General features: G+C 44.1%; 1 protein-coding gene across 1 annotated transcript; it reads right to left on the bottom strand.

The window, feature by feature from the left end:
* Positions 1–51,406: 51,406 nt before the first annotated feature.
* NSG2 (neuronal vesicle trafficking associated 2) lies at positions 51,407–276,193 on the bottom strand. Its single transcript, XM_085618092.1, has 5 exons — positions 276,060–276,193; positions 274,084–274,234; positions 218,259–218,378; positions 70,846–70,956; positions 51,407–52,378 (listed from the first exon to the last, which is right to left on the bottom strand). Exons 2-5 carry the CDS (start codon positions 274,210–274,212, stop codon positions 52,190–52,192), a joined length of 549 nt encoding a protein of 182 aa, XP_085474218.1. The 5' UTR covers positions 274,213–274,234; positions 276,060–276,193; the 3' UTR covers positions 51,407–52,189.
* Positions 276,194–288,358: the final 12,165 nt, after the last annotated feature.

Genomic DNA, 288,358 nt, shown 5'->3' with positions numbered 1-288,358 from the left:
GTAAGACCTTTGCTATTCACAAAACACACTTTGAAAGTCTCTGAGTGAGTATCCTTGTATACACGTGATTTCACTGTACAGTACAGATATACCTTAGTAGGTATTTTTTGGCGCTCAGTGGAAAAGGCAGGACGAGGGACTACCTTTCAATTTCACCCCCGCTGTGAGTGTGATTTCATCGTGAACAAGTATAATCCTGTAACTAGTGCCTACTAAGGTATATCTGTACTGTACAGTGAAATCACATGTATGACGCACTCCCGCAGTGAGTCACATAATTTATTCATTATTGCAAGGCAAGTCCTGACGCGTTTCGGTCATCTTTGACCTTTCTCATGCATCCACCACAAATGACGATTGCTGCCAATTATAATTTTTTGGCCCCTGGTGGCCGCCCTGATGGGACATTGTTCTGGAGCATGCTGGTACTTGTAGTTTGTTTACAGTTCAAGCCCTTCAGTGGGTGATGCATTCCGTTGTTAAAAATAAAATCAATTTTTGCTCACATCTTCTTCCACGCATACCTATTTTCGAGGTTGATGAAGACAATACCGAAGCCAGTCTTCGGTGGCGCGCTGCTGAACCCTTCTCATTTTCACGCACACACAGACGGTTCAGTTTCGGGCAGCCGTGGCGCTCTTGCTGGCGGTGCATCACTCTGAGCCAGAACCAAGCAGCTATAACATTGCCACGAATCTATCCTCTCGGGAAAGAAATGAGCCGCACTCCCGCAGTGAGTCTGATAATTTATTCATTATTGCAAGGCAAGCCCTGATGCGTTTCAGTCAACTTTGACCTTTCTCAAAGGCACACATCTATGCATCCACCACAAATGACGATTGCTGCCAATTATAATTTTTGGGCCCCTCGTGGCTGCCCTGATGGGACATTGTACTGGAGCATGCTGGTACTTGTGGTTTGTATAGATATATATATTACAAGCACAATCCTGATGCAACAACGCCCTTTCTCCTCCCTCAGAGAAGCGCGACCAGGAACGGACCACTAAAACAAAAGGCGTTAATTCTAACTAACAAAGGCAGTTTCTTCCACCTGCAACTGAAACGTGAGAACAGAACATTTCTGTGTGCACATGAAATTCGCTGAAATTACATTTTCGGGCATACACAATCTGGCCAACATAAGAATAAACAAATAGGCCTTTCACAGCATAACGTGAACATTTTCTCTTTAGGCCTTTACACATTCAATTACACACATGTTCATAGCGTTTTGCTTGCAAACATCTACAATTATTACATGTTTAAGCATAACTCATTATTTCTTCGTGCAATCTTCATCATGGTGCACATTTAAATCAAAATGCATTTCACTACACAGAAACTTTTCGTTAAGCAATTGCAGCATACTAAAGATTACAGTTTCAAATATAAACGCCATTTCATTTCTCTTCTGTAGGGCACGAAATACCTTTCTATCATTTCACTTGCACATTTCTTTATTACAGTACAGTTCTAATGATTACATGTTAATACAACACAAGAATATATGCGGGTGCGGACTATCCGTGATTATGATGCACCCCTACAATTTCAGAGTACCATCACGCTCTATCACAGCCCTAAAGCAAGTAAAAATGTACAATTTTCCACTTAATTGGGACGGACCTGAAAATATGGTGGCATGGTATGTGCAACTGTATAAAATAATAAATTATATTGCAGTGTTTCAATTTCTGAAACCTTTATACCACAGGTACTACTGTCATCCATTTTGATGGTCCTCAATTTGTAGCTGTTCCATCAGAAGGATAAAAGGCTGCAGGTCACACCCAGGTATCAGTTTTGAGCATATAACACACTCTTGTCACTTTCATAGCACTGTGTTGTGCAGCACACATGGGGCCCGATTCACAGAACTAACTTAAGACAAAATCATAAACTTACTACCATTTTGGTATTCACAGAAGGCACTTACTCATTTCGGTATTCACAGAAGTTAGGTCCTAACTTTAGGACTCCTAAATGCCTTCTGTGAATACGGAGAGTCTTAAAGTTAGGATTTTTTGTCAGTTTAGGAGTAGTAAAGTTAGGACTCCTAACTTTAGGACTCCTAAATGCCTTCTGTGAATACCGAAAGTATTAAAGTTAGGATTTTTCTCAGTTTAGGACTCCTAAATTTACTACTCCTAAACTGAGAAAAATCTTAACTGTAAGACTTCCGGCATTCACAGAAGGCATTTAGGAGTCCTAACTTTACTACTCCTAAACTGAGAAAAATCCTAACTTTAAGACTTTCCGTATTCACAGAAGGCATTTAGGAGTCCTGAAGTTAGGAGTCCTAACTTTACCACTCCTAAACTGAGAAAAATCCTAACTTTAAGACTTTCTGTATTCACAGAAGGCATTTAGGAGTCCTAAAGTTAGGACTCCTAACGTCTGTGAATACCGAAATGAGTAAGTGCCTTCTGTGAATACCAAAATGGTAGTAAGTTTACAATTTTGTCTTAAGTTAGTTCTGTGAATCGGGCCCATGGAAACAGCAAAATGCCATTGATTGTTTAAGTGCAGGAAGGTGTCCCTTACTGCACATAAAAATCATAACAAAAAATGTTGTTTTGCAAAATGCAGCACACATAGAAAGAGCAAATCGCCTTTCAAGATTGTTTATGTGAACGAAGGTCTCCCTCCCTGCACATAAACAATCGCCCGCAGCGCAGGCACCCTTGCATCATGGGCAAGGGTGTCTGCACTGGTGCTAGGCAGCTGTATTAGCACTAGTGCTAGGGGAAACTCAGGGGTGCACCCTACTTTTGTGAATACGTCGCATCCCTGCGTTTTAAAAATGTCACAACACATTGGCGTAACATCACGCTCTGACATTTTGTTGTACCTATCCACCCTTGTGTTTGGGGGCTTGTCCAAAGCAGTGCAGGCTTCCTGAGCCATCAGAGCAATCATGCTTGATTCTTTGCAATCAGTACTATTTATTCCTTCAAGGCCTCCTCTCACTCCAGCATTTCACAGTGATATTAGCACATTAGGGAAGACTACACTTTTTACCTTATGTTAAAATGTTCCCACATATTTCTTAATATAGTCCCAATTTTGTTATTCCTATTTCTAGTAATGTTACTATTTGACCTTTGTTTGTATAATGTATACTGATGTTTTACTTTGTATTTCATCTCAATAAAGCATTCTAATCAGAAAATGTTCCCATTGCGCCACACAATTCCTTCGTAAATTATCTTTGCGAGCCTACGCAGCCAGCAAAGGGCTTAGGCAACCATAAATTTATCATCTAAAATGGAGGGAGTCGGGCACAGCTTCGCAGGATGACATTATTACTTTTAGGCATTAATATCTCTTTACCTTAAATCTGATAACTGCTGGGCATTATGGTACTTTGAGCCCCCTTCACATTCGCCAGTCAAAAACTCTTCTATTCTTTGCAGTTAAATACTGTTTATTTCATCAAGATATAGTTTGACATAAGTGTCTCACTGGGATTTTCACTCGTCCTTGAAAAGAATACGTTTACCAAGTGCTAAAGGTGCCTATCACGCCAGCCAGACAACCTGTTATTTAGCATCAGAGTGGGGCGTACTGCACGTTTTCATGTCATGGCTTCATACATTTCTGGATATGAGGTCCAACATAAAAACTGATTGTGCAGCAGCAGCATTTTCCATGTGAATATGAATGTGCTGCACTGCTCATAATCTGTTTCCTCCTGTTTTATTTGAGGTTTTAAACAATAAATTGTGTCTAGTTAAAATGGAACCAAAATTATTACCATTTCTGAAGCCTGGGTGCAATTACATCACATAAGTATTTGTAAAGCGCACACTCACCCAGAAGGGTGGCTTGGCACTAAACAATGGATGCTTATTTTTACTCCACTCAATGGTACTCATTTCATCGACCTCAGAAGAATGAAATGCTGAGTGGACCTGCCAGCATTTGAACCTTTGACCATGAGCTCACACAGAGGTCCCTACAACAGGTGCATTAGTCCACTATGCCACCAGACCCGGCAACACCATAAAAGGGACTTTAAGAAGGTTTACTAGTCAAATTATCACTAGCCCTTTAAAGAAATGAAACTGTTGCCATAAAAGTTCAAAAGTCGTTATTTTATATACAGGGGTAGGGCGACAGCAAAAAGCAAAAACCTTAAAAACTTTTTTTTATTTCACTATTAAAACAAAGTCATGTTCACAAAACAGACATCTCTCTCCAAGCTGCAGCTGTTTGAACGTGGCACTTTCACTTTCAAAGAATCTCAAATATGTAGTATCCCTAATTAAAGCCTTGTGTTTAATCGTAAGCAATCCTAGCAAGACATGCACAAAATAAAGGCCCGGTTTCCAAACTGGATTTTGTAGTATGAAAAGAACTACTCAGTAAAACAAAATGTATTTCACAAACCTATGACCAGAGAACTCCATCTCTCTTAGCTTTTCAATGAGGAGGTCTGATCCAAAGTGGAAGAGAACTATCCATACATAGCTGTACATTTTAATACTAAGGGGTCGATTCCGATTTCGGCGGGAAAAGGTCTTTCCCGACTCGGACCCGTCATATTTTCCGACTGAACCGTACACACGCCTTCCAAATGGCTGAGTACGATGCGATGCTTCAAATTTACAACCGACTCAGGCGGATTTTTTTTTTTTACGGCCGAGTCGGCAGGAATGGAGCCTCACACGATAGACCTGTACGCACAAGATTCGAGATAGCCCAGCGTCAACCCGACGCAACAGACACGTACGCGAACGACTCCATGTAGCCAAGCACTAACACGACACAACAGACTCGGACGCGAACGATGCCGCATAGTCCAGCATTAACACAACCCAATAGACACATACGCGAACGATTCTACACATCCAAGCACATACACGATGCGACAGACTCGTACGCGAACGATGCCACATAGCCTAGTATAAACAGACTTGGACAAAACTCACTTGTCGCATTGCCTAACTGTACACTGGAGTAATTATCAGGGATCATGGCCATTGCTTGTCTGCACATGGCAGAGGGTGTTCTTGTGATACACAGCAATCTTTGCCTCACCAAATCTATGTTTGTATGTGACACAACCACTACATTGCCACAACATTTCTGGTGGTGTTGGGACCAGGAATCATGCATGCTGGTTTGAAGATGCTGCTATTTTCATGTCCACGCTCACCTTATGGTCACTGTAGTGATGGGGGAGTTTAGGACACATTACCACATTGGTCCTGAGATGCTGGATTTCTGAACCCCACTAACACCTTTTGGGCACACATGTGTTGGGAGTCACAATGTATGTTCACTGCCAGGATCTGTGTTGTGAGCATTTTATACACACAGACATTAAATCTTGCAAAGATGGTGGGGGGTTGCTTACTCGTCCTATGTGTGTGAATCCTGGTGGTGCTAGGCATCCAGCCCCCTATGAGTGGGGATGGTAATAATGGGCATTGTGCCTATGGGTGGGGTACTGGTGGTGATGTGCATTGTGCCCCCTATGAGTAGGGGGTACTGGTGGTGATGGGCTCCAGCCTCCTATGGGTGGGGGTACTGGTGGTGATGGGCATTGTGCCCCCTATGAGTAGGGCGTACTGGTGGTGATGGGCATCCAGCCTCCTATGGGTGGGGGTACTGGTGGTGATGGGCATTGTGCCCCCTTTGAGTAGGGGGTACTGGTGGTGATGGGCATCCAGCCTCCTATGGGTGGGGGTACTGGTGGTGATGGGCATTGTGCCCTCTATGAGTAGGGCTTACTGGTGGTGATAGTCATCCACCCCCTATGGGGTGGACTATGCTGGGAGTGATAGGCATCCACCCCCCTATGGGGTGGACAATGCTGGGATAGGCATCCATCCCCCTATGGGGTGGACAATGCTGGGACAGGCATCCACCCCCCTATGGTCGGGTTCCCTTTCATGTCATTTTGGTGTGTGGTAGGTGTCTGACTTACCTTGTGCGTCTTGCGCGTGGGTAGCGGTAGGCATACAGTATAGGGAAGACATGCACGATTGGATAAATGGCTGCTCCGTCTCCACCCCGTTGATCGTGTTCTGGCACGAATCGGAGCTTCAAAACGCCTCGTCCAAATGCTATGACATGCTGGAAGCGGCGCCCTGTACGACGCGCAGTAAAGATGCATTGTACTTGCGTGTCCGGAAACTGCTTGGGAAAAGCCTCCGTACGACTAGATTTCCGTGTTTTCTGAGCCTGTTCGGTCATGAAATAGAGCACGAATCGGATCGGACAATTTGGTCGGTAATTTGCCTGTAATACGCATCGTACTTGCTCGTTTGTAGACAAAAGCTCCAGATACGAGTCGAGTCGGTCAGCAGGTAAGCCTACATATAGAATTGGGAAGGCATTTTTAGCTACATTGGAATCGGGCCCTAAGCGTGGAAGGGACGTGGTCCAGTGACTGAAAAATGAGGGCTACTTACTACTAAATGGAAGGTGTTTAGGGAAATTTAAAGAGGGGTTAAGAGAGGCGCATGCTTATACAATACACCTACAAAAGAGTAAGACCTTTGCTATTCACAAAACACACTTTGAAAGTCTCTGAGTGAGTATCCTTGTATACACGTGATTTCACTGTACAGTACAGATATACCTTAGTAGGTATTTTTTGGCGCTCAGTGGAAAAGGCAGGGCGAGGGACTACCTTTCAATTTCACCCCCGCTGTGAGTGTGATTTCATCGTGAACAAGTATAATCCTGTAACTAGTGCCTACTAAGGTATATCTGTACTGTACAGTGAAATCACATGTATGACGCACTCCCGCAGTGAGTCACATAATTTATTCATTATTGCAAGGCAAGTCCTGACGCGTTTCGGTCATCTTTGACCTTTCTCATGCATCCACCACAAATGACGATTGCTGCCAATTATAATTTTTGGGCCCCTGGTGGCTGCCCTGATGGGACATTGTACTGGAGCATGCTGGTACTTGTGGTTTGTATAGATATATATATTACAAGCACAATCCTGATGCAACAACGCCCTTTCTCCTCCCTCAGAGAAGCGCGACCAGGAACGGACCACCAAAACAGCAAGTATTTTCAAATTTCATGCTTTATTCCAGAATCAGCAGACATGATGCGTCTCGACTGGAGAACCCGGTCTTAATCACATCCTGATCACTGATATATATATATAATATATATATATATATGTATATATATATATATATATATATATATATATATATATATATATATATATACATATATATATATATATATATATAATCAAAATAAGGTTGCCCTCTGAGGAAAGGCCGCACCCGAGGGAGTTAACACCTCCTTCGTGAAGACAGCAGATGAGCCAGCCTCCCCCTCCAAACAAGCGCCAAACATGTTTCGGACAGTAACGTCCTTGATCACTGGCAACAGAAGACGGACAGCAGCAGGTGGGATAAACGCCTCATTTATTTAGATACCCCCCAGTGGGCGTTGAGGCCTCGCCAGATCGGCGTATGCAAAATTGCAAGCTGGTTTGCGTAGTCCCGCTCATATAAATCCAAGTGGGTGCTGCTAGACACCACCCGTTAAATCAATGTTCACCCCAGTGGGTTAGATGAAGGTTTAAAAACTGGCTTATCCGCCAGTAGCAGAGTCAGTCACAGTTGGGTACCACCCGGTCCTGCCGGGTCACCAAGTAAGACAACCCTGGATCCGCTGTATCTGCGGCGGGGCCTTTCCGCGACCGGACAGGCCGCCAAACATAATCAAAATAAGGTTGCCCTCTGAGGAAAGGCCGCACCCGGGGAGTTAACACCTCCTTCGTGAAGACAGCAGATGAGCCAGCCTCCCCCTCCAAACAAGCGCCAAACAGGTTTCGGACAGTAACGTCCTTGATCACTGGCAACAGAAGACGGATAGCAGCAGGTGGGATAAACGCCTCATTTATTTAGATACGCCCCAGTGGGCGTTGAGGTCTCGCCAGATCGGCGTATGCAAAATTGCATGCTGGTTAGCGTAGTCCCACTCATATAAATCCAAGTGGGTGCTGCTAGACGCCACCCGTTAAATCAATGTTCACCCCAGTGGGTTAGATGAAGGTTTAAAAACTGGCTCATCCGCCAGTAGCAGAGTCAGTCACAGTTGGGTACCACCCGGTCCTGCCGGGTCACCAAGTAAGACAACCCTGGATCCGCTGTATCTGCGGCGGGGCCTTTCCGCGACCGGACAGGCCGCCAAACATAATCAAAATAAGGTTGCCCTCTGAGGAAAGGGCGCACCCGGGGAGTTAACACCTCCTTCGTGAAGACAGCAGATGAGCCAGCCTCCCCCTCCAAACAAGCGCCAAACATGTTTCGGACAGTAACGTCCTTGATTACTGGCAACAGAAGATGGACAGCAGCAGGTGGGATAAACGCCTCATTTATTTAGATACGCCCCAGTGGGCGTTGAGGCCTCGCCAGATCGGCGTATGCAAAATTGCATGCTGGTTTGCATAGTCCCGCTCATATAAATCCAAGTGGGTGCTGCTAGACGCCACCCGTTAAATCAATGTTCACCCCAGTGGGTTAGATGAAGGTTTAAAAACTGGCTCATCCGCCAGTAGCAGAGTCAGTCACAGTTGGGTACCACCCGGTCCTGCCGGGTCACCAAGTAAGACAACCCTGGATCCGCTGTATCTGCGGCGGGGCCTTTCCGCGACCGGACAGGCCGCCAAACATAATCAAAATAAGGTTGCCCTCTGAGGAAAGGCCGCACCCGGGGAGTTAACACCTCCTTCGTGAAGACAGCAGATGTGCCAGCCTCCCCCTCCAAACAAGCGCCAAACATGTTTCGGACAGTAACGTCCTTGATCACTGGCAACAGAAGACGGACACCAGCAGGTGGGATAAACGCCTCATTTATTTAGATACGCCCCAGTGGGCGTTGAGGTCTCGCCAGATCGGCGTATGCAAAATTGCATGCTGGTTTGCGTAGTCCCGCTCATATAAATCCAAGTGGGTGCTGCTAGACGCCACCCGTTAAATCAATGTTCACTCCAGTGGGTTAGATGAAGGTTTAAAAACTGGCTCATCCGCCAGTAGCAGAGTCAGTCACAGTTGGGTACCACCCGGTCCTGCCGGGTCACCAAGTAAGACAACCCTGGATCCGCTGTATCTGCGGCGGGGCCTTGCCGCGACCGGACAGGCCGCCAAATATAATCAAAATAAAGTTGCCCTCTGAGGAAAGGCCGCACCCGGGGAGTTAACACCTCCTTCCTGAAGACAGCAGATGAGCCAGCCTCCCCCTCCAAACAAGCGCCAAACATGTTTCGGACAGTAACGTCCTTGAACACTGGCAACAGAAGACGGACAGCAGCAGGTGGGATAAACGCCTCATTTATTTAGATACGCCCCAGTGGGCGTTGATGTCTCGCCAGATCGGCGTATGCAAAATTGCATGCTGATTTGCGTAGTCCCGCTCATATAAATCCAAGTGGGTGCTGCTAGATGCCACCCGTTAAATCAATGTTCACCCCAGTGGGTTAGATGAAGGTTTAAAAACTGGCTCATCCGCCAGTAGTAGAGTCAGTCACAGTTGGGTACCACCCGGTCCTGCCGGGTCACCAAGTAAGACTACCCTGGATCCGCTGTATCTGCGGCGGGGCCTTGCTGCGACCGGACAGGCCGCCAAACATAATCAAAATAAGGTTGCCCTCTGAGGAAAGGCCGCACCCGGGGAGTTAACACCTCCTTCCTGAAGACAGCAGATGAGCCAGCCTCCCCCTCCAAACAAGCGCCAAACATGTTTCGGACAGTAACGTCCTTGATCACTGGCAACAGAAGACGGACAGCAGCAGGTGGGATAAACGCCTCATTTATTTAGATACGCCCCAGTGGGCGTTGAGGTCTCGCCAGATCGGCGTATGCAAAATTGCATGCTGGTTTGCGTAGTCCCACTCATATAAATCCAAGTGGGTGCTGCTAGACGCCACCCGTTAAATCAATGTTCACCCCAGTGGGTTAGATGAAGGTTTAAAAACTGGCTCATCCGCCAGTAGCAGAGTCAGTCACAGTTTGACTTATTTTGATTATGTTTGGCGGCCTGTCCGGTCGCGGAAAGGCCTCGCCGCAGATACAGCGGATCCAGGGCTGTCTTACTTGGTTACCCGGCAGGACCGGGTGGTACCCAACTGTGACTGACTCTGCTACTGGCGGATGAGCCAGTTTTAAAACCTTCATCAAACCCACTGGGGTGAACATTGATTTAACGGGTGGCGTATAGCAGCACCCACTTGGATTTATATGAGCGGGAGTACGCAAACCAGCATGCAATTCTGCATACGCCGATCTGGCGAGACCTCAATGCCCACTGGGGCGTATCTAAATAAATGAGGCGTTTATCCCACCTGCTGCTGTCCGTCTTCTGTTGCCAGTGATCAAGGGCGTTACTGTCCGAAACATGTTTGGCGCTTGTTTGGAGGGGGAGGCTGGCTCATCTGCTGTCTTCACGAAGGAGGTGTTAACTCCCCGGGTGCGGCCTTTCCTCAGAGGGCAACCTTATTTTGATTATGTTTGGCGGCCTCTCTGGTCGCGGAAAGGCCCCGCCGCAGATACAGCGGATCCAGGGTTGTCTTACTTGGTGACCCGGCAGGACCGGGTGGTACCCAACTGTGACTGACTCTGCTACTGGCGGATGAGCCAGTTTTAAAACCTTCATCAAACCCACTGGGGTGAACATTGATTTAACGGGTGGCGTATAGCAGCACCCACTTGGATTTATATGAGCGGGAGTACGCAAACCAGCATGCAATTCTGCATACGCCGATCTGGCGAGACCTCAATGCCCACTGGGGCGTATCTAAATAAATGAGGCGTTTATCCCACCTGCTGCTGTCCGTCTTCTGTTGCCAGTGATCAAGGGCGTTACTGTCCGAAACATGTTTGGCGCTTGTTTGGAGGGGGAGGCTGGCTCATCTGCTGTCTTCACGAAGGAGGTGTTAACTCCCCGGGTGCGGCCTTTCCTCAGAGGGCAACCTTATTTTGATTATGTTTGGCGGCCTGTCCGGTCGCGGAAAGGCCCCGCCGCAGATACAGCGGATCCAGGGTTGTCTTACTTGGTGACCCGGCAGGACCGGGTGGTACCCAACTGTGACTGACTCTGCTACTGGCGGATGAGCCAGTTTTTAAACCTTCATCAAACCCACTGGGGTGAACATTTATTTAACGGGTGGCGTCTAGCAGCACCCACTTGGATTTATATGAGCGGGACTACGCAAACCAGCATGCAATTCTGCATACGCCGATCTGGCGAGACCTCAACGCCCACTGGGACGTATCTAAATAAATGAGGCGTTTATCCCACCTGCTGCTGTCCGTCTTCTGTTGCCAGTGATCAAGGACGTTACTGTCCGAAACATGTTTGGCGCTTGTTTGGAGGGGGAGGCTGGCTCATCTGCTGTCTTCACGAAGGAGGTGTTAACTCCCCGGGTGCGGCCTTTCCTCAGAGGGCAACCCTATTTTGATTATGTTTGGCGGCCTGTCCGGTCGCGGAAAGGTCCCGCCGCAGATACAGCGGATCCAGGGTTGTCTTACTTGGTGACCCGGCAGGACCGGGTGGTACCCAACTGTGACTGACTCTGCTACTGGCGGATGAGCCAGTTTTTAAACCTTCATCTAACCCACTGGGGTGAACATTGATTTAACGGGTGGCGTCTAGCAGCACCCACTTGGATTTATATGAGCGGGACTACGCAAACCAGCATGCAATTCTGCATACGCCGATCTGGCGAGACCTCAACGCCCACTGGGGCGTATCTAAATAAATGAGGCGTTTATCCCACCTGCTGCTGTCCGTCTTCTGTTGCCAGTGATCAAGGACGTTACTGTCCGAAACATGTTTGGCACTTGTTCGGAGGGGGAGGCTGGCTCATCTGCTGTCTTCACGAAGGAGGTGTTAACTCCCCGGGTGCGGCCTTTCCTCAGAGGGCAACCTTATTTTGATTATATATATATATATATATATATATATATATATATATATATATGTATATATATATATATATATTATCTACTAGCGGTCGCCAGTAGATAGTTATAGTTAGGACCGTGTTTCCATAGGAAATCTCAAAATTCTATTTTGAATAACTTTGGCGCCGGTTGACGAATCTTCGCGAAATTTTCAAAACTAATGGGGCTCTCCGCTCAGCTCCTACCCTGAAAGTCTCGGGGGGATTCGTCCAGCGGGGGCCGAGAAAAAAGGGGGGTCCGAAAACGCGTTTTCCCCATGCATTTTCCCATAGGACATTTAGTCGAAGGTACAGCCTGAACGGCTGAACAGAATTACTTGAAATTTGGCAGAGAGGTAGTCCTCAGGTCAGGGAAGTGCCTTTTGCATATATGGAGTCAATCTGTTCAGTAGTTCCTGAGAAAATTGCAGTTAAAAGCACAGACATACCTATAGCCGCGCACCGTGCGCGCACCGTGCGCGCACCTTAACGTGCGCGAGCGTAATTCTGATTGGTTGTTACATGTCAGTCAACGTTCGAATCGGTCGAAATCAGGAAGTGTCGGACGTCATTTTGTTTGTTTTCAGTGCGAGAGTGGAAAAGGAAGGTGGTGAACGTGAAAAGGGGGCAGGGTAGAGAGTTCCTGACCCCTAGCCTTTGTCAGGGGGTCCCTGAAGGACCCCGAAAGCAGAAAAAAACATTTACATTTTTTTTTTTTAAATCGCGGGGGTGCGCGCACCGTGCGCGCACGGTGAAAAACCATAAAAAAAAAAGACATTTTAATACGTAGTTAATTGTAAAATAAATATATAAAAAAAAATAATACATACATAACTTAGCATTTAACAAACCGTACAAATTCACTGAAATAACCATAGGTTTCACACACGTTATAGTTAGGAATTAGCATTTAAAAAACCTTGCAAATTCACTTAAGAAACCATAGGTTTCACACATGTTATAGTTAGGTGGATATTTCACTCGTAAAAAACCAATGAAATTCCCCCGTTATAGTTACTTCAGATAACTATAACTCGCGCGACCGCCACTCTATCACAAGGATGATGTCATCAGTGATGTCAAGACTGATGCCACTGACCATGTCATGAGTGATATAATATGTGACGTCATCAGCAGTGGATTGTGGGCGCGCGAGTTATAGTTATCTGAAGTAACTATAATGGGGGAATTTCATTGGTTTTTTACGAGTGAAATATCCACCTAACTATAACATGTGTGAAACCTATGGTTTTTTAAGTGAATTTGCAAGGTTTTTTAAATGCTAATATCTAACTATAACGTGTGTGAAACCTATGGTTTTTTCAGTGAAAATATATATTTATATATATATATATATTCGCTCCGCTGCACCTTTTAAACGGATCACTCAATGGCGGGTGCTCCTCACACGGTGGTGCCCCGTGTATGATATCAAGCTCCAAGATTCTCTCTCCCGTCCGGGAAGAAAGAGGCAGCACTCGCGGGTTTCATTCGATAGCCAGTTTATTTCGTGGCGCTTCACAGACGCGTTTCGGGTTCTCCCTTCGTCAGTGTGTTTACAATTCGTGTAGCGCGGCATCGTTTTTTTTATATTTAAACACAGCATTTCCGGAGAAGCCTTACGCCAACTGAGTGGCAATCGCTACTATGAAGTAACAACAAGAAATAGATATGATGAAAGTGTGAATAAATATAATTTACTGATCAAGAAGTGGCATGATAGATCTATGCTGACTACTGAAGAATATCTCTTTTTAAGAATCACCAATCCGATTATTCCCACTTATTATCATTTACCAAAGGTGCCTAAGGACAGAATAAACCCACCAGGAAGACACATAGTATCTTCTTTGGGCAGCCTAACTGAACATTTGTCTGTCTTTGTAGATCATTTTTTGTTCCAACCGGTATTGCAGTTATCCTCCTACATCAGAGACACTAAGGACTTCATTGCCCGAATTGAAAAAATACAATGGGAGCCATCTTTTATCTTAATTGTACTTGATATCACAAGTCTGTATACATCTATAGACCATGGACATGGACTAAAAGTGGTAGAGTATTTTTTAAACAAAAGAGCATTGATATTGGCAGAACACACTAGTATGTTGATTGAACTTATAGAATTTTGTCTACAAAACAACATATTTCTGGCCTCACGATGGTGAGAAGCCTGCCATAGACAGCCTGTCGGTGGCGGGTTCACCGTCATCGTAATCAGCCCCTATATTCTTCCCACAGAAAGATGGATGTCTGCACTCCATTGTGCAATGTCAGTGCAGTTCATTTGTGATGTGTTTTGGCACAAGAGTGCCTTTATTTGACAAAGGCGCTCCTGTAGCCAAACACGTCCTGAATTAACTGCACTGAAATTGCACCCTGGAGTGCAGGCATCTTTCTTTATGTGAGAAGAATATCATGAATATTAGATGGGGTGGCATCCATCAGCCCTGCACCAATGTGCTGCTGGTAGATATTTTAAGTATAGCAATAACACAGTGCCATGCACACCACTCTGGAAAACAAACAAAGCCATTTGGAATTTTTGCAACAAAATCTTTAAGCATAGACTTAGCTGGTGCTGTCCATGCAGAGATGAAAAATGACAAAAGACGTTTACTATTCTAGGCATAGTATTTCAGCTTTGTATGTGTACATACCATACAATCCAACCTGGAATGAATAAACACAGCCCTGTACATGTGTTTTTTTCTAATTAGAGCTCGTCAGAAAGGAACTACTTGCCACCTAAAACTTGAGAATTATCCGGAGTTTTCTACTTCAATTTTTGCATAATTTATACAGAAGGCTAAGCATGAAAGGACATTGTTTTGACTTATATTGGGTGCTCCCTCGTGTCTGCACAAAGCAAAGACTCTCTGCCAAGCTCTAATAAGAGCAGAACACTTGTCAGGGGCTGTTTTTTTTCATACTCTGCCACCAGGGTGGAGACTTTCCCATGGTTAAAGATTGTGGAAAATAATAATATTTTGTTAAACATAAAGAAATGTTTAAAATACTGTAATGTAAAATATGAATGTAAGCAATTTTAAAACATTTATTTTAAACTAGAACAAATCAAATAAAATGAAATCTTACAGCACGTTAACTTGATTGATGACCACTTACTCTTGGGAAATCAAATTAAAGCAGCAGTGTCCTCTTCATACAACATCCTAAGAATTCTTTAAAAATCTGAATATATCTGCATACGTCAGTCAGTTCCACTCTTGTTCTATTTAAAATTGATTACTGTAACAGCCTCTATATCAGTCTTCAAGCTCAATATCTAAATAAGTTGCAGGTCCTTCAGAATTCGGCAGCCAGGCTTCTTTTGGACGTACCTAGGCATCTTTTGGTTTCCGCTGCTCTGAAGCATCTCCATTGGTTAAGAGTCAAAAACAGGATCAAATTTAAATCCCTTTGTCTGACCTGTAAGGCGCTCCATAATTCAGGACCCTGGTGTCTCAAAAAAGCCCTATCATGGTATATCCCCTCAAGAAATGTAAGATCAGCAGGCTCTTTTGGAGCAAACTTTATCAGATTCGAAAAATCTAAATGGGGTGGCAACAGCTTTGTGGTTAGAGCCGCAACAGCCTGGAATCTCCTCCCACTCTATCTCAGATCAGCTCAATTTAGGAGACTTCTGAAAACCTGGCTTTTTAATCAATTATTTCACCTCCACCCCTCTCGCCACTTCTGCTTTAGTGCCTAGACACCCTCAGGTATTCGCTGCGCTTTATAAATAATTGTAACATACCATAACTTAAATGTGAATTAACTAATGATATTATTAAAATATAGTTACTTCATAAATAACATGTTTTTGATTTTTTTTAAATCACTCCTACAAGAAAATATTTATTTAAATATATATATATCACAAGTATTAAAATGTACTAAAAATTATGTATAGAAGTAATTTACTTTTTTAGCATGTTTTCAAAAGTTTAAAATTTGAATTTTGTTTTAAATTTAGAAAAGTGTATTATTAAATTAGATATTAAAATAATATGTATTAATTATATATATATATTTTAAACATTAAACATAAAAATATATTTTATAAGCCAAAATTATTTTATTTAATTAGCATTATTTCCAGTGTGATTTTCTTTTATGTCCCAGCCTCCATCCTTTTCTATGGGAGAGTGGCGCAGTACCTGTGAGTGGCCAGGCGTGATGTTAGACCTACTCATGGACAGTTCTTGAGTACATTTGCTAATATTTTGGAACATTTTGGGCTGTAGTACCTTTAGAAGTACGGTTCATGAAAAGCCAGTGACTTAGGGCCCGATTGCGAGTTTGGTGGTCCGTTGAAGGCGTTAGACTGGCGGCCTACATGCTGTATTATGACTACGGCGGTGGGAGCACCACAGGACCACTGCTACTGCCGGGATCCTTGATCCCATGGCAGTGGCGCAGCGTCAGAGGCCATAATATGCTTGTGGTACAGCTGTTGCACCACCAAGCATATTGTGAGTTCCCTCACTGCCAGAGTTTTCATGGCAGTGAGCCCGCCATAAAACCTGTGGTGTTGAGGAAACTAATGGGATCCTACAGGGTCCCCTGGTGCCTCAGGGCCATGGGGATGCATGCAGGGTGGGACATGGTGCGCCCCGTCCGCATGCACACCCAGTTCCTGCGTGGGATGGACTTAATAGTCCATGCTGTGCAGGAACATGCTTTGGCTTTCCCATTGTGGTCCCTTTCTAAGGCTCACAGCCTGGAATCGCCAAAGCACTGCACACCAGACCGGGTGAAAAATTCCTAATCTGGCAGGCGGTGTCAGTACGGCTGTGGCGGTGTGGCAGCGGGACGCTGGCGTGGCTTTAGCTGTCACACCGCAAAATTTGTAACCAGACCCTATCTCCCTTGTGTGTGGTTGTTTGCACATCCCCAAACCCTTTCTTAGCACCCCAAACCTTCTTATTCCTTCCATAATCACTCTCATTTAGGTGTAAATATTCCCAATTTTCCAGCCAGTCCCCTGTCATTCTCACATTTACTATTAAAACTAATACTTACATGTGCGGAGATCTCTGCCACCAGAGAGTAGGTTTTTTAATAGACTTTTCCATTGTATGAGTAGAACAATTGGGTATTACTACTTTAAGTAGTACAAAGTGCAGTTTGAATATAGGCCTCTACGCATACAAAGATAGTAGTAATACATTTATATTTGTAATTCCTTCTGTAAAATTCCTTCTGTAGGAAGCTCCAGTCCCTGATCTGAGGTGATGGAGACATGTAAGTATGCACCTAGTTTAATCTCTACACTTGTAAATGATGAATTGCAACAAAGTGTACAATATCACTTAGATACAGTAGAAAATATACATGTGAATAAATATACACATGCATATTTACCTTTGTGATTTGGGCCCTTAGCATTAAAAGTACTATAGTGTTCAGCTGTGCAGTTTTTAATTGAAGGATGTACCAAGTAATTGCAGCATAATTTGCCCTTCCTTAATGAACAATATAGTTAACCTTGCCCCAGTATTTAGATCTCCATTGGCTCGAAATTCCAGTTGCCCTGAATATAACATGAACAATCAAACACCTAAGATAACAATATGGAATATGAAGACGGGTATTATAGAAAGTGCCCTAGGGTTGCAATGGGTCTGCATGCTAGTGGCTGCCCCCTCATAGGTCTTTGGCATTACCTAAGGGGCTGTAGGTGTTTGTGCCCCTTTGTGCTGGCACAAAATATACGTCTGAGAAATCACAGCCATAGCTTCATGCAAATGTGACAACCCCCTTACTGTTGTACTCATGCCGTATTACAGATGCAGAGTCAGTAGCAGAGAAACTGTTAGGAGACACAATGACTGTGTGCCACATAGAGAGCACCCCTTGGAAGAAAGGAAGAAATTCAAGATCCGCTCCAGGCATTCTCCTGCTGGCAGGTACAGTCACTGCCTCTGAAAGATCACAGCCTTCCTTTCAAATTGAGGGCAGGTCTCTGCAGGGAAAGGCAGATCTGTGACTTCTAACAATTATTTCACATTTCACTAATGAGCTTTGTTCACAGTGCAGACACAAGTTTGTGCCTGAACTCTGAACAGCACTTTGAGTGTTATAGGGTGCACTGGCACACTGACCCAGTCTGCACCTGCCTCACACAGTTAAGGGAGCAAAAACCACAGGAAATGATGGACGGAGTGTTGAACATTGCAAGCACTCACCCCCAGTCAACTGATCTGGGTTTAATCCATCACCGTTCTTTAGCCCACTCTGCCACCCCAGTTCAGACATGGCCATATGCAAATCAGTCTGACCCTGTGCTTCATGGGAACAGTCCAGCCCGAACTGCCAAGCCATGTCTTCCCTGGACCGGAAACAAGCTTCCTAGGACCGGTTTCTGGCATTTCAGCCGTCTTCAGCCAGGCTTGCTTGAATCCAGTGGCAAAGTGAGCAAGGGACTCACGTCTGAGCATACCCTGCCAACTTGTGGCGAACAAAGCAAAAACCAAAGGAAATGATGGACGGAGTGTTGAACATTGCAAGCACTCACCCCCAGTCAACTGATCTGGGTTTAATCCATTACCGTTCTTTAGCCCACTCTGCCACCCCAGTTCAGACATGGCCATATGAAAATCAGTCTGACCCTGCGCCTCATGGGAACAGTCCAGCCCGAACTGCCAAGCCATGTCTTCCCTGGACCGGAAACAAGCTTCCTAGGACCGGTTTCTGGCATTTCAGCCGTCTTCAGCCAGGCTTGCTTGAATCCAGTGGCAAAGTGAGCAAGGGACTCACGTCTGAGCATACCCTGCCAACTTGTGACGAACAAAGCAAAAACCAAAGGAAATGATGGACGGAGTGTTGAACATTGCAAGCACTCACCCCCAGTCAACTGATCTGGGTTTAATCCATCACCGTTCTTTAGCCCACTCTGCCACCCCAGTTCAGACATGGCCATATGCAAATCAGTCTGAACCTGTGCCTCATGGGAACAGTCCAGCCCGAACTGCCAAGCCATGTCTTCCCTGGACCGGAAACAAGCTTCCTAGGACTGGTTTCTGGCATTTCAGCCGTCTTCAGCCAGGCTTGCTTGAATCCAGTGGCAAAGTGAGCAAGGGACTCACGTCTGAGCATACCCTGCCAACTTGTGACGAACAAAGCAAAAACCAAAGGAAATGATGGACGGAGTGTTGAACATTGCAAGCACTCACCCCCAGTCAACTGATCTGGGTTTAATCCATCACCGTTCTTTAGCCCACTCTGCCACCCCAGTTCAGACATGGCCATATGCAAATCAGTCTGACCCTGAGCCTCATGGGAACAGTCCAGCCCGAACTGCCTAGCCATGTCTTCCCTGGACCGGAAACAAGCTTCCTAGGACCGGTTTCTGGCATTTTCTGCGTTCTGTCCATCTACTGTTGTTTTTGCATTTGTCACCCCGAGTAGGACGGGTATACTCAGACGTGAGTCTCGTGCTCTCCATGCCACTGGAATCAAGCTATCCTGGCTGAAGTGGGGTGAAACCCCGAAACCGGTCCTAGGATGCTTGCTTCCAGTCCAGGGAGGACCTGGCTTGGCAGTTCGGGCTGGACTGTTTCCATATGGCACAGGGTCAAGACTGATTTGCTTATGGCTGGGTTTAAACTGGAATGGCATGGTGAGCAAAACAATGATGGATTTAGGCCCAGATCTCTGTACTGGGGTGAATGTATGACATTGTTCTGCGTTCTGTCCATCTACTGTTGTTTTTGCATTTGTCACCCCGAGTGGGACGGGTATACTCAGACGTGAGTCTCGTGCTCTCCATGCCACTGGAATCAAGCTATCCTGGCTGAAGTGGGGTGAAACCCCGAAACCGGTCCTAGGATGCTTGCTTCCAGTCCAGGGAGGACCTGGCTTGGCAGTTCGGGCTGGACTGTTCCCATATGGCACAGGGTCAAGACTGATTTGCTTATGGCTGGGTTTAAACTGGAATGGCATGGTGAGCAAAACAATGATGGATTTAGGCCCAGATCTCTGTACTGGGGTGAATGTATGACAGTGTTCTGCGTTCTGTCCATCTACTTTTGTTTTTGCATTTGTCACCCCGAGTGGGACGGGTATACTCAGACGTGAGTCTCGTGCTCTCCATGCCACTGGAATCAAGCTATCCTGGCTGAAGTGGGGTGAAACCCCGAAACCGGTCCTAGGATGCTTGCTTCCAGTCCAGGGAGGACCTGGCTTGGCAGTTCGGGCTGGACTGTTCCCATATGGCACAGGGTCAAGACTGATTTGCTTATGGCTGGGTTTAAACTGGAATGGCATGGTGAGCAAAACAATGATGGATTTAGGCCCAGATCTCTGTACTGGGGTGAATGTATGACATTGTTCTGCGTTCTGTCCATCTACTGTTGTTTTTGCGTTTGTCACCCCGAGTGGGACGGGTATACTCAGACAAGAGTCTCGTGCTCTCCATGCCACTGGAATCAAGCTATACTGGCTGAAGTGGGGTGAAACCCCGAAACCGGTCCTAGGATGCTTGCTTCCAGTCCAGGGAGGACCTGGCTTGGCAGTTCGGGCTGGACTGTTCCCATATGGCACAGGGTCAAGACTGATTTGCTTATGGCTGGGTTTAAACTGGAATGGCATGGTGAGCAAAACAATGATGGATTTAGGCCCAGATCTCTGTTCTGGGGTGAATGTATGACATTGTTCTGTGTTCTGTCCATCTACTGTTGTTTTTGCATTTTTCACCCCGAGTGGGATGGGTATACTCAGACGTGAGTCTCGTGCTCTCCATGCCACTGGAATCAAGCTATCCTGGCTGAAGTGGGGTGAAACCCCGAAACCGGTCCTAGGATGCTTGCTTCCAGTCCAGGGAGGACCTGGCTTGGCAGTTCGGGCTGGACTGTTTCCATATGGCACAGGGTCAAGACTGATTTGCTTATGGCTGGGTTTAAACTGGAATGGCATGGTGAGCAAAACAATGATGGATTTAGGCCCAGATCTCTGTACTGGGGTGAATGTATGACATTGTTCTGCGTTCTGTCCATCTACTGTTGTTTTTGCATTTGTCACCCCGAGTGGGACGGGTATACTCAGACGTGAGTCTCGTGCTCTCCATGCCACTGGAATCAAGCTATCCTGGCAGAAGTGGGGTGAAACCCCGAAACCGGTCCTAGGATGCTTGCTTCCAGTCCAGGGAGGACCTGGCTTGGCAGTTCGGGCTGGACTGTTCCCATATGGCATAGGGTCAAGACTGATTTGCTTATGGCTGGGTTTAAACTGGAATGGCATGGTGAGCAAAACAATGATGGATTTAGGCCCAGATCTCTGTACTGGGGTGAATGTATGACATTGTTCTGCGTTCTGTCCATCTACTGTTGTTTTTGCATTTGTCACCCCGAGTGGGACGGGTATACTCAGACGTGAGTCTCGTGCTCTCCATGCCACTGGAATCAAGCTATCCTGGCTGAAGTGGGGTGAAACCCCGAAACCGGTCCTAGGATGCTTGCTTCCAGTCCAGGGAGGACCTGGCTTGGCAGTTCGGGCTGGACTGTTCCCATGAGGCACAGGGTCAAGACTGATTTGCTTATGGCTGGGTTTAAACTGGAATGGCATGGTGAGCAAAACAATGATGGATTTAGGCCCAGATCTCTGTACTGGGGTGAATGTATGACATTGTTCTGCGTTCTGTCCATCTACTGTTGTTTTTGCATTTGTCACCCCGAGTGGGACGGGTATACTCAGACGTGAGTCTCGTGCTCTCCATGCCACTGGAATCAAGCTATCCTGGCTGAAGTGGGGTGAAACCCCGAAACCGGTCCTAGGATGCTTGCTTCCAGTCTAGGGAGGACCTGGCTTGGCAGTTCGGGCTGGACTGTTCCCATATGGCACAGGGTCAAGACTGATTTGCTTATGGCTGGGTTTAAACTGGAATGGCATGGTGAGCAAAACAATGATGGATTTAGGCCCAGGTCTCTGTACTGGGGTGAATGTATGACATTGTTCTGCGTTCTGTCCATCTACTGTTGTTTTTGCATTTGTCACCCCGAGTGGGACGGGTATACTCAGACGTGAGTCTCGTGCTCTCCATGCCACTGGAATCAAGCTATCCTGGCTGAAGTGGGGTGAAACCCCGAAACCGGTCCTAGGATGCTTGCTTCCAGTCTAGGGAGGACCTGGCTTGGCAGTTCGGGCTGGACTGTTCCCATATGGCACAGGGTCAAGACTGATTTGCTTATGGCTGGGTTTAAACTGGAATGGCATGGTGAGCAAAACAATGATGGATTTAGGCCCAGATCTCTGTACTGGGGTGAATGTATGACATTGTTCTGCGTTCTGTCCATCTACTGTTGTTTTTGCATTTGTCACCCCGAGTGGGACGGGTATACTCAGACGTGAGTCTCGTGCTCTCCATGCCACTGGAATCAAGCTATCCTGGCTGAAGTGGGGTGAAACCCCGAAACCGGTCCTAGGATGCTTGCTTCCAGTCCAGGGAGGACCTGGCTTGGCAGTTCGGGCTGGACTGTTCCCATATGGCACAGGGTCAAGACTGATTTGCTTATGGCTGGGTTTAAACTGGAATGGCATGGTGAGCAAAACAATGATGGATTTAGGCCCAGATCTCTGTACTGGGGTGAATGTATGACATTGTTCTGCGTTCTGTCCATCTACTGTTGTTTTTGCATTTGTCACCCCGAGTGGGACGGGTATACTCAGACGTGAGTCTCGTGCTCTCCATGCCACTGGAATCAAGCTATCCTGGCTGAAGTGGGGTGAAACCCCGAAACCGGTCCTAGGATGCTTGCTTCCAGTCCAGGGAGGACCTGGCTTGGCAGTTCGGGCTGGACTGTTCCCATATGGCACAGGGTCAAGACTGATTTGCTTATGGCTGGGTTTAAACTGGAATGGCATGGTGAGCAAAACAATGATGGATTTAGGCCCATATCTCTGTACTGGGGGGAATGTATGATATTGTTCTTCGTTCTGTCCACCTACTGTTGTTTTTGCATTTGTCACACAGTTAAGGGAGCACAGCGGCATAGAGTGGGACAATGCACCCTATTCTTAATACGGCCACTGATTACCAGTCAAAACTCACTAAAGGCATTTATATATTCATCTCCTCTGCATATCCAAAACAGCATGAATAAAAGTGAGTTGCTGGTGAAAGAGATAGCCACCAGAAGAGGACATGCCATTGTTTTTATCAATAGTATCTTCATGCTAAAAAGTAATGTTTATACTTAAATGATTTGTTTTCATTTGAAAGTTCACCACAATATCTATATCTATATATCTATATATATATATATATATTCACTTAAAAAAACATAGGTTTCAGGGCTGTTATAGTTAGCTGGACATTTCACTCGTACAAAACCATTGAAATTCCTCTGTTATAGTTAGTTCTGCTAACTATAACTCGCGCGCCCGCAATCCACTGCTGATGATGTCACATATTACATCATTCATGACATGATCAGTGACATCACTGATGACATCACTGATGACATCTCAAATGACATCACTGATTACATCATCTAGTGAATGTGGTTTGGTTCGTTATTTAAATATGTATTATATATATAGCAATCTGCATTGAAGAATGAGTGTATATATAAATATAAATATCTGGATGGAGGATTTAGTAGCAGTGTGATTGACTGTTTACTTGACTAATTGATAGTGTCTCACTAAATATATTGGATAGTGACTAAACTGTGTGAATATCTGTATCACTTTGTCAGTTGTTGTGTAAACTGCTGCATCAGCTGGTTACTAGCTATGTGAAAGTCTATATTAGTTATAGACCCCCTTTTTTCTCGGTCTCTGCTTGACAGATCACCCCAAAACTTTACAGACTCCATCTGAAGCACCGGGCAAATTCTGGGGGAAGATTTCATGGAGATTCATTAAACGGCGCAAAATATTTAGGCACCTGAAAGTGAATATATATATTTATTCACTGAAAACAACATAGGTTTCAGGGGTGTTATAGTTAGCTGGACATTTCACTTGTACAAAACCATTGAAATTCCTCCGTTATAGTTAGTTCTACTAACTATAACTCGTGCACCCGCAATCCACTGCTGATGACGTCACATATTACATCTACTAGATGATGTCATCAGTGATGTCATCAGTGATGTCATTTGAGATGCCATTGGTGATGTCATCAGTGATGTCACTGACCATGTCATGAATGATTTAATATGTGACATCATCAGCAGTGGATTGCGGGCGCGCGAGTTATAGTTAGTAGAACTAACTTTAACGGAGGAATTTCAATGGTTTTGTACGAGTGAAATGTCCAGCTAACTATAACACCCCTGAAACCTATGGTTTTTGCAGTGAATTTCTAAGGTTTTTTAAATGCTAATTCCTAACTATGACATGTTTGAAACCTATGGTTTTTTCAGTGAATTTCTAAGGTTTTTTAAATGCTAATTCCTAACTATAACATGTCTGAAACCTATGTTTTTTTCAGTGAATTTCAAAGGTTTTTGAATCCCCCGGGGCCTATATACAATGTTGGGGACCGTTTTGCACACTTCTGTCATTGGGCTACATGTGGGCTACATCTGGGTGATTATTGTGCTGCATTTGGGCTCTTTTGTCGCTGGTGGCCATCTTGGGAGATTTATTTGTTATGAAGTTTCCTAATTTCCTCATTTACTGCAGTCTCCTCAATAGGAAATACTTTCAGTTTTTTACTTTGATTCCATCAAGAAGGCATTCAGATGTGTCACACATTTGCCATAAATTCAGAATGTTAGCACTCTAGTTGCTCATTAGATCACTGCTCACCAGGGAAGTCTGCTGCTGGTATTGAAAGTGCATGTTTCAGTCTGCATGTGAGAATTTTTTAATAAAATAGAAGAGGATTTGAGAAGTCAAAATGTGCCCTAATTTTTCTTTCAGCAGCACTAATCATAATTTCTATGGCAAAATGAACCCCTCAAGATGGCTTCAGGTGTGCCATACTTTTGTCATAAGTAAGACTGTTAGCGCTCTAGTTGTTCTCTGGGAAGCTGCAGTAGAACACAAAGGAATCAACTGACAGTCTCTGCCCTTGTTGGATGTACATGTTTTACTGAGAATGTCAGACTTCATTCTCAAATGACTGAGAAAGATAATGTGAATTTACAGAAAGTATACTCTCAGTTTAGGTTATAGATCACCTTCCAAACCTCTGTGGGAAAAGCATGAGAAAATAGTTTTCGCTCAAACATGATTCATGATATCCCAGCAGAAGGCTTTTTCACATGGTAAAATCACATTAGAACACACCACAATTCCTAAAATGAGTATGGTACCATCAACAAATGAGTTATAATGTAACTAAAGTCTTAAAACCTTCTATTAACTGCAATGCTTTTTAATTAGGTGCTATCATGTATATTGGTCCCAAGATGGCTGCTAACACTTCTTGGATGAAATGCTGACAGCCAATCAGATCTCACGATGAGATGTGTGGTTAGGCTCCGCCCAGAAATATATGTGATTTTACTTTTGATTTTCTCAGGAACAACTGAACGGATTTATACCATTTAACCAAAAGGCACGGGTGTGAACCAAGGGCTACCTCTTTGCCAAATTTGGTGTAATTCCGTTCAGCAGTTCGGGCTGTAGCTGCGATTAAAGGTTCCTATGGAAAATTGCATGGGGAAAACACGTTTTGGGACCCCCCTTTTTTCTCTGCCCCCGCATGACGAATCACCACGAGACTTTCAGAATAGGAGCAGACGGAGCGCCCCACCAGTTTTGAAAATTTCGCGAAGATTTGTTAACCGGCGCCAAAGTTATTCCAAATAGAATGTTGCGGAGGTCCTAACTATAACTACCTACTGGCGACTCCCAGTAGGTAATATATATATATATATATAAAACCTACTGGCTTGCGGTTGCCAGTAGTTAGATACAGTTAGGACAAAGTGTTCATAGGAAGAGTTCATTGTCAGGTGCCTTAATCTTGTGCGCCGCTTGATGAATCTCTATGAAATTGACATATATCACTTAGAAACTGAGCATAATAATCAGCTTTTGGGGGTAAAATAAGACTTCTATAATAAATCTGAATAAACTGAATTGTTCAATCAACAATTTTAGGTCCCGTTAGTCCTAAAAGACTATTTTCAGCTGAGCAAATGAACTGGTTCCAAGACGTTGATATTCAGCAGCAACCAGTAATTAAAGACCGCTGAATGACAATACCCAGCAACATAAAGGGTTATATCAGTAGGCGTGTCAAACAAAACTTTAGAAATCAAGAAACATTAAAAGCTCTCTTCTCAAGCGTCAGAATGATCACATGAAGACCACCTCTTTAGAAGGATGGTTGGAAGTCTCAATTCAAAGAATGATTAAGGATATTACAAATAGATCCACAAACTATGATTCCAAATTAGTAGAAATCACTTTAAGAAGAGCATAAAGGCCTGGAAGCAGCTACATTATTAAAATATTATTATTTTGTATTTCCCTGTTTACACCCAGGCAAGATTGCAGAGATTTGATTTAGCATTATCTAGAATATGTTTGTGGTGAGGAATAATCATACTGATGATATAAATCTGTTTGAACTCTGCAATAAAATATAGATTTTCTGCTGTTCTTTGAATATATGTTTAATATGCATTTTGATGATTTGCCCAGGTAAGCTCTTTTTCATTTATATTTGGTTTTTCAAGAGAGTGGTAAAGATAGAAAAGCAGAACATTTAAAGTTATATTTTGTGCCATTTATCCTCTCTAGGATTTAAGGATGTAAATATGAGACAAGCAATACAAGCCATCGAGTTTGGACTGGAGGGCAACAACAGAAAGCACATTTTTTCTAGGACAGACACTCTAATGTTATACTCTTCAGATTTAAAGCAATAGAGTTTTTGTGTGCCTGGTTTTAAGCAGTTGAGTGATGTCATATAAGTAAGAGGAGTAATTTTGTCTGGTCCAGCCACTGCTGCACCACCGGATTACAACTTGGGCGGTCTGAGGGCCGCAATGTGCTTGGTGGTGTCCAACAGCACCGCCAAACATATTACAACTTTCCTCACCGCCAGCAGACCCATGGAGGTTCTTACTACATGAAACAGCTACTGGGCCCCCTGTTGTCCCAGTGCAATGGGGTGCATGCAGCAGGGCACATGTTGTGCCCCCCTGGGTACATGCACCCCATTCCTGCGTGGCATGGACTGCACAATCCATGCTATGCAGGAACGTGCACTAGGGTTCCTGCGGTGAAACATTTTAAGGTTCGCATATGAGCCTTTAAACTGCACGGCCACGGGACTACCACCCATGAACCGAGACCAGTATTTTAATTGCAATCTGGCAAATGAGCAGTAGTGAGGTTTGGCGTTGCAGGAGCGGCCGGTCGCGTGCCACCCACTCGAACACTGCCAAAATTCATAATTAAGCCTTAAATCCCTCTCATTACCTCACCTCACTGTCTCTAGATCTATCTCTCTATATATGACATCTCTTTACATCTTTCTGTGCCCTCTCTCTACATCAACCCTTTCTACCTCATTTCTCTGTCCATTTCACATAATTCAATTTCAGCAGATGAAATGGTGGAAATCCTCAGATCTGTGCTGAGACTCCACCACGATGCAGGGACTCCTCACTCATAACTTTACTACACCTAAGTACCTTCGTAAATCAGGCCCTGAATTCCATGTAAAATGTTGATGCTTAACAAAAAAATCTAGATTCCAGCCAAAACAACATGACTTTATCAATGCTTGTTCAAAGTTATTGTCGAATTATTTGGCAGGCACACACTGGACGACTAGAGGTTTTAGGTATATTTGTGGGCATCTGTTTCTGAAAGTATAAGGTACCATTCAATATTATTTGGCAGCACAAACGCTTTAATTCTCTTAAAAATGCAAATATATTCGAAGCTGCTCCGAGCAGTGGTCCCCAAAATACATCTTACCACCAAGCACCGAAAAAATCCTTTAGATGGTACTTAAGAGGCAACTAAATAGGCCACTGCCTCTTGTCACTGGTTCTGCTAAATTTCTCTCAGAAAAGGCAGTCCCCCCTCAGGCCTTTCATGGTAGCTCGCCTGCCTTCACTTGGAAGCAAGAACACGCTAAAAGAAAAATTTGCCATTTTTTATGGTCCTGTGTAAATTTTCTGTCTTTGAAACCTTGACTGAAGCCAAGTCTCTATCAATAATTCATCATCCCTGCTCCCCGTGCACGTCTTTTCAATTTCACACATATTTTGGTCCTGGACATTCTCTGCACATCAAATCGATTAGCATCAGAGCAGTCTCCCGGGTCCAGAAATGTAGGCCACGCCGCATTACTTCCGTCTCGCTGAGGAAATCCCCCAGGGCTTGGCTCAGCGTGCCCTTTATAACACTGACCCATCAAAGGCGCGACAAACGTTGCCCCCGCCATAAGGTCTCACATTGACGACGTCACCTTTGCAGAAGTCAAATGGGGCTCGATTCTCCACAGCACGTTGTCAAAGTTACAGTGCGTCAATTGTGCCAGTGGTGGCTGGCGGTGCTCACCCCACTTATTTTTTAACATCATACTTTGATACAGAGCAAGAGAAAGGCAGAAAAGAAAGACGATGAAGAAAGGGAAACACCGAGAAAGGGAAAAAGAAATATATATTTTTTTTAAACTGACAAAGATAGACGGAAAGTATACGATGGTGGAAGAGTCATGGTGGCAAAATCAAGATTAGGAAATGTTGGCATTCGGCAGCGTTCCAGTGGTGGGCTTCTACAAAAATTACGTTACGTTACCAAATTAAGCACTGCGCAGTGTAAAAAGCAGACATAAAATGTAGAATTCACAGGACTCAGCATTGGTGGACTGTTCCTAGCACATATTGCACTTCCCAAAGAGTAAATAGACTGATGGACGTTCTACCGTCGTAATCTTGGGAAAGTGTGAAAATAGTTGTTCTAAGGGCATAGACCCTGAAATAGGGGTGCGGGGATCAGGGGCGGTGCTTCAGCACCCCCAAAATATCCGTGCTGGAGTTCTGAAGGTGAATGAGCAATAAAGATATCTGTAAGCTTTAGGGCCCAGATTCTTACAGGTGTCAGATAACGCAGCGCAGTACCCAAAGAGGCCGGGCTGCATAGCGTGAAGGAAGAGAACAGGAGAGCACCATATGCACCGAGACATAGCTCTCTTCTCCCCTCTCCCTAGCGCCAGCACTGATTTCAGCTGCTGTGTGCCCGGCACACACCTTAGCGCCCTAGCACTAGGGTGCGTGCCTGAATCTACCATACTTTTGGTACCGAAGAGTACCCTTCTAGTGTGAAATACTATGTGTAGACACACTTCAAAGCTTTTCCTACTTTGTGTGTGTGCTGCACACTGCAGCACACATGCAAAGTCAGAAAAGCAAGGAGAAATACACAATTTCCCCTTTAAATGCCTGCTTTCCAGCTGCACTAATTTATGGCGCTAAATCAATTAATCAATCAGTGGCGTATAAAGTGCGGCTGCTCACCCGTGAGGGTCTCAAGGCGCTGGAGGTGGGGGGGGGGGGCTGCAGGTCTCTCTGGGTGGAGGATCATTCGAAGAGCTGGGTCTTGAGGTCCTTCTTGAATTGGGTCAGCGATGTGGATTGCCTGAGGTGGTGGGGCAGGGTGATTCAGGTCTTGGGGGCGAGGTAGGAGAATTAACTTCCTCTTGTTCTGGTCTTGTGGATCCTGGGGACAGAGGCTAGGGCGAGTTGGGTGGAACAGAAATGTTTGGCAGGGACGTGGAATGCGAGTCGATGATTCAGGTACGCTCGCCCACGTCATGGACAGCTCTGTGGACATGTGTGAGGAACTTGAAGGTAATTCTCTTGTTGACTGGGAGCCAGTGGAGTGTCAGAGGTGTTGCGTGATGTGACTGCGGTGGGGGATGTCGAGGACCAGTCTGGGTGCAGCGTTTTGAACATTCTGTTGTTTCTTGAGCTGTTTCTGGGTGAAGCCGGTTTAGCGTGTGTTGAAGTAGTCAAGTCTGCTTGCGATGAGCGCGTGGGTGACCATCTTTCTGGATTCTGTGGGGACCCATCTGAATGTCTTTTGCAGCAGGCGGAGCGTGTGGAAGCAGGCTGAGGAAGCTGTGTACATTTGGCAGTTCATTGTGAGTGATGAGTCCAGTATGATGCCGAGGTTGCGTGCATGGTCTATCGGAGTGGGAGGGGATCCAAGAGCAGCTGGCCACCAAGAGTCGTCACAGGCTGAAGGGGTGGCTCCCAGGATGAGCACTCTGGTCGTGTTCAAGTTGAGCTTGAGGCATCTGTCTCTCATCCAGGTAGCAAAGGCCTTCATTCCGCTGTGGAAGTTGATTCTGGCAGTTGTGCATTCGTTGGTGAGGGAGAAGATCAGCTACACCCTGTCTGCCAATGTTAGTAGATAGGGTTTAGCGTCAAAAAGCATGGGTGGGAGCATAGGAATGCCCATGTACCACCCATGCAACGCCCAGCGCTGCAAAGCAAGGCACAGCAGCATTTCGCGCTGCTTTGCTTTAGTTTTCCATACAAACCAACACAAATACCAATTTTTGATGGTTTGTTAATCCCAAAACAGGTTTAGCATCGGTTTTACATTAAAAATGTAAGGCTAACCCGAAACTAAACCTTTGAGAATGTGGGCTTATTTATGAAAGGCTTGTGCCACCGGAGCGTCACTTTTTTGATACTCCAGTGACGCAAGCCTCTCAATTATATGAGGTGACACAAAGCTCCTCTGTGTGGCTTTGCATGACCTCATAGACATGAAGTAAGAAAAAACATCGCAAGTCACTCCCTTCCCTTACTCTGCGTTTAGGAGGCGTTCCATGGGGTTTGCGATGGGTTTCCCCATGCAACACCTATTGATTTTGCCGCTGCCCCAGATTTACTTAATCACGTAAATCTCGTGCAGCGCCTGAACCTTATGCCTCCCCAGAGCAGGCGTAATGAGGAGAAATATTTTTTATTACTAATCATTTTATTCTCTTTCCATGTGTTCTGCATTCTGCAGCACACATAGAAAGAGGAGCATGCCTCTCGGTATTGTTTTTGTGCAGGAAGGTGCCCCTTCCCACACAAAAACAATCCTACTTGCAATGGAGTCACCTTGCTCCATGGTGCAACATACCCAATTTTTGTGCCTGATTTCATAGGGTACTAGGGGGCATATTTATGAGCCCCTTGCACCACTGGAGCATCCTTTTTAGAGAAGGTCCGGTGGCTCAAGTTATATATCTATGATGCCACGCATAGCCACTATGCATGCCTTTGAATGGAGTAAGGCAAGGGAGCACAAATCGCTGCATTGCTTTTCTCTGCACTCGGGAGACGTTCCATGGAAGTTGAGGTGGGTTTTCCCATGCAACACCCATGGATTTTTATTCTGCCCTAGATTTACAAGAGCATGTAATCCTGGGGAAGCACCAAACCTGTGTGTCTTCAGAGGTGAGGTGTGACACGGAGAAATATCTTCTCCGCTTCCTCTTTCTATGTGTGCTGCAATAACACATAGAAAGAGGAAAACGGCTTTTAGGATTGTTTCTGTCTAGAACGGTGCGCCTTCCAGCACAAAAACAATCCAGGCGACAACACAGGCACCCTAGCACCATGGTGCAAGGGTGCCTGTTTCATTTTGTGCTCATTAAAAAATTATAATTTAGATGCAGGCTGTGACACAAACGTTTTCTGGGTCACATAGCTCCTTCCTTAGGCAAAATTGTTAACTAGCAATGAAGGTGTGCTTGAATGAAGCCAGTGCTGCATTCCTTTTGCGAAAAAGCTAAACTCACACTTTAACAATTGCTTGTTTTCCTACTTAACGCATACTATTCCCGTTCATAACAGGATAAATATCAGGTGTGTTATTGTCCACTACATTGACATAAATTCTCAAACTTTCATGATGTATATAATCTACATGAAAGACTTGCTGCTGGTAGCCCTCTGGAGAAAATCTTTTCAGAAAGCTGTTTTGTGCATTGTTCAAAATGAATGGAATTTCCAAGGTGTCGAATCCAACTTGACAGAGGCTTCAGAATAGCCTTTGGTAAGGTCTGGCTTCACAGCGCAGCTCTATGAATCATCTATTGCTAACCAGGGGCGGATCCTCCATTGGAGCAGAGGAGCTTTGTCCCACTTATGTGCCCCCCCTAAGCCCCAGAGATAAAAAAGAAAATGGTAATTGATTACCATTTTATTTTTTATCGTCCCGTCCTGAACCGAGAATCAAGACGGGCGGGGCCTGCTGAGTGAGCAGGGAGGAGTGGTGGGCAGAGGCCTGCCTTTGCACTTGTTTAAAATGCGCACGTGTCTTTGGCTAGTCGTCTTGAGACCGCCAGCCGCACATATGCACTTTAAACCTCTCAACCCAGCGGTCTTATGACAGCTAGGTTGAGAGCAAGTGCAGGCATCCAGTACCAGGCCAGCGCCGAGATAGCTGCTCCCACCAATCAGGGCACTGCTCGCATGCTAGTTAACAGCACGAGAGCAGGCCAGGATTGGTTGAAGGAGTTTGCTGGGACCTGCACTGCACAGTCTGAGCAGACGAGGTCAGAGTGAGAAGAACATCGTCGTCAGCATCCGGTAAGTATTTTCATTTTTTTTTCTTTTGTTTGCCTGCCCCCCCACTTCCTCAGTAGATGCCAGCCGCCGCTGAGCTTTAAAGTATGTATTAAGTGGCTTTGGCTGCGCCCAGCGCAATACATTGATGTCTGACCTCATGCTTTTACCTTTGGGTTTATCTTTGGTGCATGCACCTCTTATGGGAGGCTTTCATTGCAATACTTGGCGGACTATTTTATGTACATAACGTACAAAGAATCATCACACATTAAATTCTTTATCCAATGGATGCATTGTGTTTGGAAAACAACCATCTTTTTTTTTTTTTTTTTTGTATTAATTTTCTTAGTAATGATTAGCCAGGACCTGTAGGCTTTGCCAGTGATTGTTCTTCTTCTGTTCCTACTTTTAAGCCCCGCTTAGCTTTCGTAGAGTAGTTAGTTGTAAAAGTGCATCAAACATGAGCCTCAAAGGTTTCAGAAGGTGGCTGGGCGTTCCTCTCTATCTTCTAACACCACCATGCGCCTTCTACCCATTCTCATCTATTGTTCCCTTTATTGGTCAGAGCCCTGTCGGACTCCGCCTCTACTCACTCTCTTCCTTTTTTAGGTCTCGCCTGACCCAGTGCATGCGCTGGTCTGGCGAGACTTTTTGAGAGGGCTCCAAAAAGTGCTACCAGGCCAGCTTATAGCTACAGTGCATGTGCGCGGGCGCGAGGGCCACGATTTTCCGCAATTACTTTCACTTTCGCCGACCGCACGGCCGCTTTGATGTTTGATCGCGATCGTGATCACTTTCGCAGCCACACGGCCGCTTGGCATAGCCAATAGGTCTCGCTTTTGGGACCTTATAAGTATTTAGTTATGCAACTGTTGCATGGCTAAACACTTATAAGGTCCCAAAGGCGAGACCTATTGGCTATGCCAATGCTTGTTTTCCAAGCTATATATTTTGCTTCCCTGTATCTTTACCTCTAACCAGATATCTCTTCCCCCACCACTGGTATATCTAATCCTCCTAACTCATTTAATCTCTGTTGTCTTTCTTTACCCTGCCATGGTGTCCTCCTTTACTTCTACTCCGGTCAACTTGGACATCATGGTATCTCAATCGGTGGCTTCTTCCGGACCAGGTTTCAGTAAGCATAGAAGACAGACTATTATGACAATTTATAACAGGGCAATCCTTACTGTTTTTTGCTAGTTTTGGTTTTACTTCAGCTTTTTAAAAAAATACTTTTTATTAGCATTTTAGTTCGAGGCAACAATCACATTGGCTACAGATGGTTAGTGTAAAGCACCTGCACTTATCATATGCGATAAATCAAGTTATTAACCAACGAGACTCGAGCTACAATGAAGGATGAAGAATTGGAGGGGGGGTCAAATTAAAACAAAGCTGGAGGGAGGGGGCCTCGATTCCAACACATGGCAAGGTGCGTAGAAAACGAGAATGCATTGAGCTACACGCTAAGGGGTTGTGTGATACTGTGGCATAAGTAGGGATAATCAGGACCGAGCAGATGGTCGTTGAACCTAAGGCAAGGGAAAGAGCAATCCAGAGGAGTGGTCATTATCTGCAGTTGTGTCAATCAACTTGGACATCAAAGTAACCCAATCGGCGGCTAATGACCGCCAGTTCAGTCCTATGGTTTCCTTCGTATGGTGGCTACTCTTTCCACCTCCATCCATACCTTGAGAGACCAGAACCAAGTGGTGCTGATTTTCCTGCTGCTGTAAGAATATTTATTTTTTTCTTGGTAGTGAAGCTGGTTTAGTAATTTTTGAAAAAGTGATCTGATTTTTAACAAACAGATTTTGAACTTTCTGGTAATTCACCGAAATGGAGATTCTCCAGTCTTTGGTCTTGCGATGTGTATCGTCCATTTTGTTTACCAAAATGAGTTAATGCACATCATGCTTGTATCATGGGTGTTAGAAAAGACCCTCTTTTGTTGGTATTTCCTCATTTTTTGTCTTCTTTTGCCGAACCCGCTTTTGTTGGCCATAGGACTTTGCGCATGTAACTCCTGCTAACTAGTGATAAAGTTGGCACATTGCAAATTGGCACATGTATGGGCATATTGACAAGGGCATTGCCCCACCGAGTGCCACTTTTTGCAGCACTCCAGTGGCGCTGTGCCCTGCTCCATATTTACAAGGCGGTGCTAAGCCACTTTGTGTGGCTTAACATGGCCTTGTAAACATGGTCTTCCTTGAAACAGTTTTCTGCGGCAAAGGGGAGTTCAGTGGGTGTTGCTGAGTGCGTTCCCACGCAACACCGACTGCTTTTTGACACTGCTCAAGATTTGCACGGATCTGTACATCTGCGGCAGTGCCAAAAATGTATGCCTCCCCAGGGAAGGCGTAAGAATGGCACAATGAGGTGAAATACTTTTATTTCCTCTTGTTTTTTGCTCTTTGTACGTATGCTGCATCCTGCAGCACACATAGAAGGAGCAAAATGGCATTGATGATTGTTTTTGTGCAGGAAGGTGTCCCTACCTGCACAACAACAATGATCCCTGCAACACAGGCACAGTTGCAACATTGTTGCAAGGGTGCCTGAGCTAGACGATGGGGCTAGGCTGCTTTTTGTGCCGGCGCAGGGGTGAGTACAGGAATGTGTCATATTACAGTGCATTCCTGTACTTAGAAAATGGCACAGCTCGGAGCAGCAAAATTGCTTGCAGCACCACGCTGCACCATTTTCTTGTAAATATGCCCTGTAATTTACTCTTTAAGTCCCTAGTATATGGCACTATATGTACCAGGGCCTGTAAATTAAATGATACTAGTGGGCTGCAGCCCTCATTGTGCCACCCACTGAAGTAGTACTAATAAATATGTCTCTAGGCCTGTCCCTACAGCCTAGTGGGCAGTATTAAAATGACATTTCGAGCAGGAAAATTACACCTTATGCCTGGTCTAAACCTCCATTTTTAATACTGATAAATTACAGCTAAGGTAGGCCTTAAATACCCATAGATAAGGATGCACTGTATTTTAAACATAGGACACATATATTTAATGTTTTATATGTCCTGGCAGTGAAAAACCTCCAAAATTGTTTTTCACTGTGGCAAGGCTGTCTCTCCCATAGCAAAACACTAAGGGGTCTATTATGATGTCGGGTGGATCGCTGCCGCCCGTATGGCGGTGGCAATCCGCCCGACATCATCCCCCGCCCGCCTCCCATTTCCCCCCGCCATATTATGATGGCGGGGGGTACCGCGGCGGACAGGAAGACCGCCTGCCACTTTTCCGCCCGGTCAACGAGTCCACCGGGCGGAAAAGGGTTGAATATGGTGGCGGTGTCTGCTAGACACCGCCATCCATATTACAATGGGAGTGGTAGGCAGAAGGCATGCAGAATTTGCAGTTGGGGGCCTCCAGTATGTTGGGGGTGGGGGGACACATGGGGGGTACCTATGGTTCCCCCCTGCATTGGCACGGACAAAGTGGCAGGCACCGCGCGGTGCCTGTCACCTTGTGCATGCCAATGCACGATGTGCATTCCCAGCATTGCCCGCCCGCCACAATGCTGGGAATAGAGGATGCCACCGTCACGGTGGCGGTGGCATCCTAATTGCCGGTGCGGGAACGCCCCACCACTGGCGGCCGGTCCCAGCACCTCTAGGGTGTGTCCGCCCGCCATCCTAATAGGCCCCTAAGTTATTCTACAAACACTTATACTGCTTGATTAAACTTTGGGGGCTGCTAGAATGATGTTTCAAGGATTCCTTGTAATAGTCATTTAAAATCCAACTTAATGGTCAAGTCTAATTTTATATTACTGTTATATAAATGACATGTTTTAGAAAGTTGTCATTTTCCTGCCTATCTCAAATGGGCTTTTCTGCCAATGTCCAGTGTCACCTGACTGCTAGTGGCTCCCCTATGTTGAGGTGTGGATTGTTCCCAGATAATGGGCAAAGGGATTAGGTGTGTGGAGATGTTTTCCTTCCTTGAGCAGGATGTCTGGGGCTGTATCCAGCCCTTTCCGGAGCTTCAAAGGAAACCTAATCTGTCACTGGCTGATGTAGCTCACACCTAGGTCTGGCTCCCTTTTGCCTTGCAAGCCGGTTTGTCTCCAAACCCATTGGGAGGGGAAGCTGCCTCAGAACTGGAAAAACAATTGTCATGTTGGATTTAGATAGAGAGGGGCACTATAAGATAGTTACAGTAAAACACACAGGCAGTCCTGTAAAAGTGGGTAGTGATGGCCACTCCAACTTTCACTCTATTGGTTAGGGAGTGGCCATGTGTTTCCCCCACCCACAGGCTAGCACTGGACATCGGTGTGGCATGCCCAGCACCTTCCTCAGAACACTCCTGGGCCTGTAAAGAACAGAAGAAGGACTGCCCTGCTGTCTCAAATGTGAAGGAAGACTGGTAATTCTGAACTTAGAAGGCTTCATAGAGACTTACGGAACATCGTTCAGCCATCAAAACATCAAAATTGGCAGCCCCATTGGTAAAACATTTCTTAGAATTTCAACACACACCACAAGATTTGAAATGGGTGATACTGTAGAATATTGGTATTTCACAGGAACCCAAACGTACTGAGATAAGAAAGAGAAGAGAAGTCTACTGGATGTTCATTCTGGACACCTATAACCGAGGTCTCAATAGTGATATCCCATGGGAAAACGCCATTCGTTAGAATAGTAACGAACTTAGATTATATGACTGGGTGTTTTTTCCTGACTCCGACAATGGGGATATTGATACTGTTTGGATGTGTTCCACTTGTCTCCAAGACCGCTTCGGAAGCAGCACATTTTATCTATTTTTAGACACATGTAAATGTTTATTATGAGGTGATATAATTCATTGTAGTTAATACATCTATACTTGAATATTCCCATAATCGGTTACTTGTACGTTATGGCACTTATCAATCTTTGGGATCTTTCGCTTGTTATATATGTAATAGATAGAACCCTGATCTACTGCCTGTCAATTATTTTAATCTTGAAAATTCCTCCATATCCATAATTCGATATGAGTCCCATTTGATTAGTTCCATATCATCGGATCCAGTCGCGGGGTGACCCGGAGGTCCCTATTTTAAGTTAGTGACATGACATCTTGCCTGTTACCTAATAGTCAAATATCGACATTCTATCTAATCCTAATTTACATCTAGTTGATATGTATGGTCTTTTAGACCTTCGCAGATCATCCCACTGTTGAGTAGGCTTGGTCCAGTTGTTGTGTTTACCCACGTGACAACACATTTTTCCGTGTCACGCATACTCACGTACCGGCGCTCTCCACCTGGATTCCATAAAAGGCCAAAGCCACGTAGTCTCCAGTTCGTGACTCTTCGAAATTGGAGGTTCCGCCGCCCCAAGCGACTCCATGCAAAAACCCAAGTTTGAGAAGAGGTGAGAATGTGATCTGTGGTCTACTGATCTTTTGCTCATCATAGTAAGGTTTTTTTAGCGGTCGCCATACCCCACTGAATTACACTGATAACAGCTGTGAAGTACCATAGAAATATACAGTCACCTGGGTGACCATTAGAGGTTGTTACACGGTATATCTCATGACGTGGTGTGCTGTATACAATGCTGGATGATCCTAACCAATCCTCTTTGGCCGTTCTGCTGTCTTTGTTATTTTAGGGTACGCCCTAACAGTTCTCATAATAGTTCAGTGGTTGGGACGTTGTCTTAACCACTCAGTTGACTATAGAGGCCTGCAGGTATTCATTGATAATGGCATTAGAAACACAAGGATTTTTTTCCAAGATTTCGAATTGCACACCTATCATTGGCTGACTATTGAGACCCCCATATATATGAGAACAGACTGCATTTTTGCAACTTTGGATTGTCGATTGCGTTTGTCTCAAGGGGGCAGATTTACAAGCCCCTTGCGTGACTTTTGCGCTGCAGTTGCGTCACTTTTTTGACGCAACAGCGGCGCAAACAATGTGGCCTATTTACAACGTGACGCATCTAGGGAGAAGCGTCACGTTGTAAAGCCCTACGTCACATTATACCTGCGTCAGGTATAATGTATGCAGGGTGGGCGTTCCAACGCACGAAGGCCTCGTAAGTAGTGACGCAGTGTAGTGGGAATAGGCCTCAACACGCATTGCTGGAGTTGCGTCATGCTTGCGACACGACTCCAGCAAATGCATGACTTTTCCGCCAACAGATGCGTCAGAATTTCTGACGCATCTGTCAATCCTTGCGCCATAGTGCACTGTATTGTAAATACGGCGCATCCATGGTGGCGCAAGGGTTTCTAAGGGTGGCGCAGGGAAAGTGACGCATCTGTACAGATGCGTCACTTTCTTGTAAATCTGCCCCAAAGTGTTTTCAGTCGGTCTCTTGTTTATCTCTATATTTAGGTTGTGCAGATGTGGGCACTTGTTCTATATTGGTTTTATCCATACTAGCCCCGACTCGAGCTGCGAAAGGAAAGGGGGAGAGAAAGAAAGATAGGAATGAAAAAAAGGAAAGTGCATGTCGGTTTCGTTTTAATCTTGAAGGAGCACTGAGTATGGACAGCGACAGGTACATTTGATGCATGATGCTTGAAATAATGCTTTTCACCGCATTCCTTATTCATACAACATGAGACGAAAATTGTTTTCCCAAGTTACATTTTTCCTGTACTTTAACACCAGTCTGCTTGAAATCCAGCCCTCTTGTTAGCATTTTTCTTTCCTAACGCCGTTTATTTGTGCTTGGGTGGTACAGCGAGCTTTTGTTTGTTTGACCTTTAAACACCACAGAAGATGTCTGGTTTCAACATTACAGCTTCTGCTCTAACATAAATCATTACTATCTGTCTAGATTTCAGCATTATCAGCAGGAATGTCTCTGTAATCCACTGTGAGCTTTCTGGGCACCTTTAATTGACTTCAAGTCTGATACCCTATCCTAGCATACAGGACATATTGTCATAGAGGTGGCATATTCTATATCTACTCTACGATGGTTTACTTCAGGTCTCTAAGACTTATGAGATGCTCGCAGATTTATTACAAATCTTATCCACTGCATCTTTGCTATTTGCTCCTATATTCATTTAGATAATAACTTACTGTAGTCAGAGATTTGAGGGTAAGTTAGCAGATTTTTCGACCATTTGAGACACAGATGGGTTTCAAAAAAGGAAATATATATTTCGTATCAATTCTGCATGAGCTATTCCTCCTTTTGTCTTTCCTCTTTTAGAACACATCCTTATTTTATTTCTTCATAGCTACAGCATTATGATGTATATTTATCTATTTTATCCTCTGATTCTTGGGTATCTATCACTTTGGGTGGAAATGTAAATTTATATCCTACCGCAGCTGGGCCTATCTTGGTTTTTAAATTACCCTTGTTTCCTTACAGTAACGACATTGACCATTATTATCTGCTTTTCATGGAGCTATCTTTTTAGTGATTATATATCATAATATTTCAGTATGGCCTTGTCTGAACATGTGGTATATTACAGGTTTTTTGCACAACATCTTCATCTGTGGCTCTTCCTGAAGAAGGCGTGGGTTCATGCTGAAACTTGCGTAGAAGAGTGAGTACAGTTTTTGATGTATTATGCAACAGATGAATTGCAATTATTAGAAAGAAAAAAATCCTTTGAGTCATTACATATTAACTTGTATATATATATTTTTGAATTTTATGTGTATTATATGATAAGTTACATGTTTGCACTTTATTGGTGAAGTATTAAATGTATTTATTTATGTGTTCCTGTCCCTGTCTTTCACGTTGCAAAGTGGAATTCTCAGCTTATTAGTTTGATAGATTGTTGCAAATCTATCTGTTAGATTTGATGTGTTGTGCTTTTTTCCTTTTTCTCTTTTTTGATAAAAATACTTAATTGACTTGTACCCTATATGGGATAAATATTGTAAAAAAAAAATCTGTCCAATGAGATAATAATACATGAAACAAATATTTAATCCTCAAAAAAAGACCACAAATAACTTGTTCACAAATGGTCTCTATTGATTAACTTAATAATATTCCATTGGTTGCCAAGGTTTTTTTTATTGTATTGTTCCCTGCCCTTGGGACCACAAACTTTTTTCATGGGTCCTTATTTCTTTACACTGGTTCATACGGACTCATGCGAAGCAGCATTCCATCAATGTTAAGGCCTTTCCGGGCATGGACTTTGTCTTCACCCGCTAGGAGCATACCCACCTTCATCAACGACCACACCAGGGGCCCGCTCTTGAGCAACATGTTCTTGTTGAGTCCTGCTTCGGATCCAGCTTGTCCCCGGCGACCCTTCAATGACCAATTTTTCTCCATAAAAGTTGGTAAGTCAGAAGGTAAACTACCATCTTAACCAACCTGGTCCCTGTATGCAACCCATGCACCATCGCGGTCAGACTTAACTTTTGACTTTGAACTAGTCTAGCATGACCAGATAACCACGCTTTGTGCTTTTTGGTGTTATTTTCAATCCAAACTTTAAAAAGACATATATCCAGTTCTACTTATTGGATTTTTATTGTTACGGGGTCATTAAATTGATCAAAATGTACTCTATTCTTCTAAATTGGTTTGAAATGCTTCTAATGTGTCTTCAATTAAATAACTTTCGAGTAATGCATAAATACTTTAAACATTGCCTCTGACTTAAGCCTGGTTGCGTTGTACCAAGCTAACAGACGGCACAAAGCAGTCAGGCTTAAGGCACAGGTTTATTTAGTGACTTTCGTGGTTCACCCTGATAAGGGTTGTAATTAATATTTGAGGTGAGTACTCACCCCACTCAACTAATACTCCTATTTCTTAGAAAGGGCAAGCAGACATCCCACAGAGCTCTCTTACTGATGGTGACACAAGTGTCAGCAATTGGGAGTGGCACAGGAAGTGGCGCTACATGAGATGGAGTTGCAACTGATGTGATGGTAATGACTTATCATAAAGTACAGTTAGCTAGCTCACAGTGGGGGGTAGATTATCTGTTAAATCACGAGAGAAATAAATTAGCAATGTGTCAAGTGTTTGCAGGATTAAAGATCATTCAAGCTAGTGATAATACATATGCCCAGAGGCATGTTTTATAATAGGGGTATAAAAAAAAGTATACAAAAGTCTCTCTAGTGAACCATGAGCTCCCTCCAATAAAGGAACCAATATGTTAATATTATATTTACCAGGAACTGTTCTTTCTCTATCACTTCATGTCACTTCACTGCTGGTTGGGCGATACTATACTTATATATGTATATGTGTTTCGTTCCGTTCTTTAGACTTTTTTATTTCTTAGTCATAGTTTGTGTTTAAGCTGTGTCTTTGTGTTACAACAATTCAGAGCCAGTAGTACCTCTACTTCCTGCCACGAACAAAAACAATTCACTGTGATGTGTACTATGAGTAAGTACACTTGCTACTAGGAAGTGCCCGTCCTGTTCTAATAAAATTAAATGTGATTTTTTTTTTCTATTTTAAATTTCTATAGTAAACAGGTGGTTCCCACATTTAGGTAGCATGTTTTCTTTTTTTCTAGTTTTGGGGAAATATATTGCAATATATTTTTAAAATAAGGTATCCATCACACCAGCTTGAATAGGCCAGACCTATTGACTTTGCCAATTCATATTTGCATTTTGAGGTACTTTAGCAACACTTCGAGGAAATTTCTGGCTTTGTATGACAAGAGTATGCTTCACATTTGTTACGTCTCCATTTCTGCGCCTCCTGCAGCAGTACATGTCTAATGATGAGACACTGATCCTATTTGATGCACATTGATGCTTAACAGGTAATATCAATCTTCTCTCTGGCATTAGCAGAGATGGGATGACTATTGCTGAAGACTCTCTGGACCAAACACGGGACCTATTATATCAAAAGCTCTGTGTACATGTAATACTTGACTTGGAAGCAGATTACATGTCATACAGGTACCTTTACTCAGCCACCTGACCCTTAATTTAACTCCTTCCATGCTCATGACGAGCTCAGCTCGTCATAACGGCCGCGGCCCGCCCACGTGTGGTAAATTCCCGCCTGTGCGGGAGAATTAATCAGTGAGCGAGGTCGTGACAAGCTCAGCTCGTCATGAGGACAGCTCCACTGTGAGTCATGATGAGCTGAGCTCGTCACGAGCACAGCGGCACCGCGAACCTCACCCCGCACCGTGGGGGAATTACCCCCGCAGCGATGGGGTTAAACGTGAACCAAGCACCATAAAGAGGAGATTTAGTTCATGCCTTTTAGGTCCCCACACTTGAAAACATCCTGGGCCTCAACATGAATGCATAACCAAACCTTTTGTCCTAGAGAAGATGCTTTCAACATTGGTCATGTGGATATTTAGATCTGACGTCTGCTAAGATCTTTTATTTTTTCCATATATATATATATATATATATACATAATTTTAAGCATACATATTTATATACCCAGAGGGTGTTTCTGCACCCTTCTTCACCCATTGATCTGTTGACGTGTCATTCACACTTTGCTTCCGCAGCACCGTTTAAAGCATAGAGCATTAGGTCAACCCACTTCAGCTAATGGTTTCCTTCATGTAAGTGGCATCATTTTGCCTTTGCTCATCATGCCATAAAGCTACCCTGCCTCAGTGCACTGAACTGAAGGGCCAAGACATTGCCACCCACACATCACTGGCGCTTTCAGTGCACCATATTCCACAAGAGCGCTGCTTCTGCAGCCCATTGTTAAATAGGTTTTAAAATTGTGCCAATGATGTTTTGAATGTATGACATTACAACACATGCAATTACCACACATGCCTTTTCCAACCTGCCTTCACCACGCCGATGTCTTTACCAAAAAATGCGTTTAGCAAGCAGAGAGAGAGATATTAATATTTTTTTCTTTATTTAGGGAACACCCCCGAGTCCACAATCTTTTAATTTACTCCTAATCTCCCTTTACCACTACCCACCCCTAAATTCTAAAATGACCCTTACCTCCCTTTACCACTTCCCACCATAAACCCTAACATTACTCTTACCGCCCTTTACCACTGCTCACAACTAAACTCTAAAATGATCTGTACCTCCCTTTACCAATGCACACCCCTAAACCCTAAAATTACCCTAACCTCCCTTTAGCACTCCCTAACCCTAAAATTACCTTTACCTCCTTATACCACTCCCCACCCCTAAACCCTTAAAATTACCTTGCCTCCCTTTACCACTGCCGACACCTAAACCCTATAATTCCCCTTGCCTCCCGGTAGTACTACCGGCACCTAAAACCATTTTTTTTTAGATACTTCATAGTTATGTTATTTAAAAAATACTTACCTGCGTGGGGAAGGCATGCGTGGTAAAGGTACAAAGAGTCACCTGCGTGGTAAAGGGACTGTTGTGGTAAAGACGTCATGGTAAAGGCTGTTTCCCTTTCTTTCCTAATAGCGTACTGCTCCCAGCAAGCAGCCCATTGGACATATTGAAATGGAAAACGAATGCTTAAGTATAGGACAATGCATTGCCCACTAAGATGGCCGCTCGTGTGACGTCCATCTGATTAGTTTCGAAGCTTGAGCTCTGCTTCATTATCCCTCATCTTAATGTCCTTATAATTGTAAAGAGGAGCTGTTAAAAGGATCGATGAGGCCCGTCTGGACAAACAATGAAACACCAGGGTAACTTGCAGCTGTAATTTAGCTTTAATGAGTGGGAAGATAATTAGATAGCGATTCAAAGGTATTTTAATGCGGTCCTCCCTATATACCGAATATTGCCATAGATTGGATGAGTTGTGTCCCCAGAACGCTGAAATTCAGCTTGAGGATGAGAAAGTCTCCCAAAACGTTTTTATTTCTGATCTGTCTTGAAAAACGATATATTTGTTTTTGGAATTGTCAGAAGCATCGTAAGTATACTTTCGATACTACGATTTAAAGCTTTTTTGCCAGTTTCTAATTGATCCAAAAGTCGGTTTATTTTGTGAATTCAACAAGATAAGGGTCCACTCACACACATGTGACGTTTTCAGGTTTGCCATCAGAGAACATTTTAAGCGAGAGCCACGCCATCTATTCACACTTCAGAAATGCCTTCAGTTCTGGTAAAATAATCAAGAATTGGCAAAGTGACTAGCTCTAGGTTCGATGGGCTAACGCACGCAGTGTTCCCTCACTACAGCAAGACACGTGTGAGGAAGCAAGCAGCTGCAGTCTGTGCAGGTAACAGCGGTGAGACACTGGGCCGACTGGGGGGTATGGGGGAAGTGGTAGTTCGACGGACGATGACGAGGGAAGTTAAATAAATAATTGATTTGCCATCGTCATCGTCTGATGAAATCCCAGACGTAAAAACATATAACTAAGCCAGGCAGCATGGAGTTGGGTTCTAAAGTATTAAACAACAATAGAAGATGTCTATTCATTAACAAAACAGTGGCTAGAAGGCTTTCAAAAATGGTGACTGACATAGACCAGCAGTGGGTGCACTTCTGTTCCCAGTCTGTATTCTGGAGATTATTTAGGAGCAGAAAAGAAAGGCTGCACTCCTAGAGAGACAGTGTATTAAGAGACTGATGCTCGCGGATGACTAGAACAAATAGGGAGGGATTTAGGGAAGTGTGGCTGCTAGAATGTAATGAAGGGAAGTACTGACACGAATGTATGTGGGTATAGATCGCATGACGAGCAATTAACAATGAGTAAACAGGCACGGATTTCACTTGGAGGTGTATCCATTTGTGAACACCTTCTCTGAACAACTTATTGTAAAACTTCAATTCTTCACCCTCCTCCACCTCACACACAGGTTACAATCATTACCACATTCCCATCTTGCATCTCTACCCACAGGTAACACACAATAGAACGCCTCTTCTATCAGGGCAGAAACAATCCCCAATAATGGCGGCTAAACACTTATTAAGGATTCTCAACCAGGTTTTAATTTTTTTTGCTTTACCTGGAATACGCAGAAACATCAGAGATGGAAAAAAAATGCTTGGCAAGATCACCTAAGCAGTGAACCCAGAAAGCAAAAATACACAGAGGAGGACAACTTCTATGGACATAATACCATGTGAACTAAAAACAGCAGCTCACTCTTGCATTTTGTTCCCTTGCACCTTATTACATACCTAGCCCATCTTCCTTGTCACAGTCCTTACATATAGAGCATTATCAATTTCATGCACATCATATACCCATGTGAAATACATCACTAACTAGTGCCCCTCCCAATATGGCCACCACAGGAAGATCACACCCTGTGACACATACAGGAGGGGCTGAGCCAGTACACTTTCTGTTTTATTTTCTGACTCTTGGCATGCTTTCACCCAGAAGATAAGATAAGTCAAAGTCTTGTTATTTTCAATTACATTTTATTATTTCATTATATTTTCCTTGCAGGATGCTTTTGCTTGCTCTAGCGGCATTCGCAGTTCAACTGATGGAGTCGGGACAGAGTCCCAATTCTTTCATGTAAAATCAAATAATGACGCAAGCTACCTCCTCCACTGGGTGATTAGGAGGTAGCTGCTGCTCCAGCCCCTTCCCTTTTCTAGGGGGAAAAGAGCTTTTTTACTTTGGACTTCGAGGCGAAGGGCATACTATTATTGAACTTTAATAGAACCGCTTCACCTGGTGTCAAGATGGTGACAGTACAGCGGGATGTAGCAAATATTATGGTCCTGTTGCTTAGCAAATGGACAACACAGAGAGCTCTGCTGTGAGTTTTCGAACATGTTACCTATTCCACTTTCTTTTGAGTAGGCAGCATGGAGGAGAAGCCTTTTACCAAAAGAAAAATGTTTCAGAATGATCGTCAGGAGAGGAGGATCCTAAGCCTGTGGGCACTTCTGAAAACAGGTGCAACATCTGATTCTCACAAGAAGTTCTCCATCCCAAATTCTGTTCCTTTCTTCCATGCCAGAATGCATGGAGGGTAGATGCGATGAACTTCCATTGGCTCAGGGGTCTTATGTTTGCCTTTTCTCCCTTCCCTCTCAAAGCAAGGTTCTATCTAAGATCAGGGAGGAACACGTGTAACTGTCATTGGTGGTACCCTCCTGGAACCACCGCCCATGGTTTCCATCACTCAGGCAGCTGTCGGTCCAACCTCCTTTGACCTTCCCCTGGTTCCAACATCTGTCAGGTTCCCACTTCACCGGAAAAGTCCCTCCTCTGACTTCTTTTGAGCATCTATCATCCATTTCTTTGAGCTGTTTGATTCTGACAATATTCTTTCTGGCCGTTGTGACACTTGATAAAAGTTTGAGTGAATTTGGGGGACATTTGTCTCAAGATTCGTTCATTTATATTTTTTCATTAATACATGGGTCTATGTCCTGATTCATCAATTTTACCTAAGATTCCTTCTTTTTTTCATTGGTCTCATCATATTGTTTTCCATACCTTTTCCCCTCTCTATCTATGGACCAGGAAAGCCCATGCCATTAGGCACTGTCTATATATCTAGAGGGAACAGACTCTCTCAGAATAGTAGACTTTTTGTTTGTATCGTTTGGCGTTACAAACAAAGTCCGTCGTCTGGCAATGCAACTTTAAATTGTTGAATGTGAACTCTCATTTCATTAGCATACCAGGAAGAAGATGTTTAGGGGCGTTCCACCAGAGGAGTAGCTTCTTCTTGGGTGACATTCAAAGGCGCATCTTTAGAAGACATTTGTGCTGCTTCTGCCACTTGGGCTACTCTTCACACATTCATTTCTCATTACTCCTCATAACAGTCTTCCTTGTCACAGTAGTAAGTTCTTTCAAGTCCCTCCCACACAGAAAGGTGAAAATTGCTTAGGTCAATAGATAGCTTTGTAATGTCAAAAGAGTTCTGGCTCAGCCCCTCCTATTTGCGTCATAGGGTGGGTTCTTCCTGGGGCGGTCATACTCACAGGGGCATGAGTTGGTGATTCATTTTACATGTGTGAATGCTGTACGTTGGAAGGTCAATTTTCTATATGCAAGGATTGTGACAAGGAAGACTATAATTCAGAATAATGATGATTACTGGTCAGTTAGCAAGTCATGTTCGAGCAAACACACAAGCATGCCCCGTGCTACAGTGCAAGATAGCAGAAAGAACAACAAAATGCGAGTAAACGATTGCAAACCAGACATTGTGAGTTCTTTCCACTAAAACTAGGAGGGTAAATAATTTCACTATACAGCACAGCAAAAATACACGGCACTGTAAGTATTCTTAAATGTTCAAAGGTTTTAAGTCCTTCCCAACGAGTAAATGTAAATGTAAATGTATGTGTCTTGTAAAGCGCACTGCTGCCCTGAGGCGTCGTGGCGCTGTAGACCGCTGGGGAGCCCGTCCTGGCTATCCCTGTGAGATGGTCCCTCCAGGGTATCTCCAAGGTGAAACCAGGCATCCCCGGCGAATGTGGGGGGCCATTGTGGAGATGAGGCAAGCTAATGCCCAGAGTTGCTGAGTGTGTTCCTGGTTAGAGTAGGTACCGAGGCGAGAATTATAGAGTCTGTTTTGACCCTGGTCCACGACCCTGCCGCGTCGGGAATTGAACCCTGGTCCCTGGCCGATTCTCTGCTTACGGATCTGCCGCCTCTAACCAGTGAGCCACACTTCTCCACGCTTGCGCTTGGTTACCTTGAAATAATAGAATATTCAATAGGTGTGACATTACGAATAAGGATGTAACTTTCTTTTGATTAATTGAATTCACATAAATTGCATAATAACAAGTTGTAGAAACACACAATTCCTAAAAATGTACTCTTATCTCTGTTACCTCTGCCGCCCTCTCTGCATGCTCCTTCATTGACCCACCAGCTTTAGAATAAATGTAGGACATTCAAGACCATCAGACACATCTAGCTTTATTTTGGTCCTGTCAGAAAAAAAATCTAAGTTACACCAAAAGAAGTACTTGAGCTTTTGATACCTACTGACAAAATGTACACCACAAGATAAGAAACTGTTCAGTGGGCTGCATTTTCTTATTTTTGTTCTCAACTCGTTTATACATTTCCAGTGATCATGAATTTACAGGCGAGACATGAAACAGTAAATCAAAAGACAACAGTATTTGGCACTATGATTTGAGCTACTCCTGATCATTTCCATGCTCCTGTTGGCTTCTATGGCATTGTGTGACTTCAATGGCAAGGAGTCCAGTGTGGGGATCCTGTAAGACATGGGCCCTTCACCTCCAGAAATGCGACCAGACAACTGAAAAAGGGTAGACTGGCGCTCCTCTCGCTAATCTCTGTTCGACAGTGAGTTGAAAAACCACAGATTCAAACTAAAGATGCTGTGTGTTGCTGTATTTTACTTGGAGACCTCTGTTGATGGTGAGATGTTAGCCAAGGCACTCCTACTGTGCAGTTAGGAGCACCCTCCAAACTAGAGCTTTATCAAAATTCCTCAAAACATGGTTTTGGGGACCTAGGTGTCAAGTTCTTGATGGAGATGGCAGAAGACTGCGATGGAGTTTCCTAATCAGATCAATTGGATCAGTCAGTTACAAGAAAGAAACAATTTAGGGTTTAAAACTGAGGTTGATGGGGTGTCTTACGACACGCTAAAGTAGGGTTACTAATTGGAAATGGGGTCATATGAATGGAAAAGCTTGAAAACTTTGCTCTAACACAAATAAACTGTCATTGAGAGATGCGGACCCTAGTTCTAGGACGTACGGGTTGAAAAAGAGGACCTGGATTTTTGTAACTGCACATAGCTCTATAGAGAAGCTGTGTCTCTAGTCTTTTCTTGTCAAACTGTTGTGTAACATATGGAGAATAAGATGCTCTTCAAGCACTTCATTCGAGTACTATTTTCCAATACTAGGAGTAAAACATATCTCCTCGGACAAGGCACGCTTTCATATTATTACTACTGTACTGTGAGCCTAAAAAAGTAACAAAACTTTAGGGAGTTAGATGTCCACATTTTGACTCTTCACTTCTAATTTAGCTATTGCTTCTACATCACATCAAATACTTGCTAGCTCAGAATACAGGCCTTGGGACTTTATCCACCACCCTGCACTAAACGTGCCTCCTTTTAGTATGTGAAGTAGGACTCTGATTTGGAACACACAGCCTCCCTCCACCTGGTGACATGGGATTTGACTCACAGCTTGAGATTCCGTGACTTGAGGTGTGGGGCATGAGATCTGCCTCCCCCAATAGACGATTGGGCAGATGCCCAATTGAAAATAAAAGGCCTTTCAAGCATTGAGGACAGCCTCCATTGTAGAACTTAAGATCCCTCAAAATGGCCGCTCCCACCTCTGACAGTAAGATCTCTTTTAACCCTTAAAGATTAAGCCTGCTAAAACCACAGAACTCCGTCCTTTGACTTTGATCTGAAAACTCTATCTCTGTGTATGAGCATTGATCTTTCTTCTTGCTAGCCCCTCATAAGAAAATACAAACGTATGTCTCTGTATTGTGGCTTTCTAAGACCAGACAAATGTACTCATGCCAAATGTATTCACTAAATTAAATAACTGCTCTTTTCAAAATGAATGATTTTGTCGTGACTGTGCAGCTTCTGAAAATGGCACAAACAAAAACCTCCGGCCTTTAAATACTGGGCAAATAACACTGAATAAATATCAAATATTATCTTGTAATACAACCAGTAAGTCAATAACAAATATTTCGTCCATTGCACGGTCCGAAGCTTTTGATAGGTGCGTTTTTAAGTAGCCTCGCAGGTCCTTCCCAATCAGTGTGTTCTATGATTCAATAAGTAGCTTGTGGTTCTAGTCAAAATCTATACAATCTCAACATGTGTCTGCTATACACAATTATCCTAGCAGCAGCTAGTTTAAACCACAATATTTAGAAAATATTTTTAATTTATTATGAATATTAATCGCCATTTCTAATATGTTTTCATGCATACAGTTAGTGTGAAATTGAGCAGCTTGCATATCATTCCAATCAATGACCCCAATCATTTAAAAAATCTAAATTTGATTCCATGTCTTGTGAATTTAGAGTAAATCGTTTCTTCTCTCCTTTAGCTACATGACAGAAAATATAACCATCTGCACAGCAAGAATGTACATCTGGTCCATTCGTATGCTCGACATTTTTTTAGTTATAAGTTATAACACAATCTCACAGTTCCCCTCAGTGCATGTGTGCGTGGGGGAGGGAGAGAAACTTTGCTCCAATATTACTGAAAAGCAATAAATCCTACATTATACCCTAAAAGTCGATTCCTCGTTAGAGGTTTCAGTAGTCACTAGAACTAAACAAATCACATTGTTCAGTATCCAAATTTATTTTTAGTTGAGAATGTAAAATAAAAAACACAAACCTAGCTACTGAAAGATGAGTGAAAATGCACGCACCACTAACCAACCCGCTTCCATTGTCAGGACTTTAACCAGAAGGCTGACAAAATATATCCGCATATTTCACATACATTAACGTGTGTGCATCAGTAATGGTCCCTTGAACTATGAACAGTATCATTTGTTTTGTTGACAGGTTTTTTTTCTTATCTCTCCTCGACCTTCTTTTTTGTTTCACTACAAAGTGCTAAATCTCTTGCACCTTTCTGGTGTTTTCTCTACTGGAAAGAGATGTTGGAGCAAACCATGGCTCAGAGTTTCAACACAGCCTCCCACCCCCTAGAAAACTTGGTGCTCACCCTGCAGTCGGGATCGACAGTGAAATAAGAATGATCCTTTCAAAGACAAGGGAAAAGAATAAGATTATAACTGATTGGTTCTGATGGAGAATCAACGGATAGCCTGCTGATCACACTGCAGACAGGATCGAAGGAATCAGAGAGAGAGATAAGGGTGATCCTTTCAAAGACAAGGGGAACACGAAAGGCTATCGCTGATGGAGAATCACTGGAGCCTTACTGCTGGTGAACTCTGATTAAATCAAACCTCCTCTGTGTGAAGCTCTGTGTCACAGGATGAAATAATTAATTAATTAATTTAATAACGCTCACGAATAAACCCCTCTGGGGTATCTCTGCGGAAAGTCAGTACAAAAGGTTCAAACTAAATCTAAAACAGAAACGTTTTTAGTGCTTACCTAAATTTATTATAACCAGGACAGGTTCTGACATAAAAGGGCAATTTGTTCCAGAGTGTAGGGGCGACAACTGTGAACATGCGACGACTGTGAACAGCATCACAAGTCCATTCAAAAACCTTAGCTCCCTTGTTGGCTGTCTACCTCCTTAGAAAATTCCCTAATAAGAGCATTCATGAATAAATGTTGTTTGTGGAATAACCATCTAATAGAGAGAACAGAGATTCCCAGAAGGAGATGTCATCTATGACACTCAACCACAAACATGGCAAAGAGAGAGAGTACAATTTGAAAAGCAATTTTCAGTCCTACCAAGTGCCGAATGGCTGGTTGAGTTGTGAGCGGCTGCTGTGCAGTCTTGCGTGCAATCAAACGTACGCTGAACAACTCTTCTCTTCCTTTTATCTAGTCTGGCCGTGTCCCCAAAGACAGCTTACAAGATGTGGAACATGAATTTTGAATGTGACCTGGACTCTGCTGCTTGAATGAGGCTGTCAAGCCATTGAGTCTTAAAAATACGCTTTTGTTTGTGCCGGTTTGTTCTTTACAATGCAATCTCACACTCAACATCAAACATGCCTTTGTACAAGAGCTGGACTCGGTTACAAATCAACAAGAAGAACAATGCACGGAAAGAAATATAGATTTGAAAAATGGCTCCCGCAGTTTTCCGTCGCAGCCGTCGGCACAGCAGCTTCTCGGAACGAGGGCCAACGCTTTCAGAGCAGGCCATCCCTCTTGGTGGGGGAGGGGTTTAGGGAAAGATGGAGATACTCAGTGGCCTTCAGTCTTGCCCTTCACCTCGTGGTTAGGAGATCCACCAGGCAGCCACGGAGATACAGACCGAGAGCTGGTTTGCTTGGCCATGCTGTAGTGGCTGATAACAGTGTAGAATCTTCCCCGGGAGTTGGAATCCTGTGCTGAGTAATAGGCATCCAAAGAAGCTGGGATACAACGCTTATGCTGTGAAGGGAAAGGATGACAATCCGTTAGCAATAAGTATGCAAATTCACCAAAAATCACATGCATGCCCTTTTCTACCTCTACAGTGTTCCTTCTTCCCTTGAAAGGCCCTGCAACAGTAACATGCTGCAAGCACACGACTCATTTCAAACTTTCAATTATTACTTGGTAGGGGCTTTTCAAAACCCTATTTCTAGAGTGGACATTGAGGGGCATGTTCATTTGCTCCCAACCCTACTGTAGTCCGTTTCTACAGATGAGGGGTGCAGCTTCCTACAGATACTCAAGGATACCATCTACATCCTTCATGATCGTCACTGCATGCTGTTTGACACATTCGGTAAGAATAAGCAGACAGGTAAGATCTGATCCACTTTGTCATGGTTTGATCCAGAGCTGTGAAGATTTTGTATTGATGCAGATTGGCAAACTAGCATGGTGTAATGATTATTTAGCCATTATCTGGATTTATACCTTTGAGACGGTAGTGAAAAGTATGTTTCTATCCATTTTCTATACCTAACTATACATATACAAACCTTAGTGATATTTACACCATCAAGGTACGTTGATGTGGAGTTAAGAATAGTAAATCCTTACCTCCTCTGTTCACTTACCTTTAGATATTTTGTCCTCTGATATTGTAACGATATTCTGTCCTATTGACATTCGATATTCCCAGCGACAGTCCTCTGACACCCCTACTCCTGGTGCTAAATCTTACTATACTGGTAGGAGTGTAAGTGTCAGAGTAAGGTTGCTGGGATAGAACTGATATTGGCTTTTTTAATGATATGGCTCACTCTACTGCTCTTCCCTCATGCACTAACTGGTAGGGCCTGGGCAAAGCACAGACTTGCCTTGTGAGGGAAAGTGTGTGGTGCGGGTCACCATATTGCATGCAATATACTGTGTGCCACATATATTACATTGACTACACTGACCTACCACTACATTGCAAGGTAAGTGTATCACTTCTGTTTAGCTCCCCTTAGACTTACCTCCCAAGGTGCATACAGGTGGAGTTAGGAATAATAATGTTACACTTTTAGTGATGTAGAGGTAGACGATGTAATGGATGAAAATATTATTGTAGGTCGATATTGTTAACCTTGATATAGGGAAATACAACTCCCTCCTCTGTAACATTGGCAAAGCTAATGAGGCACCTGACCTTGTGTACTTGCAAAAGCTAGTCCTACCCTGCTACAAACTGCGACCCAATGCCACTTGGTCTACCTACGGCCCAAATTTTGGAGTTGCAAACATATGGGAAAATTAGTAATGTGGTCAGATCCCATCACTGAAATGGCTGGAACTCCAAGTTAAAGGCATTTTCCAGAATGCCCACCAAGAAGTGCATGATATTGACCCACTTCACAATGGCCTTTTAGGAGGCTGTCTATGAGCATATGATCTTTAACCACTTTGCCAGAAAGATCATGTACTTTCAATAAAACGCTTTCTTACTAAATCTCATAGCCTTGCCTTCAGTCTGGGAGGCTCCAGCCATCTGACTGGAGGAATTTGAGAGCCCAGCCTAGTGATTCCAAGACGCAACAAGGCAACACATAGATACTTTACAAACAAACTAAATAGACAAAGAAATATGGGATCTGTGCATGTAGTATGCTATTGAAAAAATTCACAGGCTTCGGGACTGCCAAATAATGTGGCACAAAGTACTAAGGCAGTACTTTCTGTCTCACAAAGTACCTCTTACCAAATCCAATCACAAATAGGAGAGAGCATGAAGGAGTTTTCATCTCCTATTTGTGATTCAGTATGCAATTTTGCAATTGTTTGTAACCAGAATTGTGGTGGCTATCCACTGATCAGTTACCTTTACTCTACATGGGGTGGTTCCTGCTTTCAAAGTGAAAGTGGTCACCATAATGCTCCATCCATGTTTGAATTATGATGGTTGGTTTGGTTGTGAGCAGACTGAGATCTAGGGGTCCATAGAGTGCTCCACTTGATGTCATTCCATAGATTTAAACACATGTCTTTAAAGTATCCCCCAGCCCTTTGAGGGACCGGTGATACTTGAAAAAATTGTTTACATCCAGTGAATATGAATGCAGGGATGGAGGTCTGCTGTTTCTTGCATGAAAATCTACTTTGAAGAAGTAACCTTGCAGTAGTCACAAAGATCTTTGTTTACATTGGTACAGAAAAGAGTGGGCCATTCATATTGCCTGCACTGCACTTTCTTCGGAATTTCATGGGAGAAAAACACACATTAAAATTATAAATATGTTTTACATTGTTGTCTAGACCTGGTAACCAGATGTAACTGTGGGCTACGTTCTTAGAAGAGGCAGCGCCAGTATTGTCTTCCAAAGCAAAATGGAGAGTTGTGTATCCACATGTTGGGTATGATGATGCATATTTGCCCCATAAATGAATTAATTTGAGGCTCCCCTGTCCATCATTTCATTTGGTAGACATCATCTTTTTTTTGGGTTGTGGTGGGTCAATTTTATTCTGAGCATCAGCTCAATGTATTCATCATGAACTCCACAGTGGTGTTCTGAGCAATCTTCCTTGCTAAGAGTTGCTATTTATCAGAATTATGTTCTACAGTATGAGGGTAAGTGTTGTGTACACGCCTCCCTCTTTGTTGGTGGTAATAGTTACAGAAGCAAAAGGCCTCTAGCATCGGCCTAGTTGGTTCTTCCCTTGTACATGATGGGTATTTTTATATCATGTGACAGTCTAGATGGCATTGCACACTGTTAGCTTCAGTTATGGCTGTGATTTCAACACACAGTTTGTTACTGCTGTTAATCTGTTTTCTCTCACTGCTCGCATGTGCTTCACATTCCACTGTTTTGAAATTTGTGACGTGCTGTGACCCACCAAGTGTATACAGCTTAGCTCAATATTGTACAGGAAAATAACAATCATCAGTACTTGCAGCCAAATTCTTGTTTCTGCCTTACTCGTCACACAAACAAAAGAATAGTATTTTACCTGTTATGATCAATTGTACTTCCATTCGGCCATGTTGCTTTGAACATTTAATTATGTTTGTGACTATTACAATCAATACCTTCTTATGGTAGTTGCATCTCGTTATTAAAAAATCGATAGGGAATGTGTTCGCTACTAGCCCGATTCAGTATAAATGCTTAAATTCAATAATGATCTGCACATTTTTACTAGTTTTTGCTGATTCACTGAATCACAAGGACATCTGTGACATTCATAGGTTTCCATGTGTTCCCAGGTCCACTATGTATACTTCAGTGATTACTCAAATTAACCTCTTCTCCTAGATCTCCTTGAAATACGGGATGTAACCTTTCTTTTTCCTCTCTGCAATGGAGCTTGTGTGTTTTCTAGGCCAACAAACTGTTTGCAACTACACAAAATGGTAGTTTTGGGTACTGCATTTTAAAATAGCCACTTCACGACACTGCCAGTTACTTTCCACTGCTGATACAATTATGATGAAGGGCAACTTCCATGCTGATGGCTTGTCCCTGATAGGAAGTCTAAAATGTGATTAGAAATGCATTATTAACAAGGATTGGCAAAGCCAATAGGTCTTGCCTTTGCTACACTATGCCCACCTATTGGCTTTACCAATGTTTTCCTCCCCCCCCCCCCAACAGATTTAGTTGTTTAGCACACTCAATCAAAGTGGCCATTTTTAAATGGATGTTAAAAAAACACAAAAACCTACATTACAAGATGGGACCATGTAACACAATAGGTGATCTCAAGGAACTATTTATAGCCTCATGTAACGGTGTACAAAATTCCCTGGCATTAACACTGATAAAGTGATTTTTTTTTTATATTACAAACGAAAACACATTTTACTGCAAAGTGCAAAAGTCTATGCTAAATAATACACGTATTGGGTTTTATTAATTTGCAGTAAGCAACCATTCTTAAGTAACATAGGCATACATAATAAATAAAAAATTGCCACTTTAACTTAGTTTAACTGATGATGCCATGTTAAACAGCAAATAATACACTAGCATTAAAATGCCTATTTTTCACAATGAGCTGTTTTTCGCAAGATGTTTTTCTCTTCACTGCAGATGCTGTAACTTTCTAGACGCCGTCTGTTAGTTCGAGAATAGGCATTTGTTTTGTATTAGACAACTGATAGTGAGGGACTCACCAAGAGGAGAGGAAGCAAGAGGAAGCTTGACTCGTGGGAAGAACTGTCGGAAATGAAAAATGTGAATGAAGTACTGTTTCAAGAACATGTGTCTATGACCCATTGTGAAGACATGATACACTAGGGAGTTTACCTATTCCCAAGGATTGACTGAAATCCTACTGGATGCCGTAAAAGTAGAAAGCGATACAAGTTTCCATCTACAAAAGTATGTGTTTATATTAGTGTGTGTTCCTAGCGTAGAAGGGGGCTTCTCTCACTCGCATTTTCCGAGGAACCATGTCTGGGTTGCTTGAGACCATATCTCTCTTCTTTGGGGTATTGCTTTTGAGCCTATTCCCTATTTTATTAGATGTTGTTGATTTATAGCTGAGAATATTTTCAGCTTCAGACCTCTATTTGAAGTGCAAAGGCTTTATGTTTATGCATAGTTCTCTCATCAGAATTCTTTATTGGGTTTCTGAACTGACACCTCATTCCACACCAAATCCAAACTAATTTAATTTAGATTATGAAAATTCTTTAATGGAACACGCTTGCTGCATTAATACAATTGTAACTGCTACACTTACAAATATTGTACTCTTCCTTCTAGCGAAATAATGATTATTGGATTATATTAACTCCTTCGCCGCGGGGGTAATTCCCCCATGGTGTGGGGGGGCCGCGGCGCCGCGGTGCTCGTGACGAGCCCAGCTCGTCATGAGTCACAGTGGAGCTGTGCTCATGAAGAGCTGGGCTCATCACGACCCCGCCCACTGATTAATTCTCCCGCACAGACGGGGAATCAATCGCGCCTGGGCGGGCCGCGGCTGTTATGACGAGCCCAGCTCGTCATGAGCACAGCTCCACTGTGACTCGTGATGAGCTTGGCTCGTCATGAGCATGGAAGGGTTTAATTTCTGATGCTGATTCTTAAAAGACTAATCATTTTTGAATAAATAATGAAACTAAAGAATTGATGAATAAAACCCTTTAACTCACACCAATTTCTCTTTATTGACTGTACTTTAGTCTTTTATGATTTTATTATTTTTATGGTTTTGATGTAGATGATTATTCCTTTTACCTTCTCTTTGTCAATGAACAAAAGTCCATACGACCAATGACGGGGTTTATTTATTGATTACACCCCATGATTAAGATATAGAAAACCCCACTCCATAAAGTTCATCCCACGCAGCCAATGTAAAAAAACCAGCAGTCAATGGCTGAAGCAGGCTGATAAAAGACCACTCTTATCTACTGTATGTATGTCTATTGGAAGCATGAGGTCTCCGACAGACAGCCAAAGCAATCTATAGGTGAGGCCCAAATACAAGGTGATTTTGGGATAGCCATTATTTGTCAATGAAAACTGAATCAGAATTTCAACAACATTGTTGAGTTAGACAACATTCTTTACCAACAGGTGGAAAGAGCAAACAGGTCACAACTTGGGCACATCAAAGGATAATGAGTCCTAACTGGGGCACCCACATTTTCTGCAGAGGATAATGATTCTTGGTAGACCGATGCAAAAGTGGAATTCTGGGTAATAGCCCCATTTTTTTTAAATGTGTTTGCGGCACATGTAACAAACACACCTACCTTGATTGGGACTTGAATACTATGCACGTTCAGAGCTATATTGTAATTAAACAACAACATATGTCATGGTTGGTTTTGATACCCTGCCCGGCACTGCTAAGCTGTCTAGATAGATGAAGAGATTCCCTTTATATTACACACTCTACATATTAACGTCTCTCGGATGCCCTATAGACATAACATCGCATTTCCATTAATTTCTCCATGCAGAATCCTCCTGAATGCACTCCACTATGCAAATCAGTGCCTGCAAATTAAGAAACTGCCAGGGGTTTAGACCTTTTCTTAGTGTAGCCACAACCATCAAGAATGACTTGTCATCTCTCTTTTCCCAAAGCACAAAAGAGAGCCCTGCTAAGCCAGTGCTGCTAATGACTTGAAGTCCCAGGAAGATGATTGACGGCAGCTGTCTTACGAAGAAACACATTTCTGCTAATGAGTGTTCGCTAATGAAATCTTAAGTAAAGGAAGGAGAGATGCAGACAGGTTCATAATGCAGTGCTATCTAATTTTTTTAATATTCTGCCTGCGGCTAAGACCGGTCAAGTATACTATCAGCATCTTCGATGAATCGGGTACATTTGATGGAAAATGGGAACATTACATTTTGGGTTTCCCTATGCGAAAGCTTTTGCAAACGATTCAAATGGTTAATAATAAGCGAGGCCTCAGAATCTATTTGGATGATCTTCGTAGGTTTTTGCTCAAGTAGGTGGAGCTTACACATCCCAAAAAAGAGATTCACGTCTGCAAATTTTATGATCCTGACTGACATAATGAAGGTCAGTGGACCTTGTACCGCGTAGATCAGGCATACTTCTGCGGACAATTCCCCACCACTCCACATTGGTTACAGTTGGAATTGCAGGAAGGTAGGCATTCCTTGGTGTGGCCATGTAAAATGTGGCAACACCCAAAAAATATGCATTTTTATACTGAGCTGTGTTTCTCCTTACAGTCACTCAGTGTGCATAGCTGAGAAACCTGGAAAGTTGAGTCAAGCTGCATGTCATTCTCCAATACTACCCACAGATCTGCAATTTAATTTGTTAAAACAAGTTTAAACAGCTTGATTTTTAGGTTGTTCTTAAAGTGTGTCTGGGCCCGTATTACATATAGGAAGCACTGTCATTGTTTGCATCACGCCGCACCTTTAGGCAGGTGTGCCAGAGGCAAACAGAACACTGCGTCCTACCATAATGAATACGTTGCCCCTAGGGCAGCGACAAACTCGGGCTGCCTCCAGGCCAGCGCATTCAGTAAAATATGGAGAGGCTGCTTCAAAGCCGCTCTGTATTTACTGTGTAGGCGGCATGCTGCCTTTAGTTTAAAGAGAGGAGTGAGATGCCCTGCAGGCAGGTGCATATGCCTGCAGGGGGATGTCTGGAGGGTCTTTGAGACACCCTTTCCCCTCTCCAGAGGTCTGCACTAAGGAGGCACACTGAGAGTGTGTCACCTTTTTTGTGGCACACCTTCAGTGCACCTCCTCAGGGCATGTTTGTCTCTTTGTCTGCAATACAGCACGGGCACAGAGGCAAAGAGATTCCCTACATTGGTTTGGGGCCACACCCCCATGCAACTGTGGAAACTCCCTCTGAAGATAATGCTGGTGCTACATGTGTGCCAGCACTATCAGTGTATCAGAAAGGCCTGCTCATGCTTCAGTGGCCTCCTCTGTAATAACAAAGCTTCCCAGTTACAAAAAAGCAAATACAAATGCCCATTGCGCTCCAGGGCACTATTGGACGCGATGCGGCGCAGCAAGTCATTTTACTGCGCCGAGCTGCATCATTAGGAAAGTGCAGGGATGCGTCGTATTTACAACAAAATGACGCATCCCTGTGGTTTACTCTGCGCTGGCGCACAATAGGCTGCCTAGCGTCAACACAGGCACCATAGTGCAAGGGTGCCTGCATTGCAGGGATGATTTTTTTTGTGCAGGAAGGGACAACCTTCCTGCACAAAACAATCATTGATGGCATTTTCCTCCATCTGTGTGTGCTGCAAAATGCACAACACATAGTAAGAGGAAAAAACTAGGAGAATCTAACCTTAGAATCTGACGCATTCCCAGATTTACGAAACCAGGATCCATGGGTGTTGCGTGGGAACACCAACAGCAACACCCATGAACACCCCTTTCACGCAGAGTAAAGCGTGAAAGAGGGTCATATTTTCAAGGCCATGGAAAGCCATGCAGGGTGGCTTTGTGTGGCCTTTAAAATATGGGCCAGCACCCTGCGCAAATAGAGCGTCAAAAAAAGTGACACTCTGCTGGCGCAAGGGCCTCGTAAATATGCCCCTATGTATAATACAACCCCTAGTGGACTCCAGTCCAAGGCAAGGGTTCAGGAGCTATACAGAATGGGTATCAGAAATCCCCAAGATCCCCCTATGTGTTGTTTAAAGGTTCGTAGGTACTTATATGTGCTTTCGACTATCACATATTCCTGGAAGGTGCATGTTGGTGAAGGATTCTGTTCTCTCCTCCAGTAGGATGTGTGAATGCCATTGGATCTATCCTTGCATGTGCAGAGAGTCACTTAACAATTTATAACGCAGTAATACATGCCTGAATCTTTGGAGGTTCAAGGATATTCTAGTTGCCTGGTTTTGAACCATTTTCATTCTATCCATTAGTTTCTTCCAAGCGCCTGGGGTTCTTGATGTTTCAATAGGCCAGACATGCATTGGCAGCTGGCAAGTCCCAAGGGTGGTGGGGGCAGGTGGCACCAAAACTACATTAAATTAAATAAAAAGCACTTACCTTCCTGCAATGAGAGCGGTATCCTCAATTGTCTTCTCTCCCCGAGGCAGGCTCCCAAGCCAATCCTGACCTGCTCTCATGCTGTTAGCCAGCATAAAAGCTGCGCCCTGATTGGAGGGAGTGGCCTGTCTCGGTGCTCCACAGTGCACTGGAGGCCTGTAATTACAGACCTGGAGAGGTTTAAAGTGCACATGTGGCTGCCCATCGTAAGATGGCAGGCCAAAGAGACGTGCACTTTAAACAAGTGCAAAGGCAGCCCAACCTTCTCCCTGCTGGTGGTGTCACTGAGCTGAGCCTCCCTCGTCATGACACTCCGTTCGGGACAGGGTGATGAAAGATAAAATGCTAATAAATTAACTCCATTACCATTCTATTTTGCGTCTCTGGGGGCCTTTCAGTGGGGTGACGCGCCTCCGCTATGACGGAGAAGCCGCCTCTATAGAAATGCCTTAAACAAGTCTTTTCTGGTCGTGTGGAGTCGTAGTAGATTTCCACAGGAAAGAGACCTGCTCGTTGATATGCTTCACTGCTCCATTGATTTCAGCAACAAAAGAAACCTCAGAGTCAAAAAGCATTTCCAGGTTCTTTATATTTTGTGATGTGTTTGGGAGGTTTCCTCGATTTTGACGCCAAACTAATGACAGCCTTTTGGGCTTCCTTCCTTTTATTTACAAACCGTTCGTAAATTGTTTCTTGTTTGCCACTTTGGAAACGCACTTAAATGTACTCCCGTAACAAGCCCAAGTAAATGCCATTCCAGATGCACCTCTACTCTGAAGAAAATGGGACAAATTTGCCTTTTCTATAAAAGATTGGTTCCTAATTTGTCACTTTGTGCGGTGTCGCTACAGACAGCATTGTAATCTATGCTGCAACATATACTAAGTGCTTGCTTTTTGATTTGCCCTGAACCATTGTAAAATAGTTTCTTGTGTATGTAAATTCCCTCCTCCTGATTAAAATAGCTTTCCTCTCTCTTCTTGTTTTTCCCCACTCCTGGGGCATTTAGGACTAGTAAACGAAATATAGGGAGGAACCCCACTTGCCAAGAGTCAGGGTACGACAGGTAAGTATAAAAAAGAAACTCCATTGGGCCACCACATACAATCACAAGTATCACCCAGTTGTGTACTCCTATATCACTCAAACATATACATCTACTAGGATAAAAACATAAATCTGAACCCACAAAACAACTGCGTATTAGGACTAGGCGTGCTTTTGATTGGTTGAATGTACCCTTCTGCTATTGATGTCAGAGGGCTAATTTTTGTGCTTTTCTGTGGCTTTTCAGCTTAGCACTCAAAAAGAGTGACTGTCCTGGCCTTCCTCTTTCCCCCTCTATCACTCTCTCACATCCACATTCTGTTTCTCATTTTACCCCCTTCTTTTTTCCACCACCTTCCACAATCATCCTTGGTATCTTTCCACAACACACACTACCTTCACATCACTCCCCGCCCCACTTACCCCTCCTACTTTGCCAACACTGGTGGGAAATTGAGCATTTTTAAAACATAACTATTTAAAGAATCGTGTGGCACTGGACTTCAGTGAAAAAAAGGTATTGACACCCTTCGTCTGCAAAGCCCACTTAAAAAACAGATACTAATAGGTGGTCGGAGCACACTCAATTTAAGAATCCGCTGGCCCCAACCTTCCTAGGATGATCAAAGATGATTTTAATAACTAGATAAAAGCTACTGCATTGACCAGTCTTAAGAAGTGAAGTCATCAAAGGAAGTGCTGTATGTGCAAAATCTATTCTGAATATACCCAGGCAAAATGTGTCATGCACATGAATAACTTGAGTTACGCAAAGTATTAGTGAGGAAAACAAGATGTCTGAAAGGAAGGTTTCTGCGTTCTATCTGATACTTTGAATGTAGCAGAGTGCATGCTATTGCACACCAAACTACTCCTTACATTAGTCACTTAAAGAACACTTGATGAAAAATGGTAGCCATAAGCTTACTTGTTATCTCCCATCACATAAACCCAAAGAGGATAATTGTGCACTAACAGTTTCTTGGGACTCTAATTTCTGACACTAACCAAGTACTGAGAAGTGAACACAGTTCTTCAAACGAATAATGATTGTTCTGATCTAAGTGTAAGGGAAAGGAAGGATTCAAATAATGAAATATAATAAGGAATTATAATATACTGCACATTGTTTCAAAGCAAATTATGTCAGATTCACTTTCTATTTTGTTTCATTGTTAAGATTTCTAGGTGTAGTCACGGGCAAAGTGCAGCTTAATGTTTCTGAGAGAAAATAAATAATTAGTTTATAAGCTACAGAATGTATGTTATGTTATAGAAACGTATAATGCGCACAGCGACCCCAAGGGGTTTTCAAGTGCAGAGCAGGAGGGAGGATGCAGAGAACCGAATAAGCAGATTCAGAAACGCCAGGTTTTCAGGCCACTGAGAAAGGCAAAAAGACAGGGGTAGTCCCTCAGAGAATATGCAAGAGAGTTCCACTGTTTTGGGCCGAGATAAGCAAAAGAGTGCCCCTTCATACTAGACAAACAGAACCTAGGCACCGTAAACAAGAACCGATGTGAGGATCTCAGGGAACGAGAAGGATGATAAGGGACTACCAGATCCTGAATGTAGTTAGTTCCAGATCCAGTTTTCGCCTTGAACATATAGCATAGCGCTTTGAATTTGATATGATTTGGAATCATAAGCCACTGCAGCTAGTGAAGAAGATTCAAGACTGAGGCAGATTTGGAAAGTGATAGAGAAGCCCAGCACTAGCTGAAGCCGATGGATAGTTGCTTTGTTGGCTCCCAGATACAACACATTTCCATAATCTAGTCTGGAGATGATAAGCCATTCGAGCACTGCGAAACAAGTGGCCATCACCTTGGCCCCTTGAGACTTCATTGATAGCATGTCATCCACAAGGAAGCCCATGTTCTTGCCCTTTGATGATGGTGTGGGCAAAGCACCTAGAGAAGTAGGCCAATATTGTGGTTCCCAGAGAGCAGGATTCTTGCCCAAAATCAGGACCTCCATTTTGTCCCCATTGAGCTTGAGTGAGTTGTTATTCATCCAAGAGGAGGAGAAACTTAAGCCTAATTTGAGGTCAGATGAGCCATGATTATGAGCAGATGACAGAGTAAAGATGATCTGGGTGTCATCTGCTTTGGAAAAAAGGAACAAGCCACTACTCTCTAAATTATCCACTGGAGCGTGGATGTAGATGTGAAACAGCAACGGGCTCAGCACAGAGCCCTGCAGGACTCCAGAGGTAAGTGTTTGTGAGTTGGACCTGGCCATGGAAGAAAAGACCGGTCTTTAAGAAATGATCGATCACAACCACTCCAGAGCTAAGCCATCATGGCCAAGTGCCATCAGTCTTTCCACCAGAATGGAATGAGACATGGTATTAAAGGCCACGCTATGGTCTAAAAGGATGAGCACAGCTGCTTCTTCCTAATGCAGGTGCTGCATTAGAAGCTCAGTTTCCTTCAAAGGTGTGGATTTGATGGCGTTTCCAGCCCTAAAGCTGGACTGGGAATGGTGGAGAAAGTTTTGAGCTTTCACATATGAGGTCATCTGGCCACTGACCTGTTTCTCCAGAATCTAGGAAAAAAATTGTAACAGGGATGTAGGGCAGACATTTATAGTTTGGTTGGTCCAACTTCGCTTTTTTCAGAAGAGGAATGACCATAGCATGTTTCCACTTCTGAGGGACAGACCCTTCCAAAAGTGAAGCCTTAAGAAGATCCATAATCATTGCTAACAGGTTAAGATTCATCTGGCTGAGGAGATGAGGTGGTAAAGAATCCAGCCAGGAGCCAAACTTGATAGACTGAAGGATAGATTTGAAAGGTGCAATGTCCTAAGGGGATCATCTACTAAACGTTGATAACTGGCTGACATTGGTCCACAAGCATTGACTAGCAACAAGAGAAAGGTTCTGAATGTCAGTAGTAACAATGGTATCATTCAATTATGCTACCTGTGTGCAGTCACTGATCAATTGAGAGTGGATATTTTCCACTTTTTGAGTAAAGAAGAGGGCAATCTCCTCGCTTTGAGTTTGAGAGAGGGCAGTAGGAGGAGGCTAATTGCAGGGGTCAGATAATTCCCTGACCACTTAAAAAGTGTTTTAGAGCAGGTTGAGTGCTTAGAATTTTACTTGAATAAAAAGCAGCTTGAGAGAGATTTATAGAGCCCATAGTCTTTTTTTATGCTGCTCTATAGTTGATTTTGGTGTCTTCTGTGGAGGAATTTCTCCAAAGCCTTTCTGGGACTTTGCAGTGTCTCTTCTCAAGTTTTAACCTCTCATTAAACAATGGTGCAGGTGGCAAAGAATAGCCTAAGCATTTTACAGTGGTTGGTAAGCTTTCTTCCACGGCCTCCATTAGCCAGCATTGAATTTACACGTGGTCTAAGACTGATGGTTGTTTGCTATGGTTGTATATTCTTTCGATAAAGAAATAACATGAGGATATGTGAATATTAGATTTAAATATGAGGTCAACAATAACGGAGTGAGAGTTTCTGATTTATTTCCTTTGAGTATGTGTTAGCAGTGCTTAATTTGTGAAATAATAAAAGAACAAGTGTCAGTGACCAAGGCTCTGTTTAGAAGCTTGCGGGCGGTTCTATTAGATTGTGTGTTTTCCCTCTCTTGCCCCGAGTAAATTTCTGGTAAGGAAAAATAAGTTCTGGCCTGCAAAAATGAATGCCGGGAAGCCCCACTGGCGAACACTGGCTCAAATTAGGCACTCGTTAGGCTAGAAGTCAATTTTAGTATGTTAAGATGGCATGCATTCACAGAACTTAAGAGAAGAATAAAAAAAAGTGGGTGTATGTTGGGAATTATGCTTGTTTTAGACATTAGTGTATAACGAATCATGTAGCACTGGATAACAGTGAATGACAAGTTTTAAAGAAATTCCTCGGTAAAACCAGTTTATGTTTATATACGAAAAGGTGGTCCTTGCACTTTCCAGTTAAGAAACCCCCAGCTCCAACCCTCCTAAGATGATCACTGCTGGTTTTAATGATGACACAAAAACTACTAAAGGGACACATCTCATGAAGTAAAGTCATTGTTGGAAGAGGTGTTTACAGAAAATCTTTTTTGAATATCCCCACAGAAGGGTGTGAATAAAAAAACATCTGGTTCAGTTGTCTGTTCAAGGAGTTTCCTCTTGTGAAACTCCAGCAATTAAGTGGTCAAACTGACAGACTTGCTTTGATGAAATACTCCATTTGGAGCCATTTTCTCCTATCTACAAATTGCATTGTGAAAGAAATGTATACTAAATCCTCTGTCTTTTTCATTAGCAAAGAAGAATGGAATTGCCTGATTGAGCTTGTAGCATCAAATGGTAAACAAGCCTCACCATTCGGGAGGCATAAACTGAAGAACCAAACTGATAGAGAAAACAGATTAGGAGTTACTATAAAACACAGAGCGCTCCTACCCTTCAGGGTCTCTCTCTCTCTCCTTCTCTCTCCCTCTCTCTCCCTCTCCCATTGCCTCCTCTGCTGACACTGCTGCCTGTCACCCACAGCTGTCACTATAAGCTTTGCCAATGCTTTTGGAATCATGGCACAAGTATTCGCAAAGCTTATAGCAGTCATCTTGAAACATTGTGTTATATATTTACAAGATGGCAATCATTGCGCATTAAGATGCCATGTGTTGGTCTTCTTGAAAGTGTCTAACAAATTTGCTATACTATTCTAAGATGGCTTTCACATTGCACCTAGATACAAGATGATGGGCAATTTGGAAGTAATCATAATAATGTTCCAAGATGGCTACTATTGTCTTTGCCACAGCTTGTACTGCAATTCTACCCACATTGCAAAGCACGAGAAATAAAAAATGTAAATCAAATTTTGACTTGCACACCATACTAGAATTTCACCTTAGAATACATTTAAAACTTGGCAGAAATAATTTTGTATGAAAAAAATACTTTAAACGTGTAGGTATCTCTTTAGAATGCATTTAAACTTTGCTAAAATAATTCATATGTAAATCACACATAGGGAAAATGTGCTAGCTTTAAACGTGTAGGAAAAATAAGGTGAAGGAAAAATGTAGTTGGCTCTCATTTCTAATGTGCTTCTGTAACTAGGCCCATACCATTCTTCTTTCAGCTCTTGCTCACAGCTAAACATTTATTTACAATATTTTGCCTAGCTCCAGCATCCTACTAAAGAATGTGCTGACTTCAGGATTATGTTCTTTTGCTTCCTCATACCATGTTAGATCATCCTGCTTTAAAAATGAACTTTGCTGTGGATTTATAATAAATAGACTGTTAGAATGAAGAATAATTTAGATATATTTTACGTATGCTTAACCGGGACATTGTTGATAGATTTGTTTCATTGTATTTCTTAAGCCGTTTGTATTCACAATGAATCATTGAATGTTGCGAATAGTTTACATATGATAGTTCTCATGACAATGTTCTTCCATGTTTCCATATTTGCAACAGTGAATTTACTATATACCGAATGAATGTTTACTGTGGCAATCGGGAGAAGAAGCAGCGGATGTCAACGACACCATTGGATGAGTGTTTTCCATTGGCTGGAAGCATCATACACCTACTAATTTTTGTTACATTATTGTGCATTTTTATACTATAATTGAGTGTTCCTAGAGAGTGAGGAGAGGAGAACTTTTGGACTTTTACTGAGACCCCCTTTTTGATTCTACTTCTGTAGACTCCATTCTTTAACCATCCTAAACTGCATTTTCTTTGCTCCTCGTTGCTGAAAACTACTGCTGATTGTGACTTCATCCTTTTCATTCCAACTTTTCTTGCTCAATAAGGCTGCAACAATCATTTCTCTACCACTGATTTATTTTAACCATTGCTACTGCAGCTGTTGGGAATTCAGCTGAGTTTCCAGAGCGACCCTTTAGGGAAAGTTCAAGACTTTATCCTCCAAAAATCTTCTCTAGAAGGAATTCTTCATGGGTTCTCTATTAGCAAAGGTTAGGCTCCTTTAGCTAGTTTAGTGACACAATTCCTTTATGGAACACTCTGTTTGATTTATGCTGTCACTAATCAACCCTTTTCTCCATATTTCTGTCAATTTGGACTAATAGGAATAAAGATGACAAATGATTCCAATTTCCTTAAAGGATAAATAAAGTTGTTGGAAACTTCTTCAACTTCTCGTCATTGACTGAACATATTGGACCTGACAGTTGATGACATTTATGACCTCTACTTTTGTCCTTTCTCCATGTGTAACACGGTGGCAAAGGTCCATCTGACCTGTCAATCTCCATTAGGATTTAGAGGGTCAAAGAGATAAGTTGGGGTGTTTGCTCTAATACCCGATTTTTGCCAATCCTTGGGCGCTAACAGTTCACTCCGCTCCCTCTGGGACTCTCGTTCCCTCTCTCCAGCTCTTTCCCGGTCTCTCTCTCTCTCTTCTCCTGCATCTCTCTCTCTTGCTTTCTCTCTCTCTTCTCCTGCATCTCTCTCTCTCTCGCTCTCTCTCGCATTGCCTTCCTTGCTGACACTGCTACCTGTCACCCCTAGCTGTCACTATAAGCTTTGCTAAAGCTTTTGGAATCGTGGCACAAGTATTGCCAAAGCTAATAGCAGTAGGCAGTCATCTGGAAACATTGCTTTATATAATTCAAAGACGGCAATCATTGTGATTTAAGATGTAATGTGATGGTCATCTTGAAACGGTCGAACACATTTGTTATACGATTCTAAGATGGCTTTCACATTGCACCTAGACACAACATGATTGGCAATTTGAAACTATTCAGAATAATGCTTTTGGCTTTGCCAAGGCTTGTACTGCAATTCTACTCGCATTGCAAAGCTATTATGGGCAGCAGACCAGCAATGTCAAAGCAAGACTGTTTGGTTTTTTCAAAGCTTGTTAGCTTTGCTGAAATACCACACTTTGAGCAATCTCTTTCACTTATGCCAAATGGAAGTATGGACATTTTCTTCATCCCTTATTCAGTCAGTAAAGTTAAAAGGATAGGACAATATCTGTTTTCTTGATTTTTTTTTAACCTAGGACAAGCACTTTGCTGTTTTTTTTCAGATTACTGCTGCTTGCAAATATTCATACGTGAGAAGACAGTGTTTCATTTTAGGTACATTTATACTAACAGGTGTATCATGGTTTGAAATGAGCAGTGCTGCACCTGAAGGATAAATACAAGTTTGGCACTGTGGCATGTCCTGTAATATGTATATTATGTGGCACCCTGTGAAGGATCTAGAATGTGGAAGTTGGTGAGTGCTCTGTATGGAATGTGAGGGGTGCAGTTGGAGTGGTGCCAAGATCGGTGGTGGATATGTTAGTGACAGATTTTACAATGCAAGGGCTGTGTACCACATAAATAAGCTACATTGAACTTCTTCAGGACTGCTGTGTGGTTACCATAACCATTTCTTTGATGCGGATAGGATTTGAATCCATGTGTTGACGGAATGTTCCACGGTTGATTAAGAGACACTTGCCTGTGGTTTGATCTGAGACACTTTCGAGAATATATTTGGGAAAATTATTTCATTTTGAGAAGTGGCCACAAACCACTAACAACACTTCTGAAACTCAACCCCTATGTAGACTCCTGCGATGTCCTGCTTTCTCAGTCTTATTGCCCTACTTTGTCCAATTGCATTTTGACCACACCACTTCTGTTGGGAGGTTTTCTAAGCATTTATCATTCTCTCCAAGTAAACATTCTGTTCTAAAGTTGCTACTGCTCTCATTGGAGGATTCTTTGTTAAAATCACGCAGTTTCCTGGTCACCCTTCTCTTGCCTCTCTCCATTCTATTTTTCATCCCTTTGGAGAAGCGATCTGTAAAGCAATGCCAGTCCCCATTCGGAAACACTTGAAGAAAGAAGGAAATGTACAAAAAGCAAACATACTCATCATAAAAACCCACAGATCCTGAATTTGGATTTTACAGCACATATGTTTTTTTGCCCATTTGGCATGCCTTAGGAATAAAAAGGACGTTTGTGCAATGGATTTTACAGAAGTGTCCATGGACGTTGCTGTACCACCTATTCTATTAGTCGATCAGTCAATATCTTTATTCGGTCAGGAGCGGCCCTTAAAAGCACAAGGTAAAATACATAGTCCCATAATCATAAAATGAATCTATCATAATTCATACTTTCAATACAATTGTATCATACAATATAGGCAACCTTTCTATTTTAAAAACATAAAACAAGGTGGTTTATGTAAACAAGTTATGGCTTAATTAAGAGCCATCCCAGTCATATATATAAAACAGAGATAAAAACTTCAAAATCCATTTGGTTAAAGTGCAGATTACAAACAACTTTTAATGCGAACAGGTAATCACAAAATATTAATACAAACAGAAACTTAGAGCAACATTGTAGGTAAACCATAACTATGAATGAGGCATATTTTTTCCTCAACTTTAGTGCAGAGGAAAAATTATGTAAAACAGATTATAGGGGTGGACAGGCTTTGTAAAAAAAACAACCCTTCTTTATAAATCAAAAAATTGATATGACTTAAAATGGGGCGTAAAAATCGAGATCTTAAAGTGCGGTATGATATGCAAAAGAACATGAAGTGCATCGTGGATTGGGTAGAAGCAGCATCACACGGGCAACATGGAAGTGTGGCAAACCAAGGGCCTGTCATGGGAAATGCTGCTATAAATTGAACCGTGTGAAGTCGTAGCCATGTAAGTTCAAACCCATGCTTTGGGTTCAGTACCCAAGTTAAATACGGTTCCATCCCTATAGAGGTAGAAATAGGCACATAGCGAATAATTGAAACCATGTCAAGCGCCTTGACTAATCTTTCTCCGGGTCCTCTAGGAACCTTTCATGTACCAGAGCCTTCTGCTGTCCAGCCAAACAAGGCACCAATGGAAGTTTCCCTAAAGGGATAGGCCAGAAATCTTGTAACTGATACACCAGGTCTCTGTGACTATTGCACCCACCTTGTAAACAAATCCGTCCGGGCAGCTGTGGTCGTAGGTGAAGGCTTTGTAGACCACGAGAAACACTATGCAGGCGAGGAAGGCCAGAGCCAGGCTGATGAGGATCGTGACCTGCAAGCGCAAAATACGGCAATTAGAGGCCACTCTCTCTCGCGCAATCCCCCCGCGACCAAACGTTGATCATAATTAATCGCCTCCCCCTCCAGTCCTGCAGAGTGCTTAGAACAACTAAGTATCATAATTAAGTGCGCGCTTTTCCCCCAGACCCGTCTCCCCTGCTTTCTGCTCGAAAGGCCTCCAGTCACACGGCGCCTCTTCCGTCTTCAGCCCAATTAGGAGGCAAAGAGCACATCGAATGCTCCGAGGGTTTCGTGTTCCCATGCGTTCCTCTCATCCACACAGAAAAAACAAAAAAATCGTAGCTTCTGCCTGCCGTTTCGTTGGCTCCCTCAGGGCCGCTGGGAGAGCAGACGTGACCTTTCCTGCCCACACGCCTCTGCTGCCGCACGTTACTAGGTTGGCAATCCGTGTGTCAGAACTGAACAACACAAAACCCCATTTGCTGTAATGAACTGCCCCAAAGAACCCCTTCCATGAATATATGTCAAGCACACCTCCAAGATCTGGGCATTTATTGAGGGAACTCGCCACATAATCCAGACCCAGGCACCCTTTAATTGGAAAACTGCCACCTATTTATCTTTAATAATTCCAACTAATGAAACTGCACAAATGTCAGTCTATACATGCAACGTAAGTTTAAAGGTAAAGTAAAATATTCTCGAAGGTGCTCAACAATTTCAGACGTTGTTCCTTTATGGGCTTGTCATTTTGATGCATTTGGTTTCCTTTGACAGGAAGGGATTTACGTGTGTGAACATTGCTAAAGACCCCAGTGTGATGGTGTGTGTCCCAACCCTCACCCCACCCCGAATGGCAGTGCTCAGTAGAACTAATGAGCAGCATTTTTCTAACACAGAACTCATTGAATGACTTCCTCAAGGCAGCCATGTGTCTGGTGGCTTCAACCTTCCTCCTTCAGTGTCTGAATCTCCTCTAGCCACAGGAGTGCAGTCAATACACCCCCACTGCGTGGGGGAGCTGTATCACCCTGCATAGTGCATTGCTAAACCAAGCGCATACAAAGTGGACCCTACTGGGCCCAATACTTAGACTCATACCACAAACAGAGTCCGACTGCCCTACATGGTCTACACACTTACTGTACAGGGCCCTTGTTTGGCACACGGAAGATCAGCACAAGCTTCTGAAATTAACATATTAGTGGAACTTTGCATGGGAGAGGTCAGAACCCTCTTCTTTCCCTGACACAGAAAAAAGGTCTGCTCACAGTTCTGGTTCACTAGAGCTGAGTATGCTGACACTGCCACTTTGTGTGAATCACCCAAGGCATAGACAATATAGTCCATTGCCCATTATGCACCACTGAACGCATACACACGCTAGATTAGTGCAATGGTAGTGCAAAAATAAAAACTCCAGATGGGCAATGTGGACAAAAGTACGTGACTGTTTACCACGAAGGCCACATTCCCATCCCAATAATGTGGATCATAACAGAAACACCTATAGGCCTTGTGCAGTGTGACCTAAACACAAAGCTGCAGTAGGCAGATTCAATTGAGGAACCCCTTCTCTCAGGGGCATAGCTATCAATAGTGCAAGAGTTGTAGTGGCGCCAAGGTCCAGGCGTGCGAGGAGCCCACTGCACTCCATTTATGGACGTCTTCAACCAAACAACTACAATGCAGAGTGGCCTATTTACATTGTATGTATTGGGGCTTGTGGTACTCTTACTGTGCCACTGCCTGCCTATTTTAAACTTTTTCAGCAAACATTTTAAACAAATATTAGAAACATTTCCTGATCTACTGTTAGCACCACCTGAAAACATGGTTCTGGCAGGTGTGTAAAAGAGCCAGGGGAAAGCTCCGCTTTCGCTGTGGTGATGGCACCATGTGTCTCTCTGAGCTGCTGTCTCCCTCCCAGAAGGCACAGCTTTGACAGAAAAGGAAATGCATGTCAGTGAACATTTCAAGAACGCCTAACAAATGAGCAATATAGCGGCAAACAAATGCCATCCCACCAATCCTCAGGGAAACAAAATGGCTTTGACAGGAACAAAAAAAAGAAACATTTGAACGGTTCTGCCTTCTTTCTTTAAAAGGGCGAAGCACAAAATGTGAAAAGTCTGATTTAATGTCAGGCTCTGCACTAACGTGATATATAATAAAAAGAATTATCAAACAATAATCCCAATCACCGTTATTAACATAAAAATATTAAATATTAATCTTCGCAGATACCTGAATCAGCTTGGCAATTTAGTCTGGACTGTTCTTATTGGAGGAGGATCAAGACTGGCAAATATTTGCTAAGGAGACTGGAGTCATGCAAGGGTTACAAAGAGATGATGCTCTGGAATGCAGTCCCGAGTTTGCCAGTGCCAGGGACTTTTACAACCATTCCACTCAGAATCCTTCCTTGTTTAAAGTGACTCCCTAACTGTGGCTTGTACCCCCAGATATGGCTCCATTTCTCGCTGTGACATGGGACCCAAGCGGCACCTCACTGATGAGGCCCAACTGTGTTGAAATTGAACTGGGGTTGCTTGTCTTCCTTTCCCTTCAGGCTGGACTATCCCTATTGCAGCAGGACCAGTACCGGTTTGCATTTGTTGTTGTCCATCTGGAGTGGCAGCAGTAGGCAAAGACAATTTACTCAACTTTTTCAAGCTGTTGCTGTTAATGCTTTATGAACTGGAGCTGATTACTAGTTGCGGGGCTCAAAATAATACTCATCACCTTTTAATGGTTAAATTTTTTTCAGAATTGGAGCAGATTTTCACATTCGCAATGGAGTAGATTTTCTCATTTGTACAAGAAGCAGTTTCAAGGGCAGAAGTCATGCTCTCCCAAACCACTTCGCAAAATGGCCTGCCACTGCCAACTGCTTCAGATGAAAGGGAATCGGTTGCTCCATGAAGATCAATCTCTGGCAAATTGGGTCGAGCCCTCAAGATACGGTAGAGTGACCGATAGGTCTCTAAGAGGCTGGTAGGGCTGGGGAAGAGTGGGCTACATTGCTGCTAGTAGGGGTTGATAAAGTCTCTCACAGGGATCCCAATTGCAGAGCTTGTCTGGAAAGCTTTTAGCTCATCTGCATCAAGCATTGACTATGTTGCTTGGTGTGAAGATAACATGGAGAGACACTGCAAGGTATCTCAAAAAGATGTTCATGTACACTTTGAAATAAGGGTACAACATTCTCCCTTCAATTAGCCCTAGTAGTATGTGCAGACCTGATTAGATATGATTGCTACACATAGTGAACCCTGTCGGTGCTTACTTTTTAATAAATAAATCCGGGTATTTCGTAAGCAGCCAACAGCACTGCCAAACGCTGGAGATAATTAACAGCCAAGTCTTGATTCCACCTCATGTCTTTTTTTTCTAACGCACTACACTTCCCATGGTATGGTCTATCATTTGTGGGTTCTGTTTCACCCCGGCTTTCACCCCTTGTCAGTGTTTTCCTATCCTTCTTCTTTTGGTGCCTTTTTCTCCATTGCTCTGGGCTAAAGCCTGATGAAGTAAATTAAGTCACAGTACCAAAATATGAGTGCCAGTGCTCACCACTTGCCACCTTCAGCACACATTGAGAACCGACTTACTCCTAGTAGGTTATAGTAGGGGGCAGCAGAGCTGATCGCAGGGAGGATGTAGATAGGCTTTGATGTCGCAGCTGCCTACATCTGAGACCTCACAGAAAATAGTATATCTGTGTGTCAGATAACATCTATATAAAGCCATATGGGAGACTCAGGGGCCTGCATTACATTCTACAAGGGGAACCCAACATTTTGCTTGACGCCAATTCTGAGATCCCCAATAATTCATGACTGGTTTGGTGCAGTGCTCACAAGTCAGCAATGCACCCAGGGCCTTGTGACACTTTTGCACTGCCGTTGCATCACTTTTTGTGACACACCAGCGGCGTACAAAATGTCCCATGTTACGCCCTATTTGCAAAGTGACGCATCTAAGCAGATGCAACACTTTCTAAAGTCCTGTGCTATATTATACCTGCGTCAGGTATAATGTATGCAGGGTGGGCGTTCCCCTACAAAAAGCGTTGTAGAAGTGGCGCCGTGAAATCTATCAGAGTTCACTGCGCCACTTCTAGGATGCCACTGCGTCAAAATCTTACGCCTGCTCCATAGCAGGAGTAATACAGACGCAGGCACATTTAACATGGGACTTTCCCCTGTGTAATGACCCATTGCTGGAGTAGGGTCACTTTGGAGACACACTGCAGCAATGCGTCATTACTGTTCCTACAGATATGTCAGAAATACTAACGTATCTGTAACTCCTTGCGACTTGGGGCACCATACATTAAATATGGAGCATCCATTGTGTCGCAAGAGGGCGCAGTGAAAACTGTTGCATCGCTGTTTTTACGCAGCAATGTGACAGTTTTCATAAATGAGGCCCCCAGATTTGCAGCTCCAGGCAATGTTTAATTAGACCAGGTGGTTGCAGGTGGGGCTCACCGACACATATGTTTAGGAACCTGCACTTATGTTTTTCTCATCAGACTTTGACCCTGCGCAAGAGAGTGAAATAAGGGGAAAGAAGGCGGGAAAGAAAGTCAGAAAAAAACTTGCCAAAGGGAGAAAGGAGGAACCTGCAAAAGTGAGAAAAAGCAACAAAGTGTCTGGTGGTGGATTAAAGAGTCATGAGGGGGAATCAAGGCTGCACAGCCGGGGTATTCTGCACGCCGTCATCCAATAGCACTGGCCATGGGAAACTGCGCACAACTGTGCACCCCAGGACCTATTCTATTACAAATTAAGTACTGGCTCCAGGGTTGTCTCACTAATGCATCCTGCTGTGTGACTGCAACCCTCTGCCTGTTTCTAGGGATGCACTGCTGTTTGGTACTATCAAACCTGATCAAAATGTCTAACCTTTCCAATAGAGACCCTATTTCACCACAAGAATCCGACCATCTGTGTTAGGAGCCGGGAGGACAGCCTTCTGCAGACTTGTGTGGAAGCCTCCAGAATACTAAGGGATTGTGTTATTTATTATTCATATTTATAAAGTACAGCTTTCGCTCAGGGTAGAGGGCTTTTCTACCACAGTATAGATTATTAATATTGTCCTCAGCGGTGGCTCCTCGGCTATGGCGAAGGAGCGTTGCCCCATGCTAGCAGCAGCAGCTGCAAAACTTGAAAAATAAAACGATAATAAAGCAGGTTTATCATTTTTTTTTTTTCTGGATGAGTCTTTGGGGTGGGGCCTAATCCATGATCGTCATGAAGGAGGAGTGGTCGGTGCACTGCTATCAGTGTGCATGTAGGTTTGGCCAGGCATATTAGCATGGCCAAACCAACATGAGCTCTGAGCTGTCCCCAACACGAGCTGTGTTGCCGGGTTGAAGACAGCAGACACAGGCTCCCAGTCTCTCTGGGAGAACAAATGAAGGGTGCTCAGGCCAACCCGGACGCAGCTATCATGCTGCCAGTAACAAGAGATCAACGTTAGGATTGGCCTCAGGAGAGTCTGTGAGCCTGTGTTGCAGTGGAGCCAGAAGAGCAGTGATGTGGTGGGCATTCAGGTAAGTTCTTTTTTTCTGGTGTTGGTATTGTTAGCTGCCCCACCTCCCCCTGCCCTACATCTTTGCCCCCAAACCAGCCGCAACTGATTGTCTACTACAACACTGAATGTAGGATATCATCCTGGAACAGCGTCTAGTGCAGAATATCGACTACCACTATAGTAGCTAAATCATTATATAACAGTAGCTTTAGATGACTACTACTTTGATGTATATATCTAGGTATGAAGATATGAAGGTAAAATAAAGCATATCAACACGTCACTATATACACTTTGGCGATATATTGATTTTGACTATTCTGCACTGAAAATTGTTGCAGGGCGTTATTTTGTCACTCAGTATTATGACATACATCAGTAACATGGCTGTGCAAATGGCATAAATGTGTAAATAATCAGTAGAATGTGCAAGACTACAAAAATGCAAACAAAGAAGCAAAGGAAGCCCTAAATAGCAAGATATCAGCATAAACACATCAAGAGAACCAATAACCAGTTATTCCAGTAAGAATTAGCACAACCCCCTTCTCTTTCCGAGGTGAAGGAAGCATCTTTGAGTCTGAAATAGTAACACCAGTCATTCATAGTGCCACGAAGCTGCAAGTCTGTGCCAGCAAGTACTCTATAAAAAATCATATGGTCATAAATCCTATCTGGGGTTCCACTTCCACGTCTGAGATCCACACATGTAGTTCATAATAAAATGCAGTTTCACCTCATTAGTCCAGTCCGACATATAAACTATGGGGCATATTTACTAAGTGGTTGCGTCACTGTTGTGCAAGGGCAATGTAACTACTAAGTAAGATTTATCAAGCCCCGCAAGGCCCCCTTGAGCGGCCTTGCGTAGCTTGATAAATCTAGAGTAACGCAACACAATGCAAATCGCTGCCTTGCATTACCCTGCACTAGGGAGCGTTCAATGGATAGAGCTTGGGTGATCCCAAGCATCGACCCATGGATTTTGGTGCATTCCCAGATTTACCATTACTGGTAGACCTGGGAGTGCATCAAAATGCTACATCTCCCCAGGTGAGGCGTAATGAAAAAAAATATATTTCATTTCTCCTTGTTACTTCCTTTTTCTATGTCTGCTGCATTTCGCAGTGTTTAGTTAGACCAGGTGGTTGCAGGTGGGGCTCACCGACACATATGTTTAGGGACATGCATTATTACAAAGTGTAGCGCAGCAAGGTGGCTTGGTGTGCTGTGTGATTTTTTTTTATAAGTGTGCACCATGCATTTATTTAGGTAGCCGACCATGATGCTTTTCTGGGAACAAATATCTTGAGAGCAGCATATCACTAGACGGTACACAACACAACGGCTCTTGGATGGATACATTCCCAAAGCAAGCACGTGTGGAGAATATATGCCATTATATATAGTAGCCCAGGGCGTAGCTTTCATTAGTGCAGTAAGAGCAGTAGCACCCAGCCCCAGACCCAGAGGTGTGATGAGAGGCACACTACACCCTAGTCATGGCTGTCGGTTATTATGCCTCCAGGAGAAAAGGATGCTGTTTTCTTTGCATCTAAGAAGGCCATGCATGATATATCACCGGCAGAAGCAACAACATCTAGGATTGCAAAAGCCTTAGCTCCAGGTGGGAGCTTGCGGCTCTGAGTCAGAACACAATGGGGAAGCCTTGCGGGAGGCTGCACTGCGTTGCATGAAGATTTGGTAAATCTCCCCCTCAGTATCTGCCAGTGTTTGTCTATCCCAGCTTTTTCTAAAAGGGTTGAAGCTATCCTGTCAGTCTAAATTACAAGCATAACTACTTTCCAAACATTATCCAACATCATGCATTTAAAACTAATATACAAAGCAAGCGTACGGTTAGTAGAAGCTATTTAATTGTGTGAGACAAAGTGAAAGAAAGCATAGTAGAGGTGAAAGAAGAAAGAAAGGGAGGGAGGGAAGGAGGGATGAGTAGGAAGAGGAAAGGGAAGCAGGGTTGGATTGGAATAAAAAATAGTCCCGGGCACACTAAAAAAAAAAAAAAAAAAAAAAGAGAGACCCACATTTGTGGATTGCGCCTTTTCGCAAAACCCTGCTTCAGAGTATTATGAAAAGAAAGAAAAGAAGGAGGGAGGTCTCTAAAAGAGGCATATAAGTGAGGCCACTTCTGCTTCTGAAGAGAAGAGAACGGACTGTATCACTTGACATCATAGAGGGACCCACCCGACAAATATGCCATTAAAGGATGCTTTCAGCTATACCGTACACTACATTTTTGGTACACTGGTTTTTCAGGAAAACACTTTAGTGATTAAAATCATGCAGTTTCACCAAGGGAGAGGATGCGGCCTAGTGGCTTATAAAACCGAATTTGGAAAATGGGAAACCACCGGTCGCATCATGATCCCATCCTGTAGAAAGGGGTCTATGTGTTTCTTGTTTCCGTCTGCAGCACATACATTAACTAAACAAAAACCTCTGAGCTAGTGTCTGTGCTGCTCACAGCCGGACCCGGAAACACGGTGGGAGTCACTGAACTGCATTTCCGAGCTCTGCTGCCTGCAGCCCATTCACTAACTTGGAGATTTGTTATCGTTAATGTGTGTGCTGGAGAAGAGGATAATAAATGCATAGATGCCCCCTGGATTAGCACAGTGCAGACTACGTAATCATCATACGGCCCTAAATTCGAATCCCCACCTTGGCTCAACATGCTATGTGTGACTCAACAAATCATTCAATCTCCATATGTGCCGGAAAAGGAGAAAATGTGTAGTGAAGTCTGGTTCTGTTGTAAAGCGCTCTTCGTCCAGCTTCATTAACACTATAAGAAACTGCAAAAAAGGGCTGTAAACATAGCCCTAGCAACAGTCTACTGTGCTACAGCCTCTGTTACCTTCTTTCCACCAACCAGGGGACATGGGGTAGCACAACCCAATGGCACAACAACATAAAAGCATAAAGCATGGCGTACAATCACAGCAAAGAAAGGAAAACGTTTAAAAAGTCAATTAGAAAAAAATGGTTTGTGGACGGGCTAGTTATTATTAGGTAATTTGGAGAAGCTCGTATGAAGGTTTGACCTCCCAGCTATGCAGAAAACATGGTGTTCTCTCAAAAACATACTGTTCTCTCCAAAAAGCAACCACCTGCCAATCCAAGACTGGCTCAAGAATCTTGAGGCCCTAAACTGCTCCCTCGTCCTATCCGACTCGGTTAAGTCACTAGGCATTACCCTGGAGAAGAACCTATCAATGAAGGACCACATCAAAAACTCTGCATAAGGTGCGCTTTACTCACTAAAACACCTCAAGAAAAGTAAACCTTTAATTCTCCAAGATGATCTCAAGACAAGAGTACAATCCCTAGTCCTCTCCAAACTGGGCTATGGGAACGCCATCCTAACAGGGACACCGAAAGCTCACCTAGCCCCACTAAGGTCAGTCCTCAACATGGCAACTCGTCACATCACATGAACCCTCAACTCCCTCAACTGGCTTCCCAGGGAAGGTAGATGTATTTACAAACTGGCCTGCATCAGACACAAAACCCTTCACTCTCCTTCGCCCAACTACCTAAACAGCAAACTGGAAAAAGCAGGAAAATCCAGAACTCTAAGGAGCTCCAACTCACTTCTTCTCATCCCCCCGAAATTGAAAAAGAAAACACTCAGTGCCGATCCTTTTCTGGGAATGTACCCAGGATATGGAACTCACTCCCTAGAAACCTCAGATGCAACCCCTCTTTCTCCTGCTTCAAAAGGGACCTGAAACTCCATCTCCTCAACAAATACTTTACCGACCAATGTCAACTAACCTAGACTCTAATAACCTAGTTGACTCCCCTCTCACTTGACCATCAAGGATAGGTGGTTACTGGACTGTGTCAACCACCTAAGCTTTTTGTCTCCCTCCGCCTCACTGATTTCCTAATTATTATGTTTTTTATATCTTTTTTTTGCTTCCTTCGATCATGCTACGTAATGCAACCTTTATCTCCTGTGTATTTGTAAAGCGCTCTGATACCCACGGGTCAAGCTAGCGCTATATAACACTTTTAAAATGAATAAAAATAAATAAAATAAATAAACGGTGGGCTGGAGAAGTGTGGCGCAAACCCAGGGGCAGAGATGACCTAGAGACATCCAAGTCACACTCCAAGTCACACGGTTCTGTGATTCCCTTCCAGCCTCCAGTGTATTTGTTTGATTTATAAACCACCTAAAAGCCCCACTCCATAAGGCTTCAATGTGCTCATACGTAGCTGATAATAATTAAGGCAGACTAGCAAAAATAAATAAATCACAAAGCAAGTGCCATCTGTATCATCTCCCCAGAAACAGCTCAGTTCGACAGTAGTAAACTAGTTCATTACAGTAATTTCAGGGATCTATTTGGAAGCTTGAAGAGCCACAGAGGTGTACTTTGACAGGCCAGCTTATGTGTCCAGCAGCTCCTAACTCTAACTACCCTGCACATTATGTTCCGCTTCAGTCTCTAATCTGGGGCCCCCTGATGAGCCATGTTCAGCATCAGAGAAAGCTGGCTCACGCCAGCTCTTAGTCAATAATGACCCAATTGAGTTTGCTTCTGCCCTTGAATAGAAGCTCAATTTTCCTTCAATCTGTTGTGATTCTCACAGCTCTGTTATAGATAAGTTTAAGTTGGCTACGTGGTCTCTTTGGCGTTGAAGGCGAGCGTGCAGGCAATAATGGGCTTTCTCCATGACAATGGTTCAAAATCGCAACCCAGTGTTATTGTTTTTCAAACAATAGACCGATCTTCGAGATGTTCTACAAGTAGACATGACCAGCTTTGGTCATACAATTGCACTGCACTTTCGTGCAACTAAAGAGGAGCTTTGGCGTCTGGGATGGGCAACAAACAAGTAAGAATGATCTATTAATTCCCTCCAAGCAAATCATTGCACAACACTCTATCACACACACAAATTTCTCCTCTCCCCAAACTCCCTCAGGGGGATCATCTACAATAGTGCAGTGGCACCAAGACCCAGGGGAACGAGAGGCCTACTTTACTCAAATCATGCCTGTCGTCTAATACACAAGTGGGGGTAAGTGGTCCCATTTTCCTACACTGCATCAGGGCCATTGGTGCGCTTGGTAAGTGCCAACAAATTCACTGACTGCATTGAGATCCAGAAGAATGTAGCTATCACGGATGTGACGCAGACCGCAGCCACCACCACCTGATCTCCAAAATCCCATAGCTGCAGAAGGTGCTAATGAAAGTCATAACAACTCAACAAAGGATTCTTGCAGAGCCTGACAAAAATGTTGGTAAAAAATAACCTGTGTTCCATCCATTGAGGGGTACTGAAACAGATTTACAAGATGTGTAAACCAGTATCTATGACATTGACCGGGTTGCTCAGAGCTATTGGACTCATCAGCGGCATCCAACATCCTGGATCTCAACATCATCCAGATGATAGCAAGGTGTGGGTATCAAACATGATGGAGATTGGATACAAGCTATTTTATACACTGGGAAGGGAAGAGCTGTTGTCGGGCAGGAGTCGGCTGTGGCCCCGACAGTGGAGCACAGGTCCCACAGGGATCTTGTTTGTCCGCAGTCCTGCTTAATCTCTATAGTGAACGTCTACAGCAAATCCTGCAAGCAAAGGGAGCCGAGCTTCAGAGTGATGTAGATGGCATACAGGAGGTTAATTGTGTTTCCCAGGATCAGATAGGAAGAGAAGCAGAGGTGTTCTTTGAGAATCTTCACTGGATGGATAAAAAATAGCTAAGGTTTAAACATGTAAGGCTGAATAAATGCAGGCTGAAAGACTGAATATAAGTTTGCAAGGTAAAAATAACCGGTGGCAGTGCCCTTTCGGTAATTCTACGTGTGACTGGGTCACACTTTGAGAACGCCTCAGAAGTAAAGAAGAATTTCTGCCTTCAGGAATGCATTGAAATCTCAGCAGTACTCACTCGTTATAAAAGCCATTTCCACCACATAGGTGCCATTTTGTGGTCTCTGGTGCTTTATAAGGGGATTCATTCATTTATTCATTCATTCATCAGAGACAATGACAAAGCTGATTCTTACGTCCGCCCACGTGCAACGGGCACCGGGGTGGAGCTATAACCATGACGTGTAACAGTTTGATTCCTCTCAGAGGGAAAAGATCTCCTCATAGGGTCAGGGCATCTCTGACTCTCATTTGACTGTGATAATGTCTTGTAAATTGGGCATTCGGCAGCACCAGAGGCGGGCTCATAAATAAAAAGCTCACGCCCTCCACTTATTTGATAACAATAATAAATGAAGGACTGGATGAGGCATAGATCTACTTCGACTAGAAAGCAATGCAGTCGCTGTCATCCACCCTAAACCCATCACAGCCCAAGGTCCTGACCTCGGCTGCCAGAACCACCATGGGCCGAAGGGCCTTATTTAGAGGTTGGTGATAGCTTCAAATCCTCCATTTTCTGGAGGGTATTCTACATACAGTGTAGATTCTACCCTCCTCATGTCCTCCCCCATATTATCCCTAGAATGGATGAAATGCAGCCAGTGGATTCTACCAGGTACATAGAGTTCCCTCCTACATTGGAGGGTTTCCAGTTATCAGCAAACTGAAACCCAGCCTCTAAGACTTGGTAAGCTCCTTGGTGTCATGTACAAGCTGTGTGCCAAAAATACTCTCTCCCTACGAGCAGCAGTTTTGATGGACATGCTTCACAAATGAAAACAGAAATACAAATATCCCACCAGAGACCGCTGGGAGATAAGTTATTTCCCTTCTAAAACGAGGTATCAGTATTGTGCAAAGGTCGAAACCATTTGGCCCGAAGGAGATTTGCAATTTCTCCCCTGCTTTCAGAGCTGCTGCTGCCTTTAACTCAGAGGCCCGTTAGAGTTCGCCCATGGTACATGGCCAAGGCATTTTGAAACGCAAGACTGGCCAAGCCAATAGGTCATGACTGCATTTTGAGTTCTGACTAAAGCATTAAAAAACTCCATGAGATAAAGAACCATGGATCATATTTATCATTATTTCAAGACACCTTGCTGTACTGTGTGAAAGGGAGAGGGCAGAAATGGGTCCATATCTTTCAAGATGTGACGCAATCCTGCCCTCTCCTTGCGCTGACACACTGTGTGGGTGCCTGCATTACAGGCAGAATTGGTTTGGTGCATTAAGGGACATCTTCCTACACAAAACAATCCTTTGAGGCTGTTTCTTGTTTCTGCGTGTTTTGCCGAATGCAGCGCACTTAAAAAGAGGAAACAACGAGGAGAAATAAAGATAATTCTCCTTGTTAAGACCGCTCTAGGAAGGATTCTGATGCATTACCAGTATTGGTAAATCTGGGAATGCTTCAGAATCCATGGGTGGAGCGTGGGGAACGCCTCCCTGGGACAGAGTAGCACAAGCCAGAGACTTGCGCTGCCCTGCATATCTCCAGATTTCCAAAGCCGTTATGGGCCTCGCAAGGTAGTCTCGCGTGGCAAATCTCATCATAGGTTTTGCATCACCCTGTGCCCCCTTGCATGGTACAAGGGTGACCCTTGATAAATATGCCCCCAAATGTTTAATAATGAACTGCACTTTTGAGATGAAAAAGATTATCATGTGTATTGCGAAGCATGCACACCATAGGCGGAGGAATGGTATTCCAAACAGCCAGTAGCAATCGGTGGGAGAGAAATAGTTCTCTGGTTTTACCTATGTGTCCTCTATGTAAAAAATAAATAACAATACCTAGTATAGACAATTGTGCTGTCAACCCAGAGTTAAATCAACCCCAACAGAAGGGTCATTGTAGATGCAGAAGCTGAGGTGAAAAAAGAAAAGCAGGAGGGCCTTCCCATTAAGCGTTGACATGTGGGTCTTTGGACCTTCCAGGACATTTAAAAGCAAAAGGGACCCAGAGAAAAAGGAGTGCGCTGTAGTCCAATATTGATTTGAGTGTTATTAAATTATATTGGTTAATTCTCAGTAAATTATGAGTTTACGTCATCTGCTCTTACTGCCACTTCCTTGCTGTTCCCACTCTTACAATAGATCAGTGGGTTGTGTGTTTGTTGCAGAGACCTGTGTCTAATCTGGTGGTAAATGACTTGAACACCAGCATGACTTGTTTTGCCTTTAATCCTTCTGCTGTTCATAAAAAGAGCATTATGAGCAATGCTTGTATTTTTTGGTGTTCAGCAACAGCGAAAATGAACCATCAAAAGTAAAGTCGATTCCTAAAATAATGTTTGTGTAAAGCCTACAGATAGAGGGTTCTCGAAGAAAGTACAGAACACTGAGGCCTTTTCTCCTCCCCTAGTGACAGCACACACTGCTGTTTTCATCAAAGCCCCGCCTCTTCTTCAGGCACAGGAACAGGGTCCAAGCATGTGGCATAACATCTGTCTCCACTGGTGGTGTCTTGCCAGAAGCACTGCACCTCCTTTGCCACACAACATCCACTCATTCTTCTAGTTAGAGGAGGCACAAAGAAAGGCAAGGAAAACCAGGACTTACCATTTTTCGTTTTGGCATAAAAACTACTATAAATACGTTTTAACAAAGAGACATCATGGACAGTGGTCAAAACAAAAGACTAAAATCAATGCACAAGAAGGACGAAAAGCGGTTTTCTATCAGATAAAGTGGTTCCAGAAGGTTTTAATGACTCTGTGATTAGGGCTGTAGCCTCATAAATTGGTCTTGGAGGTGATAGCGAGTCATACCTCTAATATCATGGAAAGCATTTGGACTTACTAAGGGGCATATTATGAAAAAACGGCGATAAAATTATCGCCGCTGTAGCGGCAGTAAAGCGGCGATAATGGGCTTGATAATATGCCCTTGAGAATTCCAATATAAGCCCATGTTCTGGTGTCAACATGGGCTTCTATGGGAATTCTCTACGGCATATTATGAAGCCCATTATCGCTACTTTAGCGGCATTTTTCTGCCGCTAAAGCGGCGATACTTTTAACGTTGTGCTTGATAATATGCCCCTTAGTGTTTAGGAGGCCATACTCTGTTCATCCAGGCCGGAAAATGGATGTAGTCCATTGCCCTGGCAGCAGTCCACACATATTTAGAGCTCACTCTCTCCTAGGCAGGTGAGATCTCTGTGCCTTCAGGAGAGCTGGTGCCACATTAGCTTTGGGAAATTCACCACTTTTAATGTGTCTACACAGCAAACCTTTCTGTTTTTTAAAAGCAAACTCCGAGAGCTGGAGTTTGTTGTTGAAAAATTAAAAAATAATGGCCCTGACATAGTGGAGCCATTAATCCAATCTCCTGTTTTACACCACCAGACTTTCGCTGGCTGTACTGAAGAGGAACAAATGGTGTCAGAATGTCTGTTCTCTAATGGAAGATGGTCTGACGTCATTGACTGGCAGCCCAACGTCCGCCAGGCCTTTGGCCAGAGGTTTACATCAGCAAAGCAAGCATAGGTTCCACTGTTGGAAACATGGCTGCTCCTCTGACTCTAAATTGCGTGGGGGGATCCGTGTGTTTGGTAGACAGGGTACTTCAACTTGTTTTTGGTGGAGCACCCTTTCCGCCAAACTCTCAAAAATACGATTTGACTTCCAAAGTAAGACCCAGCTTGAAACTCATAACCTTTTTTAGTCTCTACAGACCAGCTCCGCTCTTCACACAGCGTGAAAGTATGTCTCTTCACGATCTGTACCTACACTCCCAAAGTAGCCAATGAAGGTGTTGAGATGTGTGATAGTCCTAGTAGACCTCAGCCTGCATAGTATCTAATACCATTCTCGTCTGCATAGGACGTAGCTTATCAGTAAGATTGGAGGGGTGTGAGCATCAGATTTTTCAACCATCACGCTGGCATATGATGCTAAAATACATTATACGACAAGCAGGACGCATGAGAGGGGCTTAAGGGACAGCGGAAAGGGAGAGGAATGTGAATTGATAAGAGTACTCAGGGGCATATTTACAAGCCCCTATCGCCACAGGAACGTCACATTTAGTGACATTCCTGTGGCGATATGTGCATTGCCTTATTTACAAGGCAGCGTTAAGACACTTAATGTGGCTTACCGCTGCCTTGTAAATAAGGCCTCCTTTCACGCTATACTTTGTGAGAAAGGGGTGGCCAATGGGTGTTACAGTGGCCGTTGCACGGCAACACCCATTGATTTTGACGCTGCCCAATATTTACAAGGGCAGCGTAAATATGGGGCAGCGCCAAAATTAACATCAGGGAAAACCTGGTCTGAAACTGGCACAACGTTGAAAAATGTTTCATTTCTCCCCGTTTATGCTGTTTCTATGTGTGTGGCGTTGTGCAGCACACATAGAAACAGCAAAAGGCTATTGATTGTTTATGTGCAGGAAACAATCATAAACAATCATTCAAAAAAATTACATTTTGCAACTTTTATGTGTGCTGCATCAAGCAGCACACATAGAAGTTACAAAACACAATTTAAAGATTGTTTATGTGCAGGAAGGGACACCTTCCTGCACATAAACAATCTTCCCCTGCAACATAGACAACGCAGACACCCTATGGTGCAAGGTTGCCTGAGTTGGCGCTCAGCTGCTAAATTTAGCGTCCGCGTGGGGGATGCAGGGCTGCACCATATTGTTGTAAATATGGTGCAGCCCTGCGTTTCAGAAGTGGGGGAGCACTGCCTTAAGCCACTTCTCTAGTAAATAAAAGATTGTGAGTGTTTTTTTTGTCTCTGGGTATGTAGACATCTGACAGACACCTCATCATACCCAATAGAAAGCACCTGTAGCCAACTACTTGTGAGAAAATAAATTTATTAAGGAGAGCGTAACACCCCAAACAGCCCCTCGAAGTATGCCCCTACCTCTGCATTGGCACCCTACATTATGAGTTAACCTCCTCTCTGTATGTCCCACCTCGGACTCATGCTGAGTTCTTTATCATTAGTGCACATCAACATCTCCCTCCACTCCCTCCTGATGGTCATTGGTGATAAAGACCTACTTTACCCTTTACAAGTGATTGTACGCTTGAATATTGAGCACAAGGATATTGTGGTACAGTAATAGTAAATGTATTTGCCCATTTTGAAGTAATATTGGCTTTAGGAAATTTGAGGAAGCCCTAAGAGTACTGAAAAGCGACTCACCACCTCATATCATTTTTGTTCTTAGTAGATATTTATTTGCAGTGGGATTCAAACGTAAGAAGATGGCCTGAAATGTTAAGACTAAATTGCCTATATACTGTGTTCAATAAGGGAATGTAGGTATAATGTTTGGCTCGGCTGAATATTTGAATGTTTTTAAATGGACTCATTTACACCGATTGAATGGCAAATCCAAGCCCTAAAAAGGACCCTTTTATACAACTGCTTATTTTATAGTATTACTAGAATTAAGCACTCCAGACTGCGACCATGAACACGGCGCAGGTGGATTTACTAATCCTCCGTTTCCTGAATAATGCCGGTTTCCTGAGACCTGGCTTTATTCCACCTTGGACGACTCTCCAGACTTCTCACAAGCCGCTGACCGGTTTCACTCCATTTCCGCCCTCTGGGACCCAAATTGATCTTGGCCTAAGATTAACACAATTACCAGTCTGGATCACTGGTCGGTTGATTATCCGCGCACCCATCATTTCAACGAAGCCAAAGCGATCCCTCACCGATACCTTATTGACTCACCGTTACTACAAGGATACCCTGCTACCACCACCTCAGCACTGGCCGAATCTCAGTAACCCGGTCTTGATGATGACCTGAAATTGTACAGGTCGAAACGTCGTCGACTATTCAGCGCATCTCTAGGAGTTATAGTTGTTTCTGAAAACAGTGAAACCTTTGTATGAATGTCTTACTGACTGTTTTGCAACCATCACTTAAATTGTTTCTTGTGCCGTTTTCGCTGTTGCTTCACCTTTTTTGTGTCAGTCGCGCCAATCACCTTTCCATGAGCACGTATGTGCACATTATACTTTTGGGTTACTATCGCAATGTATGTAATGTAGTGCTGATATAACCACCTTTACTTAAAAACATACCAACCTTTATGGTCCTCTTTAATCTATTGTGGTCTCCCTTTTTTCTTTCAGGGGCAGCTCCTCCACTAGGGCGGAGGAGCATCACCCCACTGCGTTCTTGCAGAACGAGAAGCAGAAACATAAAATGGTAAAACTACCATATATGTTTCTTCTTCTCGCACTGCGATAAAGCAGAAGTGTTTGGTTGCGGGCAGATGGACGAGGCTGCTCTACTAGCAGGGCTGGGCAGGGGAGGAGTGGTGTGCACACTCCTGGGTGAGCATGACTGGTTTGGTCGGCCCTCTGGGGCCACCCAAACCAGTCATGTGCACTCACCCTTTCTCCATGCAGTCTGCAATGCGGCCAACATGGAGAAAATAGTCTCCCCATAGGCGCCTGGCTGAGCGGAGTCCCCACCAATCACAAAGCTGCCTTTGCAGCATTGTGATTGGCTCAGGGTAGGGGAGGGGGGCTGTCTGCTTCCTGTTCCTTCCTGAGGCAGGAGAGGAGAGCAAAAGCAGGAGCCGGAGCCGGAGCTGGGAAAATGTGGAACCCAGCCCGGCCGGCGGACAGATACGTTTAAAAAAAATTAATTATTAAATTTACCCCCTCCCTCGTGACCCTACGTGCACAATCCCTCCACATCCCTACCCGCGAATAATGCCAGCAGCGACTAATTTCTTTGTGTGTGACATTGATTTGTTTTACATTCTACTTGTCTTACTTAATGATCACTGGTTGAGACATTGTTGCTTTGTAAACAGTTCTTAGAGTCTTCATATTGTTGTGCGGAATTTAAAAAGCATGCCTCGGGATTTTTTTTTTTTTCCATATGTTTATCCAATTGCATCATGGGAATCGCTGGTTCCAGCAGTGAAAGTGAATAGATTAGGGGCGTTGGGGCAGCGCCCCACAAAAGAATCGGGCAACAGGTGAACAGGAATGTAAACAGATGAATTGACAGCTTACAATTCGTCTGTTTACATTTCCGGGCCCGCCTGTGCGCTGAAAGTGCGCTGTGCGCATGTCACGCACAACGCCCGCAGGCAGAGACGAGCAGGAGTTCAAAAGATGGTCTGCGCATGTGAGAGAGGAGCAAAGCCCCTCACTCACATTCACAAACCATTAGGTTTGCTGCGCATGCCCTGTGTAGAGCAGGAGTTTGAAGATAGGCTCCTGCTCGGGCGGTGATGCGCTTTGCGCAAAGTCGCCCCACGCCCTATCAAATACCAGGAGAGTAAACAAGGTTCAGCCGCCCGGCCCCCCAGTCTCCTAATTGGCAAAAGAAAATAGTGGGGAGAAGTTACTTCCACCACGTTGCAGAGCAGACGTGATGCGACGCGGGACCGGAGAAGATGCCTAGTAAGTTCTTTTATTGATTAAATTAACCCCCCCTACCCTCTCCAGTCATGCCGGCTGCGCCTGGTGTACATACAGTGCTATGGCCTTTTTTTCGTAAAATTGTGTTTTGTGTATGGACTGAGTGCTGTGATTGTGTATGTGGGTAGTGCTGTGCTTGTATGTTTACCGCGCCATGGCAAGTTTCAACAGAGAAGGCTCGAGCGAGCTGGGGGAGGGGTGTTATTTATGGTAGGCATTCCAGCCCGTAGACTGTTCTATTTGCTTTCCACCAGTTTTGACATAGTTTAAAACCTGAGCTTGGGTTTTATACATGGGAACTGGAATATAAATCGACCACCTGTGTTTTCTCGGTAACGTTTTTTCAAGCTGTTTGCTTGTTTCACCTTAACTGCGCATACTATGCTTTAAAGGCTGCACATGGCAATATATGTATGCATGGGGTCTTGTTTAAGAAGGCAAGTTGATTTGTCTTTTTTTTTCTTGTGTCCGTAAGAGGGTGAAACGTTAGCCTATGTTGAATCAAATCGCATCCAGATGTGAATAGTTTTCCACCAGATTTGTAGCTCGCAGAAGTGTCTATCAGCTCACCGCGTCAGCACTAAATAAGTGTTTCTTAAATAACAAGACATGACCGGGAAGAATTAGTGATTAAAATATTTTTAGGCACAGGCTTGGAAAATGTAGCTGTCAAGTAGGAGTGTTTAATTGGAAAGCTTTGCAGTTTGGCATGTTAAACCTATTTTCAGTGAGTTCCTCGGGCAGCCTTGTGTGTCAGCAGGCTTCTTCTGAGCCCTTAAAGCTGTTTGATGTCCTGTTGCTTTAAGGTAGACAATTTGACTTTTCACCAACGGGTCAAGCATTTGGATGTTCTATTCTACTGAACTTAGTTTCAGATCGTAAAGCGTTTATGTGCTCGTGAACATATACAGTTAGTAATAATTTTCGTTCCCAGGGGTGCTCGGTTTCTTTGCCACATGTCCTCACCCTCTGCCGCATACCTTCTCTCTCACACATTCCCACACCCAGTAAATCTCAATCAGCTCTTTTGCCACATTCCCTTTCTCCTCCCCTCGTCTATCCTCGTTCTCTGTCACCCCTCCTATGTGTGCTTATAACACCACCCCCACCGCATTCTTCTTTTTACCCACAGGACAAAACCTCTCAGAAGTGCACCTCTGAATCTGGAGCACTCTCCCTACATCGAAACCACTGTCCTGGTCTCTCTGCTCTCTTTATTAGTGCAGCCCCCCTTCTTTCTCTCTCTATCCACCTCTGCACCTCTCCCTTCTTTTCTCTTCCTCTATCTCTCCCTTCCATCAGTCTGCCATTCCGCCTCTATCCTCCTGTTTCTCTTTGTTTTTGCAAATTTTCCGTCTAAATCCCACACCCGTCTCTCCTGTCTCCCATTTCTATCAGCGTGTTTTCTCCGTCTGCCTGACATTGTCTCAATCTAATTCTTGCTCCATCTCTCATTTTTCTTTCCTCTCACTCTGCCTTGTCCCATCGTAATTCTGTCTGATTTCTATCGACCTGTTCCTCTGCCGTAATCACTTTGACTTCTCTCACCTCACTTTCTTTTCATTCTGCGCCTCTTCGGTTTAAGTTGTAGTTGTTGCATCTCAGCTCATCCCCAGCAGAGCAAGTTGTGAGGGAGGGGTTAAATATAAAGGAAAACACAATAGTGTCAACAGCTGGTGGCGGTGAGACTGCACCAGTCTTTATTTGGCCAGCTGAGCTTTAGAGCGGACAGTGGATCTAGGGGTCATTGTGACTCCTCTGCCAAGTGTGAAGGGAGGAAGGTACAGGAGAGACACACCAGTAATGTGAGTTACTACTTAAAGCTGTTGATTCTGAGGTCACGTGCATGTCTTCCCTGGCTCTTGTGGTGGATTCTTAAAATTGTTATTTATGAATGATATGTCTATATAATACAAGTGTATGAATGTGTAAATACTTTATAAATATGTGGTTTAACTACATGCACACCTCACTATTCATTAACAAGAGACATGGCTCGAAAGTTGCACTGTAATAGGTTATTGAACAAACCGCTTTATCACGAGTAAAATAAGCACGATATTACACCGTCTTCTGTTTGCGAAAATTGTTTATCCAATGTATGTACCAAACAGGGGAAAATATATAGGGAATATTGGCAATTTCTTATATGATAAATAATTCAATCGTATTGCTTTATTAACCTTCCTGCTTCCTCAAATTTGTTTGAAAATGCAACTCTTTTTTCAAAAATTTCTTGGGGGGGGGGGGATCCCCTGTTGGTTGTTCGGGTTCACTCACTATGCTCGCTCGCAGCCGTGTTGTTTGGCAAAACAATTTACGCCCTACCACTTTCAAATGTCACCAGCCGCCACTGGAATAGATACATGTTTGAAGAAAGAGTTATGGAGAGCCATTGACTCGAGATTAGTCGCAGAGCATTAGGTAAATGGAGACCTTAGAAGGCCAACAGACCCCATTTCTGAAATAGAGGAAAGGGGTAAAGCGGCTCTGCGGTTTTGCTGGAGGTGGGCTGCTCACACTGCATGCTCTGCTCAGGGAAGGAGTCAATAGGACAGGCAAGATATCAATTGAGAAGGAGCCAAGAGGAAATCATTTACATCATTTCTATCCCAGCGCTAAATAGTTTCAATACTTTCACACCATTCTCCCAGGTGTAATGCTCGTCTGTTTGCAAGTATGGCATACCTCTTTTATTTTATGATTTGGTGTCAATTCTCTAGTTGATGCTAATTATTATCCCTGTGCGCCTGCTGAGCTGAGGGCATCTACAATGTCATTTTTGACCAAATAAAATTTTAAAAATAATAGGAATTTAGAGATTCTATCAACACTTTGGAAAGCCTCCAAGCATTTTGATTTTCTAAACCCTCATTTTAGAACTCTGCGGAGGGCTGACGCCTTATCGCCGCCTCACACCTCAGTTCCTTCTGAATATGGACGGTGCTCTTCAGCAGTGTAGAGGCCAGCTGGCGAGGACAGTATGTCCTGACACCTGATCTTTCCCAGGGCCATTTCATCTTTATGAAAAGAGCATCTTTCAATCATGTAATTACAGTGAATTAAGGCTCCTTTCATCTGCAAGCTCTATTAAAAGCACAAAGAGAAAAAGTGCTTTTCTTCTTCCCAGGCTTTCGCCTGGTCTATATGCTGAGCCAATTAAGCAGATCAATCCTCAGGCAATTGGTTTTAAAACCTCTGGTGAAACAAATATATATTTCTAGGTGGTAATTCCAGATCTCACAAAATATTTAACGGTGTATGTAAATTTTATGGAAAATAACAAATCTCTAATTAAATTGAATAAAATATTCTTTCTATATTAGATTTTTTCAGAGAATAATTCGGTCGACTCTAAATCACTTTGCTTTGTGTGGATTTGCGCTGAATGGAGGTAACCGTTTGATAAGTGACTCCCATGTGAAGGTCTTAGTGGAATTTCTGATTAGGGCCGGTCAGCATGGGCCTTTATGGTCAGTAGAACCAGGATACACCAGCTACCTTCCTTTTAATTATGGGTGTCTTGTCCAGTGGCGGCTCCCCTCGCTAAGGCAGAGGAGCGTTGCCCCACTGCTCTGCGAGAAGTATAAAAAGAACAAAAAAAATGATATTAACGCAATTTTATCATTTTATTTTTCAGTTTCTGCTTAGATGCAGGGCGGGCCAGAGCTGGGGCCAGGGGGAGGAGTGGTAAGCACACTCTAAGTACGAATGACGGTTTGGCCGGTCGTCTTGGGCCGGCCAAACAATCATGCGCACTTTGCATGTTCTCCACCGGCTGTATTGCACTGCCTGGGTGGAGAACGTGCACAGCCTCCCAGTCCCTCTCTGAGCTCTGAACCACGGCACACAGACAAATCACAACGCTGATATAAGGAGGCGTCGTGATTGGCTAAGGGAATCTGGGAAGCAGTGTGCTTCCTGGTTCCTGCTTTCTGCTCCTGGAGTCGACTGAGGAGCAGAAGAGGATCTGTAGGCGGCAACCAGCATGCAGGTAAGTGTTTTTTAAAAAAAAAACATTTACCCCCCACACCACACTCCCCACCCCTCCCTGTCCACCACCCCAGTTAGGTAGCAACCGCCACTCACCTTGTCTCTGCCGTGATTCACCATAGGGGTTCTATTTGACTTCAGGGGAAAGGGGGGGAAGGAAGACCAGCCTCTACTCGCAGGCACAGGTCTTTCTCATCATTGAAATCAGATAAAGTCACCATTAAGATTGCAGGGTCATGAAACTAACCACAAAATATTATGTGAAATCGCTTTGTATTAACAATGCTGATTGGTTAGTTTGGAAATAAACTACTAGTTCACTACTCATGTACTTTCATGGGCATCAATTCATCAAAATGCCAGTACTAGCAAAAGTAACATCATATTACCTTTGACCCTAAATGTCCCCAGAAAGTGGTTTCACATGACCTTAACTCTGAAGACACTGCAATAATAGATATCCCTGAAGTTATGTAATAACTGCATAGTTAGTACAACCCAACACAGAAAAATGACTATTTTAGAAGCCACCTATGTTAGGGTGCTGACACTATATTTGAAAGTGGTGGGATGTAATGCATACTCTGAATTGTACTGAGCTAGACCTCTTCTAGGTGGGCTCATGTGGAATCTCACACAGAGAAATGTTTTTTTTTTAAGTAAGACAGAGTATTAAAAAACACAATTTTCTCATAAATTTGCTAAAAATCCATAGGTTCTGACAGGACAGTCATTCATATTCAATTTCCTTTGAAAGTATGACAAGCCAATGAAATCTGACGCTCTTAAGGAGTTAGCCCCATTTTTTTCAGAATGCACTCTGATGTCCCCTTATGTCAAAAACAACCTCCATCATATGAGAGCCAGCATTTTCTGAGAGGTGCCCCTCAAATGTCATAGGTACCATCCATGCCAAAAGTTACCTACAACATCCCAGTGTCAGGATTTTGCAATTAATACCATCATATACCTTATGTCACTTGTATGTCAAATTACCTCTAGTACATCAGAGCCAGTATTTTGACATGGTTACTCCCATACCATAAATCATGTATTTTCTCCCTTATACCAAGATGTATGTCTATTGAGCTAGCACCAGCATTTTTCCATGGATACCTTTTATTCCAAGAATAACCACAAGCATGCCCGTAACAGTATTTTTCACAGTTATCTATCATGCTAACAATTGCCTCCAGTATGCCAGCGCAGTATTTTTCCATGACAGCCTCAATAAGCCAGTAATTACCTTCAACATGTCTGCCTCGGCCAGTGGGAAACTAGCAAGCATACCACCACATTCTCACTCATGTTCACTTACAATCTCATACACTCTCCCTCATTCTCTCTCCTTCATTCACACCCACACTCACTTTTACTTGAACTCTCATTGACTCCTACTTACTCACTCGTGTAATTACCTATTGTCACTCATTATGACTCACTCATACTCACTGACACCCAATCTAATCTATTCTCTCTCATTACCTGTGAATGATTCTCACTCACTACCTGTGACTGACTCTCACACACTTTCACTCACACACATCATGGACAGACATGCACTCAAAAACACACATGCTCTCTTGCACACAAACACAATCTTACCCATAAGCACGTACTCCACAATATTTTTGCTTTAATTACAACATATGCCACTGAAGGGCGTCTTCCAGTTCATGTTACTCCATTATTTATCTCTAAATGGAGTTTAATAACAAATGACCAGAAAACAAAGTTGTAACATGATGCCCATAAGGAAGAGCTGCCTCTGTCTTCTTGCTACCGATTTTGCTACCTCTGAGTCGAGGAATCGCAAAAGCAGTGCCAGGGGTGCAAGCAGCAAGTGAGGGGTTGCAGCTGCATACCTGGTGATCCCTATATGACGCCAATGTGCACCTTATGCTTAGACATTAAACTAACAGAAACACACTTTTTTCATATACCCTGCCTTGCTAAGCCCCACTAGGCCTTACATTATTTCCTGATTTTCCTGCTAGAAGAAGATAATAATGTTCTGCCTTGTTCTAGTGTCTCAATCAGACTGAACTTGGCTCCCACAATAAAGAACGCATGCACTCACATACACACATTGGACTAGTGGCATGATCTGCATGTTGTGTTGCCAACTGCTGCATTGCCTTACTCTGCCCTGGGAAGGCATTCAAGGGGCATTGCATGGGTGTTCCTATGCAACTCCCATGGGTTTTGATGCATTCCCAGATTTACCAGAAATGGTAGACCTGAGAGTGATCCCCTTCTCAGGTGAGGCGTGAGGAGGATAAATATATTTATTTCTCCTTGTTTCTTCCACTTTTTACGTGTACTGCATTTTGCAGCACACATAGCAAGATTTGCAGCACACATATAGAAAGAGGAACATGTCTCTCAGGATTGTTTTTGTGCAGGAAAGTGTGCCTTCCTGCATAAAAAAAATCCTGCATGCAACGCAAGTACCATTGCATCATGGTTCAAGGGTGACTCTGTTGGAGCTAGGCTGCCAAAAGGGCACCAGCACCGGGGGAAAGGCAGGCATGCACCACATTGTCTTAAATATGGTACATTCCTGCCCTTTCCCTGTCAACAAGTCCAGTGGAGCAAGGTGATTTGCTACGCTGCAGTACGTGACATTTATGTAAATAGGCCTTTAGACATTCGTGAAATCTGAATAATTTGCATTCACGTAATCAATCCAAGTTTTGACACAATTTTGAGAAATTATCCTTGGTTTCACGAAATGCAAATCTATAATTTTGAGTTATATTTTACCCTAAAATGAGTCCTAGCGTCAATCATTTATGCAAGTATGCATTTCACGCTAAAAAAAATTGCGCAAAAAAAAAGCAAAGCTAACAACAGTCACTCAAATGCCTTTGTTCCCTTGCATTTCTGGCAAATGTTTAAAGTGAATTGCGTGTTTGCAGTATATTATTCTCCTGAATGGCATATAATTAGGTGAACATTTTTGGGAATTTTGCATAACAAGTGTAAGTACAAATTCTCAAAATTACACAAATTAAAATAGTTTGCAGGGGAGTAGACCGTGGTTCCGGGACCACTGCCAACTCAAGAATAAAGATTTCCTGTTTTTTAAAAGCAATATAAACTTTATTTTGCAAAAAGGCAAAAATAGTCATGGTGGTCTGCTGACCCTAGTAGGCCACCATACCTGTGATGGCCAACATTTGGAGTGAGTCATTTGCCATCTAGCTCATACATATTCAAGAGGTAGGTTGGGTTATGACCCACTTCGAATCAGAATTTTACAAATCGACCTTTCTGTCACATCCTTCACACTAGTGACTCTAGGTTCTGGCACACGATATTGTCATGCCATTATTCTTTGTCCCTAGAGCAAATAATATACACATACCAGATGCCTTGTGTTGAATCCACTTTTATCTTAAAAGGTAATAATAAACAACTTCCCTGCTGCAGCACAGTACTAATCTTCATGTGACGAAATTGATTAGAAAAAGAGCCTTGAAGCTCTTTAAAAATAGGGTTGTGCAAAATTTGCATAATTTGCTGTTACGTAATTCTGCAACGTTTCAGGAAAATTAAGTGAAATTACATGTAATTATACTAAATGCAAAGCAATCACTCGTGCTTTATTTTAGCGTGAAATGGATCCTGGCATCAATTTTCCACATGAAGATGCATTTAATGCTAAAGACTGAAAATACAAGTGGCGCAAGCAACAGCCAATTCCCAGCCGACCGTTCTCGTTGTTCCAGTGGGTTCATGGTAAAACTATTCTGCGAATGGCATGTAATTATACAGCATAGCGTAATTACATAATTTCAGGAATTTCACATAACAAGTGTAACACGAGATTTCCGAAATTATTCAAAATATGCAGCACAATTTAAATTTTGAACAGGCCCGCTTAAAACTGGTAAGGATGATAAACTGACATGACATGTTAGCAGAAAGAAAAGTACATTAGACACAAGGGCCCTGCTGTATCATTGGTTTGCATTGCCCTTGGTGTTGCAAAGGTAACTCAATCCTTAAGTCTGATTCACCAAGCCACGCAAAGCCACCTTGCATAGCCCTGCGTTGTTTAGTAGATCTGGAGTTGCGCGGGGCAATGCAAGTCGCTGCTTTGCATTTCTCTGCCCTGGTATGGCGTTCCATGGGTGGAGCATGGGTGCTCCCACACATCAATCCATGGATGTTGGTGCAATCCCAGATTTTCCCAGACTGGTAAATCCAGTATTGCATCAAAATTGTACACTTGCCTGACAAAGGCACAACGAGAAGAAATATTTGTATGTCTCCTCATTGTTTCCTCTTTCTAAGTGTGCTGGGAAGCACCTCTAAGGATTGTTTTTATGCAGGATGGTATCCCTTCCTGCACAAAAGCAATGCTGCCTGCAAAGCAGGCACCCTTGCACGATGACGCAAGGGTGCCTGCGTTGGCGCTAGGCTGCACTGAGTGCACCAGTGCAGTGAGAGAGCAAGAATGCTCTATATCTTGATATATATGGCACATTCCGGCCCTCTCCATTTGACACACCACAGCAAGTTGTCTTGCTGCGCTGCTGCGTTGTGCTGTATAAAATGATGATAAATCCGGCCAAAGAGTTTTTGTGTTGCCGACTAGCCCATATGTTGTGTAGCATCTTCAGCCAGCTTTCCTTGTAGCCAGCAACACCTTGCTTTCTGTTGATACTCTTTGTACTGTTCCCATGTGTGTGAGACTTCAAGTTACAACGAGCAGAGTGCTGTTGTCTAGTACAGAAAAGTGTGTCTGAGATGGTATTATAGTGCCTTGAGCCACAAAAAAACTTCCTTTTCTATTATTACCCACTTGCCATCTGGGTTGGCCGTGAAGGAGAGAAATATTTCTCTCAACCATTAATTAGGAATGTACTGCTGGAGATCTTATTTTGTTATTCATCAGGTGTGAGCATTTCATCCTGTTCATGCCTAACAGCCATCTGTCCTGAGTGGCATCTTGGCAGCTCTCCCCGTCCTGCTCACCCACCATACTGCATTTGTCTTGCACTTATAATTTTAATTAAGCCATTATAAACTCGCAATTACAAATATCAAATTGGATGAGCTAATGAGCTACCATGCCTAGCATGATCGTTTTATGTACTGTGTAGTATGTGTGAGCGCAACAATGTGAACCCAGAGGCTGCATTTAGCCCCATTTCAGATTTGGTTGATTCTTTCTATAGTGCAAGGGCCCAAAGTATTCTCAGGAGCCCAACTGCAGTGCTGCCACACACTGGGTTGCCCAATGCCAAGACTACCTAACCTTGTTCACGCCGCAAGCGTCTATTTTACACGAACCAGCACTTCATGTTTTTTTATCGCATTTTAGCATGTTCCTCCTCCCGGTTATCTACCTTTGTCATTGTTTTCTGTTTTACTCATCCTCCTTCTTTCTCCCTTTTCTGTCTTTCACTGTCTCTTGCTCTGGTCAAAAGTCTGATGAAAAATAAGTCCAGATCCCTAAAAATGAGTGCTGGTGTCCATTGCACTCACAAATTAAGCACTGCCACTACACCTGCAGAGAACAACTCTTGTAATGCGAACAAAAATACCAGGACATAATTATGAGCCAGGTGTACTAAGAATTTTAACAGTCACAAACACTCCAGTTCAACTGTTAAAATGCTTTTTCTTATGTACTTTACCTGTTTAGGAGTCACACAAGTTTCTATGACTCCTAAAATGGGATTGTGAATGGAAGCCGCTTCGGCATCTGGAAGGGGCCTGTTGCATGCGCCCCTTCCAAATACTGTATTGCTATCTAAGCAACCGGAAGCCAGTCACATAACATTGATATTTTATTTACACCTCAAAAGAGAGGAAAATGTTTGTGGAAAAAGGAAGGGGTCCCCTCGGGAAAAAGTGTTTGTAATTAGGTACTGGTGCACAGGACCCCTGGCAACTCTCAAACAAACCAAAAAAGTCAACTTTCCATTAAAAAACAGTTGAGTTTCCTTTGAGAAAATGTCTGCATTAAGAAAAAAGTTCACGGGGGCGTGGTCACGACGCCGAGCAAGATGGCCGCCTGACGCGGGACCTCCGGCGCACCGGAGCTTTTCTTTTATGCCGGTTCCCCTCCGAAGAGGATTATAAGCACTGCGGACATCGGTTTCGGCTGTGGGAATGTAGCGCGCTTCTGGTGAGCGCTTTTTGACTCATTTTTAGGGCCGGACTGCCTCTTTTTTCACCGCGATCGTTCTCTCCTCAGAGAGCGGCCGCCATTTTGTTTGAAGCGCGATGCTCGTGCTTACTGCCGGCTTGCCTGCATTTGCCCCACATAGCCCTTTTTTGGTGTCCTTTGCTGCCTGAATGCTGATATATCCTCTTTTTGGACACTGTCTTGCCCTATGACTGCCTTATTGCTTGTGCTGCTTCATGTAACCCTCCAAAGATGGCTTTCATACTATGTTTTTGCCTCCCCTTTGGTTACGTTCACCATTGCCTCTGACGGGAGCGTCCATGGCCTGGTTGGTCACTGATCCTGCGCTCTTCATTTTTGCATAGACCTGCACTTGCTTGTCCCTATGTGATTATCCTGGACTGTTTCTGGAACATTTCTTTAATCACTCCCCAGGCTCTCCTATGGTTATTGCTGTCGCATTATATGTGAGTGGATGCCTTCACATTCTGGTCTTCCTTTATAGTCGTCCTCTTGCTTGCTGCATGGTTATTTGTGATTGGCTTTCTATGGGCAAGTTACGCAACCCAAAATTTGTCTTTACTCCTTCGGGGAGCTCTCCTGTGGTAACGTCTTTACCTCATTCAACGGTGGACTCTCCTCCCAAAGCAGCGCCAATGGCGGGAGTAGCTCTCCCTCGTTCCTCCTCAGCACAGCCGCCTTTAAGCAAATCTTCGCCTCCGTCAACATCTTCTAAGCGTCTCAAACAAGATTCCTCTTCATCAGAGAAGTCGCCATCCCCTATTTCCATGGAGATGCTTTTAGAGGAAATTCGTGCTCTTCGGCCGTTTGTGGAGGAGACCAACAGTAAGATGCAGTTTCTTGAAGAGAAATGGTCGTCCATGGATAACAGAGTTACATCTGTGGAGCAACAGATTTCGGATCTTCAATCTACTTCCCAGCGGGTCTCCTCTTTGGAAAAATCTGTTTTGGCGCTTCAACAGCATACGGAGGAATTGGAAAACAGAAATAGGAGGAACAACCTTCGTATTTATGGTTTGCCGGAATCTTTAGAGGGGGACGACCCTGTGCTCTTTTTCTCCTCCTTTCTTCCGAAGCTTTTGGATATGCCGTCCACCACTTCTCTTAATATTCAGAGAGCACATAGACTTGGTCCTCGCTCGTCCACATCAGCCAAGCCAAGGGGAGTCATTATTCTTTTTTTGAAGTTCACAGATCTTCTCTCTGTTCTCTCAGCGTCCAGGGCCAAGCGTCAGGTCTCCTGGTTGGGTCAGAGAGTGTTTCTTTCCCAAGATGTTTCAAATGCTACTGCCTCTCGTCGGAAGGAATTTTTATCTCTACGAGCTCCTTTGAGGTCTCTTGGTGCTAGATATGGTTTATTCCACCCATGCACTTTCCAAGTTACGCACCAAAATCAGACTTGGACCTTCCAGGATCCTGCTGAACTCAAAAACTTCATTCATATTCGTTCTAATTCTGCTATGGAGACCTCTTCCTCTTCTTGTGGCTGATTGTTTAACTGCTTTACGCCTACAGATTACTTGAAAATGTCTAACTTTTGCTTCCCTTACAGGTCATCCATTTTTGTCCCTGTCTTTGTTTCCGTTTATTAGTCTCTTCGTATTAGATTATAAAACATACTTTTCTTATTCCCCTGTATCTAACTTTAAACTCCCTCTATCCTTTGTTTAATAATTGTGTCTAGTTTTTGTCCTTCAACAATCCTTTTTGACTTCTCTGCTCTTCGCTTCCTCAGTTCTTTCCTTTATGTGTCGCTCTTGTATTTTCACCCTTTGATCGTCATAGTATGTCTTCCTATTCTCAAATGTTACTCATTCTTTATTCATTTATCTAGATGGACCGACTTCCTCTCCACCTGGCTCTTCGGTTATGTTCTTTGTTCCGGTGCGATCCGGCCTGGTCTCCCGTCTTGGGGGATCTGTCTCGTTGAGTGTCGCCATTTCCCCGTTGTCCTATTTCGTACTCCGCTCAGGTATGTTTACTTCAGTCCTCCCTTTGGGATATGTGCTGTCTCTCCTTGTAATCTCTTTCTTTTCCTGTTTCCTTTTTCCTTTTCTCTCCCCTTTACTGGTTGATCAATTCCGGTTCTCCTTCATTTCTCTTTACCCCTCACTTTTCTTTTTCAACCTACTTTATCGATATTCCTCAGAGTTTTCTCTTTTTCGGCTTGTCTTTTGCGCATGCCCCCTCTTTTTCACTTTTCCTGTCCTATTTGATTCTATGTTATTTGTTAATTCAAAGTTGTTACCTGGAATGTAAAAGGTTTCATTAATCCCATTAAGCGGCAGAGAGTTCTTTCCCATTTAGCTTCCTATAACCCAGATATAGCTCTCTTGCAAGAAACCCACCTTAATGATGTTGAATCTCTTAAGTTAAAAAGAAGTTGGGTGGGTACAGTTTTATTTTCACCCTCTGACAACAAAAAGAATGGAGTCGCTATTCTTTGTCACAAAAGGCTTGAATGTACGCTTCTGTCCCAGGAGACGGACTCTGAAGGTCGTTGGATATTAGCCAAATTACTACTGAACTCTATTCCTTTAACTGTTTTCAATGTCTATGGACCTGTACAAGCAGATTATTCTTTTTGGCTTTTAATTACAAAGAAATGTATCCAATATAAGGATGTATCATTTATTTTTGGTGGTGATTGCAACCAGATTGTTGACCCGTTCCTTGACCGTAAATCCACAGTCCGTTTCACACCACACAAACCCCACAAACAATTTCTTAATACCATTTCACAATCACACCTTATTGACTCTTGGCGTCTTGCACACCCTGACACGTTGGACTATTCCTTTTTCTCTCCTCCTCACTCATCTTTTTCTCGCCTTGACTATATTTTTCTCTCTAAATCTTCATCTCAGAATGTTTTGTCTTCTTCCATTGAACCTATTGTCATCTCGGACCACGCTCCCATTGTGACGGATTTTGACCTACTCCCACCACATCCTAAACCCTCCCGGTGGCGCTTTAATAGCGCACTTCTTACTGATCCCAACTTTTCTTCCTCTTTTCGCTCTTTTGTTGAAGAAATCTTTCTTCTCAATTCTGATCCTAGTATTTCTTCCCATACTCTTTGGGATTCCTTTAAAGCCTCTGCGAGGGGATTCATTATTGACTTCGTCTCTCGGAAGAAGAAACAGTTTACTCAAAAGCGGAAATCCTCCCTGGCCCATATAAAATTTTTGGAGCATCAGTTTTACACCTCTTCAGATAAATTTATGTCACCGGATCTCTTATGAGCTAAGCTGGAATTCAATAAATTAACTACGGACAATGCTTCTTCGGTTCTTCTTCGCAGTAGTGCAAGGTATTATGGAGGTCGCAATAAATCTGGTAAACTCTTGGCTAACTATCTTAAATCCCGTAAGGAACGCACTCTTATTGACTCTATTTATTCTTCTGCAGGCACTCTTCTCCACAAAGACAAAGAAATCCTTAAGCAATTTCAATTGTTTTACCAGAATCTTTACACCCCAGAGTGTCCTCCCACTCCTTCTCTTATTCAGAATTATTTTGAAAATCTTCCTAAACCGTCTAACTCTCATCTTAATTTTCCGGATCTTGAACTAAATCTCTCATTAAATGAACTCTCTACAGCCTTGACCTCTCTTACTAAAGGTAAAACCCTGACGGCTTTCCTGTGGAATTTTATCTGCACTTTTCAGACATTTTATTGCCTAAACTTTTAACCCTCTTTCAATCATTTTCCTCATCCGGCAAGGCAGAAGGCTCTTTTCAAGATGCTACCATTTGTCTGATCCCCAAAGAGGGTCGAGATCATCAATTATGTAAAAATTATCGGCCGATCTCGTTAGTCAATGTAGACTACAAAATTTTTGCCAAATTACTAGCAATGCGCCTTGATCCCCTTATGCCTCATCTCATTGGCAAAGAGCAATGTGGCTTCGTTAAGGGTAGACTTACATCGGACAACTCTCGCCTTTTTCTTAACGTCCTAAATAAAGCTTCCTCACTCTCAACCCCTCTTGCTGCTATCTCTGTTGACGCAGAGAAGGCCTTTGATAGGGTTGATTGGTCTTTTTTGTTTGCTTCATTGCATTGGCATGGCTTTGGTATCAAATTTATATCCCTTATCTCTCTTCTTTATTCTTCCCCCAAGGCCTCGGTACTTGTGAATGGACAGCTTTCTCCATCTTTCAACCTTCAGAGGGGTGTTCGTCAAGGTTGTCCTCTCTCTCCACTCCTCTTTGTCTTGACTCTTGAACCTTTTTATCTTCCATTCACAATAACACTTCCATTTCTGGTTTCCCATATGGTTCTAATCAATTGAAACTTTCTGCCTATGCGGACGATATCTTATTGTTTATTTCTGATCCTGAATCTTCCATACCCCCCTTGTTATCCGAGTTTAACTCCTTCTCTTTGGTCTCAGGTTATAAGATCAACTCGGACAAAACGGAAATTCTCCCTCTCACCTCATCCTGTCTCCCCCATCTTTTCTCTGCTACTGGTTTTGCTTGGAGTAGCTCCAAGATTAAATATCTTGGCATTTGGTTTTCCAATTCCATCTCATCCTCGGTTAAATTAAATATGTCGGCAGTTATTTCTAGGATTGATCAATCGCTCTCAGCCTGGAATCCCCTCTTTCTTTCCTGGTGGGGTCGATTGGATTCAATTAAAATGATGATTGCTCCTATTCTAATTTATACCTTCTCTATGTTGCCGGTTCATATCCCTACATTTTATTTTAAAAAAATCGATTCTCTTCTTTCTCGATTTCTCTGGAAAGATAAGAAATCCAGAATTTCTCTTGCCACCCTCCATAAACCCAAATCTAATGGTGGGGTTAACTTCCCTGATTTCCGTCTTTATCATAGGTCCTTTTCTTTACGTCAGGCCTCGAGATGGATCTCATCAACTCTTTCTCCTTTCACGCCTCTTTGGCTTCTCATTGAACACTCTTTATTATTACCCTTCTCCTTTGCCGAGGTGGTACGCTTCTCTACCAGGAATCCCTATTCTCTTTGTCCCCTATTCAAACACACTTTTTCTCTTTTAAATCCTTTGGTTCTTCCCTCTATGGTTACACGTACGTCCTTTTTAAATTCCCCTATCTGGTATAATTCTCTTATTCTTCTAAAGAATAGACCCATTTTTTGGAGATCGTGGAGGGTAAAGGGCGTAATGTGGGTCAACCAACTTTTTGACGGTACATCCCCTTGCTCTTTTCCCCAATTTCAACTTTTATTTCGATGCCCTCGTTCCTTTTTGCAGAAATTCACAACCCTCATGGCAATTATCCTTGATCGCTATTATTCTCTCCCTTCTACATCATCATCGCCACCTCCTCCTCCTCTTCTCAATATTCTTGCTACACTCCCTAAATCATCTCTCATCTATAAATCTTTTGTATCTCCTAACCCAAATCGTGTCAAAACTAAAGTGGAGCTCTCTTGGGAAACAGATTTTTGTTGTACTTGGCCGATTACTCTTTGGGATAAGCTGTGGTCCAGATCTTTAAAATTTCTCGCTCTGCTTCTCTTACTCAATCCTTATTTTATCTGTATCACAGACTCTATCTCTCTCCTCTTTCTTTATCTCGTTTTTCCCCTCCTCTGACTCTAAATGCTGGACTTGCGGTTCTTCTGATGCTGACCTTTTTCATATGTTTTTTCTGTGCCCAGTTGTCTCTACCTTCTGGGGGAAAGTGTGGTCATGCCTCTCTCGTATCTTCCCTCTCCCTTCCTCTTTCACAAATTCCTTTCTCTTTTTGGGTAGTCTTTCTGAACCTTTGAACCTACCCGTTCATCTACACGGTCTCTTTGACCTGACGCTTGCTCTTGCCTTCCAACACATCTCTTCCAACTGGAAATCTTTAGCTACTATTTCCTTACAAGGCTGGTGGAATTCCTTATGCCATTTTCACAGACTGGACGTTTCCTTTGCCTCCACTTGTAAACCTGTTCGTAATGTTGATCTTTTCTGGTTGCCCCTCACCACGTATCTGGACTGCTTGGCCCTGAAGAAGCCTATACGTCTCAATGCAGAAAATGTTAAACCCCCTTGAATGACTTGAACTCTCTCCTTTTGTTATCCCATATAGGTTTATTTAACACTACTGGTTGTTTATGATGGTAATTTTGCATCGCTGATTTATATAGTTTGAATATATGCCGTAATTATTTGATAACTTATGGTCTGTATTATTATCTTTATCTCTTCCCCTCCCCTCCCCCCTCTTTTCCTCCCTTATCTTATCCCCTCTCTTGTCTCCCTCAATGTTAAAATTCTCTTAAAAATGCTTTTTGGGTTTCTAACATTGATATTAGCAGTGTTAAGTTTTTTCACTGGATTCTGTATTGTTGCAGTGTATGCTGATATCTCCCTTTTGTTATCAATTCTTTAATAAAGCTTTCAAACATAAAAAAAGAAAAAAGTTCACTGTATTGAAAGGCTATCTCAGACATGATGTTCTGCTGACCCCAGCAGGCCACCATCCCTGTGAAAACCTCCAATCGTAGAGAGTCACAATTTGTGATCTTCCTCATTAATATTCATGAGGTAGGTTGGATTGCAACCTTTCATATAGATTTTTAAGAAACAACCCTTATATTAAATAGGTCGGTCTTTAAAAATCTTTACTGCTTGCAAACATACTATTCCACCAGTATTTTATAACCAGATATTCCAACATCTGACCCTAAGTACTTACACTGTACAAAAACAATTTCCAGTCTTAATTGCTTTGAATTGTAATACTTATAAAATGGCTCCTAAACAACTGGTGTGCTACAGCTTCTATTGTCATTTATTGTTTGATGGAAGCATACAGGTTATTGGGCTCAGTGTTAATAGATGTATGCAGTCCTATGTGAACAATGCAGATTTACATGAACAAGATCATTCTGCATGTCAAACAAGCAGCCATCGTTGTGAAAATGAAGTTGACCGCTTTGTGATGTGGTACATCACAGATGCACCATTCAAGACAAGAAACCATAGTAAACCAGCATTTGCAAAGCCGTTTGATCCGGCTTTGACTGCCTGCCTTTTGACTTTGTCAAAGCTTGATTTGTTTTCAAATTGATTTATTTTATAAAACGTTATGGAAGCTGTTGAGACCCACTTCATTATTTTAAAAAAATGGGGAAAAAGCAAAACGTTTTTGGTCTGAAAAAGAACTCATTGCCATATTAATCTCTTACACTGTAAGTTACTACTTTGTGTGCAGCTGTGCTCCTTATGAAAGCAGGATATCACCATTGGCTTTAAAGTCAGCCAATGGCTGAAGTGGGCGGACTCCCAGCTCCATGCTGCAGTGAGGAGAAGAAAGCGGTGAATGAAACAAAAACAGGGCAATGGATTAAGAGGGCTGGGGTCAAGCACATGTATCCAAGTATATAAAATATGTCATTGTACTAAAATCAAAAGGTCTTGGTTAATGCCAGACCGAAAACAATCAGCGCAAAGAAAACCTCCACTGTAGAGCAGGGCAGACTAAAGTATACAGCCATTTCCCATCCTGTCATCAGTTGTTACAGGCTCAAGGACATAAGGGTGAAAAGTGAAGGTGAGGACAAGGAGAGGATGTGGCCTAACGGCCAGAGCTGCCAACTTTGGTGCTGGGGAACGAGGTTCGAGCCTCAGCGTCCGCTCAACATCCTGTGATTCTGGGCAAATTACTTAATCTCCCCTTGCCTACCAAAAAATGAATGTTTCCTTGTATAATGTAACTGGTGCTCGTGTAAAGTGCTCCAATAACTTCTGGTCGAGTTTGCGCTATATAAAACTGCACAAAAAAAAGGAGGAATGTGGAGGATTAGAAGAGGCAATAGCCATGACATGCTAGGAAATCAAAAATGAAAAGCAGGTCTCTTTGGATGCTGGAGTCCGGGCAATGGCGTAGCTAGACCTATTGCCGCCCGGGGCGGACCGTGAGTTTCCTGCCCGGTGCAGGTAAGAGCAGGGGGGTGGGCGAGGTGGTCGACAGATGACTTGCTGACCCACCCCCCCCCCCCCAAAAAAAACACCACCCCCCCCCTAGCTAGTCTGAGAGAGTCTGATGTGTCAGCTGCTCACACACTCCTCTGGCCTGGGACACCCAGTGCAGTCCCTCATTCTGCTCAGGTCTAAGGCCGGCCATGCTCACATGCTTGCTTCAGTGTTAATGTGCTTCACAGAATGTCCAGCGCCTAGTGGAGGTCCCAGCTTCTCATGTCCAGCTGAAAATAAAGCCCCTGAATATTCACAAACTAAAGGAAGTCCCTGCTCTAAATGCCCATCTGTGGAGGAAAATACATCCTTCTTCACGCAGTCAGAGGTGGCTCTCCAATGCCCGTCTCGGGGAAAGCGTGTGCTTTGTTGACATCATTAGAGGATAAGAGAGATTGTATTTTAAAACATGTCCTGTTGTCACATCTGCACTGAGTGGAGAGAGTGAAATCTGGCAAACATAGTCCCGTGACAGCATCTGCACTAAGTAGGACAGAGTACAATCAGGGACATTGTGTGATGCTGGCATCTGTTCTAATTAAGGCTAAATGCATCCTGCCAAATGTATTCTGTGAGCGACTCTGTGTGAAATTAAGCACATAGCGTCCAGGGACGTGGAGGTGGTGAAACTTTAAATGGTGTAAGAGGGTGAGACTTACTACTGCATAAATACCGGGAAATACTCGACCTGTGGGGTTTCTTTAATTGTGGACATGAATCTCTCTGGGTCCATCTCAAATGAGTGCGGAAGGATGCACTTCTCTGTGTGGCCCTGTGTCATCTCTACCGAAGGAGATATATGTCAGGCAGTGTGAAACCTACAGGCAAATGAATATTATACAAATTCTATACCTGATTAAAATGTCTTAGAAAGGCAGATTCCATTCTTTACTAAACAAAAGAATGTAAAGGCCTAATGAGTCTCTGGGAGTGGGGCCACATGGCCACCCTCCCCTTAAAAAACAAATTGATGACCCCTCCCTGAGAATGCTCAGGGAGGAGGGCCGTATTTGTATTATATTTGGCCCGGGAGATGGGATCCTCATGGCCTGTAAAGGCTCGGGAAGTGCCCCCCCCCCTTTAAATAAGGCATGGCACCAGGTGATGGGGTCCCTGGGGCCTGTAAAGGCTCACGGAATGGGGCCGCATGCCTGCCCCTTTTTTATTGTTTGGCCCTGAAAATAGAGTACCCGGGCCCCAAAAAGGATCAGGAAGGGGGGCCACATGATTTCCTCCCTTTAGAATTTGTCTCCAACGTATGGGGCCCATGGTGGGCTCGGAAAGGGTGGCTGCATGTTCCTCTCTCCTTTTGTATTATATTTGGCTCCGGGGGATGGGGTTCCTGGGACCTATAAAGGTTCGGGGATCAGGGCCTAATTACGCTCAGGAGGGTGGGCCATCTGCCCCCCTCTTTTTATCAACTACTCGGCACAAGGAATGTGGTTGCCAGGGCCTAATAATGCTCGGGAGGTGGGGCTGCATGCCCCCCTCCCTTTTATTAAATTTAGCCTGGTGAGATGGGGTCCCCAGGGCTCACGAAGACTCAGGGAGGTGGGCCATATGATCCCCTCCCCTGTATAATTGCATTTGGCCCTGGAGGATGGGAGGGTCCATGGGGAAATTAAGGATTGGGAGGTAGCTGCATGACCCCATCCCCTTAATAGATATGTTTTGGCTCCAGGGGATAGCATCCTCGGGCCTGAAGGCCAACCCTACACCATACACGCCAAAGGCTGTGCATGGTATAGGGTTGGCAGCCTGCTGGGAGGTTGGCCACAGGGCCTGGCGGCAAGTCAAGCCCTGTGGTAACCCCTGCTGCAGATGACCTTTGACCGTGCGCAGTGTGGGGTTATCTGCTTGCTGGGAGTTGGCAGCAGTACCTGACTGCAAGCCAGGCTCCCCAGCCAACCCCACGCATAACAAAAGGCCATGTGCAGCGTGGGTTTGGCTGCCTCCGGGTAGCTGCCTGTGGAATGTTGGACGCAGCGCTTGGCTATAAGCAAACGCTGCAGCAACCCGCACTACGTGGACAATGAAAGTTAATGCACAGCATGTGGTTGGCTGCCCGTGGCCAACCTCGCAGTGTGGGGTTGGCTGCTTGTGGGGCTTGGTACCACATATGGTAATAAAATGTTACTTTACATATTAACATAGAACTTATATAAGTTCTATGTTTTTACTTTACAAAAAAACATAGAACTTCACTGACAAAAACAAAAGCTAAAGTAGCATTATAGTTAGTTGAAATTTCAGTAACAATGTACCGTTTTAAACTAAAAAAGACACAGGAATTCACCAGTTATTGTTATAGGTATCTCAAGTAACTATAACTCGTGCCCTCGCCATGCACTGATAGTTACCCTACATATTTCATCACTCATTACATCTTCTATGACATCATTGATAATATCACTTCAACATTTGCAATCAAATTATGGATGACAAAACTGTGCATGGTGGCGTCTCAATATATAGTTGCCTTATGACATTCATTTCATCCAAATGTGACAGACCTTTTTTGTGCTACTTCCATGTAAAATGCACTGCATTTCAAGTGTGCTTTGGGTCCCCTTTTTTTCTTTACACCTCCTTGGCCAAACGCAGCATATCTTTCAATCATCCACCAATCTAACAGGTGCAATAGGTCTGCGAAGTTTCACAGACATTCGTCAAATGGATGAAAAGTCAGTAAGGGACAAAATTCTGAAGAATTCCTATCTCTGGGTAACCCTAACTATAACTGCAGAGTGGCTACCAACACTCTGTAATATGTATATATATATTTATATGTGATCAAGGCCTCTAGGGGCTGAAACGCGTCATGGCGGCTGGGCACTTTTTCAAATAAAGAAATTGCACGCAGTCAAGAGGTGTCCGTTCCTTTCTGATTCCAGTGGCAGGGAATTGAGTAGAAGTGGTATAGCGGATATTTATATGTATATATATTTATTTATAAAAAATAAAACTTGAGGCTAGAGGAAAGCTTCCTTTAAGCGAGACCTAAAAACACAAAAGTCAGGCTCCAAGGAAGTCTGTATCTTGAACTCACCATCTCTTTGTGTCTGGAGCCTGCTCGTCCAAACCTCCTTCTAAGCCCATGCACACATCATGGATGCGCAGGACAGAATTTCTTCAAATGTTTCTGACAGTTGTTTTGCCCCTGCAGGGACCTGGTGGGCGAGTGAGAGGGAGTCATCTTCTGCAGCGCTCCCATCTTTCAACATCTCTAGAAAGCAGATGGGCAACGTGGCACGCAAGCACCTTCCCGTGCCTTCTCTTCAAGCCCTCTTAGGCATCCCAGTCACTTAAACCTTTTCAGTGTAATATCTGATCTTTGAAGGCATATTTCATTCCAAGGTGGGGATAATTATGAAGCTGGCCCTTTGCTCTGACGTTATATCTCCATACTAAGCATCTTGAGATAACTACTTTTCAGGAGGTTGCCAGAAGACACCAACAAGCTGATGTCTGATCGAGGTCTGATTGCCGCCTCAAGCTCCCTGCGCCTTCTGATCTGTCGGAAAGAGGCAATGGACCATTAAATGAGGGACTGTAAAGGCCAGCTGACAGGAATGACCCCTGCAGCCCAGGGTTCACAGACTGGGATCAGTGACCATGCAAGGAAAGCAAGATGAATAAGAATATTACAATCTAAATGCATTGAGGGAATGAGAGCTCAGACGCAAAATATATTTCTCCTTGTTTTTCCTTTTTCTAAGTGTGCTGCATATTGCAGCTCACAGAGAAAGAGAAACATGCCTGTACCTCTTCCTTCTTAAAAACAATCCTGCCTGCAACACAGGTACCCTGGCACCATGGCATACGGGTGCCTGTGTTGGCGCTAGGCAGCACACTGTGCGACAGCTTGGAGAGACGTAGAGCAATAATGTGCCATATATTAGTAAATATGGCGCATTCCTGCCTTTTCCATTTAATGCAGCGCATCAAGTTGTCGTGTTGTGTTGAGCGGTGCAAATAATGATTAATTTGGGCCACAGTGAGAACTATAACAAGTGCTTGACTTAAACTGACCTCGTCTGCCCTATTAGAAAACAAACTCGAAATGACAAAGAAGTGTTTTGAGTTCCCTTTGCAAATATATGTGGACAACCTTAATAATTCAAATTTGAAGTACATCAAAGCCAACTGCATCTTTCACCTTTCTAAAGTAGGTTAAATGAGTCTCAATGTAGTTTGATGTTTTTACTCAAGCTTAGCGGAAAACCTTTGTGGTTGCTTCTAGGCATTTCAGTTCAGTATTGGCACTATATAATCAAATGAATTCATTCTGCCCTATAAATTCATTCATTCATTCTGTTCACTTCTCTTCTTTGGGCATTTTTACTGCTGCTTTGCATTAAAACGTTCAACATCATTCATGTTTCTTCGTTTTCTAAACTCTATTAGATAGATACAGGTGATGGTGTGTTTTAACTAATTTGTACAGGCATAAGAACAGCATAAATCAAGGGGAAAATATTTGTTTATTCAAAAATGACGTCTCAATTTGACAATCTAAAAACAAGCCAGCATTGGCAAAGCCAATAGTTTGGGAATTATATGCCTATCTTTGGCAATTCTTGTTTTGTGCTACATGGGTTTTGCAAAAATGTATTGTTTGGGAAGCTGCTGGACATTTGGCAATTTAAAAAAACATTGGCCAAAGGCAAACATGTTTTTCAGTCTCAAAAAAGAACACATTACCATAGTACTGCCTGGCATTGATGAGAACTACTTTGTGTGAGGAGGTGCGCCTTGTAAAAGAGAAGCATGCATTAACCCATAGTGAAGACAGCCAATGGCTGAAGTGGGCTGACAAGTTGCCCCTTGACCACTGCTAAAGTGGGTTGGAGGAAAATGTGAATGGCACAACAATAGACAAATTGAGGAACTGTGGCTGAAAATCCCTATAAGTAACTATGTCAAACACATAATTTTAGTAAAATAAAAAAATCTTGGCTAACACATACATAAAAATCCAAATGCTATACCATTGGCTGCCAACCTCTTGCCTTTGAGAGGAAAGAAAGAAAGAACAGAGGAAAGAAAGAAAGAAAGAGAATGTGAGAAAAAGGAAATGAAAGAGAAATAAATGGAGAAAGAACAAGAGAAAGAAAAAGATATAATGAGAAATCAAGAAAGAAGGAAAGAAGGAAAGAAGGAAAGAAAGAAAGAAGGACAGAAGGGAAGAGAGATGGAAGGAAAGTAGGGAAGAAGGAAAGCAAGAAAGAAGGAATGAAAGCAAGAAGAAGGAAAGAGGGAGAGAAAAAAGGCAAGCTAGAAAGTGGAAAAAAGAAAAGAGAGAAAAAGAAAGCAGGAAAGAAGATAAAAAAGACAGATGACAAGAGAGAAGGAAGCGAAGAAGGAATGAAAGTAAAAAAAGAAGGAATGAGGGTAAGAAAGCAAGAGAGAAAGAAAGGAAAGTGAAGGGAAAAAGGAAGGAATTAGGCAAAAACAAAGATGCAATGAAAGTATGGAAGAAAAAGAAAAAGAAAGCAGGAACAAACGAGGAAAGGAGGAATTAAAGAAAAATAGAAACCACAAAAGAAGAAGGAATAAAGGAAAAAAGGAAAGCAAGAAAAAAGGAAAGGAGGAATGAAAGAATGAATGAAATAAAAAAGGAAAGACAGAAGGAATAAAAGACTGAATGAAAAAAGAAAGGAATGGTAGAATAAGAGAAAAAGGAAATCAAGAAAGAAGGTAAGAAGGAATGAAGGAAAAAAGGAAAGCAAGAAAGAAGGAATAAAGAAATAAAAAAGTAAAGCAAGCAAGAAGGAATTCAAGAAGAAAGGAAAGAATGAAAGGGTACTTAAAGAAAAAGGAAAGAAAGCATGAAAGAAAAAAAGAAGAAAGGAATAAAAGAAAAAAAGGAAAGAGAAATGAAAGAAACAAAGGAAGAAAGAAAGAATGAATAAAAAATAGTGTTACAAGTGCTGCAAACTGAACAAAATAAAAGTTTTCTTCCTGGACAATGCTTATTAAAGAACAGTTGGTTAAACTGTGTCCAGAATAAATTTGTTTTGAAGAAATGTCTGCTTATGAATTCAAAAGTGTAATATTGAAGGTTTTGTGAACTTAATACAGAACAGTTTCAAGTGGACGTAATCTGTTATGCTGTGATATTCTTTTAGGAGTATCCTTTGGTTATTTGAGAAAGTTAGATTAACAAATGACTTTCCCAAAAGGAATTTACAACGGCATTGGACGGATACAGGAACTGATGAAGCGTAAACATGGCCTGTGCACACATCTGGTATAAAGCGACCAGTTGTCACATCAAACTGTAAACACAAAGGCAACATCAAATTAATACATTAAAAACAAATATTTGGCCCAGAAAGGAACTATCTTGTGTTCCTTTAGAAAGAGCAAAATGCAGTCACTCAAAGTGAAGTTATTTAATGGCTGAAGTGGGATGACCTCCTGTCCTATGCTGTTTACTTTAGTGGGTGGATCAATATGTGGATAACACACCGAGAGACCAATGGATGAAGAAAGCTGGCTTTCTTAAATAAATATATTGTACATATATGTTTTTTTTAACAAAAAGGTCTAGGCTAACACCACATGTAAAAAGCAGATCCCAAACATTTTCGTCCGGGGAATCCCACCAATAGGACCCTAAGAGCTAGCATAACAAGACTCTCTCAACTTCTAGTAAAATACAAAAATGACCTGTTCAATAGAAATCTGCACCCCAAGTATGTCTCCTGTCTATGGCAATAAAGTAAGCATGTTGCATGAACCTGGAGGATATATTGAAGTGCAGGTCATTCAGTGCTTAATTTGTGGAGAAAAAAAAGTTTGGGGCCCAAAGCTTTGAAGACAGTGGCTGGCCCTACAAATACCAGAGGCGCAGAATATCAAGATTAAACAGTCTTGATTCCACATTATGACTCTTTCACCCCCCAACAGGCACTCCCTGCTTCTTTATGTCACTCTTGCGGGTTCTTTTTCAGTCTGCTTTCCCTCTTTGTCGCTTTTCTTCCATCTTTCTCTTCCTCCTCCTTCCCTTTTCAGTCTTTTTCTCTCTCTTACACTGGGTCAGAGTCAGATGATGAGAAATAAGTCTCCAAAAATGAGTGCCATTGGGCAAACAGGTAGCAATAGTTGAGTCAGTCTAGGGGAGAGAGCTTGTGCCTTTTCTGGACTGCAGCGATTCTCACCTTGTCAGACCTTCCTCTCCTTGATCCCACCCCTGCTGAATCCCAGCTTCTCATAGGTTAGGAAATGGATCCGGTCTACTATGCGTTGTAAGGGGTGTGAAACCCACTACCAAACTATGGCCCTCACACATGCACAATCCAGACACCCCCCTGCAGGCTGTTGTGAGGAGTTCTCTGCAGCGAGCAGACAGGTGACCTGGAGTGATCGCCCGCGCTCTGGCAATGTGCCTGGAAACGCGGTCTCACAGTCTGCCAGGTGTGATTTCATTCAGCAGCTGCTGAGCAGCTTCCTTCGCCTGCTAGTGTGCTGAAGGTATGGCCCCTCTGTGCACCAACAGGCACCGTGCTTGAAGGAATACATTTTAAGAATATATCATTTATATGCTGCAAACAAAATGTCTGGGGTTCAGGAGTATCAGCCTGAGATAAAAGCCTCAAGTTACCACTTCCCCACTTGTGCATCTTGCTATATTCAGCATCGAGTGCAAGTCTTCCTGCTTGCGGCTCACACATTCAATCAAGCAATACACGAAGAATAGATTTGTATTTTTTATTGTCCGTCAAAATTTTAATTCTTGAAATCGTTCTTTAATAGCTGATTTGCTCAGTATGACAGAATCATATATCAGATGGTTCTGTTTCTATACATATCAAATATGCAAGTATTATTTCAAGAATTTATATTTTTGAGGACAATACATTTTTTTAATCTATACCAGTTTTTTGGCCAGGTGTACGAAGTGTTTTACCAGTCAGACCGTTTGCGACCGGTAAAATAAATGTTGCCATGTACAGAAGGCAAAATGTGACTCGGTTACTTCTCATCGAATCACATTTTGCTTTTGCAAATCAGTATTAGAAAGGTACGTGCCAAGGGTGTCCCATCCTATTACAGAATAGCACTTGTATGTATGAATGTTTTGCAACCGGCACTGCGGTCGCAAAACATTTGCAGTTACCACCAACTTCAAGTTCAATGGTAACCCATTCACAAACTGGAAGGGGTCCACAAGGGACCCCTTCCCCTTTGTGAATGTGGTTATCAGGATTTTTTAAGAGCAGACCACTGCCTACTCTCAAAAAATGAAAGGATAGGTTTTAATTTTTATTGTTGAATTACATCCCGTTTTGCTTTAAGGAAAACGGGCTGAAGTATAAAAAAAATGGGTTTTTTAAAAGCAATCACAGACACGGTGGTCTGCTGACCCCCGCAGGCCACCATCCCTGTGATATAGCCTTTCAAAATGGGTCGCAAATTGCGACCTGCCTCATGAATATTGATGAGGCAGGTTCATTTGGGACCCACTGCAAATCGCTAACAGTGTCAAACACACTGTTGTACATCGCAGTTTGCTATTTCCTAATAGCGAATTGCTAAAATTCGCTATTAGGAAATCACAAAAACGTGATTTCGTACATCTGGCCCTTAGTGTTAGTTGGTCACAACTTAAATATTATTTTTATCCACTTAAACTCAATGGTAAAAGTTTAGTTGAGACTGCGGCAAGAGAAATGTGCACACTTGGAGGCTCGAAGGTACGTATCCGCCATCAGTAACTAATGGACCGATTCAGAAAAGCATTTCTCAGTGTGAAGCAGCAATACAGGAGTACTCTTTTACATGCTATCCATGCCTTTGTGAATCTGCCCCTAAATATCCAGCTCCCTATAAGTAAAAGTGCAAAGAGAGTATAGGCATTACTGTATATACTAAGGGCCTTATTTATAAAAAGCGTTGCATTGCTGCGACAAAGCAGTGATTTGACAATTCTCAGTGGGCTCTCCTTGCGACACCATTGATACGTCATAATTACTGTATGAAGCATCATGTCGCAAGGAATGACAGATACGTCAGTATTACTGACGTATTTGTCGGCGCAAAACTGACGCATTCCTGGAGTTGTGTCAAAAGCATGATGCAACGACAGCAATGTAGGGGGGAGGGCAATGATTTTAGCACTGCGTCACCCTTATGCCTGCTATGAGGCAGGCATAATGATTTGACGCAGTGGCGTCCTAGAAGTGGCGCACTGAAATCCTATAGATTTGAAAGTGCCACTTCTACAAGGCTTTGATGTGCGGGAACGCCCACCCTGCATGCATTACACCTGACACAGGTATAATGTAGCGCAGGACTTTACGAAGTGACTCATCTGCCTGATAGCATCACTTTGTAAAAATGGAGCAACATGGCACATTGATAACGCCGCCTCAGTGCCACAAAATATGATGCAACGGCAGAGTAAATGCGACGCAAGAGCTCATAAATAAGCCCCTAATTGTGTAACACTAATCCCTGAATAGTCCAACTTGATCCCAATTTTAGATGCTTGGGAGCGAATTCACTAAGGCATGTCAGAGTATGTAAAAAGGACTACAGGAGTACTATTTTCTGTTTTACCTATCCCAAAATGCCTTTGTGACTAGATCCTATCTGTCTAGGGAAGAAAAAGGCAACTTAAGACGCAGCTAATGAGACCAAGAATACATAAATATCGAATGAAGTGTCTTGTGAATGGGTACTTATAGAATCATTCGTTTTTAGTGAAGCATTAGCACCAAACTTAAGATTCACAGCACGTAGGGGCATATTTACAAGCCCCTACCATCACGGGGACATCACTTTTTACGATGTTACTGTGGTGATAGGGGCTTTGCCTTATTTACAAGGCAGCGTTAAGCCACTTAATGTCGCTTAACGCTGCCTTGCAAATAAAGCTCCCTTTCACGCTATGCTTAGCGTGAAAGTGAAGGGCAATGTTGCTGTGGGCATTCCACCGCAACACCCATTGATTCTGACGCTGCCCCCTATTTACAAGGGAGGTGGAAATAGGAGGAAACGCCAGAATTAAGGCCAGGGAAAACCTAGTCTTACCCTGGTGCAACGAGGAGAAATGTTTCATTTCTCCTCGTTTTTGCTGTTTTCATGCATGCTGCGTTGTGTAGCACACATGGAAACAGCAAAAGGCCAATGATCGTTCATGTAAAGAAAGGTCCCCCTTCCTGCACATAAACTATAAATTATAAAAAAATATGTTTTGGAACTTCAATGTGTGCTACATTAAGCAGCACACATAGAAGTTACAAACCAGCATTTAAAGGTTGTTTATGTGCAGGAAGGGGGACCTTCCTGCACATAAACAATCTTCCCCTGGATGCAGACACCCTTGCACTATGGTGCAAGGATGCCTGTGTTGGCGCTAGGCTGCTAAGTGTAGCGCCAGCACAGGGGGAAACACAGGGCTGTACCATATTCTTGTAAATATGGTGCAGCCCTGCATTTCTGAAGTGGTGAAGTGAGGAGTTAAGCCAGGTAGGCTAACGCCTCACTTTGCCAATTCTCTTGTGAATATGCCCCTAAGTTTTCAGCTAATTGAGTTTAAATACACTCAATTAAGAATAAGTGAAGCTGATGCCTCCAGGCACCCTCTAAAATGTCTTCCATACTCTCCAAAACTATCGATATCCATTAGTTAGCAAACCTAGGTTCACACATGAACTGCCTGAACCAGAAAAGGCAACCAGAAGGCTACAACTGAAAGAGCACAACAGAAGAAAAGGTGTTCTCACAACCTGTTTGTGCTATAAAAAAAACACAGGAGCGACTGTTCGAAGACTTAACAAAATTGAATTTCAGAACCATTGCTGGACTGGCTATTTATTCCACTGGGCATTTCCCCGGTGAGCTATAGCCTTTGGAGGCCTCTTTTGGACCCAAAGACCATTGGTTTCAGTTTCTTCATCTGCTTCGGATAATTCAGTAGGTACAGTCAGTGTTTTGTGGGCAAGAGAGAGGAAAGACAGAGAGGAAAGTGAGCGAAGAAATAGAAGAGGAATGAGAAATGTGTTGCCAGGACAGCTTTTGATTCCCAGTACAACCCTGATTAGAAAACTGCTTTAGCCAAAGTAGCAGCAGGAGAGGAGAGAGAAGCAGACAATATGAGTTGAAAGTAAGAGAGATTTTATCGTTAAGTGCGAACACTCAATCTGCAGGAAGGGTACTGACCTTTCAAAGATGACCCACAGAACCCGTTGGCAAGTTCTTCTCCTGCCCTAAGGAGCTCCAGCCCATTCACTACAAGATGGCTACCCCCAATGAGCCTGCCTACTCAAGGGCAGAAGTGACGTCCACCAAACATTACTTTCTCTCGGAGCTTCAGTCTAGGTCCAAGGAGGCACCCCTCTACCAGAGGCTCACTGTGTTTAGGGCAGGTGCTGTCACAAAGTGAAGTAAAGCAGGAGTCTTGGGGAACCATATAGAGGTGGCCCCCGAATTACTGAGAAAAGCTTAGATCTGTTATGTTTCAATATATATGGAACACCCAAGATGGCAAAACCCAATTTTGCCTGGCGCTTCTCAGTAAACCCTGACACCTTTCCTGACTAAGCTCAGATGGCCACAGAGGTATAAAAGAAACATCCTCTCCCAGAGGGTCACTAGTGGGATCAAGGGGTCTTGAGATGACAGATCCCTCAGGAGTGCCAACCACCCCGCTAACATAGGTGGTTTGATAGAATCAGCCGAGGTCAGCCATGCATATAAATACTTTTCCAATACACCTAATTCAAAAATGTAAAATGGGCCGTGGGCTTCTGTTTCGTCTGTCTTCCTTCAGCATAAATCCTGGATTGTGAAGGCGTCACACAGCATCCTTTTATGTCGAAGACCTTCTCCCTAGAGTGTGCCCTAGGTGATTTGTATGATTCTATTACTACTGACAATTTTCCTTATGTAAGGTAAGAGGACCTCATCCAGTCCTGTTTGTTCTTTGTTTTGGTACTTGCAGTCTTGCAGTTACAGGAAGAAAAACTACATTGACCACAATGCAAAGGAGAAATGAGGACCGAAGAAGCTACAAATGTTTGACAAGGTGTGAGCTGTCTTCTAAATGGGCAAGAAAAGTAAGGTCTTCTGGTAACAAAGCCTTGTCCTCTCTATGGTAGATTGGTGTGAATGATCACCTTGATAAGGGTCATGATATGAAAAACACCCCTGCATTAACCAGCAACCAATAAGCGGACCACCTACAATGTGACTCATTGTACCTGTTCCTTAGGCTATACATTAGGTGCAGCATTCATCCTAAATTCTTTGTAAATGTTGGGGCTGCCTTAATAGGAGCCTGCCCAGGCGCAGTTCCCATGGTGCTGGTTAAAGTTGAACTTTGCCACAACCAAAACCTTATGGAGAAAATATAGTATCCAATGAAATTGCTGAGGAATAAGCAGGCAGTTTCTAATTACGGATGGTGTTTGTGGTTTTATACTTGTGTCAGAGTTCCAGAAAAAAACTAGATTCTGGGAACTTGGTAGAGAAGACCAAACAAACTTTTGCAAAGCAAATAGTTCTTGCCCTTTGACTTTGCAAATGCAGGCCTATTGGCTTTGCCATTGCTTTTTGGTGTTGCTGTACCACAACAACAAAGTGAAAAAAATGCTCGTTTGGCTAAGCTGAACAGTTTAGGCAAAAAAAAGCATCATGATATGTACGTTTGCATGTATCATCATGCAGGCGTGTGTAGGCGTCATGATGCTATGGGGGGCCATCATGTTGAGGTACACACATGCATGCTTAATCATGCATGAACGTGCATACTTCATGATGCAGCTGCCATGTTGGATTATTTTTTATTCACCGTTCCACAAATGGTGAATGCCCATCTTTGAGCACTAATTAAAAAAAGTGACTAAATGTGCATGAATACATTTTTCAAGAAAGGAGTGGCCTAGAAACAAACCGCACATTCCAGGTGTTTCAGAAAAATATCACTAAATAGTAAATAATGATTGCTTTGGCGAGGGAGCAACGGTAGAGCAGGCAGGGGGAAATGTGAACACTGCTGACCTGCAGAAGGGAGAAGCAACAGAGGTGCTAAGTAGTAGGGTGTAATTACTACAACAACAAAAAAACATTTGTGAGACGGTAGGGGCGGCGGAAGCATTGGATACGCTTGGTGTGGGTGACAGGGGAAATGGAAATAAAAATGTAAAAATACACAATGGTGGCAGTGGTGGTAGCAAGAGCACGCTGCATGGAAGGGGGTAGGGGGATAAGCAACACAGAGAGCGTGGGACTGAGTATTTGAGAGAGGACGTAACACATAAGGATGAGAGAAAAAAAACACCCAAGGCGTGGTAAAAGCAAAAGAAAGTAATCCTCTGAATGTGAGCATTGGCATGATAAGGCTTCCAATCAAAAGGATGGCAAAGAAGCTACGCCCTGAGGTTGAAACAAACAGTCAAAGAGAAGGAAAGCCACTGAATAGAAGCAAGCAAATGAGATAGGCAAGGAAGGCAACATTTGGCAAACAATGGGCTACCCCAAAACCCCACTCTAAGTACTGGTATTCTCAACAATAGGTCTTCGAGAAAAAACAGCTAAAACACTGTCTTTAGGTGGCGCCTAAAAAAGGGCTGGAACTTGAAATCAGACGCTTTCCATTGGTTGGCTTTAATGTTCCTCTCGTTTCCTTGCATCCTATTGGATGACTTGCCTTCCTCGTCTTGTGTTGCTGATCGGTAGCATTTTGCTTTTTTGCTGATTCTGCATAGCATCGGCAAAAAGCACTGGAAAAGCCAAAAGTCAACAGGGTGAGACCTGTGGCTTTGCAAATGATTGATTATCTCTCTGTATCTTCCCTTGGTAGGTTTAAAAAGGAAGTTACTATTTTTTTAATGAGAAAAGAAGGTTGTGATAAATGAACACCTACAATCATGGTCTCCCATTTCAATCAGCAATGAGTTAACAGCATTAAAGCTATGAACTATATATTTCTCTCCTTATTTGTCAAGCTTCCTTTTAAACCTGGAAGACGTGTACTATTCACTGATGCCTTCTGATTGCTTCCAGTCAAATATAACAACTAAAATTATTATTTTTTAACTCAAAATACAACTTGCTGCCTCAGTTTTGGAGATTTTATAGCGCTCTAAATCACAACAAATATTAGTACTACCCAATATACAGTACTAGGTTTAATTGCCACAGAAGCATGAAATACTGAGGAGGCCTTACTAGTATTCTAAATCAAGATCTCCACATTGTACATGTGTATGTACAATGTGGAGATCTTGTACATGATGTGTGTACGTGAGAAGCCAGCGCTAAGCTCACTAAGATGTCTGATGGCACTTGTTTATGCATAATTGGGGCTTCCGATTTTATGGTATTTATTTTTTGAACATTTCCGTCTGTATTTATCCATATCTATTTTTTGGCCATCTAATTAGCATTTATCCGTATTTATTTTGTGGCTTGTGAATAAGTAGAGTAAAAAATGGTACATTTCCACATTTATTTAACTGATAAACATACACACATACTTTGATGCCTGTCGCATTTTAGCAAATTCAGCAGCCAAATAATGCAAAACATTACACCCACAGGTAAATATTAGCAATTTACTCATAATATATTTTAATATATGCCTGTATTTAAAGATATCTTAACCTGTTTTTTAACTCCCCATGCTGTCTACCTGCTCATCTGTGGTCTTGCAATTCACAACAGACAGCATTGGAAAGTCACTCATTAGAAGTACAATTTTCAGTATTTTTCCGCCTTACAAAATAAATACAGGCACGAAACACATTGTTTTCTGACTGTATTTAGCTGTAAAAATCAGTAAAAACGGAAACCTAGGAGCCTTATGCATCATCCATCTGTAACTATCTGTCTGCTAAATGAGTGCACTTAACCTTGTGTAAGTGATACAAGGCTGATGTTAGAATGCATGTGAAAATTTCTATTTAGCGGAAACAAAAATAGCTCTAATGCAAAAAACAACACCTGCACTTCTCAGGCAGCGGCGGCTCCTCGGCTAAGGCGGAGGAGTGTTGCCCCATTGCTCTGTGAGCAGTTTAAAAAAAATAATAATGCAATGTTATAAGCATTTTACTTTTCCGTTCCTGCTTAGGTGCGGGCGGGGCTGGGATGGCCAGAGAAGGAGTCAGGGGGAGGAGTGGTGAGCACACTCTAGATGCGTATGACAGTTTGGCTAGCCGACCGTCTTGGGCCACCAAACAGTCATGCACACTTTGCATGTTCTCCACCGGCTGTATTGCACAGCCTGCGTGGAGAACATGCACAGCCGCCGAGTCTCTCTCTGGTCGCCGAACCTCGGTGCTCAGGCCAATCACAGTGCTGCTGTAATACAGAATCGTGATTGGCAGGGGAGTTTGTGTGCTTCCTGGTTTGTGGTCTTGGAGTCAACTGAAGAGCCGAAGAGGACCGAGAGGCAGCGGTCAGCCTGCAGGTAAGTGTTTTTTTTTTAATTTTACCCCCCACAGCCTCTCCCCCCGTTAAGTAGCGGCCGCCACTGTTCTCAGGTTAAATTTCCTTCATTGAATTGAACTAAATAGCAATAGAGAAAGGCAGTATACACCCTCACAACAAAGTAACAACATGGAATTATTAAGGAAACTAAAATAGCTCAGATATACACGATAATCCTAGCTCGTGAGAAAACATCAGATCAATGGTGGCCTGGGGTGAGGGCGCGCAAAGGCAGCAAATCCCCTGGTCTGAGCTCTTTCTCAGGCTCTCCTAGATCAGAGGTGACTCTCCCGACCTGCAACAATCAATTCTGTTACAAGAGGATTATGGAACGTTAGCGCACGTGGTAGCGCTTGCCTCCCCTGTATACCTTCCTATCACCGCTACGCTAGTCAGTTTAGCATCAGCTTCTTCACATCTGGCTCGTTTCTCTTGCCTTCATATGCTTCTCCGCTGTCTGTTTTTCCTAAGTCCAGCTACTGGCATTATCAAAGCACATTTAGAATATACTGGTATCAATGAATTAATCAAATATACTTTATTTGGTTAATTAAAAACATAAAAGTTACAGACACATTGCAAAAGGCTTGATCTTATAAAATGTAACACATAACAACAATAAAAGCCGGTCATCTCTTTAAAATGTATTAAAATCACAACAACCCATATTAGTATCCCTCCGCACCCTAGGGCAATTCAATTAATCTCTTTCTGCTTCCTAAAGCCCCTATTAAAAAGCTAGCCACATTAAAACAGACTTGAGTATTAGGCAACATCTGCAAATATAAAAAAGCTGGCCTTACTTGTACAGTTGGTTTCCCAGCTAACAACGGCAAAATGAATTGTTGTATTAAGTCGCTGAAGTGGTCCCAAAACATGATATAATGCAGAGAATCTTCCTCTGGAAAGCATACACAGCTGCATGGGCTCATGTTATAAACTATATTCCACCCCTGTGCGTCCGCCAGTGTCCAGTGCACTCGATGTAGCCTAAATCTCGTTAGCAAAAAGCTATGGTAGGGGTTTGTGCCCACAGTTAAATAGGGTTCTGTTGAGGGGCACCTCTTTAATAAGATATAGGTACATACTGAGGGTTTGCTAAGCTCACTTGCTTGTCTCTCAGCTTGGGCAACGGAGAGAAATTGTTTTTTGATCCAGCCTAGATTCTCCTTTCTAATCCCTTATGCGGTAGATTGTGGAACAGAAAGGAAACGTCTAAGGAATGTATTCTCTACCCTCTGCAAGTCCCTGGCCTCTTTATATTCCCAGATGAAGCTCCCATAGCTCACCAATAAGATACATTTCGAGTGATAAACATTGATCAGGGCTTTACCAGGTTTAGTGCCCAGTTGGCTAGAAAAATCAAGGACGGATTCTACCGATCTAGCCATAACATTCCTTTTTGCCTTTCTAAGCAGGAGCCAGCTACCTTTATCATCAAATAAAACCCCAAAGTACGAAAAAGTATCCACCCTGGCAGTTTCAGTTTCCTCAATGTAACCTTTACACTTTGGTAGTATCACCATAGTGTGGGACTTGTCATAGAGTTATGAAGTCACTGAAGTCCCACCGCAGTCCTAGCTAGCAACACGTATAAAAGTGCTGGGATGGCCTGCGACCCCGCTCATGGATGTCTTTGCAAGCGGCAGTCAGTGTACGGCCTAAGTTAATATTATAGAGAGTGTAAATAAAAGTTGGGCTAAGATGCAGCCTTATCTGACCCTCTGCCCGCCCTGAAGGGCGAGGAAAGGTTCCCTGCCTGATCAATATTAATAGAATATCCACAAATTTGCCCCTCTCACTGTTTGTGCTCCCACTTCTAGATAATGGCTGAAAACGTTGTAAAATTGAAGTTATGCAGCCCCTGACAGGTTTCAGCTATGTTGGGCCTCATCAGAGCAGTGCATTTTGCATCCTACTGCACAGAGATTACCGGACCCACTTGTGGGCTTACTGTGCCAATTGGGGAGTCACATTAAAACAACAGTGGGTGGAATGCAGGCAATGGGGCATATTTATAATAACTGACGCATCCTTGCATATCAGCAGGGATGCGCCAGTTATTTTGCGCCCCAGCTCCGCCATCATGGATGCGCCGCATTTATAATGCGGCGCACCATGGGGCAAAAACGGCCAGATGCGTCACGCATCTGTGCCGTGAAAGTGGCGCATTGCTGGAGTTGCGTCGCAAGCGCGACGCAGCTCCAGCAATGCTCTGGGGGGCCCTATCTGCACAATGCTGCGTCAATCCTTACGGCTGCTTCAAGCAGGCGCAGGGTTTTGACGCAGCATGGGCTCAAAAGTGACTGAGTGAAATCTTGTAGATTTCACTCAGCCACTTTTAGGAAAGCCTACATGTGGCGCAGGGCTTTACAACGTGACGCATCTCCCAGATGCGTCACGTTGTAAATACCCCGCACCATGGCGCAGGATTTGCGCCGCTGCTGCATCACAAAAGTGACGCAACGGCGGCGTAAATGAGGCGCAAGTCAAACATAAATCTGCCCCAGAATCCTTAGCCACTGGCATGTCCCTTCTTAGAACTTTCCTCACCTGGTAGTCTGTTCTTGTTAGAGCAGAACAACAATGATTTGCATGTGGGTGCACCTTTTCTGGAGCGGTGCAGTGGGCAACAAATGATGGACCAGAATGCAGCCTGAACAACTGCCAGCGGCGGAGCCTTGTGCAGGCTTTGCAGTCACCTCCTTTTGTTTCATTCAAATACTGAGCAATGCCTTGGCTATGTTCAAATTCGACAAGGCTCATGGCAAGTAGTTTGGACAGGACAGCAAAGAGTTTTCCGGAGCATTCTTGAAAGTCTGAAAGATTTGTGAAGATGATGACGTGAGGGAAGAATCTGTGATCAGCAGAGAAGGAAAAGGAACGCAAGACGTTCTGTGAGATTGCCCAAAAAGAACCCAAACTCGTGTCCTTCCTTCCTCAGGCGTAGAGCTGCTGCTTGCAGGCGAAAGCTGCATGGGCCACAGGGAAGCAACTCAGTTGCTAGGGTAACAGTGAGCTGCCATTCTTCAGCCCTGGTTAATGTTCCACAGCAAAAAAGCCTCAACCAGATGAGAAGGTGTCATGAACTTTGTAAAAGTCCATGGGGCATATCAGCAACAACCGGCGATAATTATCGCTAAGCGCACTTAGCGCTAGGATAATTATCGCCGGCTAGCGTGGATTTTTATCGCTGAGATAGCGTGCTATTAGCAACGCTTTTCTAAAAAGCGATAAAAATCCGAGCGCTAACTGCCAAACGTGAGATTATCGCTGGAAACCCAGCGATAATCCCACGAAGTTTGGTGATAGCTTGCTGATAGGGCCTCACATACTTCACCATGATAGCCACCTTCCATAGGATATCATGGCTAAATCAGTTTCAAAGCAGGCGTAAGGAAAGTAGCGACGAGGTTATCGCTACTACTTTTCTTGTCGCTATGCTGCTTTGCGTGAGGCTTGATAATAGGAGAAATGTCGCTTAGCGACATTTCTCCCGTTATCCTGGGGAGGAACACCCACTTTGCATCTCATTAGAGATGCAAAGATGGGCGTTAGGAATTCAGGCGCTAAAGCAAGGTTTCACGCGATAGCGTGACCTTGCTGATATAGCGATAAAATTATCGCCGCTTTTCGGCCGAAAACGGCCGCAAAAGAGGCGTTAATGTTATATCACCGCCTTGTACATTGTACATTCAAGCAATTTGCATCCAACCAAACATAACTGTTTTTCCTTTAAATTCAAATGCTATTTCCTTTAGGATCCCAATTTTTTAATTTAAAAGTTCTGGACACTCACCTCCCTGTGCTAATCTTTGTCACAAATTACACTTTGCCATCCTCTCTGTCACTGCCAGCCTAAAGCACCAGGCCCGACCAGGCAAGATGTGGCCTTGGGGGTAATTTTCAAATGACTCATGCCTGACTTAGCCTAAGCTTCAATTCTGCCAAGATTGGGATCAATTTTCAAAAAACAAGATAAATCCTTTTCCGACACTCTAACTAAACATTAGACATTTAAGCACAGAACTGGCACACTCTAGAAGTCATTAATTTTTAGAGGATGATGATGCTTATTATTATACCCCAGCTAGATGACATCACTGAAGTACCCTTCAAAGGATGAAGCCAAAGAAGACCCTTTGTGAGACAATCTGGGGATCTTCAGGTCTCACATATCTGTGCAGTAGATCCGCTCCTTGGCTTGGCTAATTTATCAGCTTTAGATACTTCAGGCACCGCTGTCACATCTCTTTCTTATTCCTTTTGCAGCCTCTTCCGATGACACCCCTGGGGCGAGGGTAATGCTTTGTATTCATAATGTCCGCCGAGGTCGGATTTAAATGTGCGTTTCATTAGCGGCCTTCTGTGCCCTGTCAGGTGTGAAGAAAGGGAACCGCAGGGCACGAAACGTCTGGATTTGTCATCTTAATGTGATATGTCCAGTGCACATAGGTTGTGGCAGTGATTCAAAGATGGACTGGTCTGTCGACAGGGGAAATCCAAGGCTGTCCAGCCAGGGCCATCTTAACAGCATTATAGGCCCCGGGGCAAAGCAGTGCACTGGGCCCTGCCTACACAACCACCCACAGGAATAAAAACGTAAATTGTCTTTGCGTGATTAGCGTGGGGCCCCCTATGCTCGTGGGGCCCCCGGGCAACTACCCAGCGAGCCCATGCTAGGACCAGACGACACTGGTCCTAGCAGGCACTGGAAGACTGCAGGAATGGTGAAATACACAGAAGGCATGAGATCTGATTCACCACACACCAACCAGGGGTGTAGCTACCATTGGTGCAGCAGGAGCGGCGGGCCAGAGCTCGAGGGGCCCTTTGAACCCTAATAATTGCTGCATTTTACTACCCCAGCAGCAGTCAAAGGGGCCATTTTCCTTGTTTGCACCAGGGCTCGTGACATTCTTGCTACGCTACTGATTTCAACCGGCCTCTGCAGTGACTGTGTTGAGTTGGTGTCTGCTTCTACTTTTCCCTCAGTGGTCTACATTACAGGAGGGGTACACCCCTGCACCACCCTCACTGTGACTGCCGTGTGCCTTTGCAAAACGGCAGGATTACATATTCCGCCCTTGCTGTGGGTACAGCATGTTAAACAAAGCTGCCAAATAGCCCATAGGTCAAGAGTGGCACTTCCAAGCTGTCCTGGCATTATAGCCGTGCACTAAAACGCAGCACTATACTATTGATAGGTTTAACATTTCCCATTACAAATGTGGAATGTGGGCCTACAAATCCCAAAATCCAAAGTGATACCCTATAAAAAAACAACGTCTGGAATGACCAATAAAGTCCCATATGACATGGAACTATTATGTACTTGCTGGTTTGGGCGGGTCATTTCCTGTGCAAAACTCTATTGCTGCATCATCATAGCTATGCATGACATCAATGGCATTACACCAGCTCTTTAACCTGCTGCCCAAGCCCTTCTTTGGGTGCCTGTATCCGAATTGTCAAACTTGAGTGTGATGGTTAGATGGCTGGTAGTTGTGTTGTTAGTATCATTGGCAGCATGGCACGGGCAATGTGTGGTGCAAGCTGCAGTGGCCTTCAGACGAGAGCCCTCGCACTTTTTACAAATTAAGCACTGGGAACATTGCAGTGTCATAGGCATCCAGCCAATGACTGCCCCGTTCAAGAACACCCTTTTCTCGGCTACGCATGTTTGCAGAAGGGAGAACTCTGTGCGCTATGGGCACATGTTTGATTTTCAAGGTGGTGACCATGCTTTCCTGCCTTGGAAAAGAGCCCACCTTTTTGTCGCAAATGAGTCACTCAACACCACCGGCACTGTAACAGGGGTCAGGGGGCTCACCGGGATATATAATGCAACTTCATGTCGCAGCCTCGGGTACACAAATCACTTGCCAAGACTGTGCTTGGACATGCCACCCCCTTAACAGTCTCAAGCACATACTTTTAAAGCAAGCAAAATACTACATCCGAAAGTAAGATGGTGTTAAGCGCATTATGAAGCACCTGAATCTTAAAGTTTAGTTTGTATTGCTGTATCTTTTACTAGGCTTCGTGTTCCTGGCATGTCATGGAAGCCTCTACAACACATTTTTATCTACAGCATCCATATCACCCAGTGACCTGCTATTTGGTCGAGCCATATGAGTGTAGCTTAAAAGTCAAGTCAAATTTACCACAATTTGAAAATGTTACATGCTTTTGGATGTCATGCAATTCTGTTTCATTCTCAGGGGTTAATTGAAGATACAATGAGAGGTAATGGACCTGATTCACAAAGGGCCTCCACACTCGTGGCGGAGGCCCCGCTGTCGTGGGGGAGTCTGCGCACTTGGGGCGGAATCTCGGCAGTGAGAATTCTCATTGCGGAGATTCCGCCCCGAGTGTGGAGACTCCCCCATGACTGCGGGGTCTCCAGCACGAGTGCAGGTACTCCCCTACACGACTGCGGGGCCTCCACTACGAGTGCAGAGACTCCCCCACACGACTGCAGGGCCTCCAATACGAGTGCGTAGTTTCCCCCACAACTGCGGGTCCTCCAGCGCGAGTGCGGAGGCCTTCTGTGAATCAGGCTCAAAGTGAGGTTTGGAACCAGTCTTAGAAACTTGATCTGACCTCTGCCAAGACAGATATGCCTTCAAATGGTGACCTCTGAACCACCTCGAGGAAACGGGGAGTAAAATAAAGTAGTTTCTGTTGCCAGGCACAGTGACCCAACCAGTCAATGGCCTCTTCCTGGTTTTAAATAAAATGAAAATAAGTTTTTCTAGCCAATGTCCATCTCCGAGTAAAAAATCACGATAAGACGTGGTGAAGAGAAGCATTGGTAAAGCCTATAGGTCCAACTATGCAAAATCTATTGGCTTTGTCAATGTTTTTTTGTAGCCCAGTTGTACAACAGCGCAAGTTTGCCATAGTGCTTTTTCCCCCAGACTGCATAGGTGAGACCTATTGGTTTTGCCAGGAGGTCTCACCTAGGCGACAATCTTGCATAGGAGCAACCTTTTGGCTTTACCAATATTTAGGGGGGAAAAAGCACAATGACACAGCCAGCATTGGCCCCCTATCACAACTGTGCATTTTTCTGGTAGGAATGGGTGGGGAAGGGGCAATGAACAATGGGGGGAGGGATTTGGGCAATAAAGCGAGCAACAATGGTGGGAAGGGGGCAGGGACAATGGGGGCAGCAACGAAGGGGAGGTTTTAGAGGAAAAAGGCAAGCAATGATGGGGTTGGGGTGCAGAGAGGTAGGGGAAGCAATGACGTGGTGGGCCGAATTGGAACGGCTCAAGCAACATTGCAGGAGGGAAACAAGGCACGCAATGACGGCAGGGTAGCAAGATGGGAGGAGGAGGGAAACCACGAAAGCAATGACATGGGGAGGTGGGAACAAATAAGGCAACAACAAGAGAGGATGGGGAAAAAAAAGCAAAAACATGAACGGGATGGGCAGTAGGGGAGACAGCCTGCAAACGTGTTGACTCTTTTTGAGTGCTGCAATTTAAATTTTAAAAAAGTACATTCAGAAGTAGGCGTCCAGTAGAAGGACACTGGCTGTAGATAGAAAGCTGTACTTGGTCCAAGGTCTACAGAAGGGGCAAATACACAAAGAGAAAGTGTAACTGGCACACGCTGACCAAAAGCAAAGAAATAAGAGTGATGACAAAGCCAACCAATAGTAAATAATTTATTCTAAGGATTCCAACCTACACTTGTTTCGCTCTCACAACTATAGAACTTTCTCAAGCCCATGCTCTTAAGTTTTAAATGGTCCTTCTAGTCGTCATGTTGAGTATCTGTATAAATACCTTGGATTGATATTGGTCTCTACGTTCACTTTACTAAAGTCCTACAAACGTGATGCAACAGTGGTATGGAAACCCTATGAACCTAAAAAGAGTAGCCATTTGTTCATAATCACAACTGAGGAATAAACCCATCTGAACACATTTTCCATCTATAATCTAAGCATCAATAAGAAAGAAGCCGAAAAAGCTGGGTACTCACCACCTCTCTTCAGTAGTCACCCCCAGAACGACCCCAGCACCTGTATTCCACATGGACATACCCTATGAATACCCTACAGCCAATTCTAGCCCTGACACTTACCACTCCCTCTTTTTCTAGGGAGTACATGCAAATAATTCGTTTATTTGTAATGATAGTTGTCTAGGAACCATGGAATTGACTGTGCTGTAAAAAATATTTTCTACTCTTAAGGAGTATGGGAACCATGTTTTCAATACCGAAAGCATAAATATTTAATAAGAGGTGTTATCGTTCTACACACTTTTGCATAAATCTTCAAAGAAAACAGTTAGAAATCCATACATCCAACTTATCGGTGCTACTGACTCATCTCTAACTCTAGATCTGCCCTTGAAATAAATTTGAGGAATGATGCAGTTAATGATGGGTGTGCGATTCAAGATAGAGGGACTGCAAACATTCTACTGATAGGGACGTTACTCGCATCATTCTTTAATAAAGAATTACACCAAAATATTAAATTCAAAAAATGCTTTTAAGAGCAAAGATAATTGAAGGCATATAGCCGTCTTTACTAATAAGATCAAAACGGATGTATGAGGAGGCACACCTGTGTGCACATCTGGGTTCTCTGAAGGTGAGTCACAAAGTGAGAAGCTGCAAGCACTGCCATGGAAACCATTTTTAGAGATGGCAGGCGCTAAGTGCACGCATGTTGTGGCATAAATACAAATATCTATATTTACAAATTAACTTTGCACAAACAAAATGAGAAGCTGCAAGCACTGCCATGGAAACCATTTTTAAAGATGGCAGGCGCTAAGTGCACGCATGTTGTGACATAAATACAAATATCTATATTTACAAATTAACTTTGCACAAACAAAATGGGGAAAATGATCAGCAGCAAGAGGCCCCCAAAGTCGGAATGATGGGTCACCCTAGACTCCTAGAGCAAGAGAGTCAATCCTTCTTCCATCCTCGGCCTCCCTGTGTGCTGCAGTTTCCATCTGCTGTACACAAAGACCAGATACATATTTGTTGGTTCCTCTTGAAATCCACAAAATGACCCCCTCCCCCCCCACCCCTGAGACCAACAACACAGAAATGAGGCAACCCCAGGAAAGAAAAGAGATTATGGCAGGGCGCACTGGGGAAGAGACGGGAGGAACAAGGTAGCCATAGCAGGACCGGAGCAGCCATATTAGGAAAACGGAATAGCAGGGTAGCATCGCACACTGTGCATCCTTTAGCCCCTTTACCCTATACTCTCTCTCCAACCTACAAACCAGCTGAAATCCAAAGCCAGCCGAACATGAGGAATAAAAAATCGAAAGGGCTCAAAATAGCAAAAGTAAAAGGAGGAATATACAGTGCTATGATAACAATTATGGAAAGAGTCGATTTTTCAAGAGAAGAAATACTATGTCGCAATGGATAAGGAAAAAACATTGAAAAATATAATTGAAAATGTTTTGTGCACATTGAGAAAAATTATGAATACATATATACTGGCTGGCATGCAAATTAAGTGTTTAAAGTAAGTGAATAAAAACACTTTAATTGTCAAAAAAATCTTAGCTTTTAGTAAACATGACAAGCACCGTAAAGGACCGGCCAAAAATTGACTCACAATATATTGCTTAATAGACACAAGCTCATACTTGAAAGTTAGTGAAGACTATCGATTGGTAGAACTACAACTGGCCTGACTGGGGTCGCACTCTTGTGGATGAATATAACATAATGACATTAAACCATTCATCTATTGTGTTGAGTCGTTGAGTATTGAGTCATGTCTCGACATCCATCTACATTCACTCCTACCCTGCCATGTGACTAGTGGGGCATTGGCCGTCTCATCTGATGCAACCAAGGTTTTGTATGAATCTAGATTTGCCTCTCTGTGGTCTGTCCAATTTATATGTAGTTAGATGGACTTCAAATTACATATATTTCGTTATTAGTTTTGCAGTTGGAAAAACACTGCAATGTGTATGTCATTCTGCCATGTTGCAATTGCTTTGGTTTGCTGGGCAGGTGACAGTCCAATTGCCAAAATTTAAAATGTCCTTTAAAATGTCCTGTAATTCTTTGGAGATAAGACCCCAGCACCCACTGATAGAATGCACAGCGGTAGTCCACTTGCTACCATGGACTATAAGACCCCAGAGGTCCTTGCATCTTCTGAAAGTGAATAAGAAGTGAAACAGGGGAATCACACATGAGTTCTGCTGTTCTAATAATGTCCGGGGTGACTTTATGATTTTAGTTACTGTGTTGGTTACATGGCTAAATGTGCTGACACAGATGAAACATTCAGTCACTTTCAGTATGATGTGTGAGTAGTTTCTTCCCTGGACAGAAACAAGCATTTTTCATGAAGCATTAGTCATTTAGTAAATTTGCCAACCCCTTCATGCTGCCAAGAGGGGGCCGACCCTCTTTATTTAGTTTTTTTTCTCCATTTTGTTGTACTATTTTTTCCATTTCATGTATTTTTGAGAGGTATGTTTGCAAACCCCAGCGTGGGTTTGTGAACCTTTAGACACTCGTGAAACCTTGTTGTACCACCTGCAGGTTTGCTAACCCAGTTTCGGGTCCATAAACCCATCAAGGGTCCCTATTACATTCAAAGAGGCCCTTTCCAGGTCTTTATGGACCCTTAGGTAGAGTTTGTGGACTGTTAGGTAGGGATCAGAAATCTCAGAGTCTCGTATGTGGGTCCATGATCCCTATCTCATGGACTGCAATTGTCATGGAAATATTTACTTCTAATATTTTGACCACACAGGGGCTCCAGGGCTTCCCTTCTTGAGCAAGTTGTCAAGAGATGGCCACCTTCCCTCATTATGGCTCCGTTATTCATTAATTTTTTTAGAGATAAAGATTGGTCCATGCTTTCCGCAATGGTGGCCACAAAATATTTTTCTAAGTTTTAGCCAGCCAATCAAAAATTTGGGTCCACGGCCCCAGTTTTGTGTCCGGAAACCTAAAACAGATAATAGGAGAAGAAGCTCATTCATTCAATCATACGCTTTTAGTTTTTACATTTGGGTATGCAGAACCCAGGTTCACACACCAGGCTTCAACTACCGGCCCAGACATCTCTTACTTTTAACCCTTTCTAGCCCTTTACACATTTTGGTAACAATTATTTCACTGACACCACTGAATAGATTTACACCAAACCAAGAAAAGGGAGTTCCTTGAGTAAAGTTCTATTTTCATGATAAGTTGGATGAAATTCTGGCCAGACATTTCTTTCTGTAGCGGGGAGCAAATAATGCTATGGAACTTAAAATGTCAAATGCTAAATTTTTTACTCTTCCCTTCAATTTCCTCTTCCCTTTATGATTGAGCTGCACCCAACTTGCCATGTTGAGCTCAAACCTAATGATCTTTTTTTGGAAAGTTTCACACAAATTCATGGAATGATGCCAACATTATTAAGAAAACAAAAACGACTTTTCAATGGACACTCAGATTTAACCATGATTACACAGTTATTATTGCGCAAAATAGTCGAAAAGTAGCACCTATTGGAAAGTTTGTATAGATTAGCCAAACAGGGCTAAAGTTATTAGCAACACAAAAAAATGTTTTCCGATGGAACAGCTGACCTAATTATAACTACCCAGTGGCGACCACCACTGGGTAATACAGATAAATACCTTTGGGTATTTAATCATGTGATATGTTCAGGCTGGCTACTTTTGAGAAAGGCACAGGAGAACTGAATGATCAAGCAAAGAGCAAGATTGTTGTCCATTTGTGCTACTCTAGGAGTTATGTTGAATACTGAAAGGTATGTTTTTTTCATGAATGCTTCAGTGGGTGGACTTGAATTTGTATTGCTGCAGTGATTCCAGCAACATCGCCTTGTAAGTTAGCAAGTCAAGGGCGCTTAGATGTGATTTACAGTTCAAAGCTAGATATAGTGTTTTAAAGAGTCTGGACCTCCATATTACATACAATTCATATGTCAAAGAATAATGACCTAGTCTTTTATATAGTGACTGATAGTGTCTTTTCTCTGGATCCCAGGTAAATGTGCTGCCCCAAGCCCTTTGTCCATGAGTGCAGTGCAAGGACGGTATCCAATGCACAGGCATGTTAAATGACAGGTAAACACATGCCGATCTGTCGCGCTCCAGTGAATATTATTGAATGTCTGTGGATAATAAAAAGGGAGAGGCAATTCCCGGATAAAATGTCAGACAGAGAATGTGATCAAATGCAATATTTTTTCAGGGTTGTAACTATGCCTCCCACAGGAGACTTTTACTGACTTTTTGTGGATAAACTGAAAGCAATGTTTGTATGGTTTATTGATTTTGAAACCAGAATAATTTATAAACGCTTGCTTTGCTTTGTCTAGGTTTTTGTAAAAATGTATTTTTGGGGGAGCTGTTAGGCCCCCCAAAAACGCCTATGGAAACAAATCATGGCTAAAATATATTTTTTAGTCTCAAAAAGCATGCATTGCCATAGCAGTCCCTCTCACTGAAGGGAACTCTTTTGAAGCAGCAGAATGCTGTGACTCACAGTGAATTTAGCCAATGGGTGAAGTGGGCTGTCCTACAGCCCAATGATGTAGTGGGCAGACATAAAATGTGAATCACATAATGGCAGAACAATGGATGAAGAGGAGGACTTACTGTAATGTAAGCCTCTGTAAGCAAGTAATATGTGTGTATCAGTCAGTCAGTAAACTTTTATTCGGCATCTGCCATAAAAAGAACATGAAATCGATAGAACCATTCAAAATACAAAAATACATTAAGAAATAAAATCTTCAAAGTCCTCATAGCGATAATAGAAAAATCATTAAAAAGTATGAAGTTAATCCATGTAACAGAATAAGGTCGTGTAACAGCAGTGATATTGTAAATCATTTTAGTAAAATCAAAAGGTCTTGGCTAACACCAGACCTGGAAATACTGAACATTGCTGTGGCTAATGACTACCAGAGGAGGGGCTTTGAGGACTCCCTTCTGTTGAGGGATCTTTTTCATCCTCCTGCAACCTGGGCACAGCTTCTGATCAAGGGGCTACATGTTTTATAAGGGTTCGATCTGCAATATTGTGCTGTCTAAAGGGGCAGACTTTGCAAATGGAAAACTCCAAATTGTAATGATCTGAAGCTCATTGCGAGCCACATTTGCCACTTTGGCTTACAAAATACACAATGCAATTACTTGCTATTTGCAATAATAAGGGGGCATTAAGAAGAAATGTATCAGTATTTGCAAGCGCTGGTGGTCACAAAAAACACTCAAAGGTTACTAATAGTTATTCTACAACCTATTTGCAAAGTGGAAACATTCCTCGAGGGACCACATCTGCTCTCAGCCACGGCCCGTGCAGGTAAGAGTGGTGGGGTCAAGTGGGTGGGGAGTTTCGACAAACGCCAATGAGGGAAAATGATTTATTTATTTAATTTTCCCTTGTCATTGTCTGTTGAAATGTTTCCCCCCCCCCCCCCCACTCTGGCTGTTCTGCGTTTGACAGCTTCATGCATAACAGGCGCAGACAACACCCCATAGTCCGCTGCATGCTCTATCAAATGTCGTTTTCACCGTATACCATTTTATTGGCAATGCAACTTTGGTTGCAATGCCACTGCACTGCAAATGTGAATCCAGAAATGGATGTCAACTGTAATTTGGAGACTTTCATTAATGCATTTTGCAAGTACTCGCAAGGAATATTAATGAATATTAAAGAGGCAGGATTACTACAAACCCTCAGAAATTTCCTTATTGTACTGTGTCACATTAGAACATTTTCCACGAAAAGAATTGGCTTGGGTGCATTTCAGATGCTGTAGTCATAGGCACCCATAAGTAGAACAGATCTAATATTTCTCCATCACTCAGAGCTTTGCTTTTTTTATTGTGGCCATGAGAAGCTATGCATGTCTATGAAGGTTACACTTCTTAGCCAGTATTATATCTGAGCAGAATAAATCAATCATTTTTTGTGAGCTGTGACAAAACTCAAGGTAATGTGATTAAATCTTGGCAGCTAGATTGCTCATCTTTTTAAGGGTGAACATATGTGTACATTTGACTTATTAGCACATTTTATCCTAGACATAATTTAATTTGCATTGTATGCTGTAAAATGAAGTTATTATTAGTACAAAAAGCTCCCTTGTCCCTAATAGAAAAACCCTCCAGTACTCTCTTGGTGGGCGTATGTGATCCTCTCAACTAAATATTTTTGCAACCAATATTTTTGAGAATGATCCTCTTCAGAGGCTGCTCTTTCCTAGTCTGGATCCTCATTTTTCAAATCCCTTTCCTTTCGGGGCTCCACCAACAAAAACAAAGTTTTCTAAAACATCCGAAGACTCAAGATAAGTTTCAAAATGTGTTTTTCTTAAAGCCTGGTGGCGTAGCGGAAGGAAGTGCATTTTTTGAGATAACATAACACTATGGGGTTTCTTACGATGTCGGTCGGATCGTCTTCTACGGACCTGTGGGAGGCGATCGGACCACCATGGTTTTGTTGGAAGCGCTCGCACCAACTGTTGGATTACGATGCATGCATAGTGTACTCAAACCAACCGCTGACAGACCACTGACTCCGATAGCCTTTCTCTGACCCCTGAGATGGTGGTAGAGCTGTATAGGGAGTTCCGACTGCCGTCTGGATTACGATGTGCCTTTCCGAGGAGCCGACGTGGCGGACTGACCCACTGCCTCGACTCATCAGTAACAAAGGATTTGTGGTGCATACTCCCTCAAATCAGCTTCTCCCCGACAGTCTCCAGCGTAGATCCATTTCTCTAGGTCCCCCCTAAAGCACAGCAGCTGAACCCCAAAGACTACGACCCTTTGCGCACCAGAATGCAGATAAGTCCATAGGTGGCATGTATCGCCATTGACTGTACTGGGCACAGATTGCCATACTCTAGCAATGGGGTACATGCAGCAAAAATTATGTCCCCACATAGGTCATGCAGGTGTGTACATACCACATGTTGCCAGTGAGTTTGCACAAACTTGCAGCCACATATTTGGGGGTATGTAGACCGCCCTAGATAAATTTGCTGTGGTAGCAGCGGCTGCATCGTAACACAAAGGGGGGGAACTTTCCCAGCCTCGGCAAGCAGAATCAGATCACGGCCGGGGCGGTCGGACGTTCTTTCCAACTGGCATCGTAATAAGGCCCTATATAACAGTATCTCAAAACAAGCATTTGCAATGCAACAGGTCTCGCATTTACTGGAGTTGGAGCTATTTGCATAGTAAATCACAATGCCTTTTATTTATGTTTTGTTTTTTGAAACATAAATACAACGTATTGTTATTTACAATGCCAATAGCTTAAACTCTCGTAAATGCGAGACCTATTATTGCATTGCAAATGCTGGTTTTTATTGGACATGAAACATTTTGAGTGTAAGTTCCGACGTTCCCTAGGTACATCTATCTTGGATACATTTGTTGGACCTCGTTCAATCTTGCCCTATATATAACTCCTGAATATTTGTGTCAGGCATTCATGTGGAGAATTGGAATGCATTCCTCTGAATGAAGTCAATATGTATAGTTGCATGCGCACCACCCATCCTGCCATGCATCACTTTAAGGACCTGGACAATATTGGTACGGAAAATATCTTACGACGGATACAAACAGGAACAAGCTGTAGCCCGTTGACTGACGAGGAGGGAGAGGGAGAAGGGAGGGGTAATGAGAGTACTCACAGTTGCTCTTTGGAATGGCTGGCGACCCCCTGGGATAATGCATCGCCCATCACCCATTTGGCTGGACTGCTGATTTACAATATTTCCATTGTTTACAGCATTAGTACGCAGCAAATAGTGTCTTCTGACTGGGTCAACCAACATAAAGAGCAGTACCGATGAAGAAGGACAACTGGACAAAGTGAGGGGACTAAGGGCTATAGAAATTGAAGACATTCTGTGAGCTTAAAAAACACACTTATGAGTGTATGATTAGTTATTTAAGGAAGTACATCCAATTTTGTAATGCATGCAAATATGAAAAGCACGGCTCCCTTGGTATACAGAGCGTCGCTGCTTCTGCAACATAACAAACTTAAAGTAGCATCTCCAGCAGCTCTGCCTGAAGCAGCCATTACGAGGGCAGCACAGCACCCCCGCCCCCTCACACACATCGCACTTGCAGCATGTTGGTTCTAAACAAAAACGAAAATAAAAGGAGTGCGAGAGATGCTCCAGCAACTCTGCATGACGTGAATTAATCACGTGAGCCAATTAATGGGGGGGGGGGGGTAGCGTGGATAGGGAACTTCATGCGAGCTTTGCAGGTTTTTTTTAAGCAAATTTGCACCCGGACTCATAGGAAATGTGAAATGTACACATTAGTGGTCGTGAAAAGCACTGTAGGCCACAGAATTGCAGATGACCAGCTGTGGGGTAATGAGAGAGTTCACCTGCACTCACCGAGCAGCACAGCACCCCAGCCCCCTCACACGCTTCGCGCTCGCAGCGGGTTGGTTGTCAGTAGTGCTTGTGTTATGAGAGAAGCCTGCCCGCCCTGTGCTTCTCTTGCAGAGTCTGGAGAGCAAGCAAACTGTGCTGAGCCGGATCAAGAAGTGCGTGAAGGCGGGACACATCTCTGGGCTGGGTGAGTACTGAGAGAAAGTTCCTGAAGCAGCGTGAGAGGGAGCAAGGGGATGGGGAGACATGGAAAGTTATGCCGGAGAGAGACGACAGGAATGAGCTGCTAGAAGCAAAATAGAGTGGAGAGACTGAGGAGTAACGTAGAAGGAGAGAGGTGGAGACTGCAAGTGGATGAGAGAAGGATAGAAAGAAAAGGGACAGTTAGCACCAAGGTGGAGATGAAGGTGAGAGAGGGGAAGGAAGCGGATGCCTCGAAGGACGGTGGGGTCAGTGTGACGAGAAAGGAGCATAGTATTGCAAACAAGTGCGCGCGCTGAAGGGAAAGACGCAGGGATAGGAAAGGAGATAAGTGGAAGTGGGATAAGGGAGGGGGTGGCAAATGGCGTATACATTTCGCGGGCGCTTTGATGTTCGCAGTGGCCGCGCGGCTCACTGAGAACATCAAAGCGCCAGCGAAATGTACACGCAGGCTGCCAAATGGTGCGCGCGCTGTGTGAAACTGATCGCAATCGCGATCACCGTGCGGCCCGCGAAAGTGAAAGCAAACGAGTGCTTTCAGGCCTCCAAATGGTGCGCGCGCCCGGCGCACATGCACTGTATTTGGAGGCCTGAAAGCACTCGTTTGCACTTCCAAAACTCGCTTACTAGAAGTCTCGCCAGAGCAGCGCTAAAGCGCTGTCTCAGACGAGACCTAAAAATCTCGTAACTGTTATAAAACATTTTATCAGAGCAGTCATGTACTTTTGTAAAGACTTCTATCTGGCCACTGTATCCTGTGTTGTCAGCAGAACAGGAAACTGCAATTGGAAGGCTGTTTGCATTTTTTTTTAATCTCCAGGCACCCCTGTTGTCTGTAATTGCCACACTTGCGAATGGGCCATTAACCAAGCCTAAAGGCTCGGTCTGGTTTCGATGTCTGTGGCGCCTGATGTCTGTTGTGTGATCGTATTTTTCCCTGCAGGAAGGGAGGGGTAGGAGCATCTGAGAGAGGGGGGGGGGGAGGAAAGACTGCCATGCAAGGGCCGCTGTAAGCGTGACTAAGGCTTTACAAACAAAAAAAAAAGCTGAGAAAGTGCATGCCAAGCAATCAGTGAGTGCTTCTAATTCGCGTAAAGAGACATTCCTGCAAGATGTCAAAAATATGTGTGTGGCACGTAGTCTTTATCGGAAACCTGTTGGGCACTAATTCATTGTGTGAAATATGCCAAAAGGTTAAGGTACACGTGATGTTTTCTCGCTTGGGACATACTGCCTGCACCCGTTTCTGAGGCAATGTGGTTTTTTTTATTAAAAAAAAAACAAACAAACATTGCAGCATATTTCCTCACTGTGCTGAGAAGTAATCTGGAGTTCGCTGCACGTCCGAAGCAATCTCGGAAAGCAGGGAAAAAGGCGACGTTTGTTTGGGGGGGGGGGGGGTTAGTGAGTCAGTCGTTTTAATGAGCGAAAACTCTGAAAACAAGCGTGCACTGAAGCTGACGAAGAGGGAGTGGGAGGGGGGACTGGATGCGGGCACCAACCATGGTTTTACTTTTTTTTGTTTAAACGGAAGCAAAAAAAAAAATGCATTAGATTAGCAATAACAGATCTTGAAGGAGGTGCACTGACGGAGCGTGTGTGTTAACAGTGCTAGATTAGCAAGAACAGATCTGGAAGGAGGTGCACTGACGGATCGCGTGAGTTAACAGTGATAGATTAGCAATAACAGATCTGGAAGGAGGTGCAGTGACGGAGCGTGTGTGTTATCAGTGATAGATTAGCAAGAACAGATTTTGAAGGAGGTTCACTGACAGATCTTGTGTGGCAACAGTGATATATTAGCAAGAACAGATCTGGAAGGAGGTGCACTGACGGAGCGTGTGTGGTAACAGTGATAAATTAGCAAGACCCGATCTGGAAGGAGGTGCACTGACGGAGTGTGTGAGGTAACAGTGATAGATTAGCAAGAACTGATCTGGAAGGAGGTGCACTGACGGAGCGTGTGTAGTAACAATGATAGATTAGCAAGAACTGATCTGGAAGGAGGTGCACTGACGGAGCATGTGAGTTAACAGTGATTGATTAGCAATAACAGACCTGGAAGGAGGTGCACTGACGGAGCGTGTGTGTTAACAGTGATAGATTTCCAAGAACAGATTTTGAAGGAGGTGCACTGACGGATCTTGTGTGTTAACAGTGATATATTAGCAAGAACAGATCTGGAAGGAGGTGCACTGACGGAGCGTGTGAGGTAACAGTGATAGATTAGCCACAACAGATCTGGACTGTGGTGCACTGACGGAGCGTGTGTGGTAACAGTGATATATTAGCAGGAACAGATGTGGAAGGAGGTGCACTGACGGAGCGTGTGTGGTAACAGTGATATATTAGCAAGAACAGATGTGGAAGGAGGTGCACTGACGGAGCGTGTGTGGTAACAGTGATATATTAGCAAGAACAGATGTGGAAGGAGGTGCACTGACGGAGCGTGTGTGGTAACAGTGATAAATTAGCACGAACAGATCTGGAAGGAGGTGCACTGACGGAGCGTGTGAGGTAACAGTGATAGATTAGCAAACACAGATCTTGAAGGAGGTGCACTGACGGAGCGTCTGAGGTAACAGCGATAGATTAGCAAGAACAGATTTGGAAGGAGGTGGCCTGACGGATCGTGTGAGGTAACAGTGATAGATTAGCAAGAACAGATTTTGAAGGAGGTGCACTGACGGAGCATGTGTGGTAACAGTGATAAATTAGCAAGACCCGATCTGGAAGGAGGTGCACTGACGGAGCGTGTGTAGTAACAATGATAGATTAGCAAGAACTGATCTGGAAGGAGGTGCACTGACGGAGCGTGTGAGTTAACAGTGATTGATTAGCAATAACAGACCTGGAAGGAGGTGCACTGACGGAGCGTGTGTGTTAACAGTGATAGATTAGCAATAACAGATTTTGAAGGAGGTGCACTGACGGAGCGTGTGTGGTAACAATGATAGATTAGCAAGAACCGATGTGGAAGGAGGTGCAGTGACGGAGCGTGTGTGGAGCAAACCAAGAGCAAAATTAACAACTAAAGACTGCTCTCAGTTATAATAAAAATACAACTCTGCTTTAAATTGACCGAGTGCGTTCGGGTGATTAGCAAGAACAGATCTGGAAGGAGGTGGGAAGGAGGTGCACGGGGTATGTTTGGCGCGGCTTGTCGAAGGTTTTCCATCACGGCGAAAGTGAAAGCAAACGAGTGGTTTCAGGCCTCCAAATGGTGCGCGCGCCCGGACGGCTCACATGCACTGTAGTTGGAGGCCTGAAAAGCCACTGTTTGCACTTCCAAAACTCGCTTACTATAAGTCTCGCCAGAGCAGCGCTAAAGCGCTGGCTCAGGCGAGACCTAAAAAGCCTAAACAGACCCTCCAGCATTTCGTGATTTCCCGATTCACGAACAAATAACGAAATCAGCTGACAAGCGTGATAGCCATGATATTTACTATATCGGCCGCAGAAAAAGGTCTCCCGGCAGGCATAAAATAATGATGCCATTTTATTGGCTGTACACGCATACGTCACCTTGTGAACAGTGCTGTACAGCCGTAATAGCTGAAAACAGGACACCGCCCATCTCTGAATTACAAAAACTAGACTGTTTACAAGGGGTCAAGAGGTACAAGATATTACACTTTGTAAGGGTACAGCAACCGAGAACACAGTTCAGATTCCGATCACAACTAATCAATTAACGAAGAGAGACTGCACAGCCACGGTGCTCAGGGCTGGAATTGGCTTGGAACAGAAGTTAAGCATGGCGGGTTTCGCCCAGATTGTCCAGAGGCTGTGAGCACACAGCTTCTAAAGAGCAGGAGGCTGAAATATTAACATACTGGTAAAAGTTGGGATTGTTCTTTGTCGGGACTAATTACTGAGTGCCTGTGCAATACTTAGTAGTGCTTTATGGCAAGAAAGGAGAACGGGCTGTGCTCAGACATAGCTGGAAAATCAAGGAACCTTGCTATAAGAGGCGGACTGGACATGATTAACACAACAGTGAGCGCTCCATGGCACTGCATGCATGAGTGCAGGGAGCAGACCAACAGCACAGCCTCAGGCACTGCATGGAAGAGGACAGGCAGCAGGCAAATAGCACACTTTATGGCACTGCACATACAGGCTGCAGACCAGTAGCAAAGAAAATGGCATTACGCATACGAGGGCAGGCTGGAAACCGATAGCCCCCTCCATGGCACTATACATACGAGGGCAGGCTGCAGACCAACAGCCCAACCCCAGACACTGCATAGAAGAGGGCAGGCAGCAGGCAAATAGCACACTTTATGGCACTGCACATACAGGATGCAGACCAGTAGCAAAGAAAGTGGCATTACGCATACGAGGGCAGGCTGGAAACCGATAGCCCCCTCCATGGCACTGCACATATGAGGGCAGGCTGCAGACCAACAGCACAGCCCAGGCACTGCATAGAATAGGACAGGCAGCAGGCAAATAGCACACTTTATGGCACTGCACATACAAGGACAGGAGGCAGACCAATAGTACAGCCAGTGGCACAGCACATATGTGGACAGGCAGCTGACAAACAGTGCACTTCGTGACACTGCAGATATGAGGACAGGCTGCACACCAATTGCAAAGAAAATGACACTGTACATACCAGGGCAGGCTTCAGACTAATAGTACAGCCCGTGGCACAGCACAAATGCGGACAGGCTGCAAACAGCTCTGTTCATGGCGGTGCAAATATGAGAACAGGCTGCAGACCAGGGGCACAGATCATGGCACTGCATATACAAGGACACGCTACAGATAACATATAACATTGTGTACTTTTTTTGTAGGCAGCATATTGCTCTGGTGTAGTGCGTAATTTAAATTGAGCAGCATCCAAGTGTTTATAGCACAGCACAATTGGATTGTAGTTGAAGGCAGTGCGAGTTTCTCTCAGTGGGGCAGTATGGTGTTCAGTGGGGGAGAGGATGTGACACCATGATCAGAGCTGCCGAATTTAGAAATGGGGAACCTGGTTCTGAAAGATGATTATTGCAAGATGTCTGTCCTGTCAGCACTACCTATAAAAGGGAGTCAGTACACTCGACTCAAGAGGAGGATGTGGGACTGCACCCAGGGAGCGAAGGGAGCTGTGTGACTGAGACGAGAGAGAAAGGGGCTGCAAGACAAACTAGAGAGCAAAGGGGGGCTGTGTGACTGAAACCAGAGAGAGAAGGGAGCAGCGTGACTGAAACCAGAGAGAGAAATGGGCTGTGTGACTTAAACCAGAGAGTGAAGGGAACTGGGTGACTTAAACCAGAGAGTGAAGAGAGCTGCATGACGGAAACCAGAGAGAGAAAGGGGCTGCGTACCTTAAACCAAAGAGTGAAAGGAGCTGAGTGATTGAAACCAGGGAGTGGTGAAAGTGGTGCCCCGGCAGGGGTGCATACATGGGCGCTAGAACATCCCAGGGAGAAATATGGCCCCCTCCCAAGAGTTTAGTAGATTGGAGCTGTGCTTCCGTAGAGCTGCAGAAACTTTAAACATGCCTATTTCAAAGTGGAATACTCTGCTAAAACAGGTTCCATTGATTTAGGGCTGAATAGAAATGATTAAGAGTAAAATAAAGTGCTGCAAAAGTGTCATTTTTGTGCTGCTAAACTTCCATTTTTGTGCCACTAAATTTGCAAATCTATGCCTCAATATCCTGGGGGGTCTGCCTAAGGGCCCAAAAAACATGTGTAGGTTTACACATGGAGATCTCTGCACATACAGGTCTTCACCCATAACTAGGTGAATATCTCCTCATGGATCAAATCCACTATTTCAAGACATTGATATTTGCCTAGATGCAAACTCAATGAGGGGCTAGAGGCGCTTACAACTGAATTTACCACGGACAATTGTAAAGAGGCTATTAGTAACTTTCCAGTTGTTTGGAGATATCTCTGCCATTGGGGTGGCTGTCTCCATATAGAATGTATGAGGGAAAATAAAAAAAACTTAAAATAAACCCTAAACAAAAGAATTAATTTAATTAACAAAATATAAAAATACCATTCTCTGATCTCTTTGCCCATTTTAATTATATTTTATACACTAGTGTATTTTAATTACAATGTTAATTCCCCCTATACAGCATCAGTTGTACTAAATGTATTGAATGTATCACAAGCTTAGTTGATATGTTTTTTGTTAAATGTCAATGTTAATGTTAATAGTAAGTTACCATTTCATTTAAATGGTATACTATTAAATTACATTAAAATGTATTTTAATTGTTAAAAACCAAACATTGTACAATATTATAAACAATTTATCTTTAAAAATGTAATCTAACATGGAAAATATATAATTTAATATAATTAATTCATGTTATATTCGTTCTTACGGATTGCTAGTGTAGATGTTAATCTCTGCCTTCACTGTAGTTGTCCATGTGTAGTGGGTGCCTTACTCCAAAGCTTGACTGGAGTTCATTTAAGCCTGTTTTGTCAGTAGTACAACTGCAGTAGACCTAGGTGTGTACATTGTGAATTAAAATAAATATTGTTAATAATTTGTGGGCGTGTTTTTGTATTGGCATGCCCCTACTTAAACTCCATCTTTAATTTCATGAAATCCTACCAATGTATTAGTAATTGTTCCCCCTTTCTCCCTCTTGTCCTTCCCACATTCCTCTGTGTGTGGTGAGCTCTGCACCTGCAGCAGACCTCTCCAGACAGAAAAGATTGGCAAGGTGAAGGCAGAAACTTACAGCTACAGGTTTGTGAATTGCATTTTAGAGTATGCAAAGCAATACTACTTTAGGTATTCCAAAATGGCTTCTGTGATTAGGGCCCTAACTTTTTTGTGTAATTCCTATTTTTCTCTGCCTAATGTATATTGCTAACAAAATTAGTTAGGTATGGCCTTTGATGGCACAGCTACTACCAACAATATACCCAGAGTGAGCTTAAGAGCCACCCCTTTCAATGCTTCGCTGTCGTCAATCAGCCTCTTTCATCCATTGGCTAGAGGTTTTATCAATCAGGTATGTTTTGACTTTCCCAGTGGCGAATTCATTTCTCATTTATTGCCACTGACTGTTGGGGTATATCCTTCCACCTCCACTAGAGTACTTGCATTGCACAACAGGAGGGATCATTTTACAACTATAGCCCTCTCTCTTGGCCCCCTCCAGTGTATGTCACTCTAAAGGAACTAAAACTGCATGCGTTAGCCCATGAAACCCACACCAACTGGCTTTGACAATTGTTTTTTTTTTTATTGCAGATTAGACAACATTTCTACCAACAGTACGAGGCCGGCGGCTCTTTGATGTGCGTGGTTTGGTTCATCTCTGCATCTACTGAAAATGCTGGGGTTTTCGGCTAAAGGGTGCATACAGATCTCTGCTGTTCATTAACTCTTCATGACTGCCCTACTTGCTGACTGTGAGAACAATTTCAGAGTTCCAAGAGCAAGGCTTTTCATACAATATATAGGGGCATATTCACAAGCCCCTATCACCACCACAACGCCACTTCCAGTGACGTTGTGATGGCGATACGGGCCTCGCCTTATTCACAAGGCAGCGTTAAGCCACTTAACGTGGCTTAGTGCTGCCTTGTGAATAAGGCACCCTTTCACGCTGTATTTAGCGTGAAAGGGGAGGGTTATGGGTGTTGCACCGCAACATTCACTGATTTTGACGCTGCCTCCTATTCACAAGGACAGCGTAAATAGGAAGCAGAGCCAAAATTAAGACCAGGTAAAATCCTGGTCTTAAACAGGCGAAAAGAGGAGAAATGATTTATTTCTCCTCGTTTTTGCTTTTTCCATGTATGCTGCCTTGTGCAGCACACATCGAAAAAGCAAATTGCCATGGATTGTGTATGTGCATGAAGGTGTCCCTTCCTGTACATAAACAAACCTTTTTTTTACATGTTATTTTGTCACTTTCATGTGTGCTGCATAAAGCAGCACACATGAAAGTGAGAGAATTGCATTTAGAATTGTTCATGTGCAGGAAGGGACACCTTCCTACACATAAACAATCTTCTCCCCTGCACACAGACACCCTTGCACTCTGGTGCAAGGGTTCCTGCATAAACTTAGTGCCATTGCAGGGGGAAACGCAAGGCTGCACCATATCCTTGTGAATATGGTGCAGCCTTGCGTTTCCAAAGTGGCGGAGAGAGGCGTTAAGCCAAGAAGGCCAACGCCTCTCTCCACCACTGCCTTGTGAATATCCCCTATAGTTTCTTTTGGCTGTCTCCAACTTGAAGCCTTCTGACAGACCCTATCAACTGGTTGAACCCTGGAGGCGGGGAGCTAAAATAATGTTTCTTTCATCCAGGCCTTCTAATGCGGCGAGTATTTTTGCTCACGATTGTCACGCTGCCTCCACTTCTCTGAAATTTACTATTTTTCCAAAGTGCGCGGGTGATTGACTTTCTTTTTTTTTTTTTAGTAGCGCAGAGTTATTTATTAGTCAGGTAGACATGCTGGGGCATATTATCAAGAGTTAAAATTATCGCCGCTTTAGCGGCAGGAAACTGCCGCTAAAGCGGCGATAATAGGCTTGACAATATGCCCTTGAGAATTCCAATAGAAGCCCATGTTCTGGTGTGAACCTGGGCTTCTATGAGAATTCTCAAGGACATATTATCATAATTTTAACGCCGTTCTTGATAATATTCCCCCAAGTTCTTTCCTACTGGCATAAATAAAACTGAAATTCGTCCGAGGAAACATTTCAAACGACATGAGCGCTTGTGCTAAAATTCAAATACTTACCTTACTGACCCTTTCCTGCACAAAACTGAGTTAGTCCCCCGTCCATGAAGGAGACATCTGGGCAGTCATACCCAGAATATCGAGAGGTGATGCACGCCATCTGAACGGCAGATTGCCAGCTATATAAGAGTCAATTATCAGTAACTACTATCTTGAGGAAGGAAGGACACGATTTTGGGTTCTTCTTGGGCAAGTTCACAGAACGTCTTGCGTTCCTTTTCCTTCTCTGCTGATCACAGATTTTTCCCTCACGTCATTATCTTCACAAATCTTTCAGATTTTCAAAAATGCTCCTGAAAACTCTTTGCTGTCCTTTTTAAACTACTTGTCACGAGCCATTCTGTTGGGGGCCTGGGGTAGCCTCTGATTCTCATTGTCTGATCAAATAAAAAAAATGTCCACCATTTATGATTCCAGCATAATAGTCACCACAGTCCACAGTACACAGCTGTGTGGGTGCAGGATTTACTTCATCACTTCTCCCAGTTAATAGGATAACAAGAGTTTTGCAAGACACCCACAATTTGAAAGCTTTAAACATTAGGCACTGTCAAAACCCGGTTTGTGACTAACCCTGGGCGTAGTTCCCGAAGTAGCACAACGCGAAGTTACGCAAAGTGCACTTTGCGCTACGCGTAGCACTTCGCGAACTGCGTAGTACCCTGTTCGCACTGTGCAAGATGCCATTTTCAATGATTGCACAGTGCGGACAAGCATCCGGCACTGTGCAATCATTGAAAACGGCATCTTGCACAGTGCGAGCTGTAGTTTTCTGCTGCTCGAGTAGATTTTTACTCGAGCGGCAGCTTTCTCAACGCGGACTGGTAGTTACTCATCGCGAACGGTCGCGAGCAAACGCGACCACTCGCAATGAGAAACCTGAGAATCTCGCCGGGATGTTTATTTTCCACGCTCACGATCGGCAACTTGATGTTGCTGATCGCGAACAAGGAAAAAGTCTCGCCGGGATGTCATTTTGCTTGCTCGCGGTCGCCAACTTGATGTTGAGGACCGCAAGCAAAAAATGACCGCTGCACTACGCAACGCTATGCTACGCATGTTTGCACTGTGCTACGTGCAATTCGCGTAGTGCGAAGTAGCGCAAACTTCGCAAACTACGCGAGCGTAGCGTAGTGCTTTGCCCAGGCTTATTTATGACCTCAGCCATGTGATTCAGGGGTGTCAATTTGCCAAAAAGTCAGGGTAGCGGAAGTGACCCTTAGGCCTAATTGACATCATAGGAAGTGACATTATATGGCCTTTGACACTGATTTCTTTCCAAAATGCATGTCACATGAAACCTAATGTCACAAAAATTGACATTGCTGCAGTTCCATAATAACTGCACTAATAGTCTAGCAACAAAACTCAGACAAATGTGTGTTTATATATCACCATTATTATGGTGGTGCTGCCTTGATATTTGAAAGTTCTGCGGCCAATACTTGCTCTGAATTATACTGAGTAAGCTAAGCAAGGAAGCCAGACATCTTCTAGGGAGTGTCTCCCCCTGAGACAAATTTGAAATGATTGGGGTGAAACAGTTTTCATTTTAAAGCAAAATGTTCTCATACAATTGCTAAAGTGCCATAGGTGCTGAGAGGCCACTCATTATATATTCAAATCTATTCATAGTGTGCTAAGACAGTGAAACCTGACATTCTCCAGGAGTTTACCCTATATTTTAAAAATGTGCTATGGGTGTCCCATATATCAAAATAACTTCCATTGTGCTAGGGTCAGCATTTTGTCACGAGTGCCTCCATATTCCATGGGTGCTCCTTATATCAATAATGACATAAAATATGCCAGTGCCAGAATTTTACAATCTATGCCGTCGATATGCCTCTCACTACCCAACACTGTCTCAACTCTCAACACTTACTCACTAACTCTGTACTAAGTGGGGGGACATAAAGAGAATTTTTGGGTGGACAGCAGGAGCGGACCAAGCAGGTAATAGCGGTGGGCCAGGTTGGGGGGGGGATTCGACAGACACCCACTTGGGCAATTAATTAAATAATGAATTTTCCTTTGTCGTCGTCTGTCAAAATCCTCCCCCCCCACCCAGCCTCACCGTCCCGCAGCTCTTACCTGCACAGGCCACTCCTGGTGGATAGATTCTAAGAGATGAGCACACATTCATCAGCTATATGTGTGAGAAGTTGGCCTGGTATATGCTGTCCACTAGTTATAGTGGGCACCTGGCACCAGTCCAACAACCCCTTATTGATGATAGGCTAAAGACAACCTTTATTGAAAGCTATCCTAGTGGTAGCTATGGAGAGCAGCCTTCAGGCTAAGTCTTGAAGGAACGTAAAGCAGCTTGTTTACCAGTCTATAATCTCCTGAATGACCAAATAAAAGGCAACCACACCAGGTATATATATAAAATATATGTATTTATTTCTAAACACACCCTACTAGTCTCTTTATGAGGCTAGAGGTATAAACACATAAGTTACACTTCAAATGTTACAGTAAAATAGCACAAATACACGTCAGGCCCTAGGGGCGAGCCAAACCATATACTAAAATAGTGGTATAAGAACCACGACTTAACTAGACACAAGGTCTAGAGCCTGTATAATCGCTGGGACCCCAAGAAACCACCCAAGGTAGTGACACAGGGGAACCACGGGGGCCGTGTGCAGAATGAGAACACAGCCGCGAGCTCCCGTTAGCTTCTATGGGGAAAGTTGCGGTTAGATTTTTAAAGATTAGGCACACTTAGAAATGAGTCAGGACCAAACCCTTTTGGACTTAGGAAGTTCTAGGGTCAACACCCACGGGAGCACCGGAGTACTCGTGTTACCTCACCCAGGGAAGCCAGGTGCATAGGTGTCAAATGGTGTTGGGTCACGTCGTCGTTTTCAAAGGGAGATGGCAAAGAAGTGTTGCTGCCGGGAAGATGCGAAGTGTCTGAAGAGATCCAAGCCTGGATCAAAGTCGAGAAGAACCTGAAAGCAGAGACGACAGAGTCTGGGTCACTTGCCAGTGACCAGGGGCACGATAGACGAATGCCCACCGATGTCGGGGGATTTCAGGTGAAAGAGGTGAAGCTTGACACTTCAGCCACGAGGACCAGGAGGCGTCGAGGATGACCAGGAGCTGGATTCGAGCTGTCCCACGAAGGATGGCGAGTGCTGCAGCATTGGTGCCTGGATTGGACACAACAAGCCTTGGCAACAGCAGCCCACGCAGAAAGGAGAAAGATGCTTCGGTGCAGACCAGCAAGGTCTGAGGGACTCACCACTTGGTAGGGAGTCGGGGTACATCTGGAGCAACCAGGGAAGCCAAGGAAAATCAAAGTTACCTTCACAGGGACCCACCAGTTGACGGACCAGGGATCGCAAAGGGACTTCAAGAGGAATCACAAAATGGCGGCCCACGGGTCACTCGGGGTGACCAGACCGACAATCTTCGGTGGATTCTCTGCTCGAGGTGGGGGCTACAAGTAACCCCAAGCATGACTTCGAGAAGTCAATGTACTTGCAAAAGTGCACGGTGACCAGGAGTTCCAGTTCCACATTACTCACGAGGGCTGCGGGTCTCAGCTTTGCTGGGGACTCGGGTCGGCCTCTGAGAAGTCTGGAAATCCTCTTCCTGTGTTTCAAAGTCCTCGGTGTCCGGCGGGAGCTTCGGAGATGCAGACCGGCAATTGCTTAGTTGGTGCCTGCCAAGTAGGGGAGTCACTCCTTGACCCCAAGGGAGATTTCTTCAGTCCTCTAGTCTTTAGTAGAGCGTCGAAGTTCCAGGATTCAGCTTCAGAGTTTCGTCCAGGGATATCTAAAGTCCCTTTGCGAGGGGTTCCTTACTTATACCTAAGGAAGGGGTTGGACTAGCTCTGGCGACCCACCTTTGGGAGGGTTTGGAAAGAGGGGTGGCTACACCCATTTCCTTTGTCCAGTTTCGTGCCAGAGCAGGGGCTGGAAGTCCCTGAACCGGTTTGAGCTGGACTATGCACAGGGACATCAAATATGCCCCCAGTGCAGGACTTCAAAGCACTCTGATAGTGCTCCCACCCAGCCCCGATACACATAAGCCTGTCTGGGAGGTGGTTACACCTCCCTGTGACAGGAAACCTACTGTCCAAGCCTCCCCTGCCAGAGTTTCGGTCAGCAGCAGGAGGCCAGACCCGTGTCTGTGGATGCAGCATCCATTTTGTGATGCCAGGGCTCTGTTAAGTTGTTACCAGGTATACCTGTGTTGCCATGTCTTGCCCTCTATAAGGGTGGGATCATATTCTCACATCAGGATTTGATATGGGGGTATGATTCCAAGGTGTTTGACACCAAACACGACATGTTTCCGAGCAGTCAGTCCAAAGTTAGCATTAACCGTTTTAGATATAATGCACTTAAGAGTATATGGTCAGGCTGCACTACAGACAACCCCGGAGAAGAGATTCCGAAGGCTGCAGAGGGGCATAGCTCATGCCTGGGCACCCTCTCACATATAACCAAGCACCTTGCCTTAAGGATTGATAAGGCCTGCCATAGGGGTGACTGATAGGTTTCTATGTGCAGTGATAGGTGAGATATAGTGAACCTATATCTCAGGAAGGCGTGCATGCACCACCTTATCCAGGCTGCAGTAGCAGACCTGTGGTGTCATTTTGGAGGGCTTTCCAGGGGTGGCATAATACATGCTTCAGCCCCTGGTAGGCCTCTGGTGTACCTATGCCCTGGGTACATAGTATACCATATACTAGGGACTTATAAGGGCACCTCAGAATCCAATCTGTGGGGTACCTAGGGTACTAGGGATAGGGATCAATTTAGAGAAGAAGCAGCTAGGCCGGTGCCCTGAATAGCAGGCCAGACTAAAGTCGAAAAACAGTGAAACACCAGCAGAGACAAGTGTTGGAAAAGGTTTTAATTAGAAATGTGTATTTGTGGAAACTCTAGATATTGCAGTATAAGGGGAGGAGGAGAGTTTCCCAATGTGCCCTTGACGATGCAATTTGCAGTTAAAATGCCCCATCTCCTTCCATGGCACCTATTGGTGCTCCATGAGAGGATGTAGCCTTTCCACTGAAAAATGACCTGCTTGATGACATCCCGGAATAAGAATTGTTGATTGGAAGGAGGGACTTCTAGAGTCTCCCTCTCACAATTTCTTGCAACAAGATGCAAGTAGGCCAGCTACAGCCTTCCGTGAAACTCCAGTAGGTACCCGGGTATATGCAGCCGGGATTGCGCGGGCTGCCACGTCTGCTGCACTGCAAGTGCGCAGAAATGATTGACAATATTGAGGGGCTTGGTTGCGCCAGGATACATCCTTCGACAGGATTGACAGATGTATGGGCTAGCCACGATTTTTTACCCTGCCTCTCATTGCCAAAACCAGCCCTCTATTTGTTTTAAATTGCAGGAGCTACAAACTTTGTATAGTTAACACATTTTTAGTAAAGTTTTGTGGAGCGCAATACAAGAGTTTATGCAACTCTGTACCCAGTGACGCACAGTGTTGAACAAACAATTTGTGCCCATTGGAATGGGTGACACTGAAGCAGACCATAATTTACAAAAGAACACACTTTGGTAGAAGGTCTGAAGACTGCAACCAGAACATAACAACACTCTCCATTTAGAAAGAATAGAAACTCTACAATGAACTACACAGGAGTAGCGCAAATCTATAGACATGATGTCAAAGCACCATATTAAAAAAAACATTGGCATAGCCAATAGGTCTCGCCTTTGGGACCTTATAAGTGTTTAGTTATCCAGCACAATATCCTTGGTGCAACAACATCAACTGTTGCATGGCTAAACACGTATAAGGTCCCAAAGGCGAGACCTATTGGCTATGCCACTGCTTGTTAACAGCTGGGTCAGTTCTGTGTCACGTCCCTTCCTCTTCCACCCTTAGCAGGCATCGCACCCCAGAACCCAATTAGCAACCAACAGTACAATCACCAACACGATAAAGACTGTAAAGAACTCGACCGCCACTCACCTCAAGCCCCGGTCCGCGTTCCTGGCCCAGCGCAGCTGCAGAAGGGTGCACAAGCTGTCCGCAACAGCAGGGCCAATTGCCCAAAATTAAGACCAAACAGGGAAGGGGGAGTGTTACTACCCCGTAATAAGGAGGGCCTCCAATGCAAACGAAATGAGGAATACCCAAAGCCTCGGTGGCGTCCGGACAAAGGAGCCGCCAGAGAGGAAAGGAGGCAGAGAGGGGCAGGAGCGCTGGAAACAAAAGGGTCCGCTGCCGCTTGAGTGGCCGAAGAGGACAGTAAGCGCTTAAATAATTGTCCCGCCGAAATCGCCAAAGCCTCCGCCGGCTCAGGGGAAAAGGAGGCAGTGAGGGGTGGGAGAACCAAGGATCAGTAGGGCGAGAGAGTGAGCGGTCTCCGATTTGTTGCCGAAACCGCCAAAGTAGCCGCCTCGCTTGTGCCACTGTTGCCACTCTCGTCCCTGCAATGCCTCCAATGGTAAAAGAGGGGGCCAGGGCCAACACGCGCTAAATAGGTCGCCATGGCGGGAGCAAAAGTGACGCGTACACTGCGGTCATTCAGGTGCGTTGCCCCAAAGTCTCCTCCACCCGGAAACAGTATCTGAAACCCCTTCCAATTGTCATGGAGGCCACACTTGAATAAAATGCAACTAAGTCATAAAAGGGCAGCAGGGGCAATTGTAAGAGAACAACGTCTGTCTATTTCTAGACTAGTCTCCCCTGCACTGGTCGTTTACGAGGGCAAGGCAGTTAGCGCGGCAACTTATGGAGCAGAACTTTGGGGGTTCGAAAAAATAGATATAATACAAAAGTCAGAGAATAAGTTTTTAAGAGATATCCTCTCTGTCCCCCAATGTACTCCATTAACTCCCTTATTCCTCAATACAGGGAGGCGCAGGGTGATCGATACTATTAGACTACGCCCCCTTTTATATTGGGCAAGATTAAGATCCACCCCGGAATTATCGCATTATGCGGCAGGTCTCAGTGAACTGATTTCTTTGGATATGGGTAAAAGGGTAAAATGGCTCACTGATTTGAAGGAACTCCTGGTCTCGTTGGGCTTAGCTGACGCATGGAGGAACCAAGCCCAGCCCTCCAAGGCCGAGTTAAAAAAGATCTACTGGAATTGGATACTCCAGCGTCACCTATCCTATCCGAGGCACAGAAGAAATTTTATTGTTTAAACATGTTGGCCATCTGGAACCCTATCTTGATTTCATATGAGTCCCTATGGATAGAAAGCTGTATATACTTTTCCGGTTTGGGTCACTGTATCTTAATGTTTCAGTCGCTCAGAGGGATCCAGCAAAATATCTCTCCCCTAGCTGCCCGTGTTGCGAAGCTCCCCACGAAACAATAGCTCATTGCCTATTTGCATGCCCGGCCTATCAGCAGGCCAGGAATAAATGGCTAAAACCTATTTGTGTTCAGCTAGGAACAAGGAACCATCTATCTGTACTACGCATCTTGAGATCAGACGCGTCTAGGCCAGTAATTGTGTGCGGAGTTGCAAAATTCCTTGGTCGGGCTTGGATCATTCGCACGAAAGCCATTTCCAAAGCCACTAAAATAGCCAATGTTGCTATTGATTAAATTCTGAACCCACTTTTTAGTGTAAAGAGGTCTAAAGGAATGAATTATGATTTTGAGACCCCTTGTTGATTGTAGCAAGTTGTTTTAAAGGGAATTTGTATGAATTGCCATTTACTTTTATTGTTGTCTTACCATGTACTCTTAAACATTTTATCTTTTATAACCATTACAAAATTCGATGTATATAGTATTGACTGTACTGTATGAAAGCTTTTATGATATGAATTATCGAATAAAGCGAACAAGAAAGAAAGAAACCCCTTCCCACCAAGGGCGTGCAGCATAAAGCACACTTGGCACGCTGCCTTTTGCTTCTGCACTGTTTTGGGTATAAGATGGGTCAGATCACTGGCACGTTACCCCATGCAGCTTCCACCGCAGCATCACCCGTATCCCATTTCATTATGGAAGTTTGCAGACATCAGCGCGCTTTCCCGGGCACCTTTCTTGTGCCGGGCTTACTCTTCAATGATTTGATAAAAGGCCCGCATGAGGACATCATAGCTTAGCATAACTTTTCAAATACATTTAACTTCAGTTGACTTTCACACACATGCAGTGCATTTCATTGAAATATAGCTACCCCAAACTTCTGAGCAGCCTCCACACTCAATGACATAGAAAACAAGCACTGAAAGACATGCACGGCCCCGGGGCCGCGAAAGTGAAAGTCCACATCTACAGCATTTACCTTACGGGAGCAAGCAGCAGCGGGCACGATAATTGCAAACAGATGGAGCCGCTGCTCGCTCCCGTAAAGTAAACGTCGTACATGCACGAGGGCTCATTGGAAAAAGTGCAGAACATGCACGAGTTTCCACAAAAGCCCGGAGTGATTCAAGAGGCCACTCAAAAGCACCGCTTGCACGCTGCGTAGGCGAGACCTAAATATGTAAGAGAGGTAGGCAAGCCAATGAAAGCTCGAGCCAGGCTCGTGCCAGATGCCTGGGTCTGGCTCAGCTCGAGGTCCTCTTGGACCCTTGAGCCCAAAAGAAGCTGAGCTATCATGTGGTTTCGGCCTGCCACACACACTCTAACCTAATGCACCAAGAATGAAAGAAAAATCGTGAACCTTTGTAAAACAGGCGAGTGAAATATAACAATCTAGTGGCTAAATGGCACAATGTGAAATCAGAAAAAGTAGGAATCTTCCCGGCTTTCCTGCTAGACCAAATGGTGTGTATCTAAGCAAATATTTTATTTCACAGTGCTTCCTTTTGTCCCTATTACACAAGAGCACTTTGAAATATTTGAGCTTGGGGTGAGTGCTATATAAGCACCTCTCTGTGTCTGATTTGAATAAACTATGATGCTGCTCCATGTAAGAATCTGGGCCACATATAGGGTGCACATGTAACTGACTTGCCTCTTTATTCACTAATGCTCTATTACTTACCGGTAATCTTCATTACTCCGGGTCCCGTTGTCCTCGTCCCATTCATTTACATATTGGAGTTGACCATCTCCACAACAGAAAAAAGAAAGAAGAATGCTGTTACACTAACCCCGCCCCTCCCACAGGGAGTATATATACCAGCATAAACCAGCATTCTCCCTGAACCACCAAGCCCCCAAGAGGAAGGTCGGCCGTCCGTGAGGGAGGGCGGGGCGCATGAATGGGACGAGGACAATGGGACCCGGAGTAATGAAGATTACCAGTAAGTAATAGAGCATTACCCCCAGGTCCTTTATGTCCTCGTCCCATTCATTTACATATTGGAGAATACCAAAGCAGAAAAGCCGGCCTTCCCAAAAAAACACAGAAGCCAAACCAGGAAACCACACCAAGGCAGCCACTGAAGGAAGGCCAACAAGTATTTACAATGCAATGGTCTCGGCATTGGTAAAGTTAGAGCTATTGGCATTGCTCATTACAATATTTTTGTTTATGTTTTGGTTTTTAAAACATTTAAAGAAACGGCATTGTTATTTACAATGTCAATAGCTTAATCACTCTCAAATGCGAGACCTATTGCATTTGCACCCACACACAGAGCCACCTACACACACACTGATTAAGCTATTGACATTGTAAATAACAATGCCGTTTCTCTACATGTTTTAAAAACAAAAAACCCCAAAAATAATGTCATGAGCAATGCCAATAGCTCTAACTTTAACAATGCCGAGACCGTTGCATTGTAAATGCTTGTTGGGATCTGGAGTAGCGTGCTACTAGCCGAAAAGCACTTCGATGCCTTGTCAGGGGTAGTAAGCGCTATATAAACAATGACACTGGCACTTCTGTCAAGCACTAGACAGGAAGGGGGCAGAGGACAGCATACGAGCCGCTGGGGGTTCGGAACCTCACCAGTCTCCGCGCTCACGGGTTCAGTTTGGGCAACTGCATGAGCGGTGGTCGTGAAATACCTTGGCTGATAACGGAGATTTCATATCCACTATAGAAACGCAATGTGTCAAGGTTGGGTACACCAGGTCTCAAAAGATGCTGCTTTCTTGCTAGGTTGCTCACTCAGATTTCCACACCATGAGATGGACTAAAGTCCTCAAACATCCTGTGGCGAACGTAAACAGCTGTTTCCTCCCTGTGTCATTTGGAGGCGCAGATATTCTACGCTCCGCGGTAAAGTCTCATAACACGTCCTTGGAGAGCGGCTGGAACCTGCGGGAGGCACCGCAGGGCCCGGGCAGAGCCGGTGGGCAGGGGGCGCAGAGATGACCGTGGTGTTGAGCTCACATCCCACGCAAGGATGCTGCTGAAATAAGCTTGTTAGATGTCCACAAAATATACTATTTTCGGCAGCTTGCTAATGCAACGGGCAGAAGGAGCAGGAGGCGAATCAAATCCGTGAAGATTAAATTAACATTTTGAGTTACAGAGAAGTAAATCCCTTTGAGGTTTCCCCAACAAAGTGTCGCGTTATCAACATCGATGAGGCCACTCAGCGCGTGCTCACCCACGATGCAATGAGTACAGCCGTCCATGTACGGCAAATGCGTCTCGTGGGGTGATCGCAAGCTGTCTAAGCGCCCTTTCTATTTAGTGTCAGCGCTGATCTGGCAAAACGAGTATTATATTCCCAGATTCAACACAAAACAGTACTGTGTGATCTTGGGCAAATCGCTTTTCGCGTTGTCCCACTTGTCCGTCGAGCTTTATCCGCTATAAACTGAAGGCGTTCTAAAAGACCAGTCAGCTCTTAAGTGCTATATAAAAACATCTCCACTTGCGAATGAAACTGAATGTAGAACTGGGGGCAGGCTCGACACAAAGAGACTAGAAAACCGCTGGCTCAGGTCACCCTCCATGCGCGACTCTGGTCTCTCTCTGCATCAGCCGTTGCTCTGCCTGCAATGGCCGCTAGAGGGCGGCAGCCGCGCACAACCGCCGCTGGGGTCAGGCTTTAGGCTGCCGGGCAGACACCGCTAGCAGCCCCAAGATTCGGACACGTTACACGGCTACAAGGTTCACAGGAGTATTGTGGATCAAAGTGAGAATAGTTGTTACCCGCTTTAGAGTATTTTAAGCACGTTCATTTATGTGAGGAAATGGGATCGAGTAAAAAGCACGGATATTCAACAAAGCGCACTAAAAAAGCGCTTGAATTTTAAAACCCCAGGAAGAACGAAGCACCTCATTTCCAGGGTAAAACTCTCCCATAAAGCGCTGCAAAGTGGGTCTGATCCTAGCGCATTACGTCTTTGACTTGGCATAGATAGAGCGCCCACTCGCAAAACCGAGCCGCCTCCGGGCGCTGTGGGAGGAAGGAGATCTTCCGTGATAGCTCGATGTGGAAAGCTGCTTTCGAGTAACCCTTGACAAGGAGAGCGGGGTGCCCTTACCAAGAGGCCTTACCTGCCGGACTCCACACAGAACAAGCCGAGGGCACCGGAAGACACCACCGCCTTTCTCCGAGGCACAGCAGAAATGCCTCGGAGAAAGGGAGCGTCCTTTTCGGATTCGGGGGCGTGTTTTGCTGTTGTCTCCTCCCTGAGACTTTTCGCAAAAAACACGCCCCCCCGATCCGAAAAGGACGGGGCATGATTGGAGTGACGGGACCTCTTCTCCAATGGCTGGCCAGCATTTACTAGGCCAGCCAATGGAGAACAGGGGAGAAGAGGGGCGGGTTCAAGCCCCTCTTCTCCCAAGTCATTATCTCTCGCGAGCGAGACTGCGCAAGCGCAGCCATTGCTAGCCGAGACCTAAAAAGGAAGAACCGCCGAAAACCCCCAGGCAGAGCACCCAGACAAGAGGGAGCCTCAAAGCAGGAGCGCACCCAACAAAACAACTGGAGACCAGCCAGACGAGGAGGCCGACAACCACAGAGGCCAAACCAGCCAACAGCAGGCCCCACAGCAAGCAAGGGAAGCGGAGAGAACGGACACCACAACCCACCTAGGCAGCCAAGAACAAAAACAGCGAGGAGGCCACCCAAAGAAAAAGACCAAAGGACAACACGCCACCAAGCCAAAACAGGGCAACAGGAACCAGACCAAGGCCCAGACAACCCACACCAGCCGAAAACAGGCCGCGGAAAGGGAACCCCAAGAAAAGCCACAGAAGCCCACCAAGGGCAAGACCAAACTAGAAGAGGAGGGGAGCAAACGGCCAGGCCCAAGCAACCCCACCCTCCGAAGCAACCAGCAGGACACGGCACCAGAGAGCCCTGAGGACAACAGCCCCCGAAACCCCACAGAAGAGCACCAGGCCCCAGGAAAAAAAGGAGACCAGCACCAACCACGACAGCCGACCAGCACCCAGCCCGGAAGGCGAAAGAGCCTAGGGACACACCAAGACGGAAAGCCAAGGCGCCGGGGAAAGAAAGAAGAAAGGGGAACAGGAGGGAGCGTATGACCCAAAGAACACAGCCCCAGCAGAACATCCCAACAGCAAAGCCGGGGAGAAAGGAGCAGGAAGCCACAGCCCGGACAAGCACACACCGACCACCCAAGAAGAGGCGCAACAGGCCCCAAACTGAACAGGAAGCCGAGCAAACGATCCAGAGAACCCAAGACCAGAACAAGGGAACCACAAGGGAGCAGCAGCGGCCAAACCCAACCAAAGACCACCGAAAGAACAAGCCTGGCAGAGAAGAACCCAGACAGACCAGGCAGAAGGCAGGACCAACACCACAGGCCAGCAAAGACCCGAGCCCCACAACCAGAGCTCTCAGGGGCCTGGAAGGAACCGGAGAGGTCCACACTCCACAGCCGGGAAACACCAACCCCCAGGGGGAAGGACGCCCAAAACCAGCCTGGCCACAGAGGCAACAGAAGCCAGGGCGGAAGAAAAACAGGCAAACCAAACCCCAAGGCCCAGCACACACCAGGGGAAGGCAGAAGCAGGGGAGAAACCCCATGGCCGAAACCGCAACAAAACACAAGCAGGCGAGAAGCCAGAGCTGAAGTCAAGCTAACAGCCCGACCAGAGGGACCCGAAGGACTCGTGGAAAGCCAAAGAGGGGAGGACCCCAACAGAGCAAAGGCAAGCAAAGGCCGGAAGGGCGCAGAGAGCCCCTGCAAGGAAAACAGCGGAGCGAGCCCAACCACAACCAACAAGGCAATCGCACAAAGACCCGGAACAGCAAGGGCAGAGAACACGGAAGACACCAGGCCCCAGCACCCCACAGGGGAACCGAGACCCGAAGAGTCCACAGAAGAGAAGAACCGCCAGCAGCCACAAGGACAAAACCAGAAGGCAGAGAGCAAGCAGCCCCGGGGACAGCACCACAAGTGAAGCCGGAAAAGACAGCCACCCCAAGGAAGCCCCCAGCACCCGCAACACCCAGGCAGACACCACAACCAGGCACGAACCAGGACCAACCCAGCCGAACCACAGGGAACAGAGGAGAGAAGGCTCAGGCAAGGAAGCAACACAACAAGCCACCAGACCCCCTCAAAACAAGCTGCAGCCAGGCACGCCACCCGACCGACACAACCAGGGGCAGCAGGCAAGCAGGAAAGACAGCAGCGGAAGACAGCCCAAAACAGGCCCAGCCGGAGCAAGAGGCCACAACGGCACACCCCACAGACGCAAGGACCAGAACCCAACTGCAGAGGAACCAGTGCAAGCGAACAGCCGGGCAACCCCGAGCAGACAGCACCCGCACAACCAGGAGGATACCCCACCCGGACGCAACCAGGCACCCAAATGCCAACAGGGAGGAAAGGCCGAAGGCAACCGGAGACCACAAGGAGGCACCGCCGGAGACCAAGCAGAAGCAGTCGCAAGCCCGCAGACCAGGAGCGACCAGAAAACTGCCCCCGGAACAACAGTACCATGGGGAAAAAAACCGAGGCCCAACCCCGGCTGAAGAAACAGGACCAGGCAGGGACAAGAACACACCACCCCCAGAGAACCAAGGCGGAGAAGAACACCGCAGGTCGGCGGAAGCACAGCCGAGGCAAACCGCACCGGGGAAACCAGCCAGGCACCAAGCATGGCCCACCCAGCTCCAAAGACACAACCACCGCAGGAAGAGCACAGAGCGGGAAGGCCACCCGCAGGGAGCAGGGGCAGAGCACCGGAACCAGCCACGAAACAGAAGGACACAGGCAACAGACAGAGTATCCAGCAGACATGGAGCTGCAGCAGGAGCAGCCACAGACCGAGCAGAACCACTGACAGAACCAGGAGCCAGGAAAAGCCAGACCAGAGGCGAAGGGCGCGAGCAGGACCCACCGAAGGAGAACAAAGGCAAAAGGCATGCACAGGACACAGAACCGCAAGGGCAACTCCCGAGAATCCAGCGGAAAGCAGCAGCCGGGAAACACAAGTACCAAGCCAAGGACACCACAGAAGCCAGGAACAGTGCAATGAAAGTCCCAGAGCAACAAAGACAGCCGAACCCAGCACGGAAGCGTCATGCCGCTGAACCCAACACCACCCAGGCAGGCCACACAAAGTAGCCCAAAGGCAGAGGACAAGCCACCCACGCCACACAAAGCCAGAACCAACACAAGGAAGGAAGGAAAAAGGCTTCATGCACCCAGGCTGTACAGGACTTAAACCAGGAGCACCCACAGGGGGCAGCAGGGAAAGCACGCAGCAACAGAAGCCGCGGAGTGGAACCGCACAGGACACAGGACCAGATGACAGGGCCCGAGCAAAGCACCAGAAAACAGCCCATCGCAGGAACAGAGAGGCAAAGAAGGAACAGCCAGGAACCCCAAGAACCAGACCGGCCAAGCCAAGGCATGCCCAGCGAGCACAGTGGAACATCCTGACAGGGACTGCCAGCCGGCAACAAACCAGCACCAAAACAACAGGGCAGCGGCACCCGAAGACCAGGACAAATACCAACGCGCGACACCAAAATGCAGCGTAGGACACAGACTGGAAAAACGAGACCTAAAGGCAGGAAGGACACCACCATTCCCAACAGACCCACACAGAGAGGGTCGTCTCAAAGAGACGCAGAAGCAAAAGGGACAAAGGCAGAAGAAACACGCATCAGGGCACCAGAGCAGAAAGCACGCAACCCAGGGAACACCAGAAGCCCAGGAAGCGGCAGCGACCCTGAGGTGCAAACAATGCCCCCCCCGCACCACGTCCATCCAAAGTGCAATAAGACCACAAGCTGCACAGAGGGACACATACACATAGAAACATATATGACAGCAGCGCTAGGCTCGAGGGGAAACGAGACAAACTGGATCCACACCCCACCCCCGGCAGACAGCCAACACAGGCAGAGAACACAAGAGAGTGAAACCCAGACCAATGAAAAAAGAGCATATGACCACAACCACCAGGCCACAGTGACACCGCAAGGCAGGAAGAGCAGGACACCAAAAGGAGAAGAACCCCTGCAACCTGGAAAAAACATCAGGCAAGAAACGGCCAATTTGGAGCCGGTGGTGGGACTCGAACCATTGCACTGGAGGGGACTGTCACACCAAAGACTCTTGACGCGGCCTCCAAACTACAGCTTCAGGTCGATCCACGAATCCAAGCATGGCACACACAGAATCGGTAGACCCCCAAGTGTATAACAGAGGAATCGGCAAAGCGCACGGCCACCCAAACAACCTGGCACTGAACAACAGATGATTCACCGTCAGTAATGAAAGAAAAAACAGTTACACGACCCAGGCACCCCGTGGGCCGCCGTAAGCAAGTGGTAAATTAAACCGCTATGCGGTACTCACCACGAGGGTAGTCAGCCACCAACACTCAAGACTGACCCCCAACCACCAGCCCAGATGCCATCCAACAGCGAGCGCCGAGGCATCAGAGGAAAAACCAGGAGCAACCGGCACCCCCAGGCGTCCATAAAGAGTCCAGGGAGGAAAGCCGAATCCAACCGCTGCAACCGGCACCCAGGAACAACAGGAGCCTCACCAAGACCGGCCCGAGGCGTCCCAAACAGCAACAGCAGTGCGTCTACCCGACCGGCCTAGCCACAGGAAGACGCGGCATTCAACCCAGAACAGCCCGGGAGGAGCGGCGCCCCAGCCACAAAGGACCGGCCGGCCTCAACGCGGCTCCCGGCAAGCCCGGCAGGCCAGGAGACCGCGGAACAGGACGTTGAGAAGCCCAGCAGCTCGACGAGATAACGAGGAAGACTTCAAGGACGCAGAGGACAGCTCAGCAGCCCGACGAGATGTCCCAGAAGCCAACAGCAGGTAAGAGCAAACTTCACATCCTTTCTGTCGGAAGACAGAAAAAAAGAACAGGGAGAATGCTGGTTTAGGCCAGTATATATACTCCCTGTGGGAAGGGCGGGGTTAGTGTAACAGCATTCTTCTTTCTTTTTTCTGCTGTGGACATGGTCAACTCCAATATGTAAATGAATGGGACGAGGACATAAGGGACCTGGGGGTATTGGTGTGGAGAGGATGGGGAACATGAATACTTTTAAGTTAATGTTTAAAAACTGTCACTTTTAACAAATGACTCAATTCAGTAATAGATTCTGATAATAATAAGTTGGAACGCTTCTAAATGTTAAAGAAATGCAGTGTTTTTAATTATGAAGAGTAGTTATCATATTTTTATAAGATTTTTGTTGCACAGTTTATGTGCCAAATAATTTCAGAGCTCGGTTCATCCATGGGCTATTAGAGCCCAGACAGACCCTTTGCTTGGCTCTGCTCCCCCTGTGAACTTGTTGCTCGCCCACCTGTACCATGTAACATAACTGCTATGTCAGGTGGTTTGCTTAGGGGCTTCTTAACAGCTTTATCAATACTCTGGAACTCTGTTTGACAGACTGTCAGAGGTGCCTCAAGTTTGTGGTTGAAGTGGGAGAAATTTAAATTACGCATGTGGAATGTATGCATTTTGTATTACGGGACGTTCCCGAAATTGTTCTCATCATCACATTCCATGATTTTATGTCTCACAAGGAGGCATTTACTACTCAAACCAGTCTACTCCTGGTATCGCGCGTCATTATTCGCGAACCAGTTTTGCATCAAAAGTGTAATTTCGTGGAGTTTCCAGAAATTTCACAATAAAAATAGGCATCACATAAGTGATGAACCTTTCCATCACTACAAATTGCGTTGGTTTTTTTTTTCTTCAGTTCTCCTGCTGCGTGTCATAATTCCAAATATTTCAGTAGCTCTGGCAAGCATTAATTGTTAGGGTATGTCAATTACTGATCATGAGGGTATCTCTGCTTAGTACTGCGATCCCAGATAAAATCACGTGAACAAAGAGTGGGAGGAGTCTATTAAGGTCTGAAAGGTAATAATAATTTCTGGGGCTGTGTGAGCTGTGTCTTTAGGCGGGTATAAAAGTTACCAGTTTGAGAGAATTTGCTTCATCGTTTAAAAAAAAAAGTTTATATGGGAAGAATTCTGAGGACCTAAGGAAGGTTTGAAGACAAAGAAAACGATTGGGATCTAATTGGCCATTCAGGGGAATGCCATGAAATCTGCTCTCAGCGGTAGACTAAAATGGCCGCCATCTTGCTTAAATGCTGTGAGAGTGCTTCACTCGAGGGGATGATGAAATAACTTTACAGCACATGGTTGCAAAGTCACAGTTATCTAGTCACGCCTGAATAGCTGCTAAATTATGCTTCGCTTTGACACAATTAAACGGACTGCGCTATTTTAAGATTCGTTTCTGATTTTTTTCCAGTTACTTGTGCCGAAATCCGGCACATCGTCTGATATAGATGCAATTAATGGAAGGCATTTTTATAGGTGCCAAATGGTACTAAACGGCATGAATGCCACCGAAAATTGACATCTCATAAATTCCTATAACTATAACGCCATTCTGCATGTTCTGAATATTTAATGTCGGTGTTGCAGGTGGTGGGCACATTACCGACGCCGAGGAAGAGAGGGAAAGGCAGAAAAGTGAGAAAGAAGGAAGAGGAGAAACACTGGGGAACAGTGACAAGCCTGCAAGATTGAGATAAAAAGATGGAGAGTGTGTGAGGGCGGAAATGAGGGGCAGGAGTTGGAATTAATGCAAGGCAGGCTGTTATTCAGCAACACCAGCCTTCATTATAGTTGGTGGTGTGCTCTTAAAAAAATGATAAGATGGATTTGGTTGGTAGAGTTCAATACACATGCCTCTCATTCACTAGGAAACTATTTTGCCACAGATTGTTTTCAAAAGAAATAATTGCCATCATGCTTAGGATCCATCAACCAGAGGGCCCAACAGACTCCCAATTACTTAAAAACAGGTCTCCTCAAAGTATTCATAATCAGTCAGCCGGCTGATCCATCTGTTTTTGATTGATCTCCTATCCCCTAGTCTCCAACAGACGTTCCATAGGCGGGGTGTCCACCATCCTCCTAGTTCTTATGGACAATGTCTATAGCACCTGGGCTTTTTTGTGACAGCCAAGTGCATTCTGGGTGTTGTAGTCTTATTTTGCCGTCATTGAACTAATTAAACTAACACCTCTGAAATAGGTGATTTACGGCTGGAAAGTCAGAACTTCTGACAGACAGTGCCTTTAATAACACCGGGCGAGGAAGTAGCCCAATCTATGGGGTGCTTTTGTTTTCTCAATAGTCAAAGACACGTATGAATAAGTAACAAATGAGAGGATAGGTAATACCTTGGAGGAGGGCATAACCAGTAGCGGCTCGTAGTGGGAGTGTTGCGGGCGGTGAGTCGGGGGAGGGTCAGGGTGGGGGTTTTTAAACTCCAGCATATGGCCGACCGGAGGTTAGTATATAAATAAATAAATAAATAAATAAATAAAATGAATTACATTGCACACGCTGCAATGCAAATCGTTGCAGCGCGCGCAATGTAATTTGTTTTATTTATTTATTTATGTACTTACCTCCGGTCGGCCGCATGCCGGAGTTTACTACCCTCCGACTCACCGCCCGGCAACACTCCCACTACGAGCCGCTACTGGGGATAGCAGCTGCTAGAAATATCCAACTTTGTATTCAATAGCTGAAATTACTCAGCAACTGACTTTCTATTCTGAAAGTTTGCAGCAAAACCAGACAATGGTGCTGAACTAGTTGCAGCTATACACATTCTGTTCCCCTGATTTTTATGCTTACGGCCTTCTTTTCTCCCCATCCAAGATAACTGAAGGCTCACTCTGCTACAAGACTTACGGTGCTTCAAACTGATGCACTCCAACAAGGTCGAAACATGCCTAGGGTTGCTTCTGCTGCCATGCAGAGAGGATGTGGAGCAGCACTTTGGGATGGCATGTACTTTTTTGGGTGAGGACAACACTGATCTGCATATGGTTGGTCCATATCAGTAGTGGTACACTGACAGGGCTAAACGGGCTATTCAGCACTTCTGGCATTTCCCGGGTAGCCTGCAGACAAGGGTGCTGATTTTAGAGCAGGATTGGCTGTCATGCCTAGTCACAGCCTCCTGCAGTGCAGGCTGATATGAACATTTTTGTCAGGGCTCATTTTAGTTTCCAGTCTGGTTCAGCCAACGGATCCACACAAGCATTGCTAAAGCAAATGCCCTTTGCCTCTTTGTAAAGGAAAGGAGTAGTTAGTTCAGACTGGCAGTTGATTTGGAGCTTGCAGGTGTCAGTCTCTGGAAGGGCCAGGTCATATATAAATAGTATCACATGCTGTTGCACGCCTTATAAAATGTACATTGTCTGTCTTATGGAAAGTGGAAATTCATTCAAAGAGGTTAGTTCATATGATGAAGGTGGTTTGCCATATACACACAAAAGCCAGTACCATGAGCAATTTCATAAACATAGGACATGGGGGAGGTGGGGTGTCTCTCTATTTGCTTTAACGGTGTCTGGGAAAGTGAAGCTCAGTACCACTGGTGCTTCGCGATGTGGTCCAGACAACTGGAGTCGTGCCAGGTCTGTAGGTAGAAGACTACTCATGTAAATGAGCCATGCTTCAATTCATGGTATGTATAATTTTCACGTGGCTGTCATAAACATTTGAGAAGGACTCGGCTCTCAGGGGCCAATGTTGGACACCACTGATCTTAATTTAGCAGTGACTTGACATCATTACCTTTTTGCATATAGACAATCAACATAAACTCTTCGTCCATGCTTTATGGCATGTGCATCTTTCACTTGTGTGGGATATTTTAAGCCTAGATCTAGTTAACAAGGCAATGATCTGTTGAGAAAATCACCTTGTTAGGAGACCGCAAAATGGAAAGCAGTGGCGTTATATGCTGCATATCAGTGGCCATAATTTTTAAGTCTCTATACTGTTACGTGTGTGGAGGAGAATTAAATCAAGTCTCTCTTTTCAGTTTTCAATAGTTTATAAACGAATACCAAAAATAAGAACTTAGGGCTAGATGTACGAAGCTTTTTTCAGCTCGCAAAAGGCCTGATTTGCAGAATAGGGCAGTTTGCCACCGGAAAAATGCCTTTTTAAACGTGCAAAGCCCTATTTGTGATTCGATATCCTATTACTCAATTGCAAATTGGGTTTGCGATACAGTATTAGGAAGGGACGTGTTAAGGGCGTCCCTCCCTACTACAGAATCCCAAGGGTATGAATGTTTTGCAACCAAAATGTGGTCGCAAAACATTTAACCACTAACTTCAAATTGGTGGTAACCCATTTACAAATTGGAAGGGGTCCTCAAAGGAGCTCTTTCCCTTTTTGAATGTATAAAAACATGTTTTTTAAGAGCAGGCATTAGTCCCAGGGCCCACTGCCTACTCTTAAAAAATGTAAAGAAAACTTTTCATTTTTATTTTTGAAATGCATCCCATTTTCCTTTAAGGAAAAAGGGATACATTTAGAAAAAAACACGTTGCTTTCTTTAAAAACAAACACAGACATGGCGGTCAGCAGTCCCCAGCAGGCCACAAGCCCTATGATTTTAGCGATTCCCAATGGGTCACAAATTGCGACCTATCTCATGAATATTAATGAGGTAGGTCAATTGTGACCCACTGAGAATCGCTAACTGTGTTAAACACACTGTAGTACATCGCTGTTTACGATTTCCCAATAGAGAATCACTAAAATTCGCTATTAAGGAATTGCAAACCACCGATTTCGTAAATCTGGACCTAGGGGCCTACACCAGAGAAGCATAATATTTTCAAAATGAAAGAGACTCCATCTGCCCTGTGTGTTATTGTCTCTTGCCACAACATAGAGGACTGATAGGTTCCATGCTCCAATCCAAGTGGCACCATTTTTGTTCTAGTTGCCAGTTATTAAAATTCCAATTTATTTCACAATGAAAAGCCTCTAGCTAACAGCTTTATATTGCACCAACAGTGGTAGCTAATACAAAATACAGTTGTGGTTTACATAAAATAAAAAAATAATCAAATTCACTACTGTACTTTGACATGAAGAGTAATGGCAGGAGCAGTTCATGGTTACCTAACAGATGATACAGCATGACACAGCACACCACAAACATAATGCACACCGACCTTAAGACCAAGAAACAAAAAGCCTTGAACTATTTAGCAGTTTTGGGTTTGCCTTTATCATCTTGTGTTTATCCCTTTCCTGGTGCAAATTCTCTGCTATTCACTTTTAGGGAACTAGTTTTTTCTTTATGCTTAAGTACTCAACAAGAGTGCATGGGTGTTCACGGTCTCCCTCATATGCTTCTCCCCACTCTGTGCTGCTCTGTCTCCTTTGTCAGGTTTTCTCCCCCGTTCTGTCTCACTTCTTTTTGATTAAGCACTCCACAAGTGCATGTGTTTTCCATCTGTCTCCCTTGTGTGCCTCTATCCCACTCCATGTTGTTCTCTCTCATCCATGTGCTTTCCTCCACCGGCGCAGTTCTCTCTCGATCATGTGTTTCTCCCCCCTATCAACACACCCCATGTTGCTCTTTTTTGCTCGTGAGCTTGTTTAATGTTTTCTCCCTCTTGTGCTTCTCCACTCATTGTGCTGGCTTTCCCCTGCCCCCGCCCATTCCTCCATTACCCACCACACACCTCCAACACATACAGTCCCAGTTTAATTAGTGATTTCTTTATTAGGTCTCGCTGAGTCAGCGCGCATGCGCTGCCCGGAGAGACATTTTGTAGGCGAGTTTCCAAAGTGCTGCTGGCTGGCATAGCGCTTACGTGCACGTGAGGGTGCACGCGCGCATCCGCCAGCTTTCAGCCCCGCACCGCATCACACACCACTCCCAGCCTACTTTTGCCATTGTGCGCGCGCACCGCACGCGCTTGTTAAAATTCTCCTTTCCTGCCCACTCACCAGCCTACTCGTCGCGCACACGCGCGCGAGCACCACTTGTTTTTCCTGGTGCACGCACATTCAGGCGCCTGGTGCACGCACAGCGAGGTGCCTGCTGCATTCACATTCAGGTGCATAGTGCACGTACATTTAGGTGCCTGGTGCACGCACATTCGCGCTTGTTTTTCCTGGTGCACGCACATTCAGGCGCCTGGTGCACGCACATCGAGGTGAATGCTGCATTCACATTCAGGTGCGTAGTGCACATACATTTAGGTGTCTGGTGCACGCACATTCAGGTGCCTGATGCACGCACATTCAGGTGCCTGGTGCATGCTCATTCAGATGCCTGATGTATGCTCATTCAGTGCCTGGTGCATGAAAATTCAGATGACTTCTGCACGCACATTCAGGTGCCTGCTGCACACATGTTCAGTGCCTGGTGCACGCACGTTCAGGTGCCTGCTGCATTCACATTCAGGTGCCTGTTGCACGCACATTCAGACGCTTGGTGCTCGCACATTCAGACGCATGGTACACGCACATTCAGATGCCTAATGCACGCACATTCAGAGCCTTGTTTACGCACATGGTGCATGCACATTCAGTACCTGGTGCATGTACATTCAGTGCCTGGTGCACTCTCATTCAGGTGCCTTCTGTAAACACATTCAGATACCTGCTGCATGCACATTTAAGTCCCTGCTGCACGCGCATTCAAGTGCCTGCTGGATGCGCATTCAGGTGCCTACTGCACACACACACACTGCAGTGCCTTGGTCACAGACATTCAGTGCCTGCTGCACGCAAGTTCAGTGCCTGGTGCACGTGCATTCATCTGCCTGGTGCAAACGCATTCAGGTGTCTGATGTATGTGCATTCAGGTGCCTACTGCACACACACACTGCAGTGCCTTGGTCACAGACATTCAGTGCCTGCTGCACGCAAGTTCAGTGCCTGGTGCACGTGCATTCATCTGCCTGGTGCAAACGCATTCAGGTGTCTGATGTATGTGCATTCAGGTGCCTGCTGCACTCGCATTTGATGCCTGCTCAGCTGCACGTGCATTTTGGGTCTGCTTCATGCACATTCAGATGCCCTGCGCATGCACATTCAGAGGCCTGCTGCATGCACGCATATTCAGATGCCTGGTGCACACACATTCAGATGCTCTACGCATGCACATTCAGATGCTCTGCGCACACACATTCAGATGCTCTGCGTACGCACATTCAGAGGCCAGCTGCACGCAGGTTCTGAACCTCCGAGGCGGTTGCCACCTGTGTGCCTGTATATAGCAGAGTTTCATACGCTGTGGCGAGGCTGCTCCAAATATCAGTGGCCTACACGATAGCCTCTACTTCTCATTAAGTGTGAGTTTCAGGATGCCTACGTGTAAGGGAGGAGCCAAGAAATCAAAATACCCCCCACTTAGACTCAAAGCTCTGATGGCACCAAGCAAGCGAAGCAGGTGAGCCCGACCCTCCCCAGAACAGCTCCCTTGAGTCCTCTATCCTAGCATCAATACATTCATCCATTCACCCGTCCCTCCACCCACTAAGGGCCACTATTTCACCTTTAAATTCTGTTATCCATTCATTCTTTCATGCATCATCCATTTTTCTCCATTGCATCATCCATTCATCCATCAATTCATTCATCCATCCTTTCACCCATCCACCTGTCCATCTTTTCAACCATCCATCATTTCACCCTTCCATTTACCCACTAATATTCACCATTTCACCTTTGCTTTCTGTCATTCATGCATTTGTTCATCCATCATCCATTCTTTCACCATTTCATCGATCCATCCATCCATCCACCAACACTTTTACCCATCCATCTGCCAATCATTGTCAATCATCCATCCTTTCACCCACTCACCAACCCAAGCATCTTTCCATCCACCCAGGCATCCTTTCACCCATCCACCCATCCTTTCATTCATTCATTCTTTCACCCATTCTTTCCTCATCCACCGTTTAACGCATCTTTTCACTCACAAGCATTGTTTCACCTATCCTTTCTCCCACTCACAAATCCTCACAGCACTCACACACATCTATTCATCCACCCTCCTTTTCACCCAGCCTTTCACCCACCGATTAATCCTTTGACCTATCCACTCTTTCACCAATTCTTTCACCCATGCATCCTTTCATTCATCCACCCACCCAACCCATCCGTTCACTCAATGAAGCATCCTTTCACCCATTCACTCTTTCACCCATGCTTTCCTCCACACATGCATCTTTTCTCCCACCCATCCTTTCTCTCCCCATCCTTTCACCCACCCCCGCATACTTTTATCCATCCACCCTTTCACCCATCTATGCATCCTTTCATCCACCGACCAATTCACACATAATTTCACCCACCCATGCATCCTTTCACTCATCCTTCCTTCCTTGTAACCTTCCATCTTTCTTTCCCTTTTCTATCAACATATCTTTCTTTGGTTAATTATAAACTTTTGTCTACCGATTTCCAGGTAGAAGAGGCATATACACAAGCATTGAAAATGCAATAGGTCTTGCCTTTTATTAAGTTAAAGCGATTTGCTTTGCTATACAATACCATTAGCAAAGCATATGGCTTTAACTTAATCAAAGGCGAGACCTATTGCATTTTCAATGCTTGTCTTCTTATTTGCCAATCAGTAGATACAAATTAAAGTAACTGGTGCTTATGCGTGTCAGTGGAATGACATGACTGTCACTGCCCCGTTTATTATTATTTTTTTGTATGCTGTACCTCCAAAATCAATTGGCTGAGCTAATAGATCCCAAAGGTGAATCTTACTGGCCTTGTCAATGCTTGTTGGTTTCTTACCCGCCCTTTTTCTGCCCCTTGGGTTCTTGTCTGCCCCTGAGGGCCGGTTTATCACAACAGGTCGCAATATGAAGTGTAATTATGGTCTCTATAAGTGCCATTGGCGCATGCCTATCGCTGTGTTTATCCAACACTGGGTGATACATCATGTGGGATGCCATCTGACAGCTTCGACTGGGGCTTGCTGAGGCTGGTCTGTGAATGTTATGAAATATTGATGTACTTTTCTTGCAGGTTATTAATTTTTCCTATTTATCTAGGTGTAGGACTATTATTATAGCTTCATATATTTTATTAAAGCGTTATGATTACGTATGAGCATATTGAAGTATTTTGTCTTGCATTACACTATGCTTTATAGTATTACGCTGAATTATTTTCTCATCTGCGTTACAGATCATATGAGTGAACAGTTAAGGGAATTACACAGCGACACCACGGCCAAGGTTCGATTTAATAGGGAAGATTGTCTGACTCTTTTCCCTGTAAGAGTGGAGTCAGACAAGGTTGCATTCTTGCCCCTTTTTTGTTCTCCCTTTATATCAATAACCTGGAGCAGTTCCTTTTGGGGTTAAAGGCAGATTCCCCAAGGGTCGGGGCGCGGCATATTCCTGTTCTGCTTTACGCAGATGATGCGGTTCTGCTTGCACGCACACCCCGAAGCTTACAAATCCTGATAGACGGGTTTGTTAGGTTCATGAGTACACTGGATCTATCTGTCAACCTGGGCAAATCATATGTACTCCTGGCCGGCAAAAAACCTTCTTCTAAATTTACTTATACAATAGGCACCCATACTTTAGAGGAGGTCAAAACGTTCTCTTATCTTGGAGTAACCTTTGATGGCGTTTTGCAGTTTAACTCTCTAGTGGCGGAACGTTGTAGCAAAATGATTGCCTCTAATGGGGCTGTAGCTGGATATGGAAGGAGGCTAGGTAGATGGAGCCCGGAACAGGTGATGAACTTGTATGGCTCCGTATCATGCTCCAAAGTAATCTATGGGGCAGAAGTATGGGGCTTTGTGAACACCACTAGAATCCAACAGGAAGAAAACAAATATCTGAAATCTATCCTGAGGGCACCACCAAGTACCGCTGGAATCATAGCTCATAGGGAGCTAGGGAGACCATACTTGGATGACCTGTTAAAACTTAGGCCAATTATGGCCTGGCTAAAAATATGGGTTAATCCAGTTGCGCATCTAAGCAGAGAAATTTTATTGGACTGCTTAGATAGGACCCATTGTATGCGCATCCCCTGGCTTAAATATGTAAGAAACACCCTTGAAGATTTAGGCTTTGGAAACCTCTTCACGAACCCCACAACAATTTCAGCCCAGCACAAGAAACAAGTAGGGGAAATTTTCCTAGAGCGGAAAACCCAATGTAGAGCTGAGGCTGAAGGTGTTAAAAAGACGGTGAGGGCTCATAATTTGGTAAAGAGTGTGGAGGGTATGGAGCCTTATCTGTATCTTGTGCATAATGCACAGGATAGATTTCTTATGTGCCGTTTTAGACTGAATTTACTTCCTTTTATGTTGGCCTCACCAGCAGGTTTCACCACATCAATTGAGCAGAAGGGACCCTGCGGCTGCGACAACAGGTCTCCGCAGGATTCCCTCCATTTTGTTTTGCTCTGTCCCTATTTCTCTATGCCCAGGCGCAGATTTCTTGTAATTATTTTTAAAAAGCCCAACAGGAACGTGCCAGGGACGCATTAGTCTTTTTGCAAAAAGCCTCTGATCCACTAACATTGTGCTGTATTATGAATTTTATTAAGGTTGCGGTCCGATTAAAGATGACTAGGGGAGAGGAATGAAAGACTTTGGATTTTCTCTTTTTATGACCCTGTATGTCGGTATCTCTATTTGCACTAACTCTGTACAAGGATCTCGATTAATGTTTAATGACTTTTTACCCATGTATATATATGTGCTTTTATGGTGTTTTTTAATCACCGAATAAAGATTCTTAAAAAAAAAAAAAAAAAAAAAGAGTGAACAGTTTATGTGTAAGCTGCGGGTGAATGAAGCAGTCCGACCCGGGAGTCGGAGTCTGCAAAACAGAGCCAGATTCCTGGCTCCTTATCAACACGCAGTGTGGTCTTCAGCACGTAGTACGTTGTCTGCAGAACACTGCGCCCCCTTCTGTGAGGTGGACAGAGTAGATGTTGGGAAGGGAGATGAAGGCACATGGAGATGTGCAACAGATCGCTGGTTCTGCAGTAGCAGGCAGGCTGATCTTTCGTACAGTTCTGTCACTGAGAGGCAGATTGTAACGTACACACACGGGATCTATGAACGCAGGAGTGCACACTGTGGATGCCCTGCATTTCCATTTCTTTGAAGACACTCAGGAACCTCAGTGGGCTGTGTTCAGTGGCGGCCTAGAAGAGTGTTGAAGTGCCGAGACCCACCTGGATGTCCTTGATGCTGTGGTGGCTCAGGTCGTGCAGACCCTGATGTGACCATCAGCCAATAACCCCAGAGTTGTGTGTCTGGGACAGCAGCACCCACCACCATTCCTCCTTTCAGGTGCACTTTGAGTGCCATGGTTGCTGGTAAAGGGGCCCGGGGCCTGAGTAGGGGTCTTGAAGTGGTGGAATTCAAACATCTGGCTCTGAGAATATACTAGAGAAGACAACAAGTAGGGTGCTGTAAAGTAGGGTGGCTGGACGTCTGATCCGGTGTGTGGCAGAACATTTAAATACAAAGGGCCTGACTTAGAGATAGGAGTATGGATTGCCTATATCAAGACAAAAGAGTACAATAATCAGCCGCCCTGATGGAGTACCCATCCCACGAATTAAGAGATGTCCGCCAGCCCGGAGGACATTCCTAATAACTGCCAGCAACCGCTGTCATGGCAGTCCATGGCAATAAGTTAAAAGTTTGACAGATGGTTCCTTCAAATATGACAGCTAACCATCAAACTTTTAAGTTGTTTTTCAAAAACTTAAGACCTCGACACCATTGGAGGTTTCTCCCATGGCATGGGAGTCCTTTAAATAGTTTTACCTCCCTTACTGTCAGGTTTTTCAGAGTTTTAAGGGATGGTAAAAACTAGACATCTGATTGGCCACTCTAAATCGGGCGGGCGGTAGAATGGCTAAATCTCTTTTGGCATTTTCTCTGTCAGGCCATTAGAGGAGTATGTCAGTTACGGATTGGAGTAGGGTCCACCCGTGTGTAAATCAAGCGGGCAACCCTCAGTGCGGCAGAGCGGTTACTCCATTGCCTTTGAGATGGAGAACTCTTTCCACCAAACTCTAAATCAGCCCTAAAGTTTTTAAATCCTGACTATGGATCTTCATACTTTAAAATAGTATTTATAATTAATATTTTGATGGAATGTACTTTTCTCTTTTTTCCAATGTGCCATACAAAAATGGCTGATGCCAATCTCTGCTCTTCCTTGGAATAGCTCAGAGGGAGCATCAGGACTCGCCAAAGCTGTGCAGCGGCCAGCGCTGCTCATATGCTAACAGTGTTGCCATTTGGCACTCACTTTTTCAAAGGCATATCACACGGTCTGCAACATAAGAACTACTGGTGGAGCGATGATGAGGGTGAGAGAAAGTAGTAAGCAATTACCCAAAGGTGGGGTACCGGAGAGCAAAATGCTGAAACCAATGAGGAGGCCGTGACTGAAGGAAAGTGGAAATTTTGAAAAAATGGGAGAACGGTGAGCGGAGACCTGGTGCACGCAAGGAGAGGCAAGGAGAGCGAGTGTCCACCCTCACAGAGAGGAAAGAAAAGCAGGAGAGGGACCATGCACTACCATGAAGTGCTAAGCTCAAAGAAAAAATAGTTCCTTTATCCAAACAATTCTACAGTGGAAGACTACACCATAACCAGTCAAAAGCAAAGGTAAAGGCTCCAGGGATGGGACAAACACAGAATAAAGAGGAGCAGCACCAATAAAGAGCAGGAAACAGAGACTGACAACCAAGCCATCTTACCATGAGCATTGGTTGACTCTGGGAAGTATTGCATACAATGCTGTCTATGACGCAGCGAGACCAAAAAATTATGGACCGGAATATGGCTTAGAATAGTTAGAGGCTGTGTCAAAGACAAGAATTCCCTTATCACTTTTTGTTCATCTCAGTGGGTAGTCCTAAATGTGATAGAGATGCCAGTGCATGATTCCAATGGACACAAACTGGCACTCAAAGATGAGGTCCAATAAGGAACAACGGGGTAGATTTAAATCCGACTTGCGCCACTTTTACGCCGCTGTTGCGTCACTTTTGTGATGCAGCGGCGGCGTAAACCCTGCGCCATGTTGCGCCCCATTTACATCGTGACGCATCTATGGAGATGCGTCACGGTGTAAAGCCCTGCGCCACATGAAACCTGCGTCAGGTTTCATGTAGGTGTTTCTACTCGGGGGGGCGTTCCGTCGCAGGAACGCCCCTGAAAAGTGACTCAGTGAAATCTATAAGATTTGACTGAGTCACTTTCCCAACGCTGATGCGTCAAAACCCTGCGCCTGCTTGAAGCAGGCGGAAGGCTTGGCGCACCATGTTAGGGATAGGGTAGGTTGGAACAGTGCTGGAGTTGCGTCTCGCTTGCGACGCAACTTCAGCACTGCGCCAACCTTACGCCAGCAGATGCGTCACTTATCTGCTTGTCCTTGCGCCACAATGCACCGCATTGTAAATGCGGCGCATCTGCGGTGGCGCAAGGGCAAACTTGCGTGACGCATCTTCCCTGGCGCATCCATGCTGATTTGCAGGGATGCGCCAGGGAACATAAATCTGCCCCAACATGCCTATGTTTGCTTGTGTTGACGTGCTTAGGTGGGGAAGCTTGGCAGGTCAGCTTCGACTCTCGCTTCTGGGGTGGGACCAATAGCAAATTGCATATGGTTAGTCCCTTTCATTATCTGCCCCAACATGCCTATGTTTGCTTGTGTTGACGTGCTTAGGTGGGACAGCTTGGCAGGTCAGCTTCGACTCTCCCTTCTGGGGTGGGACCAATAGCAAATTGCATATGGTTAGTCCCTTTCATTATCGCTACAGCGAGCATGACCTTCAATATGGCCCGCCATGAGATTATTTAAAGCCTTCCATCGATTAATGACTGCTCTTCCTTGTAAAATGCTTATGCATACATTGAGGGGAAAAGTTGGGTGCTAATTTGGAAGAGAGGATGTCTGGAGTCTCCCAAACAGTTTTCCAAGGCCACTTCTCTCCTCCTGAAAATATGCGGCAAATTGAGCCACTGGTGCAGCAGCCTGGCTCCCGATATAGAACTCCCCTCCCGGTGATTTATACGCTTTTTGTCCTTCCTTTCTCCCTCCCACACCAGATAACTTGCTCAGATTGCATGCAGACGATGCCCTCTGTCTCCTAAATAACAGATATGTCATGTGGCAAGAAAGTTGCCATGGAAACAGGTATTTTCATTACTGAAAAGCAGCAGGAATAATTGCATAAAACACACACGCGCAGGACCTGCCACTGCATAACTTACCGACATCCTGGGGCGACGTAGTAATTACAATAAAACATAAATCATTAAAATGAACCAAGATGCTTTATTGCGGATGCGGGTGGGATAAATCTCCGGCAAGCATCAACATACCAAAGAATGAGCTTCTTGTTCGCAAATTGTGACACAAATGGAAATGCCGGAGCGCAGTGTTACGGGAAAATGTGGCAATGCCGTGCTCTGACGTTTTCAAAACGCAGGTATGCGCCGTATTTACAAAAATACGGCACACCCCTATGTTTCCCCTAGCGCTGGTGCTAAAAAAGCTTCCTATCCCCAGCACAGGCACCCTTGCGCCATGTTGCAAGGGTGCCTGCGCTGAAGGTCGATTGGTTATGTTCAGGGATGGACACCTTCCTGCACATAAATAATCAAGATTGGCAAGCAAAAAACGAGGTGAAATGAATATTTTCTCCTCATATCATCTTTCTAAGACCAGGTATTATCTGGCCTTCGTTTTTGGCACTGCCCTAGCCTTGCAAATCTGGGGCAGCGTCAAAAACCAATGGGTGTTGCTGTGGAATGTACACAGCGACGGCCTTTGCCCGCCCCTTTGTTGCAGCAGACTGCGGCAGAAACGGGCATATTTACAAGGTGGCGTTAAGCCACGTTAAGTGGTTTTGTGCCACCATGTTAATAAAGGGAATTGCGCAACGCCACAGGGGCATTAGAACAAGTGAGGCTCCAGTGGCATTAGGGGCTTGTAAATATGCCCCTGAGATGGGGCTGGTGAAAGGTGTGGAATTGTGGGCATTACAAGCAGAACCTATTCAATTATCCATGGTGCAACTCAACATGTGTATCACCTCCAATAGCCTCACAAATTCTCTAGAACATGGAAGTCCAGAGGTCCAGCAGGGGTGATACTATGCCAACTTTTCAGCATACACACTTGCTGAGTAAATACTTTTCTTTTAAATTATTTGAGGTCAATTCACAAAGGCTTTTTTGAGTAGATAAAGTGGTACACCAGTAATACTCTTTTTAGTACTCTACATGGCTTTAAGAATTTTCCCCAAAAGTGGAGAAAAATGAAATATTCAGTGAATTTTCATATATAATTAGTACAAATAGCAAGGACTATGTCCTCTTTTCACTTTTACTGATAGGAGGTTGGGCATTTCCAGGTCAATTCCAAAAGAGTGTAAGAGTACGTAAAATAGTATTACTGGATAAATCTGTCATGTATCTCCTCTACATCATTCTACGTTGGAAACCATTGTTCTAGAAGAAATACCTCTAAAGACTACAACGCCATGTAGTGCTGCTGTCCGTTGTCTACAAGGGAGGCTTTTCGCCTACTTGACATTATGTAAAAAGGGATTATTTTTCCAACTAGGATTGACTAGGAGATGCTGAAAGACTAACACAAAATTATGAAGTCCATTCTGAGTTAAGGAAAGCAATATCCAGCGTAGGGGCATATGGCCACACCTGATTCCAAGTTTCACTCCCTGCATTCTTGCACATTTTTACCCTCCTGTGCAGGGTCGGACTGGGGCAGAAAATAGGCGTGGGCACCAAAATTAAAGTGACCCCCATTAGTGAATGAACAAGCTAAAAAAGTGGCCTATGTTTGCAAATTGGGTCCGTTTTGAACTTGTAAGCACACAATATATGTGTTTTGCAAGGTGGGAAAGACTGCATGGATTTGAGCTTGCTGCAAACAATGTTTGTTTTAAGATCAGGAAAGTCAGTATAAAACCTGGCCCAGCAGATCATTAAACAGGCCCACAAATAGCCAAAAAACAGCCCACACACTAATCTGTGAGGCCATCCCATCCGCAAAGCCGGATTGCCCTGTAGACCAGTCGGACCCTGCTCCTGTGCATGAAAATGCTAGCAGAATCATGTTGAAACAAAACAAAAACATGTAGAACTAGTCCCATTAATTCAACTTCCAACATGTTCTTGCCCTATTCCCGGCTCAGTAACTCAGAAAGGATAGTAATTGGCAGGCATTTAAGTGGGATGAAAAAAGTGGGGGGCTTTCTAAAAGAGGCATAACGGGAAGGGAGTGACTTCAATATGGAAACTATATTTCTGTAATTCCCATAGTGGGCCACCCAACTGCTATTTTAGTTCCTCTCTGAGCTTTCTGTTATTGCATCGAGCTACACAACAACAACTTGAGTACACCAAAAACCAGCCAGGATTATTGGCTTTGTCAATAGTTATTAGCTGTTTCAAGATAAATGAGAAACAACAATTTAATTATAAGCAATTATATTAAAAATGCTTCAGGTCTAAAATTGTGACACCGTAAATTAAACATTACTGAGGTCTGTGGAATGGGTAGTGACAGACCTGGCATCTTTTGCCATGGTTTCCGCAGACTTTTTGCTTCTGACATCCTGTTTTAGACTGTGAGCTGAACTTTGTTTTTCCTGGTTTTAGTGCTCTCAGCACTTTACCAGTGCTGACCAGTGCTAAAGTGCATGTGCTCTGTGTCTAAACTGTAATAGAATTTGGTTTCTCCTTGATTGGCATATTTGATTTACTACTAAGTTCCTAGTACAGTATACTACATTTGCCAAGAGCCTGTAAATCAGATGCTACTAGCGGGCCTGTAGCACTGATTGTACAATCCACATGAGTAGCCCTTCAAACATGTCTCAGCCCTACCACTGCAGAGCCTGTGTATGCAGGTTTAAATTGCCATGTTGCCCTGGTAAGCTCACCTACTTGCCAGGCCCAAATCTTCACCTTTTATTACATGTAAGGCACCCCTACGGTAGCCACATGGGCAGGGTGCAGTGTATTTAAAAGGTAGAACATGTGCTTTTCAGCTTTACGTCTAGGTAGTGAAAAACTGCTAAATTTGTTTTGCTACAACAAGGCCTATCTCTCCCATAAGTTAGCATTGGAGCTGCCTGTTAACAATTAACAAGTGCAACTTCCAATTGGGAGCAGAGATGGAGTTTGGTGTCTCTGGACTCACAATTTAAAAACACATCTTTTAGAAAAGTTGGTTTTTAAATTTCAGGTCTGAAAATGCCACATTTAGAAATGTGGCATTTTCTACTTTAACCATTCTGTGCCTCTGCCTGTCCCTAAAATACTCATCTGGGTTGGATGACAGTTGGGCTTTGTGAATTCACTCTAGACAGTCACACACAAATGGAGCTGAGGTGTGCCCAGCATATCCTGATGGCCCTTCATCAGACTGATCGGTCTTCCTGGGCTAGAGTGGTAGGAGGAGTTGACACTGGCACCTGAAATGAACTGTGCCAGGAAGAAGAGCTGTTGTGCTTCCAGGAGGTACTGCCACTTTGCTACCTGCTGCTTCTTGCCTGGGAGTGAAAGGACTGGGCTTTACTCTCTGCATCCTAATTTCTAAGGTTCTCCAAGGGCTTGACTGAGCTTACCTCCTGTTGCCGAAGCCTCAAAGATGTCAAAGACTTCACCTGCATCTTGCTTCCAGCACCTGCGCTCCTCTCCTGTAAGTCCTGCCCTGCCAAGTGTTGCCAAATCCAGTCCTGGGCCCTTGGAGGTGAATCTGGTGCTGTAACCAAGAAATCGACACATCGACTCCAAAACGTCAGTTCCCAACCAGCGCATCCCTGCGAAACTGGCATATCGGTGCTCCCTGCACTGAAGCAGTGGACAGCGCTGGCCGAGTAAGCGACGCAACAACCTCAATTCTAAGTACCCTGATTTTGCCAAGTACCTCCGAAGAACCACCAGTGCGTGAGTCTTGAGCACCGCTTCACCGAAGTCTGTGATGTACTGCTCCAACTCTGATGAAGCCCAAGCCCTGCGTGGCTTTTAACTGATGCATCTCCTTCAGCCCAGTAGTTCAACTTTGATAAAATAGAATCAATGCTTCGTGATGTTGACATTGATGCATCATCTACGCCAATTCATGCAACGCATCGTCACTGGGCGTTAAAGCTTCAACAACCTTGCACCTCTTAAAGGAACTGACGCATCACCTGTATTCCTGACAACTCACCTCCTCTGCGCCATGCATCGTCTTCAATTTCTGACGCATCCAAAGTACTGTAAGGGAATCTGTGTGATTCTCGTAACTGGCCCATGCTCATTCGCGGTCGGACTGAACTTTCGGGTTTGTCCCAGTCAAGCATGACCAGATAGCCTCAGTTGGAGCGATTGACTCCTAAGCACTGCATTTGAATTTAATCTTTACAAATTCATATCTTGACTTGTGTATGTTGGAATTTGTAATCTTGGTCTTATTTTACTCAGATAAATATTGACTATTTTTCTAAACTGGTGTTGAGTACTTTTAAGGTATTTTCACTGTTACTGTGTGTGTGCCCAAATACTTTATACATTGACTCTATAGTTTAGCCTGACTGCTCTGTCCCAAGCTACCAGAGAGCGAGCACAGGTAAAAGTTTAGTGTGCACTACACTTACCCTGACTAGAGTATGGGCTCCTACTTGGACAGGGTACATACCTCTGCCAACTAGAGACCCCATTTCTAACAGGTAGTGATTGTCATTGTGACTACATCACTCCTGTTACCTTCTATTCCTTGTGTGTCAGGCGTATGCCCTTTTTCATGCTACCTCTCGTGCATCTGCATATCTCACACCTTATCTTATTTTCTCTTCAGCACCCTCTTTTCACTCTTTACTGAACATACTTCCCCGCATCTCCTTCATTTTACCATCCCCCAAACACACAACGCACCTACTCACCTTCAAGCACTGCATTTTTATTCACTGTTGACTTGTCAATATTTTGAATACTTGGTACCTCCTTTACACACATTTTCACAAAATCACAATTGTAAGACATGACCATTGTTCTGTACACTCTGCAAAAAGGCAAAGGATTGGGTGACTATGTACTCTGAACACCTTTTTGATTCACTGATAGGCACAATGAGAAACTTACACTGCCTTCAGCCTCAACTCCAGAACTCTCTGTTGTGACCATTATAGACACCTGGAGGCAAGTCTGTTGAAGAGGCTGCACTGCGCAAAAGGAATAAGCCACACGAAAAAAGAAAACAGAAACACAACATCCTGGAAATAGGTAACACAATTAGGAAAGGCAAGATAAAGAAAAACGTCCGAAACATCAACAGGAACTAAATTGCTGACATAGATTACCTTAACGTTTTGTACATTAATTGTACAGAAATCGATTAGTGTTTTTGTCATTATGGTTAAGAATATGAATATAGGGTCCTATAGAGACCCATTTCAATGTATTTTTCTATTTACTTCCCGGTTTTAGACCCGGAACGACAGGGCCCACTTAAAGCCCTGGTAACTGCAGTAAAGATACTGGCCAGAGTGTATATCTCTGGCTTCGGTATCTCTACATCCCATTACAGCCCTACTAAAAATGTGAACCTATGAGAGGTGTTACATTATTCTCTAGGGTTAATTCAAGGGGTGTTAATGGTCTCCATCTACTCATTCTTAGAAAAAGAGTGTCTCATTTCCACCAGCTCTTCATGCCCATTTTCTTGACTCATTATTTCTCTGACTCACTCTCTTTTCTGTTTAAGAATATATGAGTCATGTTTAATGTATTGCTTTCTAAGCCAGGCCAGAATCATTCTAAGCACATATTGGTCGAGGACAAATGGGAAATATCATTTACCACGATATATTAATTTGTTTTGGAACAGAATCATTAATCCAGGTTCCACAATTTACAGCATCACCTCAACAAATCTCGTAGGACACAATCTTATTAAAAAAATACATCTGAGATATTGAAATCCGAAGATTGGCAAGACTTTGCTCAAAGTGATCGGGTAAGTTAAGTAGGTGAAGAACCTGATGCCACTGAGTTCAGAGTCATTGGTAGTATGGTGGTAAATTGGGTTTCACGCAGGTATGTCTCGTTAGGATGTTGAATACAATTGCTACGGGTATGAGCTATTTTAATTAATAGATCCCCGCTTGTTTCAGAGGTGCCTGTTTTATTTTTCGAATAGTTGGGAGAATCCTATTTTTTTATCCTATTTTTTTTTAGAATCTTGTATCTCTTAGAAGACATACCCTCATTTCAACCTTTGAGTGGCTAGCATACAGTTCAAAGTTATTTTCTGGAAAATGGAAGAAGCCAACCATCTTAAAGGAAAGGGGATATCCAGTGTAGAGACTGATCTATTTGCCAATTCCTGCATCACTAACACTCACCAACAATAAGCATTCTAGAATGTTCTTTTGTTTGATGATGTCAGCCTGTGTTTCGCGTTCCACTGTGACATCATCCATAAGAAAAATGTATCAATCAACTGAGCGGATTCAACAGATAAAATGATCATAGAACGATGAACAGAGTATTCTAAATTTAGATACAATAAGATAGATGAGTAAAAGACTACAAATACACCCGAGAAATGATCACAATTGAAATAGTACAGAGGTCCAGAGGGCTCAAAAGATACATCAAGGTCATGAAAAATACCAACCCGCGGAAAAGAAAGGAAGCTCAGAAAGGGCAGATAGAGCTAAGAAAGAAAGACAGCCATGACACCAAACTCATAGAGTGTAATAGACATAACAAGGATTTAGCGCTGGGATGCCTTCGGGTAAGCACGCACTTTATAAATGCTACTTTCTTTCATTTCATTTAGACGCAGTTATCTTTTGTATAAAGTATGTTCCGAATTAAAGGATCTTGTGATTCCCAAATTTTCTGTGATAATTTGGGGCTGCCAATAATCTTCATCTGGGCGCCTTATCAACTTCTATGGTAAGTAACCCTGGTCCACCAAGGGCGATAAGAAACTTGATTAACAGATTTCCAATCAAATAGGATCATTTTCATTGAAAACGTCAGCAAATGGTCTAGGAGGGATCAATCTGGCTCTGAAAGTGGAGGCAGTCTCGGTGTTGTGTTGGGACCAAGATTAAAAACAGGGACATCTAGTTACCATTAACACCAAAAGTTTTACTCAATTGGGTAGCAAACTCATCCCATTAAGGCGTCAACCACTTACAGCCAAAGAATATATGTTCAGAATCTCCACATGCTATTTAGCAGGACCAACTGGTATCTGAATCTGGGAGTCTAGTAAATGAAGTGCAACACAAATAGTTTGAGACAACGAAGGAATAATTATGTTCTGTAGACGATGGCTACACACTTTTATCCACATGATGATGGGGATTCTCTGCCTGTGTGATGCAAGTATTTAGACCATTTGGTCTAAATGGGAAGGAGGGAAGGGTTTGTGGAAGTACTCAATGCATTGAAAATTTTAGAAGCAGTGTGTCCCGAAAGAAGACACTGGTCAAGAAACGCAATCAGGACTGGCGGGTGAAGAGGGCCTAATCTGGAAATCTTAGCTTTAAGTTTCAAGAACCTGCAAAAATCCAGATTGGACCGGGAAAAGTTATTTTGAAGGGAAGCAAAAGTCAAAGGACATATCTGACTAGAGGTCAAAAATCAAATTATTACCTTACCAGATAGGCCCAATAGTACGTGAGGTTATCATCTCCATTTTTTATTGTTCCACAAGGACCATGTTTAGAATTATAGAAGTCAGCAGCAAAGTGTGTGTGGACCAGTTTTAAGACTTTCGTTGTGTCCAGGACAATTCAAAGTGAGTGATGAGTCAAAGTGGTCACGGTTAAGGAGGCAGTAATAGCTGTTCAATGAGCAACCAAGGTTGGCGTTTATTAGGATACCCAGAAAACCAACAGGCATCCTGAATTGCCACAAATGTTGTCTGATAATCAACCAATTAGGATGCTTACAACCACCTGCATATGAATTCAATGATAGAAGCTGCAGGGGGCGGACAGCCAGGTCAATGCACTTGCGCACAGAGCTAACCACTGTGTACCAGGGGGCAGGGTGGAACTCACAGGAATGTTGGGCGTTGGGGTCACACGCAAGAGATTAACAGCAGAAGGGAACAAGTGCAGATTCACTAAAATAACAGTGTCTCTCATTAGTGTGAGTCTTAATTCTTGGAGGAAAGCCTGTCTTTATTTTATATTTCTCAAGGGTCAAAGCACATTGCATTAAGGGTCAGCACGCCTACAACAGGAAAAACAGAAGAAGCAAATGTCTCAATTACTAAGCACCGACAAGGAAAAAAATGCACACAAAAAGTATGATAAAAGGTGTGGCCGTTAAATGCTGGAGAAGAGTAAGTACAATGTTTCGGCAGAAAGTTTCATTTCTTGGAACACAGAATGGCCCCTTTGGTAACAGACGGACACCTTGATGCAAACTCTCTCTCACTGACTGCAAGCTGCAGACTCTGTCACTGGGTGCCATTTTGATGGAACAAATTCTCACTAATATGTGAATCTGAATTCTTGGAGTACAATGCCGATCACTGAGTGTGCATGTTGTACCTCGTAGCGCAGGTTCACACATATGGTGAGAAACCCACAACTTGGTTTACAGCTCACTCTACTAGTGTGAGTGAAACACTTCGGAGCAGAGTCTCATTCACAGTCAGTGAATCTCACACAGTGGAGCACTGCCTTTCTCTCGGGTATGTGTCTTATTCATGGGTGTATAGTCTCACTCATTGGTTGTGAGTGTCACTTCTTGCAGCACAATAGCAGTCATCATGGATCCTAAGCTATGGAGCAGTGTCACTCAATATGTGTGAGTAGGGTTGCCAAGTTTCTTACAAACCTACACTTACAAATACAGGCCAGCTGCAACCCTATCAATGTGAATACCGCACCTTGGTGCACTCATTTGGTGTGAATCACACATCGTGAAGTGCACAAATCACACGTCTTGTAGCACTATGTCACACATTGTCGGAATTGTATCTTGGCACTCAGCCCAACTCATTGGGTGTGAGATCCACACCTTTATGTACAGCCTCACTAATTTGTTGTGAGTGAAACAAGGAGGGAGAACAGTCTTGCTCGTTGTGTGGAAGTCCCACACCTTGTTGCAGAGCGTTATTAACTGTGAGTGAGTGTCATCTCTTGAGACCATTGGAGCTCACTAGCACTCACGGAAACTGAACCTTACATCTGGAAGCACAGTTCCACTTGCCAGTTGTGAGTCCATGCTTTGGTTTCACTCACTCACATATGTGAATACAGCAACCAATTGTACAATCTCTCTTTCTGGTTGTGAGTCACACTCCATTAAGCAGAGTCTCACTGGTAGGCCGTCTCAACGGTCCCCATGACATGACAGAGTGGTGCACTATCACTTCCGGTTCAAAGCCCGTCATATCACACTTTTCTGGACTCTTGGCCTTGATCTCTCATCTTGGATCTTGACAAGATCCGGGTGAGGATGACTTTACTTCAGATTGGGAAGAAGTCAAACAGATTAAGGGAAATGGGCGGGATTAGAAAAGACGCTTCTGTTTATGAGAAAAGTGAAGGGTTCCTGCTGAGAAAATGTGCAGAACCATGCCTCCTGCCAGTGCAAAGAGACAGTGGGGAATTACAGGGGAAGAATCAAAAGAAACACTGAACAAAACAAAGGGAAAGAGCTTTATATGAGAGAGTGTGATGCAAGGGACTGTGCTTTATGAATAGCGATTCACTCAAAATCTGTGAAACTGTGCTTTAAGGATTGAAACTCAAACCTAGTGAGTTAGACTACAGACATTCCAACTCACACAGCACACTCTAGGGCATATTTACAAGCCCCTATCGCCACGGTAACATCACTTTTTGACGTTCCTGTGGCGATAAACTGTTCGCCTTATTTACAAGGTGGCGTCAAGCCACTAAATGCGGCTTAACGCCGCATTGTGAATAAGGCCCCCTTTCATTATATACTTAGCATGAAAGAGGCGTGCAATGGTGGTTGGCGTTTCACCGCAACACTCATCGATTTTGACGCTGCCCCCTATTTACAAGGGTAGCATAAATAGGAGGCAGCTCCAAAATGGGGATCAGAGAAAGCCTGGTCTTAACGTGGCGAAAAGAGGAGAAATGCTTTATTTCTCCTCGTTTCTGCTGTTTTTATGTGTGCTGCATTGTGAAGCACACATAGTAACAGTAAATCGTCATGAATGATTGTTCATGTGCAGGAAGGTGACCCTTCCTCCACATAAACGATCATTTAAAAAAATTACGATTTGCAACTTCTATGTGTGCTGCACAAAGCAGTATACATAGAAGTTACAATTCGCCATTCTGGATTGTTTATGTGCGGGAAGGGAGACCTTCCTGCTCAGGAACGATCATTTCCCCCAACGCAGACACCCTTGCACTATGGTGCAAGGGTGCCTGTGTTGGCACTAGACAGCTAGATTTAGCGCCAGTGCTAGGGGAAACGCAGGGGTGGTTTTCAGAATGGTTTCGCCATTCCCTTGTAAATATGTCCCTCTGTGTCCCATAATATTGGCTCCATGCACATGGTCACTTGATGAAGTGCCGATATCACACACTGAGCACCAGATGAGCCATGTTTCTAACTTGTTCGGAGAGGCTCTGCAGAGTCTGATTAGGATCCTTAGTTTGATGAACTGCTTACAATATTAAAGGTGGCTTTACCGGGGAGGTTAGTAGTGTCTACCTTCCCAGTGATAGGCATATGGCCGGCCCATCCAGGTGCACAACGCCATTGGGTTCAAAGGGCTTCAGCCCCCCCCCTGCTGTGTGTGTCAGCCCGGGCTGAGACAGCTTCCCGGGCTGGCGACCGTCTTATTGCAGCCGCACCCGAGTATTTCACAGGTCTTTAAAAGACCATTTACTTGTTAACAAGGCTTTGTTGTGTTTTCACCCCTTCTTAGAGCCCCTGCAGCTCCACTCTGCCTATTGCTGTAGGACTTATCTCCCCCCCCCCGAAATGTTTATTACCCCCTTCCCCCCGAAGTTTGGCTCTGGTTGCGCCTCTGGCCCCATCCATTCAATGAATGTCTGTGGCAACGAAGGCACTGACGCACTTAAAGCCCCACCCCTTTCCCCACTCAACACTAAGGCCTCACCTTCTCTTGCACACGGTGGGAGTCTGGCAGGTCTGAGGTTGTACTTAGTCCCCTCTCAGGTTTTTCTGTTCCTTGTGCCCACCTCCTATGTTTTATCCACTGGTGCATGCTATTTTGCTCTGTGGTCTATTACTGTGAGCAACCTTGATGTCCACCGACCACAGCTTCAGGCAGACATGGAACTGAAAAGCACAATAAACATTTGCTGTACCGCAAGAAGCTTCGTGTAATAGAGGTATGACAGCGTGCTATCGGCCAAGCAATCGCATGTGAGGTGTAGGATTTATATATGTAATTTGGATTTCACGTGGAGCCTGTGTCTTAGTTTCAGCATGAAGTGTACACGTTCTCTTTTGTTTAGCACAAACAGCATAAAGGTTGTGCACTAAGACAGACAAAAAAAATCTCGCTATTCCAATTCTAAGTGCTGAAGTTAGCATCGCCCTGTAAGTTAAGGCATATGGGTGCATTTCAACAGTTGTTAACCCATGTAGCTTCTCAGGTCCATTTCGTTAGAGGCATATGTTACAGCTGTCTTGGTCCATTTTCCTATACGTTCCATTCTGAAGTCCCCATTATTGGACCAATTAAACAAAGATAACCTTGGTGCGACATGTCAGAACCAACACGTCTTCCCAGTGCTGCGTCAATGTTCTGTAACGTAGTTTCTTCTCAACCAGAGCCCAATGGTGCTAAGTCACCCTGTAATTAAAGCAGCAACAAGAAATAGATATGTTTGAACCCAAGACACCCATATCTATGGCGAGGATTGGAGATCCTGGGAAATGGGAGGAGATTTCCAAACTGTTATTGTTATGTTCATTAATAATTTAATTCAAATCCGATAGGTTATTTAGGGATTTAAGTAATTAAATATGTAGTGCTGCAAGTGAATGTCGAGTTTTTTTCCACAGAGGTAGACCAAAAATGTACAGGAAAGGAGCACAAAAACATACTGAAAACGTAAATATCACTTGATGAAAATTGACCTTTGCCCATTATTGTTCATAACCTGTCCAGTGTTAATAAGCAAATAAAAATGTTTAGAGTTTGATATTATGGCATAAGGGTTTTTGTATACAACTGAAGCTCTAACTAATGCAACTCTGCTAGCACTCTCCACAACTAATCGCGCGGACATCGCTCACAATTAGATGTGCACCCACGCGAGTCTTCAAAGTCAATACCAAAGGTCCAACTTGTGAAATGCTTTCCCTACAGACCTTAGGCCTGGCTGGTCCACCTGTTACCATCCAAGAAGAACTACAAAGGACACCTATTCCCGAATTCAGCAAAGCATGCAGCTAACTGTGAAGCACTTGGAAGAAGGACTCCATAAGGTGTAAACATATACAAAAAAAAGGCTGAGTGGGGCACTTACCATAGGGCACAACGCCCAAATTGGGACGGTGCTGAATCCTAGAGGTGTTTCCAATGATCTCAAGACTTGCTAATTTTCGGGGCGTATTGAGTGCATTCTGGAAATGTGTTAGGTCGTGACAAGGCCCATCATGCTCCCCTTAACTCTGCCTAGGGATGCAGTGATCTCAATTACCAGACAGCGGCTGTCTGGTAACATTAAGAGGGTAAGAAGGACATTTATCCTTGTAAAATACTTCACAAATGTTCCTTGAGGAGATGTGCAAAACGTTTCTGAGAAAACTTGATCTACTGAAAAAAGGTTAACTTTAATGTATCGGTGTATTGCGTTTCTTGGTTTAATGGTATCATATGGGTTTTAGAAGTTTATAAAGGACCGTGTAGGATCCTTAGGTTGCTGATAGACCTACTGACAACTGAGAGGGTTTGCTTCAAATAAATATGAATCAGAGTACCGTAGTCAGGACGGATGAGTTGAGTGTCTCGTGTTGATGGTCGCGTGGTGTTCAACATCAGTGAGTTTGTAAGGATGCAAATCCAATGGAGAGGTGTGTAGACATAAAAAAAGCCTGAGCCTTTATTTTAGGAGCGCCTACATCACGCCTACATCACGTAATGTGGCCATACTTACCACCCATTGTGAAAATCTCACTGATGAGAAGCGTGACGCAAGCTGGGAGGAGTTCTCCACTGTTCTCCACTGTCAGTGATGACAACAACTGCTATCACCACAGGTGCACAGCCAAGAATGGGACTGGCCTCATTCACAAGGAATATGCCCCATGCAAGTGAAGCTGCCTCTTTAGATCACTGCATCAATTAGCATCAAATTAATATGAAACAGGCAGCTTCAAGCTGCACACTATCTGAAAGTAGGCCGACATGTTTAAATGCAAAAGTTGCAGCATGTGCAGGGGGCACTGGCAGGTCTCCTCAGACTACTAAGGGCGTGGATGGCCTTCCAGTCCAAAGGGGACGTGCCCATTACTCCTTCTAGGTGTGGAGCACAGAGGTCCATTGCCTGGTGGGGGTACCACCCAATCCATTCCACAGGGTGGAGCCATTAGGCTAGGCAAAATCGCCTTCTTTAATACAACTACATCATTTGAAAGGTAGTTGTTGCACAGCGAGATCCAAGGAATCTGAGAAGCAAAAGAGTAAGTGGTTCAGATTGTTCCTGTTTAAAACCATTGCCCCTGTGTAGGAATTCTGATCCTTTTTCCCTGAAGGCGAGATTGAGGGACTTTAATATAATTTCTTCTGGAGGTTTGGAGTTGGTGTGAAATACTTCACTCCAGCTGTATGATAAATCTGTCAAAAAAGCCATACAAATATGGCGAAATAACAGTGACCAAAGTGCAAGATATGTGACTTATGGTGATAGGTGAAGTACAAAGTGCTCTACATATATAACCAACATAAATGTCACAAAGAATAAAGAAAACAACAAATTATTCCTTTTCCTGTCCACGTATTGACGCATGAATACACAAATCTAATATTATATTGTATTTAGGTCAGAGAGACTGCATGGACTAGGGTGATGATCACGTCGACGTTTCGACCCTTGTATATGCGTAGCTTATTGTACGTCAAAGGCGGGTCTTCTTCAGGACTGGTGGGAAGATTGACAGCCTCAACTGATAGGTGTCTGGGATCCCATATGTAATATGTATATGTGCCGGAGATCGAATTGTGGTCTGTCTGAACTCCTCATACTTGAAGAACACCTAAAATGATCCTGTAAACAGTCAAGCAATGTCACCTTTTTATGTTATTCCCCATACTTCCACCCTATCAATGGTCCGATCCGTTGGATTTGCTTGAAGATTTCCAGAAGTTAAATTTTCCCAGCATATCAACTTTCATTGTCTGACCCCAAATTCTTTAAAACTAAGCAGATCTAAATGTTAAATGTATGTTCACGCGTGCCTTAACAAATTGAGTTATGTAGGCTAATTCCATGAGCACCTTGCACAAAGGAATGACAAATTGAATAGGTAAACTCGTATATATGTATGTGAAGCACAAATTATCTTTCTTTGGGGTCCCTCTTTCAGTTCTATTTGCCTCTTCATCATTCTACAAACCATGACCTTCGAGGTGTTTGTGTGTACATTGTGTGTTCAATGTCTAAGCTGCTCTTTCTCCTTCACTCTGAGGGAAAACGATGCTTTCATTGTGAGTGCCATGCTGATGGGGGAAATTATAAACACATATTTCTCTCACTAGGAAGACACTGAACAGCATTATTTGCATGGCAATTTACTTAATTGGGTTATGCAAAGAACACAGACAGAGCAAATTAAATGAAACCCAGCAGGAAAGCTCAATAAATGAAGACCCATAATTGGAGCAGAAAATACTCACAGAATCAAGAGGCCAAGAACTTTGAATCGTTTTCGAATTCAACATGACCTACAGACACAAATAAACCCTCAAGACAAATAGAGCTTCTCGACTGAAAGCAAATTAACCACCTGATTCATCATGCCAACTACATCATGCGAATATAAGGGGCAGATTTACAAGAACTGACGCATCTCTGCATATTTGCAGAGATACGCCAGTTCATTTGAGTGACGGAAAAATAGCCTTGGGCCACAATGGATGCGCCGCATTTACAATGCGGCGCACTGTGGGGCAAAGACAGACAGATGTGTGACATATCTTTTGTCAGAAAGGCAACTCATTGCTGCAGTCGTGTCGTAAGCACAAAGTAACTTCAGCAATGGTCAGGAATGCCTTTTACGACCATGCTACTCATTCCTTACGCTTGCTTCAAGCAGGCTCAAGGTTTTGACGCAGTGGCATCGTAAACGTCACTCAGTGAAATCTTGTAGATTTCACTGAGTCACTTTCACGAGGCTCCTTGCGAAGGAAAGCCCACCCTGAATACCTTATGCCTGACAGGTATAATGTAGCACAGGGCTTTACAATGTGACGCATCTCCCTAGATGCGTCACGTTGTAAATATGTCTCATCATGCTGCATTGTTTACGACACCGCTGCGTCACAGAAGTGACGCAACGGTGGCATAAAGTTGGTGCAAGGGGCTTGTAAATCTGCCCCTAAGTATTCATAAAGCACACATTCACTCGATGAGGTATCTAGGCACCGAACAGATGATTATTGTTGCCTGATTCAATTTTATTGACATCGGAAACATGAAAGACTGAATGCACCCATCTGGTTGATTTTTCCTGCCAGTGACGTACAGGAATATAAAGTATTACATCAGCCACCCTAATTATTGTAGATGATGCAGTAGCTTTCCTCCAAAGGCTCCTACTCCTTTGGGTCCTCGGAGAAAGTATTCCACGAAATACATAAACTCTTGCCATCTCTAAATGAGGCATGTGGACCGAGGGTTTGGAAGGGAAGTACACTGTCCACCAAACTCTAAATGAAGGCCTTATTACCATAAGATATGAGAGTCCACACAGCCCTGCTAAAAAGATTCATATTACAAGCTCGTATCACAAGGCAAAACCTTATCCTGTTTTAGCCCTCAGCTATAGTCAGGTTTAGCTATCTGTTGGCATGACCAATTGTTTCAAATGTACTGCATACACTTAGGGGGTCAATTCCGATGTCGTTTGGAAAGCATTCTGACCGAATCGGGTCCAGAATGCTTTCCAGACGATCAGGGGAGTCCAATCAATCGATTTGGATGTATCCGGATGCTCCCGGATACGAGTCAAATGGACTCCCATTGACTTCGATGGGAGCCTTTGTTCCAAATGAGAACACAGGCTCCCATTGGAAAAGGGTTGGCTAGGGAAAACCTTGCACCCTGTGGCGGGCACCCACCCCATGGTGCCTGCCACACTGTGCAAGGTTGGAAAGGGGGGTCCCTTGGGTGCCCCCACGGCCCCAATTTGGAAGGCCCCGGGTGAAGGGGGCCTGCTATGAGCCCAAATAGACAGATTCCGGCAGCCGATTCATTCCGGAGAAACCGATTTGGAACGGTTGTATTAATTGGATATCGTACTATCTCACTCGGAAACCGAGTCCATAGAGCTGTACGATTCAGCTCCAAAAGTCACTACCTGTCCAAATGCCTTTCGGAACTGGTTTAGACAGCTCAAACAGTTTCCAGGCATTGTAATCGGTCGTTGGGAAGTGTGTACGATTCGTTCGGAAACAAGGGATCCGGATCGGATTCTGCAAACCCAAATCTGATTCAGAGCCCTTCTGAACGACATCGGAATTGACCCCTTAAAGTGGGCTTTGGGTCAGCTCCTTGCTCATGCTTGGGTGGCTTTGTTGTATCACTCACTTCCCTGCTTTCCTCCCTATTCTTTAGATTGTCCCACCCACGACAATTTCAGTCTCACATTGTTCTGAATGGATGATGTTTTCTTCCAGTGTTGATGTCAGATCATGCTTTCAGGTGCTCCAGGGAGTATTTTCACTCCATCTCTCCTTGCTTCTTTTCTTTATCATCTCTTTCCCTTCCACTCTTCCCACTCGTCCCTTATTCCCTTTTTCTTTTGAAGTATTCGCCGCCCACCTTGAGGTCCTAAAATCATTTTTTAACCATTACGAAATGGGCACCAATGAGTTTGCATGTGCACAGAGGTGATTGGGCATCTCCAGATGGGTTTTGGGTTAGGTTGAACAAACCCATTCAAACATGGCCATCCCAACTACGCAGGCATCCATGGGGACAATCTTTGAACCAGCTGTGTTAAAATAAAACAAAATACATTAAAAAGGGCCAACTTGGATGTGAGCACATCTGTTACAGACATCTTTCAAGTATTTTGTAATATTTTACTGCAACTTGTTCCAAGATGATAGTCGTGGACGTGGCTATATAGGATAGAAAAAGCATAATAGAGCCAATACATTTCACAGTTGCAACAAAACGACATTGCTAATACCTGTTTGTAATTTGTATAATATTTGCAAGGGCTTGAACTGACCTCCCACCATCAACAGTAGTGTTTTTATTTTTGTAATGATTGTTTTGAGCAACCAGGCAAGCACAAATGTCAGTGCCTCAGTAAACCCCATCTTCAAAAGTTTACAACAACTGTTTTAAGCCCTACGTACAAATAACAGGCAGGAATCCTCCAGGGCTTTGGTGGATTGGTCTGTGAACAAGATGTAAGTTCATATGCGGGTGGGCAGCACAACAACAAACCCATAACCTATAGCAGGGGCACCTATTATTAATCACTGCATTAAAGGCCACTAATGATAGAATCACTTTGATCATCATATCGATGCCCAATGCTGGATTAAACCCTGTGGAGGCGCCTAGGCAGTCGAAATTCTGCCCACACCCCTGTGAAATTATCTAATACCAAATGCACCGGATTTATTTTACAAACTGACAGCTGCCAGAAGACGAGCTTTTAAGAGACAAACTGTTATTTGAATCTGATGTCTCTGGTTTATGTCCTTTAAATTGTTATTGAGCACATTACATTAATACAGTATTTTCTCTATAGATTCTTTAATGTAAAGTTTTGTCTCTTTCAGTTGATTCACTTTTTTTCTATCTTTTGGAAACAATATTTAAGAAAGCTTGATTGTAAATTTCTTTCAAGAGCAAATCAATATTATTTTGATCCGTTGTCAAGGAGCCACTAAAAGGAGAAGGGCCCATAGGCTGGTGCCAACTTTGCCTATTTGCAAATCTGGCACTGTTGACGGCTTGTTAAAATGATGAATGCAACACTGTGGGATTAGGAAAGTGGATGTGTCTCAACCCCTTATTTCTGTCAGTTAAAGGCACCAATTGATGATGAAAGTAAAGAGCCCCAATGGTGAGATAGCAGTGCATATAGTACAGAGGTTTCGAGTATGCTAAAAGAGATCAAACGGTTATATCTTTGCAGGGCCAATATTATCCCTATAATGAAAACGGTTTAGTAACAATAACCCCAATTTCCCCCAGAATGGAATGATCAATAAAGCTCAGTTTAGGAGAGAGGGCTGCTGTAATTTGCACCTTCATCTTGCTTTCTACGGTGGTCTTTTCCAGAAGTTCAGTATGAGGATGGAGTAGCACCATGATGTGCTAGTGGGCCATTATAAGATATGCACGTATATCTTAAATGATATGGAATTCCTTAAATTTATGAATTAATTCTAATGTCTGGGTAATTAGTAACTCACAAGGTACTCAGGGGCAGAGTTACAAGAACTGACACACCTCTGCATCATAGTAGAGATGCGTCAGTTTACTTGCGTCTAAAAAAAACCTTGCGATACCATGGTTGCGTCATATTTACAATTTAGCTCACCATGGCACAAGGATTGACAGATGCGTCACTCATCTGTTGGCGCAAAGGTCACACATTGCTGGAGTCATGTTGCAAGCACGATGCAAATCCAGCAATGCTCAGGAAGGCCTATACATATTGTGCTGCGTCACTCCTTACGCCTGCTTCAAGCAGGTATTGACGCAGTAGGGTCATAGAAGTGGTGCAATGAAATCTTGTAGATTTCACTGCGTCACTTTTACGAGGCTTTCTTGCGTCGAAACGCCCACCCTGCATACATTATACCTGACGCAGGTATAATGTGGCACAGGACTTTACAACGTGATGCATCTCTCTAGATGCGTCACGTTGTAAATGTGGTGCACGTGGCACATTATTTACACCGCCACTGCGTCACAAAAGTGAAGCAGCAGCGGTGCAAAAGCTTCACAAGGGGCTTGTAAATCTGCCCCTCAGTGTGCAAATCTGAGTTCAATGGCTGATGATGCACTGCATTGCTTAGAGTGCAGCCGCAGTAAAGACCAATAAAGTGTGTAACATCTTATATAGTTATTTAACAGCTGCCGATGATGAAAAGTTTGAATAAATACATTAAAACCATAATGTACAGCTAATGTAAGAGCAGCTCTATAAATGTTGAAGTGGGCGAGTTCTGATGAGTATTCCCTCCCTCATCCACAGTGCTTGTGGATATGTTACTCAGTGTGCGAGTCTGATTCCAATGGCGGGTGATGCCAATGCGTAACATGAAGTGCAGCCACCCGTAAAATTCAGTAAAGTGCGTATTGTGCAGTTAAAAATTCTGTCAGACCCTCATCATTGGTAAAACTCCTTAACTGATATAGCTGCCCATTCAGTTCATTAGTGGGTTAGCAGCAGGACGAGCTTCAGTACAGCTGTGTAGTTTAGATGCATATGCCTCCCTTTAGACAGCGTTGAGCTCAGAACCTGCGGCAGTAGAACAATATTTGCAGTTCTTGCAGAAGCCTTTCTGAATTTTGTGGAGATCAGAGTATTGAAACATTGTTTTGCTGGATGATCCTCTAACGTGCGTAAAGAGCAATGGGTTTCGATGCAGGGCTCGTCTGCTATTTAGCGCGGGAAGAGTTTAGAGCTTGTCTGTCCCTAGCTGCCATTTTCGTGCCCACCAGGGTCAGACTGGGAACAGAAACCGGCCCTGGCAAACTGCTCAGCTGGCCCCCCCCAGTTTCGGCCGATTTTGTTACAGGGGGCCAATATTGCCGACCCCGGTAACAAAAACGGCCCCCCAGGGGCCCAAAACCGGCCCCCACCCACACAGCCTACCGGGGAAACGCCCGGTGCCCGCTACGGCCAGTTCGGCCCTGGTGCCCACATTTGTAAGAATCTTTACAGACCGACAGTTCAGCTGCGTGTACCCTGGACCGAAGCAGGCCAGCACAGCCTGTCTCCGTGTGCATAGACCTCTGTGATTGAAAGTAGCTCTTGGTAACTCCGTTCCATCGTAAGACCGTTGCAGGGGCAAACCCAATGTGGCAGATCTTCTTTGCAATCGCCACATAAGAGGTATCCATTCAGAGTGCAATTCCACTGCCAATCACTTCCTGTCCTGGAGATCCCTTCTCCCCAATAGGTCTAGTGCCTCCCACCACCATGTCTTGTACACTTTAATCAGGTACAGCACTCCATTGCTTTTTAGTGAGGTTCACACTTCACATATATGCACAGAAATCAGAAATGCAAGAGAAAAGTCACTGCTTGGCCTATCAAGCCTGCTTTTTATTACACCTGTTTAATAACAGCACCAGTGAAAATTAGAAATATAGCCCAAAGCCATACGTTTCTGTCAATTTTCCAACAATTTAAAAAACTGCTGCACATAACATGTAGAAGCTGCAGAGGAATTTTACCCTTTTCACTACTACACAGCTAGTGCCCCAATAACTAGTTAATTTTGCAACCCTGGCTTTTGGTTTATTTGATCATCTCCACATCTACGTCTCCTGTTTTATGAATTTTTAAAAATTAAAACTATATTCCATATTAGAATAACACATGCCGGCTCACATTACTTAGGTTTTGGACGTAAGATTTTCTGTTCAGTGCCCTCTCTGGTAGTCGTGTCCATATGTTTATAGTTTGGAAGAAGAAATCTGTTACATTGATTATTTTAAGGTAAATGACCTACCAGCTGGCAAGAGGGGAATATGTATACCTCCTCTGGACCGGCGTGCTTATCCAAGAGAAGCCCATACCTCAACTGAGTTATTCACCTTATCAAGAGGGGGGAGATGGGGAGCTATTACCCTTAAGCTCCTATTCCAATGCTCCTCAAAGAAAATGTCCTGGACATAGCCAACCACGCAATATCCATACATTCCAAAGAAACGAACAGAATGCCACCCTCTGCCGAGTTTTGAATTTATGATCTGGTCCAAGGAATAACTTCAACTGTAGTATATTTGCCAGGATAGTACTGCCAGTTGGTGGACACTATAGGGTATATTTACTAAGATTGTATAGAGTGTTTTCATCACAAAAGTGATGCAAATTGACGCTAAATCGTTTTTTACCAATTTACTTTCCGGCTCTATACCTGTTTAGCATTGGAAAATCACTTAAAAGTAACGCATAGCAGTGCATAGCACTACCTTGCATTGCTTAGCACCAAGGGCACATTCCATGGTGGTGCATGGGTGTTCCCATGCAACCAGCCAAGGTTTTTGACGTAAAATCCTATTTACTTAAAAAAGTAGACAGGGTTTTGCGGCAAAAAAGCACCAATTTTAAATTGGCTCTATGAAGGAGAAATGCGTTGCTTTCTCCTTTCTTTTCCAACTTTGCATGTGTACTGCACTGTACAGCACACAGACAAAGTGGGAAAAGGTTTAAAGTTAGTCTAAGCATAGTATTTTGTACTGGAAGGGTATCCTTCCAGTAGAAAACCTGAGCTAGACCTGAGGTATGTCTGTGGCGCACAGCAGCACATTTCTGCACTGGCGCTAGGGAGAGGGGAGGAGAATGCAATATTTCTATAAATATGACGCTCTCCTTCTCTCTCTTTCTTGCACAGCATGTGCGGCTGCTGCACTGCCCTGCGTGATCATCTTGTAAATCTGGGCCAAAGAGTACATAATCAGAAGGGACACCCAAAAAAAAACTCAGAGTGTGTACTTTGGGACTTCTTTAGAGTTGGGGAATGGTATACTCCGTTAAAAGACGTAGGCTACCCCATCCACTGTATTACTAATGCCATAGGCTTTAATCCACCAGAACATCTGCCCCATTTGTAGGTATCCCTTTTCAAAACTCTAAATAAGGCCCTAAGTCAGTACTTGGTCTAGCACCCTCATAAAGTGAGGTATTAATCATCCTAAAGGCTCGGACCAATTACATATGACCAGCACTATTTTCCATCCTGGGAGGATTATAGAATTTTGTGCCCAATGTAGGGGATTCAGTTTAAGAATCCATGTAATATCTATTGTCAAAGAAACTAGCCTGTTATGGAAACTGTACAAAACTGGTATATTTCAAAGATTCACATGAATGGATAAGTTCTGTTTGTTGGGTTGGGGATACACGGTGCCAACAAATTGCCAGTCTGATTACAAAGAATCACTGAAAGTATACAAAGGTGTGAACAATACAATAAATATAATTTGTTAAGACTTTATTGAAAAAAAGGCTAAGGAGCAAGTACTTGAGAATTTACTGGCCTTTAGGTAGTTTTCCCAGGGTTTCTCAAACTCTGTAGTGCACAGTGACGTCACGTTGCAACACTATATATATGCTTCAGTCTGAGTGCTCTCCTACATTTTGGGTCTACACTGATTTTTTTATAAGATGAAACCTCGCGTATGTGTACATACCCGAGGATTGGGGTATGCCTGGGGTACGGTGCAGACATACGCGGGTGGGGGGGGTACGCCTGGGGTACGGTGCGGACATACGTGGGTGGGGGGGTAGACCTGGGGTACGGTGCGGACATACGCGGGTGGGGTGGTACGCCTGGGGTACGGTGCGGACATACGCGGGTGGGGGGTACGGTCCGTACATACGGGGGGTGGGGGGTACGGTGCGGACGTACAGGGGTGGGGGGTACGGTCCGTACATATGGGGGTGGGGGGTACGGTCCATACATACGGGGGTGGGGGGTACGGTCTGTACATATGCAATGTTGGGGTACGCACCGTACATGATGACACGTATGATGTGGGTGATGACGTGTACGTCGCGTAGCAGGCTCCCTTTTCGTCATGCATCGCAGCGTACTTAGCTTTTCCGGCACTTTTTGGCTCCTGTAAAAATATAGCCGTGCGGAGTGCTGTAGGTACGAATCGTACTTGCTGGTCGTCTCCTGAGTTTAAAGTTTCAGACTCAAGGGCTCCTCATTCTATAGAACTGGCACATTCTCCACTTACTCAGGATGTTTTGCCCACGCAGGTTAGCAGCATGGAAGCGCTAAAGGGTACTAAATCCTTTCCTCTTTTCGAAAAGAAAAGCGCCGTTCTTGGTCAAATCACTTCTGCTCAAGCCTGTCCTGCCCGCTCTTCCTTAATTATTCAACCTCCCAATTTTCTGCATAACTCCAACATTGCGGCATCCTCTACGCCTTCTCTACACTCCCCAATAATTACGGATGACGGATTGACTCTGGAAGCCCAAGGTATAGGGGAGCCCACCACTGACAAATCTCTAATTTCCCCACCGAAGTCTGTTTCTAATGTGAGCCATCTCAGCCCTGTGTTAGATCTAGACACCGAGACCGTTGGGGAGGTTCAGATGTCAGTCAAGGATATGTTAAATTTAATCCTCGATGAGGTTCGCGAGTTGAAGAGATTTCAGAAATCGGAGCTTGCCTCAATCCATCAGCGCTTGGACAAAATGGAGGAACTCTTTTCTACATTCCCCCCTCGACTCCAAGAAGCCGAAACACGTATTTCCAATTTGGAGGATCAAATGATTAAGGTTAAAAAGGATACGAACCAGCTCTCCCTCGCTTCACGTACACTCGAAAATAAATTGGACGACTTAGAGAATTATAATCGCCGCTCCAACCTTCGTATAGTGGGGGTTCCCGAGGGCCTTGAAGGCCCCAGCACGTTGCAGTGGGTCACCTCCTTTCTAAAAACTAAAGTGATTCCTAATTACGAGGGTGACTTGACCATTACGCGAGCGCATCGCGTTCCTGCTCAACCTTTTCCTAATTCTTCTCTCCCTCGGACAATTTTATTAAATTTCTCTGACACACGGATTAAGGAGACGATTCTTTCTACGGCAATTCAGAAAAGACAATTTTTTGTTAATGAAACTGTGAAGTGCCGCATTTTTTCAGACATGTCTGCTTCTGCAGCCCGGAGAAGAAAAGAGTTTGTCCAGATGCTTCAATTATTTAAAGCTAAAGGAGCTCAAGCCACAATAGCACAACAATCCAAGCTTAAAGTTTTAGTAAAAGGCAAATTCTTTATGCTATCCGATATTGCAGCAGCACAGGAATTGCTCAGGGAAATCTCGAATTCTTCTTGAGGTTAAAAATTAGAGGAAATTATATGGAACATTATATGGAACATTATATGGAGCATTTGTTCTCTGTCTTTCTCTTTTTTTTTTTTTTTTTTTTGAGGGTGTGAGTGGGGAGGGATCAGTTGAGCAAGGAAGAGCACGGAATGCAGGGGGCCCAGGGGGTGCGACAGGTCACCCTGATGGCAAGGGGTAGGATCCGATGGTATGCGTGGGAAGGAGAAGTTCGACCATCGGTGGGGAGGGTGGGGGGGTTCGGGGGGGTGAGGATGGTGAGGGTGGTCACGTAGGTTGGTGGGAGGGTTGTGGTGAAATAATAAAAAATGAAGTTGATGATGTCAGGTTTTTTATGTTAGTAGATATGTGCAAGTTGAGGCCTGCAGTCGATTCCTTATATTTTGATAATTTTGATAATTTAAGATGTCAATTAAGGACAGTCTAAGATTGTTTTCTGTCAATGTCAATGGGTTAAATAACATTAAGAAAAGACGAGCGGTTGAAATTTGGATTAAGGCAAAAAACCCATCTGTAGTTTTATTTCAGAAGACCCATATCTCCTCTGTTAAGATAGATCAGTTTTCTATGTTTAAATCATGGGCTTCATTTCGGTGCTTTGCATCATGTAATGAATCTAAACGGGGGGTCGCGATATTCATAAACAAGAATGTACACGCGGAAATTATTCACTCAGAATCTGGGGGCTCAGGGCGTTGGTGTTGGGTCTCTTGTAGAGTTAAAAATAGACTGCGCCCTTTTATCTTTCTTAGTTGCTATGGCCCATTAAATGATGATTCCATTGTTTTTGAAGAGATGTTTCAATCTTTATTGACTGTGTCTGGGGATATTGTGATCGCTGGCGATTTCAACGTTTTAATGAATCCTAATTTGGATTCATCATCCCAACAAAAAAAACAACTTAAACCTAAAATTTTTCAGACCATCTCTAATTATAAAAGACTTTTGGATCTTTCTGATCATTGGCGTCTAGAGAATCCCTCTAAAAAAGAATATACTTGCTGGTCGTGTCGATTCAAGTCTTCATCTCGCATTGACTTTGTCCTAGCTTCACGTAATCTCAGGTTAGGTTATTCTAACACGGTTCATAATGTATTCTCAGATCACGCTATGCTCATTAGGGAATTTATTTTGGGGGATATTGTAAGGTCCTCCAAAAGATGGGTTTTTAATAAATTATATCTCAGCGATGAGATATGGGTCTCTGAACTTAAAGATTTGATTGCAGAATTTATAGTTCGTAATACTGGCACCGCCCCCCTTAGTATTATTTGGGATGCTTTAAAAGCGTTTATTCGCGGACTCATAATTACAAAAGACGCTGCCACGTCTATTGCCGCTAGGGCTTCAAAAAACGCTCTTGAACATCGTATTCAGGCTCTAAGCGTGCTACGTCAACAAAATTCTTCTAGAAATATTAAAGATCAACTGGATGAAGCTAAACGCGAATTCCGTTCATATTTATTCGAGCAAGGAGAGGCGTTTTTCTGCTGTCATAATCAGAAAATCTATGAAGAAAGAAATTTCACAGGCAGATTTCTGGCCTGGCAGGCCAAAGAACAAGCCGCCTCTAATTTAATCTCTGGTCTAATCTGCCCAGTCACTGACCAATATGTGACTGATTCTGAGGGGATAGGTAAGATAATGCATTCTCATTATCAAAAAATATATAGTTATCAGCATGAAATCGATCATTTCAAACTGAAAGCATTTCTGGAAAGCGAGGTGATTCCTTCTCTTTCCGAATCTGAGCAATCTAATATGGTTAGCGAATTTTCCTTACTAGAAGTACTATCGGTAGTAAAAGAACTCCCATCAGGAAAAGCCCCCGGCCCAGATGGCCTACCTGCTGAATTTTTTTAAGTTTTTTTTCCCGCTTTCTCTGATCTTTTCATACAACTCATCAACTCAATGCTCGCAGGAGACTCTATTCCAGATTCGTTTTGCGAGGGAACGGTGGTCAGCTTTCTGAAGAAGGGGAAGGACGCCAAGGACCCTAATTCATACCGCCCTATTACCCTTCTAAATTCGGACTATAAGATTCTTACTAAATTACTAGCTATTCGGTTTAACCATATTGCCCCTGATTTGATTCATGAAGATCAAAATGGGTTTATTGCTGGCAGACAATTGATGACTAATACTCATTTTCTTTCGGAAGCCCTGGATTATTTTCAGACACAGGCGATACCAGCTCTAAATATGTTATTTGATGCGGAAAAAGCTTTTGACTTGGTGGTCTGGGAAACTCTTTTTATTATTTTGCAATATTTTCACATCCCATTAATTATTATCAATTTTATTCGCAATCTTTACACGGGTGCTAAAGCCAATATTATCATTAATTCATCTAAAGTGGGTTCCGTGTTAGTTAATCGGGGTACACGTCAGGGCTGCCCTCTATCACCTATTCTTTTTGCCTTTTTTATTGAACCCCTCGCAATTGCAATTCGGCAATGCACTGAGATTTTGCCTCCGATTCCATCAATGTCAAAAATTAAACTTTACGCTGACGACATTATGCTTCTTATTAAATCCGATGTGCAGTCTCAAGTTTCGGTTTTTCAACTCTTTGAGGAATTTGAGACTTTCGGGGGATATCGTATCAATAAAAAAAAGACAGAAATATTGATCTGTGGTAACCATAAACCTGAATTACACCCGGACTTAAGGAGTTGTGTTAATAATAAGCCCAAAAGATATCTAGGGGTTTTCTTTACAGCCTCTGTTAAAGACCTTTTCAAACTTAATTTTGAACCCCTTCTTCAGAAAGTTGCCTTAATGCTTTCTCGTTGGAATAAATTACCATTGTCAATCTTGGGCCGTGTCGCTCTGATTAAAATGTCAATCTTACCATTGTTCAATTTTCTGTTTTCAACGATTCCCTGCTTTCTTTCGGGAATTTTTTTTTCTAAAGTTGAATCGATATTTTCGCGCTTTGTATGGGCACATAAAACGCCTCGTATTGCGTTTAATACTCTTTATGAGGATTTGGATAATGGTGGTCTCGCATTACCCAATATTAGAGATTATTACGATGCCTACTTTGCCCTGTATTTGACCCGATTTAAATCTCCAAGGTCAAATTCCAACGTTTTTATTAGTTTTTTTGCCGATTTAATTTTTTCGGAAAGTCAGATTTCCCCCCCTCTCCAGGTTACTAAATCCCCTAAATTGGTCAGGTACAAAATAATTGCCTGGTTTTTTAGGAAACGCACGGCCATGTTAAAAAGATATTCTTTATCTTTGTTTCATTCTTCGTCTCCGCTGATGAATCTACTGTCATTTGATGGTCAGGCGCTTGGCTCTGATTTAATGGGCCACTGGATTAAAGCTGGATTTAGCACAGTGGGTGATTTTTTACAAAACGCAAAATGGATATCCCCGACGGAGATGCGATTACTCATTCCCAAAAACTTTTTGTTAATCGGCTCCTATAATCATATTTATCAACTTTTGCAGCGATATGCTCCCACATTATTTACTCAAATCTCCCCATTAAATAACGATATTTTTTTTAATTATAACCTTGTAAGGAAACCGGGAGAGTGGAAGCGTTGTCTTGCTCAAGCAAGACAAAGGAATCTGGGTTCCATAGCTGTAAAAAAATGGTGGGAGCAAGAAAATCACGTTTTGACAGTGTCTACATGGCGTACTATTAATAAGTTGAATTTTTCTACATTAAGGGGAGCCAATTGGCGTAGAATGCTATTTTTTGGAAAATGGCTTTTGTATCGCACTCCCGCGGGGATATCCAAAATGTATAGTACTTATTCTCCAAACTGTTTTCGCTGTTTAAACTTCGCCCCTGCAAACTGGACTCATGTAATCGCTGATTGTAGCTTGGTTAAAACATTTTGGGATGAAATTTTCGTTTTTTTAAGAGTTAATTGTTATATTCAGATATCCGTCAATGTCAATTTGATGCTTTATGGTTTTGATCTGCACCTTAATCTATCTGTATCACTGGCTCAATTAGTCTATATTTGCATGGCCGTTGCTAGATCTCTGCTACTTCAAAATTGACGTACAAATCAAATTCCATCCATATATGAATGGCTCTCTAAAATGCGAAGAGTTAAGAGGAGTGAACGAAGTTACGCTCTGAGGATTGGGGGGGGAAGGAAATTTGATAAAATTTGGGGGACCTTTTTTGATTGATTATTTATTTATTTTCTTTATTTTGTCTGTTTCTGTACTATGGTTAATTGTAAATTTATTATCGGTGTATATTCATTGATGAAAGCAGGATATTTTCTATGTGAAGGCTTTTTTTTTTTTTTTTTTTTGTGCCTCATTTCGGCTCTCATTGTATATACTTCGTATTTTATCATCAGTATATGTATGACACCAATCAACTTCAATAAAAAATATTAAAAATTTTTTTTTTTTTAAAAAGTACTTGCTGGTCCGTAAAACGCTGCCTGACTCCGTGCGGACGTCGCGTACACGCTGTCCAGGATCAGAATTGTATGTATTTTTTAGCCGTACGGTGTTTTTTACGATTCGTACGGAAATGGTATTTCTGTACGAATTGTACTTGCTGTAAGGTGGAATTCCCGGGTACGGGTCGTACGGAGAAAACGCTCCGTAAGACCATTCGTACCCGGGTTTTACAGGATCGGAATCGGCACCTTAATAGTGTTTTATTTATAAATGAAGTTTCTGATTACATTTTAAAATAAATTTTTTTTTTAAATAATCATATAATTACATATATATATAATTAATGTGAAAAATATGTAATTATATGAATATTTAAAAAAAACCTTTATTTTAAAATGTAATCAGAACTGTAATTTATAAATAAAACACTATTAAACCTTTATATTTTTGTTAAAAAATTAATAATATTTGAAATTAATGTAGCACATAACATTTGGAAAACATGAAATACAGATCAGAACTAAAATGATAGTGTGGGTAGGATTTTTTAAAATTATCCTTTAAGAAATATTATTTATACATTGAATAAATGAACTTAAATTAGATAACTATTTAGTACAAATTAAATTTAATGAGTTAATGGGCTGTAACTTTTAACATGTAACGTAAGGTTTACCTTCCCAAATTCAATCTCTGAAGTCTATACTTAGGTGTAACGCTATACACAGAAATGGTGAATAGTAAAAAAGCGTGACTTACAACTAAGTGCATGAGTACATTGGCACATGGGTAAATATATTGCATGTAAATTTACCTTTGTGACTATGGCCAATAATCTTCTCCATTTGGAACTAATCTGAAAGACTGGCAGTGGCTTTAAAAAGTAAATTATTCATTCAGCATAATCCCTCCACCTGAATCTATTCAATAATAGTCTTTTCTGCAAGGGGCAACCTTTCCCCTGGGCAATGCTGCCAGCCACCCAGAAGCCACAACTTAAGTTCAAAGCATATAATATTGCCAAAATCCAACAGACCAGCCACATCTTTTAGGTCTGCCATGTTGTGTAGTGTATTTTATTTATTTGTCAAGAGAGAATTATGCACTCAAGGGTTCATGTGAACCGCTGACTTGAATATTTCAACAGTCTACACGCACCTACCAATTTTACAATATTTATGAGTTATGATTAGTAAACACTGCACATATGCCTCAAATTTGTGTTGTTAAATCCTGCATAGAAATAACTGGGGATTAGAGATGTTCAAGTGAATTCTTCTCTAAGTGCTCTACTTCAGATGATTTCTCTTGCCTTTTAGCTGCAGAAGGGTCAGCATCTACGGTTACTTCACACAGATACATATTTAAACTCCAGAGGTCAACATAATCCTTATATGAAAACATTGCCTGAAATTATCTATGAAATGCTTTTGAGGGTAAAATGTGAAGATCAGGATTAGAAGAAGACATCAAACATATTAGTAGTAAGAAGAGATTTGTAAAGGTTAAATGATGTAGATAGCTGATGGTCTGTTTTGCTGTCTGTGCTCTCTCATAAATGCTATGCAATATGTTGCAGAGTATAATTAGTGCTAAATTCCCCACCCACCTGCCCGATGTTTTATGCGTGTTTGCTATGTTTTATGCGTGTTTGCTATGTTTTATGCATGTTTGCTTTTAGTGAAATACGTAACCTACATATTGTAGAGGTACTTCGGATTAAAGAAAATACATTTACAGCCTTTCATCTAGATGTAATAATGCTATTCAAGTTGTACTCTTCGCTGATTGTGTAGCAGGATCCACAAAGGACCTGTATCTAGATCCAAAAAGGACCGAAATCAGCAGTGCCTGATGTACAAAAGATTGAGTTTACATTTCACTTCCATAATGCAATGCTTATAGAATACTGTATCCGCGGGATACTCTTGTACTGTATTGTATTTTCTACTACTACAACTATGAAAACTGTACTTGCTTGATACACCTGTACTGTATAGTATTTTTATTCCTATCCGTGTGATAACTGTGCTTGGCTGTCCACCTGTATGTCACTACAGCTTAACTACGATTACCATGGTAAGGCACTTGAGTAACTTGTTGTTTTCTATTTACTTTATATTTGTATTTCTTATGATTTGCTAGTACTCTTCTTTTTCACCCTTGGTTATCATCTTACCTTGTGTTTATCGTTACTATTGTGTTTATCATTATTTATTTGTTCATTTCTTGTAAATTCAATACAAATTATTTGAAATCTAAAACTTCCAGTTTAGAAATCCTTCAGAACATTGGATAACCTGAACAGTGGAGAGGTGTGGCTCACTGGTTAGAGGCGGCAGATCCGCAAGCAGAGAATCGGCCAGGGACCAGGGTTCAATTCCCGACGCGGCAGGGTCGTGGACCAGGGTCAAAACGGACTCGATAATTCTCGCCTCGGTACCTACTCTAACCAGGAACACACTCGGCAACTCTGGGCATTAGCTTGCCTCATCTCCACAACGGCCCCCCACATTCGCCGGGGATGCCTGGTTTCACCTTGGAGATACCCAGGAGGGACCATCTCACAGGGATAGCCAGGACGGGTTCCCCAGCGGTCTACAGCGCCACGACGCCTCAGGGCAGCAGTGCGCTTTACAAGACACATACATTTACATACATTTACATTAATGCCCTCCCCAAAGACAGAAAGAACACTGGGAAGGGTAATGTTTAACTTCCCTTGAAGGATTAATTACAAGTAACAAACAATGACATATCTTAATTCTATCAGTAAGAGTTCTTGTAAATGTAATCAAAAAGGTTGTCCTCACTAAGGGGCTCAATAGGATGGCGGGCGGACCTGAGTCCGCACGCCATCCTAATGGTGATAGGACCACCCGCCAGACATGCGGCAGTCCCACCAGTGCAATTAGGATGCCCCGCCATACTGGCGGGCGCATCCTGGCCCTTTACCATTGCAGAGGATGTTGCTGGCTGAAGCACCGTCCGCAATGATAAAAGAGCATGCACAGCATTTCCCTGCACCACATGGCAGGCACCACGCAGTGCCTGTCACTTGGTGCATGGAACTGCATGAGGGTACCATGGGTACCCTCAGGGCACCCCCCAACAGAGGGGGCCCAAACAGGCCCCCAAAGCCAATCCCAGACAGCCTTTCCATGGCGGCATCGCTGCCATGGAAAGGCATCTACTACACCCACATCCTGATATGGCGGACGGTGCCTTCTAGGCACCGCCACCATATTAGTGGCCCAGCTCCGCCCGGCAGGCAATCGTAACGATTGCCACTGGCGAAAAAGCGGCGGACGGACTTTGCATCCACCACGATACACACCGCCTCATAATATGGCAGGGGAACAATCTCATGACGGTGGCGGAACGATCGCCTCCACCAGCCTGGCGGTGGCGATCGTTCCGCCATCGTAATGAGCCCTTTAGTTTCTATACCTCTTTTGGGTGGTCATGATAAATGTAGGATCTTGTTTCTAAGGGTTCTGGAGGCAGGGCCTGGCCTGAATTTAAGTTTTATTACCAGGCTGACAATGACAAAAGTATTCTAAAACTAGTGAGTTATGGTTTATTCATTTGGTTTGCCAGTAATGTTTGAAGGTATGATATTATCACTCACATATATGTTGAAAAAGTAGACCTTCCAGGCACTAGGTGATATTTGTTGTCAGATGTTGACAAAGAAGTCAGTGTTTCAGCAGTTTCTCTATACACACCTGTATTGATAATATACCCTCTGAAAAGTATTTTTGACTCTATAGTGCTGCCCGGGACCAATCAAGAAAATATGACCATCTGTAATGCATGTGACTGCCTGGATTTTCACAAGCTGCATGCTGCTATAATTCAGTTATCAGAGCTATATATTGAACATGGAATTCTAGAATTGTGATTTTTGGAGTGCCCACAAACAGAATTTAGTGTAAACAAGTCCGAGAAGGGTTATCATTAGATCCACAATCATTGGTTAAAATATTCCTCATTAATACCACTGAACTTCAAACAATTTGAAAATACTATGCTTAAAATTGGTTCATAAACTAGCCTGTGAAATCAAAGAGCTCATTCTGAGGTAAATTCTTTCATGCATACTTTTTCAATGTCAATAAGCCATAGCTTAAACCATTGAATTGATCACACCAGACACACCTCTTTCAATGTCAGTGTAAATTAAAACTAAAGTCTGATTGTATCTGATGTCTGAATTAAAGATATCTATAATTCAGGTTACAAATATGGTCCAACACAGAGTAGTATTGAATCATGATTTCCATCCATTTGCACACCAATACAGAAGTTAGGCCCTGTGGTGATCTTTCTGCCTTCCCAAGAAAGGAGTCATAGCAACTTGTGAGAAGGCACAACAAGTTTGAGATGCCTCTTCCATGTTTCTGATGTCCACACAACAAACCATTTTTTCATAAAGAAACTACCAACGTGTGAGTTTATTTCTGTAAAACAAAAGAACTAATGGCACCTACACCCTGAGAGTTTATGTTTTATTTCCGTTTGTGATAGACTGAGAAACAAACATCAGGCCATCTGCTCTATATAGGGTGGGTGGTACCTTGCCATTATTCACACGACCCCTACTCAATCAGGCCGTTGGATTAAGTTTTCCAACAGAGGAGCAAGCAAGGGCACCACCCTGGTAAACATTGGTCACAGAATACCCAGTCTGCCAATTTCTAAATGATGCCCTTAGTCTTCAACCTAGGTTTGGAATAGATAAAGGACAGCAAATGAGGAGAGAGCTTCATGTGTATATCATATTTTCATATCTGTAGTCTTCATGAATGTGTGTGTGTATGCAGGAATGTATGTGAAATGTGTAAGGTGCAGGCGGAGCAGAAAGGCTGTGTAGAGCTGTAGCGACTTGTGGTAGGGGTTATGCATACTGAATGGCTTACCTCATTTTTTGCTGAACAAAGGCCTTTTCAAGCTAAGGAGGCCCACACCTATATTGGTGAGTATGTGAGAACTGCTGTTTAACTGAGCAACAAAAAATTTACTAGATTTACCATTTGTATACTAAGCCATCTGCTATTCTTCTCAGTTGTGTCGATCACATATTTCAATCCCATTTATAACCCAACACGCAGAACAATGTAAAGGGCTGTGGCAACCTTGACAATCATACTAATGTTTCAACCTTTATGAGAAATGACACAGCATTGAGTGAATTTGCAATGCATATTTCATCTAGGGATGTCAATCCAGCTACCTTTTGTAATGTCAGATACATATCATGATATTTATTAGTGACAGGTTATAGGTTTAGCAGCAATTCATTCACTTAACTGGCTTCAGGTGCACACGCATCGCAGGCAAGGGATTCTGACCCCTGATACTGCTCATCTCATACCCTGTGACAGTGCATTCAAATTACTTTGCCACTTTTGGTGCATTCTATAGGAATGTTTGATAGCACAAATTTGCACCAATAGTGACAATGCTAAAGGAGGAAGCGGGCAAATTAGGAAATTAGGGCTTGAAAAATGCAATTTGGGTTGACTTTACAAGTCCCTTCTGTGCACTCTGGAACATGTGGGTCCTAGTGTTCATATCCAGTGGAATCTTATAACACACACAGGGATAGATTTACTAATATTTTTTCGCAGGGTTAGCATCACAAAAGTGATGCTAAACCGCACAAAATATTTTTTTCCTAAATTAGTTTCCAGTGCAAAACTTGTTTTCCACTGGAAAGTACCCTGAAAGTTACGCAAAGTGGCGTGAAGCACTGCTTTGTGTTACTTAGCGCCAAGGGGGCATTACATGGATGGTACATGGGCGTTCCCATGCTACTACCCATGCCTTTTGACACAAAACCCTATCTACGCACAATAGTAGAGAGGGTTTAGCACCAAATGTTAACGCCAATCGCTCATCTAATCAATCATCACTGGACTCATGCCGGATCACCAGTGCACTCCCACACCTTAAGCAGACTGAACCTGGCATCTCCTTTCCCGTTCGACTCATTCCGACTCCGCCTGTGTTTCCTGGACAGTACAGGAAAACGCAGCTCCCCCCACGATTGTGTGGCCCTTGAGAGCTTCTTGCTGATCACTACTTGGATTACTTCTCCCCCCCGAGCCTGCACGATTTAATTAATTCACTCCTGATAGAGCGGCTCGCTGCATATCACCGGGATATGCCGTCCATCCGGATTCGCTCCTTGACACCCATCTACACTGTATTGTAATTTTGTAATCTGATCCCGATGATGGCCTAACATTGCAAACAGGCCGAAACGCCATCGACCCCCACAGTGTAATTCTCAGTGCCTTTACTGTGATTTCCCAGAAGAACCAAGGGGCATATTAACAAGGGCTTTATCTCCGCTTTTTTGGCTTTAAAAGCCAAAGAAGCAGAGATAAAAATATCGCCCTATCAACAACAGGGTGCTAACATGCAAAATCGCATGTTAGCACCCTTTTTCACTAGCCTTCCCTTTGCATCTCTAATGAGATGCAAAGTGGATGTTCCAGAGCAAAATAATAGGAGAAATGTCGCTAAGCGACATTTCTCCTATTGTCAAGCTTCACGCTAACCCTGTTAGAGCCAAAAAAAGCAGTACTAACCACGGTTAACGCTGCTTTTTTACGTCAGCTAATTTTCAGATTTAGCCATTTAATCCAATGGGAGGTGGATTACATGGCTAAGTCCACCATGGACTATCAACAGTTAGCGTTGTTAATAACGCGATAACCAGGTGATATTATCCAGCGATAGCGGGCGTTAAAAGAATTAATGCTAAGCACCCTTAGCGTTAATTTTCCCTATTCCTTGTTAATATGCCCCCTAATTTGTACATAAATGTATCAACTGTACAGGCATCACAGTCTATTTCACTATATATATATATAACCCTGTTTGCGCCTCCTTTTCCGCTGTACATACCCTCTCACGTTTCACTTTCACCATTCACCTTGCACAAGCACTTTTGCACGTTATCACAGGTTACATGACATTTAATGTAACACAGTGCTATTTGTGGATGGACTCATTTGTTTTTGCGTTGACCATATAATTTACTCAAATATATGTGAAAGCAATCGTATATAAAAAAAAATGTCTCGCTCCACGTCTTTGTGTTTCCCTATGCCCCTCCACAGCAATTTATTGGACTCTTTAACCATTCTCCTTACAAACGGTACCCCTCAAGAGATTTTGTATATTATATTTAAAAGAAGGGGTTAAGAGGGAAATATTTGTATGTCTCCTTTCTTTTCAGACTTTGCATGTGTGCTGCACTGTGCAGCACACATGCTAAGTACGAAAAGTTCTAAAGTGTGTCTACGTATAGTATTTTATACAGGAAGAGTACACTTCCTGTACAAAACCTATGGTAGACTCAGGCACACACCCTGGCACTATGGCAGTAATGTGCGTGCCTGGCGCGTGCCAGCTGAAATCAGGGCGGTGCTAGGGAGAGAGGAGGTATGGCGCTCTCCTTCTCCCTCCCAGTCACGTAACACAGCGCAACATTTTTAGCTGCTGCACTGCGTTCCATTACATATTTTGTAAATTTGGGCCACAGAGTGCACAGGAGTGAACTCAATCATTGTGCGGATCACACCTTTTATGGCAACGGTAATACGGTCAGAAATGCTCACCCAACCTTTGAGTTCTCTTCATGGCGCATCTATACAAGGAGCACTCGTTTGTAGGCAATGCGAGTACAACGTTCCTGGATGGAATATTCAATCAAGAGAGGAGAACATTGTGTGCTGAACTGGCCAGGCCCTCCCGGCGATAGTCTAATGCAGCGCCTAAAGCCACAGAACATCAGAAAGCACTTCATGCGTTTGATGAAATGGAGAGAGTTAATTGTGTGGTTAGAGCGAGTAAATCTTCTCTATCACTTAGCAGATGAACATTAGTCTCTATTTTGTCCCTTGGAAATTAATTATTTCTGTTAATAAGCTACCCTTCTTAAGGTTGATTAATTAGAGGACCGTTGGCTATTTTCAAGAAGGGCATCCTGAAATGATTCTGTTGAATTGTCTTTTCCCGGTATGAAGGACCTGTTTAAGACATTTAAACACTAACCTTAAAACATATTTCAAGATTCTATTTGCAAACGTTCTTAGAAAAAATTATAAAAGATATCACTAATAACTTTTTGTACTGAAGAAGATCCTAAAGTAAAAGTAAAATTACCTGAAATATATCGAATTTAGCCATAGTCACAACACACATGATCAGCATATGTTTTTGTTTTCTTAAGCTGAGTTTAGTGGCTTAGTGGACTAATGAGCCCACTGGAGGGGCCTGTGTTTGACCTCACGTTCGCAGGTTCAAATCCTGGTGGGTCCACTCAGCCTTTCATCCTTCTGAGATCGATAAAATGAGTACCATTGAGTTGGTAACAATAAACATTTGCTATTCAGCCCCAAGATACCCTCCTGGGGGAACGTGAGCTTTACAAATGCATATGTTGTGTGCTATATATTACAAGAACAAAAAGATACAGAAAGGTAATCTAGGAAAATTGAAATCAGACATTAAATTTTCATTAAACAGATATGTTTTCACAATTATTCCAGGTCTGAGATAGCCTTGCTGAAAATGTAATACTGGACTACATTTGTAACCTGATAAATGCACAACATCGTTCCTCCAAATCTGGTACGATCAATCTTTAATCTCTAAATGGTCTTTTTAAGTGAGCCGGATGTTAATAAGGAGTCATTTAGCAGGAAAATTAATACATTCAACCACAGCATTCTGTCTCCCAATATTCTTTATTCCACATGTCCCTGTGTTAAAGTAACTTGTGACACTGAGCTGATATCATCACGTGTTGGTTATTGAACTCTAAACTAACACCCGTATACAAACGTCCGTGATGAATCTGAGATCCTCTAACTTGGTTCAATTAATATTGACCCGGGAGGCTTGATACATCCAAGCTTTCCAGCTTATATGTTTTGGATTCAGAATTCCTCCCTCCCTCACGTTTACATCTCTCATCACCGAGCCTCCTCCATTTAGTACATAATTAGTAAAACCAAATTGTGCTCGGACTCAACGTTTTTCTTAGGGGCACTCTGAGGCATTTCCAAATTCAAGGACTTCCAAATACCAAGGCTTCCTGGCATCGAATCCACCTAATGCCTCTTTCTTTCACCACCCTAGGTTCATGTCACCATCGCTCTCTCTTGTGTTCCTATCACCCCTGCTTTCTTCCTTTATCAATCCTTTCCTACCGTACTTTTCCGCCTTCTTTCTCTCTTGCTTTTTTGACCTGCTTTTGGTCAAAGTCTGATGATGGGAAATAAAACCGGCCCCAAAATATCAGAGCTGGTGCCCACCACCTATAACACTGGCACAAATCAAGCACTGCTTCTGGATAACCGTTCTACTCTTGCTGCTCATATTCAGAGGGCCATTTCAGGTAACATGGAATTAGACTGAAACAGAAAACATGCGGAAAAAAGGATTGCGATGGCTTGGGGCTAGGGTGGAAGGCAGGGGCATATGAAAGAGCCCAAACACAAGGAATTGAACCATCTGTTCCACAGCTGGATGGTAAAAGTCTATCACAATTGGGGTACAGTGAAACCCTCACAATGGGGCATATTAACAAGCCAGGCGATAAAATTATCGCCGCTTTAGCGGCAGAAAACTGCCGCTAAAACGGCGGTAATGGGCTTGATAATATGCTCTATGGAATTCCAATTGAAGCCCATGTTAGATGTCCTTCACATCTAACATGGGCTTCAATTGGAATTCCATAGAGCATATTATCAAGCCCATTATCGCCGTTTTAGCGGCAGTTTTCTGCCGCTAAAGCGGCGATAATGTTATCGCCTGGCTTGTTAATATGCCCCATAGTTGGGCCCAGGTGCAACTTCATCTACTGCACTCATGACAGCCATGCCTCTGTCAGTATCCGCTTCACGCCACTGACTCTCTAGTTTACCTCTCCTGGCCCCTGGACGCCAGAAAATAGCACATCGCACACCACATGCTGGTTACTGCGTGTATCCAATAAAATGTTATCAAGCAGGTTGTGGCGACTTCATAGTATCCCACCATGCCCTACTAGTGTGGCCATGGTACCATTTGCTAATAAATTACAATTATCAGGTAGGTTTGTGAATTTCAACAGGCCTCGCAATTGAACAATTACAAGTCAGTTTAGCTCCGGCACAAAGCTGATAACTCTGGACTGTGCAGGCGCAGGGGCTTATTTACAAGCCCCTTGCCCAACCCGTAAGTCACTTTCCCCATGTTAAAAATGACGCAAAAGTGGTGCAAGGGGCTTGTAAATCTGCCCCTAAATATGATCTACACATGAGGGATCTTCATGCGAGACCTAGGAGTGTGCGATCTGTAGCTGACTGAAGCATTTCCGTCCAGTGACTGACGTGTCACATTGCCTTTACATATTTTACAAATATGGATGCATGAAAACAAAGTGCATGGAATTCCACAGCAACAAAGACTTCCATAGCCGCAACAAAGCACTTCCGTTTTTGAGAGCGTACACTTCAAGTTTCATAGCACAACATAACACTCAAATGCGCTTCTACACCAAGCCCAGTGGACACACTCAAATGTCCAACTTTCGTAAGAGTTCACTGATCGTATTTGTTTTTATTTTATTTTTGCAGAATAGTGAGGGCAGGCGCAGCACACTTTAAATATACCTTTAATCTTTCTGTTACGCCATCGGTGAAGCTGACCGTGAACTCGGCAATCTTTGGGACGCGCAGTTTGCCTTTGTTCTTTTGATCTGACTGGTACTCTGTCCGTGTCTTCACCACCACCTGAAATCACGAAAAGGTATGCGGACATTTTATTCAACTGTGAAGAGAATTTAAAGTGAAAGAAATTGGCATAGAACTATACCATTTCCGAAAATTGCAAATGCGCCCATGTGAATATATTATCTTACAGTGGTTACAAAACATGCAAAAATATGTTTGAACTAGATCTGTGCTATAAAGATAAACCAATGAAAAAATAACTAAACATATTAATTAATACCTTGGTAAAGCTGTTGGGGGCATATCAACAACAACCGGCGATAATTTTATCTCTAAGCGCACTTAGCGCTAGGATAATTATCGCCGGCTAGCGTGAATTTTTATCGCTGAGATAGCGTGCAATTAGCAACGCTTATCTCAATAGCGATAAAAATTCTCACGCTAACAGGCTAACGTGAGATTATCGCTGGAAACCCAGCGATAATCACACGTTAGCTTGTTGATAGGGACAGGCAAACTTAGCCATGATATCCTCCTTCCATAGGATATCATGGCCAAGTCAGAAAAATACCAGACGTAAAAAAGCAGCGTTAACCGCGGTTAGCGCTGCTTTTTTTGTCTCTAATAGGGTTAGCGACATTCTTGATAATAGGAGAAATGTCGCTTAGCGACATCTTTCCTATTATTTTACTCTGGAACGCCCCCTGTGCATCTCATTAGAGATGCAAGGGGAAGCGTAGAATAAAAGGGTGCTAACATGCAAATTTGCATGTTAGCACCCTGTTGTTGATAGGGCGCTAGTTTTATCTCTCCTTTGTTGGCTTTTAAAGCCAAAAAAGCAGAGATAAAGCCCTTGTTGATATGCCCCTTGGTGCGCTAAAAATATTCAACTCAAGATCAACAACGTTAGAGATAGGCAAGACATTCTCCATGGGACGAAGATCCTATATAGAGGAAGATTGTATCTGAAGTGAAGTTTGTATCATTTGATAGGAATTGTAAAATGTAACAAATCCAGTGCACAATCACCTAGGTTCTGTGCCAGGTAAGACAGTTATGTTCTTCCAGGGTATCCATACATGTTAAATGGTAGCGGCAGTTTCAGTCGATAACCTTTCAAGTATTTGCCCGGCGGTAATCGCCTCTCATACCACTCGATGATTTTACCAATAAAAGAGGCAGGCGCCGGAGACTGGAAGGCAGGAAACAAAGTTTTATTCCGTCGGAGCAGAACACATCAGATCAGACAGCAAGGTATCGTCACGAGGTGCTCTAACTGCATCTCTGAGACCTGGTCTCTTATACACTGGTTTATTGCTTTATTATACATAGTAAATTCTTGAGATTCCCTTGATGTGCGGGGGAAATATCCCCTGAAGCCCCGGTTTAGATCCGATCCCACACATAGATACAGTGGAAGTTCCCACCCCATCCACAGTAGGAGATGGCTATTGCGCAGCAGGGTATTCCGCCAATTCCTGGGGGGTGTGTGTGACCGGTCGGGTCTCAGGGAGTAGGGGCTTTGATCTACTGTAATCCCTTTGATGTGGGGTGTTTCCCTTACAGTAGGGGCAATAAACTGCATCCGCAGGGCTAGGTGATGGCCTGGGACTAGTTCAGACAATGGGGCGCAGAGGAAGGGGGTTATCAAAGGAGAGGCATGACCATGTATGGGTTGTCGGTCGGAAGTGGTTCCGTAGCAGGGTCGCGCAGAAGGAGAGGGTTTATGGCCTGTATGAGAGAGCGGGGGTGGCCGGCGCGCGGGGGATGCTCGCAGCGCCGGGGGAAAGCGCTGGCAATCGAGAGTGAGCGGGGAGAGAGAGTGGGGTGCCTAAAATGGCGACCGTGCATTTGCTATGCGTGGCGCTGGGGAGAGGCAAGATGGCGCAGATAATGTTCAGTTTGCAAGCTAAATTTCCACAGTCCTCCCTTTTAACATATCTCGCCAGCTTGTCCGGCCAATATTCACCTTTGTTAGCCTTTCAGTTACAGTATCGTCAATGTTCGTCATACATTTAAAGATACAGAGTCTTTAGGGTAGGCAGGAGTAATCTGACACATTTGTACATTGTCTCATACAGTTTGATAAAGTAGGCGAGGAGGAAGTACATTCAAAGTTGCAGTATAGTCGTGTACATGGCTGGTGTTGTATGGATGTTACTATACAAAGTTACATTTTCTTAACTTCTCAGTGTACAGTCGGAAGTGATTGATGCAACATCATGAAGAAGATAGTTAATATAATAAGGTGGTTGGGAGAGGATTTTCAACTTTGACATGGGTCCTTCTTTCCAGTGTCCTTGTTTTATAAAGAGCTATCACTGGTAAGCTCTCATTGTTGTCCTTCTTTCGTTGGCACTGTTGAGCACCGGCGGTGGAGCTAAGGTCCAGCTCAAATCCGATTTCTCACGTGGCAGGGTGTGACCACTCACTGTTCTTTGATCACAGTCCTGTTCCTTAACACAGTTCACCATAGGCACTTTGAGACAGGGTGCCGGCCTTTTGTTCCTCGGTAGTAGGTCAAAGTCATAGTCCAAATGAAAGAGGAAGAGAGAATGGGGTGGCGTGGGATCGGACCAAAAATGCGGACCAAGGAGAGCAGAATCTTTCAGCACTGGGCCCATCAATCGGGCCCGACGGGTTGAGACTTCAGGCACGCTGGTCAGTGAGCAGGGGCCTCGATGTAGCCCTTCGCGCTTATCGTTCTGATAATGGTGTCTCGTCTCACACCCTTTTTGCTTCGTCGCTTCCCCCTTGGTCGATGTCATAGATGCTTTATGATCCGTAGCCAGACTGTGCGTCACGTCCGACCCCTCTCTTCCGATGGCTGCGGGTTATCCTTGAATAGGTTATAAGAAACGAAAGTCTTAGGGATTTTGGCTGGGAAGACATTTACATACTTCATTCTCTCTCCCAACCACTGAGTAGTTGCGGAAATGCTCTCATCTGTTACTATATGATTGGTGTCTATTAACTCTGATGTTAAGGTGCGTGTTACTAATCTATTAATTACTGCTGTGGTGCAGGGTTCTGTGGGTGTCCCTGTCCATCGTCTGGCCTTCTAGGTGTCAGTTTCTGCGCCCTATAATACAAGGTTTGGTAATACCCGTAAGTGCGAGGTGCTACGGTCATGCGTTCACGAGTATCCTTTTCATACAGTAGGTGACCCTTTATCAGTTTAAAACAGGGCCATCAGCTGTTTCGTTCGGGATACTCTGAGACGGCTAGTATAGGGCTGGAGTTATCTTTGGGAGAACAGGGTGCTTTAGACATTCTATTTCGGGTTAATTGGTCAGGGGTAATTCTGGGCGGTGGAGATGGTGTCCTTTAAAAACAAAAACCACTGACATATAGTCCCCGTGTTGAGGGTCAGATTGGGAGACATCAGTCGTCTTACCTGTCCTTTCCTTCTCAGCCGATTAGGCTTAACGTTTGTAAAAAGGAGAGGTAGTAACGTGGTAAAGTATGGTCGTTTTTGTTTCTGTCAATTTGTCACTGTGTTCAGGCCAATTATACACTTACCAAAGAGGTGTATGTCGTTAATTTATTCAAGAAGAAAAGAGGGCAAGAAAGAGCCTTTTGCGAGGGAGGGGGAGAGAGAGTGAGAGAGAGAGAGAGAGAGAGAGAGAGAGAGAGAGAGAGAGAGAGAGGGAGAGAGAGAGGGAGAGAGAGAGAGAGAGAGAGAGAGAGAGAGAGAGAGAGAGAGAGAGAGAGAGAGAGAGAGAGAGAAGGACGTGTGCTTCAAGTAGGCTATTTTGGCGTACATACGACACAAAACGAGAGAGAGAGAGATGGGTAAGATAATAGGCCACTTGGTGCACACACAACATGGAGTAGCATGGGTCTGTTCCATGTAAGAAAACACAAGCGGGGAAAAGACATAAATTCGGTGACCACGTACACACAAATGCCGGATAGGGTGTGACAGTACATGCATCAAGACGGAGACTCAGGGCTGCGTCGAGCACGGGGACCTCTCCTTTCCTGTCCTCTATTCCTATGCATGCTGCGTACCTTTAGCATTTTGTAGTTTATCTTATGGGTTGTCTGACCCTTTATTCTCCTCCCTTTGATCGGTGGACGAGCACCTCAATCATACGATGACGCTCTCTTCAAGTGACCTGAACATGAAATGCATACACATTCGTATCGTATAATCGTAGTACACACGCACAATCATATCATACAGTTCTTCATGTTCCCAATGGTGGTCTGTAATTTTACGCACTATCTCACAACGTTTGTCTATGTTATCCCTGATATTGAACTTGGTGCGGTCCATGTCCACTCCACTCTTCAATCGGAACTTCGTCGTGACCTATAGAGGGGAAAATAAGAGGGGAGGGGAGGTGCAGTATTCAAAATACCCCAGCGCGCGCAGACACGAAAAGTTCTACCTACCATGTACCAGGCTAGCCGCAGGGGTGGGTAATACCACGGACCTATTATTCTTTAGTTCGAGGCAAAGATGCTCTAGTTCATTCATCTCCTAAATTCGGGTTCCCTGGTCGTGCATGTATTTCTCAATTGGTCGTGTATTATGGTGCAGGATACCATACCTTGCGTGCGACATATACCTTAAGTTATAGTTCATTATTGATTTGACAATTCTTGGAAAAAGGGGGGCAGGCGTGATGGGTACAAATTCCGTTAAACAAAAATATTTTAGGCAAATTGAGTCCGTATTATCTGTATGCTTTCGCTTAGGAGTGACAATCTTTTATTTAAAAGAGAAACCTTCAACAACCCAGATGATTAGTCATGACACTGATTCCGTAATTCCTTTTTAAGAAGCCCTTTATTTAAAACAATGTCAGTGTAGAAATACGGGCCTACAGCCGCTATAGGCCGGCCACGGTGCGAGAGGCGTCGAGCAACATGAGCAACACTAGATTAACATAAAAATCGGTCCCCCCCCCCCCTCTCCCCCACCATCATGTGTGAAAGCATCGCTTACATATATTTATATATCTCTTTTTAACACAAATGTCACGTGGCTGGAACGCCACAAGGAGTTGTAGGCCACTCCTACATCAGCGCCATCTTGGGGCGGGGTCGGGCCAGTGCACAGTCTAAGTCTTTCCATGAATTAGCCGTTGAACCAGAATTCCTTTCGGTAGTTCGAGAACTTTCGTTAGCGTCAACTTTGCGTCAGCATGGCGTCTCTGCAACCTTGTAGCAATGCCACGGTTTGTTCTTAGGGCGGGGCAGCAGGCGGGTTCTTCCGCCGACGCTTTACTGTCTCACTGCACCAAGCGGAGGCAAGGTGGCTGCCGCCCGGGGGCAAAAAGAGCAATGGTGGTGGTTTTGTCCTTACCGGAAGTCCGCAGGAGTCGAATGTCAAATGACTCCAACCAATTCTGCAAGGCTGAGGGGAGCGTTCTGTCAAGGGTGGGGCCCATGCCCTAGCAAACAAGGTTTCGACTCCAGAATAGTCTCACGGTGGGCCAGGCCTGGAACCGGAGGGGTCAACCGCCGGAGTTCAAGGGCAGCAGTAGCAGCAGCTCTTCGGTACAGTCACCGGAGAGGAGCCAGCAGCAGTAACAGCGGCAGTTCGGATGGTACCGCCACCGGGGTGATTCCAGTAGCAGTGACGACAGCAGTTTGGATGGTATCACCACCGGGGTGGGTCCCCGATTACCTTGCTGCGGGGGCCCACTCCTCACGTCGGGTGCTAGTGGCAGTCCTGGTGAACCCGGTGCTTGGGTGGTTGCCTGGCGGCTGCGTGCAGGGGTGCCGGCTCAGCCGAACGGCGAATGAAGTGGCAGGGCGCAACTCAGCTGGCTGACGTGTGAAAGATGCGGTTTGGGGTGCCCTCATCTGCTGGCGAGCCTCCACCTGGGGAGGTGGGGGAGGCCCGTCCGCGTCGCCTCCCCCCGCCAGGGCACCCTCCGTTATTGAAGGAAGAAGTGACTGGGAAGATCCGCACAGCGTGCCAGGGTGAAATTCAGCAGGCCGATGAAAAAGATGGCTGGGTGCAGCTTAGCTGGCCGGCGAATTAAAGACGGTTGGGTGCAGCTTAGCTGGTCGGCGAGTTAAAGACGGTTGGGTGCAGCTTAGCTGGTCGGCGAGTTAAAGACGGTTGGGGTGCCCGGCGAGCCTCCACCTGGGGAGGTGGGGGAGGCCCGTCCGCGTCGCCTCCCCCCGCCAGGGCACCAGCCCTCATTAAAGAAAGAAGAAGAGAAGGCGGAAAGGCCCGCACAGCGTGGCGGGCTCCGCCTTGGTGTTGCCAGAACTTTCGGCGCTTCGTATAGCCTCCGGCCTATTCGCACAATCGCCCGCCACTGATGTCAAGGGATTTTTGCATGGCTTTTATAGCCCAAAGTCCACTAAGAGGGACCGCCCAAAACAGGCCAATGTTGCAATTTCGAGGAAGGAGAGGCGAGGACGGTGTCACGTGGACGTTAAGGCTTTGGGATGGAGGTTGCAGCAGACTGTCATGTAAATAGTTGTTTTAAAACGTGTTTTAACCTGTTTACCCTGTTGGTGTGTTTGTTATATCCTATAAGTTATTAAAATGTTATAACTACATTACTTCGTTGGAGTGTTTGTACATATTTGCAGTCTGATGACGAGCACAAGGAGGTTACTGTGCAATCGGAAAAATAACATAGCCCAATTGTGCGCGATCTAGCCCTAGTTTGGTGACGTCGATGGTGGGTGTCAGCAGGCTTCCGTTTGTGCTTATCGGGCGGGGTGGGCAGTAGGGCAGACATGTTTAGGTAGCGAGAGTAATGGAGTCGGGCTACCTCGCGGTCGTCTCGACCGTGAGCTTGACTCCTTCCCTTGGTTTCATATGTCCCACAAAGGGCTAACTCCTATCGTTATTTTAGTTTTTGTAAGGTCAAAAAGGATCCTACCAGTGCCTTTACTATCTTGTCGAATCCTGTTCGTTCATCCTTAGTTAATCGATTCATTCTGGTGGACTCTTTCTTTCCTATCTCATGGTCGTCTAGCGTTGTAGTCGACGTTGGGTTCGGCACAAGAGGCTCAGCCGGCGCGGAGGCCGTGAGGGCCGAGGCCCCTGTACTGCTTTCGCTCGTGTTCGGGGGTTGTGGGTGATTGGGAGGGTGCATACGGAGGGGGCATGTAAATGATCGGGGGACCTAACAGTGACTCGTCATTCGTTCGCTGCTTGGAGGACAACTCAGGGTAGAGCAAAGAAGGGGTCCTAACAGCGTACTGGCCTGAGGTTTCGGGCTCCTGTCTTAGTTTAGTTTCCCTTCTCTCCTTTATGTCTTCTTCTAACTTTCTAGCGGCAAGGTGAGCTGCCTTTCGTAATTCCTTTTCTGCTTTTACTTCTTCCCTCTTTTTCCGTTGCGTCGCTTCTTTGCGCCACATGCCGATACTGTCAAGCATAGTAGGCGTCGTCTTATTGCTACGCAGAGCTATTTCTAGCGCTTCTATCTTATGGTCGTCGAAGGATCCCATCAGTGGCCACTGACTCTCGGGGTCCTTCTTTGTATATTTATGCCATAGCTTGGTATAAGCTACGGCGACTAGTCCATATTTAGTGAACATGTCCTTATTAGGGGTGCCCTCCGGTGGAGCCGGATGGTTCACCTCTAATAAGCGGTCCGGGCAGAACCAACTACCAATCAGTGGGGAGAAGATAGGCATGACGGGTTTCAACGGGGACAAAAGTCAGCACTACCTATCTTTTCACTGCTTGCAAAGACTAGACAGAATATCTCTATTCTTCGTTATTTGCAAGCAGAGAATACCTCCAAAGAACCAATATCGAACAACTAGTGTTCGGACAATCAATCAATCAATCAATCAATGGGAGATAAAGATAGGCATGACGGGTTTCAACGGGGACAAAAGTCAGCATTACCTACCCTTCACTATTTGCAAAGACTAGACAGAATATTCCTATTCTACGTTATTTGCAAACAGAGAATATCTCAAAAAGCACTATTCTCCAAAACAATCAATGTTCGGACAATCAATCAATGGGGAGATAAAGATAGGCACGACGGGTTTCAACGGGGACAAAAGTCTGCGTTACCTACCCTTCACTATCTGCAAAGGGAGAGAGAGAGAGTATTTCTACTCCTCCCCGTTTGTAGACAGCGAATATCTCAAAGAGAACAATCAATGAGCACAATCAATGAGCAATACTAGTATTTCCAAAGCGTCAAACAATTAATCAATTATTTCTCAATTTGTCGTGTATCACGACCTTACCCGGACCGCGTGGACAGTTTCTCGTCTTCCGCCTCCAGCGCCCGATTGTCCTCTACTCTCCGTATTTGCCGCGGCACTCCTGATGGTTCCCAGTCAGGACCGTAGATCACTCGAGAGAGGTCTGCTCGGAACCAGTGAAGTTCGGATGATCGGCTGCCAGACGAGGGTCTATTGGGCAGGAGCTCTCCCGATCGTTGCAGTCGTTCACTCTGTCGTCGGGACCTCTCCCACTGGATCCACGTGTCGCTGATGGGCCCCACGTTTGGGACGCCAATTGTTAAATGGTAGCGGCAGTTTCAGTCGATAACCTTTCAAGTATTTGCCCGGCGGTAATCGCCTCTCATACCACTCGATGATTTTACCAATAAAAGAGGCAGGCGCCGGAGACTGGAAGGCAGGAAACAAAGTTTTATTCCGTCGGAGCAGAACACATCAGATCAGACAGCAAGGTATCGTCACAAGGTGCTCTAACTGCATCTCTGAGACCTGGTCTCTTATACACTGGTTTATTGCTTTATTATACATAGTACATTCTTGAGATTCCCTTGATGTGCGGGGGAAATATCCCCTGAAGCCCCGGTTTAGATCCGATCCCACACATAGATACAGTGGAAGTTCCCACCCCATCCACAGTAGGAGATGGCTATTGCGCAGCAGGGTATTCTGCCAATTCCTGGGGGGTGTGTGTGACCGGTCGGGTCTCAGGGAGTAGGGGCTTTGATCTACTGTAATCCCTTTGATGTGGGGTGTTTCTGTTATGCCTAGCAATGCTTGTTAGGTGAGTAAACGTTCTGTATGTAGTCATAATGGGCTGATGTCAAGGGGTTCTGACAGAAGACAGTTGGGATCTTGTCAGCACTGGATGTGTTGTGCGGTGGCTCGTTGAACCTACAATTAAACTTGTTTTTTTTATAACAAGTCTGTGGAAAATCCTATTATTTTAATAGGCTACAACATATTTTTGGCGACGAGCGGGCGAGCCATCGTAAGGGACCTTACACAGTGAACTGTTTTGGATCCGATCCGGTGTACTGACACACGACGAACAGCTGATGGTGAAGGAATCTCTTTGCGCTGTGGTGTTACTAACGAGTCAGAGTTACCACCACGAGACCACGAGATAATTACGCTGTTGTGAAGTCCCCAACGACACTGTTTCCTAACTGGGGGAGCCGTAACGCTTTGCGGAACACTTGTGTGCAAGTGTGAACTACCTAGGAGGCAGCTCCGGTGCAAGTGAGGACTACCGTCGTGTCAGCTCCATTTCCGTTTTTTTTTCTTGTAAAAAGGAAAAGAATACCTGGCTGTGAGGAGTTGATGCAGATCGAAGAGCTGGTGAGCCGTTGGAGTGCCTGAGGTTGTTTCCCGACGAGCGCTGTGGAGGAATGATGACGTACTAGAATTGTACGCAACGTATTGGTGGAAGCTTGGTGGACAGCAGCCTATCACGGATGAGAACGTTTCCGCAGCAGCAGCCCATCACGGATGAGAACGTTTCCGCAGCAGGAGCCTATCGCGGATGAGAACGTTTCCCCAGCAACGCAGCAAACACGTCAGTTTCCTGTTAGGAAATCGAAGCGGCGCTGAGTCCGGTTCCTGTTTACTTTGTGTACGACACGCCAAGACTGTATTTGCTGTTGGAGTATCGGTTTGTGACAGTTGACTACTAAACTGTTTTAGGAGGCAGTGGATATCGTGTCTACAAGAGGTTTGAAGGTCGAATGACACTTCAGTTTCTGTTCATTCATCACGAGTGTATTGTTCCATGCAGTTTTTTTTTTTTCCTGGACTCCGTTTTTGGTGACTGACAAGTCTACCTGTCATGATTCGTTAAGCTGGATTTGCGGGGGACAGCGTATCTGGGTTACTGTTTGGTTTGGTGGGTTGGCTTTGTGCACCACGTTTGTGGGGAGTAGTGTTGGGTGGTTTGTTCAGTTTATTGTAGCTAGATTTGCAAGAAAAGAAATTTGAGGTTGGCATAATGCAAGCTGTAAATCCGCCTCCCCCATTCCTAGAAAGTCCAGGAGCGCCACCGATACAGTGGAGACAATGGTTTGACGCCTTTGAAACTTATGTGGGGGCCATTGGAGCTTCGCGCTATAGAGCGGAAAGGAAAAAATTTCTGTTGTTAAATTCATTGGGTTTTGAGGGGAGAGAAGTTTATAAACATCTTCCTGTGTTGGTATTAGCTGAAGGCGAGGTCCTTGATGAATATCAAGAAGCGGTTAAGAAGCTAATTATCAAGTTCGATGTGCAACCAAGTTTGGTTGTGTTACGACACAAGTTCTTTAAAAGAGCGCAAGTTCAAGGTGAAAATGTGGACACCTATCTAAGTGCGCTGAGAAAGTTGTGTGCGGAGTGTGATTTTGGTGAGTACAGGGACCAGTTGGTTAGAGATCAGTTCATCGCGCACTGTGCGGATAAACAGATACAGCAAAAATTACTCACTATGGGGAACCCTAGTCTGGAGGAGATTATAAAGGTGGCAAAAAGTTTGGAGTTGGCGCAAAACTCCATCAAGGAGTTGAGTAGTGGGGTGAGCTCAAAGGATTCTGTTAATGCTGTTGCAACGACTGGTGCTGTTGGGAACATGGTCAGAAAAGATAAAAATCAGGTCAAGGGTCCTTTCAAGAAAACTAATATGTGTTATCGTTGTGGGTATGCTCCGCATGGCAAGGACAACAGATTTTGTCCCGGGAGAAATGCTAAATGTCATAAGTGTGGTAGATTGGGTCATCTTGCTAAGGTGTGTCAATCAAACTTTCTGAAAAATGAAAAAGTGAATAGTGTTGGCAAGGATGAGAGTTTGAGTGAGAATGAGTTAGTCCAAGAGTTTCAGGATATGATTGTGACTGTTGTTGATGAGAGTGTTGTTTCTGGAGATCCTGCAGACTGTGTGGATCCGTATGAGGAAATAAAGGTGGGTGATGTGACTTTGAACTTGTTGGTGGATTCGGGAGCACGTATCACTATGATTACCCATGATTTGTTTAAGAAGTCATGGGGAGACAGACCCTTGTTTCCACCAGATAGAGCGCCAGTTTCCTACGAAGGACGTAAGATAGACCTGGAGGGTTTTATAGAAGATGTGCTGGAGTTTAAGGGGCGCAAGATTCATGGTAAGATCTATGTGGCTGTGCGTGGTCTAAACATTCTAGGGTGGTTTCACCAAGGTTTGTTTGGCATGGTATTGAGACCAGGGACAAGTGAACAGGTGTTGGTTGTGCAAGAGTTCTTGGGTTCTGACAGGTTGGACAGTGATTTTCCTGGTGTGTTTTCTGATTCTTTGGGAAAAATTAAAGGTTTCAGACACAAAATCAAGATTAAGGATGATGCCATCCCAGTTAAACACAAGGTGAGGTCAGTACCATTTAGTCTTAGAGCTGACCTCAAAGCAGAGTTGGACAGACTGGAAAAATCTGGCATAATAGAGCCAATTGAATCTAGCTTATGGCTTAGTCCATTGGTGGTCGCACGTAAACGCAATGGCGAGATTCGTTTATGTGTAGATTTGAGGAGTCTCAACAAAGAAATTTGGGTGGACGCACATCCTCTCCCTAAAATCGGGGATTTATTGGAGGAACTGAGAGGAGCTGAATGGTTTTCGAAGATTGATTTAGCGTCTGCTTACCATCAGGTGCTGTTAGATGAGGACTCTCGACATTATACAGCCTTTAATTCACCTTTTGGGTCATTCCAATTCTGTAGAATGCCTTTTGGGCTAGCTTCGGCAGCCTCTGTATTCCAGAGAGTTATGCAATCGGTGTTACAAGAGGTGAAGGGGGTGGTGATCTTTCAGGATGACGTTTTAATCTTCAGTAAGCATATAGATGAACATGACAGGATTCTTAGATCTGTTTTGAGCATTTTTGAAGAAAAAGGGATTGTGGTTAAGAAAAGCAAATGCGAATTCTGGAAGAAGGAGATAGAGTTCTTAGGACACTTGGTCTCTGGTGTGGGTGTGAGTCCGAGGCCTGGGTTGGTAAAGGCTGTTGTGGAGTGTCCTTGTCCCAAGAATAAGGAAGAGTTGCGTTCGTTCTTGGGTTTGTGTGAATTCTATTCGCGCTTTATCCCAGGTTATGCCAGTAAAATGAAAGCGCTTTCCAATATGTTGAGATCTAATGTCATGTTTGTGTGGGATGAGTTGTGTCAAGAAACTTTCGAGTTTGTCAAGGCTGAAATGACGAATGCGAAGTCCTTAAGGGCCTATGACCCGATGATACCCTGCATCATCACGGTGGATGCCAGCAACTATGGTTTGGGTGCAGTTCTTACGCAAGTTGTGGGTAATGAAGAGGTCACCATCAGTTATGCGTCCAGGCTTTTGAGAGATGCTGAGGTCAATTATTCAGTTATCGAGAAGGAATTATTGGCATGCTTTTGGGCGTGTGAAAAGTTTAGGACGTATGTTTGGGGAAGAAAATTCCAGATTCACACTGACCATAAACCGTTGGTTTACATTTTAGGGGGGGAGCGAGTAAAGTATGCAACACCCAGAATTGCGCGCTTGACCACGAAGCTGTTACAGTATAATTTTGTCACCAAGCATATACCGGGAAAACAGAATGTCAGGGCAGACATGTTGTCTAGACTGCCGCTGAGTGATGATGACCCGTTAGACCTGGAGGAGGACAAAGAGGATTGTTTTATCGCTGTGGTAGATGCAGTGGATAACAAGGCTTGTAGTGAGGTGGAATGGAATGTGGCTGTGAAAGCTGATCAGTGCTTGGAAAGAGTGAAAGAGTTCATTGTTAAGGGTTGGCCACGTGAAAGGTGTGTAAGCCAGGAGATTCAACCTTTTTGGAAGATTTCTGATGAGCTGTCTATTGAAGATGGTGTGATTATGAGAGATGGCAGGTGTGTTCCCCCTTCAGGTATTCGTTCTAAGCTCATTGATTGTGCGCATGATGGCCATCTGGGGGCGACCATGACCAAAAGGCGCCTTAGATTGCATTATTGGTGGCCTTCGATGGATAAAGATATTGAAGAAAGTGTGAAGTTGTGTGGTGTGTGTAGTGGTGCGGAAAAGAAATTGAGGGTTGTTACACCTCCTCTACAACCGATTGATTATCCCATGAGACCGTGGTCGAAAGTGGGAATAGATCTAGTTGGTCCCTTCAATTTCCTTCCGTACAATCTTCGTTTTGCCTTTGTGTTAATGGATTTCCATAGCAAATGGCCGGAGGTAAAGTTTTGTGCGGCTCCTACTGCCAATAATGCTATTTTGTTCCTCAAAGAAATTTTCATGAGGGAGGGTTTTCCCGAAGTCATTGTGTCAGACAATGGTGTGCAATTTGTAAGCCAGGACATGGAAAATTTTCTGAAGGAATCAGGGGTAAAACATTTAAAAAGTTCAGTTGGGCATCCACAGACCAATGGTTTGGTGGAAAGAATGAACAGGGTCGTTGGTGATTGTATCAAATGGGCAAAGCAAAACTGTCTCGACATTGAAGGTGCGGTGAGATCTATGTTGTGGTTCTATCGCACGACACCTCATTCTCTTACCAAAATTGCTCCTTTTGTGTCTTTGAAGGGGAGGATTCCTACTTCTGTGTTATATCCTGCTTGGCTGTTGAGGACTGTGGCCGGCAAGGTGTCTTCTAATGTTGATAAGGATGCTTTGGAGTTGCGTGTGAAGGATGCTCAGAAGAAGATGTCTGACAGATATAATATCAAGAATTCAGTCAAGTTGGTTGAGCTTAATCCTGGTGATCTTGTTCGAATTAAAAGCACAAGGTTTGTCAGCAAGGGTGGAAAGAATTTTGGTGAACCAGTTCGCGTGGAGAGAGTGTGTGGGGGTGCAGTGATGGTTGAAGGAGGTCACTGGTGGAACTTGAGCAAAGTTGTCAAGGTCCAATCCGCTGGTGGTGCTTCTTCTTCATTTGATTCTAATTCTTCTGGGGGTAGCAGTGAGTTGTGTATGGGGCCCAGAAGATCCACGCGTGTCAAGCAACTCCCGTGGAAATTGCGGTGATGTTAAAGATGATCTCTGGAATAGATATTTAGTTATATGTACGATATTAGTTGTGTTTTATTGTATTTTCTTTCATATCGTGTTGTGTGTATTTTTGTGTTTTGTTTTCAAAAAGAGGTAATATGTTATGCCTAGCAATGCTTGTTAGGTGAGTAAACGTTCTGTATGTAGTCATAATGGGCTGATGTCAAGGGGTTCTGACAGAAGACAGTTGGGATCTTGTCAGCACTGGATGTGTTGTGCGGTGGCTCGTTGAACCTACAATTAAACTTGTTTTTTTTATAACAAGTCTGTGGAAAATCCTATTATTTTAATAGGCTACAACAGTTTCCCTTACAGTAGGGGCAATAAACTGCATCCGCAGGGCTAGGTGATGGCCTGGGACTAGTTCAGACAATGGGGCGCAGAGGAAGGGGGTTATCAAAGGAGAGGCATGACCATGTATGGGTTGTCGGTCGGAAGTGGTTCCGTAGCAGGGTCGCGCAGAAGGAGAGGGTTTATGGCCTGTATGAGAGAGCGGGGGTGGCCGGCGCGCGGGGGATGCTCGCAGCGCCGGGGGAAAGCGCTGGCAATCGAGAGTGAGCGGGGAGAGAGAGTGGGGTGCCTAAAATGGCGACCGTGCATTTGCTATGCGTGGCGCTGGGGAGAGGCAAGATGGCGCAGATAATGTTCAGTTTGCAAGCTAAATTTCCACATACAGAAGTGTGACATGGTTGCATCTTAAGTGCCTCCATCACCTTAAGAAAAGAGTCTACCTGAGTGATTCCCTTTCAGTTTGTGATTCCTATCTAGTCCTCTTGTCCACAGCCGTAATCACATTCAGTTGCAAAACCCACTCATGCCTTCTTTTAGAAATGGGGGTTTCTAGTTGGAAGGTTTGTAACCTGTCCAAGTAGGGACTCTTCCTTCTAGTCGGGATAAGGGAGTTACACACCACAAATAACCGCTGCTCATCCCCATTGGTATGTTGGCATGAGCAGTCAGGCTTATCTGAGCGGCAATGTGTAAAGCATTTGTATATAGCACACAGTAACACAGTGAAAACACTACAAATGAACACCACACCAATTTAGTAAAATAAGGTATCTTTATCTAAACAAAAAAAGACTGAAACGACAAAAATAAAACAGATATCAAATAATATGACTTTTTAAAGGTAAAAAGAGTTCTGTCCATAAAAAACTATGGATGCGTCACTTTTTAGCATCTTTTTGGATGCATCAGCGAAAACAAGCACCGGGAAGGTGATGTGTCGGTTTCTTGCTCCAGGGGAGTAGATGCGTTGGTTCATTACTGCCATGTAGGGGAGGTGATGTGTCAATTCATTTCTGAAGAGGAGGTGATGCATCAATTTCTTACTGCAAAGGGAGGTGATGCATCGGTTTCTTACTGAAAACCCAGCATTGAAGTAGATTCGGAACACAGGTGCGATGCATGAGAAAATCTAGGCACTGCGGGTCGATGCAGCAGCGATTCAGGCGCTGTGCTGATTTATGCACCCACAGGCAGTTGATGCTTCTATTTTTCGAGGTGCACAGCAGGGCCTGCATCTGAGTCGGAGTGGGAGTTTCAGACTTCAGAGACTCGGCACTCGGGACTCGGACTGCAGCGGTTTCTTCAGCGGCTGACAGACGCTGCATCGATATTTTTTGCCACACGGCAACAATGCATGTGTTTTTCAACCACACGGCAGCTTGCAGTGGGAAAAACGGTGCTGGAAAAGTGATGTGTGGATTTTTAGCAACAGCTGCATCAAATCAACCTCCAAGGGCCCAGACCTGGAGTTGGCACCACAAGGCAGGTCAGAACTCCCAGAAGTGGAGTTTAGAGATACTGCAGGCGAAGTCTTTGTGTCCCTGAGACTTCTTAATAGAAGACAAGCTCTACATGAAACCCTTGGAGAATCTTCTCAAGCAGGATACACAGCAAAGGTCAGTCTTTATCCTCTCTAAAGCAGAAGCAGCAACTGCAGGCCAACCCAGCAAAGCGACACACAGCAAAGGGGCAGTGCTTCTCACAGCTCTTCAGCTCTTTTCTTTGGTGGAGGTTCCTCTTAGTCCAGAAGTGTTCTAAAGTTCTGGGGCCAGGGCCCCACTACCTATACAACTGTCAGCCTTTAAAGTGAACAGGTTTCAAAGAAAGTATCACTTAGTTAATAGAACCAGTTCTGTCCTCGCTTGCCCAGCCACACTACATGGGGTGGAGACAGAATTGTGAATGGCAGACACAGCCCTATTCAGGTGTCAGTGACAGATCCTCCACCACTCTAGCTCAGGAAGACCCATCAGGATATGCAGGGCACTCCTCAGCTCCCTTTGTGTGACTGTCTGGAGTAAATGCACAAACAGCACCTGTCAGTCTAAACCAGACATTGATTCCACAAGCAGGCAGAGGCACACAGAATGGTAAAGCAAGAAAATGCCCACTTTCTAAAAGTGGCATTTTCAAACATACAATTTAAAAACGATCTTCACTAAAAGATGTATTTTTAAATTCTGAGTTCAGGGAACCTAAACTCCAAATCTCTAGCTGTTCCCAATTGAAAGATTGTAAAATGCTACAAGGCAGCTCCAATGATAGCCTATGGGAGAGCTAGTCCTTACAGTAGCGAAAAACAAAATTGGCAGTACTTCACTATCAGGACATGTAAAACACACAAGTACATGTCCCACCTTTCACATACATTGCACCCTGCCCATGGGAGTACATTGGGCTTTCCTTAGTGATGCCTTACATGTAGTAAAAGGTAAGGTTTGGGCCTGGCAAGTGGATGCACTTGCCAGGTCGACATGGCAGGTTAAAACTGCATTCAGAGACACTGCAATGGCATACCTGTAACCATTTTACAGGGCTACTCATGTGGGTGGCACAGCCAGTGTTTCAGGCCCACTAGTAGCATTTTATTTACAGATCCTAGGCATAGTGCAATTTACTAGGGACTTACCAGTAGATCAAATATGCCAACCATGGATAACCAATCAGAATCACAATTTACACAGGAAACAGTTGCACTTTAGCACTGATCATCAGTGGTAAAGTGCTCAGAGTACCTAAACCAGCAGAAATGAAGTCCAGCACATAGTAAAAATGCAGGAGGTAGAGGCAAAAAGCCAGGGGAATCCACACCAAGGATGCCTGGTTTAACACCTTCACAATATCAGTCCTGGCTTGAAGAGAGTCTTTTAGCTAGCGCAGTGCATTTATTTTAAGCATCTCTAGATGCACCTCCTAATCAGTACCCAATTCCGTTCTTGCCCCTGCCTATGAAAACTTGCCATGCCTTGGGTGCTGAAGTGCACTAAATAAGTTCTTCTTCTGTCCCTACAATTTGCAGTGTTGTTTTCCCAGTCAAATTATAAGTAATGTTAGTCACAAACATTCCTTCAGCCAAAATATGTAGGAAAACATGAATAGTGGGCAAGAAAACACAAACAACACAATATTTAACAGTGAGAAAGTTCTTAGAATAGCATCCATTCATTTCCTCCCTCCCCCCATATCTGTCTTTTGATTATTTCACAAAACAGCTAGTGAAGTTTATATCCTAAATGTAGCTTTCTCAGCCCTTCTTTGTACAGTTAAATCCCCCACAGTAGTTCAGATGTATTTTGGGAAAATTTATTTGTGCACTTCATGAATATAAATTATGATTACATATCGGAGTGTGCACTATTTAGCTCTGCCCACATTGAGCCTCTGTGCTTCTGAATGGCCATATTTGATGTAAGTGCTAGCTGCACAATCTACTTATTGCACATCATAGAAAAAATATAATGGGCTAAAGGAGAGGAAAGGGTTTCAGCTCCGACAGAGGATCTGTTCTTTCAAAGACTTCCAGGATGAAGAGCATACATGGATCTCATTATTTTAATTGGCCCAGTAATACCTGTTACCAGAATCATTGGAATTATAGGGCCAGGTCCCCTCCAGATGGGAACACAAGCAACTCTAGACCAGTTGTGACCTACTTAGGGTTTGTCCAACACTTATCTGGAATGTGGCCCTGAGCTATTGCCAGTGGCCGAGATTAATTATTTTGGTTCACCTGAATATGCCTCACTTGGTAAGGATTCCTTCTGCACATAATTGGTGGCTAGCATTTTCCTTTTCTGTCTTTATCTTGGGGTTGTTCTTTCTTAAGTGTCTTTTGACAAGTGTCCTGATGATGGCTCCAGTAATTAATCCATAGGGTTCGAAACGTCAAAATTTTCCTTTTATTCAATATGGACTGCACCATGTATTGAAACTGAAATTACATACGTTTGGAAGTGTTTCTATGATCTATGGAAAATTACCATAGGATATTTGATTTCTTGCATCCCATTGTTTCCTGCTTTATGTCTTTTTATAAAAAGTCTACCGCACCCTATTTTCACCAATTTTGCAGTGCACCATCACGCTATATGCACTGCACCAATATAATTAATTTCTACTGTGATTTATAAATCTATTAGCATCTATTCAACAGTCAATTTTTTGTATCTCTTTGTTGACTGCATTCAACACACTTGGGCTTACCTAGTTGTTCCCTTCCCCCAGTGAACCATTTAATTTGTTTATTGAGATTGATTCAAGCATTCTTCCCATCCCCTTGCTTTTTGTTGCACTAGATGCCATAATGCGAAGGTTGTGCCCAGCTGTTGGCCCGTGCTCGCTGTGGCTCTAGATTCACTTCATTGAAGGGGATTAAGTAGGTCAAAACCAGTTTGTAGTTGCCGGTGTTCCCATCTGGAGATGGACCTACGTAGGACGAAAACAGTTTTGTATAAGGGAGATCTCTGTGCAGAGTGGCATAGTGGGTGAAAAACAATGGTCTGGAATGAAGCACGAGGCACTACCAATGGCTGAGATTAATGCAACCATTATTTCCATCACGTTGTTGTTTATTGCAGTTTTGGGAAAAGGCAGCAGATGGTTGCCATTGTCCCATAGCCAAGAACCTAGCCACTAGGCCACATCTTTTCCTATTAGTGTTGGCATGGTTTTGCAGAGCTTGGACACACAGTGAAAATATCGTCCAAGGCAACACATGCATTTTCCACGCTGCATGAGAACTTCAGTGTACCTTGAGTCAAAAGTTTAGTTGCAAGGCTTTTAGGGAAAATATTATGGATTTTCAAAACAGCAGGACAGTTTGGCTAAGGCACAGTGAGCCACACCCCTAGTCAAAACCAGCCCAAGCATGTCATCTATGACTAGAAATGGAAGAAATCATAGACAACGCATGGTATGAACATAAACATGGCATATGTCTGACTCTTCCCTGCCCCACCAGGTCTTCCCAGAAGTCTTTGCAAAGAGCTGTCCAAGCTTAATGTATGAGGTTCCTATCCACTTCAGATGTTCCGGGAGAATTATATTTGTACCTGATATGATCAGAACGGAAATGTTTCACAGAGTCGGTGGTTTTGTTGGAAATCTGGTCTCTCTGTGGAACAAAGACGTTCACCTACAGTTGTATTCCTGTCTGTGAGGGCTGTTTGACAACACATTCTGCACGGTGCGTCTCTCCAACAAAGGCTCGCGAGGCGAGAACAGCTTCGCTTTAGATTAACAACATTGCGCTGTGGTATAATGCATGCTGCAGTGTCAGCAGCCAGAACGACAACAGATGTTTGTCTGAAAACACAAAGCTGAATCAATACCACTGCGGTGCACAGTGGAGCAAAGAGAATCGACAACGAGGCAAAATGAAAAAAAGATAAATGCACAGGTAGGACCGACAAAAGAGAGGTGAGTAACATGGTTATGAATGATCTGGACAAACAATGTTTTGGAGAGCGCGGCATCGAGATGCAGACCTTTAAAAAAGCTGCAATGAGTTGTAGCTTTTTTCGAATGGCTGCAACTACCTGCTGTTCAAAACATCCTAAGGGGGGGTTAAGTGTTATAGTGTCTCGTTGCAGCAACCCCCCCTCTGCTGTGGCACGTGGTTTTGTCTGTTTCACAAGTATCAGTCAAAGCACTCACTCTCGTAAATATATTTCATTCATTTGCTTCTCTGGTGCTCCTTCGGTCTCCCTTGGCCCTGCAGGAGCAATCAATACATTGAAAACAGGTTCTCTTCAAAAACACAGTAACGGCTCACAAGAGGAAACCTATATTTCCATCCAAATGTATTTTATATTTTTCCATTTACCTTCACCAGTCTGTATGTTGGTCTCTATGGGGCAGATTTATACGCCCTGTGCGTCACTTTTGTGACGCAGCGGCGGCGCAAAGCCAGCGCCATGCTGCGGCAGATTTACAACGTGACGCATCTAGGGAGATGCGTCACGTTGTAAAGCTTGCGCCACATGTGGGCGTACCTTCACAGGGGGGGGCGTTCCGGCGCAGGAACGCCTCCGAAAAGTGTCTGAGTGAAATCTACAAGATTTCACTCAGTCACTTTTCCGGCCATGCTGCGTCAAAACCCTGCGCCTGCTTGAAGCAGGCGTAAGGATTGACGCAGCATTGTACTGATAGGGCACCCCCGAACCTTGCTGGAGCTGCGTCGAACTTGCGACGCAACTCCAGCACTGCGCCGCCCTTCTGCCATCAGATGCGTCACGCATCTGCTTGTCCTTGCGCCACGATGCGCCGCATTTACAATGCAGCGCATCTGTTGTGGCGCAAGGGTAAACTTGCGTGACGCATCTTCCCTGGCGCATCCATGCTGATTTGCAGGGATGCGCCAGGGAACATAAATCTGCCCCTATATACTTATTTCATATTTCATATCTATTAACTAAAGATTATCAATCACACAACACATTTCGGGTGTGTGGACATCACCTTTCATCAGGGGTATGATTAGTTCCATATAATCTCATAAATTCACACCAGTCTAAACAACCTTCATCAAAGCACACTCATAGACGAAAATATAATAGTTGTCTTCAATATGGCGAGATGCAGTCAAAATAAAGTTCATGTTACTTGCCACATTGTCACAGCACTCTTTGCCAAGGTCAACGTCACAAAACCTTCCACATATGTCTGCTATTGACAAATCATTCATTTTGCTTCCTGTCATTTTGCTCACTCTAGATTTCCGGTTTCACAACACCAAAGTTTTCACCACATCCATAAGAACAGTGAAACCCTTATCTTCCCTCTGATTGATCTCTCAAAATAAAACTGGACCGCAGAATTCAGAGCAGTCTTTTCTCAGCCCATTTAATATTTTTCTTGGTTTTTGATACCCCTTTATTTGGAGAAGAAATAGCACGATGAAACTGAACAATGAAAGCTACAAAACCAACAACCTTCTCTTAGGCGCGCCTGTCCCTTACTTTGCTTTGCCTTCTCATGTCTATGCCGGTGATTCCCGATTCCACTCCAGTTGTGTGCTGGGCCTTCCACCAGCAAACTCCCATTTCATAGAAACTCTGGACCTGCTATCGAATCGTGCGTACGGGTACTCCGTCACAAAGGTGACAGATCTCCTGTCTGCCTACCCATGACAGATCTCCTGTCTGCCTACCCATCTACCTAATTACAAGTGCCACAGGATACAATGTTCTTTTAATAAGGAGGGCGGGATATCCGCCATGTTTGTGATGGAGTAACCCATTTGCCAAGGTCTAAATCACGCCATAAGTCTTTAATTGAATTCTGGGAATATATCAAGACAAACTGTGATGAAGGAACATACAACCTGGATCACAGCTCAAATGATCATAGTGTCCTTGGTATTGTAACCTTTTGTTATTTGGTGCAGTTAAGAGTTTCGTGGTGCAATTAATAAAAGGTGATGCTATTACCCAAATTAATTACTCTCAACCTTGCTCTCTGAAGGACGAGCATGAGCTGGTTCCCTTTTTAATGGAAAACACCTGAAATATCTGCCCATTCTTCCCTTTCCACATCTCAATCTCTTTAGTCTTCTCCTACCTTGGCCGCGGTTCTTTACTTCACTCTGACTTCGAACTTACACTACTTCTCTTCTGCAATCTGTGCTCTATGCTTAAATATGACTCTTCTTCCCCGCCCTTTCACTTTCATTCCTTTGTTTCCAGTTATCTTTTTGTTACAGTAATGTTTTCCCCATGCCTTCAATCAGTTTTTCTTGTATGAGGGACACCCAGGGCCTAGACCTTCATTAGCTCTCCTCAGTCCTCATTAATACACTTTGTCTGCTTGCTGCTCCCTCAGCATGTGTGAGGTGTGTCCGTCACTGTGCGCTATTTTAGGAGACATCTTCTGTGAGAGAAGATGGCAAAGGGTGAAGGATGGTGGTACGGGAGTGAGAGACACTGACTGCAATGGTGCTGAAGGAAGGGAAGTAGTCAGTTTGATAAGTGTCATATAGTTGAGTCAGGCAGGCCGGCCTGGTTTTCCAGTAGGCCAGTCACCCTTGTCATACAGTAGCCTTAGCACTGGGAATGCCCACTAAACAAAGGTAGTGTGGTTTTCAGTTCTGGGTCAAGGGTCGCTCACTGCACGTATAGGGCGTAGGGAGGGTGCTAGGAATATGTGGTGTCCCATTTGCAAACTGTGAATGAGCAAAGTGAATGCAGATGGTTCCCAGAAAGCATACCATGAGTTTGAAACATGCCCACGCACTTGTGCCCAAGAGTATTTTGCTTTCTTGAAGATTGGGTATGGGCACTCTGGGCTGCCCATGGATAGCAGGTGGCTGTGCTAGGCAGTGTCGATCAGTTTGAATCAGAATGCAGTTTGCCAAGGGTCTGAAAGTAGTCCCCTTGGTTCGCTACGGATGGAAGTTTGCCACGGATTGCAGACTGTGGCCGAGATGCAAAGGGCGGTTCTCTTGTGCAACCGAAAGGATGAGTGAAATAAGGGTTCCTGCTATGCTGCCCGTCGTCCCAGCGAATCAGCAATGTATGTTGAAGGATTAAGTCTTAAGTTTTCTCCCTGTTTGTCTGGTGTCTCTCACTGGGGCAGAGTTCAAGGCCTTGAATCTGGAAATGATTATGGAGCAGCAGTGGCATATCGTACTGCAAATCCCAAATGCATCTCATCACTGGGGATAGGATTAAGCAGGGAAAGCTCTGCTACTACAGTGTGGAAGAGATTTTATGACATCTCAAATGATTTTCTCACTAACTAATAAGAGGGAAAAGATTATCCCTCACTTTGGAAGCACAGAAGGCAAGGCCCAGTCATCGGATCTGGTGCAACAGATTTCTAGAATCCTTAAGTAGCGAGCCGAGGTACTGCGCAATGAGTCGAATCTATGGAACCAATGCTGATGAGCAATAGGTATGGCGACCATGGACAACAAAAGCAGCAACAGCTCAGCCTTTGCATGCTGGCCTCCATATTGTACTCACAGTGGCTCTGGAAGTGAAGAGGTGGGTTTGATGCCATCCTCAATTCTCTCCAGACTCAGTGGTTATCCATTCCATCAACTTATTGCTATAGCACCAGTGACCTAAGCACTTGACTTAGCATAGTACAGTAGCACCCCTATGCTTCGGACACAGACCGAGGCAAGTGCGACACTCTGGGACTACTGGCACGCGGCACTGGAATGGCTACAGTACGGAAGGGGAATTACAGTCCACGTCCGTGCCACAGAAGTCACTTGAGTATCTGATTGAGGTGGAAGAGAGGGGAGCAAAAACTCAAGGTGACCAGTGAAAAGGACCATGTTACATATTATTATGTAAGTGATTCTGAGGCACAGTGGAGTGTGTTTTGCTGCCGCAACCTACAAAAATGTCTCAGGAGAATGTGGTTCAAAAGAAAACAATACATTTTCGAATTGATTGGTTCAAAGAAGTAAAAATGTATCTCTGTGTTTTGTTACTGCTATTGTGTGTCCTGAATCAGTCAACCAATCAGCTGGCTAAGCTAAATAAAAGAAGACAGCTGTGAGCATTGGCCTCAAGGAGCACATCAAGCAATCCAATTATCCCTTCATATTGTGTGTCTGTGGCTGGAGCTGTCACTCTCCAAGCAGCAGCATTAAAGAAACAAGAGCCACGGTACAATCCCAAGAGCCGAAACAGAGGTAATATTTCACCTTTGCTCCTTCAACTCCATCACTCCCTGTAGCCAGTCGCGGTCTCAGACCACTCTACATAAATGTGGCATGCTTATAACCAAACGGCCTGTGGATCTATTGCTAGGTAGTGCCATACGCCAGTGCACAGTGACTGGCAAACATTAGCAGTAAAATCCTGCCAGCATGACAGACCACCTTTCATCACAGCGATGGGTAGGTAGGCTTCAATGGACATGCATGGGAGCGGAGCTGGTTGGCATCAGAGTGGCCCGCGTTTAAATGCAGCCCAATATGTTTATCAGCTGGTAGGGAACAGACTGAGAAGAGGTATCAAGAGAGAGGGTAAAAAGAGACACGATATCCCACTACAAGTAGCAATATTACGCTCAGGGTGTCTTCTTAGACATCTGACGGACCAGTATGTATGGAGAAACATAGGTAATTGTAATTGTAAAAGTATTTATTAAGCGCGATTGCTGCCCGTAGGCGTCCAAGCGCTAAGTTGATCAGAGAGGTGAAGGGAGAAGGAGCTAAGGTACGCAGGATTTGGCGAACAGCAGTGTCTTCAGGTTTTTACGGAATGAGAAAAGATCCGGATTGGAACGTAGTGAAAAAGGGAGAGCATTCCATAGCTTGGCGGCATTCAAAGAGAACAGCCTACCCCCAGACCTGGCTCGCTTCACTCTGGGAACGACGGCAAGGAACGCCTCCGTCGACCGAAGATTCCTGTTAGGGTGGTAGGGGATGACAAGGTCGTTATTAATAGCTGGGCCCGTTTTCCAGAAGGCGCGGTGCGACAGGCACAGTGCCTTAAAGGCCACTCGCTGCCTCACTGCCAACCAGTGGAGGCTTTTTAGAGCAGGTCTAGCCGACTGGGTGCGCGGGACTTTCAGCAGAGAACGTGCTGCACAGTTTTGCACAACCTGCAATTTTCGGAGGGTCATCTCAGGAGCCCCCACGTATATGGCATTGTTCGAGTCCAGGCGAGACTGTATGAGACCTTGTACAGCCACCTTTTTTGCCTCTAAGGGAAGTAGCGGGAGAACCTTCCTCAAGATTCGAAGTAGGCCAAAACATGAGGCGGACAGTTTTGTGGCCTGGATGGAGAAGGAAAGTTTGTTGTCCAACCATACTCCCAGGCTTTTAACACTTTCCTTAGGGGAGGGGGGGGGTCCCAGAGTACTGGGCCACAGGGAGGTGAGAGGTACAGGAGAGGTTGGACCAAGGAGCATGAGCTCCGTCTTTTCTCCATTTAGTTTGAGGGAGGAGGTGGTCATCCATCCCTTGACGTCCTCTAAGCATTTTAATAAATTGGCTGGGGAGTGCCTATCATTCCCAGTTGTCAGCGAGACCACAAGCTGGGTGTCGTCGGCGTATGACACCATTTTAATGCCATACGGTTCAACAACACCCGCCAGCGGCCCCATGTACACGTTAAACAAAACCGGGCTTAGGGAGGAGCCCTGTGGTACTCCGCAGCTCAAAGGTTTGTTGGAGGACGTTGTCTCACCGTCGAAGATCCGAAACGACCTACCAGACAGGAAGGAATCAAACCACCTTAAAGCATCACCTGAAACTCCGATGTTATGGAGACGGTCCAGCAAGGTGGTGTAGCTGACCGTATCGAAGGCGGCACTTAGATCAAGGAGGATCACTGCCACTGATCCTCCCTGATCCAGTATCCTTCTAGTTTCTTCGGTGACCGCTAACAAGGCAGTTTCCGTACCATGTTTTGGTCTGAAGCCTGTCTGGGATGTGTGTAATAGAGAATGCTCTTCCAGGAACTGGACCAGCTGTGCATTTATATATTTCTCTAGTACCTTACTGGCCCAGGGGAGAAGTGAGATGGGGCGGTAACTGGAGTGGTCGTCTGGGTCTAGACTAGGTTTCTTCAATAGCGCCCGTACCATGGCTTGCTTCGAAGCAGTGGGGACAGAGCAGGCAGATATGGACGAGTTCAGAAGATCCAGAACTACAGGCAGGATGGCTTTGCTAGCCTGCATCAGGACTTCTGGGGGGGCAGGATCACAGGGAGAGCCCGACTTGACCTGTCGAGCCACTTTGCTTAAAGTGTCGAGGTCCAGAGGAGGGAAGTGATCGAGACGAGGCTAGTCAGGGTGACAGGGTGATCTAGGGGGGGTGGATTAATCACGTCCGCGGTGGTTGCTGTAATTGAAAAAGAAGAATACATTTTTAAAACTTTATTGTAGAAGAAATCTGCGAGCTCGTTGCATTGGTCCTGGGTTTTATTAGGAGGGGGTGCCGTGTTGGTACTGGTACATTGCTTTATAATTTGAAAAATTTCTTTGGGTTTTGATTTTGCTCCTAAAATTTTCTCAGCGTAGTGGGTTGCCTGGGCCGCTCTGATCCCTTCTTTGTAGGCTTTAATCGCCTCTTTATAGGCGGCCTTTTTGTCTGGGAGGAAGTCTAAACGCCAGGCTCTCTCTCGTTGCCTGCAACGGCGTTTTAACTGTCTTAGAGAGTCAGAGAACCAGGGGGCAGATTTCTGTGATCTCTTCGAGGAGGATCTATGAAACGGGAGGATCGAATCTAGCGAATGGTTGATCCAACTTTCATAGTTGACGTTTGCCACATTAGGGTCTAGGCAGGGTGCCGGGCGAGTGGCGTCCAGGTTGTGCAGCCAGGTTTCCAAAGGGAGTTTTGACCAGTTCCTCCTAGTGGTGGCTTGAGGAGGTGCTTTGGAGGTTTTGGGTGTGACCCAGGTAAACGGGACCAAAAAATGGTCTGTCCATGGAAGAGGGATGGGTTGGTCAACAGTTATATCCGGGCAGTTACTGAATATAGGGTCCAGTAAGTTGCCTTTTTCATGGGTCGGGGCTTCAACCAGCTGAAACAATTGGAGAGCTTCTAGGTCGTCTAGTAGTTCCTGAGCAATATGGTCTGATGGGGAGTTAAAATGGAGATTCAAGTCCCCTAGAATCGTGTAGATAGCGGAAGAAAGAATTCTTTCCGCTATAATTTCAGGAAGAGACCTATGGAAAAATTTTACAGGCTCAGGGGGGCGGTAGATCAGGGTGCCTGAGAAGGAGCTGTTTGCGTTGAACTCTATGCAGAATGCTACACTCTCGCACTCAGAGATAGTTTCTGCAGTAGTGCGGCATCGGTATTGATTCTTCAATATGATCGCTAGACCTCCGCCTCTCCCTACCTGTCTATCCAGCCTAAGGATATGATAGCCTCCGGGTAGAGCTAAAGCCACATCTGGCTCAGAATGGACAGTGAGCCAGGTTTCAGTCAGGAAAACCGCGTCTGGCTTTTGCTCCTCAAGCAGCATGGCAATCTGTGTGCTGTGTTTTGGTAAGGAGCGGCAATTTAGCACATACATCCTGTACTTTTGTGCCGCAGCCGATGAGGGTTTGCGGAAGGAATGTTTGCACCCTGGACATCGGGCGGGTAGCTCTGTGGGAGCAGAGATATGGGGACACTGGGAAGTGGCAGTCCTGCCTATGCTGTATAAAGCCGCCAAGCTGTAAGTCCTACACTGGATAGGGTGGGAGCCAGGGTTTGTGGCCCCGGGTCCCGGCTGGTCGCGGACGGGCGCAGACGGGCTTGACTTGTGCGCGACTTCGGCGCGCAGTCGGCGCTCCCGCTGCGCTCGTCCGCTGCGCTTGCATGGAAAGCACATTTGAAGTAAGGGGGTGTGGGTGTGGCCTATAAGGTGGGCGTGGCCTCGCAAGAGCAGCGATGGCGTCCCTGACAGAAAGCTGTCCCAAACAGCGCTAAATCCGCTGGTTTGTAGGATCCTGTCAGCGCTTCAGCCCCGAATAAAGCACAGGTGAGAGTGCGAGTGAGTGAGTTAAAAACACACAAAGATATAACAATTTTAAAATTCTGCAAGTATTCTCCTCCGGCTTCCGCCTCAGAGGTCAAAGATCAACTAACGCGCTGGTAGTCCGCGCTGCAGTTATAGGCAGGGGGTGTGGGCGTGGCCTATAAGGTGGGCGTGGCCTCGCAAGAGCAGCGATGGCGTCCCTGACAGAAAGCTGTCCCAAACAGCGCTAAATCCGCTGGTTTGTAGGATCCTGTCAGCGCTTCAGCCCCGAATAAAGCACAGGTGAGAGTGCGAGTGAGTGAGTTAAAAACACACAAAGATATAACAATTTTAAAATTCTGCGAGTATTCTCCTCCGGCTTCCGCCTCAGAGGTCAAAGATCAACTAACGCGCTGGTAGTCCGCGCTGCAGTTATAGGCAGGGGGTGTGGGCGTGGCCTATAAGGTGGGCGTGGCCTCGCAAGAGCAGCGATGGCGTCCCTGACAGAAAGCTGTCCCAAACAGCGCTAAATCCGCTGGTTTGTAGGATCCTGTCAGCGCTTCAGCCCCGAATAAAGCACAGGTGAGAGTGCGAGTGAGTGAGTTAAAAACACACAAAGATATAACAATTTTAAAATTCTGCGAGTATTCTCCTCCGGCTTCCGCCTCAGAGGTCAAAGATCAACTAACGCGCTGGTAGTCCGCGCTGCAGTTATAGGCAGGGGGTGTGGGCGTGGCCTATAAGGTGGGCGTGGCCTCGCAAGAGCAGCGATGGCGTCCCTGACAGAAAGCTGTCCCAAACAGCGCTAAATCCGCTGGTTTGTAGGATCCTGTCAGCGCTTCAGCCCCGAATAAAGCACAGGTGAGAGTGCGAGTGAGTGAGTTAAAAACACACAAAGATATACCAATTTTAAAATTCTGCGAGTATTCTCCTCCGGCTTCCGCCTCAGAGGTCAAAGATCAACTAACGCTCTGGTAGTCCGCGCTGCAGTTATAGGCAGGGGGTGTGGGCGTGGCCTATAAGGTGGGCGTGGCCTCGCAAGAGCAGCGATGGCGTCCCTGACAGAAAGCTGTCCCAAACAGCGCTAAATCCGCTGGTTTGTAGGATCCTGTCAGCGCTTCAGCCCCGAATAAAGCACAGGTGAGAGTGCGAGTGAGTGAGTTAAAAACACACAAAGATATAACAATTTTAAAATTCTGCGAGTATTCTCCTCCGGCTTCCGCCTCAGAGGTCAAAGATCAACTAGGTAATGGAAGGAGGAAGAGAAAGGAGGGCATTTCGGAGTTACAATTCAAGGGAAACTGCTCACAAGATATGAGGGCAGGCAAGAGAAAACCCCCTTGCGGGTAGGAGACTGCCTCCTCTCCCCTCTTCAATATCTGCTTTCAGAACTCTCTTTGAGGCCTCTATCTATTAGCCACATTTATCTGCAAACCCACAGCCCAGGAGGGAGTTGGAGGGAGGAACAGCTGAGGAAGTGCTCTTTTGCCTGGTTGCTTAGGCCTCTGGGACGACAGGGTTCAAGCCGAAGAGCCCGCCGCAACGTAATGCAAGTCTTTATTTAAGCACTCATCCTGGACTGTGATAGCAGAGTTCAACACCTCGGGTTAATTTGCTGGAAGCACCACTAAAGCCTTTTAAATTGACTAGGGATGGAGTTTCCATTCAGGATGAATCAGTAGTGCATAGAAGGCATAGGGCATGGAACACGCTTTGCTTAAGGATTTCCGCAGCCATGTTAAGAAGAAAGATTTTCAGCACCTGGGCCACGTAGTAGACTGATGTCACAAGGGTGGGCAAGCCTAGCATTACACTGCAAAACCACAGAATGCAGAAACCTTTATTTTCATGACTGTGCCAGCAGGTTTTCCCAACGTAAGTACTCGGGCTACTTAAAGCGATATTTAGATTCCACTTTACAGCATTGCATTGTCAAATACCTTCATTTTAAGATTTGCTTTTGCTATTCTTTTCTGTTTGACGTAAGTTCTAGTGACAAGCACAAATAAACCTTGTTACAAACTCCATCAAGGCAAATGTTGTACATGCATGCAGTGCTGTGCAGCCTGGGACTCAAGACCCTCTCCTCCTTCGCCTCTGCTGCCAAGTGTGTCCAGCTAATACCCGGTGCTCGAAAAGAACTCACAGTTCTCCAGGATCTGCCTTCAGTGGCATGTACCAATGATCTGTGCACCCTGGGGGTTGTGGGCACTTCCAATGCAAAACATTCCACAGAGACAACCCATGACATATGCCATATACACTGGGTAGGTTAGAAAGGCACAAAACCCACCCAATCATCTGTCTCACAAATATGCAGACAACCCACAACCTCCAATTCACATCATCCACCCTCTACTGGGCCAAGGGGAGTCATGGAGAACCTTTGTTAGGAAAACCGACAAATGTAAACAAACATTTGCAGACAAAGAGTGAAGAGACCAAGTAAGCACACTCTATGCTATGTAAAAATACACGTAACATAACATCGTAAATTTCACTTTATACTCTCCAAATGAGGACAATGGATCACTTGGCAGACGTAGTCTCTCAGGATTGGAACTCACTGCCTCAATAAAGATGTGAACTGCAGGAACACAAGTGAAGCTATTTTCCTGATTTCTTAGCTCTGTGCTTTCAAGTGGCCGTTGCAGCATACCAAAAATAACAGCAGCATGTATCGCAGTACAAGATGGTTTCATGTTACAAAATAACCTACATAATCTGTCAGCATTACATATAACTCTGCCACCTACAGAATCTTGTATTTTAGCCTGTGTAGCAGGATATGTCTATGATGTTACGGGGAGTCGGTTCCTTCTCGTATGTAGGCCCTTCTGCATTAGCAACCTGCGGGTATCCAAGGATATTAGTTGTATGACCAGAAAAGTCTTACAGCACCTGAGTCGTGCCTTACACCTGGTACTCCACGCAGAGGGGGAAGCAATAACCGGGCATACACCCTTTGTTCTGTTTTCGTGCGTTGGCTCAGGATTAGTGGGGGAGAGAGCAAAGAAAAGGAAAGAGACTATGGACTCGTAGTAACGGAGACACCTGGAAGATAACTTACTCCTACTTCTACTCTCTGGATAATCCAGTTCTCAAAGTATGGGTGGATCCACCAGCACAGAGTGAGGAGGTCAGCCTGGTAAACATAGGCCCAGGCACAGATTCCCTAGAGCATTCTAGCTTCCTACCATACATATTTCCCTGCTAGGTGCTGCCGCATGCGTGTCAGGGGATCTGTCCCACATGGAGTATATCAGTTGGCGAAAGAAGATAAAATTCACATGACAACACAGGTCTTGGCAGACGCAGGCCAGAGTGCTTACATCAACCTTTAGCCTGATCACCTTTAGGAGTAAAAATGCGGTTGCTCGGCATTCTCCTTATGTGAAAAATGGGATCCTCACTGCACAGTTGTATCGTTGAGTGTGCATTTGCCCCTTGTCGGGAGGTTAGGAAATAAGGAACGTGATCTGACTTCAACTTGATCTTGCTTTTGTGACACCAGATCAGCAGTCAAAGTAATTGGAACATGAGAGTGATTGAAACAGTTGATGATGTTGCCCTAGAGGAGGACGGAAGAGAAATATCTGTTGTTCCAGATGCACGCTTCCTGTCCTCGACGTCCTGTGCAAAGGATAACGCAATAAGAGTGCGCTTAGGGAAAGTCATTTATCTGCATTAAATGGCCGCTTCCCTAACGACATGCGTGCTAGATGGAACTTTGGCATAGGCAAATCTGTTTACCTTGCAATTCATTTTGAAGAGTTCTGAATTTCCTGGACTTGGTTGTATTGCCCTGACTGGAAGCAGTCACTTTGGGTTGGGTTTGGCATACATGTCAATGTGCGGAGTATGAGGGGAAGCCTTGATCTGACTGAGAACAAGGAAGAGATGAGCAAGGATGCTTTGGCTCGTACCCAAAACATCACCCGTGTTCAAGAACTTGTCACTTTCTCAGAATCACTCATTGGTAATAACGCCATGGTCATAAGACAAGTCTTACATTAAATTATTATAACTTTAAATAAGTAGGCATCCAGCTTGCAAATTTCTTATTTTGTGGGGAATGTTGAAGAGCTAAATGTACTCTGTAAAGATAGTTATGGGCTAACCTTAAAACTCTCCTCCTCATGCCACTGGGGCTTAAAGAAATGCAGTAAATGTTTACAAGAAATTGATGAGAGAAAAAAGCATCTGAAGTTCCCTTGAACTTAGTAAAACATGCAAAGGCTATTCGCTAAAATGAGATATCCTTATTCTAGCTTTAAATTGCCCCTGCTACTTCAACCTCTAAGAATATCTTCATTTTCGTATACCTTATTGTGTTTGGGCTACTTACTCGATGGCAATTTATAAGGCAGAACTTCTGTGTAGCGAGGGACACAGCAGGAAGTCCTACAGTTTGTCAGACTAGGACAATATTAGCATCCATTGCACCTCTGAACCTTTTTAAGAATGATCCCTAACTGGGACCACATACAATTCGTTTTTCAGGGCTCTATGTTTAACGAGATAACCAATGTGTCTGGCAGACTTACATACCTGAGACAATACAACAAATAAAATGCTTCTCCCCAAGATTAAACATACATTGTGTTGTGTTGTTAGGTATTGATTATAATGGACCAGCCAGTGGGAGGCCTCTGGGCACATATTGTAGGCTTGTCATAATAGTGTGAAAAAAACTAACTAGGCATAAACACTAAAAAAAAAAAAAAAAATGGAAGTTTGATGAAAGAAACATCTCTATATGTTCACGGAGAGTAAATAATAGTCCAATGCATGTTGTTCCACTTCACAAAATCTTAGGTCTTCTGTTTAGCAGGAACTCAACCCGGAAGGATCATTTTGTCATGATGAGTGCGAACATCCTTAGAACAAATGACACTTTACGATAATTTAATGTGATCAATGGTGGCTTCTCAGAAGTTCCCTTATTGAGGGGATGTTCTAGCAAAGTAATTCCACTTACCCATTGTGAATGTGCTTCATATTTGACGGAGTTCCCATTTAAATGTAATGAGCTAGAGGGTCGATTTGGGAAGCGTGATCTAGGCGCCAGGCAAGTTACCTCATAAATCAACTAAGACTAGAGCGGGACATAAAATTATAATCATGAAGGCCCAGAGTATGTCCTCCAGATTGTATTTAAAATTATGCATGGAACCGGACCAATAAATTGTAGGACTTTATTTGAGGTGATTCATTTGTGGCTAATGAGGTTGGGCACACCTGGTTTGTGAACACACTTGTGGGTTCTTTTAATTAGTGCAATGAAAACAATGTATTTATTTGAAGGTAAAACGTGGTACATTTCAACTTTAAGGTTTATACTAGGATATGAACATGTTTGTCTAGTACCCCAGGTTCACCTGCCTAGTAATTGTTACAGTCCTGTGTATCTCTCTGCTGAGGAAATCGAACCAAATACTTTTCATTCTGCAAAATGAAATGTGTGCCATGTTCCTCTGGATAGAACCTTATTATGCCAGTGCAGAGATCATCTGGATATCAAGGGGACTAGGTGTTTTTATTTCTTTAGGTAAGTTACACTGCAGTCATATTGGACACAAGAAATAGAAGTGTGCCGGTTGTAGACTAGACCGAGCTATCCAGTTTGGAATATGTTGCTATGGAGAGTGGATAGCTCAGGAAACCATAGCACTTGAATCGAGAACTTCTCAGTTTGAGAACCCCAACAAATAATCCATACTGTCACATTCAAAGATGTTTCCCTTAAAAGACATCTTTTAGTTAGTGATTATTCCGCATAGCACAATTGTAAATACAAGGTTGTCTGTAAAACAACCCGACCAGTTCTTCTCTGGCTCCTGGCTCCAAAGTCCACCTAATGATCAGTATCCAAATGAAGTTGGTGTGTTGAAGTGTGCACGGAATAATACAATCAAATGCATCTAAAAGTCACCCCTCACAGAGCTTGAACTTTGCACACAAATGCAGTTTGTTCAATATGCACGTGACTGTTTTTGTTCTGATGAATACATCTTGGTGTTGTTTTGAAAAACAGTAATTTTCATTGCTGAACATAACAAGGACCCCCATAACAAGGTCATTAATGAAGATACATGAAGCAACGACGACTCTGGATAAAAAATGCTTCATTAGTCAACTGTTTCTACAACAACAACAAAAATCAAAGCTTCTATTCACCAGTCTGACCTTAGAAGAGCAGTGTGAGCATCGGTTGTTTTTTACCATGATGGGGGGGAATGCCCTACGCTCAGGTTTCCCAAAATCCTCTTAAAGCTATTATTCATGCGGCAGCTTCTCTCATCAAAGGCTAAAAAGAGTCTATGCAATTCCAATTCCCAAAAAATTTCATCAACTCTCCCTTGAAGTCAGTGTCACCCATTAAGCTCCACATCTGTGCCTCCCTGAAAGGTTCTTGGGAACATCTCATGAGCTGAAATACACTAAAAGCAATTTTAGCCTCCTACTGGATGTCCCAAAACCTAACATGACCAAGAGGATACACCAGACATTCTCTAGGCAAGTAACAAGAACAAAGAAACAACTACCACAGCACCTACGGCTCAGCCCTAATCTATTTGCATTTCGAAAGGTGCCAAACTCTCCTTTTCAGAATATATCTAGCAATCTGAAGACACTAGTGAGGACGTGTATTTTTAATTAGGGTGAACTGCAAGACATCACCAAGTAATATTCTGTATCACGTTCAGTTAGGTTACTTTGATTTAAACCTCAGCCCAGTCTAAGTTAGATGTGGCAGAGAGCAGTTAGGCTTAACTCAAAGGAAAATAAGCCAACACAGTTAACAAGTAAGAAAACCGTCACAATACATAACCCACTCCAATTTATACAATTTGTATATATTTCTATATTTTAATAGACACCAAATTTACAAAATTCTGATGAAGGGAACTATAATCTTGATTTGTGACATTTTTCATAAATCGGTGCAATTCACTCACAAAGTTTCAGAAATCACTGATTTTCACTTGTAACGTTAGTCTAGAGCCTCGAATGCGAGGGTCTGGACCGAAGTCAAAGTTTCAGGCTGGCTGCCAAGGAGCGCCGGATGGATGAAGAAGATGAGTTTGTCCCGGACAAACTTGTACCTTCACATATAGAATTTTTTTTGTTCTTTTTCTTATTAACTGGCTTGCCAGTGGGGTCCTCTGAGGTTAGATTCAGTGTTAGGCTTGAGGTCAGCGCATGGGCAAAGTCCATCACTCCAGTATGAGCCTTGGCTCTCGACGGCAGTTCGAGGCTATCTATAAACTGGCAAGTCTTTTCAGTGGGTGCAATCTGAAATCAGCATCTCAGAAAGAATTCAACATCAACAGCTGAGTAGTGATAGTGTATTAGTCTCTGGTTCTTCATTTAAAATAAAACATTATCTTAGAGCTCTAGGCTTGCAAGTTGTAATTCATTTTAGGGGAAGAACACACCCTAGCAGCAGCTGAGGGCCCAGGATCTGAGGGGGACCTGTTAAGGGCTAGGACTTGATCTCCTGGACTGCACCATCAGGGTCCAGGGCAAGTCCAGGTGTAACTTGTCAGCTGGGCACTTTGCAGATACAAGAGGCTAGTCCTTGGAGTCCACCTACTGGTCCTTGGCACAAGAGGGAGCACGTACAGCCCTTGGGGTCTCTCTCCATGACTTTAACGGCAGAAGAAGTCCTGTCTTGGCTTAGCCGGTGCAGTCTTTCTGAGGTCCACAGGTTAAGCACGTGCAGTCCTTCAGTCGTGTTCCGATGCTGGTACCCAGAGGTGCTACTTTTATGCCAGTTTAGAGATTGTAGGTGGGGAGGACTCTCTAGCCAATGAAAATAAAATTCCCATGGGCAACCCTACCCACTCTTGCATTAAGTTCTGGGGCATTGACAATAAATCCCTCAGTGCATCTCTCTGCTCATATCCAAGATGTCAGAACCTTTCTTCCCTTGGTCAGAGGTAAGTCACACCCCTGAGGTGCGTCCAGTATAATGAGCAACTCCTCCTGGAAAACCAGTTCTGCAACAGGGATTCCACCTCTGGAACAGATGCCAGCATGTCTATCTTGAAAAAGAGAGGACGGGCTAAAGTGAGTCTCGCACTTGCCCGTGACAGGGGCTGGTCCTTTGAATTTAGGCCTTCTGCAGCCACAGGCCTTTGACCATCTTGTCAGGAGGGGTTCACACCTCCTCCCACCAACAAGCCTTCTGTTCCCATTTCCTGGGAGCCATTCACACCTCCTGGCAGGAGGACAGCAGGCTGTCTCAGCTGACAACTGCTGCAGTTAATCCGAAACGGCTACTATGTCTTTGGGGCATGAAACTGGTGGCTTTCTGAAGTAAACTTTATACTAACATGTACGTTAGATCAGACTTTAGCACTACGTCTGGTTTAATGTGATCGTTAATTTGGCACCTGGAAGTACTATATTTGGTGGTCCCAAACTGAATTCAGCAATTAGCGGATCAGCTAGTGCAACCTCATTTTAGTCATCATGGCTGAGGGACTTCTAGCAACAATAGAAAAAGCAACCCTGACCAGCCTATTTCCGAATTGTGGGAAGAGAAGTATATATAGAAGCTGTGAAGGAATTGCTAGTAACTGCTATAATTTAATGAATAAGTTATAGGAAGATTGAAGCAAGCTAAATAGGTAACGCGTTGTACTAGGAGCGCCCCCAAGACGCTAACATGATGAGTTCCAACTCAGATTATGCTAAATCAATCTATGGAAGTAGGCATCCTTCAATTTGAAGGTGCTAAGACAGTACATTTGGTGACATGGCATATATTATCTCCAATCGTGTTAACATTTTGAGCAAGCCTTTGGAAAAAACTGGGTAAAAAGAAGGTCTAGTTTAGGGAGCCAATCCACATTTAATTGGGTCTCGATTGAGGGGCTTGTGATTAAGCTGAGTCGCAGTTACAGCCCAGCTTCAAATGTTTGAAGGAGACAGGACTTTAATGTGCAGAGGTGATGTAGTGATCCCCTTGTCGAGGCAGTCCTATCAGTAATGAGGAGGGGGGATGGAATGTCTAAGCATCTTAAGGCACTTTCTAGCCTAGTTTAAGATACCTTTGTCATATCAACAAAGAGCGGCAGGATAACAGGTCCTGAACGCTGTCTAAAAAGAATACTGACAAATGTTGCTGTACAAGAAGTGAGGCTCTGAATAGCTAAAATAGTGGCAAGGACGTGGAAGGGGGGAAACACTCGATGAAACCAAAGTGAGCATCACAAGTGTCCTCAATTGTATCTAACCTAGAATCAGTGTCAGGCTCAAGTTCACCTGCTTAACGGCCCCAGTTGCCTTCAGACACTTGTGTATCCACCCCCTGAAATATCTCAACAAACCTCTGCACACCACTTTTTTTGCTTCTTGAAGTTCGCCCTTTTGAAACATTTATATGATCTCAAAGACAGAGAGAAAAGTGATTCTTTTTTAAAGAGAAAATTAATGAATGTATAATACTCCACCTCCGCCCAGCCTATGTCTTAAGTTGAGATGTACCCGGAGATGACTAACGGGGATGTAAGCCTGCCCACAGAAGAGTATCTATCAAGAAGTAGTTCTGTGATCGGACGATTGTGTTATCTGTCCAAATGTTTCTGCAGAATGAGTGCCGTATTATTAGGAAGAACCTTTACCGAAGGCGATTTGGTATTTCAGCTTTTAACTTTCAAACATTTTTATTGAGGATTCGACATCTTTAACACAGAGAAAGCATTCACCACTTGCAACACTTTTCAAAGCGGCTGGCACAGCCAAATGTATCTACTCCATTCCTTCTAGTTAAGGAAACTTTCCAAAACTAATCTGGCCCCTGCCCAACTTCCCTTGCCCCCTCTGCACATCTGTAGAAATGGCATTAGGTTATATGAGCTTTCCCTCTTCCCCCTCCAAAATTAACATGTATCAGTTCTCCATCAGAGCGGGTCAGAACCTGGCTGAAGATAAGGGCGAGGGTACATTTGTCAACTTAATTTTGCTGGCAGCAGCTTCACACATTTCTAAGACAGTTTGCGCAATCGCATCAGCAAGTAATGTAGGCTGCCCCTCCAAACGGCTAAGTCTGCTATCACTTGATGCATAGGGACCTTTTTTGTCCTTTTCCCAGTCAACCCTGAGCAGCAATTGCCTAAAATGTGACTCCTGAGGGTATCTCCAAATATCAGGGTCGCCACAAACCCTAACCCTTTCACCATCATAATCCTTCTTGGCATGCTTACTCTTACAACTTCCCAAATAAACTAATCTAGCTTCTTCTGTAGAGACAGGAGGCCTGATTCACAAAGGTAAACTTTGCATAGGAACTTTACGAGTAGTATCTTTACGACTGTGGAGTCCCCACACTCGTGGCAGAGACTCTGTAGATAAAAAGATAGGCTGTTGTAAAGATACTACTCGTAAAATTGCATTGTGAATGGCAAAAAATCATAACTTACACAAAAGTGTAAGTTTACCTTCGTGGTTTAGGACCAGGATGTCTTGTCTCAGGACAGATATTGGAATCTCTTGAATGAGATATAATACAATCAATATCAAATCGACCCAACAAATGATAAAGATGGATTTCCAACTTGTGAGGTCACATAATATACCTTGTTTCAGTTTAGGTCAATTAGCTCTTAGTGGTGGGGACAAAGCATCAAGTTTACACATACCTACCCGTTAGATCCTTGAGTCCATTTAGATATCAAGGTGCATTATAAACATTGCACCTTTTCATGCGATAACATCAAACTGAAGCGCTCTAACTTCAACCATTTAAGTGCACGTTCTTCAAATTGATAGTACAAAATGTTTGCCCCAATCTCTCGCAGGCACTCCATGGCCCTTTTAGACTTTTTCCCACTCTATGACCATTTTCATATACAATGAAGGGTGTCCTCTCCCTCCAGCACTTTCCTCAATAGCGACTGCATACAGACTAGATGCCATCAGCATCTGGCTACTCTCTCAAGTGTTTGATAGGGATGTTGTCTCATCAGAATCTGTTTTCCAGAGCTCAGCCTTTTTCTGTCAGTGTCTTCATTTGGGCTTCCATGGTCACAACTGATGTTCTCACTACTTGGCTAGTGTCTGACGTAAACTCGACCAACTACACGTTGACTTTCATCCCTGTACTGAGGCCTTTCATGCTTCTCTTCAGCTCAACTACATTATCACCCATATACGATCCACGCTGCTGCAGCCCCTCCAACAGGAACATGTGAAAGCCTATCTTGAGAGCGACTGGGCAGTTCGTACAGTTATCCTTGCAGGAGAGCTCTAAGAAGCCCAAGACTTGTGTTTCTTCTCTTCTTGATCTTCCTGTATCTTTGTGTAGTAAGAATAAGTATAATGTGGTTTGCCTGGGAGTCCTTGCCTATGAGGTCGGGGCAAGCTTCATGCGACAGTTGACACCATCTAAACTGTGAGGTCTTGCATTGCCATTCTAAGACGCTCCTCTTAGTTCTGGTGCCATTCACGTTCAGAAGATCACCCTGAAGTCCAAGTAGTGTCACACTCTTCTGGTCATCCCACCTGGATAGCAACTTTCACTTCAAGGCAGCCAGACAGTGTTCATTTGATGGTATGCACTTCCTCCAAGAAACCTTCATTTCGCCCACATATGTATAAGACTGGGGGCATCCTCCTTCTGGCAGCGCTAAGTACTAAGCACCAACAAAGCGAGGTCTGAGGTATATCTAGAAGCCCAACTCTCAATAACCTCTGCTGGGCCTGAGAGGCACAAATTGCTTTGATTGCACTATGGAGAGGTACATAAGAGCTCAGCGGCCCTCGGCATACCACTGCACCTGCCTCTGCACCACAAAGATGAACGCGTCATCATCCCAGGACATGGAAGCCCTGAAAACTGGTTTCTTGAGGGGTCAGTGCTCTGCCTTGGCAACAGTGACCTCTCACCCTCATCTGCTCAACCCTCTGCACCCCAGATTACCATCATTAATGAGTGATCACCTGTGTTTCTCCTTGCAACGCGGAGTCGTGTACCGGGACACATGGTTCTACACCTCCTCTTCATTTGTAGAGGGACAAAGTGGCACTCACCAACTCCAAACAGGCAGACAAAGAGGTACTCACAAGGTCTTCGATAATCTTTCACAGCAGCCTTCTAGCTTCTCTTAAAAGCCTCCGCAACCTCTAGGCTTACACAGCCACTCTCTCACATGTTACCGCTGGCAGCACTCTTCTCAAGCTGTCCTTACCCATGCTACTTTGGGCAAGTGAGTAACTGGGTCCATCTTAGTTCCAAGCACCTCCAGCAACCATGTTTAATTACGTTCTCTTTTGCTCAAACTGGGCATGTCTTTCTGGTTTGGGTAAGCTCAGAGAAGCTACTCCTTTCTGGCCAGCAATTGGGCCACACATGCGAGGCCCTAGTTACAAGAAACTAATACAGCGTGGTGCTGCAAGTCTCCTGAGCCACGCTGCTTTCGAGGCACAGGGATGCAACATATTTACTACAACATGCCTGCATCATGGGGAGATTGTTTTTGTGCAGGCAGGGAATCCTTCCTGCACAAAACCAATCAATGGAGGTGATTTCCTCCTTCAAAGCCTGCTGTAGAATGAGCAAGCATTGAAAGAGGAAAAAATCTAGAAGAAATGAAAATATTTCTCTTCATTGCGCTTCGCTACGCCACCCCTGGGGGTGGCGTAGCATTCTGATGCATTTCCAGGTTTATGATTACTCGTAAATCTGGAAATGCATCAGTGGGCATAGGTGTTGTGTGGGAACACCCACAGCAACACCCATCTCACACCCCTTACACGCAAAGTGTTGGGTGAAAAGGGGCGATATTTACAAGAACACGTCAAGTGAGCAGGGTGGATTTATGTGTGCTTGTAAATATCAACCGCTGGTTGCGCTGTGACGCACCGACCGCGAAGGGGCTCATAAATAAGCCCCACAGTTTTAAGCTTTTAAGAACCCCATTTAAACCTGTTCGCATTTAGTATGTTATAACAGCGTATAACAGAAATGATAAATTCTGGGACAAACATTTCCGGTCAAATAACAGCTTTCTGGACCATAGGTCTTCTTTTACATCTGGCCTCAAAAACATTACCAGAATGCATTACCAAAGACAGGGTATTTCCCATCGTACCTGTTTATGTTGTGCCACATTCTCTGTTGCAGTTGATAGTGACTGGTAGTTTGCACGCCAATGAATTCTAAGAATCCAGTGAAACAACCTTTCCTAAGGGTGTAAAGACAATCTCATGATGATAAGAACTGACTGCAGCAAGATTTGTATGTGATGGGAGAAGAGGTAGCCATGAATCGGGATCAATGCAGAACAAAGATACAACTGTTCTACTTGTAGAGAGGTGTGGCTCACTGGTTAGAGGCGGCAGACCTGTAAGCAGAGAATTGGCCAGGGACCAGGGTTCAATTCCCGACGCGGCAGGGTTGTGGACCAGGGTCAAAAACGGATTTGATAATTCTCGCCTCGGTACCTACTCTAACCAGGAACACACTCGGCAACTCTGGGCATTAGCTTGCCTCATCTCTACAACGGCCCCCCACAGTCGCTGGGGATGCCTGGTTTCACCTTGGAGATACCCAGAAAGGGACCATCTCACAGGGATAGCCAGGCCAGGTTCACCAGCGGTCTATAGTGCCGGGACACCTCCTTGTGAGGTAGCTGTTCGCGCTTTACAAATATCAGTATTATTATTATTAAATTGAATAATGCACTAAATCCAGGCATTAGCATCTCGTGCCGTTATGGTTCCCGGTTCTCATCTGCACAAGAGCCACAGAGTGAAGTAATATGTCACACACTTTTGTAACAACATGTCATCTGTATTTTCTTTCCACGGTGCGAATGTGCTCGTTCTGATATATTAAATCTCCTCTTTGTAGGGCACTCAGCTTTCATTCCACAAAAGCACCGAGTGTTATTTCCCATTTACTTCGAGGTTATTCCTTCACCAGTAAAACTAATAGAGGTACTTGTCAGTTTCTACAAAAGGACAGAGTGTAATCCCCACAGCTATCCGGTCCCCAAATGGGAATGGAAATGGCCGCCATTTTGTCCACTGCAATGATTCCACACAGAAAATAACTCTTTGCTGGCGAGAGAGATTAGCTTCCTGATATTAGCATTTAAATTGCTTGACAGATGTGAGGAGCAAGAAAGTATTGAAATAGCTCAACATAAATCGAACATACGCGATGGAGAGTTATTGATGCCAGTAACAAACAGTAGAATAACAAAGTGGGCCAGACGAGGGGGCGGGGCCTCTCCTTCATACCTGCTGTGCCAACAAACAGCCCTAGGTTTTACATCATTTTAATAAGACTTGAAACTTTGAAAGCAGTCTTCTGATGATCTGAAAAAACATTTTAAAAGGCAAACTCTGCCAGTTCATCAAACAATCCCTCACCCGCAATTCTCCCCTGGCGAGGGCTTTCTGTAATGTCAGTGGTTAACTAGGCAATGTGCTGCGTGACTACTGCTGAGTGGTACTGGAGTATCAGGTCATCAATACTATTACAGACCAATTGGATAGCAAGTTCCTCCCTTTCAGCACTTGACTTTAATGGATCCTGACTTCAAGAGGTTGAGGCTTACTCTAGGAGTAGGAATTTCGGAAACAGGGGGCGTAGCTTCGGGGGGGGGTGTTTAGGGTGTTACAATACACCCCCCCCCCAAATAATTTTCTGATAAGTAGTTGGGTACAGGCGCTTTCAGTCGAGTATGATGAGGTGTCTGTTGGATTTTTACATACACACAAACAAAAATGCACAAAATCCCTCCCTTTCTCTATTTTGAAACTCCTCAAAAATGTTGGCTATTTTATAAAATAGTGTGTCTTCTCTCATTTAGTACTCCTACCAATCCACATTCCTCTCTCTTTCCACTGCCCCTAAGCCCCTCTCATGTGCCCTGCTTGTTGTATAATGTATTTTAACATTATATGCCAGTATGATTGTTGGAAAATCTGAAGCTCACACCCCTCCAATCTTGCTGACCATGATACGCCCCATCTCAGATACAGGATAGCACATTATATAGCATGTAATAGATTCAATGTCAAAGATCTGTTCCTGGTCTGGACAACTCAGTTGGATTAAGCGTCCTCAGTTAACTTTCTAGGAAAAATAAAAATCCAACAATTACTTCACCTAAAACTCACCATCCAATCAATAAAGATCACATTCCAGCCAAGCAAATGGCCATTTTTAAGGTGCCTGAAGTCTCGTAGAAAAGTTACAAGTAGCTACCGACCATCCTGAAGTCTATGTCCAGTCAGGACAGAGTACAGTTTGATACCAATTAACAGCCCCAATGGTCTCACTGGGGCAGACTTACAAGCCCCATGCGGCACTTTTGCATCATTTTTCCCATGTTAAAAATGACGCAAAAGTGGTGCAAGGGGCTTGTAAATCTGCCCCACTGTTCCGATTATGGGAAAATGTAATGAGGGATAGGCATTCACTGTGACATCCTGTAGAGTGTCAAAGTTTAGGGAGCAGTATCTCAAACATAGCAGGGTGGAGTCAAGACTTTCTTTTGGGGGAAACATGAGGCCGGGACATACACAAAGTCCCAAAGATTCACCAGTTTCAACTGGATACTGGACTTTAGGTTTGGGGGTCAAGCCATGATGTTAACCGGTGATATGTCCGGAACCACAAACTAGAGAGCTGGCTGAAACATTTCTGGAAACACTATTATGTCTACAGCCAACAAGTGACAACTTTGATAGTAGTATTGTGAAGAAAAGACCTACAGCTCTCTTGTTGTAGATGTTTTACGATCACCAGAGATGTAGAGGGAAAGCCTCACTGCAGCTCTAAAGTTGTTTTCCTGAAGCACACAAATGCCCTCAAGCAACCCGGCGCTAATTTGAGGACAAAACAAAGTCCCACCTTACATCTAGAAAAGTCAGGTTTTTATAGCTGTTCGAAACTTAACATAATAAGAAATGGCTCGTAGCTCTAGTGAAAGAGCATTGCAATCTAAGGCCACCCTAAAAGCAATTGAACAGCCTCCATGTGGAGTTATTGTCATTGTGAGACTGCAGCACAAGGAGGAATTGGCAGAGTAAAGGGGGATCTCCCGGGTGTAGCGCAGGAGCAAATCTTTAATAGCTGCAGGACTGTGCACTTTACTACAAGCATGGAGGTTCTTAAACAGAGCCCGCTTACGAATGGTTCGTTTGGGTGGTCTTAAATGAAAGCAGAGTGATAAGACTGAGCAGGAGTCTTGCTGATGCATTCTGGACCATTTGTAGCAGATGAACAGCTTATTCTGGCAGGCCGAGATATAAGGCATTAGCATAGTCTAATCTGAACTCTAGAATGGAATGAATCACAATCAAATGAGTGTCCCGATGGAGAAATGGTAGTACCTTTTCTCAATTTTGTGGTGAACAAAGCACGAGGAACCCACCTCTTAATGTGGGGTTTGACAGAGAGATTTCTGTTAAAATAAACACTGAGGTTTTATGCTCCAGATGAAAGAGAAAGGCAGTATCTCTGTGAATTAGGACACAGGCAGCAGACCAGAGTGATTGGTGAGGGGTGCCATAAGCATCTCCTGCATCTAGACTGCTTTAAGCTTCAGACAGTTGTTATTCATCCAAGCCGCAGATTCAGACAAACAGGTGAGAAGTCCAGGCGAGCAACATTAGAATTTCCATCCAGTCTTAAGATATTGTTGCTCCTTCACTGCTCGGTTTGTTTTGGCACCCACGGTGCAGATTAATACATCATATGAGCTTTCCTCTTCTCACAGGTCAGACAAACTCCTCTTATACGAACTTCGCCACAGCAGCAGTTGACTCTGGGTATGCATGCTTTGCTCCTGCCTGAGGAATGACAATCTCCAACAAAGGCTATGTGGCAGACAAACCTCTGCTCTACACAGCTGTGCAAAGTCTTCTCCATGCCCTTGCAAAGTATGAAGTCCAGAGGCCTAGGATGTATCCCACTTTTAAGGCACAGCTGGGAAGTCAAGGCCAAACACAACACTGATTTGTTCAAAATGTGAAGTCTTCTCTCAGTAAAAGGAAATCATCTTATCCCTTTGTCCTTATATTTCAAAGGCTCTGGGTGCTGACAGTCATATGTTACGAGAACAAAGGAGTGCCAATGCTGATGCAATCAGTAAAAAAACCTTTTACTCGACACAGAAGAAAATTTCAAACAACCATGGAGGTACTATTTAATAGTATTTATTATGAAAATTCTTCCTCTAATTTGTGTAAGGAAAATTTTTTTTAGATACAAAATTCAGAAGCCTTCGAAACCACTTAAAGTACAAAAACGTACAAACATTTAAAGCAAACTTTGTAAAACAGAACAAAATTATTGAAAGAGAAAAAACTACATTACATTCATCTGCCGAAGTGACAGACTGAAAATCATAAGCCACCATTCATACACCACTCCTCATACAACCAAACACCCAATCACACGTTTTTTCTTTCTTTTTATTCAAATTGACCCACAGGTCAATCAAACCTGGTAAAAGTTTAGCGAAATTGTTCGAAGTTGCATATCCGTACTAGTTGATCTAATCGTTCACAGTTCAACGAAATTCATATGGATGCACCAAGTTTTAATTACCACCAGTGTTTGAAAACAAAGGAAACTAAGTTAAACACAAAAAGCAAAAGGTCAACGCGTTTCGAACCCCTGATCCTTGTTTACAGGTGGGGGTTCTCCTCAGGACCAAGATTCAGAGTGGCAGCATGAATAAAGATTCTTCGACATGAACCAACTTTAATAGACTCTCCGCAAAAGCGCAAGTGCTTGCTTGAACAGCAGATGGATATCTTTATGAACTGGCGACGAATCGCAAAGGTGGGAAAACTTGATCAAAACGTCTCTGGGATGTCTCTTGTCCCGGAGCGCTGGAGTCTTAGCGAATAGGAACGGCAAAGCCGAATCTTGTATTTTCGGCGGAGCGCTCTGCTCTTTGCGGCGGAAGACAGAACCTGGCGATTCGTCGCCAGTTCATAAAGATATCCATCTGCCATTCAAGCAAGCACTTGCGCTTTTGCGGAGAGTCTATTAAAGTTGGTTCATGTCGAAGAATCTTTATTCATGCTGCCACTCTGAATCTTGGTCCTCAGGAGAACCCCCCACCTGTAAACAAGGATCAGGGGTTCGAAACGCGTCGACCTTTTGCTTTTTGTGTTTAACTTAGTTTCCTTTGTTTTCAAACACTGGTGGTAATTAAAACTTGGTGCATCCATATGAATGTCGTTGAACTGTGAACGATTAGATCAACAAGTACGGATATGCACCTTCGAACAATTTCGCTAAACTTTCACCAGGTTTGATTGACCTGTGGGTCAATTTGAATAAAACGAAAGAAAAAACGTGTGATTGGGTGTTTGGTTGTATGAGGAGTGGTGTATGAATGGTGGCTTATGATTTTCAGTCTGTCACTTCGGCAGATGAATGTAATGTAGTTTTTTCTCTTTCAATAATTTTGTTCTGTTTTACAAAGTTTGCTTTAAATGTTTGTACGTTTTTGTACTTTAAGTGGTTTCGACGGCTTCTGAATTTTGTATCTAAAAAAAATTTTCCTTACACAAATTAGAGGAAGAATTTTCATAATAAATACTATTAAATAGTACCTCCATGGTTGTTTGAAATTTTCTTCCGTGTCGAGTAAAAGGTTTTTTGACTGATTGCATCAGCATTGGCACTCCTTTGTTCTCGTAGTTATTGGGCTCAGCCTTGCTGATTAGAGCCACACCCAGACTTGTTCACATTGACAGTCATATGTTGACGGAGACTTACAGGAGACCCACTTATTTCCACCCAGTGCCAGTTCACTTTATCCAGGTGGGGCTAGTACAGAGTCAGACCCCCTTCCTAATTTATGCTTCATAAATACCTCTAGTGCACTTATCCCCAATCTAGCTAATGCTATCATGATGGCGGTGGTAGGTACGGAAGGCATGCTGTCACACCAGAATTCTAATTTTAAGGAAAGTCTCTCACTGACTTCCTGGAATCTGGTTGGAGTTCAATTAAAACTCAATGAGCAAGACTGGTACTCCTTTATTAGAAATTATGATGTTTGTTTATTTCACACGTTGAGCCACTTTGAGCTGGCCATGGTCAGAATGTTTATTGGAGTTAGAACGTTACAACCAGAGAACAACTGATGCTAGCCAACGGCGAATCAGAGGAAATGGAAGGAGAAGTGAATTTCCCTTGAATTGGGGAACCTATTCTGAACAATGGAAGGAAAGAGAAACATTCTGCCACCCAACTGGTAACTCTAGTTTCGGAGAGTGGTGTATGAGCAATAGTAAAGTGCATGCTTTTATGTCCACAGATGGACAAAGGACAACCCGTAGAGAGACCACCGCAATATGTATACATGCACGGAGAGACCTTATAGAAAGCCATAATTTATTCCATATATTGAAGTGCTCAAACACATTGCATACACGTCCTAGATATGAGGATAAGCAAAAGACCCCAGTTATGGGGCAGAGAACTAATCCACAAAAGGAAGAGCCAGGAGACAGTTTCCTGAAGGAAAGGAGGTAACATGTTCCTGCTACAAACTGAAATTATTGCCACCACAGCCAGAGTTCTCCCATTCTGGCATGAGACAGGAGAAGTTTTTTATACACCTTTTCAGTAGGGGGTATATTTGTAAGGAGGTGACTGACAAACTGATGTTTATAAAACTATAAAAAAAAATTGTGGGCATTTAAGATTGGATAAGACTGGTTAAATTATTTAGACCAGCAGGTGGGTAGAGTCAGTTACCCACCACTACCAGCTCTACAAAAGAAAGGGGATTATGCCCCGCATTATCAGGTCTATGGCTGTTTATAGTTATTTATTATGAGACAGAAGTAGCCACCCTCACTCAGACTGGGGTAAACATTGGGTGTAGTACATTTAAAGAGCTCTAGACCCTGTTGTCAAACATTTATTGTTAAACTATCAAGTCCCTCCCAGGGTCTCTCTGTATGCTGAGTTCACTGGAGGAAAACATTAAGGGAGTCAGAAAAAGGCATTGCAAAATGCAGCACAAAAATACAAAGCCATGCAGTGAACTTCACACTCAAACGCACAACAATGAGGATGATTCACAAAGAATTTCTCTAGAGCAAATCAGGAGGCTACCCAAGGCATTGCAAATGTACTCCATCTGTCTTATGGTTTGTTTTCAAAGATTTGCATTGGAGCAAATCTGGGAGAGATGCACTTGAGCGGGCAGCACCTGCAGTCTGTGCTGCACTTGTTGAGGCAGGGTGTGTCAGTGAGCTTTTGTGAGCGCACCACCTAAATCAGGCAAACCGCCGGGAATGGGCGGGAGAAGAGGGGGTGAAAGGTCATTACTTTTCTTCTTTGGTCTGTGTCTTTAGACACAGGTCCCTTGCTGATGATCACAGTGTTCTGGTAAATATGTCCTTCCAGCAAGCTGGTTACCAAGGAGTGCTAATGTTAGCCCATTAGCAAAAGAATGTGGCATTTGCATAGCGACTACTACCTCTGCCCTCTCACCCACTGGGCTATTTAACCCATGATTGCCTATACGAAAAAAGGCTGAAAAGCAGGAACTAAACTAAGTAAATGTAACTTTTTTTGCATTTTACAACTCTGAGCTTTGGCGCTACAACTTAGATTACCAGCATGTATCTTTTTCAGCCAGAGCATGTTGCATTGAGGGGCTTGTAGTTTTGCTTTTAACAGTTTCTTTATGGGATCAAACAGCATGCAAAGTGATGTTGGCTAAAATACCAAAAATTGGCTGGCTGTGTTATACATGTAATGGAGCCACTTGTAAGATCCTTTTTAAAATTTTACAAATTTGCGTACTCCATTTCTAAAACAGTTTGTTTCACGTGTAAATTCAAAAGCAAAGTCTGCTAACATACTTTGTGAGGGTTCACTCTTTCACTCACATCATGCATTGAAACAAGCCTTGACACTGTGGGTCTTTTTTTCTAATGTAGAGTGGAAAGTTTTATACTGAGCTTCACAACACAATAAAGATACAAAATACACAGTGCAACCTTCTCTAACACAAATGATAAGTTAAGAACTGGTAGCAGCAGCAGAAAGAACATCACATGATTCTCTCACACAATCAGGATAGGTACAATATAGGTATCTAATGCATAGAAGAGTGAGTGAGAGGTGTTGCATAATTTTTGTAAATGGACATAAAGAAAGAGGAAGTACAAGACTTCTGCAAGAAACAGCCAAACTGTTATAGAATTGGCATACATTCATGTACTTATATACGATTTTGAATGCTCACCTACCTAATGTTGTATGCTTTATCAGAGGATTCCATATCATGCACTGGGAAAAATTCAAGAGTACTAGTGTCCACTGGTGGTACAGTTACCTAGTTATTGGTTCCCTAGTTTGGATGAGATCATGTCAATTATTTTTACATTTATGTACTCTTTTTGTTAAACTGTCAGACCTATTTGTAATAACAAATTGTATTCGGCTTTCCTGAAGGAATCTGGGTCCTAGCCCTACAAGTACCTGTAAGAAATAAGATAAATCAGGAGTACCGGAGTTTTTAAACAATTGCAATACCTGCAGTACATGCAGGTTACACAACATGAACATAATGGAGACTGTACTAGATTCCATTAATTGTACAAAGGATACATTCATAGAATTACGGGCTGTTACATAGTATGGAACGATTTGGTCAGTGGATGTGTGTATAAGTAGTGACTCCTGTCAGGGGTCTGAAGATGGTAGAGGGGTAAGGTCTATCCCACGATATGTCGCCCAGCGGGTCCATATTATCCCATGTTTTGGGGGCAGCCATGGGCCAGGAACACCACAATCTCTGCACCCATACATCTGTCTAGCTGGGCCTTCCATTTGCCTATAGTCGGCTGAGAAATCCCCTTCCACAGCTGGGCAACATCGCGCTTGGCGATAGTAAGGGCCAAAAAGAGCAGATGTTGTTTGTACTTATTTCCCCCTATCTCATCGGTACTGTGCAGGAGGAAAAGTCGTGGGTAAAGTGAGAGTTCCCATGATAATACATTGCTTAGACAAGATGATACCTTGTGCCAAAAGTGTTGCAACCCAGTGCAGCTCCAGACAGTATGTAAACATTACCCATCCTCCCTCTCACATCTTAAGCATGTAGGGGACTGGATAACACCCATCTTCCAGAGTCTGGCCCGTGTGTAGTATGCACGGTGTATGTACTTGAATTATATAAGGCGGTATCGTGTGGACACAGCAGCGCCCCGAGGTCTAGCAATTGCCTCAGCCCAGTCATCGTCCGTCAAGTCAGGAATATCTTCTTGCCATGCTCTTCTAGTCTTGTCCAGTGTCGTCCATGTATGTGTTGTCAGTGTTTGATATATTTGCCGGATTTTATGTAACCCCAAATCCCCCATCAGTAGGCAACCCTCAAGAGGATGAAATTCCAGTAGGGTCTCTAAAGCATGAATCAAGGGGCTCAAAGCATGGCGTAATTGGATATATTTGTAAAATTGTGTCCTTTGTAGTTGGAATTCTACTTGTAGCTGTTGAAAAGATTTCAATGTAATATTTCTACGTTTCTGGAGCTATATAGGAACTGAAGAAGGGAAGCCCCTTTCATTGCTGCGTGCTCTAGCGCAAAAGCCGGGTCAGTTGGGGAGTTGTACCACCATTTGTTTATTATCAATATGTGAGAGGCCACATAGTATGCATAAATATCTGCTGCTGCAATACCCCTATAGTACGTGGACTGTGCGCCGGTGTGCAGCGCTACCCTGATCGCCCCTCAGTTCCACAGAAATTTATTTTGTACGGCATTCACTTGTGCAAACCCGGAATGTGGAATTTTGTACGGGTCTGTAGAGAATTCTGGGTAGAGAAACCATCTTAAAGATGGCTGACCGTCCATATAGTGAGAGTGGAAGGAAGGACCATATTACTGTTTCGCTATTTAGACTCGTAAGTAGCGGGTTGATATTATTTGCCAATGAGATCTTAGGGCATGGCGACATGAAGATGGCCAAATATTTAAAACCTCCTGTCGCGTGCGACAGCTGCGTCGCCCAGGTGCCCCGCCCCTGCTTACCGCATACTGGGAAAAGCACAGATTTTGCAGGGTTGGTGTGCAGACCAGTAGTTTCCCCAAACACTCTGAGGATTTGTAAGATACAGGGCCCCGAAAACCACGGGTCAGTCATAAAGAAAAGGACGTCATCCGCGTATAGCGCACTGTAGTCTGATCTTGACTGAACCCATTCAAATACACGGAGCCCCACTTTGCTCCGAACCCACGCTGCCAAAGGTTCCACTGCTAGGGTGAACAACAGTGGGGATAGGGGGCCACCCTGTCTCGTGCCCCTGTGAACTGGGAAGGGGGCTGAGTGATGTCCGACTATATGAACAGATGCCGTTAAGTTAGTGTGGAACAAACGGACATATGCTATTAAGCGAGGGCCAAAGTTTACAGCTTCAAGTAATTTGAATAGATAGACCCCGCTGACAGAATCGAATACTTTGTCTATGTCAGCTAATAGTATAGCTGCCAGGCGTCCAAATGCTGGGGCCATCGCTATGGCATTATGTACTCTTCGTATGTTGTGGCGAATAGCCCGATGAGGCATAAAACTCGATTGGTCCGGGTGAATTGAGTCCAACACACAAGTCTGTAGGGGATCAGCCAGGACCTTCCCTAATAATTTAGGCTCAAAGTTGATAAGAAAAATAGGGCGGTATGATGAAGGGTCCTCCGAAGGGTGACCCGGTTTAAGGAATAGAACTATCTCCACGTGACGCCAATCCTGGGGTAATATACTTTGCTCTTGTGCATCCTGTATTGCTGCCAGCAAGTAGGGGGCCTAATACGTGTATATTCGGCCTCAGGAACTCCATAGGGAATCCATTGGGTCCGGGGGCCGCCCTGGGTGCATAGCATTCAAGGCCCCGCTCAGCTCATCTATGGTGATAAGGGCCTCTAGTTGGTCTCGCATATGGTCCGTGAGCCTTCAAGGTGAGATTTCTATAAGGAATTCCGCTATTTGGACCTCAGAGAGCTGCTCACGACGCTCTTATAGTGAGGAGAAATGCCGTGCAAATTCCCGAACCACCAGTTCTGGAGATGAACATAAGACTCCCTCGGCATCACGTATAGTGGGGACCGCAGCGGGGGATTTGTCTACCTGGCATAGACTGTAAAGCATTTTACTCGACTTATCTCCCCATTGGTATATCCGATGTTGTGACGCCTCCCAAATCCCTTTGGCTTCACCCATTAGATATTGCTGTATTGTTTGTTGCACTTGTAACAAGTTGCATTGGAGAGAGGGGCTGGGGTCCCGGTCGAGTTGCAACACCAGGGACGCCTTGCGTGACTCTAGGTCTGCCAGTTGTTTTTGTCGCACGCATTTCTCTTTTGTGTGATGACTAATTTCTAGAAATGTTTTAACTACAGTATTACTACCACATTATCAGAAACAGGATGGATGAGCAAGGGCCCTATTTCTTTTCCATCAACATGTTTTGGTGTTTCAATATTGGCTCTTTAGGCTCTGATGTCTTCCCCAGGAACACAGGTATCTCACGTCAAATATTGTGAAACAATCCCTCCTTCACAGGGCACGTTCACCAGTCTCAGAAGGGCGATAGGGCAGGCCTGGCATTGCTTCATTGGGGAGGTTGTCAGTATGCAACATATGTCCTATGGTGAGTCGCTGCAACCCCAGACTGTACTATGCAACAGACCATACCCATGGTGCCAAGTCACGCTCACCAATGACTGGGCGTAGACAGTAGGAGTGTATAGACCTTGAGGCTGCAAACTATATTGCCCACACAAAGGCAACTCCTGTCTCATTGTAAGCATCAATAGAGCAATGATCACCTGGCGAGGCGGTGATCACCTGGCCCCATAATTCTCCTCAGCCTCATTTGTGTTTCATCCTGTCTGGAAATGCAGTGCTCTGGAGGCTTAAGGAAAGAGCTCTTGACTCTCTCTGGGCCTCCTCTTATTCTTCAAATGTTAGTAATTACCACTTTATTAGTAGCTGAGGTACAAACTTTTAGATAAAAGAGTGCATTTTGTATTATTTCACTTTAGCCCCTTAGATTTTATCACTACTCTGAGTTCCCTTTATTAAAATTAGTGAACCCTTTCTGCTACTGCAATTTTATTCCCTTGCATAACATGCCCGGGCTCAGTAGGTAATTTTAGCCAGTGGTTTCCAGTGCTCGGCACCTGCACTTTATGGACAACACTGGCACTTATGACAGCCTGCCACATGGTGGTGCTGTTTTTTTTTTGAGGCGCGCAGCAGCTGTTGTTTAATAATTAAATATACATTAAAATCACCAATACCTGCACCCTAAGCTGTAAGGATATCCTGGAAGGCATGTATTAGTCATTTTAATGTATATATAAGGTCTGATTTGTCACATCTGTACGAGTGCAATGGCTAGTAGTGATAGTACTGTCATTGGCAGTACTAGGTGGAGCATTGGGTGGTGCAAGCTGCAGTGGCCTCCAGACAAGGGCCCAGGCACTTCTTTTTATAAAGTACGCACTGCCCGGCCAGTCGAAAGCTTTTATTGGGCCCAGGGCAAAACTAGTTGTGGAGCTGTGACCCAGGGACCCTGGTTTCAGTCACACCTTCTCAGCTTGTCCATCATGTGTGACCCAGGACAATTACTAATCTTAACCTCTGCTTCTTTTTCAGTGGTCATCACATTTCAGAGCAACTCGAACTAATTTATTTCAGGAAGTGCAGTGTATAAAAACCTCTCTTGTATATGGTCTAATAGATCGTAATTTTGCTAGATCTAGGACAGCAGCAGAGGTCTTAAATAGGAGCCACAAGATAACCCATCTGCCCCTTTTTCGCTAATAAAATCTCACTTGGGGTAGAAGCAGGAAAGAATGTGATATCTGAAGTGAAACCTGATTTCAATCCCAGCTTCCAAGCTCGACTAAACAGCGTGAATTTAGGTAATTCCTTTTCTCTTCTCTGTCTCCTTTTCATGATCACCACATTTGAGAGTACCATGAAATATTTTAGGATGCACACTGGACAACAACCTCTCTTGTGTGTGCTTTAGTGGACCATAATGCTGCCCCATCTATAACAATAAAAGGCTAATATAGAAGGAAACAAGACAACTGACTTGCCTCTTTAGTCATTAATAAGTAAAGCAGGGCAGTAGCAAAGCGAGCTTCCCTGTCTCACAAAAGGCAATAAGTGCAATCTTACATTTCCTCAGGACAGATCCAGCATTGCAGAGTTGGGCAAGCTTTCATCTTTCACAGGACATGATCAGTTAAGCCATGAGTGATATGCAGGTTACAGGCAGATGTCTGGCCCAGGTTCTTAACTCTCTGAGAGGAATGTACAGGTGGATGAGTGAGTGAATATGCAAGCTCTGACACCATTCTCACTTAGGTGATATTCCATGCCAGCACCGTGGAAATCCTGCAGCTGTCACTCCGACACCTGTTTTGATTCTTTGTTCATCCAGGTATTGAGAAATTGCACTGACCTAGTAGGTCTATGTTATTTGGAACAGACGCACCACAGCCTAAGTAACTACCCTCTAGAGAGCACATAGGTGTGAACCTCTTCGGAAAGGTTTCCAATACATGTGCATCAGGCTGGGTGCAATCCTAGCCTCGGCGCTGCACCCGTTCAAAAGGTTGAGGGCTGCCAGTGCTCCTCTGCACCTCCACATTTACCTCCTAGCAAATCTTTCCAAATATGTCATTAAAAAAAAACCCTGGCGTAAATCGGAGATGGACACATCTATCGCCAAATGTATCACCAAAGCCCGTGCAGATGATTGGACCAACGTGGCTGTGTATTGCTCCTCCTTACAGACAGACCCAGCTGAGGGCTGGACGGATCGAGGCAGCATCCACTCCCGGGCCACAGGACGGGAAGCGAGGAGGGTCTCCATTCTGCATGCTGTGGGGAGCTCCGGGGAGCACGATCGATGTTAACACTGTTTGTTGCCATTCGCGGAGGTAACTGGCAGCTGATGTCAGCGCCCAGGAAAATACGGTCCCAGTGCAGAACAAAAGACAGCCGAGATCAGGGGGGCGTCGTTGAGCTAACACGCTGGTTCGCTGTAGCTTAATGCCAGGGTCGGCTGACTGTTAATCTGCAACAAAGGTCTGCTAAGGCCTGGGTGTGTAACACCACAAAGAGAAAACCCCACTTTGATGAGGCGCTAGTGGGGTTACAAGCCCCTTACGCCACTTTTGCGTCTTTTTTTTACATGGGAAAAGTGACGCAAAAGTGGCGCAAGGGGCTTGTAAATAAGCCCCCCGGTTTTCATCTCCTGGCAGGTACTGGAAAAACACAACCAAATCGTCACCGTAAAACCCAAGCCTCACAGTCCACTATAACGAGCAATGTGCAACCAAATGAAGTTACCAATAGCTACAAACATAACAACGGGCCTGTATCTGCGTGTGCACGTGGAAGTGCATGCTGGTCTTCGTCTCTGCCTGACTATCTTGATTTGTGTTATGCACGAGTGCGTGTTGCTCTTTGTTCGTGTGCTTGTGTATGTGTGTGAGAGAGAAAGGCACTGTCAGTCTGAGTATTTATACGACTGCATACTTTGTTGTGTGTGTTGGTGTATGTGTGAGTGTGTGCGCTAGTATTATATAGTGTATACTTGTGTATACTTGCGTATGTTTCCGTTACTCTATTTGGGCGTGTGCTGGCTTGTTTGGGAACGTGGCGTGTGCCTGTATCCGTCTCTGTGTTAGTGTATCCGTTTCTGGTTGTTTATTTGTGCGTGTTACTGTGTCTATCTTTGTGCCTACTTGTGTGTGTCTGAGTGTCACAACGCGTGTGCATCTTTATCTGTGTATCTTTTGTCTGTCTTGAGATCCGGTGGCCTCACGTGCGTGCTTCCATTGTTTACCTTCTCCGGGGCCGGGAACTGCAGGTGGTTTACATCCAGGGGTGTGATGAGGGGCACGGTCTGGAAGCCATCCTCCACTGACGACGGCTTGCAGTTCTTGTCGCTCAGATTGCTCCCCAGCTTCACCATCCTGGCACCTCGCTTTCCAGACCTAAAGAAAACACAAAGGCCAAGGCACACATCGGTGAGCAGGGGAGGGAGCACGGCCGGCGACCACAGTCGTCCCTCGCGCGCGCCCCTGTCCGATTCAATTGTACATGTCAATCACTTGCCACCCCGGGGGCATCGGCCGGATCTCGGAGGCGTGAGCGCCGCGCGCGCTGCATGCTAATGCGCCACCGAACATGCCTGGTCGACTCAGTGCAGCCGGGTCTATGTTCGAAAATAACCCAGACGAGGAGGCAGACCGTGACCACTCAGCCATCCAAAAAAACAACCTGGAAACATTCAGCAGCCGGCAGGCATTAGATTAGAGGGGAATTCATATGAAACCTGCTATTTTAACCACAGTCACGCCATGCCTATTGTGCCCAGCATGCCAGGTTTGGGTGGTACGGCTCCAAGGTAATGTTGCAACCTCACCTACTCAGCTGGCGCATATACTGGTCTGGCGACAAGACCGCCGGATCGGTCAGCGCCTTACCAGGCCCATAAATGCTGACCCTGTCAAGTCTGCAATTGTCATACAATCTGTACTTAAAGAGTATTAATGTGACACGCCGCGTGCTCTGCGATGGCACTACGTGCGAAGCAAAAGGCGTCATGTCATAAAATGCATTAATAACACAATGGTCGTGAAGCGCAGAGTGTAATATTTTTTAAGGGACCAGCTCAAATACACCCCCGCTATTAAATGTGATATATACTATCCCCATCGCGATAATATAGGAAATGCAGTTCGACGTATAATAAAATACACGATAGACTGTAAAATAATGCGCATATATAATGTAATTCCGTAAATATAATATCCTGTACAATTTAATTAATTGCCAAGCACCGCACAGTGCAATTCAATGTATACAGCAATACACTACGCTGCTTCAGGGGTAGTATGCGCTATATAAATTTCATCTCAATTGAAAACACTTTACGATACAAGAGAACGCACCACTCGGTATCATAAAATATGAAAAATACAAAGCGCTACACAAGAAAACTCAAAATTCTACAGCAATGCACAACACACATTGCAATAAGCAAAACGCAATGTACAACACAATAACATATATACAAAACATATATAGCATACAATACAATGTACAAACCACACACCCGATCGTTATTTGGTGTCTTGTGTGTTCTCCAAACCCCAATGAAAACCGCCCTCATCTCAGGGGCGTAACACAAGCTCCTGAAGTGCAGGGGGGCCCTCAACCTTTCAGCGGGCCCCCAACCCTTCAGGGGGCCCCCACTGAGCCCAAATTCTATTAATATTCGGGAGATATTGGAGACTGCCGCCCCTCATCACATTCTGCGGGTTGGGGGAGGGGGGCATTTTGCTTTACGCCACTGCCTCCTCTCCCCCCCCCCCCCCCCCCACAGCTCATCACAGAGCGGTTTCTAGCAGATTTTGGCCCTCCCAAATATTAACGAGATGGCATGTAACCATGCCCAGAAAGCAAGGCATATTCACAAAGGTGTACATCTATAATTGCATGCGTACCCGTTGTGCTGTAAGGAGCGAAAGTAGTAAATAGAAAAATACAACAAAATGTGTCTGCGACCGCCACACCCTCACGTCACAAGCCATTTCACTTTCACCAACGTTTAACGGTGCCTCGGAAGACGGGATACGGCCGGGGGGGCCCTAACTCTCTGCGCCCTTCTCCTCAGAGCCGCCCCGGAGCCTATCTCTAGTCACCATGCAGTGGAAAAGTCCTATGCGCCGCTTTTGATGCAGCTCCTGTTCACGAGACCAACATGATAAATAAATGAAGACAAAAATAAGCAGAATCATTCTCGGCGTGACTTACTGTCAAGAGGTCTGCGTGTCAGTCCAGGGGCAGAGGAGCGGAGATGCTGCGGCGAAGCAAACTGCTGCTGTCCGTGGTGCTGAACCCCGTCCTCCGAGAGCTACTGACTGGGAAGCAGGGAAGGAGGCTAAAGCAGCCGCTCGGTGGCAGCCGCCCAGGCTCCCTCTTCCTGCCCAATGGCACCACCTGCTGTTCCAGGCGGAGGGTGACAGCAGCTAAATGAGCTTAAAGCAGGCCTGATAAAAAGCATTCTGAAATCACGCAGGCGTCAGGGCCTACTTAAAAACCAGTGGCGTTTCTAGAAGAGATTTTTAAGGGGTCCATATTGGGGGCTCAGATAAAGTTGGTGCACATCCAAAAATATTGTGGGGATTTGGTACATATATAGAGCGAGAGAGCGAGGTGGCCTTTGTTGCCGACAATGTGGCGACATTTACAAACCGCGAGAACAAAGGCCATATGGGTTTTTAAATTTCACCCGGACCCCAAACATGATATACACGAATATACAAAAACAGTTACATTTACACATTTTAAAAGACGTGCACACGATGGATGGGGTGAACTAATTTGTACCCCTTTGCAAGCTACATTTATTCATTAAACAATATATAGGACCCCCCCTGCAGCAGAGGACTTTCTGGGAAAAAAGGAGGGACTAATTCAGTTGAGGAACAACAGGCCAGGGCTGGAATTCAAAATACAATAAGTACAAACGAGAGTGCCCCTGAGACCATGAATAAGAGAGTATATTCACTTAAAGTCTAGACACAGTACGTTGCCTACACGTAAGTTCCATTACGGAACAACATTGCATCAAACAACATTTTTTACAACTGTGAGTCTGGATATACAAAAACTGATTGCCATCACCAATGAGACTTTATGCAGAGAATTATATTTAATATTTTTAATTCAATTGTTTATGGCCATTGCCACTTGTTCATTTCTTTTTAAAGAAATACCATTTTCATTGTTACAAAAATTAAAACGCCACAAAAAACATTATTAAATCATAAGTGATACATAAATAATGAAATATACACAAAATCTTGACATCTTTTGGTCCTAAAGTTGGGAAAAACAGATATATATCATATATCGGGAAAATCGTACGTCATTGTTTCCTCGATTTAGTTTAAATTCAACGGTCCAGAAAGGGAGAGGTCAGAGGTAGCATTAAAGTAGATTACGAGCAGATATAGCACAATCAATTCAGTACACCATGACATTTCATAAAGTCTCCAAAACTTATGTCCTGTTGCTGTTCTTGACCTCATACGTGAGAAAGGAGGAGGATTGTGAAGAGTTGTGAGGGTATAGGTAAACCAAAGAGTAAGCCGACGCGTTTCAACCTTCAAGTGTGAGGACCACAACGATTTCTAGGAAGGTCTTCCTCAGGGCAGTGCTTCTTTGTGTAGGACACTGAAAAGATGGAATAGAAGATCCCTTTTTGAAGGAAACACTTTGTTCTAAAACCGGGCAGCAGCCGCTGCCTGTAATCTCAAATCTCTGTGAATTAGAAAAAATACATGTTTATGTATATGTATCTTTCTTTACTTAAACTAAAGACACAAATGGGTATTGGTCTTATTCTATCACATCTAGCATTTAGACAAGGAGGCCTGACAATGGACAAGGCTTGGAGGGCATGTATCGAACTGGCATGCATTTTCATTAGCTAAAGACCCAGTGGTAGCTTTAATTTTATATGCGATATTTTTCAGAAACGCAAATAGTATACATTCAGTACTGATGCGTAAAATGAAAGGTGGTTTACCTACGCACGGCCATGGCCTGTGCGGCAATTTAAGAGGAAAGTTCAGTAATGTTTGAAATTGGAAGGACAATGTTTCTCGTTATGAAGCGCATTATGGTAAACATGGGTTGTAAATGACCCCAGTACTGGATGCAAGGTTTCAACCAAACTTACAAATATCCCGCATGGTCTCACTCTGGCACTACAAATACGATTGTGAGCAAGTCCTGGAATATGCATAATGATGCCCTCGGCTTACAGAGCAGTTTTTTGCTGCTGACGGTGAAAAGGATCATTTAAATATTGTTTTTTCCTACAGTTCGTAACCTTAATGCCATGTGTTACACAGACCAAGTGTATTAGGCATAAGACATATAGGGGATGGTCTAAAAATGGCATGTCTTGGCATATATATCGCTCGCTTGTGCTGGCGCATTTCTAAATAAACGAAGGATACTTGCATTGCCATAGTATTGGCGCGTACATTATATAAATAAAATTTGCAGCCGTCTATTAGCCCAACCAGCTGTATTGGTGCTTGGTGACACACAAAAGAGCTGCAAATGTACTAAATACGGGGTGGTAATGGCGTATTTTAATGTAGACATAAGTTACTCACATGGCCTAAATAGCGGCGCGTTCTTCGCGTGTTGGTAGATATAATCACCGGAATTATTCGTCTAGCGTCCTCGGGGCAGAATTACTTTCTCCGAGTTTAAGAGCGCTTAGTCGATGCAGACGCTTTTATGAAACGGTTCAAACATTTGGTTGAACAGTCATTTCCGGGTCCCTAGTTCCTGATGCATTATAGGATTCTGTTGGAATGCCTGGCTTCCTGTGAGTAAAAGAATATCTAAACTGTGAACAGCGCCATCTAGCTGCAAGATTACTAGATTTCTTTTTTCTAAAATTTGTCGATCAAAGCTTTAACAAGTGTTGGAATAAATCTACACACCGGCTGTTATAAGAAAGGGCGTTCTTTTGTAGAAAACATGTATTCTGTGTAGGGCATAACCAATACTTGTTGTTACAATACAAGGACAATCCTCAAATTCTAATGCAAGGAGACATGCAATTATTACCACCTTCCTGCATATTAAATTCCAGAACAACATTCAAAGTTCCATCAAATGCATTGCTTCATATTTGATAAATCATCATCCAATAAACAACCATAGAAAATACATGATCGAATACAGGAAGGGCGCACAAATGTAACCAGTCATATACTGCAGTATTCAGTTTTTAGATACAGTGCATGATTTCAGATAGCTCATTTAACCCAAAATCAGTGGTTCCAAATTTCAATATGTATTTAGCTTCATAATTGGCTAGAAGAGTATAAATCATAGCACCTTTGATCTGTTTTAACACCGTCCATTTCATTTCTTGGGGGCCATGATTTTTTTCAATACAGTGTTTTACCAAGGGAGCTGTCAAGATCCTGCATTTAATCCGTGATCGGTGTTGGGTAATGCGTGTTCTAATCTGTTGGGTTGTCTTGCCAACATAGGCTAGAGAACAAGGGCACACTACACAATACACCACATTAGTGGTGTTGCCAATTGGTAAACTCAAAATGTTTGATGGTTCTATTACTGTATTCAAATTGACTACCTTCGATAGTGCTGTCACAAGATGTACAATTACCACACCGATGGTGGCCTTGAACCAGAGGTAAAGACAACATCGATTGTATAGTGGGATGAGATTTTATGGCATATGTGTTTGCCCGGACCAAATGGTCTCTAATGCTCCGGGTTTTCTTCAATGCAAAAATGGGGAATGCCCCAAATGGATCTATCCCTTTGACACATTGCCAGTTACGTTTGACAATTTTTTTGACTTCATTGGTGGAACCTGAGAAGGTTGTTACACAAACTAATGGCATTTCAGTAGGCTTGTCTTTAGGTGTTAATAAAGATTCCCTAGGGGTATACCAAGCCCTTTTCATCACCCATTTAGTTAGTCTTCTTGGGTACTGGCGTAGGACCAATTTTTCTAGGAGTATTTTTTCATTGACAAAATAGTCCTCTCTCCGAGAACAATTTCGACATATTCTCAAGAACTGGCTAAATGGGAGATTGTCTTTCAAATTTCTTTGATGAAAACTGGAGAAATGTAATAGCGTATTACGATCAGTTAGTTTCATGTTTTATCATCAGATCCAAGAAATTGCTTTCTTGGTTACTAGAATGAAAGGTAAACTGAATATTGGAATTCCTCTGATTTAGCCAGGAGCTGAAATCTTCTAATTTTTGCATCGGTCCCCTCCACAATATAAATACATCATCAATGTATCTTTGCCAAATTTTTATATGGCCATCAAAGGGGTTTTTGTGGTAAATCCAGCATTCTTCATAGAGGGCCATAAACATTATGGCCATCTCGGGGGCAAACGGACAACCCATCTCTCAGCCTTTAATCTGCAAGTATTGCTCTTTGTTGAATTAAAAAAAATTGCATTTTCAAGCATAACGTACCCAGGTCTATCAAAAAAGACGTGGGTACCGCATGAGGCCTTGGTCGTTGATCCAAAAAGAACTCCATTGCTTCTAGCCCCTCATCTTGTGGTATGTTTGTGTCTAAGCTCACGATGTCTAGGGTAACTAGAATCTCATTCTCTTGATAAAAGGATTGGCCTTCCAACAAATTAATGGCTTGCATGGTGTCTTTAATATAGCTGGTAGTGGAGCTCGCCAGGGGTTTCAGAAAAACATCGATGTATTTAGCCGGTCTCTCCAGCAAAGAATAAACACCCAAAATTATAGGGCAGCCAGGAGGATTGTTAGAATCCTTATGAATTTTAGGAAGGACGTATATCATAGGTGTTCTTGGGTTCGAATTGAACAAAAATTTTGCTTCCTTTGATGACAGCCATCCATTTTCTTCACCTATTCGGATTAGTGATGTCAATTTCTCTCCAACAGTTGTTGTGAGGTTTTGGTCTAATTTTCGGTAATGATCTACATTAGACAGCTGGCGAGAAATTTCAAGTTCGGATTTAGTCCGTTCCATCAAAACAATCCCCCCCCCCCTTTATCAGCTGGCTTGATAATCATTTCTTGGTTCTTTTTTTAAGGATTCCAGTGCATTTTGTTCTTCTTTATTGATGTTCCAATGGGTAAAGGGCTTTTTATTTTCCAGAACATCGAGTTCTTTCAAGACGCTGGTCTCAAACACGATCAATTCTATCGGCATGGCACTTGTGGGAGGAAAAAAGGTTGACGGGTCCTTTAGACCGGAATAGTTTTTTTCTGGGTTCCAAGGTTTATTGGCAAAGAAAGCTTTCAATCTCATTTTTCGAAAGAACTGAATCCTTTCTAGCTTGGTGCGACTTATATCAGGCTTAATGGTCGGTATAAAGGACAGACCTTATTAAGTACCTGGATTTCGGAAGCACTTAGATCGAATTTGGTAAGGTTATAGATTGGACTCACTGTATTTGTTACCAGCGATAGGTGTTCCTCCTGGTAGTTATCTCCCCCTGATATTGTATCTGGTTGGGGTTCCGATTGTACCACTGGCCACCTCTGTTTCTCCCTCTCGATCCTGTGTTGCCTCGGCCTAAAAAAGTTTGGGGCCCTTGTCGCTAATGTGTCTGTGGATTCCCTTAGCTAGTTGATGGTTCCTCGTCGCTAGAGATGTTAGAATACGAGGAATCGTCAGAGAAAGTAATGTATTGTTTTCTGCTTCTCCCTCCGTATGTTCTGAGGTTACCAACACTACTTTGTTGTTTATAGTAATCTTTATCTAAATAAGGATAAGTTTTGATCTTGCTGAAATTTTGAATATCCCTATAGAGGTTTGTCCTCTTAAAGTCTTCTGTATTTTTCTTGAAAATCAAGTTCTCTTTTTCTAACTTAGCTAGTAAATCCCTAGCGTTCTCAATGGCCGAGTTGGTTAACAAAGCCTCTTCCAATTCTTTAATCAATTCTAGTTCTTCCTGGCTGAGTCTTTCAGCTGTTTTGATAGACAGGAACATCCAATCCCTAGAACACTTTGTGCCAATATGACTAAAGTTGCCCAGATACACTGGTTGATCTACAAAAATTACTGGCACAATTTTAACTTGAAGCCCTACTGGGATAGTACCTGCCCTTAAATGTTCCAACAAAACCTCCCTGTGTAATGCAGTGCGTATTAGTTTTTTCTTCAATCTAGGAATTTTCTCTAATTCTGATTGATTTCGAGGATTAGAAGTGGAGTCCCCTAAATTCAACCTGGATGGTCTTTTGAGTAACTCCTCTATTTCTTCTATTTCTTCTTCGCGGTAACTCAGAGTTTTTGGCTCTGACATTTGGAAGATCAAACGTGAGTGTCCCTAACCTAATGAAACAAATGAAAAAAACGTGCAGGAAATTAAAGTGAAGTGGCACAAAGAAAATGCTTCTTAGGACTTTCTGGGCATTGTTATCTCCTGGGAAGGGGGGGGGTCATATTGGCTGCTACTAAAGACACTTTTAGGTAAAGGTTTGTCTGCTCGTACAGGGGATTGAGGTATTGGTTAGCCTCCTGGATATCAAAAGTTATTAGGAGAAGACACTCATTTAAGATCCAATGTGCATTCTAACCCTAATCCTTATATGACTAACAACAAGTTTGTATGTACAATGAGTGAGGTGGAATGTGAATTTATAACAATGTATAATGAGAAAAAGGTGGGAGTTAGCAGAAATTGAAAAGAAACGACAGACAGAATTAGAAGCAGAGTCTAAATATAAATTCAGATATTCAAGAATGCATCCTAGGCTGAGAGTGGAACAGGAAAAGAAAGGAGTAACTTGTATGGTGTGTGAGGGATATCAGAGTGCTGAGTCAAATCAAATCAATTCTCGCTTTATTCGATTCAAGAGTATCAAATCATAAAAGCACAATGCATTTGTCTTGGACCAGGGCCAGCGGACTCGATAATTCTCGCCTCGGTGCCTACTCTAACCAGGGATCACACTCGGCAACTCTGGGCATTAGCTTGCCTCATCTCCACAACGGCCCCCCACATTTGCCGGGGATGCCTGGTTTCACCTTGGAGATACCCAGGAGGGACCATCTCACAGGGATAGCCAGGACGGGTTCCCCAGCGGTCTATAGCGCCGGGACACTTCCGAGTAGCTGTGCGCTGAATAAATTAAAATAACATAACATAACATAACATTTAAAACAGATAAAATACAATAATATAAAATATTAAATGAATATTAAGAACAGCAATGCATGATACAATGAAATGAGAATTAAGGCGTGCTAAAAGTTTAAATACAATTGCTATGAGGCGTTACCCTGCATTCTCATTCTGAAGCGAACTACCCCTTTCAAAAATTTAACAATGTGATCAATAAAAATCGTTGCCTCAAGAAGTAGCAATTTTATAAAAGCGGGTTGACATTTTTTCAAATCTAGCCATTTCAAGATGGGCGAAATCCATTTCTTTCTGATAAGAGTATAACAATTACAGAAAAAGAAGATATGAATTGTTGACTGGGCCGATGTATCATCAGACGAACATGGACACAAGGTACAGGACCAGTCATTTATCTCAGGAAAGGTCACCGTAATATGAAAGTTGCGCAAACGAAGGCGCCTCAACAGCATCCTATCGGAGTTGCCTAATGTAGAGGATAAGTAGGGTTGTAGCCCAAACTGTGTCAGGAGTAGTTGATGTTCTCTGACAGTCGATTTCATAACATTAGCAGACAACCTAATCGTCTCCAAATGTTCTAGGCATAGTGATTACAATTTCTTCATGGAAACTCGGGACAGGCTACCAGGGTTGACATAAAACTCAGGGTGACCGAGGTCATTCATAAAGTTTTTAATGAATGCAAGCCATGGAATGCTGGATGCCCGCTGCAGATATTGACAGTCCTTAATCATGACCCGATTAAGCCCAGTCGTGGTGCTGGTCCAGACCTTATGCCAGAGTAAAACTGGCTGAATTTTAATAAGATCTGATAAATACGATAGGCCCAGCTCAGCATGACAGATGTATTTAGCTGTGCAGTTCGAGACGGCTAAAAGGTAAATTAAGAACCTGTTCTCAGCCAACTGTAAGGGTTCAGTGTTTACAAAACCCCAGATGCCTGCGCCATACATGGCTACATGAATTCATTTAACTTTATAGATTGTCAACAAGTCAGCAATAGGGTGCTTATCAAGTTTCCTGAAGAAGTTAATTAGGGCTTCTATAGCTTTCGCAAACAATAATTTTCTTGTGTTCATGGCTATGCTCCATGTACCCCGCTTATCAAACACAATGCCAAGATAAGAAAAATAATTGACAAACTCGAGTTTTCTGTCGGCTATGAAGATGTATCGACACTTAACCGACGGTTTACTACATTTCATAACAACAGTTTTGGTACTGTTACCCATAAGGTCGAGCTTGGACATAAAAGAAAAAAAACTCGAAAGTTTTCTGCAGGCCCAGCGGGGTTCTGGATAAAAGAACGGCATCATCTGCATATAGCAGGGCTCCAATTTGCAGAGTGCCGATACTGGGTAATTCCTGGCCTTCCCTCGCCAAAGTGATACCCAGACTGTTTATATATAAGGTAAAAAGGAGGGGGGCCAACACACAGCCCTGCCTTAACCCCTTCCTAACAGGGAAAGTGTGACTACGTTCACCTGAAAGCGCGTAACGGACACTTGCCTTAGCGTCTAAATAAGACTGTTTAAGAAAGTTGATCAATGATGCTTCCACCTCCAGAAGCTCTAAGATACCCCAAAGTTTCAGATGGTTAACACAATCGAAGGCTGAGCTTAAATCGACAAAACACAAAAAGAGACAACCTTGTTTGGCCCTAGTGTATTTTCCCCATAAAAGGCTCAGATTTAAACCCTGCTCGATAGTGCCAAGCCCTTGACGAAAGGCGTACTGGAATTCAGAAAGAACACCCTTTCGTCCGCCCACATCAGAAGTCTATTCAGGACGACGCGCACGGCCACTTTCACGATGGAATCTAAGAGTGATATAGGTCTATAACAGGCTGGGTCATTGCGGTCGCCTTTTTTAAAAATAGGGACAAGTATGGACTCTGTCCAAGTTGGAGTAAATCCCTGTGTGCGGCAAGCTTTTAAGAACATGGTGAGTAGGGGGCCCCATAATTGAGGACAGGATTTAAACAAGTCCACCGGAACACTATTGGGTCCGGGGGCTTTTCCCCCCACACTGTCGTTTATTGCCGCAATCACCTCCTCCACATTAAAGTCGATTTCAATTGGGAGGTTACTTGTGTTAATATTTTGCTCCTCACACTGTATAGAATCTAAGTTATCACAATATAGCCTAGAAAAGTGGGTTACCCGATGGTCCTCCTCAATCGTGATTTCAATGCTTGGGGTATTTATGGGCGCCAGGAACGGGGCATTGACAGCCTGCCAAAAGCTTTTGGTATCTTTTAACTCTGAGGTTTTCTTAAGTGACAACCATAATTCCGTTCTAACCTCCTCTTTCCAGGCCTTAAGTGATTGTTTATACTTAGTTCTTGCACTTCTTATAATCTCTTGATCCCGTGGGGATTTATGTAAGGCAGCTTTCAAAACTGCATGGGCTTTACTACATTTAGAGTCAAACCAACCTGTCTTGGTAAAGTTAAATTTTTTGGAGTCGGATAACAGATTGAGATGTATAGACTGTGTAATATTTCTAAAGGAATTAAGGATATCCTGGTCCGTAGCGGACTCATCCAAACAGATAGCAAAATCTGTTTTGCAACTGTCCAAGATCAGCTTGGTTAACTTCATAGGGTCTGCCCGCTTCCACTTAATGGTATAGCCGTTAGGTCTGTTTAAGGCTTTATCCTGCCACGGTGTGGCCGGATTACCCTCTGTAAGCACATTTGCTGGAAGATCCATGGTAACACTAATGGGGTAATGATCGCTGAATGCAACAGTGGGAATTACAGCGTTTTGGACTCTATCTGCGTATCTATTGGAAATTAGAATATGATCAATAGTGGAGGACAAACCACGACAGATAAAAGTGCCAGTAAACGGAATAGGTGGTGTGCATAGATCGTTCACAAAGCCCAAGTCCAAGGAATACTTCATCTCATTTAGATTGTCCCCAAGAGGGGAGTGCGAAAAATGGGACGTATCTACATCCTCGTCCAGTATCAAACCGCAATTACCACGTCCAGCATTGTTACAGGGACCAATATTAAAGTCACCCACCCAAATCAGACACAAGTCCTTAGAAGTTGACCTTTGTGTTTTTTCCAAATTTTGCAGTAGATTTGACAGGGCAACCTCTCTGTGTGGCAGGGGAATATTATTATAAAAATTGACCAGGATGGTACTATGAGAAGCGTCAATCTGTATTAATAAGACCTGATAGTATATGTTGGAAACCACAAGATCCAACTTTTTTACGTTTAGCCTATGTGAGATATAGATACACAAACCGCCCTTTTTTCCCCCTGTATCTGGACGGTATGGCTGGGGTAGAGAATGTTTTAAACCCATTGATATGCAAAGGGCTATCAACCCAGGTTTCTTGAATGCAAAGGATGTCAAAACCGGCTACAAAGACAAGCCAGACTTGGTTGGTCAATTTGGTGGTTAAACCCGCTACATTCCAAGATAACATTTTGGTTGTACAAGACCTAAGTACAGCTGGTTCGGGACTTTGGGTGTGTACAGGATTGTCATTACAAACAATGGAGTAGAGAACAGAATTGTTAGAAGATATTAAAAGGGAGGTATTTCGATTCTTCAGAGCTACTCCCGACTTGTTAGAGCAATTATCTATATTATCAGCAACAGCAACGTCCTGATGTAAGACATTAGGCTGAGCCTCAAGCTGGGCCTCCATACTTCTGTTGCGGATACCAGCATATAAATCATCGCTGTAGCTTACATCCATAAATTTGAGTGCATTTAAATCGTTAGATGTTGATGCCGAACCATTTGGACTAAAGACAGAAGTTCGTCTGTAGGCTGTGTGGCTATGTGTGGAAATAAGTCAGTCGATGTCTTCTAGGCCTGTAAGAGTTTTGGATCTATTATAGGTAGGTAAAATAAATTGATGTTGGTAAGTGGGATTAGTAAATCTTGGCTGGGGGGTATAAGGGTAATATGTTGGAGGAGGATAAAAATATCCAAGTGGCAGAACATTAATTCCCCTGTTGGTTGCATGGTCACACCCTAGTCTACGCATGACTTCACTTACCAATCTCGGTGTTCTAAAAGTTAGATCTATACAATCACCAGGGTGCAATTTTTCCCTTATCCCAACCCAGCCAACTCTTCTCACCATCTTGAACTCACTAAACAGTCTTTCAGTTAAAAACGGTTCTGGAACCGATCCAACAAAGGGATTTATTTCGTAATGCCTCCCAAGTTTCATGTACCTGATGGAGAAGATGTGGTACATTTGATAATATTAGCGTGTAAGGGGTAACCTCGGGCGGCAGGTTAAGTGTCACCTCTTCCGTATCCCTAGAGGTGATGTGAAGCGGTAAAGTCGGGTGATCTACCCTAGGCCCCGATGAAACAGCTCTGTTAATCGCAGCAGTATGATATCCATCAACAGGTACATATTCAGTGATGGAAGTATGTTTTGTCTGGGTGGGAGCCTTTGTATTTCCCAAATCCGTTACTGGGGGTAAAGAATTGCCAGTAGTAACGTTAGAGCAAGTGGCATGGCTATTTCTAACTAACACCTAAATAACTGCTATTTTTCCCAAAAGTTTAACTTCGGACTCTGTCACCATTTTATAAATTGCATCTAAACTAATGCGCAGTTGATCATGTACCACCTGGGAGCAATGGTTATCAATAGGTGGAGACAAATGTTCTGAGGAGCTCACCCCTGTGCTTTTATGGTTATATGTTAGCTCAATAGGCCGTGCCAAGTCTAAGCCTAGGACAGACCCCCCCATTAATAACAGTTTCAACATCCCTGTTAGCACTATGTAAGGGTGCAAACAAGGCGTCATCTGGGTACTGATAGAACAGGTTTTTGTTGACACTGTATTGGGATGCCGACTCCGGTTCTGTACTTTAGATTTCAGAGGGACCGGGCCCATGCCCTTTTTTCGCTTTATGGATGAATCTTTGGATTTGGCCTCGTTATGAGCTTTGATAGTATGTGACCGTGTCCTTGAAACTGTACTTGGGCAAATACGGGGTTAAATACGGGGTAAGAGTGCTGCGGGTGCTGCTGCACCTGTGTGGTGGGTGACGGGCAAGATTGAGGAACGTCGCCCGAAATGGTGGTGCCCAGAGAGGGACGCCTCTGAAAGGTAACAGTCCGGTAGGGCCTATGGGACATAGGGAGAGGCGCTTCTCAGTCAGTTCGATCTCGTGGCTGAGCATGGATTCAGCCCTGACGATGAAGGCATCTAAAGTACCCGCCACTCCCTTGAATTTACTCATTTTGGAACCAGCACCAGTCGCTAACACATGAAACAAAAAAACAAAAACAATAATGAGAGGGCAACTGTCCAACTCGGTACCTGTAGGTGGTTCTGTCCAGGCACGAAAGTCCCATCCCTTCCTTATCAAGAGGGTGGCCCCAACCCAGCCCCCGTACGTGCGT

The sequence above is a fragment of the Triturus cristatus genome, chromosome 7 (assembly GCF_964204655.1).
Source record: "Triturus cristatus chromosome 7, aTriCri1.1, whole genome shotgun sequence".
NCBI classification, from domain to species: Eukaryota; Metazoa; Chordata; class Amphibia; order Caudata; family Salamandridae; genus Triturus; species Triturus cristatus.
The sequence above is the reverse complement of the archived record's forward strand: the minus strand, read 5'-3'. Positions and strand labels throughout refer to the sequence as shown.

What these genes read in the sequence shown, in the direction of transcription:
- NSG2 (XM_085618092.1), bottom strand. Translation starts at nt 274,212, where the DNA reads ATGGTGAAGCTGGGGAGCAATCTGAGCGACAAGAACTGCAAGCCGTCG. An exon ending in GCGTAACAGAAAGATTAAAG is followed by an intron (nt 70,957 to 218,258) that starts GTATATTTAAAG and finishes TTGCGCTTGCAG; the next exon opens with GTCACGATCCTCATCAGCCT. An exon ending in CGGACGGATTTGTTTACAAG is followed by an intron (nt 52,379 to 70,845) that starts GTGGGTGCAATA and finishes TTCCCTTCACAG; the next exon opens with CATAAGCGTTGTATCCCAGC.